At 42.9% G+C, this 288,358-nt stretch overlaps 3 protein-coding genes and 2 pseudogenes across 4 annotated transcripts; 2 read left to right on the top strand and 3 right to left on the bottom strand.

Annotated features, from left to right (window-relative positions):
• Positions 1 to 58,004: 58,004 nt before the first annotated feature.
• On the bottom strand, positions 58,005 to 59,452 carry LOC147433081 (uncharacterized; annotated as a pseudogene).
• A 14,465-nt stretch (positions 59,453 to 73,917) lies between these two features.
• On the bottom strand, positions 73,918 to 75,710 carry LOC147433080 (uncharacterized; annotated as a pseudogene).
• A 1,074-nt stretch (positions 75,711 to 76,784) lies between these two features.
• Positions 76,785 to 77,689, bottom strand: LOC147433079 (uncharacterized). The gene is made up of 3 exons (XM_086491702.1): positions 77,085 to 77,689; positions 76,931 to 76,986; positions 76,785 to 76,816 (listed from the first exon to the last, which is right to left on the bottom strand). The coding sequence occupies exons 1-3, from the start codon at positions 77,687 to 77,689 to the stop codon at positions 76,785 to 76,787; spliced, it is 693 nt and encodes a 230-aa protein (XP_086347828.1).
• Positions 77,690 to 78,274: 585 nt separating this feature from the next.
• On the top strand, positions 78,275 to 112,723 carry LOC147433078 (uncharacterized). 2 transcript variants are annotated; one of them, XM_086492795.1, is made up of 3 exons: positions 78,275 to 78,605; positions 78,709 to 80,042; positions 112,520 to 112,723. In XM_086492795.1, the coding sequence occupies exons 1-3, from the start codon at positions 78,335 to 78,337 to the stop codon at positions 112,568 to 112,570; spliced, it is 1,656 nt and encodes a 551-aa protein (XP_086348921.1). In that variant the 5' UTR covers positions 78,275 to 78,334; the 3' UTR covers positions 112,571 to 112,723. The 2 variants fall into 2 exon arrangements, with proteins under 2 accessions (XP_086348921.1, XP_086348920.1); XM_086492794.1 differs by lacking the exon at positions 112,520 to 112,723 and having other exon boundaries at positions 78,709 to 80,357.
• A 196-nt stretch (positions 112,724 to 112,919) lies between these two features.
• LOC147433077 (Calcineurin-like metallo-phosphoesterase superfamily protein) lies at positions 112,920 to 196,518 on the top strand. The gene is made up of 4 exons (XM_086492793.1): positions 112,920 to 113,356; positions 113,494 to 113,735; positions 194,492 to 195,955; positions 196,037 to 196,518. Exons 1-4 carry the CDS (start codon positions 113,095 to 113,097, stop codon positions 196,190 to 196,192), a joined length of 2,124 nt encoding a protein of 707 aa, XP_086348919.1. The 5' UTR covers positions 112,920 to 113,094; the 3' UTR covers positions 196,193 to 196,518.
• The last annotated feature ends 91,840 nt before the right edge of the window (positions 196,519 to 288,358 follow it).

The raw sequence follows: 288,358 nt of genomic DNA, 5'->3' as shown, positions 1-288,358 counted from the left end.
AACTCATTTCTTCAATGAGGTAATTGAGTATCTGCTTAATGAATTTACGATCATCCATAACAAATCGGCTCCCTATTACCCACAAGCAAATGGACAAGCTGAGCATACGAATAAAATTCTTAGCTCAGTATTGATTAAAGTGGTTAGTTCAGGAAGGACGGACTGGGAAATGAATCTCCATGCAGCTCTATGGGCTTATCGAGTTTCATTCAAAACAGCTTTAAATGCTACAGCCTTTAACCTTGCTTATGGTCTTGATGCCATACTGACAATAGAGTTTCTATTGCCGACACTAAGGGTAGCTAAGGATCTTGAGTGGACTGGACATGAACTGTCAGAGAGACTTGAAGATTTAGAGAAGTTAGATGAGCAAAGGCAACTGTTGTAGCTCACATCTATGCACAAAAGCGAAAACAAAAACAATTTTTTTATTCCCATCTAATTGTAAAAATCTTCAAAAAAGGGGGACTTAGTTTTAGTCTATTCCCTTAAGCAACACATTCCGAAGTTTAAGAAAAAGGGAAACAGACCATTTATCATTGAAGATATATCTCCAAGTGGAGCAGTTAAGTTATCCACCCTAGATGGTGAACCAATGGCTAATTGGATTAGCGGATGTTGATTAAAGAAGTACAATTTTCCACTAACCAATAAATTGCTAGAAAGGATGCATGCAGCTAAGCAAAGGAAGATAAAATGACAATAGGTTATTGATGAAGCCCAAGAAGAATCTCATATTTGAGTACTCAAAAGAAAAGATGCTCTCAAGAATCAACAAATACCTATTCCCATCAACACTCTGGAAATAGATGACCGACAATGAGAATTGCAGAAAGATGGAGTGTCAAAACAGATGATGAATGGTTAGATGGAATGGACCTTCGCATCAAAGTACAACTGAACAATCATAGCACAAGCATTGGTCGACACAGGAGCTTGAATAAATGCAATTAGTTATTCCACGTACAAGAAAGCAACAAGTCAGTCTTTGACAGCAGGAATAGTGACTATCAAAGGACGCAACAAGAACCTAACACCAACATTGAGAGTAGTCAACTTAAATGTAATAGTACATAGATGTTCATGTCCTCATCAGTTTGTATGCTTATCATACGAACACATGAATGAGACAATGATTCTAGGAATCTCATGGATGCGAACGTACAAGGCAGTACGAGATTGGGATACCAATCAGCTCAAGCTATCACCTAAAGGAGGACAACTCACTGCTCAATTACACCAAGCAAGGAGGAGTGGAAAGGGAGTAATCACCAAAGCAAACAAAAAAGCAATCAATCTTCTCAATTCTCTCGACAAGCAAATGCTACAAATATAATGCAAGGAGTCAGGAAAATTTGGGTACCAAAAGCACAGCTTAAGGACAAGCCGATTCAAATCTGGGTGCCCAAAACATCATCTACTGTACCAAAGGTGGTTCCAAGGTTCATAATACAGAGACGAGCATCTCCGAGCAACGAGACTAGCACAAAATGGATTTGGAAGAAAAGGAACACTTATTTCTCTGCAAACCGTAAAACCGATCAAGCAATGGAGAGTTAAGTCTCAGAAGATTCCACCACACCATTCTGCACCAAGCAAACTAAGATATCAATGGCAAGAAAAAGCTCAGCAACAAACATTATTGATACCAACCACTCAAGAAATCAGTGTGCTACAGCATCCGGATGGTACAATCAAGCAAAGAGCACACAAGCTACAAGATTTGCTCTTTGGAAGACAGCATCAGAAAGCCTTGACATCAGAAACCCTTGAATTAATTACTCAAGACCCCAACTCTTGCACATCATAATGGTTTTAATTGCATTGATTTCAAAGCACAGTAGAGCCAACCAAGGCTATGCATAGACACGATTGTTCAACCCATGCACACAGTGGTCCCGGAGTATGCCATCCAGGAGGGTGGAAGGGCACTAAGTAATTAAGGGCAATGTTTGAAGAGAGAGGAAAAAGTATGAATTTTTGTAAAATTACGTAATAATGCCCTTATAAATCATCAGTAAGGGAAATTTAACTAAGAATATCTCCCCGATGAGTGTAAATAATGTAAATACTATCAGAAAATCATCAAACAATTGTCCTTCTTTGTTCTTTTTCATCATTTTTCTTGATATGGGGACTTAAAATTAGAAAAATCCAACAAAAAACAATAAAGCTATGTTTTTCAATGGATTTTCTTAATTATTGAATTTTCACTTTTCTTTTTTAGGGCATTTTGTTATTTTCTTTGATTTTTCCAACAAACAGGTCAAAAACTAATAATAAATAGAAAATGATCTCAGATGGAAAAATTGAAGACACATTGATGGTCAGAAAGACAAGGCGGACAGGTGCAAAAATTTTCAATCTAATCGGCAAATAGAAGCGGAAAGCCTAAATTAGGTGGTTATACCTACTTTTGCAAAATTCTTGCAGAATGAGCTATCGGAATCCGATTGGGGAAATTTTTGAGTCTACCATAGATTTCATGGCTTACTAGGACTAACACAGGAATTTTGGGGCAAAATGGTTCGGAAAGTTTGAGTATAGATACCCAAGGTAAGCTAAAATCACTTCATTTCCACTTGTTGCCTTTGGAGAGAGAGCCTTTCGACCTTCTTCGCACGCATTTTCTGGAGTCCAGAGTCGCCTGTTTACAGCGCCGTCTCATACGAGACATGAGGTGTAAGTTCTACACTTATCAATGATCCATTTTGTATGGCCGATAGCTAGTTTAAACCCCTGGAAAAAACCCTAGAATCTAAGCAGTGCAAGATGACCTACGGCCAAAAATTGACCATAGCGACGTGTCAGCTCAACCAAATCAAATGAGACTTGAATTGTAGCATACCCCAACATAATAGAACACTTCTATATCAACAGTTGACCATTCGGCAAGGGTCGAGGGGGTCGCAAGTAGAAAAGCTAGGTTTTTGGGAAGATGCCAGAACTAGATTCTGACTCCACAGACAGCTTATACACGAGGTCTATACACAATGTATATGATTGGTTTTATAAAATCAATCAAAGCAAGCCCTCAAAAAGCAGAAAACAGCTCGAAGGCTGCAAAATGTCAAATTTGACATACAAAGTCAAACTGACTCCAAATGGGCCAAAATTAGATGAGCTGCTTCAGGACTATGTAGCAGAAGAGTCCATAGCCTCAAAAGTGACTTACCAACTCTATAGGCCATGTAGTCACAAAAATTGGTGATTTCAGAGTTGACAAAGCACGAAGTGATGTCGGAAACACAAAACTTTACCAAATTCAATTTAGGTCTTGTTTTAGGTGTATAGAATATGTTTAGGTCAAAATTTTCAAGTTTTGCAAGAAAAAATTGACTGCTGTAAATAATCATGATTATTTACTTTTGCATTATTTTGGCTTCAAAATGGCATCATCACCTCACCTATCACTTGTACACACCTATTACATGCCACATTTCAAGTTTGAGCCAAAATGATCAATTATAACGTGCAAAATTGCCAAAAAAATGCAAAGAAGTCCTTGCAAACCAATTTCTGAGTTATGAGTCACATTTTTTGATCTAAATCACCTCGTATCACATATACAGGGTCTAAACCATGCCAAGAACAAGTTGCACCAAACAGTGTTTATTTTGATGAAAAAGTTAATAATCGTGATTATTTACTCTTTTGCCAAGATGGGAAAAATTTGCAACTTTGCCATCATGGAACCAAAGTACATGATGTCCTAAGCCCACTAACCAAGTTTGAACAAATTTGGAGTTCAAAATCTGAAAATTCCTTTACATCATCTTTGAGAGACTTAAAGCCTAAATCTGGCACCATTTTCATCCTGTGCACTCAAATGAGCCCACACTTCACTCATAGTATCTATTTGGTATATACTTCAACCCTATAATGTCAAATTTGCAAAAAATTGAAACAATTACTCAGCCATAAATAATCGCGATTATTTACTTTTGTTGCTATTTTTTGTTTAAACTTCAAGAATTTGATCTTTACATATTTTTATGCATCTATGCATGTTCAAAAATTGATTGAAGCAATTGGACTCAATTTGTCAGTAATTCAGACTCGAGAACATTTCAAGGTGGAATCTACCAAATTTTCTAGCTTTGACACTCTATTCACTTAACAGGAGCCATGCAAGCTGCAGAGAAGGCAAAGAAGAGGGTCTCTCCAAAGGAGAAGCTGCAAGAGCTACTACCATACCAACTGGACCCCAATTCCGTAAAGACGAAGCGACCTATCTCTCGAAAGAACAGCTTGAAGAGCATAACACAATGGTTTTCACATGTACCTTCAAAAGTGAAGAGGGACATCAGGTAGAACTACAACTTCTGCCAAAAGAGGTCTATGATGTCGCAGCAAAGACTAAGACAAAAGAAGCTAATAGAAGGCTTGGGCTCAAAGAGTTCTATAACCAAGAGCCATGTGGAGTAGATTTTTAGAAAGCTTATGAGATCCTTTCCACAATCAAGGAAGATGGACCAGTCTAGATCTCTGACCAGCAAGGGAACAAGGTAGAAGTGGTAATTACAAAAGAGATAGTGGCCGAAGCTCTCAAATTGCCGACAAAAGGGATGACCATGAGGGCAAGAGACAGAAAAATAGCAGGTACTCTCACCAAAGAAACCGTTGCTGCAACATTTGCTGATCTCATCCAAAAACAAGTGGAAGAACCTGCAAGATTATATCATCAACACTTCCACTTTCTTGCAAAGATACCACCAAGGTACACAACATCTAATCATGCAGTTGCAGCTACATTTACACAAGTGTTAAAGTCGACAACTAGGAAACCAATCGACCATGCACAATATGTATTATCCACACTAAAGGGAACAAAGAAAGAGGGCAAAATAACATATATGGGAGCACCTGAGGTACTCACAAGAATTACCTACCATGCTATCGGCATGGCAGACAATTTGCCACCTGTCCCAGATCAAGACACATGGATCTTGTCTGCACACCGAGAGCTCTCTAGAAGGGCATAGCAGCGAAGCTCAGATAATGAGGAAAGAAGAGCCCGAATTGCGGAGATGAAAAGAACAACATTGGTTTCACATCAAGAGGATCCTCAACAATAAAAGGCAAGGTTTGAGAGGAGAAGCACTCTTATGAATGAAGCTGTCAAAAGGTCAAGGCAAGGACCCTGCAAAGTGGGTACCCATCGAAGTGAAATGACCAAGAACAAGCACCTTGCTAGGAAAGAGGTTGAAGACCCCACAAGGTTTCTAGAATGCATGTACATTGAAGCAGAAGCTTTGAAGCTAAAAGAATCTCAAGAAGCAGAACGAAAAGCTAAAGATGCGGCAGAGGAACAAGGACAAGCTAAAGCAACACACCAAGGTGAAGCCCAGCACGAAGAAGGTGGGATGTCCCCCAAACCATCCTTGCCATTTCCAGAACAACAAGACCACCCCATCCCAAGCCCACCACCTTCAACAACGGACATACCCACAAAAGGCGAGCCAACCAAAGAAAAAGAGCCTGAACCACAAGAGGCAGCACATTCTGCACAATAGGTAGCAACTAGTTCTGACCAAGTTAAACCAAAAGAACCACAGCCGAAAAGAGCAGCAAGTCCTGCACGAGAGGAGTCAACAAGGTTTGAGAAAACAAAGGAAAAGGAAATAGAGGAAATTTCTTCTACTACCATTGAACAAGAAACGGTTGAGGCATCCACGAAGCCTCAAGCAAACAAAGCAGAGGAGGCCCAAGCACAACCTCAAGGGGAAGAACCAACTTGGCCGCTACCACAAACAGTCGCCACAGCCCCACTAAAGGAATCACAAGGGATTGCTGAAACATCTAGGCAGCTCACAAGAAATGAAGACTGGCAGACCAATGATGAGGTGATTCTGCAAGTTAATGAATATGCAAAGCAAATGCAGGATATGACAAAAAAACTACGAGCAGCACTTAGCCGCAACAATTGATGCTCTCCAAGGAGAGTTAGAGGATAGATTAAATGTCATCATTGATCTGCAAAAACAAGTTCAAGAATTGAAAGCTGAAGTTGAACAACACCAACTAGCAAGAGACAAGCAGCAAAGGGAAATGGAAGAGTTAGGCAAACTTCTCACGAAGCTATCAGCAAACGGCTAAAAAACCAAAGACAAACAACTGACAGAGTTTACAAACAAACTCTTGACTACAACTCTGTCAATTCAAAAGCTCCAGGTGAAGCTAGATGTAGCAAATGCCTCATTGCAATATTCAGAGCAAAGGATCGACGATTAGGCAACCTTTTTGCGTCAGATAAGAGAAAATCACACGGTTGCCTCGATCAAAGGTACAGATGAAGTATACAAAGCACTGGAGAAAAAGAATAAAGATCTCAAGATAGAGCTAAATCTGGAGCAGTCACAACGCAGAGACCTGGCATTAATGCGAGTACAAAGAGAAGAAGATCTGCTCAAGGAAATAGTCGAGCTCAAGAGAGTCGACCAACTATTGCGAGATGGACAACAAGAAATGCACAAAAAATAGGAACGTTAGAGCAGCCACAAATTGATATTCCCTTTAGTCTCTTTTTCTAAGATGGAAACACAGCCATCAAAAGGGCTAGGTGGCAAAGAAGAATTCCAAGTACCATTAACAGAAGAAGATGAAGTGCCAATGGTCCAACTGTCAAAATCTAAGGAATATGCACTTAAAGAAAAGATTACCCAGGAGGCAAATGAGCAGTGGAAAGCAGTGATGGATTGGTGGAGTTGATATTTCTTCACTCTATCAATGTTACTCAACTCACTCCCAATCAAATCAATGCACAATGGCATCAGCAATCACTGCCATACCCCTTGATAAAGGTAGAGCTGATCCAAGTCAAGGAAAGACTTTATAAAGACATGGAAATCAAAGGTGCATATGAAGTCCACCCCAAGTGGAGAAAGAGCTGGCTGAACAAGAATCCTAGATACTTGATTCTGTTTGAAAGAGCACTTGCCGCACTTCGAAAGGATCACTTTTGTTCTTGTACCAAGAGTAAGGACATGGCAATCACATGAGGCAATGACAAAGAAGCGGCCTACATGGCTAAATTATTCAAGATTGCTAGCTCCACAAAAGGGATCACCAACAGAAGAATACATGGTGAAAACCCTAACCGGTGCCATGTCATTCTTCAAAAGTCTTCCTAATCTCTCATGTGCTATGCTTTATAAAATTTTCCGAATGCTGCTCACCTGCATTGAAGTCTTTCATGAGCCAGAGCAAGCAGGAGCCCCGTGGATGTCATTCCTCGAGGGCAATAAGGTTTTATGTTATGATCTCAGCGGCGAACCTTCCGAAGAATTCCTCTATGGCTTCTACGCCCGCTGCATGTTCTTACCTTCTCATAATATGTTGGGGTTTGAGGAAGCGTTCTACACAAGGTTCTTCGCTTGGCGAACGAAGATTTTTGGGTCAGTGATAAGCAACCTAACTTCAAGATTTTTAGGCTACTTCGCAGTCAAGCTTAAAAATAGAGTCACTATGCAATTTTTGCAGGTGCCAGATAAAGAGAGAAAGATCAGATACAAAAAGGCTCTACATGCACTTAAAGACTGCCTCGCCAGCTGACAACCCGAGGATTATTTCAGCCCATAAAGCTACGTCGAGGGATGACACAGGCAAGGAGGGGAGAATGTTAGCCACAAACTAACTTGCACATTATTTTTTGGAGCTCTCATTGTAAAAACACTTATTATTTTGATAAATCGAGAATATTATAACTCCTATTTTTTGGATAAATCTTTGTAATTGATGAGCCGGGGCTACAAGCTTCTAGATTGTATCAACCTGTCTTTACCCATCTTTAGTTCGAGCTCCCAAATTGTTAGTTTTGACCACCAAAAACCTTGGCTAAGGTATGAAAGCCAATTTTTGTAAGTTATTTTCGGATAATGAAATACACAACGTGAGCTAATAGCGCTCACTTCTCTCCTTCTTGCACTTCACTCCCTCCCCGGTTGTCACATTGTAGTCGTGTCTGTTGCCTTGCAACCGTAGGTAAGAGCTCTACGCATTGACGGTATTTTGTAGCTTTTGGCGTCACTGACCCACAGCCTAATTTAATCATAAGTAGGAATTTACACTACAAAATCAAAAACTAAGTATAGGTGGGTTATTGGGGCATCATTGCTAAGCATTTAGATGCATTTTAGGTCAAAAACGACTATGTCAAAAATCCATTGCTGTTAATAATCGGGATTTTTGCACTTGACTTAAAGTGGGATTTGAGACTATAAGCATGTGTACTTAGGTCTTATAAACATGTCCTAGAAGTTTCGTTACGTTGGATGTCATTTGATGTTGTAACGGACGTGATTTTTTTGTCGATGAGCAATAGGCTTTTGGTGATTTCGGTCACTTGAGTGTAGCTTGAGTTTGATGCGGATTGTTTGTTGTTTGCCAAGAGATTGAAAACCTCTTGTAGCCTCTATGCACTAGTTGAGTCAGCTTCGTCCCATGGATTGACAATTTAATCGTGGTTCTCGCTAAATCTGCAATACGATAGGAGTGAGTTTAGACACCCATCCCACAAGTAGATACAAAGAACTTGCGTAGACATGCAACAGCGGATGTGTATGTTTGATGAGGTTTATAGGCCAAAAAGTGCTCCATAGAGGGATAGTTTGGATGGAAGGTGAAGGAGGTTTAAAGTGTGTTTTTTTTGTGTTGGAAATGTAGAGCTTGAAGTGATGAAAGAGCAGGTCCAAACATCTCATCACACAAAGCCACGGTGTGCAGGTTATTAAAGTTTGAAATTCGAGTGCATTGTAGATTCTAGCTAGATAGGACAGTTAAAGTCAGGTAGTCGGAGCCAGTTTGAAGTGACAAATGTGTAGAGCGTGTGATATGGATCATGTTGGTCTTTTTGAATTGACAACAATCAAAATCTTGAATGTCAAGATATTAGTAGGTGAATTTTTGTCGGGGGCCAGTTTTGGGCCACTTTGACAGCTTTGAAGAGTGCACCATCTATTGATTTTTAAAGCTTTATGGGGTTCGAGCCCGGGGGATTCACCATGGAAAACTTACCGCACCACGTAAGTGCAGGGGAGGGGGTTTTTTTATAAGTCACATAAGTGTATAAGTTAGGGGCAGGCCCCCAATAATTTATCTCCCAAGCTTATAAATAAGGGAGAGGGGTATCATATTTGGGGAGAAGGGGGAGTGAGAAAAGGAAAAAAATGAGAGGAAGGATTTGTGTTTCAAAATCTTGTCTTCCCAAAAGAGTCTGCCCTCAAACTTGTGAGTCAATATCTACAAAGATACATGCAATAACTAACACTATTTTGTATCATTGCTTCTTCTTTGATTATAGTTCATTTGTTAAGGGATGAAAACTATAAACAGCTTGTATATATGCAAATTTACATGGAGAACCTAGCACAATGTTATAACCATGTTTTTTGAGTAATTTAGATGGGTCAAAATTGGACAAGTAGCCAAATTGCAGGCTCATCGAGCACATAGTATGAAAGTCAAACTAAGAGACATTGAGGGTACATTTAGTTATCAACAGAAGTGGTTCCTTAGTACATTGCCAAACACTATGCTACACACTCTTTGACTAGTTTTACTTAGTTAGATCATGTGAGACCTACATTTAATATATAAGATAGGGGTATGATAGTTTTCTTCATTGATTGTCGTATAAGCGTAGAAAGGGGGTCATATTCCCTAATTTGAGTCGTATATAGGGTTTTTACCAATGTTGTCCGCTCCTCGTAGGTGGCGTCTCATTTTGTATATAGAGTGAATCCCCCGGGGGTTCTAGGATGTAATATGCAATGTGTGGAGCCAGTAGGAAGTGACTGCTTGTCAATTGGGTGCCCATGAAATGAGATATGGCAATCAAAAGCTCGAAGATCTTGTCGATTCGCAGGTGATCTAATCTTTTTTCCCATTTTAATGCTTGTTGCTCAAGGCCATGCAAAGGTTGGAATGAGGGGAGAATAGGTGAAGCTGAAGCTACCCAAGTTTTCTTTGCACTTGTTGTGTTGTGCTGACGGAGCCAAAGTGTAGCAAGGGTTTATGTAATCATTGTAACATGTATTTTTTGCCATATTTGAAGGAAACCATGTCAGGTTCTAGTGCCGTTTCTCCCCCCTTTCACCCCTGCTTATCTTTGCTTTGTTCCAATCATCTGGTGCTAGTGTTTTTGATGTGCCTGCCTCCCCATACCTCTTTGTGTAAGAGAGAGAAAGAGAGAGAAGTGTGTGCTGTGGAAAGATTGCAAACATGCAAAATTGGTGTGGTGCACTACAAGAGGTTATGTGCTCTTGTGACGCTCTTAGCGACGGAAATACACTGGGTTTTTATAACCCCCGGCGTCGCTAAAAGCGTCGCTAAAAGCGTCGCTACGAGAGCGTCGCTATATGCGTCGCTATAAGCGTCGCTATAGGCGTCGCTATATAGCGACGCTCTCACAGAAGAGTATAGCGACGCATATAGCGACGCTACAGAGCCATAAATAGCGACGCTTATAGCGACGCCTGAGAGAATATTTTTTTGGTGGCAGGGCATTGAATGCCCTGCCACCCATCAACCATATTGTACTTGATTCACTTTTTAAAAAAAGTGCAAAGGTAAATAATAGACCCAAAATAGTCACCCACAAGACGCATTGTTTGCAAAATTGACAATTGTACACATCATAGACAAACTGAATTGATTGGCAAATGTAATAATGACAATTGTACAACATCATAGGCATAAAGAATTGATTGGCAAAAGGAATTGCGGTGACAAATGTAATAATATACATGGTTCAAAAAGACGTATAAAATCCGTCTCATGATACATAAGCTATGAGAAACCCTAAACTAATGCTATCTAGCTACGGCTAAACTGACGTCGTCTAATCAGACGTCTCATCGCGTCCAAGCGGCGTATCTGTCGGATTCTGCAAAAAAAGACAATAAGACAGTTTTCAGTAAGTATAAACATATAACGACATTTATAAAACAATACAAAAAATAAAAAAGAGTAAACCGTAATACTAACCATGCCGCTGCGAGAACTGAGAATGTCCATCAGGGCGTTTAAGCCCTTCCTGCCTGCGTACTCGTGCTCGTACGGTGTGGGATCACGTCCTGTCATCGACCACTGTCAAAACATACAAAGATTTCATTATGTTAGAACTAAAAAACTCATAAACCCTAAACTATCAAACATGCATAAAGAGCAATGTGAAAAGACTTACAAAATCGGCCTCAAATGATGCCCATCCACCGCTCCCCAAGTGGTGCGAGCTCCCTGCCTCTACTCGCGCTCTGGCTGCATCTTTTTGTTGCTTCCACTTGTCGGGATTCTCGCGCGCTGCTTTCTTCGCATTCTTCCAATCTTCTTTGGCCAGCCAATCTGGCCTATTCCACCCATTCTTGATTGCTTTTTGCACTTCGGAACGCTTGTGTTTGCAGTATTCGCGCATTCGAATCTTCATCAGGTCTTCATTGAAGCGCTGATCCCGTGTTGGAACGGGAAACTCATCATGAAGTATGCTGATGACTCTGTTTTTTAAATCACTTGGTACTTCACTCCATTTGTTTAGTATATAGTGTCTAAACAGCTGAGAGCAAAGACCACGCATGCGCGAGATCACCTTCTTGCCGTCATCATCCATGATGATGCCGCCGCTGATGTCGACGGAGTAAGGCAAGCCCTCTGGCCGGTGACGCGTGAACCTGGGTGTCCCGGCAGGGGTCTCTAGCGGCGTGTCGATGGGGGTACGGACGTCAGGTGTCTCCACCGGCGTCTGGGCCCCGAAGCGAGGAGTGTCGAGTGGGGTGGCTCCTGGCGGAGTAGGTAGAGGTGTGTAGCTTCTAGGAACAGTCAGCCGTGCAAAACCTGGCGTAGACGGCGATGCTGTGGCTGGTGTGGGGGCGGGCAAAGAAGGGGAGGGTAAAGAGCCTCGTCGAACACGAGGCGGTGTGGAGGCATCGGTGGCGGAATCCCCACAACAACCGCCACCGCCACCACTAGAGCGCCGGTGTCTAGAAGAGTGTGACGCTCGTCTCATCGACGCCGAAGCTTCGGAGCGCGCCGAATGCTCCGAAAGAGAGGGAGATGCGGATGGTGTAGGAACGCGCGATGATGCGCCAGAGCGATGACGCTCCACGTACCACTGTCTCTGCTGCGGTGACAAAGAAGAAAGAAACTCCTCATCATCCATACCTGCATTAAACACACGAATATTTAAACTTAATATTGAATGAATAGAGTAGACAATGACGCAAATACCATTAAATACAATGACGTAATGACGCATATAAATACAATGACGCAATGAATCGAGTGGTAGAAGAGGCAAGTCGAAAACTCAGAATTTTCAATCAAAAGAGCTAGAGCTTTTACAGCACGGAGCAAAATTGTTCAAATACAATATTTGTGGCTTTAAGAGATCTCTCTCTCATCCTCGCATAACTCAGCATAACTTCCTATATCTATATAGAGCTCTCCGTTTAAACACATATCCTCTGTTTCATTTTGTAGCTCCTCTGCATGCACCCCATATAGAGCAGTAGCATCTTGATGCTCGTCTGGCACCACCGCAGCGGCTTCTGATTGAGCATCTTCTCTGATCTCCTCCATTGATGTCGTTGTGATTGGCACATGGTAGCCTTCATACGTCCTTGCACTACGAGGGGCTACCTCTATGACGTACCACCAGTTTGATGTAGACTTTGTAGGATGAAATACTACCTGCCAGAGCCACATAACTTACATGAGAGCTTTCAAGCACATAACTTGTAAAAGGGGGATGTTAACTATTTATATACTTACTTGTTCACAATGCTCGGGTAGTACGAAAGTGTCTCTTAGGTCAGTCCATTTCTTAGTAGAATCCACCTCAAGAAAACCAGACTCTCCTCTACGCACAGTAGCGTTTCGACCCTCCATGATTATCTTGAACCATTGCACGTCGAACAAGTCGACAAAAAATCCTCTGTAATCGATCCTCAAAATCTCTTGCAGCGTGCCGAAGTAAGTGAGTTCCGCCACCACGGGATCTGCATCAGAGGAACGTCGTCGACTAGACTGTTCAAATTTTGCCATGATTCCACAATCTTGAGTAAAACGCTTTTTGTCGATTCGTTCCACCCTAAAATGTCGACCTTTACACCATGTTGCTGTGTATGACTTATACTACAACGAACAAAGATTATGAGTGGCCGTTCAAACGTTTATAAATAAAGTCACTTGCTAGTCGTACATTGCAAACTTACCTTGGTCGCGCAACCCCGAGAGTACTCCCACTCTTCTTCAGTCACTTCGTCACCGCATTGTTGTGCGCTTTTCAATTGGTTGTGCAACCATCTTAAGCTCATGAAGGTTGGTAGGCTCTCCAGAACCGCTGGATAGTGCATCGGTGGTCGTCTTCCCCGTCTCCACTCGATTCGTGCCCTTTGTCGCTCTTGCTTTGCATCCTCATATTGTGAAATCCACTTTTGCATCACTGGATTGTGAAGCATGCAAAATCGGTTGATTTTAGCCTCTAGATCTTCCGTCATCTTCTTCTCAACACCGAGATTGCACATGACAATCCCAGATATGCGCTCATCATCTATGGTTCGCCATAGCGTATCCCGGGATTTATCAAATCCGTCTAACCACTCTCCAATGTACACTAGGGACTCTGATACCAACCAACCTTCTGCCATGCTACCCTCCGGACGTGCCTTTTGACGCACATATCCCTTAAGCGTTTTCATGAAACGCTCTAAGAAGAACATCCATCTGGAATGAACTGTGCCAGCTATTTCCACCTCATCAACTATGTGAATAAGAAGATGCACCTGAATGGTTAGCATTGTAGTAGGAAAATGTTTCTCAAACATGCACACAAGCTCCGCAGCATTTAGTTTGGCGAATGGTATGGAGTCTACGTTGATCTCCTTTTGTGAGATCCATTGCACCAGCTTTGCAAGTTTGTAGATTGTGTTACGGATGTCGAGAGACAAACATCCCTCAATGGCAACCGGTAAAATAAACTGTAAAGTATGTGCAGCAATGATATTAAAGTCCACATTTTATGCAATGATATTAAAGTCCACTATGAACGTACCTGACACATTTTATGCCAATCGTGTGACTTCAAACCGGTAAGCTTTCCTTCTTTAGTAAAACACGTTCGGAGCGAGTGCATTACGCCAGTGGGGGTCCGCAAAGATCGAATGGCCTCTTTTACTTTGCGTTCTTGGGCTCCTGTGAAAATCCATGGTGCTTTAGGAAGTTTTATCGATCCATCAGACGCTGTTTGCGGCCAATATTGCTCCATACGATCCACATTTCTAAGGTCAACTCTGGCTCCCAAAGTATCTTTCTTGCCGGTCAAATGGTCCCATAGTAGATTACCCACATTCTTGAATATGTGCATTGGATCGAGCAAGTGATTGATCACGAGTCGAGGCCAGTATGGTAACTCGTACCATAGAGATAGTCTCTTCATCCCTGGAGGCAATCCGTCATCGCACATCTCCTTCTGCTCTAACCATGCTTGTGCAGACATCCTTGGTGGCTCTCTTCCCAAAAAGCCGTCGCGTAACACATGATTCTCCGGAAGATACGCTTGATGACCTTCGTAGATTTGCTTCTTCAGTGAGGGTGCCCTACGTGCATTCAGTCTAGGTCCACATGTGACACATGCTCTGTATCCGCTTGTTTGAAGCCCTGCATGTATACACATGATAATAGATCAACTATGGGGAAAAACCAGATTTACAGTGTCTGAGAGAGGAGTGTCAATAGATCACCTGAGCATTCTGTTAGCCCGGGATAGTCATGCATGGTCCACATTAGAATACCTCTGATCAAAGCATTCCGTCGTCCTGTGTGTCGGCTCATATCCACCACCTCTATGCCAATCCACAATTGTTGTAGCTCTTCCAATAGTGGACGAAGATACACATCCATATTCCCCACTTTATATCGCCCTGGCACAATCAAGCTTAGCCATAGGTGCCCCTTCTTCGTAGTCAACCACGGGGGAATGTTGTAGTTGACGATGACAACGGGCCATACACTGTAAGATGTTGATCTTTGACCAAATGGATTTACGCCATCCATAGCCAGGCCTAAGCGCAAATTTCGAGCTTCCCTGGCAAAATCCGACCATGTTCCATCTATATGTTTCCAGGCTGCGCAATCTGCAGGAATTCGTAGCACACCATCCGAAGATTTATTCTCCTCATGCCATGATGCTAGGGCGGCCATGGACTTACATTCGAAGAAATGCTTGATGCGAGGAAGCAAAGGAAAATGTCGCAAAACCTTTTGTGGAATTTTTGTCCCGTGGAGATCTACTCGATATCTTTCGGAATCACATTTCGGACACTTCTCCATGTCTGTGTATTCCCCTCTGAAAAGAATGCAGTCATTAGGACAAGCGTGGATAGAATTGTAATCCATCCCCAAGTTTCGCAAAATCTTTCTTGCTTCATCTCGGGAATCTGGCATCACATTGTCAGCTGGTAGAATGTGCTCTTTCAGCAATCTACACAACATAAAAATATGATACAGTCGTGTAAAAATCTATCAGATCATTATACACCATGAGTTCTATTAAAGTAAACTAATTGTAATAGATCACCTGAAAAGCGCTGTGACGCTAGTGTCACTCCATCCAAACTTTGCCTGCATGTTGAGAAGAACCAGGAGTGCTTTCAATCTAGACATACGTGCTCCATTATACAATGATGTATCGGCTTCACTTTTCATATCATCATAGATAAGCCTTTCTGAATCCATGATCGTCTCGATCATTTCATCAATCTCGGGCTCAAACATTGCCTCGTTGGGAATGTGCTCTGCATGATCATCCCCCGAGCTGTCAGAGGCTACATCTTGTGGCCTCACATATGCTGCTTGACCAAAGCGCCTGCGAATACGTCTATTGGGTTGCAAGATTGCTGCTTGTTGGCCAGCGTCAGAGTCCGACGAGTTATAATTGGCAACAACTCGATCTATAATAGATGGATCGAACTCGCCAAATTCACGAACGTGCTGCAAAGAAACACGTCTTGTCCGTCGCACAGCATGCTTGCATTGATTACAAGGACATAAGACCCTCGTTGAGAGATAGGTGTTTCGGTTGGACGGTCCCACATCCTCGTCGCTACTCATAATGAGGATAAAAAACTTATAACCTAGACAACAAATTTAATATTCTATTGGCATTCTTCGTCTCTCTCTCTCTCTCTCTCTCTCTCTCTCTCTCTCTCTCTCTCTCTCTCTCTCTCTCTCTCTCTCTCTCTCTCTCTCTCTCTCTCTTTACCTCACATTCTCTAGTCATGTCCAATCCCCGCACACCTCGGTCTAGAGGTGCACGGAGATCAGAACCACCGGGTTATAATCTCGTCTTTATTGGTCAATACCTATATTTGTGGGTACAAGAAATCTAGACACCCACGTTTACATGATACTGCATGTAGTGGACAAAATCCCTTTGCCTCTTCTCTAGCTGTAGCACTTCACTTCATCTTAACATCTTTTCACAGTAGATCTTTTCACTGTTCGTCTAACTCTAAACCCTAAACCGTAAGTAATTCTTGCGTGGACTCGATCTAACGTAAATAAGCGTAAATCTAAATAAACGTAAATCTAACTAAAAATAAAGCTAAATCTAATTTAACGTAAGTCTAATGACTAGAGGTTGTCTAGATGGTCATTGTGTCGGGGATGTAGTGACTCTTGCCGCCCTGAAGATCCACCTTCTTCCCTATCTTCTGAAGACATTTCACCAGTACTTTTGGATCGACGGAGCCCACTATGAGTGAAGGCAGCAATACCCTATATTCCATTGAGGGCTTTCTTCACCCGCTTCATGCAGGCATCGCAGTCTATGGAGACCCGCATCTAATCTAATATAACATAAATCTAAATCTAGCTTAAATAAATGTAAATCTAATTAAAAATAAACCTAAATCTAATTTAATGTAAGTCTACATATAACCTAATCTTTAACGTCTTTTAAAATAGTTTCCTACGACGTTATAACTCTCTTCTTCCTGTGTGTGTGCGCGTGTGTGGATGTGTGTGCCAATAAAAAGAGATAAATGGTATAACCTTTCTATCACCCATGCCAAGTATGATAGATTGATTATGCCATTTCTCTCTTGAATAATAGGTCTTCAGTTCAACTCCTCGTCGGCTAGATCTTTAGGTTTTTTAATTTTAATTAGTTTCCTACGACGCTCCCTTAGTTTCTCTTTCTTTTTCTCTCAATGTGTGTGCGTTTTTTTGGATCGTATGCATGTTTTCTTTCTCTTTTCCTCTCTCAATGTGTGCGTTTTTTGTTTATGCATGTTCTCTCTCTCTTTTCCTCTCTCAATGCGTGCGTTTTTTGTTTATGCATGCTCTCTCTCTCTTTTTCTCTCTCAATGTGTGTGTGCATTCTTTGTTTATGTATGTGTGTGCGTTTTTGCACTCTCTCTCTCTCTCTCTCTCTCTCTCTCTCTCTCAAAAACACTATATGTGTGTGTGTATGTGTGTGTGTGTGAGAGAGAGAGCGAGGGAGAGAGAAAGAGAGGAAGGGAACATGAGAATGAGGAGAGGGAAGGAGCATACCTGTCTCTCCTTCCTCTCCTCGTGTGTGTGTGTGTGTGTGTGTGTGTGTGTGTAAAAGAAAAAGAGAGAGAGAGAGAGAGAGAGAGAGAGAGAGAGAGGGAGAGCGTTACCTGCTCTTTGCTTGAGGGCGTCGAAAAACTCAGATCTGAGATCTGAGTTTTTGGGCGCGCTCGGTTATTTTTTTTACCCCAGCTGGCGTCGCTATGAGCGTCGCTATAAGCGTCGCTATGAGCGTCGCAAATTTACAAAGAAATTTGCGACGCTCATAGCGACGCTTATAGCGACGCTCATAGCGACGCCGGGAATTTTTTTTTTTAGCGTCGCTGTGTGAGCGTCGCTAATGTGAAGAGCCTCTTGTAGTGGTGTGATGTCAATTGTGTGAGTTTTGAAGGTGAACTCTAGTGGATTTGGGTGTGGTGATTATCTTAGGCTATAGAGAGCCATACTATTTGGGTTTTGGTTGTGTTCTCTTTTACCCTTATCTATCTTCTAGTTCCCCCACTAAGGAGTTGCCTGATGCTTTGATTTGAAGTTGAAGGTGGTGTTTGGTAGCCGGCAAGCGATTAGCGGATGGTCAAAATATTTGGTGGTTGGATTTGAAGCTAGCAGAGATGATGGAGCCAAGAGCTGGCCCCATATCTATAGGCATTGAAGATCCTGAAGATTAGTTTGCAATTTTCAAGCTATGGATGTTGTTTATGTATATGTTGACACATGCAGAGAAGTTGCAGACATTTCCACTATCGATGCACACACTTGCCAAGATTTGGTATAATGGTTTGAAGAGCAATGATTGGAGTTCATGGCAGGAATTTCAGAGGCAATTTTTGGAGCGGTTTTAACAAGTGATCACTCCAGCAGAGGCTAATGCAAGAGTGAAGGTGGTGCACCATGATGTAAGAAAAGATTTTTCAATTTTCTTTGATCAGTTTGAAGCATGTTGGAGCGATTGGAGATTGTTGCTGGCATTAAAGGAAATCAATACTTGAAGCTATCAAAAATGCTTGAGTGCTTGCATCCAAAGATCAAAGAAAAGGTCAAATACGGTGCGGATACCTATGATGATATGGTCTATTTGGCTAAGGTGAAGAGCAAGAAGGTAAAGCAAAAGCTAGAGTTGGATTGCTAAAGCCTGTGGACTAATTGCAGGTTGCAGCAATAGCGGGCTGCTCTATTCAACCAAAGGCAATGCTAGTTGTTCAAATTAGGTGCAAAACCTATTGAGGTAAGGCCAATAGTCAATTATTCTCCTTGGAGGTTTCCAGTTCACCACCCCTATAGGCTCTAGTTTTGATTTGGTGTGATTTGGATAAGAGGGTTAGTCTTAGTTAAAGCTTTAATCATATGCTCCAAGTGTTTTGCACCATGGTTGATGTAGATATGAGTTTTTTCCATTTTGGCTTCATAGGGATGTTCCATATGCTACCCTAAACCTGTACCTAAGATTAATTCCCTTTTGAGATTTTTGATAACATTCCATTGGAGAAAATTGCAATTTTTTTCACTTTTTTCACACTAAATTCTTGTCAACCACTAGACTGGATAGGTTTCCTTCTTACATTTGCTAGAGATTATTCCTTCAGCTGCATTCTAATTTTGGTTATCTGGGCATGGGTTAGGTTAATTATCACTTTGCTAAGCCTAGAGTTTGCTTAGTGGGATGTTTACTCTTCAATGGGTGTGAGACCTTTGAGATAGGACTTGATTAGCTAGGGTTTTACCTGTAAAACTTCAAATTCCACTATTGATTGCAACTTGACTCTACCAAGGAGAAAATCATGATTTTTCCCCCTCTTCCTCCATTTGACTTATGAACAAGGTGAAACTCATGCAAAACTATATATTGTGTTATATGAGCTAGATGATGACTTTGTATTGTGATTGAAGTCACTTCTACTGGTTTGGACTTAGTGTTAGGGCTTTTGCTTGGGAAATTTGTGTAATGTAGCATCTAGAGACCTGCAAAATATAAGATCTCCCTTATGTGTGGATTTTATCCCTAGTTGGACATGTCGGTCAAGTGTGCAACTCCAAATACCATGTGGTTCTAGGTAGTGAGAAAAAAACCTGAACTTTTTCCTATCTAACACAAATATAAACTTCTTCAACTAAAAAGTTACTCATATACACTTGTACACTCATTTCAAACATTTCATGGTGGCTCATCATTGAGCTCATTGTCAGGTGACCATAGGGCCACCTGAAATTCTCATGGTGGCTCATCATTGAACTCATTGTAAGGTGTTCGGACCATAGGGCCACCATGTCCTCCAAAAATATTCTCTGAATTTGACATTTAATCCCTCGACTTTGTGTAGTGCAATGCACCATTCCCAATTCTTTGTGGATAGTCTATTGAAGCTTATGGAAATTTTTTAGCCCATTTCATCATGCCATTATTTTTTTGCATTGATTTTGGCAATCTCTTGAGTTACAACAGATTTTCCATTGAAAAACCCTAAAAATCACCTCTTCTAAGCAAGTTCCACTACCAAACTTTATCGGCTTGATACCCAAAATCTATTAGTCATTTTTGGGTTCAATATAATAACTTGCAAAAAATGTAGTTTTCTTTTGCAAGGTCTTTCCAGCAAACCGAAACTGACTTTTGAAGCTAGGGATGTGTTAGAGTTAACCCAGAATCGATCACCCCTTTGATTTTTGTGATAATTAGTTGTCTCAACCTTGCCTAGTCATTGTTTTTGGGTTTGGGTCAGCTTAGGTATAAATGCTCTTTTTCCTTGTAAGATTTGACATGCAATGGCATCAAACAATATTGTACTAGGTAGGGAACATACCTCTCATGTTTGGGTTTAAAGCTCAAAGCGTGATGGGCATGGGGATCACAAGGAAAACCGCTCCAAAGTAGCTTTCTCTCTCTTACACGCACAAAGTCACAAACTTACACACACAAAGTCACAAACTGAAAATGAAGAGTTGGGTGTGTCTCAGGATTTTGGATAAGTTTTTTCCCCCACCTCACAGTCCTACCACATTTTTCCAATAAACGTTATGCCAAAAAAATTTGAATTCAGACACAGTATGACCCCAATCTATCCATTTTCTCCGATCAGGCTTTTGCAGCTTAAAAACATTTTCCACAACTTATCTGATTTTGGCCATAAATTGCTTGTTATTGTTCCGAATCAACTTTTGAAAACTCTTATATCATTCTAGAGTCTATGTACTTGTGTATGTTTTTTTGGTAATTTTCTTACCTTTTGTAGCCATTTATTGCTTATAAATTTAAAAAACCACAAAAATTAGTAAAATTGATATAAAAAATCTAAAAAAAATCTAGACCAAAACAGAAATGGAATGTCTTACCACTTTTCTTATGGCAGTGTCTATAACCCGTACAAAATTTTGGCATGACAATAACTAACAGATAAAACTTTTCTCGAATCAAATCTTCTATGTATTTGTAATGGTCAAAAATCCGTCAAAATGTGAAAAGCTTTGGGAGGCTTGTAAACCATATTTGGATCTTCAACTTCAAAGTTTTCATGGAGAAGTGCTTGCATACAAATACTTTGAACATCGTCCAAGATCTTTCACCTTCCACTTGTTGTCTTGGCTGCTTGTTAGCGGCATCACAATGCAAAATACCTCTGTTGATTTTTTGGACCATTGGCTCTACCCATAAATGGAATTTTGAGAGACTACTTCTTGTTCGCCAACCCTTTGTGAACCTAGAGGAAGCGTTTTCAAATGCACCACAATGGCCACCAAAGAATGTCTACTAGCTGCTTGCCGCTTTTCTTATCAACACAAAAAAGAAGGTGGTGCTGGGTGTGAATGAGCTCTTGATTAAATTCAAGGGCTCAAAGTGGACAATTTTAAAATAGTGGGAAAATATGTATTGGAAAAAAACAAACTATATAGGTTTGTAGGTCAGACGAGCAGCACCGATGGTAGAATTTACTCGCAGTGAGTTGTGGAGGGGAATTCAACAGGACACAATACTAATTCAAAAAAAAGTTCTTTGATTTCCAAAATCAAAAGCCTAGAAGACACCAACGTGACAAGAATAAGCACATAAAGTGGGGGGTAAGGAACAACCCAATGCCCCGTATTGATGGGAAACATTTTTACTTGATATTAGTGGGAGCCCTTGATTCCATAAAGGAAAAAGTACCTGAAAAATCCTCAACACCTCCTCAGTCGCATAAATTAAAACCAAAAAGCGACAAATGACAAAACCTCTCAAGGACGCATCTAAGAAGGAGGATGTTGCTAGCGAGCCTCGATGGACAAAGGTTGAACGAAAAAAGACATACAAAGAATTGAAATGGATTTTAAAAGAGGTATGGACAACAAAAATGAACAGTAAAAACAAAATAGGAAAGAGTTAGAAGAGGACAAAATAATTGTACCATCTCATTACAAGAAGTACACAATTTAGGATTGTAAAATCATTATTGAACAATCCATTAGGGAGAAAGTTGAACGAGGAACGTCTTATGGTGTACCTGAGGATGCTAAAAGAATAGATCTAGCAAATTCAAGAGAAGAGCCCAATCTTGCTTATATTGCTACGAATATATCTCTAGATAAAGAGGCGTTACTGATTCGACACTCAAACTATATAAGGATGTGTTTGCCTAGTCTTATAAGGACTTGAAGGGGGTTGATCTTGCCATTTGTTAGCATACAATTTCTTTATAGCCTGACCTTTAGCCAAGCAAATGACACCCTTATACTTACAATGAAACTTTTGCAAAGAAATCAAAGAGGAGATTGATAATATAAAGGAAGCTGAATTCATTCACAAAATTGAACACACAGAGAGTGGGTGTCCCTAATTGCGGTGGTACCTAAGAAAAATGGGAAGTTAGGAATGTGCGTCAATCTCAAAAAAGTAAACACAACTACCATATATGATAATTATCTTACCAAAGGCTCATGGCTCATGCTTTAGAGAATACTTGTGTATATTTTTAGAAATATATATGGATGATCTATGTGTGCACTCAATGTTACTTGAAGACCATATAGAGCATCTAAAAAAATAATTTGGGAAATATCGCGCCTATCAGATTTCTGTTAATCTAGAAAAATGGCAAGGCAAAATCTTGGGACATAGAGTATTTGCTAGTGGAATATCCATAATCAACATAGAGGTAATTTCTTTCATTTCCATTCTGTGCAATCTATTAGGGTCAACATTTGGATTAGTCGAAAGATTCACTTTCAGCAATGCATAGTGTTTCTATTTGGTCCTAAAAGGCTCAACGAAATACTTCTCTCACCAGATCCCATCATACTACCTATTATTGACTATAACTTCTCTTTTGATGTGAGTGTGGTTGTTTTATTATGAATCAAGAGGATTTGTACTCACAACTAATCCCCATCGCTAGACAAAACATATACATTATAGTAAGCACAAAGCTACAGTTCCAAAGAGCAATCCGTAGCTTATTTGGACAACAAAGATTAAATATCATTAACTCATCCATTAACCCTTTTATCCTACCCATGATACGATATGATCGTAATCTCGATGTTTTCATTTTTGTTTTGTTCTGACCATCTTTCATGATTTCTCTCCATCACGTGTGTGTTTGTAAGGAAAGGTGAGCGGCTTCTTTGGCTACATTTCTTCTTTAGCTCTAGAAGCTATGTTATCTACATCTTAGCTCTTTCTCATAACCCTTGAGCTTCCTCACAAACTCTCACAGCAAGAGGCTCGGTGCCTTCCTGGCAAGACCGCCTACTTCTTGACAACGTGTGTCGGGGTGCTACCTAGGGGGAATACCATATGACATCGTGAGTTAATCGAGCCACTTATGTATGATTTATGGTTTGTTTTGAAGAGTTGATTTCAGTGATTAGATGCCCATAAACGTATGTGAGGATATATAGGTAGTCACCTTGACCCGCATAAGAAGATATAATTAAAGTGGCTATCTTTTTGTGTTACCGTTGTCAGGAGTTTTTTTGAGTGCGCATATGTACATATCCATGCATGGTGCATCAAATAAAGAATTGCCCATTTTTCGAAGCCAGGTGGTTACGTGGGGCCCACGTGTGTACAGGTAGGACAGGGTGTACATAGTGCAGCAATTTTCACTATTATCAGTATCAGTGTGTTTTTTCTACAATAAGGAGGAGTTGGTAGCGCGTAAAACTTCTCGAGGAAGCTATCTGCGGGCCGACGACATGAGGTAAGCAGGTGCGTCAGATGGCATCTAGTGGCGTCAGGAGGGCGAACGGGGTCAATACTTGCACGCGGAGAAGTATGTGCACGGCGTGGGTGTTTTCTTGTGATACTTATGCAGAAAGGTCATCATGAGGACCATTTTTTGGGGCCACTTCACGTGGTTGCGGGATGCATTATTGGGAAAAACTGAGTGCCGGGTGTGCAGATGATGCAAAAAGGTGACAACTATGCACTGCGAGGTCAGTTTTTGGCCTGTTCGGGGTCCGTTTGAGGTCGTCTAAAAGTCCACGGGTGCCCAACTAAAAATGCTAAGTGTGGGAACTGAAAAAACAGAGAGAAGACCAGAAAAAACATGGAGAAGAGAGGAGGAACAGCCGCAGGTGTGTTTTTGGGGTTTTTGGAGCCTGTTTTTGGCCGTAAACTGCTCATCCGAGGTCGGATTTGAGCACTTTGACATTGCAGACTGGGGTTTTGGGCGTTCCGGACGCAATGGCGTTGTCCATTTGCCAAATTACTCACAGATTTTTTTGCATTTTTCTGTGTAATCTTCTCCGGTGAGTGAAGCCTTTGCTTAACTTTGTGGTTGTATCTGGTGTATTTCCTCAATATTGTGTAAACTATTTGCCCCATTGGTGTTGGGCTGAGCTTCATTGAGTATAAACAACATCAATTTTCCTCCTTTGAGCTGAATTGAGAGTGTGTGTGTGAGTGTGTATGTGTGAGTGTTGAGTGGGCAAGTAGGAAATCTCTCTCTTCTCACTCCGTCTGTGTGTTTCCTGTCTCGGCCAGGCTGGTTGTGTAAGCCGAGTGGTGCCCCATAATGTGTGTGTGTATCATCCCAAGAGTGTGTGTCGGGTCATTATAGAGGCGTTGTGTGTGTTTCCATCCCGCTCACCATTCTTTTGGTGCCCCCATGGAGGATCTTCTTCGAGTACCTTCTGCTTCGAGCTTCAAGCTTCGAGATTCGGGATTACAGGTTGCAGATTATAGGTTACAGGTTACAGGTTACAGGTTACAGGTTACAGGTTACAGGGACAGGTACAGGTACAGGTGATTCACACAGATACAAGTAGATGGATTAGAGTGATATACTAGCAGTGGTGTCACTTGAAGTTGTTATGGGTATGCATCATTTGGCGCCTGTTTGAGCGCATTGTCTGTTGGATTGTACGTTACTTGTGGAAAAGGCTATTGTATGCATTTGTGGAGCCATACTTGGTTGTATTTGGCAGTCCCAGCCATTTTTGAGACTTGGTCTGGAAGATAGTCATTTTTGAGACTTGACTATACACGATTTGCATTAGCCTTCGTGTGAGGGTCGATAGCGTGAGGTTTTTATTAAGCTGGGGGATTCTCAAATGTGGAGATCCTTTCGGTGATACACGTAGCTGGAGCACCCTTTTCGTGACCTCGCCATAGGCAATGTACTAGTGATTCCTAATTGATGCTCGGGTTCTATTGTTGGCAGTTTATGCATACATAGACAGTCTATATTTTGGGTTCACACTGCTCTACTTCTGGGGAAACTCTGCCAAAATTTTTCCAAGTTATGATGGCTGGTTTTTTGGTATTTTGAGCCAGGTATGCTGTTATGCTACTGAAATTTGGGCAAAAATCAGAGGATAAGTCAGGTGTGCCTTCTTGGGAGCTTCATGGTTGGCTTTAATGGATAATCAAAATGGCCCTCAGTTCCCTCCTTTTCATTTAACTCAAAGAATCCAGATTAATGTTCATGTGTCCAGGAAGATCTTTTTCCAGTAGCGCATAGTCTTTATGTTTGGGCCAAGAAGATTCAGAGAGATCTTGGAATGTCCTTTGCCTGTTTTCATTCCGATAATTAACTATGAAAACTCATTTGATGTGCATGTGTTGTTCCTTATCTAAAGTTGAGCTCCATTGAAGTTTCTGGGGATTGGGAAGTCAAATGTTTTGGGTTCTTGCACGTGTGTTCAAAGGGGTTCTCAAAGCATCGTAACTTGGGTAGACATGGCTTTCTCTTATCCGGAGTTTCATGGAAGAAGTGATGAAGATGTGGAAGATTTTTTGGAAAAGATGGAGGTTGCCTGCATTAGCAACCAAATTCATGACCCTGCGCAGATGTTATGTCTTCTCCGAATTTGTTTGAAGAGTGATGCACGAGTCTGGTCCAAAACATTGGAAGTGGAGTTTGTGAAGATAGAAGATCCTGACAAAGTGTGGCAAGAAGGACAAGGTTTGGTGCAAAAGGAAGGGGAGCCAGTAGATGCGTACATACGTAAGTTCTCATTGGCATGGGAGCGGATGTGCAAGGCCTTAGCACCACAGGTACCCCCGCCTGACATGATGAAGAAGGACAGGTTCTTGGCTGGTCTTTGGGAGAATATACGTTGGAGAGTGGAGCTAAAGAAGCCTAGGACATATGAAGATGCACTAGAGGTAGCAAGGAACAAAGAGTGGGAGTTGAGGAAAATGAGTCAGTTAGGGGTGGAGTCTTTGCCGATGAGGTCTGAATTTCAGCCTATAGAGTCTTTACAAGGTCGCATGTCAGGGGTTCATCATGAACCAGTGGTTCCTGCTACTACTCAGGTTATGCCAGCAGTGGTCACTACATCGGTGCAAGATGATGGGCTAAGGCAAGACATGAGGCAAGTGGTAGATTTGATGAAGAATCTTAGCCTAAACATGCTAGGTCAAGTGGGAAATAATCTAGGTCGAGGGAGGTTTGAAAATCATCCAGGAGGTGAAGAAAGGCCTAGGAATGGTGTTGGACAAAGCAATGGTAGGTTTTGTAGGTAGAGGCCCACATGTTATAATTGTGGAGATAACTAGGTCAAATGATTATGGCATCGAAATTAAGGGAGACGAAGGAACCAGTGGACTGACCCAGGAGGAAAAAGGAAAGGAAAAAGTGCTAAGTGTAGTCACCTTGGAGAAGGAATCAAAGCTAGAGGATACATTAGTGATGCCTATTGGGAAGAGGACCACAGAGGATAAGGAAGGAAGAAGTGCCCCAGGTCCTAGTAAGAAGAAAGGAAAGAGCCATGAAGGCCAGGATGTCAAGGCCAAGAGGAAAAGGAGAGCTCATCGAAAGTTTCATGTTTCAGATTTTCCACTAGGGGATGGGCAATTAAGCTATGACTTGAAGTAGGATCTGGCGAGCAGGAAGGCAGATGTTACTTTTGGGCAGCTTATAGAGATGGTGCCTAAGCTAAAGCGACAGTGGAAGAGGATGGTTAACCCAATGGAGAAAGAGCCAGAGAGAGGTTAAGTAAAGGTGTTGGCAATGGATGAGCTACCAGACATTTGTCCAATAGTAGATGTGTGGCATAAAAGAAAAAATTTGGGACAAGCTTATGTGGATGGCGGAGCCCAAATATGTGTCATAACACACTCATGCGTTGAGAAGATGGGTCTCACAGTGGCTGGGGTGTCAGGTTTTCGGATGAGATTGGAAAACCATCAAAAAGTAAAATGCTTGGGTGTTGTAAAGAGCTTAGAAGTGGAGGCATATGATGCAAAGGCAGTGGTTGATTTTCATGTGATACCAGCAGGGTTGGGAGCATATCCTATTATACTTGGCAGACCATGGTTACGTGCAGTGGGAGATGTTCAAGATTGGCGACATGGTACGATTAGCCTCTATGGAAAGACAGGTACCAAGAAGCTTTATAATATGGACACAAGGAAACGATTATAGGAGCTTTATGAAGATGAGAATGAGTCTAGTGATGAAGACTCTTCCACGGTGACAGATGAGGACAGTGATAGCACTACCAACAGTGATGAGGATGCTGATGTTGCATTTATTTTGATTGACAAAGAAATCCAGGAGTTTGGTTTAGTTGCATTTGCAAATGAGGTTGAAGATGAAAGTGAAGGGCCTTATGAAGTGATTGAAGGGCTGATGCAAACCAAGGTTGAGTTGTCAAAGAAGCAGGAATTGATGACACAAATGATCAGTGGAGACCTCTCAGCTATGGAGAAGGATATATATATTTGCACATGCTGGCTAGTTTTCCTGATTTTTTCATTACTTCATATGAAGAGATCAGAGGGTTCAAGGGTGAAGAGATGCATATAGAGCTGAAAGAAGGTGCTAGGCCAGTGCGGAAAAGGCTAAGAAGGATGGGTCAAGAGCAAATGGAAGCCTTGCGAGAAGAGGTTGACAAGTTGTTGAAGGCAGGGTTCAAAGTCCCTGTGGAGACCACAGAATGGGTGAGTCTAGTTGTAGTCAGTCCAAAGAAGGATGGGAAGTGGAGAATTTGTGTAGATTTTAAACCCTTAAACGCATCCACTAAGAAGAACCCATATCCTCTTCCATTCATCGATCAGATCCTGGATTCAGTGGCAGGTTATGAGAGGTACAATGTGTGTGATAGTTTTTTAGGCTATTTTCAATTGAAGATTGCTCTTAAAGACCGCACAAAGACCACTTTTATTACGCCATGGGGTTGCTATTGCTACACAGTATTGCCATTTGGGTTGTCAAATGGACCTTCCTTCTATAAAGAGAGAGCAAATTGGGTGTTGGAACCATTCATTGGTAGTTGTGTTAAATCTTTTATGGATGACTTCTGTGTTTATAGCAGTAGGGCTGAACACCATGAGAAGCTGCAGATGGTATTGGCTCGATATGATGAATGTGGAGGACAACTAAATCCAAAGAAATGTCATCTAGCACAGCCAAGGGTGAAGTTATTGGGCCACATGGTGTCAGAAAATGGCATTGAGGCTGGTCCAGACAAGGTTAACTCTATTATTCTTCTTCCATCACCTACGAGTACGAAGCAGTTGGCAACCTTTATACACAAAGTGAAGTACATGGCAAGGTTTATTCCATTGTCTTCTCAGATTCTTTATCCATTACAAGAAGTGGCAAAGCATGATCCATTGCAATGGGATGACAAGTGTGAAGAAGTGTTTCAAGAGGTGAAAGAGGTGTTAGGGGGGTTGTCAGCCATGCAGGCTCGTGATTGGAAGAAAGTTTTTTATGTAAATCCCTCAGTAGGGGATGATGCCATTGGAGCCATGCTATTGCAAAAGGGGAAGGGCAGCCATTATATGAGGCTAGTGTATTGTGCAAGCCGAGTGAAGTTGGTAGCGGAGAGAAAGTTCTCGGAAGTAGAGCAAGTGATGGCTAGTGTAATATTTGCTTGTCGACGATTTCGTCATTACTTGCTACCACGACCTTTTGTTTTCTTGACGAGTTATGCCTTTTTGCCACAGTTAATTAATGGAACTAACATGTCAAATGTGGTGAAGAAATGGGTAATTGAGCTGCAAGAGTTTGAGTTCTCTTTTCTAGTGGAAGATAGTACAAGGGCTACCCTAGCTGATTTGTTGACCTACAAGGAGAATCCCCTTATTGTTAAGTAAGAGGTGGTGAGAAAGGTAGTTGAAGAAGTCCCACAGATCAGCAATGCACATGTGTTGTTCTTTGATGGTTCATACAGAAAGAGCAATGATGCAGCTTCAGGGGGTATAGCACTTTATGATCCAGAGGGGAAGCTAGTATGCAAGAGAGGGTTCAAATTGGATGCTCATAGTAACAATGAGGCTGAATATGCTACTCTGGAAGTCGGATTACACATTTGTTTGAAGCATGGGGTTCGAAGGTTGAGCATAAAAGGTGATGCCTTGTTAGTGGTGAAGCAAGTGCTGGGTGTGTGGAAGAGCAAGAACACCTCATTGAAGGAAATGTGCTTCAGAATTAAAGGCCTGTTAAAAAAGTTCAAAGCATGGAGCATCAGACACATTGAACGTGCTCTAAATGGAGAGGCACATGAAGTAGCTCAAGGCATGATTGGGGAGCTATTTGTGTTGAGGACCACTTTACCTCTTTATCATGGCCGGGAAAATTTGGCTCAAGAAGAGGATTTCTTGCTAACAGGAATCATTCCAAAGGAGATTCAGAAGTCTAAGAAGTATGGTTTTGTGCATAGAGCATACAAGTACAAATGAATTGGTGATGTCTTATACATGAAAGGGGCTGATCTCGTGTGGAGACGTGTACCTTGGCAGGAGGAGCTTTATAGAGTGTTGGAAGAGAATCATGAAGGCGCATGTGGTGGCCATTTTGCTCTAAAGATCACCTTGCATAAGATTTTTCAAGAGGGGTATGTATGGCCTAGTTTGCACAAGGATGTTCACCATTGGTGTAGGTCTTGCAATAGGTGTCAAGCATTTGGGAAAGGAGTGTTGAAGCCAGATCTACGAAAAACCATTATGGAGTTTGACGTGTTTGAAAAGTGGGGGATTGATGCAATAGGCCTGTTACCTATCAGAAGCAGGGGCAAAAGCTATATCTTGACCGCAGTGGACTATCTCTCTAAATGGGCATAGGCTATAGCAGTAAAACAGATCACTGCAAAGGATGTGGAAAAATTTGTGTATGATGAAATATGTTGCAAGTTTGGGGTGCCATTAGAGCTATTTTCAGATAAGGGGCCAAGATTTACAGCTAAACTGCTAGACTTCTTACGCACAAAGATGAAGATTAGGCACCAACATACCACTCCTTATTACCCGCAGTGTAATGGCTTAAATGAAAGATTCAATGGTGAGTTGGTACAAATTCTTTCTAAAGTGACAGAGCACCAAGAAAAGAATTGGGATTTGGAATTGCCTAGTGCATTATGGGCTTACCGTACTTCAGTGAAGACAGGTACAAGGTTTACTCCATTTCATTGGTGTATGGAAAGGAAGCACTATTGCCTATGGAGGTAGAGTTGCCTGCGGTCAAGATGTTAGAGAAGTTGCTTGGGCCGCCTAGTGATGCATTCAAAGAGAGGCTCTTGCAGTTACAAGAGGTTCAGCTGGATAGGATGAGTGCATTGGAACATTATGGGCAGATGCAAGATAGGGCTTTGGCAAAGATAAATGAAAAGGTCAAAAGTAAGGGTATCAAGAAGCATGGATTGGTTTTGCGCTACAACAGTAAGCTGGACAACACCTTCCAAAAGAAGTTTCAAATTAAGTGGGAAGGCCCTTTCAAGGTAGTGGAGTGTTTCCCGAATGGTACATATCAGTTGGCTAACCTGGATGGGTTTCTACATAAGTCAAGGGTAAATGGATTGCGTCTTAAATTGTATCATTCTAAGTTGATGATGGTCGAGCAAGATGAGCTGTCTGTGGAGCAAGCAATGTTGGTGAAGGATGAGGAGACCTGTGATGCGGCGAGTCTCATATCTCTCTTTGCTGTTGCTGATCATGAATGATCTAGCAGGCTAAGGGATAGGCAAATTATGTCAGGAGTTTTTTTGAGCAAGGGATTGCGCATATGTACATATCCATGCATGGTGCATCAAATAAAGAATTGCCCATTTTTCAGAGCCAGGTGGTTACGTGGGGCCCACATGTGTACAGGTAGGACAGGGTGTACATAGTGCATCAATTTTCACTATTATCAGTACCAGTGTGTTTTTTCTACAATAAGGAGAAGTTGGTAGCACGTAAAACTTCTCGAGGAAGCTATCTGCAGGCCGACGACATGAGGTAAGCAGGTGCGTCAGATGGCATCTAGTGGCGTCAGGAGGGCGAACGGGGTCAATACTTGCACGCGGAGAAGTATGGACACGACGTGGGTGTTTTCTTGTGATACTTATGCAGAAAGGTCATCATGAGGACCAATGTTTGGGGCCACTTCACGTGGTTGCGGGATGCATTATTGGGAAAAAGTGAGTGCCAGCTGTGCGGATGATGCAAAAAGGTGACAACTATGCACTGTGAGGTCAGTTTTTGGCATGTTCGGGGTCCGTTTGAGGTCGTCTAAAAGGCCACGGGTGCCCAACTAAAAAATCTAAGTGTGGGAACTGAATAAACAGAGAGAAGACCAGAAAAAACGTGGAGAAGAGAGGAGGAACAGCCACAGGTGTGTTTTTGGGGTTTTTGGAGGCTGTTTTGGCCGTAAACTGATCATCCGAGGTCGGATTTGAGCACTTTGACATTATAGACTGGGGTTTTTGGGCGTTCCGGACGCAATGGCGCTGTCCAGTTTGCCAAATTCCTCACATATTTTCTGCTATTTTTCTATGAATCTTCTCCGGTGAGTGAAGCCTTTGCTTAACTTTGTGGTTGTATCTGGTGTATTTCCTCAATACTATGTAAACTATTTTCCCCATTGGTGTTGGGCTGAGCTTCATTGAGTCTAAACAACAACAATTTGCCTCTTTTGAGCTGAATTGAGAGTGTGTGTGTGAGTGTGTATGTGTGAGTGTTGAGTGGGCAAGTGGGAAATCTCTCTCTTCTGACTCCGTCTGTGTGTTTCCTGTCTCGGCCAGGCTGGTTGTGTAAGCCGAGTGGTGACCCATAATGTGTGTGTGTATCATCCCAAGAGTGTGTGTCGGGTCATTATAGAGGCGTTGTGTGTGTTTCCATCCCGCTCACCACCGTTTGTTGTGTGAGTTTCATATGGGCAAAGTGATGTGATGGACTGTTAGTTTATATTATGGAGCTAAGCTTGATGCATTGGTTTGAGGTCAAAGACTTTCATTTACATGTTATGCATGATCCCGAAAATGGAAAAAAGTTGTTTTCGCATATGTGTGAAGTTATGGTTTATGGTTGACCTAAAGGTCGGAGCTATTTTGCAACATGTTTGTGGTGATGGAATGTTATCATAAGATGAATGGAACCTCATGGATTGATGTGGATGCCTCATGTGCATGGGTATTGCTTTTCACCTTTCTAGGTCAAAACTAGCCCTCTGTGCTAGAGAGGTGAAGTGCAGATATGATGCATCAACTTTGCATGGTTGGATGTTTTTAAAACTGGATTTTTGTATCATGTTTAGTTTTTGGTCGGACTTATTTTATGCATGAAAAGCTCACATCTCAAGAGCTATGTGTGTCGATTCCGTTTGACTGTAGTGGTTATGTCAAACTCCAAGTGTGGGAGTTGGTTTGACATGGATAGGATTTTATGGTCAAGGCCTGAGATTACCGCATGGATTATGGTTGTGATTTTATGGTGGAAGCTGGTGTGACTCTTGGGTTTTTTTTCCGGATATGGTTATGTGGCCGAAATACTGTCGAAATTTTTGCAGCCATGTTATGTTCTAAAGTGGTTATGCAGGATTGGTTGTGCCTCACCCGAGTTGGGTGGAGAGCTCACCCATATGATTTGATTGCATTATGGTTTATGTTTTTGGAGCTAAATCATGAAGTGATGTGGTTTAAAGAAGACTTGTAAGGGTAGAGACCTTGTACAATCTAGCTTCTTGGAAAAGATTGTTTGTGCATATGGAAAGTGCTATTGTGATTGGATTAATGTGTTATGTTTCTCATGGAAACATCGCTACAAGACTAGGATCACCTACATTGCTTAGCCTTAGATAAAAGGGTTGTTGACCTGGACTTTGTTGGATCGGGGGTGTTGCGTAGGTCTTTGTCTTTTTGTTAGGATCATCTACACGATTAGTGCATCGGGGGTTCAATGTAAGATCCCCAATTTTTGGGTCTCTTTTAAAAACAAGAAAAATAAATTTCAATATCTATTTCACCTAATTTTTATTTAAGATGGTTGATTGACAGTACAGGAAAGTCATAATTATGTCAGGATATTACGGGGTGACATAGTCTAGCTATGGTTTCCATTAGTTGGCCAGATACTACTTGGATGATCATATGCTGTAAAAATTGAAAGGTAAGTGGGAGAGTTGACCACCAAAAAGAAAAGGCTTGTTTTTAGGAAAGAAAGAATCTTTTTACAAAAGAGAGGAGGAGTTTAGTTTAGAGCTCTTTTCTTGGAAAACAAGCTTCTTCTTAGAGTCTCTAAATCATGCATTGAAATCCATGTCCACAATTTTTTTTTTCTTAAAACTATAAGCGGGGAACGTGAGCGAACTTGTCTCTCCTTGATCACTCTATTCTTAGCTAGTGCTTTTGACCTTGGGAGCCTATATAAAGACCTCTCTTCCTTCACTTGGACAGACAGATACACTCTCAGACGCGGAAGCTCTCTTGCCTTGACATATGAATTACTTATCTATTATACGGAGTGGTGCAAGCCCTTCATCACCATCTCCATAAGATCTTCTCTCTCATGAAGAAGAAGAAGAAGAAGAAGAAGAAGGATACTCTCTCTCTATTTGCTTATTATCTTCTCTCTCTTTTCACGGTGTACGCGCTCTACGGAAGTTTTCGTGGCATATATCTCTATGTAGCTCTCATCACCTTTCTCTTGCCGCAAAGAAAGAAGCTTTTCAAAAACCCCTATTCAATTCTATAGCACGGTGAGAAACCATAAACTCCATAGTCATTATCTCTCTCTCTATATATATATATCTCGTTTTTCTGCGTAGTCACCCTCTCGGTGATTGTTTTTTTTGCATACGAGTGCATGTATGGATTAACCAAGTACATACAAAGTTGCCTCATGATTTTTTCATAATGTTTAACACATTTATTTATGCACATAATGCGTTTATGATCACGCACGTGCATAAAAAGCGTTTTTTGCTTCACATCATAGAGATGGTAGGAACACTGTTTTGGTCATAAATCACAAACCGTTATGAATCCACCCGAACCCTTTATACCAGTGGTAAAATACATCATTTAAAACATTTCTCTTAGGTGTCATGTGAGAAACACGTACGAGCTAAGAGATATGGTCAAAAACAGTTTGCTGCCCACTACACAACCAAATATTTTAACTCCAGGCTCCTTGGAGAACTACTATAAATATTCTCTGCACGGGCACACCCACTTAACCAATTGAAAATATTGATGAAACTTGATGATAAATGAATTTAGGTCTCCATTATCATTTCAAGAATGCGAGTTATTAATCATTGTGTTATCAGTTTTACCTACACGCGTAGGAGTGCTAACAAAGGGGAACACCGTATGACATCGTGAGTTAACCGAGCCGTTTTGATATGCTTTATGATTTGTTTTGGTGAGTTGATTTCAATTATTATATGGCCCTAAACTTACGTGGGAGTATATGCTTAAACATTCCAAACCGCATATGCAGATATGAATAAAGTGACTTTCTTTTTGGGTTATCGTTTGTTGTGTGAGTACCACATGGTCAAAGCGATGTGATGAAGTGACATTATATATTATGGAGATGAACTTGATGCATTTATTTGAGGTCAAACACTTTCATTTTCATGTATTGCATGCTCCCGAAAATGTCAAAAAAGTTCATGTGTGAAGTTATTGTTTATGGTTGACCTAAAGGTCAGAGTTGTTCTGCATCATGTTTATGGTGTTGTAATGTTATCATATGGTGTATGGGAACTCATAATTTTATGTGTATGCATCATATGCATGGTTATGATTGCTTTCCACCTCTCTAGGTCAAAACTAGCTCTATGTGTTAGAGTGGTGAATTGCAGATGTGATGCATCAACTTGCATGGTTGGATGTTGTCAAAATTGGATTTTAATATCATGATTAGTCGTTGGTCAAACTCTTTTTATGCATGAAAGAATCACATCTGACGGGTCACATGTGTGTAAACTCCGATTGATTGCAGGGGATGTGTCAAACTCCAAGTGTGGGACTTAGTTTTGGTGTGATTATGATTTATGGTTAAGGGCTGAGGGAATTGGTTAAGGGATGAGATTCCCTCATGGATTGTGGGTGAAATCTTATGGTGGAAGCCGGTGTGGATTATGGGTGTTTTTATGGATTGGGTTACGCTGTCAAAATGCTACCAAAATTTTTACAGCCATGTTACGTTCTAAAGTGGTTATGCAGTTCCTGTACACACTAGGAAACACAAAGAATACCTCTAGGAGGCACATCAGTGGGAAAAAAGAACTTTGCTAATCATTAAAATCTAAAACAGAAACACTCCTATCGTACTAATTCTACCTACCCTCCATCACTCCTATTGTACTAATTCTACCTATCCTCCATCACTCGAGTGATGAGGATCAAAGGTGTTTGATGACATAGGTTTCTGTTTCAGTGTACCGGATGTGAATGTGTAGATCTGGGTCAATGTTTTGACTTTTATTATGCATAGTCGTTTTGCTAATTGCTCTTGCTCTTTATTATTTTTGTTTTTTGTGAAATAAAGCTTTATATATACATTCCCTAAGATTGGGAGATTGAGAGGTCAGGGAGGAAGGTTGAGAGGGAAGCAAGTGAATGATGGATGTCAGCAAACACTCCCCCTTCCTTGGGTAGATCATACCTTTTGGAAAGATGTCGTCACCTTTTGAACCAATTGTTCCAGTTGGTAATAGGTGAGGATTTTTGCCATTAGTTTTCTATTACCTTAGGTACCTCATCGAGTTGCAAAGGTGGTAAGGTACTCTCCTAGGATCGAACTTGAAGTGGTTCATCAAGTGATTCTTGAATACTGGGAGGTGTGGATTCCTTTGTAGCTTCATGGAGGTCCACTATTGTAGGTGGAGGCTGTGGAGAAGCTTTTACGTCTATGGATGCATTACATGAGGAGCTAGAAGCTTCATGGGATCCCCCTCTTCCTGAGCTAGGTGGAACAAAACATTCTTTCTTCGGTACCCAAACTAGCTCTGGAGCGGGTGTGTAGCATTCAATGATTTTTTTCTTTCCACGATCGTCAATTCATTTTGGAGCTACAGGATTGGGCTCACATGGGTCTAGTGACAAGTAAGAACACAATCTACGTTTTGGCACCCAGATTTGATCATTTCCTTGATAGTAGCCTTGGGCTTCCTTTAGTTGTTTAGGAATCCACCGCAACGTTTCTTTACATTTCTTGGGGCAAATGGGATGTCTCTTACCAGGCTCCTGTCTTTTAGCACTGTCTATGGTCACTAAAAAAGCTTCCGGGACCCACTTGTATGTTTTCTTCGTTATATTAGGATGCGTCTTGTCAGAAGCTCTATGCATTGCTTGTAGCATATTTAAGGATATGGGCATTTCATCCCCCTCAGGTGTTACCCAGGTCATCCCCCTATTTCCCCAAGTGTCTATGGTTGCTGTTACGTGGACCCAATCCACATTGTCCGGCTCAGTCATCGCAGGTAGTACATCCATATAAGGAGAATCTTACCCAAGATCAGTGTCTGCTTTACATGTGTAACAATACTGCAATGGGGCCGAGTGAACTGTGGTGTCAGATCTATGATCAATTATAAACCTGTTTCCTAGGGGATGTGCTTGACCAATTACTAGATCCACTTGAATAACAGAATCTTGGAACTGCAAGTAGACATGGTTTTTAGACCAGTCATGCACCATTTTTGCTTCCCTCATGAAAGGACATCCTAAGATCATCTCTGATGCCATAGTGTGCTTGAAGAAATCCATAACAATGAAGGTAACTCTTATTTTATTTCCAAAGACCTTGATCTTGAGATCTTCTAGCATCCCAATAGGTTTAACAATAGACCCATTGGCCATCTTCACTACTATGGTTGTGGTCGCAAGGTGAGGTTCTCCCATAGTTTCCCATCAATTTTTAGTCACAATGCTAACCCCAGCACCACCATCAAGGATTCCCTTCACAGTTAATTCCTTGGTAGTGATTGGTATGGTCGCATTGGATTCATCACCCTCAAAGTATTGTCCCAACTTATTCACAGGTATTTCTATAACAAGGTTCTCATCTAGGTTGGGTTGTGGATCTAAGTGTTCCTCCTCTATTGGCATCTCCCCAGCTCCATCCATCTGTGCAAATTGTGGTAGCCCAAACTTTAGTTCTCCATTGAGGAAGCCTCGAAGAGCTAAGACTAGCTCGGCGTCTTTATATAGTTTGGACATGATGGTGGTTCTAACTTCTGAAGACATGAAATCCATCAATTTGGCAATGTTTAATGGCACCTTTTGGACTTCAGTCCCTTAACGTGGGAAAGATGGGATCTCCATTTCTTCTATAGGATCAAGTAGTCCCTCTGTAAACATTCTTTCCATCAAGAAGTGAGTACATCCACTTTTCCATGACTTTAAGTCACTTTCTTCTTGGATGACACTAGGTATGGCTAAGGGTCTGTGGACTTGGTGAGGTTGTTGTTGCGTAGGGAACACGGTGTCTGTAATCTGGATCTGCCTAGGTGTTGGTTCTAGATCCCTTTGGGTATCTTCTACCAAACTCCTTAATTGCTTGACTTGCTCAATCTCCTCTATAGGGTTCGGATAAGTTCCTATCTTCTCCTTGGATCCTGGCCATTGTGGCTCATGAAGATCTTCCTTGTTGGTTTATATCTTAGTGGTTGTTTTGGTCTCCATGGTTTCACCTGAATCAGAATCCTCTTCAACGTCGTTCATATATACGAGATCGTCACCAGTCCCTATGTTGTTCTTTGAACTGGGGTCTCACTTCGTTGCTTTTTGCGATCTCTTCCTTCGTCTTTTCTTCTTTTCTGAGATTGGGCAATTGATGCCTTTCCTCAAGAATAAAATTTTGTTTTTGGAGCATCGATGGTGTGAGTATGTTTACTAGTACCACAGGTGTACTTTGTGATGGCGTGATCTTCGGTGCATGATCTATGCCACATCGATTACCCATGAGTATTGGCATTGTAGACGTGCTTGCTTGATTGGTTTGCATTAGTGTTGCGTTATTTTGTAGCCTAATAGGACACTCGGCCACACGATGTGGGTCTCCACACTCATAGCATTGAAGAGGTGGTATCTTAGCAGTGTAATTGATATTTTGGCCTCTTGCAACAAGAGCAGCTACTTGATAGACAGGTTTGACTTGTCCCCAATAGTCCTCCATGTAGTATTGTGGACTTTCTTCAAGCGCATCCATCCCATAGGAAATATTAGGATCTATATCTTCCTCACAACCTTCCAAACAAGCAATAGATAACTCACAACCCACTTGATTCACAGAAGTGATTCTCATATGTGGTGGTTGCGGTCCTAGCACTGGAGTTGGTAAGGGTGCTGTTTGAACAACATTTTGGGCCCTAGGGACCATGTGTTGTGTTGTTTTCTCAAGAGGTGGGGCCGGCATCAATGCAAGCACTCAAGGTGTGTCTGTCCTTACTAAGGTTGGTCTATTGGCCATCGCTTGCTTAAATACTATGCAACCCTTAGCTTGATGACCATACCTCCCATAGGCATCGCAGTTCCCATTGATTTTTTACCGTAAAAGTAGGGCATTCACTGGTACTATGCGGTCCATAGCATATTGAGAACCATTGTTGCTCCCTTCTTGGATACATATGATTGTTTTGCCGAGCACGATTGTCTCTAAGACTGTCTTGAATGGCCTTGGTGAGATCTGCTAAAGTCATCTCAGATATCTTTGGCTCCTTAGCAATAGGCTTTAGGGTCATTGGCTGATGCCCCAATGCTTGCGAGCTAATAGATTTAGGCTCAATAGACACTCTTTCTCCTTGAATCATTAAATTATTCTCCAATTGGATCGCATTGGTGGTGACTGCTTCCCAAGTGGTGATACTTCTAATGACTAGGCCATTGTAGATATCCTCATGTCGTAATCCCCTAATGAATCTATCAAGCAATTGATTATTATTGAAGTGCTCATTTGGATTACAATGAGAATTCAAATGCTTCAAGTGACTAATAAAGTCTCTCACCAATTCTCCTTCCTCTCGTTGGGCTTTCTGGAGCTGAGAGGCTACACCCCAAAGTACTCCCTCTCGTATGTATTCTTTCAAGAACAATCTCCTAATTGGGGTAAATCATTTTTTCTTCCACCCTTAGGGTTCTATACTAAACCCCTGCCTTCCCACTTAAGGTTAGGCTTAAATCATTACTCTTATGTAGGTCATTGTGTTCTCCTAGAGAATCGCATATTCGTTCAAACACTTCGATATGCTTTCTCACATCCCCATCTCCACTAAATTTTTGTGTGAGCTTGGCTATTTGTACTGCCTTACTTCTATGCTCTCTATCAGGCGTGTTACGCATATTCTCAGCAATAGATCGACCGATAGCTTGAGCAAATGTTGCCAAGTGACCTAAGTGAGCAGGAACCGTGGGTGGAGGTGCTCCACAGACTACATGTGGAGTAGGTATTGGCATTGGGCTTGGCGCATAGGAAGCCCTTGGGTTCCCCGTTGGGTACAATGTTGTGCCATGTGGTGGTCCAAAGTTCATATGTGTGGCCCTAGGCATAGTAGACATGCGATGTGACATGCTAATGCTAGCCGGTATGGTCCGATGGAAATAAGAACTTGGGTGTTGTGGTTGTGGAGCGTAGGTTGTTGCAACAATGGGAGGGGTAGGGACTACATGAGTACGAGGACCCATAGGTGAATACGATTGGTACACACTTGTAGGTATTATTGCAGGCATTGAGCTACCATGTAGCGGTGCTTTACTAACAAATGAGGTCCATGGCATGTTTCTTGGCATGCTCATCATTGGGCTAGGCATGGTAGCCGTGGTGTCATCAAGGGAAAGATGAGCTAGACTTGGAAACGTAAAGCTATCACTTGTGGGCTCAGATTGCACTGAGACCCCTGGAAACACAACATATGGGGGATCCATCGGACTTACCGAGTGAGTCTCCATTTGCGATAAAGTCGATTGTTTAGCCTTACATGTATCCAAGAATATCATGAGACCCGTTGAAGGCATGTGGATCCCCTTGTTCTATCTCTCTAACTCAATGACCCTATGGATGACCTCACAAACTCTTTGTTGTTGATCCTCCACACTAGTAGCACCCATTGTGGATTGTAGGACATCTAACCAACCCACGTGATAGGTGTGACCTGTGTATAGGTCGGTTAGAGTTTCCATTTGTAGTTCGTACTCCCAGTTCTCATTTAGGAATGCTCCATCTAAGCTTGAAGTGCTAGGGGTGTCCTTTGAACTAGATGCAATGTTGCTTTCTAGGGGTTGGCCCTTAGCGGTTGCTAAGTCAAGAGCACTCGATTACTCTCTTAGCAAGGATATTCACATAGGGGCTTTCTCTTTTAACTCTCTTCGTTGCTCCGCCTTGCGTAAGCTCTCGTTTTCCTTTTCCCTAGCGGCAAGGATATACTGCTCAACCTCTTGCACTTCGGCAAGGCTTCGACTATCAAGTAATATAACCTCGGAAGAAAATCACTTTGAAGAGTCAGGGGGTGCAGTGAATGAAGTATTCACGTGCACACTCTCTAAGGGGATAGGGTCTACGTTGGTCATGAATGGAGAATTTACTTCCCCGCCCCCTTTATTTACATCATTAACTCCATGTTCGGAGCGAGTGGCTCTACTAAAGGTTTCCTTCAAGCGGCTAAGCACGCTTGGCCCGGACCGTGGGCCCATGGCATGCATGTCTTGGCTTGAGTTATTGGGATTAGGCATTGGGAAACCCTCTATGATGTCATAGTCAGAGGAAGAGTCACTAGCCGCTATGTTTGGGACTTGGTTTGTACTACCTTGGGTCCCAACTGAGGGCCCGGAACCTAAGGTAGGTGGATATTGAAGACTCGCGTAAGTCGAAATTCTCTCCGGTTGTGCCGTCTCTAGCACACGACCAGAGCGCAGATGCATGTGCCTTTGGCACCATACAAGCGTCGGCGAATAACCTCGAAGGTTAACCGCTTACTTTTTTAGGCGTCCATTTTCACTCGTTTTTTTATGTTTTTTAATGATCGGTTTTTTTATTAAAGTGTGTCATAGCTCAAAACGAGCGTATCACTCAGAGGGTTGTGGTGAGCTTTACAGCACAATGTTTGGTCATGTGAAGCTCCGTTGGTCCTCAAAAAAGTCGATTTTTAGCTACGTGTGAGCTAAAATACGTAATTTTGAAGGGCGACCGAAGCCTGAGCCTGAGCGTGAGCTTGAGCTTGGGTCTGGGCTTGGGTCTCAAAGATATTCTCGATCCCGGTCCTACCTTTATTTTTTTATTTTTTTATTTTTTTGGGATAAGGTCGCCGCGACCTGCGCGCGAGCACACACATACTCTACCTATCTACTTACAACTAATACACCTATTGTTACACACTAACACACTTCATTAGCTCTAACAGATCTACTTTCTACTTACTGTACTTTACATTACACAGAACTAACAACCTTAATACTAACATCTTATCACATAGAAAACACAGTACCTTTCAAAACTTCATTAACAAAGAAATACACAGTAGCAAAACAAAATCCTTCTTCTCAACACACACACCTTTCTTCCCTACCTTTTCTACAAATGAAATTGCACCACAAAGACGCACAGAGTGCCACTCAAGCTTAATGTATGGCATTTCCCGGGCAGTGGCGCCAAAAATGTGCGCGTATGTCGCACGTGTCAATGCAAGGAACTTGCCAATACACTATGTGCGAGCCACAGATGGCTTCAAGCACGCAACTAGCCTAAACTAGTAAGCTCAAAGAAGACGATGGTGTGTCACTCACCGCTCTACGCTTGCTGTCGTGGAGGATTCCTCGCCACGAAGAAGAGGGAGACGTCGCTACGCTGCGTTTAACCGCCTCGCCACTGTCGTGCCGCCGCAATGCTCGATCTCTCTCTCTCTCTCTCTCTCTCTCTCTCTCTCTCTCTCTCTCTCTCTCTCTCTCTCTCTCTCTCTCTCTCTCTCTCACACACACACACACACACACACACACACACAAGGAGATGAATAAGAAGAAGATGGAGATGGAGCAAGAGCACTCTTCAATTGAACAAATGAGAGAATGAGTGAATTTTAGGTTTAGTTTACTTTTATATGAGCTCGCCTCATTCACACTTGGGCGCCCATGCTTAGCCAACTAATCCCTTGAATGTTCTAGTTAGAGTGCGCCTCTCATCGGCGATCACTCTTACCCTTTTCCTATTAGACCGACAAGCCCGATATCTGACTCTACCAAATAAATAATACGGTGTCTATCTTAGGTGATAGGAATGTGCGTGAGGGTTAACATATTTATAATATAATTAAGTAATTAGTTTAAGTAATTATAATTTTTTCTAGAGATTAATTAGGATAAATAGAATCTACGATCAAACGTTTCTAGGAAAATTAGAAAGAGTATAAACCATTGATATAAAGCTTAAGAAATTCAATCTTTAAGAGAAAATAAATATAATAAATATTAATCTTAAAATAAGCAAAGTTTAAGCTTAAAATAAGCAATTTTAAGTTAAAAAAGATGGAAAAATTAGGAGAAAGATGTAGAAATTTATAAGAAAATTAAGAGAGCTTAGAAAACATTTAGGGAAGCTATGGAAAGTTATGTTACCTATATAAGAAGATAAGAAATTACTAGGTCGAGAATTTACCATCTAGGACTACAAATTTAAGCTTGATTGGGTTAAGAAGAGGAACTAGATTGAATTCGAAGGTTAAGTCTAGCTTTTGGATGATCTATCTAAAAATTAAACGTCCTTTTTTTTTATAAGGATAAGAGGTCATGGTACCCAAAAGGATCCGAGCCAAAGGACCCGAGCCAAACCTCCATCTGATGATGAGGGTAGTGTTCCTAAAAGAGCTAGAGCATTGCACGACGATGAAGCCAGCCCTAGTCGTAGGCCTACTGATCAGAGCATTCAAGCCCCGACACTCCAACAAGTGCCTGATCATCCCAGGTGGGTCTTCATTATACTTAAGTTTAAATAATTCAAGTTTTTCCTTAAGTATTAACATTGCATACATAAAAGAGAGTGTAAGGAATTAGAAAAAGTGAAACCGGCTAAAAATGGAAGGCATCTTCCAAGAAACTAGCGTGCAAATGTTTGTAAATTAGGAAATAATTGTTTGGGGTAAGTCTGGTTGAATTAGGAAAGATATGATTGATCATCCTTAAGACAGCTTGTCTCAAGACACCTCCGACTCCTTGGTGTAAACTGATGAATAATGATGGCTTTCCAGCCACGGATAAGTCGGTTACCCCCACGAACGATGAGTTTCTACTCCGTGTCATGTTTTGATGTTTCTACAAAATTTAAGATATCGTTTTTATCTTAGGGGAGCCGCCTGGTTGTATGGGCAACTGGTTTGGTGTATGGGCACCCCGAACTTTGGGTGATGGGTTTTCACCCTAAATTATAAATAAGGAATGGGTGCCGTTTTTTCACCCTTTAGGTGGTCCTGAGACAAGAAGAGTACTGATCATGGTTATTATGGACAATGTTTTTGATTGACAACACCCTGTCTTAAGTTTAAAGATGTCTGTTTGCTAAAAGAATGCTTTTCAATGTTGTCTTTAATACTTGATTGAAGGAATCACTGTGACGAAAAGTTAAAAGAGACCCTTATTTTAAGTGTTAAAACAATGTGATAGTAATTAGAAAACAAAAGAATCATGTGTGAGTGCGGGGTGGTAAGTGGGGATTGACTAAGGTTGTCAATCATGGACGGGTGGACCTGATTAATCAGGTAACTATCCATCCCCGCACACTAAAAACGTTTAGGAAACTTCTTCACTTGAAAGAGGAGTCCACCAGTGGTGGCTGTGCCCTCACATCTATTAGGGGGGGAAAGTGTTGGTTGAGGATACCTTAGCCCAGTTTGTAGAAGTTAAAGGGCCGGAAGAGTTTTGGACTTTCAAGATGTTATCCCATTTCTATGGTGAGACAAGACTAGGTCTTCTTCTAGGACTTTAGACCCAAGCCATTGTGAATGGTAAAGGTCTTCTCCCTGGAATTTTCTTGTTTAGAGACTCTGATTTTTATGAGGCCTAGAGACCTGTCAAGGATCCCATCTCGAGTTTGGTGTTGACGGGGTGGGGATCTCACACTACCGCCTACATGCTTTGAAACAAAAGTAGTTTTTATATGCACACGTGACCATAAATACACCATGTGCGCATAAATGAACGTGATAAACATGATGAAGGCAAGCATGGATCATCGTCATACACATCCGACAAGTCCATGCATGCCCTTGTATATGAAAAAAGCGAGAGGGTAGTTATTCAAAAAATGATGTAGAGAGAGAAAGAGATGATGATTATGGAGTTGAGAGCTTTTTACCATGCTTTAGGAGTGATTATCAGTTGTCAAAAGTTTTCTTGCTTTTCCGTAAGAGAGTGGTGATAAGAGCTATGTAGAGGTTTACATCATGAAGTTGTTGGAGAAAGCGCACATTGTGAAAAGAAAAGAAAAGATAGTAAGAAAATAGAGAGAGAGTGTTCTTCTTCTTCTTCTTCTTCTTCTTCTTCTTCTTCTAATGAATAAGAGATAAGATCTTATGAAGATGCTGAGGTAGAGATTGCATCACTCCATATAATACATATGTGTTTTTGTGTGGTAGTAGATGCAACTGTCAACATTGAAAACTAAGCTCTGTAGGCCAATTTATAAATTTTTTTCCAGGCAGGAGTGTGCCCCAAGCTGAGACAAGGCGCCCCCTCTTCTGCTTGGAATAGCTGCAAGTTTTTGGGAAAAGACTCCAATATTTTCTAAAAACATGGCTTTGCTTTTGGTGGTCAACTATCCCCTCTTCCCTTCAATTTTTGCAAAAAAAAAAAGATTAAATGGACGTTCGTGAATAAACTATGTTGCACGTATCTACTTTCCCATAAAAATATCATTTAATCTTGTTTCTTCACCAAATGGTCATTTTTATACTCGACGGTGCCTAAAAATAATATTATTATATACATGTCATCCTATAAAGTCTGTTGCTTTTCAAAAACGCCGAAAAGCACGAAAAGCTAAAAATGACGTAAAAAGAAGATTTTTGTCTTTTAGAATTGAACCACGAGTTCCCCTTGTCCAACGAAACAAGAAAGCGGGCTCGCTTTTCACTAAAAAGTACTAAAAATAATGAAAAGCTAACAATAGTGTGAAAAGGTAAAAATAGTGTAGAATGCATATTTATACAAAATTGAACCATAGCTTTTCCAAAACTCGTAGATTAAAGAACCAGCCCTAATTTTTGCAAAAAAGCATTGAAAAACACAATAAACATAAAAAAGGTTTAAAAAATGAATTTTTTCAAAATTGAACCAAACGTCCACTTGACTATCGAAACATGAAAATGACCTTGCTTTTCACTTTAAGACCTTACAACACTGCCAAACAAACATTCTGGACTAAGATTTCATGAAGCCAATATTGAAATTTATTTTTCTTATTTTTAAAAGAGACCCGAAAGTCGAGGATCTTACATTCTTCCACACTTGAAAAATTTGAGGTGTCCTCGCCTCCACATGAAATCTGGATAATTAAGTTTAAAACTCTCTATAAATATAAGCTAAACTAACTATTACATAAGATATTCAATTATGATCATGTCTTAAAGATATTTTGGTTGTGATGGTATGGAATATTGCTGGAGCATAATTAGCAAGTCCAAAAGGCACTGAAAGTTCTTCATTTTCTCCTTCATCGGTAGTGACTGCATGGACACAAACGTTTGATTTATTTCCTCCACCTCAAGCATTCTGAGTTCTATTGGCTTGGGTTCCTTCTTGAGGTTGTTGATTTCCTCCCGAACGAGGTGGTCAATTGTTATTGGGTTGTCCATTTCTTGTGAAAGATTGGATTTCCAAGTCTAAAATTCCCTTGGTTTTGTGGTGGTGTCTGGTCTTGATACAAGTTCTATTGTGCCATATTAGGTCTAGACCGTAAATTTTTAAGGTTCCTGTTATAGTGTTCGTACTTCCAACATCATTTTTTCTTGCAAGTTCATAAGTGTTTGGATCATTAAACGGACAGTCCCACAAGACACATGGTGAGGCTCTAAACATTTGAAGCAAAGGTGATATCTTATTGTCCTCCTACGTAACATGGCTTCTCGAGTCTGAGAATGTGAAGATCTACACTCATCCTCTGGTTGAGGTCTTTTACTACCATTTGATATTTTGATCTCAATGGGCTTATCCACATCAAGAACATATGCAACATTTAGAAGCACAAGCGTGCTCTGAAGTCTAGTCTTTAGAGGATTGTGTAACCTTGACACAAATCATGCCACTTTGACTTCTTAAGTCATTCCCGTTGGAGCATACTTGAGAGATACTTGACAGGGTCAATAAGTACTAATAATATGACTCTAAATCTCTGGTCCCTTGAGCACAATCAAGACATTCATTCATACGATTCGAATGATATACCTATTTTTTATAGTTCTTCTTTAGCTGGGTCTTTAGATAATCCCAAGTTGCGGCATTAGGGCTGATATTGTTCTCAACACAATGATCTCTCCACCAACACTTGGAGACTGAAAAAGGAGAATCTTTTAATGTCTCATCTAAATGAAACAGTAAACCATGAATTGATGCAATAAAAAAATCTAGGTATACCATAACATCAAAAATATTAAATGACTAGCAAAGCACCAGATCCTGTGTAGGGATCAACTGGTCCATCCATCCACTTTCACTCTACTACGGAGAAAGATAATTTCACTTTGCAGGGAGTGAGCCAGAACACTTAGGTAGGTCAGGTAGGTTGAAGGTGTGTGGCTTCAACCTACCTGAGACACCATATCTAGAAAAGCCTCGAGTAGGGATTTCATATTCACGAAATCACAAGTTTTTTTAGTGATCACACTGTTAATTAATTAAATTCTCAATTTAAAGGTCTTCACATTCACAAAAAATGACATGGTGACTTCAAGGGAACCTAGGGAGTGGATGGTATTTGCCTGCCAGTATAGCACCTTAGCCTGTTGGGTCCTGTCGGGGAACATCCTCATCCCAACAAACTGTGCCCCTCCGATAGGCCCGTTGCATAACCCGGAAGGGCCCTTATGAAACTATAAATAGGGGCCTTCCGGGGGGGGGGCATTTCCCTCACAATTTCCTTGCCCTCTGTTCATAGAACTTCCCAGGTTTTCAAAATCTGCCAAGCCTTCACAAGAAAGACAAAAATTTACGCTATAATCCTTAACCTAATCTCATGAGTCATTTATCTTCTTTGTGATTAATTTGGTATACATTTTTCTTATAGTGTTTTTAAATGTTTTTTCTTAAATTTTAAAGTGTATTGATCTTGCTTTTCATGTTGGCATAGGTCCTATTACTGGATCAAAAGTGTTGTTGTGAAACACTAGACCAACACGCACTATCTTACAACGTTGTCACTATGTTCACTTTGTCATCGCTCGGTTCTATTTCAACGCACTATTTTACATCGTTGTCACTATGTTCACTTTGTCATCCCTTGGTTCTATTTCAAATAAAAAGCATCGTTGTTGAACATGGTTGGTTATGTTCAATTTATGGGTAGTTCTATTAGTCTTGTCATTGGCATCAATTCTACTATTGGAGTGGAAGTGTCATTGTGCAAGATAATAGGATAATTTCTATGTCTTGTGTGTGATATACCTGCTTTTAGGCTTGTTCGGTGTTTCTTTCAACATCATCTCTACTATTGGATTGGAGGTGTCATTACTTCATTGAGCGATGACATGGTTTCTAGTCTTAATTCAGTGTTTCTTTTCGCATCAACTCTACATTGGGTTGAAGGTGTTGTTAATTTCATTGAATGGTTCCCTCTTGGTTTTTGGGCTTATTTTGGTGTTTCTTTTGGCATCATTTATACTATTGAGTTGGAGGTGTTGTTGGTTCATCAAGTGATGCCCTAGCTTTTAGACTTAGTTTGGTGTTGTTTTTGGAATTAGCTCTACTATTGGGTTGGAGATGTTGTTAGTTTCATTGAATTATGCCTAGTTTTTAGGCTTAGTTCAGTGTTTCTTTTGGCATCAACTGGTGTTGTTAGTTTTATCGAATGATGTCCTAGTTTCTAGGCTAGCTTTTGACATTACTAGATCTACTATTGGGCTAGTGTTGTCATTAGTTTCATTAAATGGTGCCCTACAAATGATGCCCTACTTTTTAGGCTTAGTACAATGGTGCTATTGGCATCAACTCTACTACTGGGTTGGAGTTGTTGCTAGTTCCATTGAATGATACCCTGCTTTTTAGGCTAGTTCAGTGGTGCTCTTAGCATGAGCTCTACCCCTGGGCTGGGCTTGCCGTTAGTCCCATTGAGTGATGCCCTACTCTTTAAGCTAGTGTTGTCATTAGTTTCAATGAATGGAGTTCATATTTGCTATGAAATTTCAAGTTATGTTGTCTTAAAAAATCACGCAGTATGTTATCAATGTAGCATATATGGATCCTATGGAAATAAAGGAGTTAAAATCAAATATCAAACTGTCATGGTCACATATATATGTGTGCCCTATCCACAGAGGATATCACCTCTACGTTGGAGAGTGAGACGCACAGGGAGGGTTTCTTTGATGTCATAATTGAAATAGTTTGGACACACTTCTCAGCTTACAGAGCAAAGGCTCTTTGTAGGCTAATGGATAGTCTTCTTGGCAATATGACACATTGATTAAGAGACTTGGGTGTCGATGCACCAACGGATGCGGATCTAGTGAAATATGGATGTGCAAGATGTCCATAGTCATAAATCTAGAACAATATTTTTTTTGTAGCCTCCTCTCAAGATGCAGTAGTGGGAAGGTCTAATATACACGCTGGGGTGGACTGTGAGCATTTACAGCACACTCACTTTATGTCCCAGTGCACCATCAATGTTTACCTCACACCTGAGGCTATCAAGCATAGTAGAAACCTCAGCAAAGTCTGCTACCACGGAGTTGTGTCAGAGTGCACCATCGAAGGAGTCACTTGGTTACCACCCAAAGTGCAATATGTGCCCGGGGGATTCACTCTATATACAAAATGGGACGCCACCTGCGAGCGGAAAACTTTGATAAAACCCCTATATACGACTCATATTAGGGAATATGACCCCCCTTTCCATGCTTATACAAAATTCAATGCAAAAACTATCATACCCCTAACTTACATAAAATTTAGGTCTCACATGATCTAACTGAGTAAAACTAGTCAAAGAGCGTGTAGCATAGTGACTAGCAATGTACTAAGGAACCACTTTTGTTGACTAGATATACCCTCAATGTGTCTTAGTTTGACTTTCAAACTATGTGCCCGTTCAGCCTGCACTCTAGCTACTCCTCCAATTCTGACCCATCTAAACTACTTAGAAAACATGGTTATAAAGTTGTGTTAGGTTCTCCGTGTAAATTTGCATCTATACAGACTCTTTATAGCTTTCATACCCTCATCAAATGAGCTATAATAACAAAACAAGCAATTGATACAAAGCAATGTTGGTTCTTGCATGTATCTTGGTAGCTATTCACTCACAAGTTTGAGGGAAGACTCTTTTGGGATGCCATGATTTTGAAACACAAAAACTTCTTTCCATTTTTTTCTTTTCTCACCCCCCCCCCCTAAATATGATACCCCCTCCTTTATTTTTAGCTTAGGAGATAAATTATTGGGGGCCTACCCCTAACTTATACGATTATGTAACTTGTTAAAAAAAACCCCCTCCCCTGCACTTTCATGGTGCGGTAAGTTTTCCATGGTGAATCCCCCGGGAATATGTGGTGAAGGACTTCAAAGGTGAGAAAGCAGAGAGACGCCAACCTTTCACTATAAAGGGGAATGTGTAGTTTTTCCACAAGGGCATAGTAAGGTGCATAGCACAAACACATGAAGAGCCATGGTCCATCGTCTTTCCTCACTTTAATGGAATGAACCTGGGTGACACTATAAAGTGTGTTCCACCATCTAAAGGTGAATTTTCCAACATATTGGTGGCTGAAAAGGAAGATCCTAGATGCCCTCCCATTGAGAAACAGTTAGAGATGTGCAAGCATATGATTGAATAGGTGCCTTCTTTTATGGATGTGCTAGTAAACACCATGGCACATGCACATAGCAAAGGAATTATACATTGTGTCTTGCACCCATGGCACATCATGACTAATTTTACCAAGGAGGGTGTGCCACATGTGGTTGTCATTGATTGGGCATTAGCACTATGAGTGGGCATTGAGAAGTGACTAACAAACATTGCAGACTCAATGGAGCATTCCCTACATCCATGGAGGGACCCCAATATTTGCAACCCAAAATATGATTGTCCATACTCTAAAGCTATTGACACCTATGCAGTTGATTTCTACATCAAGAAACTATGTGATGATTGTCAATATAGTGTGGAAAACCTATTTAAAGCAACCACCCAAGGAAAGAAAAACTTTTGAAAATATGAGTGAGCATTTGGATATGTTAGAATTCAACTTAGAAGTGTGTTTGCACACGCTTATTGGTGAGATGATGCCAAGATTATAGTTTATTTTGTTCACTTTTGTAGACAGCGATCTTGTTGGATTTGCTCGTGGGAATTTTTTGATTGGACTTGTGAATGGAAATTTTTTTATATTGATGGACCATGGAGTTAAAATGTATCTCTCTCACTTGTACACTATCTCTCATTGCTATGGACCATGGTGCAAAGTGATCCAATACAGTTTGTGGTTTGTTGTGAAAATTTAAATCAATTTGTAGCTTTCAAATTTGCAAATGGTCTTTTAAATGTATAATGATGGACCATGAATGCAAAGTGATTCAATACAGTATGTGGTTTTTTGTGCAAAATTTATGTTGGTTTCTAGCTCAGAGGGTTCATATATGTAGAACCTATAGATCATGTGCATCCCTGGACTATTTATAAAACCCCTTATTTGTAAAAAATTTCACCAATAAAAGGGACCCTTTTTTTATTCAATCTGTTAAAAAAAATTCAAGATCAATTTTTCAACACCCTTTTGTATGTAAAAATGTGAGAAAATATAAATAAAATAATCCCTACTATTGAGCCCACGTGATAGGAATTTTTTTGTTCTAATGACCCCCCCAAGATTTCTAGACACCGGATCAACCAATGCAAAGTGATGCAATGCAAAATGTGGTGTGTTGTGATAAATTGATTTATACCCATGGGATTTGCAAATGCAAAAGTGTTTCTATGGTTGAAAGTTAGTTTTATATCGCTCATTGAAGACATTGTAAATGTGTTTCTACCAAGCATGGATGAACTTGAGAAATCCAAAAAAGCATACGATCGCTTGTGCACACTTGAAGATGCAAATAGCCCAAACAACCAAACTAGAGTTTTCACAAAAACCAATGAGTGGGCACCGGCCAATGGCAAGCAATGGAAAGACAACAAAGATGTCACCATGGATATGGTCAAGGAAGCATGCTAACTGTGTCTGAGTTCTCCATCCGCTCATTCGTAAGGGAGATTGAAGTTGCACAAATGTGCTATACCAAAAATTTGCATACACGCCAAGACCATATACCTTGCATGCATAGGGAGTACACTAAACCACACGGATTGTCCCGTGTGGTCTGAAAGATGCTATACGTGCAATATGTTCAAAATGAGCCAGTGGACTTCAGCAGTAGGGCCCCTAATAAGATCATAGTGGATATCCATAATGAGATAGTGACAATATAATGAGAGGAGCTAAGGTATGCACTGGCCAATGTTGCTATGCAAACACATGATGTTGTGGAGGAATTGCAGACGCAGATTTGTACCTCCACAAAAACGACAAGGGTTGGTGACACAAGTAGCTCCAAGAAGTTATAGAGAGACATCAAGCTCCTTAGGGATGAGCTCTGTGAAATGGAAGAGTAGTGTAAAAACAATCGATCATGACTATAATCCAGCATCCCAACACATTGTAGCCTCCTCCAGCTTACATAGAAGACGTTGTGGGTCCTTGTCTAGTTTGCGAGCACTTTTTCCATAGTTGGACTAGTCACTAGAGAACAACTTGTAGCCATATGTACCATTTTCCATGTCTCATTACAAAATATGGTGAATAAAAAGGAGTGCCATATTTGCAAGGCTCTGATTGAAGAGCTTATATATTTTACGTTCAAAATGGAGAACGATTATCAACGCTTAGTGGTAGCCACTGCAAGAGAGAGAGAGAGAGAGAGAGAGAGAGAGAGAGAGAGATACCCCATTTTGGACAATCTGAAATTACCTTTATAAACATCATAACACTTGCAATGAAAGTTGAAGCCTTGTGAAACTTGCAGTGACTTTTTGAATCATTGTATATGACACCCTTGTAATGAAAGCTAAAGCAATGTAAAACTTGTAGCTACTTTTGAACTCATAATACATGATACTCTGGTTTACAAAACTTTTGGTTCAAAGTAATGTCATTGTATATAATGTGTTTAACTGCATTGTAATGAAACAAGTGGATAAAGAGATATTTGAAATGAAACAAGTGGATAATAGATATTTGAATGTTTTGATAGTCCTACTTGGTGTGTATACATGGTGGTTCTAGTATTAGTATCCTAAATGTACTTAAATCTAGTGGTTGTACACATTAAAGCATCATTTGACAGTGTTGATAGCCAATGGTGGTAAAAATAACTTATCACTTAACCTTATAAATGCAAAGTGTATAAAGGCACCTATTGATTAAATTCATAAACGACAATACTCTGACTCCTATGTTGAAATACAATAAAACTATAGTTGAGGTATTTCCCTTGGTCCACGCACCACAGTTCACAAAAAAAGGTATTACATGGCTTGCCAATTGTTCTACACCCCACAAAATTGTTAACCTACAATGCTATCTATATCTACATCATTGCTCCGCAACACCCTTCTTTGTCGGGTAAGAAGATATTCATCCACCTCAAGGTTCACATCCGATTCAAACAAAGTACATCCACCAAGCTCACAAAATTGTAGTTCTTTGACCGTCACCTCTTCCCTTTGCTCTTGGTCACCATCATTGATATCCACAGTCCACTATGGTTTGTCTTCTTCATACCTTTCTAATTGAATATTGGTGAGGAGCCTATGATTGCAATACAGGTATATCAACTTCTTGGCACAATTGCTTATAAGCCAAATATGAATAGTCGAGTGTACGTAGTTGTAGGTACTCCAATGTCGCTCAGAACTTGAATGCAGCACATTGTGCAATAACCCTAACAACCAATCTGTGTAATGTGGGTGCCAAAGCATAGCTCATGAGCCATCATCTCCAAGTTGATTGTTTTGGTGCAAGGTTCCACGTAAACTCTAAACTAAAAAGGCAATCCTTTAACCTGTACTTTGTAAAATCTGCAATTGCATGAGCTTGATCATCTTGATTGCTGTAGAAATTATTGACTATGTCATAAAAGTCTTTAACGACCTCTTCATCTAAATCATCATAGTCCATGTTCCACTACTCTGGGTCAATCAAAAAAGCAACACTATGCAATGGACTATGCGCACTAACCCATAGAGAATGTACATACCTATGTAAGATATCCCTTCTAGATTTATTGAAGTGCTCTCTCCAAAGGGTTCTCTCCAAGGCTTAATTAAACAATTTGTAGGATTCTCTAAAGGAGAGTTCAAACTCTCCTAAACATTATACCAGCCCATGCACACCTTCCCTATGTTGGGTAACTTAAGATCATATTGTTGCAACGATAGCATCATAGACCTCATCACCAAGTATGTGTCACCAACATCAGGCCAAAAGTGTCTACATTAATAAGAACTTTCAACTGCTCCTTTGTTTTTACTCTTTTTGTTTTTCAGCTTCCCATTCATAGAAACCAACACAAACAAATGTCGCCAAAACAACATTTTTGTTTTGCAACAAACTTTCCATAGTGTAGAAGTTAGTGCAAAATCTTGTTTCATAGGGCAGCTTAAATATTGTGGACATATGTTATCGATACATATCCAACACACATTGTCTCTTCAAAATGAACTTCACCACCAACCTTGATTTATCTATAATTCTTTTGAACCAATCACTATCATCTTTTTTATATCAATCTTGCAAGATAAGATTCAAGCTATGCACATTGCAAATAAAAGTGTGTAGACTAGGAAAGCACTCCTCCAAGAAACGACCAGATGCTCTGCAGTTTTTTGCATTGTCCATGATCACCTGTACTACATTGGGGACATTCATGAATTGTCTCTATTATTATATTAGCTATATAGCTCCTTGACTTAATCTCACTTGAGCTATCCACTGCTTTAATAAATCACTCCCTTTGAGGACTGAACAACATCACATTAATTAGCAGCCTACATTGGACATTTGACCAACCGTCACATTGACTATAGTGCATCTTGTTTGATCAATTGATTTCAAAATCAGTAAAAGCATTTTATCCAAGAACATTGTGCATATTTGATGATATGATGGAGGGGAGAAACCAACACCATACTCATCGATCTTCTTTTATGCATGCTTCCATGGCTTTCTTGTGACCATCATCATATAACCGCTTATAAAATAGATATCATGTGCAAGAGCATATTGTGCCTCTTCAAGAGTAGTTGATCAAAATCTCTACTTGAGACTTACTTGCCTCATTATATTCATTCCAAACTACAACTTGAGCAACCCATCTTGAGTACTAGCTCTTTGTGTGTGTGTAGTGGCCAACATGGCTGCACCACTACATTGTCCGTCTTGTGTTGAGGAAACACTACATTGGTGCTCTCAATCCAACCAGCTTGGAGTCGGTATTGTAGGTCCCTTTGCATTGGCTACACCTTCTAATAACTCTCTCAAGCACTTTGTAGCACTCTCATGACCTATGCCATTACAGCTACCACCATTTACCCAGGGATATATTTTTTGCGAGCTTCGAGTTTTGTGCTTTTGCAATTGGTACTTTTTTTCATTCTTTTGAAATGCAACATGGTCTAAAGATGCTTGTCTAAGACAAAATTTACGCACAGCTATAGGCTAAAAGTAAACAAATATGAATTTAAAACTAAATTTTCAAGTACAAATAACCAAAAAATTTTGCTAGAGTTTCTTTCATTTGAGCTTAGAAATTTTCAAATAGTACCTCTCCACCTTTATCACAAAGGCCTCTGCAAGAGATTAAGGACGTTCTAAAAATGAAAAGACTAACAAAAAACCTTTCAAATAAGTTTGTAATACTTTTTTGTTCTTTTGCAGTGCAACATGGCCTAAATGAGCCTATCAAAGACAAAACTTGCGCACAAACTATAGGCTAAAAGTAAACAATATGAATCCAAAACCAAAATTTCAAGTACAAATTAGCAAAAAAACTTACGAGAGTTTCCTTTATTTTAGTTTTGAAATTCCAAAAAGCACCTCTCCACCTTTATCACAAAGGCCTCTGCAAGAGATTAAAGACGTTCAAAACAATGAACAGACTAACAAAAAACACTTCAAATAAAACTTTTGTTAACTACTACCTAGAAAAAATGTATGCTCTTTAAAAAGGAAATGGAAGTATGACATATAGTTTCACAAGGTGGTCTTAAATCTTTCTCAAACCAAAATAGAGACATGGCAAACATTGTGATATCAATCATATAATCACACATTGTTACCACCTCAAAAAATGTAACAAAGAAGTACATAATCCGTAAATCATAGTACTAACAAAATCAAATGTATGGATCTTTTCACAACAATCTTCTCTCTCTGAGCTTGGCACGGGTCCACACACTATAGGAGAAAGACACTGCTCATAAAGTACATCATCTAACTCTAAACACATGCAATGTCTCAAGTCTTCTACGCTCGCCTTCCCCAAACCACCACACCCTGCAAACACATTCAAGACATAGTCGCAAAACGCTCTGTGAATGTTGCCAACAACCACCTGACCATGTCACAAACATAGAAATAAACACCATTACTTTTGCAAATGGTGGAAACGATGTGCCAAACCTAATTAATACAAGGACCATTCAAATGAACAGCAATATGCTTTGTTTGTCAGCCACCTGAAGGCCTTTTTGTGGGCTTGTATGTGGCCATTAGGTACGGTAGTGGTTGTGTGTTTTCTATGATAAATGGTCACATGAAAGGTATTTTCTTTGTACTGCCTTTATTTGAGTTTCATTATGCGGGATGAATTCAATCGGAGCCAGTCTTAGCCTGGCTTGCTCCGTCATATATGCCTTGCATACTAGTACGGGGTTATTGGGGGCTTTATCTAAGCATGTGGCAAAGAAGTTACTTCTAATATGATCTATTTCTTTTTCTAGGTTTAAGATCTTCTTTGGTCTTGGTAAGTTAATGTGGCAAAAGTCCTAGAAGAGTCTTTTAATGATATCCATAGGGTGATCTATGGTAATCACTTTTAGAGTGAAGAGCAAAGACCATAGTTCTTCTTTTGCTGTGTCAATGCATAAAGGTAGGGTAGGTACATAGTTTAACCCTTGATGCAAGAGTTTAAGGACATAAGGATCCATATCAGGAAGATCAAGGATCTCATTAACTTGATCACAAATACGTCAACATGTTAATAACATTGAGTGATCATATTTCAAAATACATGATCATGTTAAATATTCATGTGACTTTCCCTTAATCTATAGAAATCATCCAATTCGGTAAGCCCGCTCAATTTTTTTATTTTTCTCGAAGGCATGGTCTAGAACTCACATAGCTTTCCAGTAAGCCCGCCAAGAAAAACACATATGCGGGTGGGGTTTTGGTGGGTTGCCACATCACCACTTACCAGCTTTTTTGTAATCACATTAGTTGTGATTATGTGAATGCGATAATAAACATTGTGATCACAAGAAATTTCACATGATCATGTGAGCATTAAATCCATGAGGAAGATCATAAGTTAGTACATGTTTAATTAGTTTATTCCAAAAACCCTTTGTATACTGCTATGCATTGGCATAAGTGTTGTGATTCCAAGCAAAAAAACTGATTTAGCATTACAGACTTTATCCTTGATAGAGTCCATAAAGGACCATCCAAAACAGACTTGGTGCCATTTGCATACATTCCTGGTATTCAATCCATATACAAAAAGGCTAAGGAAGCTTCTTAAAGAGCTTAACCTCTATTATCCTGCCCCAAGGTAGTACTACTTTCTCCAAGAACAACTCTAATTTGTCTCTAGGAGAATTTTGGGGTCGTTGTCGAATCATAGGGAAAGTTTGTTGCAGAAACCCTTGACAAGAAAATCAAAGGGAAGTCTGGCTTCATGGACCGCATGAACGAAGTAGAGGTCCTCTACAAAAGCAAGCAACAGGGAAAGAGACCAAGGATCGAAGAAGAGCCCAAGGATGTACCCGAAGTGCCTGCCACTTCGAAAGTACCAAACTCTAGCAATGATCCGATGCCGCCCAACATGGGAAGTTTAGACCCATGCAACCTCGTCATCATGCGCATGGATTGCATTGAATTTCCACAAATAGCAATCATTGGAGAAGGTAGATACGGCATAGTCACAAAGGTGAAAGTCAATCATAAAACCTTCACATATGAATTTTACATTGGCAAGCTAATCGAGGGTGATGGCCAGAAGAGTGCCAATGGCATAGCGCTGATGCGTAGCCAAGATATCTACTCCCATTTATGGCAAGGAATTTGTTTTGGAGTTGCTAATTGATGACTTTGTTGAGAATTCGGTTTATAGATTTCACTTTGTTCAGGATTTGAGAATGTTTTTTTCTTTGGTTGCCACATCATGTCCTCAATACTTATGTTTATGTGAACTCTCTTCAATACTTAACTTTGTTGCTCCTAAATCAAAAAAGTGAGATATATACCTCAATGGGGAGCTATAATGAGATAGAGTAGATACATTATCATGAAAAGATGTTTACATTTTGCCATCTATCTCACAGGCACCAGGTCATCAACCTCTTCATTGTCTGAACATTCTGTAGCCACTTCCCACTCCATCTCATCATCGCTACATCTCTGTTTCGCCACAATTTCATGTGTTTGAAGCACTCCAGAGTGTACTTGGATCGCACGTGTGGCTATCTTCGTGGGTGCATGAAGGAGATGCATGTTACAAAAGACGTACACAAGGTCTGCGGCACAAGCAAGACTTAAGCGATTTTTGCGCTTTGAGTGCACATAGTCATAAGAAGACCAATTGCGCTCACAGCTACCACTGGATGCCGCGATCGAAAGCACCCTGGTCGCCACGTGTTGTAACTCAACTACGTCTCCTCCATATTCTTTCCACCATACTGGGCCTCAAATATTTTTAACGCTATTAAGAACCCAAGGATCTCCAAAAGTTCCTTCCCTATTGGCATCCACCCTCTGCTGGAATGCATCCATGCCATCGTTGCATGGCAACAACTACGAGCAGAGGTTTCTAAAGTCTCTCATCACCTGTTTGTTGGAGGCTTGTCCGTTCATCTGGAACTTTGGATTCAAGACAAATGCAGCACCATGCAATGGTGTGTGCATTTCAGCCCATCGTTTTTCCACAAGATGCACGATTTGTGATATTTCTCTTGCATTGTAATGGTTGTATTTTTTGGTTTGACGCAATGCCTCAAACATGATCCAATAAACCTTACCAATGACAAACTTATCTGTGTCAACAACCCTTAGTAGTTCCACATAAGGCGTACTAACCCCAACAAGTTTGTCAATGTTCCGGCAAAAGAGAGGAGATTGCACCAAGGACACACATTTTTGAGCTGCTTCGCGATGGCTTGGATACTTGTTGAGCCAAGACTTTCAACAGTGATCTGCAGCAATTTCTGCAAGAGCCGCTCGCACTTCAATGAGATTATTCAAAACATAGTATGATGTAGCAAACCATGTGGCACAAAAAATTTGAAGTGCTTTTTTTGGAGAGCATATGTAAACTGATGTTCCCGTATAAACTTGACTATGTGATTGGCATCAATAAGAACCTATTTTATGAATGATAATTTTCCCATATCCTTTAGGAGTAAATTTAGGGTGTGAGTTGCACATCCAGTCAATGTAATTTTTGAGTACTTTTCCATAATGGCTAAACCCTCTCTTTTGTAGTTGGAAGCATTATCTGTAACAATAGCTGTCACATTCTTCGGTCCACCCAGTCGCTCATATACCTTTGTCAAGTAGAGAGATGTCTTCCCTTTCAATGAGGTATCAATGGCCTCTAAAAACATTGCACCTTTGGGACAAATTACCATGACATGAATCAATGGTTTTTTCTGACAGCTGGTCCATCCGTCGAGGGCTTTGGTACAGCCAAATGCTGGAACAAAGTCAAGCACTGTTCGCTTGAGAATCGTTCTCTTGACTTTGTCCACATATTTTGCTCGCATTTTATTATAATCAAGATAGATGAATCCTTCTTTTGCAGTTGACATTAGAGCATCTTGGAAAATAGGATTTCTTATGACACTAAATGGGATTCCACAATTCACTTTAAATGCAATTCGAGCATGTCATGTTGAGTGAATGCTTCCTGTAGAGTCCTAGGCATACCGGCTCTACTGGATGTCCCGGGACTTGCATCTATCCCTCCCATGGCACCATTTGGAAAAGTGTAAGGACTTTGAGGTGTTTGGGTTGTTCCCATTGAAGGTCCTTGGTTAGCTTGCATGTCCTCTTGATTTACACTCACTTCTTCTATGTTGAAAGATGACACACATGTCATACCCTTCTGTATCTTAGGAAGAAGTCGTGCCTGTTTGCATCTCTTTACATACCCTGCAAAATGGACCCATATGTCATTAGGTGGTGCTCCACATTCTTTCACATTAGGGCTAGTGCCGAATAAATATTCTTTAATGCGAGTTGCGTTGCCGTGCTACTTATGCCCACAATGTTTGCATTCCACAAGCGAAATTGTTTTGCCACTCTCTTTTTCCTCCACATATGACCACTCTTTTCCTTGCACCATGCTTTCTAACTTCAACAAAATATATCCTACAATCAATAGATACACTATGATTATAATTTTTCACCATAATAGCACAATGATGAAGAAAAAGGTTATAGATATGATTTGCTAAATTAAAATGATGAATGAATAGTGTTAAGATAATATTTTAGGGAAGATCACCAATGGAGATATCATTCCTGGCTACTAAGAGGTAAAGAGCGTTTGCTGAAGACAACCTAGATGAGTGATGGAGTCATCTCACATTCCTCTATCTATGTCTCTTGGAGGTAGGAGCTACTGCTCAAACACAACCAATCGACCCTAAAATAACTGAGGTCTCTAATTTCTACATTAACATAGAGGTAAGAGCATGATCTCGATAACATCCATGTGACTCCTAAGTACTATGCATGATCAATATTCACTAGGAGGTAAGAGCTTTCGCTCGATCACAACCTAGTGGATTCTATAGGTAATCCACCGTATTCACTTAGAGGTAAGAGCATAAGCTCGATAACAACCAAGTGAATCCTACTGCATACCTTAAACGTCACTTGGAAGTAAGAGAATCGCCTCATAACAACCAAGAGGCACTAAGTGGACCTATTCTATGCAACCAAGTGAATCCTACTTCATACCTTAAACCTCACTTGGAAGTAAGAGAAACATCTCATAACAACCAAGAGGCACTAAGTGGCCCTATTCTGTGTCTATATAGAGGTAAGAACATTTGTTCATGACAACCAAATGACCCTACATGTATGTGTATATGTTCCAAAATGTATGAATTAACACTATATCTATGCACATATTATAGCTATGATAGATTTTAACCTTCAAATATCACTTTTAGTATCTACTCTAAAACAAATAGAGCTAAGAGTATAGCTTCTAATGTTTAGAATTATACATTCGCACTATAGCTAGAAAAGTAGCCTCTAATACGTAAATTATTTATTTATCTATTCTTAAACAAGTAGAGCTAGAAGTATAGTCTCTACTGCTTAGAGTAATTTATTTAAACTATAGCAATAGAGTTAAAGAATAACTTCTAAGGTGATTCAAATCTATATATTTATTTTATCTTTAATGTATAAACAATAAAAATAATATTTTCTTAAAAAATCAAAGATTTTTTAAGTTGACAACTCAATCTTTCTATGTTGGAGGTAACCTGACACTTTAATGAAGGGAACTGTAGCTAAAACACACAAATTTGGGCTTTATATACTACTACTATATCGATCGAAATCATGTCGATCGATTTATATTATCGATCGAAAGCCTATCGATCGATAGCCTATCGATAGATATGTAAGCAGTAAAACGTTTTTTTGAAAAAAGCAAACATCGCAGCAAATAATATGCACGAATAAATCTATAGAAAGTATTAGTCGACCATTATTCACGAATAAAATGAATGTCGAATAACGAATCATGCAACCCAGGGCTGCATGCTTTATGTAGGCCTTAAGTCTATCCCTGTACATCACATGTATGAGGAGGGATTTGATAGCCTCCTGCACCTTTATAGTGACCCACTTTAGAAACTTTAGAGTTGACTTTTTTAGGGAGTCAGCAAGAAAAAGTCATAAGACATGGTTGAACCATAGGAAATTTCCATCTTTGCAAGATTCCTCCATAAACTCACAACCACATTTGATGAATGGTCTATGTACGTTCCATAGTTGATTAGTGAAGTATTGGTCACGACCAGTGAGTGAGATAACTCCTTTTACTCCAAGTACACAACCCAGATCTTGTGAGCATCTTTGGGTGTGTGTGTGAGTGAGAGAGAGAGAGAGGGAGAGAAGGAGAGAGAGAGATCTCAACTTATGCATGTCATTTTTGTATCATTCCAATTTGACCAAAGGCTTCAAATCTTTGAACTAATTTGGGATTATTTTTATCATGTTCTTTATTGACATTAAATGTTTCCTAAGCTCTTGGTGTGTCCACATGTTTTCCTCCTCTTTTCCCCTCCATAGTGTCAACAAGACAAGATTCTCGTAGGCCAACGTATCAACAAAGAGTCTTGGCCCCATCTCTCTCTCTCTCTCTCTCTCTCTCTCTCTCTCTCTCTCTCTCTCTCTCTCTTCCCCCCCCCCCCCCCCAAATCCCTTGAGACTCCTCTCACACTTGCTCTTTGTAACCAAAATGTCCTTCTCTTTGTTAATATATATGCAATGCGCATTCTCTCCCCATTAAGATGCACACCAAACGTAGTAATAAAATTTATAGTATTACATAATTTTTTGACTATTTTTATCCACTTTTCTTCCTGTTAACCCAATTTAAAACCGGTTAATCTAAACTCTCAAAACCACTAAGCTCTAGCAAGCCTTTTTCTAAACACTGATGGCAAGGAGTCCGTGTTTCATAGCTTAAGAGAGAGAGAGAGAGAGAGAGAGAGAGAGAGAGAGAGAGAGAGAGAGAGGAGGAGGAGGAGGAGAAGAAAAAGAAGAAGAAGAAGTAAATCGACATAAGATTACCCAATTATTAGAAAATTCGATTGCAAGTTAGAGCTACTTGGTTGCTTGAATATACATATACAAAGCTTCCTCTTTGTCCAAAGATAAGCCTCCCTTTCATACTAACATTATTATCTTTTATACCTAGGGATTTCTAAATGGCCAGTGGCCACGCTCACATGTGCCTTCACAAATATCATGAAATAATTACAACTCATAGAGAAGATCTGTCACTCTGGAATCAGGACTTACAGATAGTGTAGCTACACTAGCTCGAAAAAATAATAGAGCATAAATACATTAAAAATGTGGCGTTCGGTTAGGTGGGCGTCTGTATGCTTAATGGCCAACCGACAAGTCGACATCGACCACAAATAACAAAATATTTGAAGATTTGAAGTAGACATTCATCTTTGACTCCCAGACAACATCGGAACCCATTTAAAAGCATCATTTTGACTTTGACCAACCACCTAGTTGACTACTACTCTTTAGGGGAGGTGTTTTTTTTTGTCTACTCTTACTATTAAATTCTCTAGGAGAGACATTTGATTCTACACCCTACTGTTAAATTCTCTTGGGGAGAATACTTTGTACCCTTGGGTGCTAGTTTGACACAGACAGGGAGGGTTGTTGGGGTGTGTGCCACATCTACACCACCAACTAGCAGAAACCCCCTTTACTCTAGAAGCCTACATTTGACATCATCACTTATGTCACTAGATGCTCTCTTTACTCCTATAAAAGAAGCCCCGTTTACACACTTTGTATCTAAGCATTTCCCCATTACTTGAGCCACATTTGTATCCACCATTTGCATTTAGTTGATCAATCTACTTTATGTTTTGCTACTTGTATTAGTGTTAATATTTCTCTCTAACCTCTCTTCTGTAACTAGCATACTAATTACATCATGAACAGCTCACTACCATTTCTGTCATAGCCAATTACCTTTCACAACAAGCAAGCCTAGGAGACCTCTAGATTCTAAATCCTTGTGTAGCTTGTGAACTTGAGAGGAAGGAAGTATCATAGAGGGCTTACCTACTTGAGCTCTCCCTTGTTGTAGTTAAGGAGTTTTCGAGCCTTGGGATTTTACATTCTTCTTAGTAATACCTATGACACTATTTTGTGAAACTCCTCCAATGGAGTCATGTTGAGGTCCAGGTGGGATTTTGATAAGAGAAGGCCGATAATGTTGGCGTTGAAGTTGTTGCTGCAAAAAGTGTTGGCCAGCAACAAGAGCGTTGTGGATAGTATATGCGTGATCCACGGGAGGAACTGAAGAAGAATGGGGTCTATCTCATCGTTACAAGGATAAAAGGACATGACATTAGGAGGAAGTTATAGTGAGGGAGAAAATTTGTGAGATCCCATGCATTATTAGAAGGGGAGGGAAGTGGGTGAAAAGATAGAGGCCGTGGGAAGCCTAGTTAAGCCAACTTGGCCTTGACACAAGGGTAGGGAGGGAGGGACAAAGCTGGGAAACCATGGGCCATAGCTAAACCTTAGGGTTCACCCTCGGAGACTCGGGAAACATTCACACGAAGAGAACACAATGGCTGCATTTACCCTTGCGGAGTTGGGACGTGGTCTCACAGATGCATAGTTATCCCATAGCGATAACTAATACACAACTAGGCCTTTTGTTAATTGTTGCGTGCAAAATAAAAATCATGAGTGGTCACACGAGGTGAAGTTCTGCAAACAGATCAATGCGTGGAGGTGGAGGATGTTCCGAGTAGGGCTTGTTGAGATGGAGTGAGCACGTGCAACTGCTGGTTGCCTACTACTAGCGACTCTGGCCCCAACACCTGCACGACGTAAATCACCACAACCCTCCACGTTGCGGATTGCAAGCATTTAGTGACTGTGAACAACAAGCTCATTAAAAGCATCGGCCGGTTACAAGCGCAACTATGCGGAAATCACCATAGTTGAAAATCCGAGTGCTTAGTACTACTAAGCCTCATAACCTGCATTGCGTGATCGTAAGGCACCGAAAAGTAACTAATAATAACTATGCCTTGCGCGACCATTGCGTTGGATGTGCTTGGACTTGTCAATCCTCCTAGTTGACTGTCCAAATATGCAAAAGTGCCCTCAAGCGGTGGACCCTTTCTATGGTGCCCAGCCATGTGTCCAGCGCTGCGACAGCCTACCAGGCCAACTTCCAAGTTCCCACAAGTGTGACAGGTCCCACTAGTAACTTCACAAAAAAGTCGTTAAGAGTAGCGATGCTAGTATGCTGGCGAGCTAACTAGTCTTGCTTGGTGGGCCTTGCTATATAACATCTATAGAATATAACATGACATATGAAAATTGACATTTAGCAGCTAGCACTGAAGCGAACAAGAGCAAGACTAATGTGGGAAGTGCGGCATTGTGTGAAATGGATATACACTTGAAAAATGTTTTAATGTTTATAGGAGGAGACAAAGTTAAGTGAATCAATTATTAGAAATTATAGCGGTGGTTACATTTGAGATTATATCCAAGCAAGGTTGTCATACTATATCTACAGGTGAATGTTTTTTCTAGTATACATGCTACATGTAAATTCTTGCAAATGGAAAGTATTTCAAAAAATAATAATTCATTGAATGGTTGGTAGCGCTACACGTCAACTCGCATTTGTGAAGGTGGATTTTGAGTTTGTTTTGCCTTTCTTCTTTTATAATTGTTTGTGTTTTTCCTTTCTTCTTTCGTAGTTATTCCCAGTACAATGAATGAGGACAAAATGTTACACGTAACTTCACCTTTTGTGTTTTGTGTCATGGCATCTACAATGCATGTTGCACCGATTGTCAAGTCGATATTTTCAGTGATGATGCAGTGCACGCAAATTGCGATCGAATCTAGCTCATTGAACTTAGGGTCTAGGAGCCACTACTCAAGGGCATTTTAATTATCCGCATTTGTCTTCATTTTAAGTTCTGTAATGTCAGTTTGATTGTACAATTTATTAAATGTAAGGTTGTTATAGTGTTGGATATTCAACATGTGAGTACACATTATCGGAATAGAGTTGTTGATGTAGTCATGCAAATGCGCTTCATCTATAATACATGCACCCAAGTACAATTGATCTCATCTACGTCTAGTTTTCTTTCACACAAAATTGTTGAGGAACTGAAGCAATTCAGGGTTCGTTGCATGTCTTATAGAGCATGAAATCTTGTACAAAGTTGCACATGTAGCCTGTGGACCGAGCTTATGATATAGAATGTGCTACAAATCTCCCGTGCGTGACTACAAACTGGGCTTAGTTGGGCAAGATCACCGAGTAAGAGAACACATTTGTTGTTGAAGGGATCTGCCAATTTATTGCTTGTTACATTGATATTTTGTCTTACGATAAGGCCATGGATAGCTCATCTATAATTATAATATCTTCTTCTTTTATATCCAAATATCGCTCATCAATCTCATGAATAGAAAGAGGATATTGTTGATTCGTGGTTGGTATCTTGAATTGGTAATGGAATACATCAAATACATTTGGCAAGCAACCGTATGCAAAAAGTTACGCGTGTAAATCACGTGCAGATGTTGCTCGACATTGAGTGTCTAGTTTTGAAAATGAGATCCAAATAAACCAAAGCAAAGGAAGTAATGCGGAAAATTCTAAACCAAGGAAGTAAAAAAAGCACGAATGAATTGCAACAATAATTGAGGTGCTTTACCGACCTGCAATGTTGTACTCGTGCTTTTTGATTGTCCAATGTACAGGCCGATATGTGAGTCAAGCTACAAAAAAGCAATGTGAATAGTTAAACATATCGTCTTGCAATGAAACGTCACATTGAAAGTGCACATTATATTGTGCACGTCATACAGAGGTGCCATACAAAAGTATGGTGGAGAGCTGGCACTGTGGTCTCTCCAAAAAATTATAAGAAACGGAAGCCGTGCCCTGCCCCGTAGCGTTTATGTGTTGCGCCAAGCAAACATATGTGCATGGAAAATTGGATGCAGATAATGGACCTTGCAATGTTGTCGAGCTGGAGTCGCGCTTGTACAATTGAAACGTGCAGTGTTGTGAATATATGTCCTCCCTGCCATACACAAAACATGCAGATGTAACTTTATGCTCTATGTCATATGATAAATATTACCTTCTCTCTCTCTCTCTCTCTCTCTCTCTCTCTCTCTCTCTCTCTCTCTCTCTCTCTCTCTCTCTCTCTCTCTCTCTCTCTCTCTCTCTTAAAGTTGCAAGCTGCTTCGGTCAGCAATTATGTCTTCTTGCCTCCTTGCTAACTAACCTGCGTTATGTATCAATACCAATTTGATGTCTACTTTTGCAACCATATGAACTTGATCCGATAGATGCTGCGTACATGGAACTTTGCTCATAGGATCCGCCACCAAATCGTGGTTATTGGCAAGAAGGGAGCTCCTAAGCAATAACTACTATGCGTTCAAATCCACACCATCAGCATTCTCTGCTTCGTATGCATCTGCTGAAGAGCAACACTGTAGTATACTATTGTTGCTAGTCTTAACTGCGACCGCATTGGCTGCCGCTTGCATGCGGTTTAGAAAGAGAATCTCTTTATAGGCCACAATATTGGACATATTGTTTGTAAAATCTTTGCTATCCCACTCAGATGTTGAATGGCCAGCAGTGAACTACTGCTGGAGGCTAATAGGTGCTGACATACTGGTATGCCTGTCTCCAGGAATGGATAGACAACAATTGAGAAACTTAGGTCTACTTGGTCGACGGAGATAAAGATGTTGTCGGCAGCTTCAATGTCTTCGCGGTAGCACAGGCGGGTAGAGATATGCTACTGGCAGCTTCAATGTCGTTGGTCGGTTGGCATGATATTGGAGAGAAACACTAGGGTTACAATCGATTGCATGACAGTCTCATCCCATCGATTGTTTCCTGCCCGTGAAGGATATTGGAAGCAGTGTGTAGGAGTACAACCTTGCGGGCGATTTGCAATTCAAGCTCTTCAAGGAAGGCACAATAGTGCTTCTATATTGATGGGAGTGATCTGAACAGGATCAGTTGCCTCAACCTTTTTTTGCAACACTTGCTCTGAAGGTGGTGGCCATGGCGCTGATGCAATGGATGTAGAACTGCCCTGCGTCGGAGCCCGTGAGCAGCATCGAGATGCAAATGCTGGGGCCACCGAAAGTTGGCTCGGCCTCATGAAGAGCACATAGCTTGCAGGCAAAGAAGGCGGAGGTGTATCAGGAGATGAAGTCCTCCAGCAGCTTTTCACCGCTACAGCAAGAACCTTGAAACAGCAGGCTCTTGACAGTCGATTGAGGTCCAAGCTAATGGCCTAAATCAGGCCAAGCGGCCAATTGTGGGCTGAACTGCCTCATCGTTGTTAGTCCTGAATCACGACTTCAGAATCAGAATCAGCGATGCAGCACAACTAATAATAATAAAACAAGATGAAAAAATGTGATAAAATCACGAGGCCTGCCATAGAAATTTGCCTTGCTAATAGAAAAATGGAAAGCGATAATTAATCTAGAAAGAGAGGCAGGTGGAAATCCATTGAATCTAGCATAGTTGCTTTGGGAGACACACATTTTAGAGATGAGGTAATTGTCGTACACGCATGTTGAGCCTCAAGATCGAGTAGGGGGGAAAACTCTATTGACCAAATGGTTGTAGGTTACAAAATTTATGTTTAATACATATGGTGAGATGGGTTGATATACATCAAAGCAGGTGTTTGGATGGTATGAATGTAGATTCCCTTTGCTTCGACAGTTTGGTGGGTAGGAAGGGTGGGGGAAGTGGGAAGGGAGGGGAGGTCTCCCCTCCAATGATCTTTGGGTTATTTATTTTGGGATCAGCATATATATGATTGAATGATCTGACCAAAAGCAAAATCTTGTGCCACAAATGTAGTGAGGTTGTTGGCTTCTCACCCAAATATGGTCTAGCATTGAATTATAGATGGTTGTTGTATCTTTGATTTGTTGCCGATAGTTCTCTGAATGAAGTAGAGATTCCAACTGTTGGTATTGGGTTTTTGTGGTGCTGATGTCGATGTTGAAGTCCCCTAGTATGATGCTCAGGGTTTTTTTATTGTTTTCTTGTATCAAGTGTTGGAGTTCTAAAAGAAGTGTTTTTATTGGTGTGTTTGGTGATTTGTATACATTCATGACATGGATATGAGTTGTAGTTTGATTTCGAAAGAGAAAGTTGCATCAATTATTTCAAGTCCTACTCTTGAGACAGTTTTTTGACATATGGATTGAATGCTTGGCTGGTGGAATATAGATACACCATAACCATTATAATGTTGAATATGCTCAAAGTTTGGTGTCAGGGGGTTCATACTTTTTTTTTGTTTCGTTTCTTGGAAGCACAAGATACTGGATGACATGAAGTTTGGGTCTCCCTTGATGTGGTCAATGTGTTTGTTGATTGAGACGATGTTTAATGATGCAACAATATGGTGTGTTTGTGCAAGTGCAACTAGGGGCTCGTTCAAGTAGGACCATCTAGCATCTGTTCGGAGACGTTTGATTTCTTTAAGGACTATGGGGTCAGTTTTGATGTGGCTCTTGAGAATGGGACTAAGAATATGTAGATTTGCAGGGTCTTTGATACGTGATAGAGTTGTGTAGACCAAGCCATGGGAATAGGGTCGAATGCGACTGTTGTCATTGTCAAGCCTTGGGATCTATGGATTGTGCGTGCATTCGCTGCTTGTGTTCTTGAGACTAGGTTGAGTGGGTTCTTTCCTACCTGAAAGTCTTTTGTGACTTGAAGTATTGGTGTCCATTGTTTGTTTATGTTTGCATGGTAGAGATGTGCATTTTGGTATCGATGTCTTCTCCCAATTGAGGTATCGAAGAACTCCACCCAAGCTATTAATGATTGTGCTCTGTTGTTTATTGTTTGGAAGATTCTATCTGCACCATTGACCAAACCATCAAGCACATTGATATTGCTAGCACAAAGTTCGACTATCATTCCTAGCTTTAGCTCAAGGACGGAGGATAATCCAGCAGTTACTTGAGGGTTCTTTGGAATGACTAGGTTCTTTGAGCATGTTTTGTGGAATTTGTCATGAGCCTTGATGATGTATGGTGTCTCTTGCAAGTTCTCAAAGACCGTTTGGTTGTGCTTGGACTTTAGTTTATTTGTGAAGAAAAGATGAGGTGTTGTAAAAATGTCGAATTTGTTGTTTGCAAATGTGTCATTGATAAATGCCAAGTCTCTTTGTGTTTGCTCCGCAACACGTATCCTATTTAAGACCTCTATAAACAATTCATTTGATTGACGCATTGGTGTTGTTAGCTCAGCGCATGTGATATGTGTGTTCCAGCTCGATGGTGTGAGGATGTCAAGTGTATTGCTTGTGTCACTGAATATCCAGCGATCACGGACAGGGCTTGCTTGGCAAAGATCGCCACAAAAGATAACGTCTAGGCCACCGAAGGGTTCATTGTGTTTGTGCTTTATAGATCGGAGTCTTGTGTCAATAATACGCAGCAGCCTGTTGCCTATCAAGGAAGCCTCGTCAAAAACAACTAGTTTGAGGTTTGCGTTTGCCTGGGATAGGTCATTGAGGGTGTCGTTGGAAAGAGGGACCATCTCAGTTAGAATCAATGGAAGGCGCAACGTAGAGTGTATTGTTGTGCCACCAAGGTTGAATGCTGCTTTGCCTGTATATGCCATCAACAATGTTGTTGGAAGCTCAATATTTCCTTCTATCGAAGGTGCATAGTGTCGAACCAAGCCTTGGATGATTGCACGCAAAGTAAACGTTTTTCCTGTGCCGGCGCCTCCTGTTAGAAAAAGGTGGATTTTGTCATTTGGGCATACTCTCTTTCGTGTCATAATATCATCGTAAAGATGTCTTTGCTCTATATTCAAACTCATGACAATTGAGTGATATTCTTCATTTGGCATTCCAAGGAATCTGGATGATGTCGGTAGTTGAGTGGTATGATGCCTTGTGGTTGGTAGGTCGAGATCAAGCTCATAAGTGAATTGTTCTTGTTGAGTTTCTTGTGAGGAGATTGAGCAAGATGTTGATGATTCTTGATTGTTGATTTCTAATTTTGTGAAAGGCTCCATGTTTTGTGCAATTATAGCAATATTAGACTCATATCTCTCTCTCCAAGTTGATGTCAAAGCATCGAACGTGGATTCATTGCTTGTGAACGGTAGAAACAACAAACATAGTTGGTGGTAATGTCTCTCGCTGTCGATCTCCTTGTTGAAGCTTGTATATCTGATGATCCGAGGCTTTTTGCACTTGTGGTGTGCCCCTTGTGAGATAGTGTATTTGCTTGCATACTCTGCCAAACAAAGATTTTGTATCCTAGTTGGTCTTTTTGTATACTTTGTTACGAGATCATCAAAGAATATGTCTGTATCATCAGGATGAAGTGCTTGCAAGGAAGTCTTCCTCTTTAACAATAGTGTTCTTTGGGTTTGGTAGTCTGCATTGATGAAGATAAATTGCCTGGTTGTGCTGTGCAATGGAAGAGATAGTGAAATGTATGTTGCTTGTTGAGCTGTGATTTCTTGAGCATTGATCAAGGCACCTCCAATTTTCTTAAGACGCTCCAATGTGAGAAGACTCTCCTTCTTGCATTTCTCAAGGATTTTGTTGATTGCTTTGCTTGTGGTCGATTCTGTTTTTGTCATATATGATGTGCAGTATGCAGCAGCTCCATGAGGATTGAAAATAAACTGAATATCAAGATTGCCATCCCACAATGTGCACATTGTTTTGTTGAAATTGTTTGTGTATATATCTTTTGGTTGTCTTTTGAGCAAAAGTGTTGGTTCTGAGAGCGAAATTGAGAGTGTCTCAAGGTACATGTCTTCATCCATGCTTAAAGAGGATAACCAATCATCAAAACTCATTTCAGGGAAATGTGGCAAAGCTGCAAGTTGACTTTCGAGTTGTGTCTTATTCGCAAGAAGAATGGATTCCCGTTTTTCACTTGGTCGTATTGGACGCAAGATAGTTGTTTGCCGTGCAGGCGGTCTTGGAAATCCAAAATGGCAATGCTTCTTTCTTTTTTTGCAAGTTCTACAATGGGAATGGATTTGTACTTTTTGTAAGTCAACAGGTAATTCATCTTTGTCACTTGAGATGTATTTATCAACAAAAGCAATCACTTCTTTGTCATCAGAAATCCCAAGCTTTGGAGAATTGTCAATCCAAATTAATCCATGATCATGTTGGCTTCCCCTATGCTAAAATTCTGTGACAAAGAAAAAATCCATGATTTGGCCAAGTATTTTTGAATTTCGTTTCAACTCTTTCTTAAGTGCGTTGAATCTATGGACATAGTACCGAGATGTGGTGATAGGATCTGCACGAACCAACGCACGGATATAATGTGCATTGGATTGGAAATTAGATTGATTGATTTGTGGATTAAGCGCAGCAAGACATTCGTGCAATGGCTTCCATCTCTGCTCCGCACATGATAGAGTGACAAAAAAGGTAAGTTGTCCTATTTGTCGAATCATGGCGAAGACATTGCGCTTGAGTTTGGCCTTGTAATCTGATGATGTTCGCAGAGATTCAAAGTCATGATATCCCAGTTGGGATGATAGTATTCGATCAATGTTAGTGTTGTTCTGAACATCTTTTGCACATAGTTGCATGCCTTGCAATTTTCCCTTACGCAGACGTACCCATATAGAACCAAGCACCTTGCCAATGATAATCTTCATCACTTTGAAGAACAAATTTTCAATGTCTAATGCAAAGCGTCTATCCTTGTTTTTGAGCTCCCATTGTGCGATCTTTAAGTAATTTTTTTTCGCAAGGTTTGTATAGGTTCTTCTTTTTCCAAAGAACAAAGCTGGAAATGACAATTCCTCACAATCGGCATCATCAAATAGGCTCAGTGGGGAAAATCCTTCACACGGAGCGACGCTATGGACATGTGCACTATGATCGATGACTTGTTGTGAAGAATAGATACCATGGACAAGGGTGTCGGAATGTTCATTCACTAGCTCATCAACCTCATCTTCTTCATACAACACTACATCTGGACTCATGTGAAAAGTAGAAACCCAAGCTTCATTAATAGAGGCTTTATGATCTATGTATAAAGGGGTGCTAATCAAATCTTTCAGTGCTTGGAGCACATAAAAGGGACGTACACCACCACTAAGGTATGCATGGGCATACTCAAGTTTACGCTTAATCTCCACAAGGATTGTAGCGTGCTCATCACTAAAACGCGGCAAGATTGCTTGAATTCTTGTCAAGTCTGCCATGACATTAACAACACTACCTCGCAGCCTGAACTGACCCTCATAATTGAGCTCTCGTATTTGGGTGAAAGGAATGGGAAGTGATACAAGGCGCTTCTCGATTGCATTTAACAATGCAATGCTTCCAATACTTTCATTGAGGAGAGAATGTGGATGTATGCAAAAGAGTGGCTTCCTTTGAGATTTCAAGCTTTGCTTACAAGAGAAACAAACTCTTTTGTCTAGAGTAGAGTTAAATATTTGCAATCCCATCAAGGTCTGGAGAAAAGATGCTTCAAGCACACTCAAACAATGCAAACTCTTTTTGAACAAAAGACTACCACAACTTAAACATCCATATGCAGGAGTGTCTTCAATTTCCACTAGATATTTTTGTTTCCTAGATCTTTTATTAGACTGAGGCACAACATTGTCTTTATGCAACATTTTCGATATTGAGTCAACTTTCTTTTGAATTTGTTTCAAAGTGTAAGAAGAACAAACTTGTGTTCCAAATCGAGAAGCTATCTGCAGTGATGTCTCATTTGGAAAACTCTTCACAACATCCACCAATCTAGCGGCAAGATCTTTAGGCCAGGAGCAACGCTTACGTTTCTTGGTGGAAGATGATTGTGGAAAAACAAACAATCCATCTTGACAAATAAAGACAAACAAGCCATGAGAAGAGGAAGAAGATGCAACACAAGGATTAGCGTTAAAAGAATGCTGATGAATTTGTTTTTGAAAGACATGAACAACACATTGAAACTCCAACACATGGCAAGCTAGATTGATCAAATTGATTGAAAGCAAAGGAGAATTTTCTCTTGTGCCCATACATTGGCAAACTAGAGATTCAAGAGTTTTGTCATCGACATTACAAGCAACACGCTCATCATTCCACAGTTTCAGCCACACACTTGTGATCTCCAAGTCGTGAGAACGAAATCTTGCAACAATATGCTTGGACAAAATATCCTCTAATGAATTGACAGAGATATCTACCCCACATATAAACAATAATGCCCTCAAAACATCTTGATTACAAGGAGACGATGTCCAAAATGTTGAGTCGATTGAACATTGGAAACCATCTATACAAAAAACAGTTTTATCGTGAAAAGATAATCCCGCCATAATGCCTAGATACAAAAGGATATTCAGCAGAATATAGGCTTACTACACGAGTGCAAGGCACATTAGATAGACAGCATCTCCCTATTCAGACTTAAAGCTTGTTACATACCCATGTGCATCAATTGAGAAATGCCCAGCTCTTTTCATTCCCACCAAGGAAGCTTTCAAACTCACTAGATCAGTTTCATACAAATGCAAAAAAGAAGAGGGTAAGCGAAGGACTTGGTCAACGATCTTTCCGTGCAAGGTGACAGAAATGCCTTTGTCGTCACGAGGAACCAGCTTTGCTTGAAGAGCAGGAACTTTCCATATTTCAACAACTTTGTTGCAAGCAAAACAATGAGGATTAGAGCTTTGGCGGTTGACCTGGGCAGATTTGCAAACTCCACATAAATACTCCAATCCAACGTTGTTGACATAAACAACCTCAAGGGAACAGAACACCTAAAATTAACATAAAGGGATCACACAATGCACAATGAATACAATGAACCTACCAAGCGGAACTCACCGTTTTCCGAATCCCATACTTGCAATCTGCTTATCACGGATATCTTTGAAAACCAACCTCAATTGAGAGGGCAATGGCAGCAAGATAGTGTAGTCCACGACAGACAATGTGTTAGAGAATTGTTTGAAGACATTTATGTTGTGGGCCACACAATCATAAAAGCCATTCTCTTTGACTTCATTGGATATGTTATAAAAATCAGCCTTTTGAGAAGGTACAAACAAAAGCTGCAGTAATAACAAACAATCAAAACACGATCAAGAACACTTAGAGCTGTGTATAGAAGCTTATCGTTGCTCTATCAACATCAGCAAGGCCATCAGCAACAATAAGCCTAGTGCCACTACTCCCAACACTTTTCGCCATGTTCTCCACCTTGATAACAGTAAATGCTACAGTAGGCACACCATCTTCAATTGAGGAAGTCCATGATGAGACAAGATCTTTAATCTTGTGCTCAGGAAAGGGAGTTAGCACAAAGTCGAATGAAGGAGCCTTCACAATAGATGTAGTTGCATCAGCATAGAGAGCAAGTTGGCAAGTGCCTCCATCACTAGGATTCTTTTTCCTCACAACAGGACCCTCAATACGTATAAAATCACCCACCACAAATGAGTTGACAAACTGTTCAATATAATTTTCTGCCACAACAAAAGTGATAGTATGATGTGCAACCTTGGCCACAAGATGCCTTCAAAAATCTGTTGTAGTTTGCTTTTTGGATTTTATATGTGCCATATTTTGCAAGCACCTTGCCAATGAAGACAAAACGGAAGTTAATAGCATCAGCAAGCTCAGAAATAAGAAGCTCGGGCATAAATTGGCTCAATGCCAATTGAGATTCAAAAGAGTCAACAATAGGCTTTGGCTCTTCTTTAATAGATGCTAAGCCCAACGAACGACTCACACCAACAGAGGGAGTGGCAATCCCAGAAATGTTAAGCGATGTTCGCCCTACATCACATGACACACAATACTATTATTATCGATTACACATTGGTAAGCCATAGAAATTTAAACAAAGCTAACCTCTCACAGTGGCCATTCCCCTTGCAATACTAAGGGCTTTTTGAACAGATTTTGGAGATTTCTTTAACTTCGCCTTGGGACTAAGCTTTTTAAATGCTGAGTTTGGAGAACCTATTAAGCTACTTTACGATCCAAGGCCCCCACTTTTAGACACAACTTCATGCAAGTTTTCAATTCTAGGAGATGTGCTCAAAGTCTCAAAGTAATCATTGCTTGAGTTTGTAGTGAAAGCATCTATAATCAAGAGCAAATTCAAGACAGTTTTCAAGATAAGCAAGACAACAAGACTCTTAAGCACCAAAAGAGGAAACAAAATGCATAGATGTATTACCATCCATATTCGAATCCATGGAGCCTTGGTATAGAGAGTGATGCTATGCTTTAATAATAGATGTGGCTATATGGATTAAAAGACTGTACTATAGAGGAGGTTAAACCCTCAACAAGAGCAATCTCACAATAGGAGACTTGTAAAACGTGACAGTTCTTCAAAATACCTTTGGCTTTTATATACTAACAACTCAAAGAGTGAAACGTGATGGATAATCTTGAGTACTTCAAGAAAGATAGCTTAAAAGTTCCACTCAAAGGTTGGCAATAAATGCAGATTTTTACAATTGTTCCATCTATCATTATATTATAGTGGGTCACGACCTAGACACTCCATCGAGAGCGAGAGAGAGAGAGAGAGAGAGAGAGAGAGAGAGAGAGAGAGAGAGAGAGAGAGAGAAGAGTGGGCTCTTTTAATTAACTCTACTTCGATTTTCGCAACAACATTAAAAGCTACAAATAACTCAACTATTACTAGAGAGAAGAGAGAAGGAAAGATAGGTGCATCCTAAATATTAGAGAGAGGAGAGAAGAAAAGTGCAAGGCTGCAAATGAGATGAGAACTACAACTAATTAGATTAAAAAATCTAAAAAATAAAAACAAATATGATCCTAAATCATCACATCAAAACGGATTTATTTTCTCACTTTACAATATTAACAATGAACCTTGAGACAATCATATTTAATAATGAGAGTTAAATCATTTTTTTACATTGAAATAATAACCTCACAACCATAAATTTTCAACGCCAAATCCCAAAACCCTAACCACATACTCAGCTAGTCCAAATAATCCATCAATAGGATTAAATCATGGACCAAAATTGCATCATAGAATGTGGAGCCAATCGTATTTAATTAAAAGCATCTCATCACACCCAAAAAAAAATTATAGCAAAAAAAAACATGGAGTCCATCAACAACAATCGAACAAAGTTCGGGATACAATTAACTTCAAAACATTACACAACATCAAACTTAATTGACACCGAAAAGTTGGCTACTAATATAGTATTCAAGTTATTTAGCCCATAACATAGTGTACTTGACCTCGACATACATTAAGCCACCCAATCTATCCAATCCCGTCAACGATTCCGCACGCCCCTGCAAAAAACAGCAATGTCAAACAACCAATCAACTGGTATAGAGCAAGATCAAACAAAAAAATCTCTTTATAACATACCCAAAATTAACCCAAAAAATCTATTTAAAACATACCCAAAATTAACACAACAGAATGCCCCGATCCACCACAGGCCGACGGAGGAGACGTCCTAACAGAGCAGCAAAACCTCGATGCATAGAGCAGCACGGCACAGTACAGAATGACCCAATCCACCACAGACCGACGAAGAGGACGGCAATGCAGCACGACATAACCGGAAACAGCAGAAGCACCACAGATCGGCATCCAAGATCCGCCATAGATCGGCGAAGGCGACGTCCAAACAGAGCAGCACGACCCGAATCCACAGAGCAGCACGACACCACATGTTCAAGTGCCACTTCAGATCGACGAAGGAGACAAGAAAAAAGAGCAGCACAATCCCGAGACACAGAGCAACACAACACCAAGGCACGACCCCAATCCACCATAAACCAGCGAACCAAGAACACGAGGCACCCACAGAGAAGCACAACAGAGCACAAGCGCGGCCAAAATCCACCATAGATCGGCGAGCAGGACGACAAACCACAGCAACGCATGACTGCGGAGAGGCAAGGCACTGAAACACGCCCAACAACGCCATAGACCAGCGAAAAGAGCCACGCCACACAAGCCAGCATGTTCTCAACAACCCCATGCAAGCAGGGCAGCACTACAGGAACAGAGCAGGACAGCAGAGCAGGAGCGCGGCCCAGAATCGCCACAGGCCGGCGAGCAGGGCGACATGCCCCCATGCTGTCATGCACGAACGACAGCACCACGGGAGCGGAGCAAGACAACAGAGCAGGAGCACGACCCAGAAACGCCATAGGCCGACGAACAGGACAATAGAGAGCACCAAGACAACAAGCAGAGACACCCCATGCGCAACGCAAACCTACGACCAAGAACCGTCATTGACCCACCTTGAGCCATGCCTACCCTACTAAGGGGCTCATGAGCCCTAACCCTAAGGAGACCTCCACGAGGCTCCACTCCAAAAGAGGGAGAAATGATAACCAAGCCACTCATTATAAGGCCCTCCCACCAACCCCACTTTAAGACTGGCAGTTCCAACTTGCACCCAACGTCCACCATTCGGAATCCAATGCACCCATCTTCTCAAGAACCACTCAAAACAACATACTTTAATTTTTATTTTCCACACTTATTTATAAAACCCATCTCATATTTTTCCCTAAGAAAAAATGCAAGCCACCACTATGGCCTTAGCCCTTTGGGCAGGCCAAAAACAGTTCTCTCTTGTTAGGCGCCTGGCCATGCGATTAAAGTTGTGAGCAACGGCTTCGATCATGCCAAGTGGCCACTTGTGGGTCAAAGATCCGGAAAAGGACCTTTGGCTCACCAAGTAACAAGGGTTCCACTTGGCAGTCTGCTAAGAAGGGGGGCGCAGTTTCTCGAAGGGCCCATTGATCTACAGCCTCCGGGGGTGGGGAGAGAGAGAGAGAGAATAGATGGTAGGGTACATGATGAACATGGTAGCACTAGCATATCTAGCCTCTTGCCTCGCAGGCCTGGTGATAGTGGTTCCCCCGGACTCCCTTAATGATGCCCATCACCAGCATCCTGCGCACAGCTATGAAGGCCCCGGCGGCCACCTTCTTCACTCTGCAAAAGAGGCAGCCAAACACGCTGCCCAACATGTTTTATGCGACCAGCCGCCATGCCCGCCCACCACCCTCGACATCCTCAAGGATAGCGTCCACCATGGCTACCAAAAGACAGGTACATTTTCTCAGCTCCTCTTCTTGCCTTCTCTTTTGCCTTTTGCTCCTTGCTAGCACTCTGTATGAAGTTCTTATGGTGACCGCCCCCCTCCTCTCAGCAGAATCCTTGGAGGGCGCGAAGGACTTCGTGAGTGACCCCATTGAAGCTGCCAAAGAGTCCGCCGAAGATGCTTACGACCATGCCAAGGTTAGAGTGCATGACTCCGCTGAGAGAGCTAAGCATGGAATGCATGAGGCTATTGAGAAAGCAAAGTTGGGCATGTATGATGCGGTTGAGACAGCTAAGCACGGTGTGCATGCTACAGCAGACAAGGCTGCGTCTCTCATAAATGGGAAAGATAGAGAGAAAGAGCCTGACCCTGAATCATACATTATGCCTGGCGTGGAAAAAACAATGGAGGCATTGAAGCAGACATTTGAGGAAGGGAGACATGAGATTTTCACACTCATCAAGGACTCATCTGCCATGGATGCTTTGAAGAGAAAAGCAGACCAGGTTTCTGGTTACGTACCGAGTGGCAGGCACGTTGAAGACGGCATCAAGGGTGTGAAGGGGACAATAAGAGGAGTGCAGGATAAGGCGTCTCACTTGCTTGATTGTGCATCTGGCATGGCTCATTGTGCTCGAGATAAAGCTGGCAATTTGATAGGTGAGGTAAAAGAGAAATTCACATTGCATGCACACCCAAAGGAAGACGGTGATGGTTTAGAAATGAAAGTCCACGAGATTTGCAGCATGTATGGAGTTGATCGAGGAAAGCAGGAAGGATGCAGACAACTCGTAGACACGAATGCTGTCCGTGAAAGCTATGGCTATCTCATGGAAAGTGCAATTAGGGCTGTAGATGGTGCTAAGGAAATTTTTGAGAAAGCAATTGCAGGAAAGGGCTCAGAATGGAAGGAGAAATACATGTATTTAGCAGAGTCAGCCAAAGGTGCTCTTGAGGGTGCAAAGGATGTGTTCCAAAGGGTGGTGACAACCATGGAGGATGATATGATGCAGAGGCAAAAGGAAGCTCATGATCATGCAAAAACCAGCCTAAGAGAGGTGCTGACCAAGAAGACGTCTCGACTTAAAGCAGTGGCGGCTCATACAAAACAGCGCCTATCCATGACAATGTCCTCACTTGTGCGCACCTTCTACCTTGCGTCATTTTCTGTCGCATTTGGTGTCAGTCTTTGGACTACATTTGGGGCGGGTTACCTCCTCTCGCGTGCTCTCCCACGCCAACAGTTAGCTCTTGTGCAGAGCAAGCTTTTCCCTGTGTATCTACGTGTGCTCACAGGCTGTTTGCTAGTTTGTGCCGTTTGCCATACAGCGCTTCACCCGTGGCTGTCGGCTAAGTGGTGGGAACACTTGCAGAGTTGGAATTTCTTACTTTCTCTTGTGGTTTCACTTTGCAACATGTTTCTGCTAGAGCCAAAGGTCACAAAGGTACATCGTTTGCAACTTCTCATTTTCGTGCGTGTCGGTGTGCACACACTCTTGAGGCACATAAAGGCATACACTTTCCAATTTAGGTCTATCATGGTTATGATTGCAGCATGGAAATTCAATCAATTTTGCACCAATGTTTCTTTCCATGATTGCTCAGGTTATGTTTGAGAAGCTCAGAATTAAAATACAAAGTTAATGTTTCTTTAGATACACAATAGGAGATTAGGTATGCAAGTTTAACGTCGAAGATGCTGGGTTCAACCCTCACCTTAACCAAACATACTTTTTACATGATCATTCCGCCTCTTTTCTTATTAGGCGTACTGACTTTTCTTTAGTAGGTTTATTGACATGGGTATCACCGATTACCTGTGGTATGTTTTTCACCTTTGCCTTGCCCAACACCCAAAAAAGTGAATTTGGAGAATACTAATCACCCATAATCACTAGATTTCAGATTCATCTCCATAAAATGACTTCAATCGTGCAGAGTATTTTTTGTCTAGTACGGAGTTGTGGGACATTTGAATTGTCCATGTTTTACGGTTGACAACGACTCTATGCAAATGTCATTTTAATACCATCATCGATGCCCTCCATGGCAGGAATCTTGTATGTCTACACAAGGTCCATCACTCATATAAGACTTTCTTTTCTACTTTGACTCCTTGAGTTATAACCCCCTCTCCCCCCTTTGTTGAAGTCGATGATGCAGAAGCGTAGAGAAGTGGGGAGAATGAGAGAGAGAGAGAGAGAGAGAGAGAGAGAGAGAGAGAGAAGAGAGTGTGTGTTGAACCAACCAACCTTGGCAATGAGTTAATGATAATACAATGGGGGCTAGGTCAGCTTATATAGCCACCTCAATAAATTGTCCTACCCAAACTTTGATAAATAAGTGAAATAAATACGTGAAAGTCAAAAAATAATGGGATCACATTGGAGTTCACTTGAGGTGCTAACCCTCTTTATGTAGCTCCTAGTGGACATAAATAGTGAGACCAAGTCAATGAAGAAGCTACCATGGGCACCTCAGTAGTATGTTTACTATCGAATACCTCGGATTTGCTACCCTCGCTTTTTACATTGGAAGAATGCCATCTTGAGCATCGGTTGCCTTGTAAAAAGTGAACCATAGGTCACACTACGCCCAAGAATCCCCATTCATGGACTCTAAACACATTAGGTTAAAAATACTCCCAAGGTAATGAACTTTGAAATTCACATCATGTCCATGATCCGGCCAACAACAATGGATTGGTGCACTCATCCATAGTGTTTTAGATACATGTGATTGGTTGCCTGCCAGATGCATGTGCCTTGAACTTTGACCCACAGGTTCAAACACTGGTAACTTACACCAGGGTCCAAATTATTTATAGGGAGCATTCCCCTCTCTATCTACCACTCACAAGCCTCGCTCTCACTGGAGCTAGTGGCCGACAAGTGCCTCATGACTAGAAATCTGGAATTGTGGCCATTGTGGTCGTCACCACGTGTGCCATGCCAATCTCCTCTGTCAATTCTATATAATTGTTATCTCTATCCAACTCGACTTTGCCTTCATCTTCCTATGAGATCTTGCTTTTGTCTTTGGCTTCAAACTCTTGAGATAAACAAAGCGTTGTGTCACATTTAAAACAATGGTTCTCGGACCTCGTGGGTATCGAGGCAGCTAATTCATTACTAGTTTGGTTGTCCTTGTCAAGCTTGCATTTTGATTTGTCCTCTAGCGAACTCGTGGATTTGCTTTTGGCTTCACATTCTCGAGCCAAACAAAGCAACGGCTTCCTTGAGAGCTTTATACGTGCATAGGCCGCTAACTGGATGGTGGTCAATACACTTCCCATAGCCAAGTCTTGGTATTGGTCATTTGAGGTTGTTGGTTCACCTTCATTGCTGTCGTAGTTGTGGGAGGCCATTGGATGCCCACATGATGCCAATGCGGAAGGTTGGACTAACAATCCCGTCCCCTTTTGTTCGGAAATGAGTAGACTTGCTCCCAGACCGCAATTCAAAACACGGTCCAAGGGAGTCCTTCCAAGGCCGTTGGCATGTCCAAAACAGGGCTGCCTCTCAAAACGCTATGCACTGGACGGCAGGTAAAGGCAGCCATATGCAATAGCGCTTCAAAACGCAGCTTCCCAAGGCCATCAAGATCTGCTGCCTAAGAGCTCACCTTTGAAAACGGTCGCCTTCATTGTCGTCCTTGCAGTCTCCAACTACACAGCAAATTAGCAATGCTCCCGTCTACATTAGCCTTTCAAAACGTTGTAGCGCATGTAGAATTCTCTCTCTGGTAGCTTCTTCAACTTATTCAATAGTCACGAATATTCCATTTCCACACGAAGGTATTTGCCTCTTCATCTCGTCTGCAGTCACTTTGTAAAGGAGTGATTGCAGGGCTCAAAAGCAGGCGTCCAGCAACGACAATTACTGCTCTAAGCCATGCGGGCGAATGGCATGTGTGATACACACTGCGTTGAATATATTTTATAAAAACTCATGAAACGCCCCCGCCCCCCCCCCCCCCCCCCCCCCTTTCTTTTCTTTCCCCCTTGTGGCGTCGCGCAGCTGTGGCGTTGCCTTGCCTCTCCAGAACAGAATTAAGCCAGCGCATCGCCGAGCTCGTTGCCCATTTCTAGGCAGCTACCTTGCCTCTCCAGAACAGGATTTTGAAAGATTCGGGTTATTAAGTCTTTTTCCAAAATGGGTACGACATACTAAACTCCTCTTCACCATTTCCCTTCATTGCGAGCGCTTCTCCTCGGGTCAAAGATCCACAGGGCTCTGATATCATATCAAAGTCGACGATGTAGCGTAGAGCGATGGGGAGAGTGTGTGTGTGTGTGTGTGTGTGTGTGTGTGTGTGTGTGTGTGAGAGAGAGAGAGAGAGAGAGAGACTAAGAAACCAACCAACCTTGGCAAATGAATAAGTCATAATACAATGGGGGCTATGTGCGCTTATATAGCCACCTCAGTAAATTGCCCTACCCATACTTGGACAAATAAGTGAAATAAACACCTAAAAGCCAAAATAAATAATGGGATCACATTGGAAAGTTCACTTGAGATGCTATAAATTTAAACACCCCCCCCCCCCACCCCAAAAAAAACCATCCTCCTCCTCCCCCCCCCATAGCCATGTGTTGGTATTGGTCATTTGAGGTCGTTGGTTCACCTTCATTGCTGGCGTAGTTGTGGGAGTCCACTGGATGCTCACATGATGCCGATGTGGAAGGTTGGACTAACAATCCTGACCCATTTTGTTGGGAAATGAGTAGGCATGCTCCTAGACAACGTTTCAAAATGCATTCCAAGAGAGTCTTTCCAAGACCGTTGGCATGTCCAAAACAGGGCCGCCTCTCAAAACACTATGCACTGGACGAGAAGTAAAGGCAGCCATATGCAATTGCACTTCCAAATGCAGCTTCCCAAGGCCGTCAAGATTTGCTGCCTAAGAGTTCGCCATTGAAAACAGTCACCTTTGTTGTCGTCCCATCTACAACAGTATCTCAACAAGCAGTTGGCTAGCATTTCAAAACGCTGTAGTGCATGTGGGATTCTCTTGCAGTAGCGTTTAAAAATGTTGCAACAAATCCACTACCACAAAAAAATATCGAGGGCATAAAATGCTGCCTTGTGAACGCAGGTTGTCTTGGCTCCACTTCACCATAAAATTTCCCTTCATTGCGAGCGTTTTTCGTGGGATCAAAGATCCACGGGCTCTCATACCATGTCGAAGTCGACGATGCGAAAGCGTAGAGCAATGGGGAGAATATGAATGAGAGAGAGAGAGAGAGAGAGAGAGAGAGAGAGAGAAACCAACCAACCTTGGCAAATGAATAAGTGATAATACAATGGGGCTGAGGTGTGCTGATATAGCCACCTCAGTAAATTGCCCTACCCAGACTTGGACAAGTAAGTGAAATAAATTCCTAAAAGCCAAAATAAATAATTGGATCGCATTGGGAAGTTCACTTGAGATGCCAATAAATTTCTCTCTCTCTCTCTCTCTCTCTCTCTCTCTCTCTCTCTCTCTCTCTCTCTCACACACACACACACACACACACTCACAAAAGAGGGAAAAGAGACCTATCTTAATATGCATCTTATGTATCTCTCTCGCTCCTTTAGCGTTTTGTTGCTCTCAAAAAGACTCTATTCAAAAGCAAAGAGAATAATATTCGTTTTTAATCTCAAGATATAGCATTGAAAATCATCCAATGACTTTCAATGCTATAGCTTATATGATTGGCTTAGTACAACCCTCGCCATCTGGTCATGCCCTACGCAATAGTAAGCTACTAGGTACTTGCAACTAAGCTAGATTGTAACCCTCTATCCCTCAATGATCGGCTTGAGCTTGAGGATGATTTGTATGTCTATTGGTGACTTTGTAATACAATCATGCACAATTGTGAGTTTTTCCAATATATATATATATATATTCATTTAACGGGTGCGTTCTTGCCACCGCTACTTGTCAACAGAGTGATAAAAGGTCTTGAAAATATTATAATGTCGATATGTGAATCTACTTTTGAGTGGAAAGCTTGGAAATGGTCCATGAGTAGCAAGTTCTTTAAACCTCATACCAAGGACATTTACCTAATGTTAATACATGACCTGATTGGTTCGCCCCTTTGAAGAAGCAGTGGAAGAAACAATGGTCGGAAGCTCCATGGGTGGAGGTCACAAAGAACATTTGGAATCCACAGTGGTCTCATTTTATGAAGATATTTTTGTGGAAGGTATTGTGAGGGGGTTTGTCGACAGACGTCAAGATTCAGGCATGTGGTATCGGGTCCGATAGATGTTCACGGTGCATATTGGCTAGGGAACCTCACCCACATTTTCATGGAATGCCCGGCAATTCGAGGCCTATCATGAAGGTGTGCAAATGGATACAAAGAACATGGAAGATAGGGTTCTTCAAGAAGAATCTGTGTAATGAAAATTGATAATTGTTTTTTTGTTGCACCTGATAGGTGGCAAACGCTAAGGCTAGGTGAGGATATCACATTGTGCGTACATTTATTATTCAAGTGCTCATTATGAGCTATGGCCATTTATGCACGTCCAGCCAATGTGTTTATTGTTTTAGCATTGAAGAATCTATAAATATATACGTGCAAGCTTGGAAATGCTCACTCTTGCACGGAGGGAGATTGCACCCAGTGCCTGTGTACTTCTTCTCTCCTCTCCCCTCTTCTCTATTGTCGTGCCGGTGTAGCACTCCACATTAATAGGTGCACCTACACTCTCTCTCTCTCTCTCTCTCTCTCTCTCTCTCTCTCCATCTTGTTGTGTGTCTCTCTCTCTTATCGCGTATAGTGTGGATTATGTGCTCATGTGATACGTCAGGTATGTGAATCTATGGTTTTATGGTTTAGAGCACATTATTTTTGGTATTTTTGTAGGCTCTCCACTCTTCCGTTTGTAGAAGTGGTATCAGCGTTGTGGCTATTCTCTCGCGCTTACAACAATGATGGCTATGGAGATTATTGTAAACAAAGATAAGTCATGCTTACTTGCACTTAATTTTTTCCATTTGAAATTAAATTTTTATTAGTTTCTTTCGAGGTAGTAGAAGAAGAAGAAGAGGAAGTGGAGATTTACATTAAAGGAATAATCTCATGAGACCATGTAGTTGTGAGGAAAGGGAGAAGAAGAGCTACATAGGGAATGAGATTTAAAAATCACAAAATCAATCTCGATAGAAAAGACCTATGGACCGAGGCTTGAGCTATAGGCATATTGCTCGTGTGAAATGAGCGCTAAAGAGGAAGTCATGGGACACATCCCCAACAACGTCGAAAGAAAAGCCACAAAACATTAGAAGCTATGTACAATATGGCAAGGAAGTGCGGGGCAACCAGAGGTCCTGTCTACTTGTTGTGACGATTGGGACACCAACTTTGACCTACGGGTTCAAATTTTCATGCCACCGACAACCCTCATCGTGATTCCAGGTGCAACCCTTGGTGTTCAACGATGGACACACTATAGAGTTGCTTCTGAGCCACTCTGTAGCATGATCTCCAGTCAACGCTCTTGTTGGCTTGCATGCAAAAACTACACATTGCACTAACACCCCTGTCTAAAGCCATCCAACTACTCTCGATGCTACCAGTGAGTCACCTAACACCACGAGTATAATCCCCCAAAAAAAACACCTGCCAACACGGGACAAATTTGCAGTATCCATCTCTCCCTCTCTCTCGATTAGTCACCTAATGCCGCCTACCGCAGCTACAGAATTTAGCAACGATGCAGGGTTGTATGCAAGGGCGTTTTGCATGGCCCTTTTGGGAATCGCAAGCTCCCTCGTTTTTACCCCCACCACCTGCCAACCAACCCTCTCTCTCTCTCTCTCTCTCTCTCTCTCTCTCTCTCTCTCTCTCTCTCTCTCTCTCTCTCTCTGCCGAATAGCGGCGTTAATAACTGCTACAAACGAAAGGCGGAGCCACTTTTGCAAATGGGGATGGAGAAAACACATCTTATACTCGTGTGCACGTCCCTCCAGACCAAGGGTGCCATGCACACACACACACACACACACACACAGAGCATTGGGTACAATCATCCCCCCATTCCTAGAGTGCTAGCATCAGAAGTCTATTGCTGCCTCCATCACCCAGTGCTTTTGTCTTTCTTCTCTTCTCTCCTCTCTTCTCTCTCGCCGTGCCGATGTACCACTCTATTGTAGGAGGTGCATTTGCATGTGCTATCTCTCGTCTCTTGCTCTCTATCTCTCTATGATCGCATGCAGTCTTGATTATGTGCTATGGGATTCACCAAGTATGCAGAATTTTTAGTTTGATGGTTTGTAGCTTCTTATTTTCGTATTTTGCAGGGCCTTCCCCGCCTCCGTTTGTAGCAGTGGTATCAGAGCCTTGAGCCTCGAAAGTCAAGGGAGATGGCATGGAAGCCTACTACTACTGCTAGCCTGACCATCTTATGCCTCCATGAATATCAAATTTTGGGAAACTGCTAAGTAATAGAACCACATGGCTTGATCCGAGCTCTGCAATGTGCATGTCGATGCCAATTGTATGCACCCATTGCTGAAACATTCACATTCATAACAAGCTGATCCTGGCCGTCTTTACCAATCACATCTGGCACTATGATGGCCTTATAATGAGCCTCTGAAAATGGCCAAATTTGTTTGAGAGGGGCTCGAGGGGAAGAGAGGAGGCCCTGTAAGCTTCAACCAAGCGAGATACCTCGCACAAATTGCCCAAAACTACACCATTTTTATTGTTTGATTTCGATCGAGACATGTAGTGAGTGATGTTGGTGTTGTAATTTTGATATTCTTTTTAAGCTTAGTCTTAGCACAGGCTATGGCTAAGACTAGGTAGAATTCTACAATTCCGAGTGAGTACAACTTGTTAATGTGGACCCATCTATGGTGTGCATACATCTAGAAATCTCTACATTGCATCTCAATTCTAATAATCTACTTATCCTACCTCAATTTCACGGATGGGTCATGCTTTCTATCAGTTATCACACGTATGATGGCATTTTATCAAGAATTTTAAGTCACAATTTTGTTAGTCGTTGGAATATATTCATCTAAATGTTGTATTCAATGTTTTGCAAAGATTTGTTGCTGCCAAATATCTAAAATGTTGAATTATTTTTATTAAGTATATAGTACGTTTGATTAATGAAAAAATACTCACACTACAATATTGCAATTTTGTGTGCTTAATGTGTGAAACTTTGAAACTCTTACATGGCACATGAGCTACAAATTCTAACAAGGCATCAAAATTACTTCTCTCTTTAGTTGCCTAGAAAGTTGCAGGGATGATGTCTGTACAGAATCTGTTCATGAGGCAGCACTTTCACTTGTCCATTCATTCTTAATACTTCTGAAGATAAATTGGAATATTGTCGACCTTCTAATTTCAAGTGTGTATTGATAAACAAACGATGCTAGAAAATGGTGTTTGCAAGAACAAAATTTCTAGCAGTATGAGAGATACATTGCTAAATGTATGAGTTTAAGTACTACACGAGCCTCACGGGATGGGCTTTGTTAACTTTTCTTATAAAAAACTTATTTTGTTCCTCATTAAATTTTTCTAATTCTCACTTTTGCTACTAATCGAATACCAATACTCCCTCTTCGTACACTTGAATTATTAGACGGTGCTTACTTTTTTTTTCCCGAAATATTCCTATAGCTCACAAAACTTTCATATGACCTACTTACTTAATCTTCTCTTTCCATTGACCCACCGCTCCAAAACCTTTATATTTCCTAGTTTATTAATCATTCTAAGTATGTATATCTTCCTAATGCATGGGATAATTTGTCACAAGGTTCAATAAATACACCATAAAAACCCTCTCTTTCACAAAGTCACTTATCACATTCAACTGATTCTCCACTAACAATACTATGTAAGATTCTTATATGAAATTAATTGCTATCCAACTTATTCATCTTGGCTAGCTTAAGCTTATCATTTTGATTAATAGCTATTTTAAGTACCAAATTTCGTAGCATAGTCTACACTTAAAGAAAACCTCTGCATTTTCTTTCATGCATATTGGTTCCTATTGCGAGCGTATTTCTTCTTTTACCTTAAGATCTCATCATCAAATATGTTTACCAGTATCTTCAATCCTTTCATTATTCCTTTCTAAAAGAACCATGAGAGAGTAAAATCAGGGAGAAGTTTTGTTTAAATTTATGATAAAACCAACAAGACCTTAGAAAGATCAAACCTCATGAGCATTTTGAGGAGTAGGACCAATCTTTAGACCGTCAACAGAGACTACGTGACCAAGTCTTACGTATTCAATTCCATTTGGAAAAATGAATCATTTTTAATGTTTGTAGACAAATAATTTCACACTATTTGTTATAGAAAAGATGTAGATGATATGTATTACTTTCATGCAATTTATTAAAAACCACAATCTTGCTCCTTGGCAATCACTCTATCTTTGCTCTCCTACGGGAGCACCGCATCAATAGACTAAAACATAGTAAAATAATAATCCAAAGTTTCCACAAATTTGGTGAAAAAAGGTGTTGTGTTTCTTTTGGCATCTTGATCCATTAAAATAAGCACCTTCGAATTCAAATTCTTGCACATTCTTATAATGTGATCCTAGGGTTATCTAGGCAAATGCTTTCATCCGGCATATGATGCAATTGTAGAGAAAAATTTATGGCCAAGGCCTCTCCCATCTTCCTCTCAATCATGGAGGCCTACAACTCTAAGAGCTTTGAATAATTAGTGGTGAACTCAAAATCTCAAGGTTATTCGGAATACTCACCAAACTCATTTTAATAGCCAGCATCCATGCTTCCCAAAGGATGAGAGTGAGTAATACAATCATCAACATTACTAATATGCATACATAGGGGACATCTAGGCATGATCGCCAAATCTTGTATAAGAGAGAACCACTATGTTCCCTTGGGGGGCTCACCTCTTAGACATGTAAGTTACCATGTGAGTTCAAATGAATGGGTTTTTTTAATGCCAAAATGTTAAAATCTTAACAGGATTATATTAACAGAAGGGGGTTTTTAATTGATTTTAGAGAAAAACTCGTAAATTTTTGAAGAAAAAGGGATCATTTTATTACCTTAAGCATGTAAGTAAAGGGTTTTTTTAATACCCTTTGAACACACGTTAGAAGAATAGTTCTCCCTGAGTGTGTTCCTTTTTCAATTTGGAAATCAAGACATGAACCATGGGTTCTTCTCTAATGCTTCAACAATCGCACCATTTTCATCCATTAATGCAACACGGGTGTATGGGCATATTTTATAAAGTTTCTACATAGTTGAAAAAAACTTCAATTGCAAGAAAGAACTTACAATTTAATGCATTGTATATAGTGGACCTACAGGCATGAAGTCTGGCAATGAGCTCTTTAGACATGTGTGCATCAAATCTCCCTAAAGGATCTATAAATACAGGTTTCAATTTCAGAAGTTCTTGCATTGCTAGCTTTGCAACCTCCATCTTTTATTCAAATAACATGATTGTACATATGATAAGAAGATTATTCATAATGATTGCCAAGATGCAATGCTCCTAATGCTTTTTTCCATCTTGGTTTCTTCTAGAGATGTTGAATCATGTAGATAAGGACCTCCTTTTCTATCATGGAGAGAATCATTAAGAAGCCATCCTCAAGACAAGAATTAAGCCTGTTTTATCTTATCATTTGTAATCTCCCTTAGCTCTTCATCATTTGAATCTAGACCCTTCAATGCAGTTTCTAGTGCGTGTAGTTTGTGTGTGCATCATGGATTCATTATTAAAGAGAGCCCTTCTCATTGCCAAAAAAAGAGGCAAAATCTTGTACATTTGAGTAATAACAAGCAAATGCAAGAGTAGACTTGGGATTCTCAACCAATGATATAGCAGATGATGGGGGAAATTGAAGATGGTATCTACTTTTACTAACATTATGAGCACAACTATTGATTTCATTCTTATGAATATCATTATCACATCGAAGGCAGAACCTGAATGCAACAACAAACACACCTAAACTATTATGGGGGAGATATAGAGAAAATGGGTGAATTCTGTTGCAATTAGGGTTGAAGGAAAACACACACAGCTTGGGAAAGACGAAGGAAGCTCAAGGCACAACAGAGAGTGTATCACTTAGTGTGCAATGTAAAGATGGATAGTCCTAGAATGATGGGAGTATATACAATGCATAGGGGGAAAAAACCTCGTAGTGAGGGAAAAAATGCCCTAGCGGTCCTAAGTGTGTTCACACACATCACTACCACATGTATATGGTAACAACCCCCCCCCCCCCCCCCCCTCCGGAGTGATGCGATGAATTAGAGTTGGCACATGAGTAGAGGGAAGCTCCATGCCTTCAGGACATGATCAATCCACAAAGGGGAGTAAGCCCAAAGCTTTACGGAAATATTCAAACTTCTCACAAGAAAATACCTTTGTGAAAACATCTACAAGGTTGTCCTGTGTTAGCACATAAGCCAAGCTGATCTTTCTTGCTGAGAGCCTCTCCCTGACATAGTGGTAATGTACCTCAATGAGAGCATGAAAAATTGGGTTCCTCGCAACTACCAATGCGCTATGACTATCAGTGTAGATAGGGTTGGTAGTTTCCTGTCCAACACCCAAATTAGCCATAAGACGTTTGAGCCATACACACTCAATCGTAGCTGTGAAGACTGCCTTGTACTCAGCCTCACAACTAGAAGTGGCCACAGTAGGTTGCTTCTTGCTCAACCATGATATACATGAACTGCCAAGCATGAAACGAAAACCACTTGTGGACACTCACATGTCAAAACAACCAGCCCAATCTAAATCCAAAAAAGCATGTAAGTCTGGCGGCAATGATCCCCAATAAAGTTCCACTCAAGTAGCGAAAAATCATCTTGACAACTTGCCAATGCTTAGACCTTGGGCTATCCATAAATCTGCTGACCTGTGAGACTGCAAACTGAATATCCGGCCTCATGTTGCATACATAAATGAGGCATCCAACAACAATTTGGTAAAGAGTGTCCAAACCTACATAGCAATGTCTCTATGTAACTTTTCTAACAAAAGGCAATACCACCATCACAATGCTTAAAGTGTATACCCAAGTAATGATGCAATAGCCCCAAATCTTTCATCTTGAAAGTAGCATTCAAATCAGCCTTAAATTCAACAATATGTCTCTCATTTGGTCCAGTGATTAGCAAATCATCCACGTACATAACCACAATGAGAAGTACATCATCCTCACGCTTTACATACAATGTGCTTTCTGTAGGACTATTACAAAATCCATGTTTGACCAAATGAGTGTCAACCTTCTCATAGCAAGCACGACGAGATTGCTTCAACCCATACAAAGCTTTGTTACATTTGCACACATTATCCTCTTGTCATTTCTTGACAAAACCGCGAGGTTGCATTACATAAACTTCCTCAAATATGTCACCATTCAAGAAAGCAGTAATAACAATGTTTGATTGATGTACATCCTAACCAAAATGAGTTGCCAATGCACATAGAAAATGCACAGTAGTCATACGACAAGTGGGAGCAAAAGTCTCTTCATAATTTATGCCTTTTGTCTGTGCATAATTCTTTACAACAAGTCGAGCCTTATAGCGATCAATCTCACCATCCGGCTTGCATTTCAACTTGTAAACCCACTTCATACCAATGGCCTTTTTGCCAAGAGGCAAATCACATAAATTCCTTGTGTCATTTTCTATAAGTGCATCATTTTTTTATTGCATGGCAGCCATCCAATTTTTTGAATTATGTGCTTCATTAAAAGATATAGAGGTTCCTCAACATCATGTAAGCTAGACACAACAAAAGCATAACAATCTGATGCATAAGATGCATGGTGAGAGCCTGAACGAGTGCGACTAGACAAAGGTGCATCCAGTTTATTGTCACACAATGTATGCACCAGCCATTTTGGTATACCTCTAGCCTGCTCATTTTCAGTCCTTTCCTCATCAAGTACATCATGTACATCGGCATCAGTAATAGGCTGATCTCTAACATTTTCATAAACCCCCATAGATTGTACATTTGCCTCATTGGAATTTATATTCAAACTTCCACCACTGAAAAGGGGCAACAAAGTGTTGTCTATGTCCTGTGAGCTTATATTACTGTCTCTAGTACATTATAGCAAGGGTTGAACAAAATCTTCCATAAACACAACATCCCGTGAAACCATAATATGCTTTGTTTGTGGATGATACAACCTATAACCTTTGCTTTCAACACTATAACCAACAAAAATACATTTGACAACCTTATCATTCAATATACTGCGCTGTGTTTGTGGCAGCAAAGCATATGCCAAACAGCCAAAAATACGCATGTGCTCAATAAAAGTCTTTCTATCATGCTACGCTTCATATGGAGTAATAGAATGCAAAACTTTTGTATGACACCTGTTTAGTATATAAGTGGCACACATGATGGCCTCAAGCCAAAACGAATGCAGCAAAGCTTGACTTTTGACCATACATTGTGCCATTTCCTTAAGTGACCTGTTTTTTCTCTCAGGAACACCATTTTTTTGAGGCATATAAGGCACATGGCCTCAAGCCAAAACTAATGCAACAAAGCTTGACTTTTGACCATACATTGTGCCATTTCCTTAAGTGACATGTTTTTTCTCTCAGCAACACCATTTTGTTGAGGCATATAAGGCACTGTACATTGGTGTTTTATCCCACGACTAGCCATAGAAATGCATTAAATTCATGAGAAATATACTCCCCCCCTCTCTCCGGTGGGTCTTCAATAGTTGGTTCTTGAGGTGTCTCTCCTTTGTAAGGCTTTAATAGGCTCACATGCAAAGAATTGTGTATGAGGCAATGGGTGGGCTTCTTGAGTTGATAGGCCATCTCATTGATTGGCCTAAGAATCTGGAAGGGACCATAGTACCTTTTTGCTAACTTAGCATAGTACTTTTGGTGTCCCGTAGGATTATTGCGTGTCGTGTGCCTTAATCGAGCCTTGGGAAATTTTAATAAGACCCAATCATTTTCTTTAAAGGCTTGGGCTCTTCTGTGCTTGTCAGCAACAGCCTTTTGCCTTTGCTGTGACATAGAGATAGCATCCTTAATCTTTTGGAAAGATTCTTGTAGGTCTCGGCTATACTCATCTGCAACGAAGATCTTCCCATGTACCTTAAGTAGCAAGGAACTTTTTGATCTTCCCTCAATTACCTCAAAAGGTGCTTTTCCCGTGGAAGTATGTACAGTGTTATTGTAGGCATACTCCACTAAGGGTAAGCACTTCTCCCATTGGGATCTTTGATCTACTTCCATTACATAGGCTTTACTAGATCGGAGAATTGTTAGGTTAGCTATTTCACTTTGGCCATCCGTTTGTGGGTGATAGGTTGAAGAAAAATTTATCCTTGTTCCTAAATTCTCAAAGAGACCCTTCCAAAAATTCTGGTCATTCTAGGATCTCTATCCGACTCTATGGACATTGGCAAGCCATGGTACTTGAAGATTTGTGAAATGAAGAGGGTTGTCATTTGATGGGCTTTGATAGTCTTTTTGACAGGTATAAAATGAGCTTGTTTACTGAACCTGTCTATTATCGTCCATATTCCCATGGATAAACTTAGGCAATCCAAAGATAAAATCCATGGATATGCTCTCCCATGGTGAATTAGGGATTGGCAAAGGTTGAAGCAATCCAAGTTGCTTCCCTCTATCAAACTTCGTCTTTTGGCATACCACACATTTAGAAACATACTCTTGTATGTTTTCTTTCATGGTAGGCCAATAGAAATATGTTTCAATCCCCTTTAGGGTAGACTGAATCCCTCTATGCCCTGCATAAGGAGGAGCATGAGATTCATACATTACTTTCTCACGTTGTGAGGTAGTAACACATAGTCTATTGCCATAGAGAAGATAACCATCTTGTAAAGTAAATGGTTCCTCTTTCTTCCCTAGTGCAAGGGCTGAAATCACATCTCTAAAATTGGGATCAATAGCATACTCACCTATCATAGAAGATAGATCATTGTGAGTTGCTATGGAAACCGCATTCACTCTCGGCCATCTTGAAAGTGCATCGGCTACTTGATTATGCTTGCCAGCAATGTGAGAAATATGAAAATGAAATTGCGAAAGGAAATTTTCCCACCTCATTTGTTTGTCGGAGAGCTTGGTCTGTGTCATGAAGTACTTAAGACTTTGGTGATCCGTTCGCAGAATGAAAGGAGTCCCCAATAAATAGTGCTTCCATGAGTCTAAGGCATGTAGAACTACAAGGAGTTCCTTTTCATATATGCCTAGAGCTTGCTCAACAGGGTCGAGCCTTCGACTTTCATAGCCTATGGTGTGCCCTTCTTGAAGCAAAACAGCTCCAAGACAATCACCACAAGCATCACATTGGACCTCAAATGGCTTTGAGAGATCCGGTAGTGTAAGCACAGGTTGAGAGATAAGCTTTTCGAAATCATTGTTCTCCTTAGCAGACCATGTGCACCTAATGTTTTTCTTTGTTAGGTCATGTAATGGTCCTGCTATTAGTGAGAACTTTTCTATGAAGCGTCTATAGTATGCGCACATACCTATAAAGCTTCTTAACTCATGAAGATTCCTTGGTCTAGGCCATCCTTTTATTACCTCTAACTTTGATGGATCCATTTGGATGCCATCTTGAGAGATAATGTGACCTAAATACTGAATCTCTTGTAAGAAAAATTCACTTTTCTTTCGATTAACATAAAGTTTATTCTCTCTTAGAACTTGAAATATTACCTGGAGGTGTTACTTGTGTTCGTCTAATGAATTAAAGTAGATAATGATATCATCAAAGAACACTCCATTAAAGGTTCGATGAGGCCTGAATAGCTTCTCCATCAAGCGGTTGAATGTGGTTGGTGCATTGGTCAAGCCAAAAGGCATGACAATGTATTCGTAAAGACCAAACGTAGTGCGAAATGCGGTCTTTACAATGTCTTGATCAACTATCCTTATTTGATGATAGCCACTTTTTAGGTCAATCCTACTGAAGTAGGTGGACCCTTGTAGCTTATCAAATAGGTCTTCTACCCGCGGAACGTGAAACCTGTTTTTGATAGTGATCCTATTTAGTGCTCTATAGTCGACACACATACGATATGTGCCGTCTTTCTTTTGCACTAGTAGCACAGGATAACAAAATGGAGATGAGCTAGGCCTAACCATGCCCTTCTCAACTAACTCATGCACTTGCCGCATAATCTCCTCTTGTTGAGCTTGAGAAACTGTATAAGGAGGTTTGTTAGGCGGTGAACTTCCTGGAAGAAGTTCAATTGCATGGTCATCATTACCTCATTTAGGAGGTAGCTCACAAGGGATGTCGTCAATAAAAAAATCTTGAAACCCCTTGAGAAAATTGGATAACTCTAATTTCTTTTGATTGTGTATATATTCTTTTGCTAAAACATTAGGTTCATTTTGAGAATCTTTAACAAAAATCATGTACACAGAAATAGAGCTCTTTATTGACTTGTTGAAAGCTTGTGTATGTACATGGGTATAGTGTTACCCATTTCCTTAGCATCTATATACATATCTTTTTCCCCGAACTTAAAGGAGATTCTTCTTTCAGGGAATTTAACATTGGCAGCCATGCGATCAAACCATGGTGCCCCTAGGATTACATCCTCATGCTTGAGAGGAGAGATAAAGAAGTCCTCTTTGTCCACATAGCTTTGGACATGGAGCCTCAATTTCCCGATTAAGGGAGTGGCTGAAGCTTCTTGCCCCTTGAAAGCATCATCTGCGGGTAGGACATCTCCCATCTTGTAGGCTTGTATGTCTAGCTTGGTGGCCAACTCTATAGATATAAAATTGTGAGTAGAACCAGGGTCAAAGAGAATAAAAGCATCATGTTCTCTTACCTTTCCCCAAGCATGGCATAGAGAAGATCCTTTGTGGTGAATTTCCTCCTCTTGGATTTCGACCAAGGTAGCTCTAGTAGGTTCATGGCGGGTGTTCTTTTGGGGACAAGCGCGGTACCCATACCCTTGCTCGCCGCACTTGAAACAATGGTTATCCATGTGATAACGCTCAAGCTCTTTAGGAGAGAGTTTGTTTTTGCCTTTATAAACTCCCTTCTCTTTAGCTTTGTTGGAGTTTCCCTTAGGAGACCTTTGGACATTGTCCTTCCCCTTAGGCTCATTGGAACCCTTGTTTTCCGTGGGCTTAGAATTTCTTTTAGCCCCCGTTCAGAAATTGATTCGAGAGGCCACCATAGTATGGTGTATAACTACCGATATGGTGCGTGGCCTTTGGGAGTTAACATACTCCGCCATTTCTTCAGTTAAGCCCGCACAAAACTGTTGCTTTTGCTCTCCAAAAACCAACTTCTTGAAGACAGTGGCTTTGAGTTGTAAATCCCAAAACTTGTCTACGTATTTGTGAATGGATTCGTAGGGAGAGAGCTTCAAGCTTTTCCATTCGGTGAGTACTTTGTCTTTGGCATCGGTGGCCAAAAACTGCTTCATAATGGAAGCTCTTAAAGCTTTCCATGTTCGTGGAGCTTCATTGTTGGCCTGTAGGCTAGACCACCATTGCCTGGAGGACTTTTGAAAGTACATAGCTACATGGCGTAGCTTAGAGGACTCCGTGAAGCCCTCATCTCCAAACGCCACATCGAATTGTTGGATAAAGGCCAAGACTTTGTCCGTAGCACCAAAAGTGCCATCATAGCTAAGGAAAGAGATGCTCTTCCCTCCCTCTTTGAATTTCTTGAGCTTGGAAGACCTCTTCCACGTGGCATAGGATTTCCTACGGCCTCTTCTTTTTGATGGTTCAAAGGTTGCACCATCACTTTCTTCAGAAGATGGAGAAGAGGGTGACCTCTTTCTCGCATTTTTCTTTCCTTGATCTTCTTTGTCTTCACCATCACTTTCATAAGAGGAAGAGGATGAAGAAGATGGAGAAGAGGGTGTCCTCTTTCTTGCCTTTTTCTTCTCTTGCTTTTTGTCATCCCTCTTTGAAGTATGCTGTGGAGAAGTATGGGATGGTCTTCTCCGTTTTGGAGGTGATGGAGAGCGTTTAGCCCGCCATCTTCGTGGAGCCATCTCCATCAAGGTGGCAAGAGACTCGCTTCTTCCTCGTTCCTTCGGTGGAGGCTCTTGAATTCTCCTTTGAGAAGAAAATGCATCATCAAGGAGCAAATTTCTTAGCCCTTCATGTGGATCCTCTTCTTCTTCCCGAATCGGAGAGAGGCCTCTTTTGGAAGTCTTGCAAGGAGGCTTCCTAGGTGCTCTCTTGTCATGGTGGGGAGCTTGGAGAACCCCATGAGCACGAAGCTGCCGTTGCACTTCACTTTGGAGGGATGGATTGCCCATGGCTTGTTGAAGCCTAGAAACAAGATAGTTAACAAGCATTGGGGCATCATTAGTAGCTTGCTCTTTAGCAAAATCAAAGCTATCAACATTAAGTTCACTCTCTTTACTATTGTTAGCCATTCTAACAACTTTTAGGTGTAAAATTTTTAGGTGTACTTTGGCACTTCAAGCCCTAGTTGCTACTCCTCTTTACCCCTTCAGAAAAAGCACTCAAGCTACTGTACCTGTGGCTCAAATACCATTAATTGCAAGGAATAGAAGAGAGGGTCGTTCAACACCAAAACAACAGCGGCTCCTGTCAAGCTTCTAATAGCTCAATAGTGGTTCGTAGGACTCCACTATTAAGACCATAGCTCTCGACGGTGATGCCCCGTTAATTGCACAAAGGCAAGCGCACTTCAAGGCTGAAAAATCCCTATTCTACTTACTCACATGCAATTAATAGTACCAACCATTTATAGCTAGCTTGAGGACATCTCTTCTTGAGCAAGAAAAGAGAAACCTTATGCTCTGATACCAATGTAACATTTAATGGCTTAGTAACTTGTGTGTAGCAGAAAATAGCATGAACATAGTGAGCACTTCTTTAGAATAGATTCCTTGATAATAACAAGAGTGCTTGGGTGGAGAGAGCAACAAAAAGTATAACACCTAGTTAGATAGCATGAACAATACTTCAAAAGAGAGAGAAATTAAGCAATTGAAAACAGTTGAGGACCCGATTTGCATGAAGCAGGTCCCCCCTCCAAAAGGCTTTGTATTATGGTTTCTCCCATCAAGGGAGACATTTTACAATACAATTCTTTGTGTTCCTTCAATACTAGCTAGTGCAATGAAGATGGAAACTTCATGCACTAAGCAAAACACTTATCAAACACAACATCCATTCCCTCACGGTCTCATACCCAAGACCTCACACACCTTCGAAGATGGTGAGAGCTAGTGGGGTATGATAGTAGATTGAGAGGAAGAAGGAGTATTCTTATGAGAAAGATGTACATCTCCTCACATAATCACTCATATCAGCATAGATTAGCTTAGTAATTAGCATGGTAGAGGAGATGAGCATGCATTGAAGCTTGGCTCTAGGTTGGATTTGCATCACAAAGCCAAGAGTTGTTGGTGTAGGCATCCCTTCTCACAAGCTTGGAATAGGTGGTAAGCTTTCCATTAAAGCTTGAGAAGGAGAAGAAGTCTTCTTTGCTTCACACATGAGATTGTGTGAGTGTGTGTGTGTGTGATAATGCCTTGCAAAAATCAGCCCCCTCTCTCTCTTGGTCGACCCCCCTTGCTAAATGCTCATGCTACAGCCCTATTGGACCTCCCTAGGCCTAGCCAATGGAAATTAAGCAGCATAAGTGATAGCCTTCTGACATGTGTCCCCCTTTCCCCTTTTGTGAGAGCTTTAGGTAATTAATGAATGCAACTAAACTCTCATTGGACCCCTTTGCCTCCTGGCCAATAGGAATCAGGCAAGCCATTGGGCTGTTGAATGCTCATTGGTCCCCTTGGGAGACTGTCCAATAGTCTTCTAGAGAGCTTAATTCTTATTGGTTCTTTTATTAAGTGTTTTTAAATTAATTAAACTAGATCTACTCTAGCCTAATTCTTATTGGTCCACCTCCATGGCCATCCAATAGGATTTGAGTACACCTTGTGGGCATCTGGCCTAGGGAGCTGACACGTGTCCCTTTTTCCCCTTGTGTACAAATGAAGTTTGTGAGTGTGTGTGGATGTTTCTCTCTCATCGCCCCCTCCTATGTAGGGCTTGACAAAGACTTTTTGGGACACACTCAAAGCATCCAATTCCCCTAATGCTTGACCTTTAGACACAACCTTTGAATTTTGGAACCTTAGCATTTTGGAAATCTTAATGGGCTGAACCTTAGGTCTTTTAAGCCCATTGTTGCACATAGCTCTTTTGCAGATGCCCCCCCCTTTGGATCCCTATTTTCCCTCCTTTGAATCCCTACTATGGCCAATCTGCTAACTTAACCAATATTCTAGCTTTTTCTCCCCTGACACTTCCCCATATTAAATGATCAGTTTAACATGAGAATCATTTAGGAGAATTAGATACTGATTATTATGACACGACCCCAAATGAGGGCGTTGCTGGAGAGACTATTAGGTGCCTCTGAGCCACTCACTTTGAGTGGCCAACCAAAACTATTTTCACCACCTCTCAATCAGTGCAACTCACATTTAGGGACTGCCTTGTCTTCAAGTTTAAGGTTTGATGCACCCTCCTCCTTGCAATTCATATGCAACCAGTTAATAGTTTGCAATGTTATTTTGGATGAAACTCTTTTGTTATGTTGTATAGATTAGAAAAGGATCTTTGTGCTACAAACGGGAGCATAGTGGCCCTACAAAATAGAGAAAACAACATATTGCAAGCCATAAATCGACAAAACGGTATACCTGGCAACCATCTTTGCACATACTCTGAGCCGTACACAATAAGAGAGAGACAGAGAGTGGGAGAGAGCAAGATAGCACGTGCAGACGCACCTCCTAGAGCGGAGTGCTACGCCTCGCACGGCGAGAGAGCAGAGAGGAGAGGAGAGAAGAATAAGGCAACACTGGGTGCAATCTCCCCCCGTGCAAGAGTGACCATTTCCCTCTTGCAGGTATTTGTTTTATAGATTTCTTAAATGGTCAATTGCGAGTACAAACTGGCCGGCCGGTCATAAATGGCCTAAGCTCATAAAGAGCACTTGAATAATACATGAAATATATTTTTGTATGTAGAGGCCTAGCTCGGTCAAGCCTTTTCCACCTGTCAACTGCAATAAATCATAAAATATCATTTCTATAACATACCTCTCCGTTGGAAAGCAATTGTCCTCAGTTGTGAAGATAAAAATCTGCAAACAATACTTGTCAAAAACAATGATTAGAAATCTGTATCAAATAGTAAAAGAAAAAATCCATAAAATTAAACACATTGGTTATGCATGCCGTCATCCACATACTACCTATTCTAGTGTCCCATACCACTAGAATAAGCAGTATATGTCATACCCTGATGAATCAGGATATCATTGGTCACACTCATCATTGTATAAATCAATTCTCAGTAATCGCAAGTTCACTTTCATAAATACTGTCGCGACAGAAAATCATCATATACCAATTCCAAATCTACAATATAAGTCCAAATCCAAATCACTTTCATTATGTACCCAGGTAACAAAATCATACCAGTTGCAGTGGTGGCCGGCCACTGCAGCATGATTTCGTGATTGGTGTTGCCTAAATCGGCGAATCTACACCAATAAGATGTGCTGCCTAAATCGGTGAATCTGCATTTGGTATAAGTTTAAAAATCATGAATCTGCAATTTATTAATGTGCTGCCTAGATCGACGGATCTGCACCAAGATGAGTATCTACACACTGCCTAAATCGACGAATCTGTGTGTCCGTGACCAATGGACTATGTTGAAGATGATGAAACAGGAAACAGAAGGAAGACAGCAACTCAGAGTAGGAAGAAGATGGAGAAGGAGAAGACACAGAGCTTGTGTACGAGATCTCTGTAGTCTCTCTCTCTCTCTGTATTAGAATAATAATTATGTATACAAACTCAGAGCTACAAAGCTTATATGAAACCCTAAGAGATAAGGTGTCCTTTCACACCAGATGTCCAGGGGGAAAAACCCAGTGGGAGAAAAGTGCCCCTGGTGAAGCGCGTATACACACTAACACTACTACATGTTTACAAATCCCCCCTGTAGTGATAGTGTGAATCCGTACAAGGTAGCAGATCATCATGTGTATGAGAGTAAGCCCAAAGCTTTTCGGAAAGCTTCAAACTTTTCTCGTGATAACGCCTTCGTAAATAGATCTGCAATGTTATCCTGTGTAGGACAGTAAGTTAGTGTGATCTCCCCTGCATGTAGCCTTTCCCTGACATAGTGGTAGTGAACCTCTATGTGCTTTGTTCTTGCATGAAATACTGGATTCCTTGCAACTGCCATAGCACTCTGACTGTCAGTGAAAATGGTAGTGGGTGCCTGTTGACACTCACAAAGATCTGCCAATAACCTGCGTATCCATACACAATCAACTGTTGCCGTGAAAGCTGCCCTGTACTCAGCTTCACAAGTTGATGTAGCCACTGTGGGTTGCTTCTTGCTTAGCCAAGATATACATGCATTTCCCAAGAAAAAACAATTGCCACTTGTGGAATGTCGTGTGTCAAAATCACCAGCCCAATCTGAATCGCTGTAACCAAGAAGCTGCATAGAACTGTGCTTTCCATACATATCCCCCCTTGGAAAGAACATGGCAAGATTAGGGGTACCTGAAAGGTAACGAAGTATGCGCTTCACAGCCTGCCAATGATGCATACCTGGGCTGTGCATAAATCTGCTTGCTTGTGAAACCCCAAATTGAATGTCTGGACGAGTGTTGCCTGCCAAATATATCAAGCAACCAACCGCGGCTGCATAAGTATGTACATCAAAAGTTTCTCCAGCATCATGCATGCTCAACTTTGATCCAGTTTCTACGGGTGTAGAGATTGGCTTACAATTTTGCATACCAAACTTGTCCAAAATTTTATGCAAATATTTTGCCTGCAACATGTATATGCCATCCTCTGATTGCACAAACTGAATACCCAAGTAATAATGTAGCAAACCAAGATCAGACATCTCAAAGGTTTTTCTCAAAGCATCTTTAAACGCTTCAATTTCATCTGCACTATTGCCTGTAAGAAGCATATCATCCACATAAAGTGTTAGCATAATGAGAACTCCATCTCTCTTTTTGACATACAAAGTACTTTCTGTTGGACTATTCTGAAATCCCTGGCCAATCAAATAAGTATGTATCTTCTCATACCATGCTCTTGGAGCCTGTTTGAGACCATACAAAGCTTTACGCAATCTACATACCTTTTGCTCTTGACCTTTTACAACAAAACCACTTGGTTGACTTACATAAACTTCTTCCTGCAAATCACCATTCAAAAAAGCAGTTTTGATATCCAACTGATGCACTTTCCAACCATGATGAGCAGCAATTGCAACTAGTGATCTAATTGTGGACGCACGAGAAGTAGGAGCAAAGGTTTCATCATAATCTATGCCTTTCTGTTGCGCATAGCCTTTTGCCACAAGCCTTGCTTTGTACCTGTCAACAGTACCATCTTGTTTCCTTTTTACCTTAAAAACCCACTTTGTACCAATAGGCTTTTTACCTGTAGGCAAGTCCACTAGATCCCATGTATGATTCTTATGAATAGAATCAATTTCTTGCTGCATAGCATCTTTCCACTGAACACACTCTAAAGCTTGTTCAAATGAATCAGGCTCATCTGCATCACAAAGAGTGCTAAAGCAAGCCAAATCTACTTGCTCTCTGCCAAAAGTAGTACCAGCACGTGTTTTTCGTGGCAACGGTGCATCCAACTTGCTATCCTGCAAAGTTTTCTGAACCCATTTAGGCAAGGTTCTTTCTTCCCTGAGAACTTCTTGCTCTTCACGCACAATTTCCTCTACATCATGAGGTGTCACATGCTGATCAAAAGATTGATCAAGATTATCAACCTGTTGTGATTCTTGATTCTCCACAAAAGAAGGAAGCAAACCTTCAAATACATCATGTGTCTGCATATGAGGTACATCAAAAGCAACCATAGGTTGAGCAGTAGTTTCTGCAAAAATTACATCACGACTTTCAAAAATCTTGTTTGTAGCAGGATTGTAAAGTCTATAACCTTTACTTCCACTACTGTACCCCACAAATATACATTTGATTGCCTTATCATCAAGCTTCCCACGTAACTGCTGAGGGATGTGAGCATAAGCAAGACAACCAAAAACACGAAGATAACTGACTGAAGGTTTTCTATCATACCAAGCTTCATATGCAGTAATGGTCTTCAAGGCACGAGTAGGACACCTGTTCAAAACATGTGCTGCACAAGCAACTGCCTCCATCCATAGCTTATGAGGCAAACTCTTAGCCTTGAGCATACATCTAGCCGTCTCCATTAAAGACCTGTTCTTCCTTTCTGCAACACCATTCTGTTGTGGTGTGTATGGCATAGTGCATTGGTGTTTAATGCCTTTCTTTCCCAAAAAATCCTTAAATGCACCTGACATGTATTCACCTCCTCGATCGGTACGAAGAGTCTGTACTTTGCAACCTGTTTCATTTTCAACCATGGCGACATAATGTTGAAAAACTGCAAACACGTCTGACTTTGCTTTGAGTGGATACACCCAACAAAACCTGGAAAAGTCATCAATGAAGGTCACAAAATAAAGGCTGTTTCCCAAAGATGGCGTCCTCATAGGACCACATACATCACTGTGTACAAGCTGCAACTTTCGTGTCGCTCTAACTGAACCATCCTGCGAAAATGCAAATCTGTGCATCTTTCCAAGAACGCAACCTTCACATACATGTCTTGGTGGCATCTCCAATAAAGACAAATCATGCACCATATTATGACGTTGTAAAGTCATCAAACTGCCATAACCAACATGCCCAAATCTAGCATGCCACAACTCAGCATCCTGCATGGCCTGAGTCTTTGTTTCTGCAATACATACCTGAATTTGCTTTTCATAATGATCTAGCACAAATAGTCCATTGTCCAGCGTACCTGTAGTGATAAGAGAATAACCATTCTCTCGATCTCGTACAACACATCTGTCATCCTCAAAAATGACCCGAAGACCATTTTTTGCAAGAGAGGATACAGACAACAAATTCTTCTTGATCCCTGGAACATATAAGACATCTGGCAAGCATAGATCTGAACCATCTGAAATGGTAATCAAAATCTTACCAACGCCTTTGATTGGATAAGAAGCATTATTTGCACATGTCACCTTCTTTCCTGCTGGAGCTGCATCCAATGAACAAAACAAATCCTTCCTTGAAGTAATATGCCTGGATGCACCACTATCAAAGTACCAAATCATTTGTGTCTTGTCAACACTGTAAGCAGAAAAATTTGAACATACTACAAAAGCATAAGAATCCTGCACAAAGTTTGCAGACTCTTCTTTAGCTGTAGAAGAATCATCAGAAGCTGAAACAACCAAACTTGACTCTTTCTTCTTTTCTTTAGCAATTCGCTTTTTACACTCACTAATGTAGTGACCAGGTTTCTTGCAGTAGTGACATTTACCTTTCTTCTTGGACTTGTCTGAATCACCTTTAGACTTCTCTGAAGATTGTCCTGCACTAGACTTGGAGTGATGAGCACTCTCTTTACCCCTGTTTTTGTTCTGTACAACAAGAGCATGATCCATACCATCCACCTGTAAAGACTTGTTCTTACGTGATTGATCCTCCTGCAATAGCAAAGCCACTAACTCTTCAAAATGAAGAGGGTCGGGATTAGCTCGCAAAGACAGAGTCAAAGAAGTCTGAAAAGTCAAATAAGATGGTGGTAGTGAATTGAGTGTTTTGGAAACCAAGTCCTTCTCTGGAATCACTTCATCAATGCTAAGCAATTGCTCTTTAAGATCCCTGATTTTTGTAAGATGCTCGACAATATCGTCACCTTCGTCCATCTGTATTTTGTCAAGTTGTTTCTTCAAAAACTCTATTCTGGCAGCGTTTCTTCCTCCAAACATAGCTTGCAGAGTGTTCCAAGCATCCTCAGAAGTTCTGCAAGATCTGATATGTGGTGTGATTGTCCTCTTTATGGTTAAGGCAATCACAGCCATAGCCTGTGCATCTTTAGTATCCCATCTCTTTTGCTCTGGAGTGACTTGTGAGGGTCCTGCACCAACAGCTGCACCACGACCAGGCGTGGCAGGTGCAATGCTACCTGGACGAACTTCATCTCCAGATACATAATCCCACAATCCTTTACCAACCAAAACATTTTTGGCCATAAAAGACCAAAGAGAATAGTTGGTACCATCCAATTTGTCTTCGGATGTAAACGCACCAAAAATCTCTTTCTCCGTAGATTGAGCCATACTGTAGATGCACACAAGAGAGCAAAAGAACCTCCGAGAGATTCACAAATCTCCTCTCCAATCCAAGCAAAACTCTACACAAAATCTCAGCACAAAGCTAAGACAAACTGCTTCCCAAAAGAACTGTTTACCTGAAGAAAATCTGTCAAAAAGCACACCCTCTTGATCTAAACGCCTCCGAAAAGTAACTTCTGCTACGCTGCTCAGAACAAAATTCTGAGGGCTCGAACGGCTTCGAAAGGGGGGTAAAACCCCAGGTCGCCTGATCAGAATACTCCCGGAACGTCGAGGATGCTCCCACGAACAAATTTTCCGAAAACTGCCTGAAAACTGCGATTGTGCGCGCGGACGCGAAAACGCAAGTAGAGGCTCTGGAAATCACCTCGCTCTGATACCAATTGTTGAAGATGATGAAACAGGAAACAGAAGGAAGACAGCAACTCAGAGTAGGAAGAAGATGGAGAAGGAGAAGACACAGAGCTTGTGTACGAGATCTCTGTAGTCTCTCTCTCTCTGTATTAGAATAATAATTATGTATACAAACTCAGAGCTACAAAGCTTATATGAAACCCTAAGAGATAAGGTGTCCTTTCACACCAGATGTCCAGGGGGAAAAACCCAGTGGGAGAAAAGTGCCCCTGGTGAAGCGCGTATACACACTAACACTACTACATGTTTACAGACTAGACAAAACATAAAAGGAAAAAGTATTTACTATGTGTGTGACACCATTTTGGAGTATAGCAAGGTACTTACAAATTGTTGGTCACTATCCAGAGCACCTTAGCTCACATGAGTAGCTGCATAGCTTATTGACAAATCATCTCAATAAAATGTTTCTTTCAATACAATCAGACGCCATGACCTTAACAGTGTTTGAATATTCACGTGAGAGCAGAATGCAGAGAAATTAAATATGAAAAGAGGAATGATGTATTTGATGTACATACCAGGAGGGTAGACTGTATTTTAAAATATATATACCATTATGGGCATATAGAGAGGAGTACAAGTGCTGCAACTAGCAAACTTACACCAAAGTGTAGCTAACGGATCCAAAATGTGTTAGTGTGGGATTAATTATTAGTCATGAACTTGCAATGACAACTACAAAAGGGAGTAGTAAACAATTGGGAGAAATGTGAGACAACTAAATGGAAAGATTTTTTTTTTGTTTTTTTTGTTTTTGCAGTTCTAATTAGATAGCATAGATCCACTAGTGCCACTAACCAAAAAAATACAAGAACGAAGTGCAAGTTGTTGCATATGGCCAAAGTAAAAGATATGAGTATGACATGTTCATGACATGAATCGAACAACTCGATAGAAAAAAATAAAATATAAATTATGTTGACTTCTTATGGAGGTTTACCATGATTAGCCTTTGATTGCTGAGATAGTGACGACATTATTCTGCTTAGATTGTGTAAGAAGATGATGTATTGGTTATATATATGTCATGCAATTTGCTATAGCATTCATAGAATTTGTTTTTTTTTTTTAAATTGATTTTTTTGATAAAAAGAAAATCATTGCAAGATAGGACTACATGGATGAGGTTGAGAAAAGCGTCTTTGCTAATCAGCCAAGCTACACGAGTTTCGAAAAAAATAAAAAATTAATATATAGGTGAGCAATGACAAAATGAATGTATAACCATTAGTTTGAGGGAAAAAAAATGTTGATTCCTATTATGGTCATGCAAAAATAGTATGATCTAAAAATGTATACCTAGCTAGTAAGAGAGTAAAAATAAAAAATACGATGCACTTTTATACCAATAATTTTTACTCTGCACCTATAGAAAGATTCCTTGTTAATGTTATTAATGTGTGATATTTATAATTACTTATTGTAGGGCTACATTAACTACGGCAATATTTTCACTAATACTGTGAGTGTTTAAACTAGCTAAACTATAAGAGGTCAAAGCTTAAGGGATCTGCTGACTGTCAGTGTGCTATAACACAATTAATATTGTCATGTGAATAAAACAAAATTGATCACACTGATAGTCCGTGTTGATTATGCTGATAGAGAAACATAAGTGAGTACAAGTTATTATATGAAGTACCTTATGAGAAAAGCTAGTCTTCACACAATGGAGAACACATAGGATAGTATGGTGTGTGACTCAGGGCGCGACCTTTGAGGATGGTAGGTTACATAAGATTTTTCCATTTGCGTCGCTCAGACAAGCTTTGGCAGAGGTGATGTCTGAAACCACAAGGGTGGGAAGGACCCCTAGCATCAGGAACCTTATAGACCCGTACGTCTTGCTAAATTTGGCCATGGTCTTGTGAGCAACTTGATTCGCATTAGCTCACCTCTCCGTATCAGCTACTATGCGAGTGTTTTTGGTGCACGTTGTGAAACCCTAAACCCGTGATCAAAATCCTTGGCACCTTTGTGGGCATCATAAGTAAAGTCCTCAAACTTGCAATTAGTAGCATGGAACGCCTGCTCAAACCTTCTTTGGATATTTTGAGATTCCACACCATTGAAAACCACACCGTTTAAAGCCAAGCAGATTCGATCGAGTGGCCTGTTCTTTGGATGAGAGAACGAGCCGCATCCTCAAGGCGGGCTGCAGATATTAGTGTTGGTGTTGGCACTGAACGACGCGTATACTCGCAAGTATCTGCAACGACGAAGGTGGTTATGGTGGGCTCAGGCCTTAGGAAGAGGCCAAAAAAACATGGCATGACTATGGCAAGGTGGTCTACCCAACTGTTGACGTGCAGATGCAGCGCCACTAAGAGGAGAAGTGGGTTTTCTGGGTGGTGTGAGTTGGTGCAGGTAGTCGAGAGTGTTGTGCTTGACAACGGGTAGCTCTTTTAGGTGAGGAAGTGATTGGTGGGTGTCAAGTGAATGTTCCGCAGTCTACGGGTGAGAGGAAACAAATTTTACGGCTGGGGAATGACGTCAGTTTGGGTTGCTGCATGGCGGCTGGTGTCCTCTGAGGATGAGGATGTCCGAAGTAGAGTCGTCTGGTTACGGTTGGTAGATCTCATGTATTCCAAGTGGTATGGCTACAGTTTGATGAGAGAGGGAGAGAAAAAGAGAGATCGCACAGCTGGAAACTTCAAGAGGGCTGCATGGCGGCTAGAGTGAGTGGAAGGATTACGACAGTAGCCAATGCATGCGTGCATGCTGGGAAAGGGGGTGGGCGAGCAGCCGGAGTGTGAAGCCGATTTTGCGCCAATCCCCGCTCTTCCTTTAAGCGCCCGAGTGGAGGTTCATGTTGTCCCTGCATGCATGGCTTGAGAACGAGGACAGAGAAAGAGGTGAACTGGGAGGAAGAGGGTGGGTTGGTAGATAGGAAGGGAGAGATAGACTATGTATGTGTGTTCGTCATTGAGAGAGAGTTAGAGGACTCATGTCAACTCAGAGAAATATGTGAGAGAGAGTGGTAGTGGGAGTGCAGAGAGACGACAGCTTCTGTGGTTGTGTGGGTTGGCAAACCATAGCAGCTAAAGTCACTTGTTAAGTGAGATCAAAATGGGAGAGTGAGAGGTGCATGTGCAGCCTGTGGTCGTAGGTGACCGAGAGAGAGAGAGAGAGAGAGGGAGAGAGAGAGAGAGGTTGTTGTAGAGGCTTGGACAGTGGTCGGGGAGAGAGAGTGACAGATGAGGGTACATAAGGGTTGGTAGTGTTGCATGTATGAGACAGAGCTGGAGAGTGGGGTAGCGAAGGGTGGGTAGAGTGACGGCTTGTGCGTAGGACTGTGAGGCTAGGAGATAGCTTTTGGTGCCCTTTGCAGTATGGTGGGTTGAACGAGCAGCCATGCACCGCACACTCACTGGAAGCCGTCAAAATTGGTAGATATGCGTGGCTCTATTATTGTTGTGAGACGTAAGTAGAGAAAACAAAGCAGGGGAGGCGAATGGATTGTGCGATAAAAAGAAAGGTGGGCGCTGTCAGTTGCGGAAAAGCATTCGGCTAACGCACCCCTTCACAATTGTTATCGTGTCAGTCGTTAGACATGGTCAAATCACTAGACATGGTCAAGTGGCAAGTGGTGCTGGCTATGCAAGCTCTCATAGCTTTGAAGGTAGAATTGCTAGTGTCGTGTCTCCAATGAATTGACGTCTTTCTTGATCCCTCAAGATGTTGCTGCCTCTTGTACAAGCTAGGCGCTATTGCACAAGCTTCATCAACACTGTTCCCTTTTCTTTCTTCCACTTCACAAAAAAATTTGGCAAGAAAATTGTATATGCCTTCTTCTTCTTCTTTTTGTACGATGGGTTTCTGTGAAGCAAGGTCTGCTTCGATATAATCAATTTCTAGCTACTTCTTATATTATACACACCCTTTGTCATGTTTAATCTCGTGTGCATCATTATCAAGCTATACCAATATTTTACCCAGTGCTAATTGCGTTATTAGCAATATTTAGGCTTTATAAAATATCATGCTTTCTATATCCTATTCAGATCTTTATGCTAATTACAAATTAATGAAGGATTAACTTCAAATATCCAAATATTTGCAAGAAACAATCAATATTAAAGAGGAATAAAACGATAAATTTTGATAAATTCGAAGAAAACAAGAATTATGTAAGAGCACTTACCTTTGGTGCATAGTCATGCATATCCTTGCTCATATGCCAATTGAAGAAAATTTGGATCTCTTTGACTAATTGTTACCAAGAGCGTAGCCTTGCGCTCTGATACCACTGCTACAAACGGGAGCGTAGTGGCCCTACAAAATAGAGAAAACAACATATTGCAAGCCATAAATCAACAAAACGGTATACCTGGCAACCATCTTTGCACATACTCTAAGCCGTACACAATAAGAGAGAGACAGAGAGTGGGAGAGAGCAAGATAGCACGTGTAGACACACCTCCTAGAGCAGAGTGCTACGCCTGGCACGGCGAGAGAGCAAAGAGGAGAGGAGAGAAGAATAAGGCAACACTGGGTGCAATCTCCCCCCGTGCAAGAGTGACCATTTCCCTCTTGGACGTATTTGTTTTATAGATTTCTTAAATGGTCAATTGTGAGTACAAACTGGCCGGCCGGTCATAAATGGCCTAAGCTCATAAAGAGCACTTGAATAATACATGAAATATATTTTCGTATGCAGAGGCCTAGCTCGGTCAAGCCTTTTCCACCTGTCAACTGCAATAAATCATAAAATATCATTTCTATAACACTTTGAGGCCTAATATACGTATAGGTCATTTGTATTACGAAATATTCTATCAATCTGCACGCTGGGTAGGTAATATAAAGTCGAACTTTCTTGACTGTCATGATGACTTATTTATAGGAGTGGAAAGGACTTGTGGGCATTTGATCTCTTCTGAATCAGATCCTCTAAGGGAGTTCGGAATTATGGATGTATTGGTGTGCTCACTGGGGACCAATATTTTTATGCAACATGGGGAGTGGTTTAACTCAATAAGGCGTGATGAGTCTTGGATTGAAGAAATAAAGGGCTCTCAAGAAAGTTAGGGGATTATGTATGCTTGGGGCTCAATAACATTTAGAAAGCCTCTGCTTAGAAGGCCTTCACTATGCTAATAGCCTTGGATCCAACTGTTAACCTCTCTCTGCCTGAGCAGACTGCAATTTTTTAAAATCAGTGGATCACATTTAAACTGGTTGCTCTTTTATTCAAGGGTCTTACTGGTTTTGTGGTTGGAATTGTCACAACCCCCCTACAAGCAACAAAGGAAAAGGTCCTCCTACACCCGCATTGCACCCGAATGTAAGTCAGCGAGTCTTCCTCTATAAGGAGCTGAAGGTTGCTACCAACAATCCTCGACCTGACAACTTGTTGGGAGAAGGAGGCTTTGGGGTGTGTGTTTAAGGGCTCAGTCAACGAGGTTGCACATAATGGCACCATACTTATCACAGTTGTTGTGAAAGTGCTGAATTCAAATGGCCTTCAAGGTTATAAAGAATGCCTTGTATGTTTCTTTTCATACACGCTCATGAGTAGTTTGCCATGATAAGTTTTCTCCATAGTTTGATTTCTTGTGGCTGGCCTTTTGTGTGTAGGCGGAAGTGTTCAAGTCTGATATTGCTATTGCTTTTGCCATGTGTTTTGTACATATGTATTTGCTATTAGCATACACCGGCCTAGGGGACTTGAGTTACATGTGAAAATTTCTTACCATTGGTGCTCTCAAAGAGGAACGGGGTAATTTCATCTGTATAAGCTCTTCAACAATAAGTATCTAAGGTTATATCTTGAGATTTTCTTCGTACACAGATTGGTCCTTTGTTTGAGGGTTTGGATGGAGGGCTTGTGAGAGTCTAATAAATGGAATTTTCTTTCTAATGTCAAAGGTATACTGCAGCTCTACTGGCTCTCCGTTAAAAAAATTCAATAGTTCATAGATTCCTTTCCTCTCCCCTTTCCTGCCTGCCTGCGCGACGCCTCTGCACCTGGCCTGCCTTTGGTGCACTTGCTATATCCTTGTGGAGCCTCGCCTCTGCAGCATCGTTTGGAAGTCGAGCCGCCTATTTCTCTAGATCTTCCTTCGCACCCTCACCTCGCCCTTTTACCTCCATGGCGCGCGCATCTACACACACACACACACACAAAGAGAGAGAGAGAGAGAGAGAGAGAGAGAGAGAGAGAGAGAGAGAGAGAGAGAGAGAGAGAGAACTGATGTTCTGGCGGCCTCGCTTGCAGTTCCCCAGCTTACCCATGCGAACTGATGTTCTGGCGGTGGATTTTACTTAGCAAAGCTGCACAGGACGAGAATCACTCTTGATTCTCCTTTTAATTTCCTTTAAAACAATTGAATCACCTACTTGTCCTTTATTTAAATGTTAATGTGAATTGAATCACCTACTTGTCCTTTATTTAAATGTTAATGTGAACTAAAAAAGTTTTTCGGCCGTCTCATGCTGAGCATGACATTAAAATCTTGGCATGTTTATTTTTTGAAATTTCATGCTGGGAGAATATCCAAAATTTTTGGTTCTCATGAAAGTAGTAGGTTTTTCTTTCTGCTTGTAAAATTCTTCTCTGGGAACACTGCAACTTCAAATTACAAGGGTATTTTGGGAATTTCCACGGTATTTTGGTAATTTTCCCTTAAAAAGAATAATCCTCGACACCCTCCCAGCGCCTGCGTCTGCCGCCTGCTGCTCAGGTTCACGCCGCCACGCCACCGCCTTGCTGCTCAAGTCCCATCGACGGCGACCTCGACTCTTCGTTCGATCTCTGGCGTCGACGCCAGATTCTTTTTTAACTAAATCGTAATGATTCGGCTCCGTCAGGGCGTGTTGGCTCTACTTCTGTGCTGCCTAAGCAGCGAGCTACAGCTGAGCCATGCGCATTCTGAGCATGGGACACAAGTCATTGAAGCTAATAGATCAGAAGGGCCCGTATGGGTGGTTCAACTGTCCGACCTTCATTTCAGCTCGTATCGTCCACAGCGAGCCTTCTCTTTCAGAAAGCTTCTCCCCCCACTTCTTACGCTCATCAACCCTTCTCTCATCCTCATCACGGGTGACCTCACAGGTTCGCTTTCTTTGAAGCCGTGTATGTAAGTGTATGCATGAGGACGTACGTGTCTGTGGGTGCTGTTCGTCTCTTTTGATGTTGGAGTTGCCTTCCAAACGGTTATGGTTTTTGTTACTCCTTTATCGTCTTTGCAGATGGGAAAAGCAAAAATCAGGCAGCCATGCGACAAGATGAATCGGAGTGGACACAGTATAAAGAAGCAGTGGACTGGGTTGTCTCCAAGAGTGGACTGCCAGCACGCATATTTTTTGACTTACGGGGAAACCACGACAAGTTCGGAGTGCCTGAGGTTGGTGGTTCTCTGGATTTCTTCTCAAAGTATAGCATTACTGCTCAGCAAAACCGCTCCAGCTCTGTCCAAAGCATCACTTTGCAGGTGAGACTATTAATGCAAACTTGAGAGTGTTCAATTGTCATAATCTACTTTTGTTGTCTCTCCCATTTGATTAAATCACCTTTCTCAAATTTTTTGTCTTCATTTTCTGTTTCTAATAAGCAGAGAGGCATCACGTGTGGAGAAAAAAATCTATTGCACAGTTTGTAAGGAGGACTGGCATATATTATCACCTCTCCATGGTATAGCGTAATCGGCTTTGTGCATTAAAATTGAAAATCCCAGTTACTGTTGGCTACAGAGGGAATGGCTATTGGTCATGAAACTAGCAGTAGCCAAGCTATGAAATTGAACCTGTTGGCTACAAAGAGAATGGCTATTGGTCATGAAACTAGCAGTAGCCAAGCTATGAAATTGAACCTGTTGGCTACAGAGGGAATGGCTATTGGTCATGAAACTAGCAGTAGCCAAGCTACGAAATTAACCTGTTGGCTACAGAGGGAATGACCATTGGTCATGAAACTAGCAGTAGCCAAGTTATGAAATTGAACCCATTTTCAAGCAAGCAGCATAATTAATGCAGTTGTAAATACCATTGCATGGTGTAATTAATGCGTAGTTGATGAAACTCTTTGTTTTGTTGTTCAATGCGCTGTTCATGGTGTTGATTGATCATGAATATGTATTTTGGAGACTCTCTTGCCCTTATCATGCTTTTGTAGGTGCTTTCTTTGAAATCTTTGTCAAAGTCCAAGACCCTGAAGACATATTCTGGGGATATGATGCTCTTGCATAGTTTGATTGATCCAACTCAGCAATTTTTGAATAATCATTTTTGGAATGCTATGTGATAAATTAAGGTAGAGAGATTTTACTTAAAAAAGGAGTGCCCGTTTTATCATTTTAATGAAAAGTAAACAAAAACCTCTATGGAAGGAATAAGGGAAACAAGGTACAAGATAGTGTTCAAAAGGTTACTACTACTAGCTTATTGCTGCTACATATTGTAATCCATTCACATTATCCATGCCTAATAGTAGGTGTAGGTGTATTAATGCACAAGGGTACCATGTGTGTGTGGGGGGAGCATATACTGATACCGAGGTAGGTGATCTAGTGGTGGACCCAACTTCAGAATTGAGCCCAGCGGTCACAGATTTCAAGCTCCAAGTGGAGGTGCAAGTATTCATGGATCAACTTCTTGGCTTCACCGAAGATCCTCTATATGCCAAACATATATGAAATGGGCCATTGATTGAATTATACAAGAAGTGGTAGAGTGTAGCCAACCCTAAGTTAAAGCACAACCAAAAAGGATGTCTTAAAGTTCAAATTTTCCCGTCACGCCATTGGACATCCAGAGGGAGATAGAGGGCCAAGTGAGTAGACATATGAAGAGCTTGTGGCATTCTTTGACTCGCAAAAATCATAGGTCCAAGCCTTTTCTAGGCTACTTGGGTAGGAAGCCTACTTTGTTCGACCTAGCAGAAAAGGGTTCTAGAGGTCAAAGCACAGCCGAAAAGGATGTCTTAAAGTTCAAATTTTCCCGTCACGCCATTGGACATCCAAAGGGAGATAGAGGGCCAAGTGAGTAGACATATGAAGAGCTTGTGGCATTCTTCGACTCGCAAAAATCATAGGTCCAAGCCTTTTCTAGGCTACTTGGGTAGGAAGCCTACTTTGTTCGACCTAGCAAAAAAGGGTTCTAGAGGTGAAGCATGTGTTCCTAGAAAGAAACTCCGATGATGTGTTGTTCACTTTGAGGATGAGGAAATAGACTTTATGGACGAAGAAGAACATATGCGGTCTTGGGAAAGAAAGCATAGAAGATCTGAGTCCCGCAGGCATAAAAGGCGCTAAGACTATTCAAAAGGGGATGTAGATGAGGGAGAGGAGGAGGACGAAAGACCTCCTAGTTTTGGATGCAAACAAATCCACAAACTTAGGCCGACAATGTATGATGATTTAGAGCCTAGAAAGTCCAAGACATAATTCAAGGATGAAGTTTGATCCTCCCTCCAAGTTTCGAGATATGAGCAAGGCGTTGTCCTTTATCCACTAGTTTGATAGGCAACCGGAAGCAATACAAGATTAAAAAAGGCCTTAATTTTCTTCGATATGGAAAACTTTGTTTCTACAAGAAGGCGGCTCGTTTGGGAGTCACGCCCGAGGACATGGGACTACAAATGGATGTAGTGTCAGTTGCACAATAGCAGGAAATTGCTGTAACGCCTTTTACTGGCAAGCTTCGCTTGCATTGTCATGGTTACATGGGACATGAGGATTTCCAGATGATGCCTCTCGAGGGGTATGATGTGCTTTTGGGGATGCCTTGGCATCACAAGAATGATGTAGTGGTTCAGTCAAGTGCCAACTAAAGACTAGTTCAGGCAAAGATGTGGTCATTGATGTTAAATTGAAGGGCAAGTCCTTCCCTATTGTATCAGCTTCGGCCATTTTCAAATCAATGGAATCAAGTCTTTTTTTTTTCCGAGAAAGAGATCCCTCTATTAGTTAATAAAACTGCCCATAGGGCTACAACCACCTCTTCTAGAGAGGGCTACATCAACAAGGGGAGACTCTCCCAATGAAGAAACATAATTTGTACAATGGGCTAAATCAAGAGATGGGAGGAGGAAAGAGCCACATAGGTGGACGGTAGTGCCATCTGGATGCCCCCCTGGATGATGGTGAAAAAAGGCCTTGGACGCTAGAGTCGTAGGAAAGCCTCTCTGCGCTCCCACATGTGGTTGGAGCTGCCCTGGAGTCTCTCGAATTGGCCCCTGAGAGTGTGAAATAGTCCCAAAGACAATGACATTGAGTCTCCACAGGATGGTCACAAGCTGCACATGCTGCCGAGAGACCACTATGTACAAGCTAGCTCCCCAGTGCTGTAGCTCTATGTGCAACCAGCCACTAGAACAAAGTAACTCGCCGTTGGCTGTCTGGCGTCCCACAACCTCGCCCAAAAAGCTGACAAGAACTCAGCCGTGAGACCCTCCTCCTGCCAATGAGGTGCTGCAGCAAGACGAGCCTCCCTCTGTGCTGCCAGTATGTGACATCCCAGTCGAACAGTGTAACAGTGTACTGAAAGAAAGGGATACTTGGATCTCACTGCACTCGTGCCAATGGACAGCTTTCCCAAGCCCACAGCCTCGAGTGGCCTGTCTTAAGAGCTGTTGGGTCAGGATTCTATGACACAAGTCCTCTCACAGATGCCCACAACTGTGATCCTCTGGAAACAACACTTTGCAACCTGTGGGGCCTCGATTGAGACTCTGTGTAACCAACCCTCACCCTGTAGCTTGAAAAACATGAAGGGTACCGTCTTTGAGCAAGCTCGAACTGCGATGAGGACGTGCAGTTGCGTGAAGGCCCCCATCCATCTGGGCGTTGCTGACTCGAGAGGTGTAAGCCACTCAACAGGTACTACCTCTGTGATGTCCTTGCACATGCTCTGCACCGCTGGATGCTGTGAAGCTCCTTTAACAAACCTAAGAATTGTATCCAGTCACCCAAAGTGCGTGTTGGACCCACTGCCATGGGACCCCAAGAGACATGAGCCTAGGCCTACTACCAACCAAGTGGCCTCTCTGAGTGCTACCATGGGGTTCCAAACAAGGGGCTGTCTCAGGCGCTCCTTCCTGCAAGTAGGTTGGTGCTGCTACAGGCCTCTCCGCAGCTCTCTCAGGAACGAAAAAGGCTCACAACAAAACGATCCTCTAGTCTCCTGCTTAGGCAAACTCTGCGCATCTCTGTGAAAATCCATTTAGTAGGTCTCCAAGGGCCTCCAGCCTAAGGCACTCTAGCTCTAAGCCGCTGAAGCAAAAATTCCTTCTAGGGCTCCTCCCCTGTAAGCAGTCCTCTGACAACAAAATTCCCAAGAAGGGCTCTGCTCTGCTTTGCAAGGTCTATGTAGTATGATCCCCAACCCCCCCTTGAGAACAAGGTAGAGTGATGACTTGCCAAGCCACTTTGGCCCGGGCTTTCTGAGTATCGCGCCCTGACCAAAGGAAATTTCTGATCAGCCTCTCTACCTGGTTGATGAGGGAGCTTGAAAAGATCCAACAAGATGTAATGTACCACATAGGAGCCAACAACACCTGGTTGGCCACTACAAATCTGCTTGCCAAAGAAAGTCCTGCCGAGCTCCAATGTAACAGCTTCCTCCTGATGGACAGGAGGAGGGGAGCAATCTGTTGCTCAGGAGACAAGTCCAAGCCAACCTGACAGCCCAAGTAACGAACAACAGTCCCTAGGGGGGATCCATCTGAAACCCTCACCTGGCATCCAATCAGGCCTCGGAGCATTGCCAACCGAGAAAGCCACTGTCTTCCTCTAGTTGATCAATGCGCCTGATGCCTAGCAAAAGGTCTCAAGAGCCTGCTCACACCTGTGTAGGTTGGCCTACTGGCCCTCCAAGTACAAAGCTGAGTCGTCTGCAAACTCGGCATCCAGTAGCTCGTCGCCTCGAATAGGAAGCGCTAAGCCACGTAAACCAACCTGCTGTGAAACCAAAAATCTGCTCATTGCCTCAGCATAGAATAGAAAGAGGAAGGGGACAAGAGGGCAGCCCTGTCTGACCGAACGTGTGAGCATGAACTGATCTCCTCTACCTCCTGCCAAAAGCACCTGACTGTGTGCACGTCTGTAAAGAGCTGACACACCTCTAATCTAGGCATTTGAGAAGTCCATCCTACGAAGAGTGCCCTCTAAAAAGTCCCAATCAACTCTTATCGTAGGCCTTCTCAAAATCGAGAAGAAGAATCACCAGATCCTCACCATGGAGGTTCGCGAGGGCAGATTTTCTCCAAAACGTAAAGATGTTGTGAAGGATATTGCGCTCCTTGACAAAACCTATCTGAGTCCCATGTATAATGTCACGTGACACATCCAACCCTATGTGTCTGTGGACAAGCTACAGCATGATCAAGGTTCAGTTCAGTCAAGTCAGTCTAGAATAGGAAGTGATATGGCACTTTTGTGAGTGTGTTCGCAGACCGTGCATGTCCAGACACTTAGAGTAGATGCATATCCTCTGGTTGCACACAACATGACCATCAGATTTCCATTAGAACCCATCAAGAGCATTTTTACAATGCATAGACCTATTTTCCCTATTTTTTGACATTTTTCACTTATTATTTTTAAGTGACTTTTGTTGGAAAGTAGGTAGGGCAATTTTGCTAAGTTTGTTTAATTAGAAACCTAGCGCTAGCACTTTCTGGCAGAAGAGGCAGCAGGAGCACCTTGCTCAACAAGCAACTTCTCAGCAAGACCAACCCCCACGACAACTTTGGTGTTTTCTCTCAACAGAAGGCCTAGCGTTTTTGCACTTGCAGATTCCCGACAACAGTAGACAACAGATCAGCCCTAGCGTTAGCAGATTCCCACAGCAACACAGCAGATTCCCCAGCGTTAGAGCAGATTTCCCCACAAGGTCAGTTTTCAGCCCTAGCGTTTTTGGTTTGCAGATCAACCTCAGCGTTTTTGCAGATCATCGCGACAGAATCAGCCATAGGACCAACGTTTTCAGTTTTCAGCCTTTAGCACTCGCAGATCAAGTCTCGAACCTCGCAGATCTTACCCTCCCGCAGCAGATCCTCGCCGCACGGTCGGATCCAGCGAACTTTACAGTTTCAGCCCGGAAAACGCAGATTTCAGCATTTGCGGTTTCAGCGCGTCGGCGTCGCATCGTTGTTATCGACATCGTCACCCACATAGAGTCAGAATTCATCAGATACAAGATTTGCAGATTTCAGCCCTTAGAGTTTCCAGTTTTCAGCCCGTCTCGTCGTTGTCGTCATCGTCGTCGACATCGTCGGCAAGTCCAAGCATTATAGAGATTTGGGCAATCATAAGTAGACCGCTCTCGCCATAGAGAGTGGGGCCTTCGGAGGATGGTTTTACAACGTCTTTGGTGATGTATTCTCTTCTCTATCTCTCAGTCTCATACACCTTCACGCACAGTGTCCATTCACTTTGTGTCACGTGACACATCCAACCCTATGTGTCCGTGGACAAGTTACAGCATGACAAGGGTTCAGTCAGTCCAGTCAGTCTAGATTAGAAGTGATCTAGCACTTCGTAGACCGTGCATGCCCAGTCACTTAGCATAGATGCATATCCTCTGGTTGCACACAGCATGATCATCAGTATTCCCATCAGAGTCCATTAGAATCAGTTAGGGGATTTTTCCAGTGCATTTAGCCTATTTTCCCTATTTTTGACATTTTCCACTTATTAATTTAAGTGACTTCCCAACAAAAGTAGGTAGGGCAATTTTGCTAAGAAAATATATAAGCAAACCAAAGCTAGCATTCTTGGGCAGATGAGCAAGGAGCACAACAGGCCCCCAGGCACCAGGTACTCCCCTCTCTCAGCAAGACCTCTCCAAGCTTCCCTTGGCGAGCCTAGAATCCCCTAAGCCTAGCGTTTTTGGTCATCACCCACACCACCCCCTAGCCCTGGCGTTTTTAGCCCTGCTACCATCGCCAACATTTCCCAGAAGCCTAGCGTTTTTACTAACGCTACCCAAAGCTGCCAGCGTTTCCATTTTCAGCCCTTTTTGCAGCAGATGGTTCAGCGTTTTCAGCATTCAAGACAGCAGCAGATTCAGCCCTAGAGACTTGTAGAAGATCCCCATTTTCAGCCCTCAAAAACGGAGCCAAAACAGAGTTTTCAGCCACCCCAAAACAGTCCCAGATTTTCAGCCATAGCGTTTTTATGGACAGCAGATAGAAGACCGCAGATTTCAGCCCTTAAGTCGTCGTCGCCATCCCCGTCGTCGTCACCGGCATAGTCCCAAGTTGCATCAGTTTCCATGCATCATCATTGTACCACTTTGTGCAATAATAAGTAGACCACTCTCGCCGACGAGAGTGGGGCCTTCGGAGGAGGGTTTTACAACGTCTCTGGTGTCGTATCTCTCTTCTCTCTCTATCTCTCAGTGTCATACACTTGCACGCACAGTGTCCATTCACTTTGTTTGTGATCCTAACATTCTCTCATTAAGAATGGAAGGCTCTCCCTTCCATAAGAACAAAAGGAACCTTGAGCACAGTTCGGAGCACTCATCTTGAGCAAAGTGCAAACAATCATTCCGCTGCACCTAACATTGGTATCAGAGCTTTGGCAATGTTCTATATCACTCAAGGAAAGAGCCACAATAATTTTTTTGCTTGTTGCGGTCGCACGAACCCAAGTTCGCTTGGGCGTGTCGATTCCTAATCGTGTTTTTTGAAGAGTGACAGGAATTCCAAGAAAGAAGGGCTTGTCCAGCCTCCCCTTGTGTCTCTTTTCACTCATTGAGAGCGGACCGTGCACTTAGCGGCCGGCCAATCGACGTGAGGTGGGAAAAAGCAACCTTGGTATGAGCGCAAGGCCGCCAAGAGGTGCGCCTGCGGAAAAGAGTAGAACTCGGGTGAAGAGAAGATCCTTCTCAACGGTTTGCAAGCGAAGAAAACCTCAAGAACCCAAGACCCTCAAGAACCCAAGTTTCTCGTGAACTTAAGAACCAAAGATCATAGTGCATGGTCGTCACCCGAAGCGGAATGGATACTTCGCATACAGGTGATGAGCATGAGAGAGGCGACGAAGGATTCTCCCCCACCAAGAGATTTTTCCAACCCTCCCCCTTCGCCATCTACGCCATGAGTTGGACTCACGTCTATGGAGACCATGGTCAAGTCGATGTTGGACATGATGCGGGCACAACAAGAAGCGACTCCCATTACTTTGGAACGCAATGAAAGAAATGCAATACAAAAACAAGGAGCGAATCGAGTTGCGTTGGCACAACAAGAAACAAATCGCCTTGCTTTCGAACGCGAGCGCGATGAACGAAATGAACGAAAAGCAGAAAGGGAGGTCGAGCGTGAAGCTCAAAGAGAGCTACGCACTCAAGAATTGCTTCGACAAGTGCTAGCCTCGAAGTCCGAACCACCCAAAGATCGTGGGAGTTCATCAAGTGGCGCAAGCCATGATGCAGATTCCAACCATCGAGTCACAGAGAAATTGACTTTCAATAAGTATGATGGTAAGATGGATGTCACGGTTATTCATTTTTGGGGCATCAATTTAATGCTTATTTTGCGACAACTAAGAAGACGGGAAATAGCAAAGTTTTGACGGCAGCTATGTATCTTGCCGGTGATGCCATCAATTGGTACCACGCATGGCAAGAGGCACAGCTAGCCGTGCACCTAGAGGAAGCCGACGAATTTAGGCCCCTTTCCTTCAATTGGGCTGATTTCCAAGACAAGCTCAAGGCGCGGTTTATGCCACCTCAGTACCTCGCATGATTGAAGGATGATTGGCACGCTCTTAAGCAAAATGGTATGCCGGTTGTGTCTTTTTCTAATCGTGTTTTGCAGCTAGGTACCCAATTACGCAACTCGGATGATGAACGCAAAGAGGCATTCCTTTTTGGGTTAGACGACTATATCAAGTTCGATGTAGAAGTCTCCGACTTAATCGATCTCAACAAGGCGGTAGCGATTGCTCTCGCACAGGAGATGAAGCACAATAAGGGAAAGCCTAAGGAGAATAAGACTTCCACAAGTACCTCGCAGACTTCTCAGAACCAGAGTTACCCGGAACGCGGAACGGGAACGGCGACGGGCCTCCTTGCGGAATGGGGGAACGGGAATGGGCCCGGAACGGGAACGGCGCGGAACGGCAGGCTAAAAAAACACCCAAATATTATTTTTTTTAGCGTTATGTGTTTGAATACAAGTAGTATTAGAGTCCTTTGACTCTAATACCCACAAAAAACACGATTCGAAGACCATTTAACCTTATTATGACTTGATTGGGATGTGAGGCGCCCAGAGTACATAGCCAGATGAACAACATAGCCAGATGAACAACAATGAGCAAACACAATGCCCATAGTACATACACAATGCTCTCAAATAATTGCAAGAGTAGTAGTCAGAGATAACACTTTGGAATTAATTATGGCTAACACAGTAACAAGCCTCAAGGGCCGCCAGCGGCCAAGGTGCTACAAAAAAACCAAAGGGGGGCAAAGTTCAAACCAGACTTCAGTGACCACAATACCAAAAGACTGAAGGTGACAAATACCATAAAGATGCTAGTAGCTACAAATGGCAAAGAGGGCAAGGCTCAAGCAGCCATACAAAAAGGTGGATAAATGGCAAAGACTCAAGACTCAAGAGCCACTAGCCTGAGAGGCCTCCCAATCCGTAGTAGCCGGCTGTAAATCATGCACATCCTCCCATTCCTCATCATCGAGGTCTAGGTCCGGCTCGTTCTCAGCCACAGATGAAGTACCTGGTGTTGGTGGATGTGCATCTCCACCTGCCTGAGAAGCCTCTTGCTCCATCTCCCACTGTGTAAAAGGATCTGTTTGTTTGTCTGTACTCTTGCAAAGCATTTTCAAATTTGCGCTGACGAAGACAAGATCATTAGCCTTCTCCACTCCAAGCCGATTCCTCTTCTTGGAAGCAATGTGGCTAAAGGTACTCCACAATTGCTCCAAGCATGAGGTACTAACTGACTGGCTGAGAATACGGATCGCCAATCTCTGAAGCTCAGGGCCATCATAGCCATAGTCCTCCCACCAAAGCACTGAACCTATTTTCCTGCGATCAATTTGAGCATCTGGACTGCCAAATGACCCTCGCATCTCTCTGTACTGTCTCAGCTGATCTCTGACAATGCGTCGCCCATCTCTGTCTAGAACCATCTTGTTTAAGATCTCTGTAAATTGGTTCATGACTTCCCTATCTGTCTCTTGCCCTGCACCTTGGAACTCTGGATCCACCATGTACGCTGCCCCGTGTAAAGGAGAGGCATATGAATTCCACCTCGAGCTGCAAAGCGCATGGATCTCCTCATATCGCTCTGCGTTCGGCTCAAGCTGTGCAAGCTGCTCAATCATGCGGTCCATTGCCTCATAAATCTTGCCAATGCAAGGATCCATGCCATCCAGAACTCGAAGCAAATGAGCCACCGGTTTTACCTGTGCATCTAGACTCTTGAGCTCCTTCCAGAACTCAAGATCCTCTGCCTTATCCTTGCACAAAATCCCTGCAACTGTCTTTGCATAGGGGGAGGTGGTGAACTCATCACTGATGAAGACCTGTCGGACCGCATTTTGACATTCAGACAGCCTGCGTACAAGAAGAAAGTTGAATGCGAAGCGGGTATCTGAATACTTTAGAAGCACTTTGCCGCCCGACCTCTTGAGGTACTCACTCCGAACCAAGTTGTGATTGTTGATGAAAGTAACCATCTTCACTGCATCAGCAATGACTGGAGCAATCCAGTCTAGCTTGCCGATGTCTTTCAGAAGGTTGTTCAAGCAGTGTGCCATGCAAAAGCACACTGTCACATGCGGATAGTGGCCCTCTATGATAGCTGCTGCTGCCCTGTTTGATGCCTCCCCATCTGTGACAAAGGCCACCACGTGTTGCTCACCGATGGTTTCTATGGCCGCTGTCCACTTTGTAGAGAGGACATCGGCGGACTTGCCACTCTCAGTGGCATCATGAGAGTGCACAAAGTACATCTCTCCACTGGAGTATGCGACGAGACCATGGATAGATCTCTTCCTTGTATCGCTCCACCCGTCAGCAATGAGGGAAACGCCATGTTTTGCCCAAAGACGCTGAATGTTGAGGGTTGCTTGCTCCACGATAGCCTTCTCTCGATCGAGCAAGGTGGTTCGGAGAGCCTCTGAAGATGGCGGCACATAGCCGGTGCCATACTCTCCTATCCGTTGCACCATGACTTTCCAATACTCCGACCTATTTCGATCAAACATAGAAGAGGTTAGTATCAAAAAAGTGGAAACGACGATAACGGAAGAAATGAGAGAGAAGATTGATGAATCATAAAACAATGTACATACCTCGCTGCGACAAATGGGATATGGTCGTGATAGAAGAATCGGGCCACGGCCGCATCCACCTCTTCTTTCTTCTTTGGGTCCCAAGAGGTGGTAAGGGTCTTTTGGCGACGAATTGGACCTTTTGAAGATGCACCAACACCTACACCGGGTAGAGAGGAAGAAGGGAAAATGAGGGTCTTTGAATCAATACCTTTGCGTGCCGGCTTGGCTTTATGGTTGAATTGCCGATCCTTTTCCTCGAGCTCCTTCCTCTTCTCGATGGTTACGTTGGCACAAAATTTCACCTCATGTCCCGGCACTCGAAGAAAGTGTGCCCTCACTTTGTCATGCCCCCCTTTCCGCGTGTAAGAGCATAGCTTGCATCCCCATGCACGAGAACCTCCCGCCGCCGACAAGGTGCCCTCCGAGGTCACTTCATCCCACCACGACCATTCCTTCGCCTTTTGAGTGTTGCCCGCATGAACGGAGGGGGTTCAACGAGAAGAAGAGGCCATGGATGATGGATTATCCGTGAAAGAGAGAGCTTGATCTTGAACTTTGAGAGAGAGAGAGAGGGATTGAGAGAGAGAGGCTTGTCGCTTGATTCCGTGAGAGCTTGAGCCTTGAGCTTCGAAAGTTGAGGGTTAGAACTTAGAAGTTAGCCCAAGAGAGAGAGAGGTTGAGAGCTTGAGCCTTGAGGCATGCCGTGGCGCCACACTATGGCTTGAGAGTTGAGAGCAAGCTAGGGAGAATGAGCTTGGCTTGAGAGTTGAGAGCAAGGCTCAAGCAAGGGAGAATGGGCCTTGAGGCTTGATGAGTGTGTGAAGAATGGGGGAGGAGGGGGGCATTATATACTTTTTTGACTGCTGAAAATGGCCGTTGGCTGCCTAACAGTCATTTTTGTCAATTTCAAAAACTGCCGTTTATGGCCGTTGGGGCCGTTCCGGCCGTTCCGGTCCGTTCCGTCCCGTTCCAACCCGTTCCGGTCGTCCCGTTCCGGTGACAGTTTCCAGCCGGAACGCCGTTCCGTTCCGACGCGTTCCAGAAAATCCCAGCCGGCTGGAACGCCGTTCCGGCGTTCCAAGGCCCGAAATGTCCGTTCCTTGGTAACACTGCTCAGAACCCTCAGAACGATAAGAACGGTAAGAATGGTAACTCTTCTAACCAATCTTCCAACAGTCTCTCAGTAAAGAATTCTTCCAATGAATCTAAGGGTAAGGCTAACACCATTGCTAAACCTAAGCTTACTCCAGATGAAAAGGTAGCACAAGGAATTGTAGGAGGATACATCACGTCGGAAGAGCAAGCACTTATTCTAAGGAAGGTCGTTGTTTTCATTGTCACATTAAGGGTCACATAAAAAGAACATGTCCTAAGCTTGAATCGAATGAATCTAAAGAATCCACAGAACCCACTTTCTCTGTCAATGCAATTAATGATAACACGAGTGTGTCCCAAGTCTCTCATGACCCTCCCATTGCTGATTCTCTCATTAAATGTTATGGTCGTACGTCGGGGCAGCATTTTGTCGTATTGTTTGACCCAGGTAGTATGTATGATGTCATTAGTCCCTCTCTTGTTGAGAGAGCCCGCCTCGAAGTAAGTCAGAGATCTCCTATCGAGGTCTCTGGTTTTCTTCCCGGTATGGACGTTCTCATCACGCAGGAGTGCCTTGATGTGTTTGCAATTCAACAAGTTGTCTTCACTAGAAGATTTGTTGTTTCTCCTCTCTTAGGATGTGATATGATTTTGGGCATTCGATGGTTTCGAGATGCTAACCCTCTCATTGATTGGGAGGCTAATACCTTCACTCTCAATGCCAAACGTGATTCTCCCATTGTCATTCATGGAGAGGACATTGTTCATTCTCCATCTCTCATTGCTAATATGCAGGACAAGATTGATCGGATTCATGAGAAGGAGACTCGCTCAGTCTCTTTTTCTCCAAAGCATGACACAGGATTTGCATGATTATGAGAAGCATGATGAGTTGAATGATGATGATATGCATGATGATTTGATTGACAATGATCAGCATGATGATTTGAATGATATAGCTAAGCATGATGATTTGGATGCCAATGACAAGCATGATGATTTGCATGATCAAGATGTGATTTCTCACAAGCATGATGATTTGCATGAAGATGACGTGATTGTTCACAAGGATGATGAGTTAGTTGATGCTTTTTCTAGCTAAGCTAACCTCGTTGTAGATTCGATCAATCACGAAGAACCGATCTTGGCTTTCAAGTAGAGGTCCAAAGAATCCCCACAGGACGATTCGTTCATTCAGCAAGAACCGATCTTGGCTCTTGAGCCTAGGTCCAAAGAACCCTCACAGGAAGTATTATGTGCTCGCATGATTGATACGCACGCATTGTTCGAATGTTTCATTCGTGATCGTTTCCTGTATTTTAGTCAGCATCGTTATGTGATCCCTTTTCCTAGGCATGACATATTGTATGTTGAGCACGTTTCTCTCATGGATGAGCACGAATGTATGCGGATTTTTCATGAAAAGCTGAAAAGTATGTATGTAAGGAAGTCACATTCCATGTCTAGCACATGAAAGTATGAGCACCAAGCATTGGCATTTCCGTTGTGAATTGCCACAGTTGATTGCTCTAGATCAAAAGAGAGAGATTCGATCTCATTGTTTGCAAGTGTGGTGAACGGTTTAGCACTCCGTCTTTTTGTTCATCTACATTGCATGCACAGTCTTTTAGGAAGACAAGATTTTTTCCACTCACTGTACATGGAATGGCTATGTTCATGGTTTTGTGTTGGAAATGGTTTCATGAATTTTCAGCCGTGGAGATTCTTGAAGAAGAAAGAAGCATGACTCTAGACGAAGTTGAAGCATCGAAGGAGCCACAGAAGACTGTCGCTTTCGGCGCGGCCCATAGAAGCAAGCGTTGCAGACCTTTATAAGTTCAAGTACCGCACGACCCACACATCACAGTGGGCCGGCGAAGAGTCCCTTCCAGGATTCCGGATGCTATTGGCGATCTCCCTCGACGCCATACAGTTCGGTACCAGTACCTCACTTTGAAAAGGAGGGAATGTCACGTGACACATCCAACCGTATGTGTCCGTGGACAAGCTACAACATAACAAGGGTTCAGTCAGTCCAGTCAGTCTACATTAGAAGTGATCTGGCACTTTTGTGAGTCTATTCATACCGTGCATGCCCAGTCACTTAGCATAGATGCATATCCTCTGGTTGCACATAGCATGATCATCAATATTCCCATCAGAGTCCATTAGAATCAGTTAGGGGATTTTTCCAGTGCATTTAGCCTATTTTCCCTATTTTTGACATTTTTCACTTATTAATTTAAGTGACTTCCCAACAAAAGTAGGTAGGGCAATTTTGCTAAGAAAATATATAAGCAAACCAAAGCTAGCATTCTTGGGCAGATGAGCAAGGAGCACAACAGGCCCCCAAGCACCAGGTACTCCCCTCTCTCAGCAAGACCTCTCCAAGCTTCCCTTGGCGAGCCCAGAATCCCCTAAGCCTAGCGTTTTTGGTCATCACCCACACCAGCCCCTAGCCCTGGCGTTTTTAGCCCTGCTACCATCGCCAACATTTCCCAGAAGCCTAGCGTTTTTACTAACGCTACCCAAAGCTGCCAGCGTTTCCATTTTCAGCCCTTTTTGCAGCAGATGGTTCAGCGTTTTCAGCATTCAAGACAGCAGCAGATTCAGCCCTAGAGACTTGCAGAAGATCCCCATTTTCAGCCCTCAAAAACGCAGCCAAAACAGAGTTTTCAGCCACCCCAAAACAGTCCCAGATTTTCAGCCATAGCGTTTTTATGGACAGCAGATAGAAGACCGCAGATTTCAGCCCTTAAGTCGTCGTCGCCATCCCCGTCGTCGTCACCGGCATAGTCCTAAGTTGCATCAGTTTCCATGTATCATCATTGTACCACTTTGTGCAATAATAAGTAGACCACTCTCGCCGATGAGAGTGGGGCCTTCGGAGGAGGGTTTTACAACGTCTCTGGTGTCGTATCTCTCTTCTCTCTCTATCTCTCAGTGTCATACACTTGCACGCACAGTGTCCATTCACTTTGTTTGTGATCATAGCATTCTCTCATTAAGAACGGAAGGCTCTCCCTTCCATAAGAACAAAAGGAACCTTGAGCACAGTTCGGAGCACTTATCTTGAGCAAAGCGCAAACAATCATTCCGCTGCACCTAACACTTTGTTTGTGTCCATTGCACTTTCTCATTAAGAACGGAAGGCTCTCCCTTCCATAAGAACAAAAGGAACCTTGAGCACAGTACGGAGCACTCATCTTGAGAAAAGTACAACATTCATTCCGCTGCACCTAACATTGGTATCAGAGCTTTGGAAGTGTTCTATATCACTCAAGGAAACAACCACAAGAATCACAAGATTTTTTTTTGCTTGTTGAGGTCGCACGAACCCAAGTTCGCTTGGGTGTGTCGATTCCTAATCGTGTTTTTGAAGAGTGACAGGAATCCCAAGAAAGAAGGAGAAGAACCTCAAGAACCTCAAGACCTGCAAGAACCTCAAGAACTCAAGAACCCCAAGAACCAAGACCCACAAGAACCCAAGTTCTTCGTGAAATTAAGAACCCAAGACCACAATAACCCACAAGAACCCACGACTTCAGTGGATGGTCATCACTCGAAGCGGCATGGATACTTCGCTTGGAGGTGATGAGCATGAGAGAGGCGAAGAAGAATTTTCCCCACTAGGAGGTTTTTCCGATCCTCCCCATTCCCCATCTACGCGAAGTATTGCACTAACTCCTATGGAGGAGTTGGAGCAATTGTTTATGGAAAGGAAGTTAGAACGGCATGGATACTTCGCTTGGAGGTGATGAGCATGAGAGAGGCGAAGAAGAATTTTCCCCACTAGGAGGTTTTTCCGATCCTCCCCCTTCCCCATCTACGCGAAGGATTGCACTAACTCCTATGGAGGAGTTGGAGCAATTGTTTATGGAAAGGAAGTTAGAACGAGAAGAAAGAATGGCAGCCATAGCACATGAACGCGAAGAAAGAAGGGCAGCCATAGAGCGTGAGCGCGAGCAAACACGCTTGGAGGCCAAAGCAAGAAGAGCCGAAATGGAGCGTGAGCACAACGAAAGGAAAGCCGCATTGGTCCTATTTTTTTCTAATGTGCAGGCGCAACTTAAAGAGATTCAGGAAAAGGAGACTCTCAGTCTCGTCTTCTTTTCCAAAGCATAACACATGGGATTAGCATGATGTTTTGAATAATAATGATACGCATGATGATCTGAATGATAATGATGAGCATGATATTTTGCATGATGATCAAGATGTGATTTCTCACAAGCATGATGAGTTGCATGAAGATGATGTGATTGTTCACAAGGATGATGGTTTAGTTGATGCTTTTTCTAGTGAATCTAACCTCGTTGCAGATTCGATCAGTCACGAAGAATCGATCGTGGCTCTCGAGTCGAGGTCCGCAGAACCCCCACAGGAAGATTCGACTAAACAAGAAGAGCTCTCGAGCCTAGGTCCAAAGAACCCTTACAGAAAGTACTATGTGTTCAAATGATTTGTTAGCATGCATTGATCGAGTGTTTCATTCGTGATCGTCTCCTGTATTTTCGTCGGCGTCTTTATGTGATCCCTTCTCCTAGGCATGACATTGTACGTTGAGCGCGATTCACTTATGAATGAGCACGGATGTATGCGGATTTTTCATGAAAAGCTGAAAAGTATGCATTCAAGGAAGTCACATTCCATGTCTCTTCCTTGGCATGACACAGTCGTAGAGAGAGCACAAGAAGGATTGAGCATCAAGCATCAGCATTTCCATTGTGATTTGCCACAGCTGATCGATTTAGATCAGAAGGTCAAGGTTCGATCTCATTGTTTGCGTGTGTTTGATGAACGGTTTGGCACTCCATCTCTATGTTCATCTTCTACATTGCATGCACAGGCTCTACAGAAGAATCACGTTTTTTCAGTCACTTTACATGGAATGGGTATGTTCATGTTTTTGTGTTGGAAGTGGTTTCAGGAATTTTCATCCTTGGAGATTCTTGAAGAAGGTAGACGCATGACTATAGACGAAGTTGAAGCATCGATGTCACGTGACACATACAACGCTATGTGTCCGTGGATAAGCTACAGCACGACAAGGGTCCAGTCAGTCCAGTCAGTCTAGATTAAGCAAGCGTTCTGGCACTTTTGTGAGTCTGTTCGCAGACCGTGCATGCCCAGGCACTTAGTGTAGATGATATCCTCTGGTTGCACATAGCATGATCATAAGCATTCCCATCAGAATCCATTAGAATCCTTCAAGGGAATTTTCCAATGCATTTAACCTAATTTTCCTATTTTTGACATTTTTCACTTATCATAATTTAAGTGACTTTTGTTGGAAAGTAGGTAGGGCAAATTGAGCAAGTTTGTATATAAGCAAACCTAGGCTAGCACTAATTGGTAGAAGAGGCAGCAGGAGCACCATTGTTCTACCGACAACTTCTCAGCAAGAACCCTTGGTGGCGTTTTCTCCTCCAAGCAAAGACTCCCCTAGCCCTAGCGTTTTTCATCAACATCGCCATAGCCTCTCAAGTATTGGCGTTTTCAACAGGCACCAGCATCGCCAGGATAACCTCAGCCCTAGCGTTTTTCATCATAGCATCATCGCCAAAAGACCACTTCAGCCTGGCGTTTTTCTAGAAGCCCAAATCGCCCTTGCATGGCGTTTTTCAGCAGCAGATAAAGATTTGCAGATTTCAGCCATTAGCGTTTTCAGATTTCAGTCCGTCTCGTCGTCGTCCTCATCGTCGTCGACATCGTCGGCAAGTCCAAGCATTGTAGAGATTTGTGCAATCAATAGTAGACCACTCTCGCCAACGAGAGTGGGGCCTTTGGAGGAGGGTTTTACGTCTCTGGTGTTGTATTCTCTTCTCTCTCTATCTCTCAGTCTCATATACTTTCACGCACAGTGTCCATTCACTTTGTTTGTGTCTATTGCACTCTCTTATTAAGAACGGAAGGCTTTCCCTTCCATAAGAACAAAAGGAACCTTGAGCACAGTTCGGAGCACTCATCTTGAGCAAAGTTCAAACATTCATTCCGCTGCACCTTACATTGGTATCAGAGCTTTGGTAGTGTTATGTATCACTCAAGGAAAGAACCACAATAATTTTTTTGCTTGTTGCGGTCGCACGAACCCAAGTTCGCTTGGGCGTGTCGATTCCTAATCGTGTTTTTGAAGAGTGACAGGAATCCCAGGAAAGAAGGGCTTGTCCAGTCTCCCCTTGTGCCTCTTTTCACTCATTGAGAGCGGATCGTGCACTTAGCGGCCGGCCAATCGATGTGAGGTGGGAAAAAGCAACGTTGGTGTGAGCGCAAGGCCACCAAGGGGTGCGCCCGCGGAAAAGAGAAGAACTCGGGTGAAGAGAAGATCCTTCTCGAACATAGATTGCAAGCGAAAGAAGAACCTCAAGAACCTCAAGACCCCCTAGAACTCTAAGACCCACAAGAACCCAAGTTCCTCGTGAACTTAAGAACACAAGACCATAAGAACCCACAAGAACCCACGACTTCAATGGATGGTCATCACTCGAAGCGGAATGGCTACTTCGCTTGGAAGTGATGAGCATGAGAGAGGCGAAGAAGAATTTTCCCCACCAGGAGGTTTTTCTGACCCTCCCCCTTCCCCATCTATGTCAAGGATTGCACTAACTCCTATGGAGGCTTTCGACAAGATGGTGATGGACATGAAGTTAGAACGCGAAGAAAGAAAAGCAGAAAGAAAGGCCTACGAAGAAAGCATAGCAACCATAGATCGTGACTACGAAGAAAACGTGGCAGCCATAGAGCTTAAGTACGACTTGGAAGCCAAAGAAATTCAAGCCAAATTGGATCGCGAGAACAAAGAAAGAGAAGCAGAATCTGATTGCGAGAACAACGAAAGACAAGCAACATTTGATCGCGAGAACAAAGCAAGACAAGAACATAGCGACCAACACGTGAAAGAGTTCTTGCGACTTTTTTCTCAAGTGCAGGCGCACTTTGCACAAAATCAGGAAAAGGAGACTTTCTCAGTCTCTACTTCTCCTGTATTTTCATCAGCGCCTTTATGTGATCCCTTTTCCTAGGCATGACATATTGTACGTTGAGCATGTTTCAGCACAAATGTATGCGGATTTTTCATGAAAAGCTGAAAAGTATGCATTCAAGGAAGTCACATTTCATGTCCCTTCCTTGGCATGACACATTTGTAGAAAGAGAACATGAAAGTATGAGCACCAAGCATGGGCATTTCCGTTGTGAATTGCCACAGTTGATTGCTTTAGATCATAAGAGAAAGATTCGATCTCATTGTTTGCGTGTGTGGTGAACGGTTTAGCACTCCGTCTCTTTGTTCATCTACATTGCATGCATAGTCTTTTATGAAGACAAGATTTTTTCCACTCACTTTACATGGAATAGGTATGTTCATGGTTTTGTGTTGGAAATGGTTTCAGGAATTTTCAGCCATCGAGATTCTTGAAGAAGAAAGAAGCATGACTCTCGACGAAGTTGAAGCATTGAAGGAGCCTCCGAAGGCTCTGTGTCACGTGACACATCCAACCCTATGTGTCCGTGGACAAGCTACAACACGACAAGGGTTCAGTCAGTCCAGTTAGTCTAGATTTAGAAGCGATCTGGCACTTTTGTGAGTCTGTTCGCAGATCGTGCATTAGAATCAGTTAGGGAAATTTTCCAGTGCATCTAGCCTATTTTACCTATTTTTGACATTTTTCACTTATTATTTTTAAGTGACTTTTGTTGGAAAGTAGGTAGGGCAATTTTGCTAAGTTTGTATATAAGCAAACTAGAGCTAGCACTATTTGGTAGAAGGCAACAGGAGCCAAGCTCAGCAAGCAACTTCTCAGCAAGACCAAGCCTTGGTGGACCTTCCCTCCAAGCAGCAGATCCCCCTTCCACTAGCGTTTTTGGAAAACTGCACAGCGTGGCGTTTTGCATCAACACCATCGCCAGCAAGTCCCATTGCATAGCGTTTTGCATCAGCATCATTGCCAGCAAGTTCCAGACACAGCTAGCGTTTTTGTCATCAGCAGGCCTAGCGTTTTTAGGAACCCATGACTAGCGTTTTCAGCAGATACCACCCACAGCAATGCAGAGATTTGCAGTAGTAGAAGACCATCAGATCCAACCCATAAAGAAGTAGCAGATTCAGCCCGGAAAGACCATCAGTTTTCAGCCTAAAGAAACCTCAGTTTTCAGCCCTAAAGCTGCAGATTGTCAGCGACAAAGACCCACAGAAACAGCCCCCAAAATCAGCATTTTTGGACTTGTAGCAGATTTCGCCCATAGCGTTTTTGGACAGCAGTAGAAAGATTGCAGATTTCAGCCATTAGGTCGACTTCGTCATCCCCGTCGTCATCGTCGACATAGCCTAGACTTGCATCAGTCTCATGCATTCCATTTGTACCAGATTGTGCAATCATAAGTAGACCACTCTCGCCGACGAGAGTGGGGCCTTCAGAGGAGGGTTTTACGTCTCTGGTGTCGTATTCTCTTTTCTCTCTATCTCTCAGTCTCATACACTTGCACTCACAGTGTCCATTCACTTTGTTTGTGATCATAGCACTCTCTCATTAAGAACGGAAGGCTCTACCTTCCATAAGAACAAAAGGAACCTTGAGCACAGTTCGGAGCACTCATCTTGAGCAAAGCGCAAACATTCATTCCGCTGCACCTAACATTGGTATCAAAGCTTTGGCAGTGTTCTGTATCACTTAAGGAAAGAACCACAAGAATCACAAGAAATTTTTTTGCTTGTTGCGATCGCACGAACCCAAGTTCGCTTGGGCGTGTCGATTCCTAATCTTGTTTTTCAAGAGTGACAGGAATCCCAAGAAAGAAGGGCTTGTCCAGCCTCCCCTTGTGTCTCTTTTCACTCATTGAGAGCGGACCGTGCACTTAGCGGCCGGCCAATCGACGTGAGGTGGGAAAAAGCAACCTTGGTGTGAGCGCAAGGCCGCCAAGGGATGCGCCCGCAGAAAGGAGTAGAACTTGGGTGAAGAGAAGATCCTTCTCAAACACAGATTGCAAGCGAAAGAAAACCTCAAGAACCTCAAGACCCTCAAGAGCCCAAGAACCCAAGAACCCAAGACCCTAGTGCATGGACCATCACCCGAAGTGGAATGGATACTTCACATACAGTTGGTGAGCATGTGAGAGGCGACGAAGAGTTCTCCCCACCAAGAGATTTTTCCGACCCTCCTCCTTCGCTATCTACGCCACGAGTTGTATCAACTGCTATGGAGGAGATGGTAAAGTCGATGTTGGACATGATGGCACAACAACAAGAAACGAATCGAGTTGCGTTGGCACAACTAGCAAGAAAAGCAGAACAACAGGAAGCTAAGGACTGCGAGCGCGACGAAAGAAACGAAAGAATTGCCGCACAACAAGAAGCAAATCGCATTAACACGATGGCCAAACAAGAAGAGACTTGCATTGCTTTGGAACGCGAACACGACGAACGAAAAGAAAGAAAAGAACAAAGAAAGGAGGAAGCGGCAACACGAAGCGCAGCCTTGGAGGCCGAGTGTGAAGCTCAAAAGGTGGCCTTGGCGGCTGAGCGTGAAGCTCAAAGAGTGGCCTTGGAGATCGAGCGTGAGGCTCAAAGAGAACTACGCACTCAAGAGTTGATTCGACAAGTACTTGCCTCGAAATTGGAAACCAGCCAAAGATCGTGGGAGTCTTTCAAGTGACGCAAGGCACGATGCGGATTCCAACCATCCAGTCATAGAGAAGTTGACTTTCAGTAAGTATGATGGTAAGATGGATGCTACGGTTATTCATTCTTGGTTCCATCAATTTAATGCTTATTTTGCGACAACTAAGAAGACAGGAAATTGCAAAGTTTTGACGGCAGCTATGTACCTTGCCGGTGATGCCATCAATTGGTACCACGCATGGCAAGAGGCACAGCTAGTCGCGCACCTAGAGGAAGCCGACGAATTCACGCCCCTTTCCTTCAATTGGGCTGATTTCCAAAACAAGCTCAAGACGCGGTTTATGCCACCTCAGTACCTCGCACGATTGAAGGACGATTGGCGCGCTCTTAAGCAAAATGGTATGCCGGTTATGTCTTTTTCTAATCGTGTTTTGCAGCTAGGTACCCAATTATGCAAGTCTGATGATGAACGCAAAGAGGCATTCTTTTTTGGGTTAGACGACTATATCAAGTTCGATGTAGAAGTCTTCGACTTAATCGATCTCAACAAAGTGGTAGCGATTGCTCTCGCACAGGAGATGAAGCACAATAAGGGAAAGCCTAAGGAGAATAACACTTCCACAAGTACCTCGCAGACTTCTCAGAACCCTCAGAACGGTAAGAATGGTAAGAATGGTAACTCTTCTAACCAATCTTCCAACAGTCTCTCAGGAAAGAATTCTTCCAATGAACCTAAGGGTAAGGCTAACACCATTGCTAAACCTAAGCTTACTCCAGATGAAAAGGTAGCACAAGGAATTGTAGGAGGATACATCACGTCGAAAGAGCAAAGCACTTATTCTAAGGAAGGTCGTTGTTTTCATTGTCACATTAAGGGTCACATAAAAAGAACATGTCCTAAGCTTGAATCGAATGAATCTAAAGAATCCACAGAACCCACTTTCTCTGTCAATGCAATTAATGATAACATGAGTGTGTCCCAAGTTTCTCTCGACCCTCCCATTGATGATTCTCTCATTAAATGTTATGGTCAGGTGTCGGGGTAGCGTTCTGTCATATTGTTTGACCCAGGTATTATGCATGATGTGATCAGTCCCTCTCTTGTTGAGAGACCCGCCTAGAAGTTAGTCAGATATCTCCTCTCGAGGTCTCTGGCTTTGTTCCCGGTATGGACGCTCTCATCACGCATGAGTGTCTTGGTGTGTTGTTTGCAATTCAACAAGCTGCCTTCACTAGAAGATTTGTTGTCTCTCCTCTCTCAGGATGTGATATGATTTTGGACATTCGATGGTTTTGTGATGTTAACCCTCTTATTGATTGGGAGGCTAAGACTTTCACTCTCAATGCCAAAAGTGATTCTCCCATTGTCATTCATGGAGAGGACATTGTTCATTCTCCATCTCTCATTGCTAATATGCAGGACAAGATTGAACGGATTCACGAGAAGGAGACTCTCTCAGTCTCTTCTTCTCCCAAGCATGACACACAGGATTTGCATGATTATGAGAAGCATGATGATTTGATTGACAATGATACGCATGATGATTTGGATGATAATGATGAGCATGATGATTTGCATGATCAAGATGTGATTTCTCACAAGCATGATGATTTGCATGATCAAGATGTGATTTCTCACAAGCATGATGAGTTGCATGAAGATGATGTGATTGTTCACAAGGATGATGTGTTAGTTGATGCTTTTTCTAGCGAAGCTAACCTCATTGCAGATTCGATCAATCACGAAGGATCGATCTTGGCTCTCGAGCCTAGGTTCAAAGCCCCCCCCCCCCCCCCGAGGAAGTATTATGTGTTCGCATGATTGATACGCACGCATTGTTCGAGTGTTTTCATTCGTGATCGTTTCCTGTATTTTCGTCAGCGTCTTTATGTGATCCCTTTTCCTATGCATGACATATTGTACGTTGAGCACGTTTCACTCATGAATGAGTATGGATGTATGCGGATTATTTATGACAAGCTGAAAAGTATGCATTCAAGGAAGTCACATTCCATATCTGTTCCTTGGCATGACACAGTTGTAGAAAGAGCACATGAAAGTATGAGCACCAAGCATGGGCATTTCCGTTGTGAATTTCCACAGTTGATTGCTCTAGATCAAAAGAGAAAGATTTGATCTCATTGTTTGCGTGTGTGTGGTGAACGGGTTGGCACTCCGTCTCTTTGTTCATCTACATTGCATGCACAGTCTTTGAGGAAATCAAGATTTTTTTTACATGGAATAGGTATGTTTATGATTTTGTGTTGGAAATGGTTTCAGGAATTTTCAGCCATGGAGATTCTTGAAGAAGAAAGAAGCATGACTAAAGACGAAGTTGAAGCATTGAAGGAGCCACAGAAGAATTTCTGTCGCTTTCGGCGCGGCCCAAAGAAGCAAGCGTTGCAGACCTTTATGAAGTTCAAGTACCGCATGACCCACACATCAGAGTGGGCCGACGAAGAGTCCCTTCCAGGATTTTGGATGCTATTGGCGATCTCCCTTTGATGCCATACAATTCGGTACAAGTACCTCACTTTAAAAAGGAGGGGATGTCACATGACACATCCAACCGTATGTGTTCGTGGACAAGCTACAACACGACAAGGGTTTAGTTAGTCCAGTCAGTGATCTGGCACTTTTGTGAGTCTGTTCGCAGACCGTGCATGACTAGTCACTTAGTGTAGATGCATATCTTCTGGTTGCACACAGCATGATCATAAGCATTCCCATCAGAATCCATTAGAATGAGTTAGGGGAATTTTCTAGTGCATTTAGCCTATTTTACCTATTTTTGACATTTTTCACTTATTATTTTTAAGTGACTTTTGTTGGACAGTAGGTAGGGCAATTTTGCTAAGTTTGTCTATAAGCAAACTAGAGCTAGCACTATTTGACAGAAGAGGTAACAGGAACCAAGTTCAGTAGGCAACTTCTCAGCAGATCAAGCCTTGGTGGACCTTCCCTCCAAGCAACAGATCCCCCTTCGAGTAGCGTTTTTGGAAAACTGCACAGCGTGGCGTTTTGCATCAACACCATCGCTAGCAAGTCCCATTGCATAGCGTTTTGCATCAGCATCATCGCCAGCAAGTTCCAGACACAGCTAGCGTTTTTGTCATCAACATGCCTAGCGTTTTTGGGAACCCATGACTAGCGTTTTCAACAGATACCACCCATATCAATGCAGAGATTTGCAGCAGTAGAAGACCATCAAATTCAGCCCATAAAGAAGTAACAGATTCAGCTTGGGAAGACCATCAGTTTTCAGCCTAAAGAAACCTATGTATTCAGCCCTAAACCTACAGATTTTCAGCGACAGACCCACAGAAACAGCCCCCAAAATCAGCGTTTTTTGGACTTGTAGGAGATTTCAGCCCATAGCGTTTTTGGACAGCAGTAGAAAGATTGCAGATTTCAGCCATTAAGTCGACTTCGTCATCCCGTCGTCATCGTCGACATAGCCTAGACTTGCATCAGTCTCATGCATTCCATATGTACCAGATTGTGCAATCATAAGTAGACCACTCTCGCCGACGAGAGTGGGGCCTTCGGAGGAGGTTTTACAACGTCTCTGGTGTCGTATTCTCTTCTCTCTCTATCTCTCAGTCTCATACACTTGCACGCACAGTGTCCATTCACTTAGTTTGTGAACATAGCACTCTTTTATTAAGAACGGAAGGCTCTACCTTCCATAAGAACAAAAGGAACCTTGAGCACAGTTCGGAGCACTTATCTTGAGCAAAGCGCAAACATTCATTCCACTGCACCTAACACTTTGTCGCTTTCGGCGTGGCCCAATGAAGCAAGCGTTGCAGACTTTTATGAAGTTCAAGTACCGCACGACCCACACATTAGAGTGGGCCGGTGAAGAGTCCCTTCTAGGATTCCGGATGCTATTGGCGATCTCACTCGACTCCATACAGTTCGGTACTAGTACCTCACTTTGAAAAGGAAGGGGTGTCACGTGACACATCCAACCCTATGTGTCTGTGGACAAGCTACAGCACGACAAGGGTTCAGTCAGTCCAGTCAGTTTAGATTAAGCTGAGTTTAGATTAAGCAAGTGTTCTGACACTTTTGTGAGTCTGTTCGCTCGCAGACCCTGCATGCCCAGGCACTTAGTGTAGATGCATATCCTCTGGTTGCACATAGCATGATCATAAGCATTCCCATCAGAATCCATCAAAATCCTTCAGGGGAATTTTCCAGTGCATTTAACCTAATTTTCCTATTTTTGACATTTTTCACTTATTATAATTTAAGTGACTTTTGTTGGAAAGTAGGTAGGGCAAATTGAGCAAGTTTGTATATAAGCAAACCTAGGCTAGCACTAATTGGTAGAAGAGGCAGCAGGAGCACCATTGTTCTATCGACAACTTCTCAGCAAGAACCCTTGGTGGCGTTTTCTCCTCCAAGCAAAGACTCCCCGAGCCCTAGCGTTTTTCATCAACATTGCCATAGCCTCCCAAGCATTGGCGTTTTCAGCAGGCACCAGCATCGCCAGGATACTCTCAGCCCTAGCATTTTTCATCATAGCATCATCGCCAGAAGACCACTTCAGTGTGGCGTTTTTCCAATAGCCCAAATCGCCCTTGCATGGCGTTTTTCAGCAGATAAAGATTTGCAAATTTCAGCCATTAGCGTTTTCAGATTTCAGCCTATCTCGTTGTCGTCCTCATCGTCGTCGACATCGTCGGCAAGTCCAAGCATTGTAGAGATTTGTGCAATCAATAGTAGACCACTCTCGCCAATGAGCGTGGGGCCTTTGGAGGAGGGTTTTACGTCTCTGGTGTTGTATTCTCTTCTCTCTCTATCTCTCAATCTCGTATACTTTGACGCACAGTGTCCATTCACCTTGTTTGTGTCCATTGCACTCTCTCATTAAGAACGGAAGGCTCTCCCTTCCATAAGAACAAAAAGAACCTTGAGCACAGTTCGGAGCACTCATCTTGAGCAAAGTTCAAACATTCATTCCGCTGCACCTTACAATCAAAGGAGCCACATAAGACTTTGTGTCGCTTTCGGCGCGGCCCAAAGAAGCAAGCGTTGCAGACCTTTATGAAGTTCAAGTATCGCACGACCCACACATGAGAGTGGGCCGACGAAGAGTCCTTTCCAGGATTCCGGATGTTATTGGCGATCTCCCTCGACGCCATACAATTCGGTACTAGTACCCCACTTTGAAAAGGAGGGGATGTCACGTGACACATCCAACCCTATGTGTCCGTGGACAAGCTACAGCATGATCAGGGTTCAGTTCAATCAAGTCAGTCTGGAATAAGAAGTGATTTGGCACTTTTGTGAGTCTGTTCGCAGGCCGTGCATGTCCAAACACTTAGAGTAGATGCATATCCTCTGGTTGCGCATAGCATGACCATCAGATTTCCATCAAAACCCATCAAGAGCATTTCTATAGTGCATAGACCTATTTTCCCTATTTTTGACATTTTTCAATGATTATTTTTAATTGACTTTTGTTGGAAAGTAGGTAGGGCAATTTTGCTAAGTTTGTTTAAATAGAAACCTAGCGCTAGCACTTTCTGGCAGAAGAGGCAGCAGGAGCACCTTGCTCAACAGGCAACTTCTCAGCAAGACCAACGCCCGCGACAACTCTGGCATTTTCTCTCAACAAAAGGCCTAGCGTTTTTGCATAAGATCAGCGAGCGTTTTTGCACTTGCAGATTCCCGGCAACAGTAGACAACAGATCAGCCCTAGTGTTTGTAGATTCCCATAGCAACACAGCAGATTCCCGAGCGTTAGCAGATTTCCCCACAAGGCCAGTTTTCAGCCCTAGCGTTTTTGGTTTGCAGATCAACCTCATTGTTTTTGCAGATCATCGCGACAGAATCAGCCATAGGACCAACGTTTTCAGTTTTCAACCTTTAGCACTCGCAGATCAAGTCCTGAACCTCGCAGACCTCCTTAGTCAAGGCATCTGTGCCCCAGACCAGCTCTCTGCATGCATCGTGACGCTCCGACGGAGGCTCTGCTTACAATAGGTCATGGTAAAAGTTAGTAGCAACTGCACACATGTCCTTTAGCTCTGAAGCAACTGACCCATTTGGCCTCCTCAACTGGCTGACGCTAGCGTGCGCATGTCGGGGTCCCACAGTCTCAAAGAACACCCCCGTAACTCTGTCACCCAACCTGGGTCCACTGAGATGCCTGTCAGTGGAAAGAAAACTCATGACGCCTCTCCTCTGTGTTGACAAGCTCTTGGCAAGCGTGCTGCAACTGCTCCTCCAATCAGGGACTGTCTGGGTGCTGCTTCTAAATCCTCTTCAGGGAAGCAACGCCTCGTCGAAGACACTGCTCCTCCTCTCTCGTTGTAGCCACCGGGCCGTAGACTCGTGAAGAAAGAAACGGCTAAGCTGAGCAAGTCCAGAGGCCCCTCTGTCGCAGGAGAGTCTTACGTGTCCAAGCCCTCTGTCCAGAGGGCCACCACTCGCTCTCTGAGCTTAGAGTCCAGCTGTAAGGTGCAGCGGAAGTGAATGTTGGAACTTTGCTCAGAATGAGTGCTCCGAACTGTGCTCAAGGGTTCCTTTTACTTACGGAAGGGAGAGCCTTCCGTTCCTTTAGTGAGAGAGTGCAAATGATCACAAACAAAGTGGGTAAACACTGTGAATGAAGGTGCTGAGACTGAGAGAAAGAGAGAGAAGAATACGACACCAGAATGTTGTCAAACCCTCCTCCAAGGGCTCCACTCTCTATGGCGAGAGAGGTCTATGCTATTGATTGCACAATCCTTGTACAATGGTCTAAATGCAATGGACTTGTTGACGATGTCGACGACGACGAGACGGGCTGAAAATTGAAAACGCTAGGGGCTGAAATCTACTCTTGTATCTGCTGAATTCTGACTCTATGTCGGTGGACGACGGTGTGACGACGATGCGCCTAAAGCGCAGATACTGAAATCTGCGAATAGCGGGCTGAATCTACAAACATTGGCTGATCTGACCATGCGGTGAGGATCTGTTGCGGGAAGGTAAGATCTGCGAGGTTTGGGGGCTGCTGCGCGGAGTTTAACTGCTGAAAACTGAAAAACGCTGATGCTCTATGCTGATCTGTCGCTGGGAATCGCAAAACGCTAGCTTGGGCTGCAATCTGCGAAAACGCTAGGCATGGTCTGTTGTCTGTTGCAAAAATGCTAGGGAATCTACTACAAACTGCTAACGCCAGACTGGCTGATCTGCAATCTGCAAAACGCTGGGCTTCTTGATCTACAATTGCTGAAAATGCTAGGCTTCTTGATGGCTGAAAACGCTAGGGATTCTACCGGTCTTGCTGAGAAGGTGCCTGTGAGTTGGACTCCTGCTGCCTCTTCTGCCAGAAAGTGCTAGCGCTAGTTTTTTTATATATATCCTTAACCAATTTGCCCTACCCGGTTTCCCAACAAAGTCACCTATTAATAATAAGTGAAAAATGGCTAAATTAGGGAAAATGGGTTCTATGCACTGTAAAATGCTCCTAATGGGTACTGACTGTAAATGGATGATCATGCTGTGTGCAGCCAGAGGAAATGCAACTACTTTAAGTGTCTGGACATGCACGGTCTGCGAACAGACTCACAAAGGTACCAGAACACTTCCTAAGCTAAGTAAATCCTTGTCATTAAGTAGCTTGTCCACATGCACATAGGGTTAGATGTGCACATGCCATCCCCTCCTTTTTAAAGTGAGGTACTAGTACCGAATTGTATGGCGTTGAGAGAGATCGCCAACAATGTCTGGAATCCTGGGAAGGACTCTTCGCCGGCCCACTCTAATGCGTGGGTCATGCGATACTTGAACTTCATAAAGGTCTGCAACGCTTGCTTCTTTGGGCCGTGCCGAAAGCGACAGAAAGCCATCTGTGGCTGCGTCTAAGCTCCAACTTCGGCTATAGTCGTGGGTCTACCTTTCAAGAATCTCCAAAGAGGAAAATTCCTGAAACCACTTCCAACACAAAAACATGAACATATTCATTTCATGTAAAGTGATTGGAAAAATTATAGTCTTCTTTAAAGACTGTGCATGCAATGTAAATGAACAAAGAGACGGAGTGCCAAACCGTTCATCAAACACACACAAAAATTGGAATCGAAACTTGTCTTTCTGATCTAAATCTATCAATTGTGGCAAATCATAATGGACATGTCGATGCTTGATTGTCGATCTTTCTTGTGCTCTTTCGGATACTGTGTCATGCCAAGGAAGAAACATGGATTGCAAACATTTCATCTTTTCATGAGTAATCCGCATACATCCGTGCTCATTCATGAGTGAATCGTGTTTATCGTACAATATGGCATGCTTATGAAAAGGGATCACATAAAGACGTTGACTAAAATACAGGAAACCGTCATGAATGAAACACTAGAACAATGCGCACTGACTAATCATGCACATACACAATACTTCCTTTGGGGGTTCCTGAGATCTTGACTCGAGAGCCAAGATCGGTTCTTCGTGATTGATCGAATCTGCAATGAGGTTAGCTTCACTAGAACAAGCATCAACTAAACCATCATCCTTGTGAACAATCACATCATTATCCTTCAAATCATCATCCTTCTGAATAAACACATTTGTATCATGCAAATCATGTGTGTCGTGCTTTGAAGAAGACAAGACTGAGGGAGTCTCCTTCTCCTGATTCTTTTCAAGCTTCGCCTGCACATTAGAAATGAGAGATAAAGAATGAACAACCTCTTCCCCACGAATGACAATGGGAGATTCACTTTTGGCATTGAAAGTGAAAGTATTTTCCGCCCAATCTATGAGAGGGTTATGCTTACGAAAACATCGAATGCCTAAAAGCATATCACATCCTGAAAGAGGAGAGACTACAAATTTTCTGCGGAAGGACACTTGTTGAACAGTGAACAACACATCAAGGCACTCTTGCGTGATGAGAGAGTTTATACCGGGAGCGAAGCCCGACACCTCGAAAGGAGATGTATTGCTAACCTCCAAGCGGGCTCTTTCGACAAGAGAGTCACTTATCACATCATGCATACTGTGGATCAAACAAAATGACAAAACGTTGACCCTTCACATGACCATAACACTTGATGAGAGACTCATCAATGGGAGGATCATGAGAAACTTGGGTCACACTCATGTTCTCATTTATGACATTAACAGAGGATGTGGGTTTTGTGCGTTCTTTAGATTCAATCTTAGGACATGTTTTCTTTATATGACCCTTGATGTGACAATGATAACATCGACCTTCCTTATAATAAATGCCTTTTTTTTCTGACGTGATATATCATCCTAAAATTCCTTGTGTTGCTTTTTCACATGGAGTGAGCTTAGGTTTAGCAATTGTGTTAGCTTTACCCTTAGATTCATTGTGTGAGTTCTTGTCTGAGAAACTAGAGGAAGATTGGTTAGAAGAGTTACCATTCTTACCGTTCTTACCGTTCTTATCATTCTGAGGGTTGTGAGAAGTCTCAGTGGTACTTTGAGAAGTCTTGTTTTCCTTAGGTTTTCCTTTATTGTGCTTCATCTCCTGTGCGAGAGCAATCGCTATCGCCTTGATCGAAGACTTCCACATCAAACCTGATATGGTCGTCCAACCCGAAAATAAAAGCCTCCTTGTGCTTCGCATCCGATTTGTGTAATTGGGTGCAAAGCTGCAAAACACGGTTAGAAAAAGACATGACTGGAGTACCATTTTGCTTAAGATTGCGCCAATCTTCCTTCAACCACGCTAGGTACTGAGGTGGCAAGAACCGCGCCTTGAGCTTGTCTTGAAAGTCGGCCCAATTGAAAGAAAGGGGCACGCCGTCCGCGGCTTCCTCTAGGTGCGCGGCCAATTGCTCCTCTTCCACACTTGACATCAAATAATGGCATCATCGGCAAGATACATGGCTGCCGTCAAAACTTTGCTATTCCCTGTCTTCTTAGTTGTCGCAAAATAAGCATTAAATTGATGCAACCAAGAATGAATAACATTAGCATCCATCTTACCGTCATACTTACTGAACGTGATCTTCTCTGTGACGGGGTTGTTGGAGTTCGAGTCTTTGCTACTTGATAAATTACCAACATCTTTGATTGACTCGGGTTTCGAGGTAAGTACGTGTAGGACCAACTCTTGCATGCGTTGGTCTCTCTGTGCCTCACACTCCAACTCCAAGGCTGCTCGTCCTTCTTTGGCCGCCAAGCGCACTTTCTCACCTCACGCTCCAAGGCTACCCTTCTAACTTCGGCCGCCAAGCGTGCTTGCTTGCGCTCACGCTCCAAGTCGGCCTTTCTTTCTTTGCGCTTGCGATCCTAGGCAACACGTTGCGCTTCTTGGTGTAACATCATGTCCATCATCGTCTTGACCAAAGCCTCCATAGGATTTGGTGCAATCCTTGGCATAGATGGGGAAGGGGAGATTCGGAAAAACCTCTTGGTGGGGAAAATTTTTCTTCGCCACTTCCATGCTCATCACCTCCATGCAAAGTATCCATTCCACTTCGGGTGATGACCATACACTGAAGTCTTGGGTTCTTAAGTTCATGACGAACTTGGGTTCTTGTGGGTCTTGAGTTCTTGTGGGTCTTGAGTTCTTGAGGTTCTTCTTTAGCTTGCAATTTGTGTTAGAGAAGGATCTTCTCTTACCCGAGCTCTACTCTTTCTTGCGGGCGCACCCCCTGGCGGCCTTGCGCTCACACCAAGGTTGCTTTTTCCCACCTCACGTCGATTGGCCGGCCGCTAAGTGCACGGTCCGCTCTCAATAAGTGAAAAGAGGCACAAGGGAAGGCTGGACAAACCCTTCTTTCTTGGGTTTCCTGTCACTCTTTCAAAAACACGATTAGGAATCGACACACCCAAGTGGACTTGGGTTATGTGCGACCGCAACAAGCAAAAAAAATTCTTGTGGTTCTTTCCTTGAGTGATACAAAACACTGCCAAAGCTCTGATACCAATGTAAGGTGCAACGGAAGTGAATGTTGAACTTTGCTCAGAATGAGTGCTCTGAACTGTGCTCAAGGGTTCCTTTTACTTACGGAAGGGAGAGCCTTCCGTTGCTTTAGTGAGAGAGTGCAAATGATCACAAACAAAGTGGGTAAACACTGTGAATGAAGGTGCTGAGACTGAGAGAAAGAGAGAGAAGAATACGACACCATAATGTTGTCAAACCCTCCTCCAAGGGCCCTACTCTCTATGGCGAGAGAGGTCTATGCTATTGATTGCACAATCCTTGTACAATGGTCTAAACGCAATGGACTTGCCGACGATTTCGACGACGATGATGACGATGACGAGATGGGCTGAAAACTGAAAACGTTGGGGGTTGAAATCTGCAAATATTGTATCTGCTGAATTGTGACTCTATGTCGGTGACGACGATGCGCTGAAAATGCAGATGCTGAAATCTGCGAATAGCGGGCTGAATTTGCAAACGCTGGCTGATTTGACCGTGCGGCGAGGACAACCAAGGTGATTTTGATGAGCCTGTTCGGCATCCGAGCAGCTCGAGCCTACTTCAAACAATGGCATCATGGTTTTGATTCTTCTACAGATGTACTTGAGGAGGAGGCAGACTTGCCGATCTCGGTTTGTTTCCCAAGGCTGAGGCGAGAGTACCTCCCTCTTCTCCCCGGGATTGGTTCCATGTTCGGGACAGTTATGGAGTCTCCGTGCACTGCAGCTTCAGTTGTGGCCAAGGCCGCAGGTTTACCTATTGTGCGGGTTCTTGTTTGAGACACGCACTCCCTCCCCAAGGTGGTACTGCTACCTCGGGTGAGTGGGGGATGGATCACATAGAGTGTGGAGTATTCGGGTCTCCCGAATCAATGTTTCATTTGCAAATAGATGGGCCATTGGGCAAAGGCCTGTCCTCGTAGGAGACCTCGACCCACAATGCTAGTGCAGCCTCCCAAGGCTGAGCATGCCTAGCAGCTGGATACACAGGACGCACAGGCTGTTACCACGACTGAGACCAACGATCAGACAACTGATGGTTTGCAGCAGGTGCCTGGCCGCCGTCGACAAGGGCGGGCTCGCCCCACTGCTCCCCCTGGTGGCCGACCTTTTGCAGCTCAGCAGCACTGTTCCGACTGGGGAACGTTTTGACCCCCTTCAGCAAGACCCACTTGAGAAGGCCCTGTCCACTTCAGTTCCTCCACCTCCACCTTTACCTCCTCCTCCCTTAGACGTTGCCGCTCCGCCTCCCCCGCCTCCGCCCCCTTCCCCATCTCCACCCCCGCCTCCCGTCCCTCCTCTCTCCCCGGTGGGGCCCACAGCCTCATCTCCCGACCCCTCCTCCACTCCTCCTCGGACGCAGGGGACTGGACACGCGTTTGCCGCAAGCAATCTCTTGGTAGTGCTTTCGTTACGAACCGTGTGGCTCGAGAGGGACAACCCCATCTGAGGCCGCCTTTTTTGGTGCGGACTTCTCCTATTGCGACAATCCCTAGAGGTTTGACTAGCTTTGACATTTGCAGATGCTGGGACTTCTTTGACTACAGCTTCACATGGTTCCTGGGTGACTCTTCTCCTGACATGGAAGAGGCTTGCTTTCGAGTCCACGTCCTCTTTCTTGTAGCTAGAGGCATTGAGGCTTTGGACACAGTGGTGGGTTTCTCCTTCCCGTTGTGTGGTAGGGATCCCACAGAGTGGACCCTGCACACAGTTCTTGACTGCCTCCAAGTTTGGACACAGTTCTTGGTTTTGGACACAGTGGTGGGTTTCTCCTTCCCGCTGTGTGGTAGGGATCCCACAGAGTGGACCCTGCACACAGTTGTTGACTGCCTCCAAATTCGGGCTACTGAGTTCTCACACCACATAGGGGACTTAGGGTGACAGATTTGGTACGGACACTTTGGCCTCTTGCCAAGTTCAACGTGACGCCTCCGGATACAGTGGGTTGTAGACACATTGTGGTGCATTTGGTTGTTGACACTCAGAGCCCTCCTTGTTATGTATTTGTATATGAGGATTCTTGGATAGAGGATGTAGCCCTTCGGGCTGCACGCTCGGCGGGACAGTCACTCCTTTTGCGCTTGTCTAGAGGTCGTTCGGATGCGGATTATTCCCCATCCAAACCGGCCTCAAAGATAGCGAGGTTGGCTGTTGTTGCAGCATCTGTTTTCTCTCACCGACTCCATGAGGATCATCTCATGGAATGTGCAGGGATTAGGAGGGCCCCAGTTTCAGTGTCAGAGGGGTCGGCTGCGTTAGGAGCTTCAAAGATGCCTTGTGGGTGGTGAGATTGACTTTCTTATGCTGCAGGAGCATCATCTTTGTGAGAGCTGCATTCGACGTTGTGGTCAGATTTTGCGTGGTCGCTGTGAGACGTTTTGGTCAACTGCATTTGGACCTGGAGGCATCCAGGGAGGGGTGTGTATGACTATTGCCGATTCTTTGCAATAGGCCATTGTGGGTAGAGGTATTATTGTACCAGGCAATTGCTAACCTTAGTTGTTGGTTTCTTTCCAATGATTTTTGTATTATTTTTGAGACCCTCTTTTTGAAGTTGCAAATGGTCGGACATTGTGTGGCCAATGTGAATGGTAGTTTCACCCGCAGACGGGAAGTTGGTCGGCACTGGAATTCGTATAGTAAGAGGATGTTTAGGCTCAGTTCAAGATCATGTAGGTCCCCCCGTCGCACTTAGCAAGTTGGTGGATACTAGGAAGTGAACTCAATAAAGGCACAAAGCCAAGGTGGGGTCACCAAAGAAAAGTACCTGACAGTTGGGCCACATTGCATTTTGGGATGAGGTCCCAATGGGGATAGATGGTCAGAAGACCAATGGGAGCCCGCAGAAGCATCTCCTAAAAATTAGGAAACTGCTATTTTAGGCCATGAAATCTGTTCGCGTCATTACCTCCGGAATGACAAGGGGAACATTTTAGAACTCTGCCGCAAAGTCAATTGGGCAACTAATCGGGAGATTTTTAGGCGGCAACCGCGAAACGGGAAGTAACCAAACGCGCCCAAGTGGCACATTTCTGTGCACTTTCCTCATGCAAGAAAAAGTGGCGCTGAATTTATAGCTGGGAGGGTCATTTTCAACCTTTGTGTCACAAGTTTTTTTTTTCCGAGAAAAAGATCCTTCTATTAGTTAATGAAAACTGCCCATAGGGCTACATCCACCTCTGCAAGAGAGGGCTACAACAAGCATGATGGGGAGACTCTCCCAATGAAAAAATAGCATATATACAATGAGGCTAAATCAAGAGATGGGAGGAGGGAAGAGCCACACAGGTGGACAGTAGTGCCATCTGAGCACCCCCTGGACTATGGTGTAGAAAGGCCCAAGGCGCCAGAGTCGAAGGAAAGCCTCGCGGCGCTCCCGCATGCGGTCGGAGCTACCGTGTAGTCCCTCAAGCTGTCCTCTGAGAGTATGGATCAACTCTAGCCAAAAGTCACGAACAGTCTCTGCTGGTGGCACAGGGCGAGCCTCAAAGATGCGGAAACAACGGGCCCGCCAGATGAACCAAAGTGTCAGGCCACTGATGAGCTCCCAACACTCCTCTCTCTCAGTGCACCACTCTTGTGGAGTAAGCTCTGTAGCAGGCTGGAGTGTAGGTCGCCCCCCCCTGCATCACTATCATCCTGCTGCTCAAACTGAAGCGCCGGGCCCGTGAGGGTGGACCAAGCCGCTGCCCCCCAAGTGTACTGTCGAGCTGTGGAGAGAGCAGGCATCAGCCGAAGAACTCGTAGCCACACCTGCTGGGCCGAGGGACAGTCCCAAAGACAATCACACTGAACAAAAATGGTCAGCCGTGGGCTCGAAAGACAATGTATTTCCAACTTGCTATCCTGCTGATGTCCGCTCCACCAACTGGTCATAGGCTGCACATGCGGCCGAGAGACCACTATGCACAAGCCAGCTCCCTACTGCTGTGGCTTTGTGTGCAACCAGCCACTGAAACAAAGTGACGCGCCTCGGCTGTCTGGAGTCCCACAGCCTCTGCCAAAAGGCTGCCAAGAACTCGACTGTGAGGCCCTCCTCCTGCCAATGACGTGCTGCAGCGGGGCGGGCCTCTCTCTGTGCTGCAAGTATACGACGTGCAAGCCGAACAGTGTACTGAAAGAAGGGGACTCCTGGGCGGTCTGCAGAAGAGAAGGGGTCCCTCCATAGCCACTCACCAGGATCCCACTGTACTCGTGCCAGTGGACAACACTCCCAAGCCCATAGCCTCCAGTGTCCAGTCTCAAAAGCTGCTGGGTCAGGGTCTATGACGCAAGTCCTCCCACAGATGCCCACACTTGGATCCTCTGGAAACAACACTCTCCTACGTGCTGGGCCTCTACTGCAACTCGCTGTAATCGTCCCCCACCCTGAAGCTTGAAGAACAGGGCTGGGACAGTCTCTGAGCAGGCCCTGACTGAAATGAGAACCTCCAGTCGTGTGAAGGCTCCCATCCACCGGGGTGCTACTGGCTCGAGAGGCTTAAGCCACTCAGCTGGAATTGACTCTGAGATGTCCTGACACATGCTCTGCACCCCTCTCATGCCCTGTAGCTGGAAACCCTACACCTCCTCTGACAAACCTGTGAACTCTAGCCAGTCACCTACAGAGCGCGCTGGACCTGTTGCCATGGGACCCCAAGAAACATTAGGCCGACACCCAACCAAGTGGCCTCTCTGAGTGCTAACCATGGGGTTCCAGACGAGGGGTTGTCGTACGCGCTCCTCCGTGCACGTCGGCTGTCTCTGCTCTAGGCCACGCCGTAAGAGCTCCCAGGATCGAAGCAAACTCATAGCGAAGTGGTCCTCCAGTCTCCTGCTCAAACCACCTCGACGCAACTCTGTAAAGATCCATCTGGTTGAAGGTTGCCAAGGGCCTCCTGATTGTGGCACCCTGGCACAAAGCCTCTGCAGCAAGAACTCCTTCCAGGGCTCCTCGCTTGGAAGAAGTCCTCTGACGACGAACTTCCCAAGAAGGGCTCTGCTTTGCTGTGCTGGATCAATGATCCCAAGCCCCCCCTGAGAACAAGGGAGTGTGATGACCGACCAAGCCACCTTGGCTCGGGCAATCTGAGTGTCACGACCTGACCAAAGGAAGTTTCTGATCAGCCTCTCTACTTGGCTGATACAAGAACTCGAGAAGATCCAGCAAGAAGTGATGTACCACATAGTCGCCAACAACACCTGGTTGGCAACTACTACTATACCAGCCAGCGAAAGTCGTGCTGAGCTCCAATGTAACAGCTTTCTCCTGATGGACAGGAGAAGAGGAGCAATCTGTTGCTCGAGGGACAAGTCCAAATCAACCTGACAACCCAAGTACCGAACTGTAGTCCCTGGGGGAATCCACCTGAAACCCTCTCCTGGCATCCAATCTGGCACAAGAGCACTACCAACCGAGAAAGCCACTGTCTTTCTCCAATTGATCAGTGCGCTCGATGCACTCCAAAGCCTGCTCACATCTGTGTAGATTGGCCTCCTGGCCCTCTAAGTACAAGGCTGAGTCGTCGGCAAACTCAACGTCCAGAAGCTCATCTCCCCGTATAGGGAGTGCTAAGCCCCTCAGACCAACCTGCTGTGACACCAAAAATCTGCTCATCGCCTCCGCATAGAACAGAAAGAGAAAGGGGGCAATAGGACAACCCTGTCTGACCGATTGTGTGAGCATGAAGCGCTCACCTCTACCTCCTGCCAAAAGCACCTGACTGTGAGCCTGTCTGTACAAAGCTGACACCCCTCTGATCCAAGCATCTGAGAAGCCCATCCTGCGTAGAGTGCCCTCTAGAAAGTCCCAGTCAACTCTGTCGTATGCCTTCTCAAAATCGAGAAGAAGAATCACAAGGTCCTCCCCACGGAGCCGTGCTAGGGCAGAAGCCTCCCAGAAAGTGAAGATGTTGTCAAGGATACTGCGTTCCTTGACAAAACCTGTATGAGTCCCATGTATAACGCTCTTCAAAAGTGGTTGAATCCTCAAACTCAGAGCCTTGGCAAGAATTTTGTAGGCTGAGTTGAGGATGGTGATGGGGCGCCACTGTTGAATCTCATCCAAGGAGCCACCCTCCTTTGGAATGAGGTAAATCAGGCCCTCACTCATGCTATCCGGTATCACTCCTGTGTGCAGAATGTACTGAAAGGCACTACAAAGATCTGGGCCAAGCAGGTCCCAGTACTCCAAGAAGCAGCTGGGAGTCCGCCCATCCTCACCTGGACAGCTACCACCAGGGAGGGCCCTAAGAGCTGTGTGCAGCTCCTCAAGCTGAAGAGGCATCTCAAGCCTCTGGCGCATCTCCTCAGTCACAAGACAAGGCATCTGTGCCCAAACCTGCTCCCTGCATGCATCTTGCCGCTCTGACTGGGGCTCAGCCGACAGTAACTCATGGTAAAAGTCAGTAGCAACTGCACACATATCCTCGAGCTCACAAACAACTGACCCATCGGGTCTCCTCAACTGATTGACCTTGGCATGCGAGTGCCGAGGTCCCACTGTCTCAAAAAAAGCACCAATCACTCTGTCACCCACCTGAGTCCACTGAGATGCCTGTCGGTGAAAGGCAAACTCACGACGCCTCTCCTCTGTGCAAGCAAGCTCCTGTCGAGCTTGCTGTAACTGCTCCTCCAACCATGGACTGTTTGAATGCTGCTCCTGCATCCTCTATAGTGAAGCAATGCCTCGTCTGAGACGCTGCTCCTCCTCTCTCGCTGCAGTCGGTAGAGCCAGAGACTCCTGGAGAAAAAAGTGGCTAAGCTGAGCTAGGCCTAAGGCCACTCTGTCTGCAGGTAGAGCCTGGCTGTCCATGCCCTCTGTCCAGAGAGCCTCTACCCTCTCTCTAAGTGCTGAGTCCAACAAGACCCGCTCTGGGATGCGAAGCATCATGCTCCCACTCCTCTGCCTGTCTGCCACTGTGAGGATCACTGGTGCATGGTCCGAGAAGGATGTCCCTGCCAGGATGCCCACTGATCCCCCCAAGTCACTGAAGTGGTCACTAGTGTAGAAGCGATCTATCCGCGATAGATTCACTCCTCCCACTCTGCGGTCTGATCTAGAGAAGGCAAGACTCTCTAGAGGCCTCACAAAGCCAGAGTGCTGCCATGTATCCGAGACCCTCAAAGTCATACACAACCTCTCCCAAGCTGCTAACTCGACTCCATGCACAGTAGCATGGCTGCCTCCAATCCTGTCAGAAGGGTCCTCCAACATGTTGAAGTCCCTTCCTACACACCAATGGTCAGCCTGTGGCAAAGACTCAGCAATCTGTGACCAAAACTCTGCACGAGCACTCGCCACATTGGGCGCATAGATGTTCAGGAAGCCCACAAGGCCACCTTGAACGTGCATAGTAATCCACTGAGCCCTGCCTGGCACAATAGTCCCTCTGCCCTCAATGGCCTGCTGCAATGAGTCCGCAATAGTCATACATACCCCACCCTGGATGCCTCCATGTCCAAAAGCAGCTGACCAAAAGGTATCATAACGTCCACGCAAAATCTGACCACATCGCCGAATGCGGCTCTTTGACAGATGGTGCTCCTGAAGCATAAGGAGATCAATCTCTCCTGTCACAAGGCAACGCTGAAGCTCCTGACGCAATCGGCCCCACTGTCTCTAAAACTGGGGCCCACCTAGTCGCTGCACGTTCCACGAGGCGATCCTCATGGGGAGTGAGAGAGAACAGATGCTGCGGCAGCAGCAAGACAGGCTATCTTCGAGGCTGGCTTGGATGGGGAGTAATCCGCTTCCGAGCGTCCTCTAGATAGGCGAGATTGCAGTGAGTGCCTAGCCCAAGCCCAAGCAGAGCGAGCTGTGCGTAAAGCAACCTCCTCTGTCCAGGAGTCCTCATGAATGTATACATAGCAAGGCAAACACTGCATATCAGCAAAAAAGTACACCACAATGTGCCTACATCTTGCTGAGTCTGGGGGTGTCACCGCAAACTTGGCCAATGGCCACAAAGTCTGCAGCAAATCTGTAACTCCAAGTTCTCCCATGTGGTGATAGAACTCGAGAACCTATGTATGCAACCATCGCACCACTGAGTCGAGGGACCACTCTGTCTCGGTCCTACCACAGAGGGGGAAGGAGAAACCAACTGTTGAGTCCAAGGCCTCTGTCCCCCTAGCGGCGAGGAACAAAACATGGACCCTGAAGCAGGCTGCCTCGTGGTCTGCTGCGGAATTGCCGAGAAAGCGAGTGAACCCGTAGTCGAAGAAATCCTAGCGGTGTCGGAGGTCAATGCTCGTCAGACCACGAGGAATAGCTTCAAGGGAAGATGTCTGAATCTGCAGAGGGGGCCGCAAGAAGGGCTGACCCTCTCTCGCTAGGCGACTCGTGGCAAAGGCGCTGCTAAGAGATCTCCTAGCCGTCGGCGAGGGACCAGTGTCTTGAGTCCACTGTGGAACTGGAGGAGGAGGGGGGGGAGAAGGAGCTGGGGGGGGGCGCGGAGGGGAGGAAAAGCGGGGTGGGGCGACAGAGGTAGAGGGGCGAGGTTGGGAGTGGACGGGAGCAGAGGGCGGGGGGGGAGGATGAGGAGGAGGAGGGGAACTCTGAAGGGGGGGTGGCTGGCAAGGGTGAAGCGGAGGTGGAGGCTGGCGTAGGGGGCTCCTCGTGTTCAAGACGACCAAAGCGGTTCCCCGTGGTTGGGAACCCACTGCTGCTGAGTAGGCACCTGAGGGTCACTCTGAGTGCCAGGCTGTCGCTGTGGCCCCTGGCGTCGACGGCCACGGGCCTGCTGCCACCCCTCCTTCGCTGGAGCGCCAAGCTCGGAGGGTGGCTCTGAATCTGTGCGTTGTGCCGCTAGCTATGGTTGCGGCCTAGCCTTGGCAGGCTGGGGCTGGGGCTGAGGCTGAGGCTGAGGTGCAGGTCGTGGCCTCCTCCGTGGACATGCCTTCGCTAGGTGGCCCATCTGTCTGCAAATGAAGCACTGGTTCGGGAGACCCGAGTACTCCACACTCTGTCTAAACAACCCCCACTCACCTGAGGCAGAAGGATGACCTTCGGGAGCGTGTGGGTATCTCTGACCAAAACTCGAACTGAGGGGATGCCAACCGCCTTGGTAGCTACTGATGCTGCCGTACGAGGTGACTCCAGGACAGTCCCGATGGTGGAGCCAATCTTGGAGAGAAGTGGTAGGTACTCCCTCCGTAAACCCGGAAAGCAGACTGAGATGGGGATGTCTACCTCCTCTACTAGCACATCCGAAGTCGGGTCAAAACCATGTCGCCACTGTCGAAAGTGGGCGCGTGATGCTCGGATGGCCAGTGGACTCATAGCTATGACCTTGGAAGCCATCTCGGAGGTCTCGAACTCGAGCTGGTAGTACCCTCGTCCGAGAATCTGGACATCCAAGATCTTGCCCATCTCTGCGAGAAGGCGGGCCTGGAGAAGGTCTCGCAGCTCTCCTCTGCTAGGACGGGTGCCGAGAATTTTGCAGATGACCGAAGTCGCCTGCAAACGCTCAACCTCAGCGGCTAGGCTCGCTTGCTCTGTCGTCGGCGATAGAGCAAGTCGAATGGTGGGCTCAACGGGGTCGGGCGAGGGGGCTTCGGATGAGTCCCTTTGTGGCAGAGCTGGAGCCTCCATCTGTGTCTACTGCTGTGGCGAAGAAGCGGACGGTGAAGAGACTCTGCAACCGAGCACGCCGAGCACTGTCCGAAGAAACAGTGTTGCAGAGCCAAGTGCAGGAACCTTCGGGAATGACGAAGACGGGGGGGGGGGGGGGGGGAAGGATAAGGCAGTGACCGAAAATTCAAGGGGCAGCGGGGGGGGGGGGGGGGGGGGGGGGGGGGGGGGGGGGATGGGGGCAGCGGACGGGCTGGGGGGCAGCGCAAGGTGAGGGCAGGCGGGGCGGGCTGGGCTGATGCACGCGGGCGGGCGGGCTGGGCTGGGCTGGGCAGATGCGCGCAAGGGCAGGCGGGGGACGGGAGGCAGCAAGGGGGGGGGGGGGGGGGGGGGGGGCGAGCAGCAGTAGCGAAAGGATACCAATGTTGAGTCTATTGCAAGCAACATATAATCGCAAAGCCTCTTCCTGTTATAAGTTAAGAGCTATGGAGTGCATGCTTTCCACTCTATGTACATTGTGGTGCTAGGAGTGATGACCTGCACACTACACACTGCTCTCTCCCCCCTACGTGTAGTTATGTGATGCCCCACAAGAGGGCTCTTCATTTGACTGATGTACAGTTGTGTGGCTTCATGCTTTTGTGACGAGGCAAGAGCCTCTTTGAGCAGGAACAGGAGTAGCTAACTGCTACTCCAAAAGCAGGCACCGGTGAGGGTGATAACCTCACCGTACAGGTGCGATTTCAGCGCTGATTATGCGCTGTATTTTGACTGTTTTTCAGCCATAGACGCCAGAACCCTTGGGAATAGTGCCCCACTGCTAGAGGGCACTTTGGGGACTGTTCAGGGCTGAAAACAGGGCAAAAACCAGCGAATACAGTGAGCTGAATTTACTGTTTTGGGCAGAAATCAGAGGGCTTATGCCAGTGGAAGTCAGTTCCCGCAGGGGAATTGGTTTCGGGCAAGTTTTGGGGTTGTTATGTTGCTGAAATTTTGCCGAAACAGGTGGTATCTAGCTGGATACAGTTCAAGGATTCCCAAGACCCTACTTTGTAATTCACCCCCTTATCTTAAATTATAAAGGGGCGCCAATTTTGGGGCCTACAGGTTGTCGGCGTCTGCTCGGAGCATTCTAGCTTTCGAGCCGTGTGTGCGCTTAAGTGTTAAATCCCGTCGCAGGTTCCCTTTGCAAAGTCCTCTCTCTCTGTGTCTCTAAAGCAAAGCAAAGAATTTCGGGTGAAAGCCAAAGCCTACTGCCCCTCGGGTCGGTTTCAGGAGTCCAACTCTCGGGCACCTTCTCAGCAAGACCGGCAGAATCCCTAGCGTTTTCAACCATCAAGAAGCCTAGCGTTTACAGCAATTGCAGATAAAGAAGCCCAGCGTTTTGCTGATATGCAAGCGTTTTGCAGATTGCATATCAGCCTGGCGTTAGCAGTTTGTAGCAGATTCCCTAGCGTTTTTGCAGCAGACAACAGACCATGTCTAGCGTTTTGCAGATTCTCGGCGGACAGATCAACATAGAGCATCAGCGTTTTTCAGTTTTCAGCAGTCAGATTCCACACAGTAGCCCCCAAACCTCGCAGATCTCACCTTCCCGCAGCAGATCCTCTCTGGAGACTCGAACTCTATCTGGTAATACCCTCTCCCGAGGAATTGGACATCGGTGATCCTGCCCACATCGGCGGAGAGAAGGCTTAAAGTAGATCTCGAACCTTGCCCCGACTGGGCCGAGTGCCTATGATCTTGCAGATAACCGAAGTGGCTTGCAAATGTTCCACTTCGGCCATTAGGCTCGCTTGCTCTTCTGGCGAGAGAGCAAGTTGAAGGGTCGGCTCCGCAGTGTCGGGTGAGGGGACTTCTGTAGAGTCCCTCTGAGGTGGAGCAGAAGTCTATGTCTGCTGCTAAATCGAGAAGGGCGAAGGTGACGCGAAACCCCCAGAAGGCTGAGAAAACAACTTCCTGCCAGGTGAGAAGTGGGATTTGGGGGGGGGGGGGGGGGGGGGGGAATGTAAGTGGGAGCGCGAGGCTGGGGCGGGCGGGTGGGCTATGCGCAGCGGGCTGGGCTGGGCAATGCGAGGGAGGATGGGGGGGAGAGAGCGATGGCTAGAGGGGGGGGGGGTACAGGTGCGTGCGTAGGGGAGGGGGCGAGGGTAGCAACGAGCCGTATCCTTAAGAGATTTAGAAATTACCAATCCCAATTAAATGATTTTGGATTGGTTGCAATCTTATATTTCGGATCAGAAAACTTAATGGGAAAAGTATTTGCCTGTGGTGGAGTTTGCCTACAACAACACACGCGGAAGGCGCCATTTAAAGTATTTGAAGGTGATAAGAAGGTTTATAAATTTATAAGCACCAAAGACAAGATTTGTTTGAAGCAGTTTTTTTTTTGAAAAATCTAGAAGGCATGGAAGGCCATCTAGCAGTTCAGAGGAGGAGACCTTGTCCTCTTTTGACAATGACCAGATCAACAAGAAAACTAAGGAGTTCAAGGAAGGGAGTTAGGCCGTCAGGTTTCAGACGTTATCAGGCTATCAAGACACCCATCGAGCCCTTGAGTAAGACACCCATCGAGCCCTTGAGTTTGTACAACAGTTTGACGTCGGTTTTCACAACTTTCCAGGAAGCGAACGACGACATCTTAATTGAAAGGAATTGTGCAGGCATGGTGATCTACTCTGTTGTTACGCAGAGAGAGGCCCATGCGATGTGGTTAAAATTTTTGATATTAGATGAATATGCGAGAGATGTCATCACGACTTGGCATCACTTGGAAGTGACTGAGAAAGATACATTGGATGACTACTGCCAGAGGTTTTGGGATACTTGTTGGCCAGTGTCTTCGCTTTGGAAGATTATTTTGAAAGACCAGATCGAGTGGTTTTGCTGTAATTTGCTAAAGAGATTCAAGACTATGCTTTAAACCAGAAGTTTGACTCCATTCAGAGACTTCTGGGACATGACTAAGCAACGATTTGGAATGCATGCCGGGTCATTGACTTATGTGACGGGTAGGATAGTATCCACCTCAAAAAGGCAAGAGTCTGCCAGTGAAGAGAATGAATCAAGGGAACCAGATTACAGCTCATCACCGGATTTTGGAGAATCATAGGGTTTCGACGAACTAAGGGAACCAGATGCAAGTTCATTTGAAGGATTCCAAAGAAAGAGGAATCAGAGGATAGTGCGTCTTAGGGTTCCGATGATTGATTCTGACGTGCCAATGGACTGGGGAAGTGAAAGACGCTACTTGCAAGTCCCATTGCACAAGGAAAGAAAGGAAGAAGGCAATTAGCTGGTAGATTAGAACATTCCGCAGACCCATGATAAGATTTTTGAAGCCGACGAGTACACGAGGGACTTGGACAGCGCTTTTGCCAAGGTTCGTGAAGCTTTAGAGAAATCTCAAGAACGACATAAGAAGGCAGTAGATCGACATCGACGAGATTTGAAATTAAAGGAAGACGATTGGGTGCTCTTACATTTTGAGGCATGCTTAAGGAAATGAAAGGGAAAGGAGCGTCTTTTTCCAAAGCTTAGCATGAGGTATTATGGCCTTCCCAGATTAAAGGAAAGATAAATGATGTCTCCTTTCGACTCAAGCTGCAGCCTGCCTGATACTTTGGAAGATTCACAATGCATTCCATGTGAGTCTCTTGAAACCTTTTAAAGGTGAGGTGCCAGTTGATGGGGAGCCTAATGAGCAACCCGAAGTGGAAGAGAGCGAGGAGATTCTCGTTCTTGAACACATTTTGGCACACAAGGAAAGAAAGATGAAAGGTAAAGTGATTCGGCGGTTCTTGGTTAAATTCAAGAACTATCCGGCATTAGATGCGAAGTGGATGGAGGAGGACCTAGCAGCATAGTTACCCGGAACGGGAAATCGGAAAGGGGAATGGCAACATGCATGTAATGCCATTCCTTGTTTCGGATACTCGCGTTTGAAACACGGAACGGGGATCCGGAACATGAAATTGGGATGGGAACGAGGAATGGGGACTTGAAAATATCTATCGTCTACTCCGATAGATCGCAGATATCAGCAAGGTTGAATCTGGTGCAGAGGGATTGCACAAGAGGGGAGTCACTCCGCTCCTTTGTCAACAGATTGCCTCGATTAAATAAGGTCAGTGATGTTCCCATTGGGTTTCAGGGATACTGTTGGGCTGACAGATTCTACTAAATGACGTTATGAAACGGAATTCCCGAAATTGAGCATGAATGATTTGTACTCTCTTATCTGACTTGTTTGAGTGCAGAAACTGAAAGACGAAATGACTGCAGCATTTCGGTCTCATAAATCTCTATAGACATGATTGCTTTAAGGATTAGTTAATCCGGCATCACTAGATCCAGTATGGATCTACATGCGGTTACTAAATACGTTGCTGACAATCATGGTCTGAGATTTGGAATGAATTTTTCTGTGATTGATTTATGTGTCACAAATTACTGATGTGTCAAGCCCCATTGAAGAACGGAGTTGACTTGCTGATCCCAGCCAAGGGGCCTAAACCCTAAGCGAGGAAGCAGAAGTAGTAGATTTCCGCAATTCACTCTAGCTTGTTGACGTGGCAGATTGTACGGATTTCCCGCTGGCATGCAGACGTGGCAGCTTGTATGGATTTCCGCGATTTGCGCCGTTGACGTGGCAGTTGTACGGATTTCCATAAATCACGTTGACAACTTTTGGGCATCTGCTTTTGGACCAGATGCTTTTGCGTTTGAAGCATAGTTACCGGGGAACGCCCCTTAGTCCCCGTTCCGGCGTTCCAGGGGGCAGTTCCCTTCCCGAACGTTACGGAACGTCCCGGAATGTTTGACGTTTCGGGTGGCCAATGCAAACCGGAACGGCCATTCTGGAACGTTTCGAAACGCCCCCGGACCGTTCCGGAATGCCCCTGGAACGGCCAACGGCTACAAACAAATTTGGCAAAAATTGAAAAAATTGAAGTAAATGTTTGGGCTTCTTTTGAAAGTGTGCAAGGCCTCAAGGACTCATAAAATGCACCCCCCTCCCCCTTTCTCTTCACAAGCTAATCCTCAAGGCTCAAGCTCTCTCCTTCTCACTCTCAAGATCTCTCCCTCTCAAGACTCACTCTCTCAAGGCTCAAGGTTTCAAGCCTTCAAGCTCTCTTCCTCTCCCTCCCACTCTCTCAAATCTCTCCCTCTCCATCTCACTCTCTCTCTCTCTCTCTCATCATCTAGTCATAGCAAGGTTGAATGGTCTTCAAAACGAGTTTTTTGTGAGTATTAGAGTCAAAGCACTCTAATACTCCTTGTATTTAAACACAAGGAGCTAAAAATTGCACTATTTGGGTGTTTTTTATACCTCCCGTTCCGCGACGTTCCCGTTCCGGACCCCTAGCCGTTCCCCCGTTCCGCGGGGATCCCTTTGCCGTTCCCGTTCCGCGTTCCGGGTAACTATGGTTTGAAGGCTTTTCATGTAAACTGCTTAATGGCCAAGGGCCTTTAAATATGAGGCTAGGGCTCATTCTCTGGCACGCTTGAGTGAGAAGGTGTAGAGCGTGGAGTACTGGCTTGTACTGTGTTGATGCAATAATAAATATAAAGAATTACCGAAAGGGGCGCCAAGGTTTGGGGCCAATACTCTCTGGAGTGGAATTCCGCCACTCAGTGTTGCGTGTGCTCTCTCTCTTTCAGTTCAGTTGTTATTGAAGTGCTAAAAGTCTATTCAGTCTGTTCTTTTCTATTGGCACGTGGTGCCCGTCTTGTGACAGTGGTATCAACGCTCCCCAGACCGCAGTCTGCGTCGCTTGGAGGTTCAAGCATATAAGCAAACGCTCCCCAGACATTGGTCTGCGTCGTTCAAAGGTTTTCTAGCATACTTTGGAACGCTCCCCAGACATCGGCCTGCATCGTTCCGAGGTTTTAAACATACAACGAAACGCTCCCCAGACATCAGCGTACGTCATTCCGAGGTTCAAACAATACCAAAATAGTATTTCTCACTTCTCCACCCATCACCAATCAATGAAACCATAGTCAAACAGTTCAAATTGGCACCAAGACAGGTTTAAAACAAATAGCATCATTTCAAACAATACTTTCTCAAACAATGTTCAAAAGTATCTAACTATAAAACAACTAGAGAGTTCATTCAGGGTTTTGTTCGAACAACCGAACTTTGAGGATGACTGGCTTACCCTTCTGTATCACGGTGATGGTTCGGTTCCGAACGTAAAGAGTCTCATCATTCTTGTCGTGCCAAGGCATGCCCAAGAGAACGTCGCAGTTGCCCAACTTCATAATGTGGAAATCGGCTTTTCCATGATAATCTTGGATAGTCACTGGAAGAGCACCAATGAGCGGTACCACTTTCTGAGTTTTCCCCGTGGCTAGCTCAGCTTCAATTTCTCCACCCTCTCCATCAAGACAGCAGTGGAAGATCATTGCGGTCTGGGTGTGATGGCTAATTTTACTATGCTGGAATATCAAGAGTTTCGATTCGGACGAAAGGAGAAGCCAACTCCTTGATCAAAAGATTCGAAAGGAGAAGCCAACTCCTTAACAAAAAGAGCAAATTGATTGTCCCTCGGAACGACCCTCGGAAATTTTCAAGCTAACTCGAGTTGTTTTGCAGATATGCTGTAATCGCGGATGATTACGTTCTTTCAAGAAGGGGGGATGTCACAAATTCCTAACGTGTCAGATCACTGAAGAACGAAGCCGACTCGCAGATCCCGGTTGAGGGGCCTAAACCCTAAGTGAAGAAGCAGAAGCAGCAAATTTCCGCAATTCACATTGGCCTGCTGACGTGGCAGATTGTACGGATTTTGCACTTGCATGCTGACGTGGCAGCCTGTACGGATTTCCGCGATTTGCGCTGCTGACGTGGGAGTTGTACGGATTTTCGTAAATCACGCTGGCAGCTTTTGGGCATCTGCTTTTGAACCAGATGCTTTTGAGTTTGAAGGCTTTTCATATAAACTGCTTTTAATGGCTGGTTTCCCCTTTCCCCTCTGTGGTAGGACCGAGACAGAGTGGTCCCTCGACTCAGTGGTGGGATGGTTGCATACATAGGTTCTCGAGTTCTATCACCACATGGGAGAACTTGGAGTTACAGATTTGCTGCAGACTTTGTGGCCATTGGCCAAGTTTGCGGTGACACCCCCAGACTCAGCAAGATGTAGGCACATTGTGGTGTACTTTTTTGCTGATATGCAGTGTTTGCCTTGCTATGTATACATTCATGAGGACTCCTGGACAGAGGAGGTTGCTTTACGCACGGCTCGCTCTGCTTGGGCTTGGGCCAGGCACTCACTACAGGCTCGCCTATCTAGAGGACGCTCGGATGCGGATTATTCCCCATCCAAGCCTGCCTCGAAGATAGCCCGTCTTGCTGCTGCGGGAGCATCTGTTCTCTCTCGCTCCCCATGAGGATCGTCTCGTGGAACGTGCAGGGATTAGGTGGGCCCCAGTTTCAGCGACAGCGGGACCGATTGCGTCAGGAGCTTCAGCGTTGCCTTGTGGGAGGAGAGATTGATCTCCTTATGCTTCAGGAGCACCACTTGTCTGAGAGCCGCATTCGGCGATGTGGCCAGATTTTGCGTGGACATTATGATACCTTTTGGTCAGCTGCTTTTGGACCTGGAGGCATCCAGGGTGGGGTATGTATGACTATTGCGGACTCATTGCAGCAGGCCATTGTGGGCAGAGGGATTATTGTGCCAGGCAGAGCTCAGTGGATTATTGTGCAGGTTCAGGGTGGCCTTGTGGGCTTCCTGAACACCTATGCGCCCAATGTGGCGAGTACTCATGCAGAGTTTTGGTCACAGATTGTTGAGTCTTTGCCACAGGTTGACCATTGGTGTGAAGGAGGGGACTTCAACATGTTGGAGGACCCCTCTGACAGGATCGGAGGCAGCCATGCTATTGTGCATGGAGTCGAGTTAGCAGCTTGGGAGAGGTTGTGTATGACTTTGAGGGTCTCGGATACATGGCAACATTCTGGCTTTGTGAGGCCTCCAGAGAGTCTTGCCTTCTCTAGATCAGACCGCAGAGTGGGAGGAGTGAATCTATCGCGGATAGATCGCTTCTACACTAGTGACCACTTCAGTGACTTGGGGGGATCAGTGGGCATCCTTGCAGGGACATCCTTCTCGGACCATGCACCAGTGATCCTCACAGTGGCAGACAGGCAGAGGAGTGGGAGCACGATGCTTCGCATCCGAGAGCGGGTCTTGTTGGACACAACACTTAGAGAGAGGGTAGAGGCTCTTTGGACAGAGGGCATGGACAGCCAGGCTCTACCGGCAAACAGAGTGGCCTTAGGCCTAGCTCAGCTTAGTCACTTTTTTCTCCAGGAGTCTTTGGCTCGACGGGCTGCAGCGAGAGAGGTGGAGCAGCGTCTCAGACGAGGCATTGCTTCACTACAGAGGATGCAAGAGCAGCATCCAGACAGTCCATGGTTGGAGGAGCAGTTACAGCAGGCTCGACAGGAGCTTGCTTGCACAGAGGAGAGGCGCCATGAGTTTGCCTTTCACCGACAGGCATCTCAGTGGACTCTGGTAGGTGACAGAGTGACAGGTGCTTTTTTTGAGACAGTAGGACCTCGGCACTCGCATGCCAAGGTCAATCAGCTAAGGAGACCCGATGGGTCAGTTGCTTGTGAGCCTGAGGATATGCGTTTAGTTGCTACTGACATTTACCATGAGTTACTGTCGGCTGAGCCCCAGTCAGAGAGACAGGATGCATGCAGGGAGCAGGTTTGGTAGCAGATGCCTTGTCTTGTGACTGAGGAGATGCGCCAGAGGCTGGAGATACCTCTTAAGCTTGAGGAGCTGCACATGGCTCTTAGGGCCCTTCCTCGTGGTAGCTGTCCAGGTGAGGATGGGCTGACTCCCAGCGTCTTCTTGGAGTACTTGGACTTACTTGGCCCAGATCTTTGTAGTGCCTTTCAGTACATTCTGCACACAGGAGTGATGCCGGATAGCATGAGTGAGGGCTTGATTTACCTCATTCCAAAGGAGGGTGGCTCCTTGGATTAGATTCGATAGTGGCGCCCCATCACCATCCTCAAGTCAGCCTACAAAATTCTTGCCAAGGCTCTGAGTTTGAGGATTCAACCACTTTTGGAGAGCCTTATACATGGGACTCAGACAGGTTTTGTCAAGGAACGCAGTATCCTTGACAACATCTTCACTTTCTGGGAGGCTTCTGCCCTGGCACGTCTCCGTGGGGAGGACCTTGTGATTCTTCTTCTCGATTTTGAGAAGGCATACGACAGAGTTGACTGGGACTTTCTAGAGGGCACGCTTCGCAGGATGGGCTTTTCAGATGCTTGGATCAGAGGGGTGTCAGCTTTGTACATATAGGCTCACAGTCAGGTGCTTTTGGCAAGAGGTAGAGGTGAGCGCTTCATGCTCACACGATCGGTCAGACAGGGTTGTCCTCTTGCCCCCTTTCTCTTTCTGTTCTATGCGGAGGCGATGAGCAAATTTTTGGTGTCACAGCAGGTTGGTTTGAGGGGCTTAGCACTCCCTATACGGGGAGATGAACTTCTGGACGCTGAGTTTGCCGACGACTCAGCCTTGTACTTAGAGGGCCAGGAGGCCAATTTACACAGGTGTGGGCAGGCTCTAGAGACCTTCTGCTGTGCATCGGGCGCACTGATCAATTGGAGAAAGACAGTGGCTTTCTCGATTGGCAGTGCTCCTGTGCCAGAGTGGATGCCAGGAGAGGGTTTCAGGTGGATCCTCCAGGGACTGCAGTTCGATACTTGGGTTGTCGGGTTGGTTTTGATTTGTCCCCCGAGCAGCAGATTGCTCCTCTTCTCCTGTCCATCAAGAGAAAGCTGTTACACTAGAGCTCAACACGACTTTCGCTGGCTGGTAGAGTAGTAGTTGCCAACTAGGTGTTGTTGGCAACTATGTGGTACATCACTTCTTGCTGGATCTTCTCGAGTTCTTGTATGAGCCAGGTAGAGAGGCTGATCAGGAACTTCCTTTGGTCAGGTCGCGACACTCAGGTTGCCCGAGCCAAGGTGGCTTGGTCGGTCATCACACTCCCTTGTTATAAGGGAGGGCTTGGGATCATTGGTCCAGCACAGCAGAGCAGAGCCCTTCTTGGGAAGTTCGTCGTCAGAGGACTTCTTCCAGGCGAGGAGCCCTGGAAAGAGTTCTTGCTGCAGAGGCTTCGTGCCAGGGTGCCTCAGTCAGGAGGCCCTAGGCAACCTTCGACCAGATGGATCTTTACAGAGTTGCGACGAGTTGGTTTGAGCAGGAGACTGGAGGACCTATTCGCTATGAGTTTGCTTCGCTCTTGGGAGCTCTTACGGCGTGGCCTAGAGCAGAGACAGCCGACATGCACGGAGGAGCGCCTACGACAGCCCCTCGTCTGGAACCCCATGGTTAGCACTCAGAGAGGCCACTTGGTTGGGAGTAGGCCTCATGTTTCTTGGGGTCCCATGGCAGCAGGTCCAGCGCGCTCTCTAGGTGATTGGCTAGAGTTCATAGGTTTGTCAGAGGAGGTGCAGGGTGTCCAGCTACAGGGCATGAGAGGGGTTCAGAGCATGTGCCAGGACATCTCTGAGTCAGTTCCAGCTGAGTGGCTCACGCCTCTCGAGCCAGTAGCACCCCGATGGATGGGAGCCTTCACACGACTGGAGGTTCTCATCTCAGTCAAGGCTTGTTCAGAGACTGTCCCAGCCCTGTTCTTTGAGCTTCAGGGTGGGGGACGATTACAGTGAGTTACAGTAGAGGCCCCGCAGGTAGGAGAGTGCTGTTTCCAGAGGATCCGAGTTGTGGGCATCTGTGGGAGGACTTGCGTCATAGACCCTGACCCAGCAGCTCTCGAGACAGGACACTGGAGGCTATGGGCTTGGGAGTGCTGTCCACTGGCACGAGTACAGTGGGATCCTTGTGAGTGGCTATGGAGGGACCCCTTCTCTTCTGCAGACCGCCGAGGAGTCCCTTTCTTTCAGTACACTGTTCGGCTTGGACGTCATATACTTGCAGCGCAGAGAGAGGCGCGCCCCGCTGCAGCACGGCATTGGCAGGAGGAGGGTCTCACAGTTGAGTTTTTGGCAGCTTTTTGGCAAAGGCTGTGGGACTCCAGACAGCCGAGACGCGTCACTTTGTTCCAGTGGTTGGTTGCACACAGAGCCACAGTAGTAGGGAGCTGGCTTGTGCATAGTGGTCTCTCGGTCGCATGTACAGCCTGTGACGAGCTGGTGGAGAGTCAGCGACACTGTCTTTGGGACTGTCCCTCGGCCCAGCAGGTGTGGCTACGAGTTCTTCGGTTGATGCCTGCCCTCTCCACGGCTCGACAGTACACTTGGGGGGCAGCGGCTTGGTCCACCCTCACGGGCCCGGCACTACTGTTTGAGCTATCTTCCACCAGCAGGATGTTAGTGATACAGGGGGGGCGACCTACACTCCAGCCTGCTCCAGACCTTACTCCATAGGAGTGGTGCAGTGAGAGAGAGGAGTGCTGGGAGCTCATCAGCGGCCTAGCTCTCTGGTTCATCTGGCGGGCCCGTTGTTTCCGCATCTCTGAGGCTCGCCCTGTGCCACCAGTAGAGAGTGTTCGTGACTTTTGGCTAGAGCTGATCCATACTCTCAGAGGACAGCTTGAGGGACTACAGGGCAGCTCCGATCGCATGCGGGAGCGCCGCGAGGCTTTCCTTCGACTCTGGCGCCCTGGGCCTTTCTACACCATGGTCCAGGGGGTGCTCAGATGGCACTACTGTCCACCTGTGTGGCTCTTCCCTCCTCCCATCTCTTGATTTAGCCCCATTGTATATATGCTGTTTTTTCATTGGGAGAGTCTCCCCATCATGCTTGTTGTAGCCCTTTCTTGCAGAGGTGGATGTAGCCCTATGGGCAGTTTTCATTAACTAATAGAAGGATCTTTTTCTCGGGGAAAAAAAAAAAAAAACTGCTTTTAATGGCCAAGGGCCTCTAAATATGAGGCTAGGGCTCATTCTCTAGCAGGCTTGAGTGAGAAGGTGCAGAGCGTGGAGTACCGGCTTGTACTGTGTTGATGCACTATAAAGAAATACCGAAAGGGGCGCCAAGGTTTGGGGCTAATACTCTTTGGGGTGGAATTCCGCCACTCCGTGTTGCTTGTTCTTTTCTATTGGCAGGTGGTGCCCGTCTTGTGACACATGTGATGTCCTGTGATGTCATGTGCAGTGTTGTGCATTGTGACTGTCGTCTTTGTACAAGTGCTGGATGTGTCGCGTCTAGTGCGTCGATACTTAGAGTCGGTGTCTGCTGAAATGGTTTATGGCCTCTGTTTGTTTTGCAGGCGTAATCGAGGGCAATTACAATTCTTTCAAGAGGGGGGTATTTCACAAACTGATGACGTGGCAGTGCCACCCGGACACACATATACGAATACCTGACGTGGCAAAAACTGTATGGATAGTGCTAACGTGGCAGCAATATGGACATCCGCCTTTTGCGATGACAGTGCTGACATGGCAGCCTGTACGGAATTCTGCTTTTTGCGCCGACTGATTTTACTGGCAGATTTTGAGCCAGTTGCTTTTGAGGATTATTGCTTTTTAGTTTGAAGCTTTTGGGTCTCTGCTTTTGGCATCCCTTGTAATGTTGTAAGGAGCCCTTGGGGCCTCACTCTGCAGAGCATTCAGACGCAGAGTCTGAGAGCAGAGGTCCCTCGGGAGTTGTACTTAGCAATTATTAATGAGAAAGAAATACCAAGAGGGGTGCCAGACTTTGGGGCCAATACCTCTCGTCGGGCCGTGTCGACTCTCTCTCTCTCTCTCTCTCTCTCTCTCTCTCTATTGAAGTTCAATGATTATAAAGTTTCTGCTCGTGGTTGCTATTGATTTCTCGCTTGGAGTGTCCAAGCCAGTAACATTTGTTTTGTGGGTGTGTGTCTGTGTGTCCCTCTGTTGGTTGGGGGGAGGTGCGTGCGGGGGTGTGTGTGTAAGCTTGCCTTTCGAGTTTGTGTGTATGTGCTCTTTTGTTGCCCTCTGAGGGCTTGCATTCGGGGGTGTGTGCGTGGAAGCTTGTCCTTGGAGTTTGTTTTGTCTATTTTTTCGTTTCTGTTGCTTTTGTTTGTTTTGATTTCTTTCTTCTTTTTCTGATGGACTTGGGTTTTTTGTTTGGGGTTTTGTTATTGTTGTTGCTTGTTAGTGTTTGGTTTGTTCGGGGTTGGCTAGCTACTCTCATCTCTGCTCTTTCTACCAAGCTTCTTCAGCCGGTTTTCATTTGGTTGCTGTGTCAAAGCCTCCTACACTCTCTCCCAGAAATTCCCTCTCTGGCTATGGTCTTCAAGAGCCACCTTCAGCAAGCCGATTGGTCACCCCTTTGGGTGAAAGCTCCTTGTTAGCTCCAGTGCAGCACTTTGTTACCCACCTTGCGCCATCCTTCTGAAGTACCTTGGTGATGTCAGTTGCCTGGTCACCCTCATCTTCGTCATCGACTGCTCTCTCCCTTCTATTCCTCCAATACCTCTTGCTGTCAGATTTTACCAGTTGGCGGGCATTTGGCCGACACGGAGCTTCTAGTAGCCGCTCACTATCATCTTCACTGCTGGTGGCTTCTGGTGGCTCCGGTTCTTGATTTAGAATTGCTGACTGGGCTTTTGGTCGAAGTGCCCGTCTTTCAGCGGCTCTTGAGATCTTCTCTCCACTTAGCTTGCCAGGGCACGTTTTACTCTATTTCGGAGAGTTTTTTTACCCTGTCCGTCTGTTTCCTCCGTTTGGCCATATGCCTAGTTGTATCTAGTTTTACAGTTTCAGATTGAAGCCTGCTATGTAAACAGCGATGTACTTGCTCTCAGATTAGGCACCACTATTTTGGAGAGTTTTTTTACCTTGGCCGTCCGTTTTCTCCGTTTGGCCATATGCCTAGTTGTATCTAGTTTACAGTTTCAGATTGAAACCTGCTATGTAAACAGCGATGTACTTGCTCTCAGAATAGGCACAATTTGGGCTTTTTCGGAGATTTTCAAGTAATAGAATCAGCCTCTTTCCTTGCACGAGAGAAGAAGAAGAAGAAAAAGAAAATTTTTGACGTTGTGGGAAACTATCCCAAGAGACCTCAAACATCTATCCGATGAGAGTTGAACTCAAGACTTGTTATTTAAGAGGGAAATGGTATAATTAATCTACCACAGAGAGAGAGAGAGAGAGAGAGAGAGAGAGAGAGAGAGAGAGAGAGAGAGAGAGAGAGGAGAGAGAGAGAGAGAGAGAGAGAGAGAGAGAGAGAGAGAGTGAGAGAGAGAGAGAGAGAGAGAGAGAAATGAAATGTTATATTAACGTCTTCAAAAGGCCATAATGACCTATGAGACCCGAAAGTTACAAAGTGGTGGATAGATAGATAGATAGATAGATAGATAGATAGAGAGAGAGAGAGAGAGAGAGAGAGAGAGAGAGAGAGAGAGAGAGAGAGAGAGAGAGAGTGAGAGAGAGAGAGAGAGAGAGAGAGAGAGAGAGAGAGAGAGAGAGAAATGAAATGAAATGAAATGTTATATTAACGTCTTCAAAAGGCCAAAATGACCTATGAGACCAAACTGATACAAAGTGGTGAATCTGTTACAATGTCTGGGTACCTTAGCACTAAAGTACTAGGTGTGAAAAGTGTGAAAGTGAAAGTGAAAAACTAAATACAAAGTATTAAATAAACTTCTTAGGAGCATTCTGGGTGTGTGGATAGAATGCTTCTAATCCTTTGTTGTAGTCTCCTCCGGTGAAGTGTGCTTCTGCCTCTTGGTCGTGGTCGTCTCGATTTCCTAAGCTCAATCGCTCTGTCAATTAGGGTGCCTTTGGTATGAATGTGGGTACTCCTTTGTGCTGGCTGTTGGCCTCTTGCTTCCCAGTCCACTCCTGCTTCTCTCGATCCGAAGAAATCTGTGATATTCCTCTGAGGTTGTAGTGCTCTTTGTCTTCTCATTAGATTATCCCTGTGCCGATGTAGTTCCAGTAGGTACAAGCCTAAGCATCTTTGATCTTGGTATTGCATGATTCTATCTAGAGGTCCAAAGCCTTCTTTAAAGAGGCAGTGAAAACGCCCACGTATCTCGTAGTATATTGTGCAGTGGCATATGCAGTGTAATTTTGTCTCCGGCTCCATTCTGCATAACTTGCATATTCTGCTTTCAGGTGGGATTCCCCTAAATCTGCCAAATTCAATTTCCAACTGGGGAAGTCTACGCTGACCAATAGCACATCTCAAACCATGAGACAGGTGGGTATCCATGGTAACTCGGGCGAATCACAAATCCATCTTTAGATAGTTGTAGGAAGTTTTCTTTGTATTCGGCCATCTTCGCCCAATTCTTGTGTAGGGTCTACCCATGTCCTCTTAGTATCCAACTGTATAAGATCCTGTCGGATGATCTTATTCATCTCCGTTCGTGTAATTGCCAGTGATGGAGCCTCAAGCGAGTATTGGAAGGGGGGTAATCTTTTCATATTGAACCCGTGTCTCTGAAACCACGAGGACAGTTGCGCATACCAGCATGATGTATCCCCTTTCATTGCCAATTGTCGAGAGGATTCGAGGGCCACTCTAGTATATCGGCACTTATTTGTATCCCACAAACCATGCACAAGGACACTGATCTGGTAAGAGCTTCAATTTCTAACGGAGATTGATAAGGTCAAGAGAGCATGATCCACTGCAATTCCAACCGGTTTGGGTCCCACCTTAAAGTCCTTGATACTAGAAATAAAGCTTGGTGAAGTCATGACATAGTCCACTGTACTGGCCCCATGCCTGTGCGGGAAGCATGTGAATCCCCCCGATAACGGGAAATTCTCTAGACCATTAAGTATGGCCAAACCATGTATAGTTGCCATCTCCATGAGATGTCTCCCATATTCAGTGTGTTCTTTATCCTGTGAGTTTCTAGTAAGCCCTCTCTGTGATAAATCCACTTCTCTGAGCATTTCCTCAGAAGTATCATAGAATACTGCTTGAGAGTTGGGCGTTCTGGCATTAAAGTCTCCTAAGAGAACGATGTCTCCATCTCTAGAGAACTCCCATATGTCATTATTCAATATGGAGAAAGGGTCCTTTAGGTGAGGAGTAGACTGAGGTACTTGGAGGGAAGTAGCATATAGCGATATATAGAAATCTACCTGTCTCGGCTCTCATTCTCACCCACATATACCTTGCTTGCTCATCTTTCCTGATAATCTGTAGTAGTGGTTTCAACTCCTCTTTAAATAAGACTACTACTCCTCTTGAACCCCGGCTACCTTGTAGAGATCTCTTGTCTGGTCGACCAGCTGTTTCCCATAAATAACCCTTCACATGTGGCATACGCTGTCCCGATATCTGGTGTGTCTCTGAGTATAAAACTATGTCTCTGTCCCTAAAGCTGTCTTGAAAGGCACCTACATCTAGCCTATATGATCCATTACAATTCCACGCCGCTATCCGGAGCGTCGCCCCATACATCTCGCACCGTCATGATGAGCGCTTTTCCAGAACCACTACTTTCCCTCCTCTATAAAAGGTGATTTTCCCTTTTTCTCTTGCTGCCCTGATCTCTGACATCAACTCTTGCATGTGTGCCACTTGTGCCAATGTAAGGTCATCTCCCAGGAAAATACCGGTTTTCTTAAGAGTTGGTCTCTTCTTTAGAAATTCTTTCCTTATTTCTATATTCGGGAAGCGGAGAATAAGTGCCCTATCCTTTACGTTTCCCTTCTCATCGGTTCCTTTGTTGCCCACTCTCCATGCACTTGTGTAAGTGGGTTCTGTGATGCCCATGCGTTGTAGTAGTTCCTTCACTTCTTCATCTACATTCTCTTTGTCTTTCACTCCTGTGACCCGCACATGCAGAGCCCGATTCTTCCTTTTCTGCTCTTCCTCAATGGTCATATTAATGATGGTGGAGGTAGGTGTGGTCTCGGGCATCTGGGCCTTTCCTTTCTTCGCGTCCTCAATCCATTTCTCTGCTTAATCAACCTTTTCTTGTGTCTTAAAAAGACGTTCCGCCCATGAAGATGCCGTTTTCGATTTCTGTTCATCTCCTTCCCGTAGAGCTTTCATCTGATCCTTCATGTCCTCGAGCTCCTTCAGCACCGAAGGTTGGTCGTCTCCCTTCTCCTTAGTTGCAGATTTGCAAGCCGCAAGTTCTCCTTTTAGCTCGTCTATTATTGCATCTTTTTCCCCCATTTGCTTTTCCATATTTGTTCTCCATGCTTCAAAACTTGCTGATGTCTCATCGAGTTTCATTTGCATAAAGCATTTTGTTACATTTACTTCGGCCTTGATTAGGTTTTGTAATTCCGTTTTCAAGATTTGAATCTCCTCATTCTGTATCCCCCAGCAGTTTCTGCGCGCGCCTTGCTGTCTGCAACCCCTCGCCTATTGGCCTCTGAGTCCCCCTGAAACCCCAATCTCTGCAAACCCTAATTTCCTGAAACCCTAATTCCCCGAAAACCCTAATTCTCTGAAACCCTGACAGTCTGTCAACCCCACCTGTTTCAACCCTTCCCGTGTGCATCGTTCTAAACCTTGCAAGGGAAGGAGAGAACGAGAGTGAGAGTGAAAGAGTTCAAGCTTCGCTTTGGGTCTTGCTTTTCCCGTTTGCCAGTCTAGCCCATTCTTCATGGCGGCTTTGCCGGTCTTGAGTGCCACACATGTAAGGTTTCCAGTTTCTGAAACCTTAAAGATTGTATAAAGCTTAATCAAACTAATATGATTATTGAAAAAGCAATGTAGAATTGTCCGACCATGGCAAATATTGGTATTTTTGGAATCTTAAGCACAACAAACCCCGGGCTAGAAATTTTCAGAATTGAATTCCGATAAAAACTGGCATAGTTATGACCCCTGGAAGTTTACACTGTGAATTGAATAAAATAGGTAAAATTTGAAGGGTTGCAGTAATCATTTAAGCATAGACTTTATTAAAGGCCTCCTAGATATTTACCAATTAAGTAAAAATAGGTCAAAATATAGCATAATTGATGTTTTAAAAGCTGGCAGGTAATGGGAGGGTCATCACTGACCTGCCAGGGACTCATTTAGCAACAGGGGTCGTTTTTTGACTTGCTGGCCTTTTTCAGTCGGTGAGAGCTTATGAGTGCCAGAAAACTATAAATAGGACCCCTAGCTTTACATTTTACACAGACTCGGAGCCTTGCTACTCTCTCTCTCATCTAGAGAGAACACTACGCAGAAATCATTAGAGTTTAATCTCTAATTGATTAACCCTAACGGTAATTAACCTAATCCTTCTTAATTAGCAAGGTTAGATTAAGATAAATTGTTAATAAATCAAAGATTAGACCTATGCATGCTCCTTAAACCTCTCTAAATTAATTAATCTCTGCTGATTATTGTAATTAAGCTTAGTAATATTAAGCTAATTAATTATCCTATCATATTATGGCTGAAATTAGCCAAATTAACCATGAATTAATGATAAATATATTAATTAAGCTTAGATTAAGATGAGGTAATTATCAGAGTTGTATTAGACAGTCATTAAGCTAGGAAAATTATCTTATAATTTTTTGAGTAATTTTCTTAATTAATTATGCAGAATTACTCTGTTTTTTGAGCTATTTAAATAGGGGAAATTAGTAAATTGATTTCAATAATCTAGCTAAGTAATTAGGTAGAATTACTCTGTTTTTTGAACAATTTAAATAGGGAAAATTAGTAAATTGATTTCAATTGTTGAGATACATTTATCAGTGGTTAATTAGGTGTTAAAGAACCTGTGATAATTAGGAGAAGCTCAGATAATTAATCTAGCTAATTAATTAGGCATAATTACTGTGTTTTTTGAGCAATTTTAATAGGGGAAATTAGTAAATGGAATTCAAATGCTTTCATATAATTATGAGTGGTTAATTAGGTGTTCAATAATCCGTGATAATTAGGAGAAGTTCAGAAAGTTAATTTAGCTAATTATTTTAGCTAAAATATCCTATTTTTCGAGTAATTTAAATAGGAGAAATTAGTAAATGGAATTCAAATGCTTTCATATAATTATCAGTGGTTAATTAAGTGTTCAATAACCCGTGATAATTAGGAGAAGTTCAGAAAGTTAATTTAACTAATTATTTTAGCTAAAATACCTTATTTTTTGAGTAATTTAAATAGGAAAAATTAATAAATGGAATTCAAATGTTGTCATATAATTATCAGTGGTTAATTAGGTGTTCAAAAAGCTGTGATAATTAGGAGAAGTTCAGAAAATTAGTTTAACTAATTATCTTAGTGGAATTACGCTATTTTTAGGGATAAATTAAAGGGGGAAATTAGTAAATCATGTGATATAATTACATTCTATTTATCAGAGCTGTATTATAGGGTTAAGAGGCCGTGATAATTATGATAAGGTTAGAAAAGTAGTATAGATATTTATTTAAGTCAAATTATACTATTTCTAGCTAAAAAGTAAAGGGGGAAATTAGTAAATCATGTGCTATAATTACATGCTATTTATCAGAGGTGTATTATAGGGTCAAGAGGCCGTGATAATTATGCCAAAGTTAGAAAAGTAGTATAGATATTTATTTAAGTCAAATTATACTGTTTCTAGCTAAAAAGTAAAGGGGGAAATTAGTAAATCATGTGCTATAATTACATGCTATTTTTTAGAGCTGTATTATAGGGTCAAAAGGTCGTGATAAATATGCCAAGGTTAGAAAAGTAGTATAGATATTTATCCAAGCCAAATTATACTGTTTTTAACTAAAAAGTAAAGGGGAAAATTAGTAAATCATGTGCTGTAATTACATGCTATTTATCAGAGCTGTATTGTAGGGTCAAGAGGCCGTGATAATTATGCCAAGGTTAGGAAAGTAGTATAGATATTTATTTACGTCAAATTATACTGTTTCTTGCTAAAAAATAAAGGGGGAAATTAGTAAATCATGTGCTATAATTACATGCTATTTTTTAGAGATGTATTATAGGGTCAAGAGGCCGTGATAATTATGCCAAGGTTAGAAAAGTAGTATAGGTATTTATCTAACTCAAATTACACTATTTTTAGGTAAAAAAATAAAGAGGGAAATTAGTAAATCATGCTATATGATTACATGCTATTTATCAGAGCTATATTATAGGGTAAAGAGGCCGTGATAATTATTTCAAGGTTAGAAAAGTGGTATAGATATTTATTTAAGTCAAATTACACTATCTTTAGCTGAAAATTGAAGATGGAAATTATGTAATTAAGTTAGAAAATAATAATATAATTACCAGAGGTCAAAAATATCCTTATCTACTTGTGGTAATTATACCATAGTTAATTGATGAGATTAGAAATTATAATTGACCAAAAGTCTTATTTTTAGCGAATGATTAATTAAAATAAATAGACCTTGTGGTCAAAAGTTTTTAGGAAAATTATAGTAAGTGTAAACCTATGATATCAAGTTGAGGAAATGAAATCTTTAAGAGAAATCAAATACAATAAATATTAAGCCCAAATAAAGTAGATTATTAGCTTAAAAGTTGATTGGAAAATTAGGAAAAAGATATAGAAAATTATAAGAAAGTTAGGAGAGCTTAGAAAACCCTTAGGGAAGCGGTGGAAAAAGTTATCATGCCTATAAGAAATTACTAGGTCAAGAATTTATCAATTAAGACTATAAATTTAACCTTGGATGGGTTACGCTGGAATACAAAGGTTAAGTGTATATTTTGAATTATTTACCTAATGATTAGACGTCCTTTTTATAAGGATAAGAAGTTATGGCACCAAAAAGAACCCGAGCAAATCCTACATCCGATGATGAGGATGTAGCTCCAAAACAAACTAGAGCATCGCACGACGACGAAGCCGGGTCTAGTAGTAGACCTACGGAGAAGAGTTTTCAGACGACAGTGCAGCAGCAGATGGCCAATCAATCCCAGGTGGGTGTCCCATTATTCAATTAAGTCTTTAATTAGTTTAAGTTCTTTTATAAGTTAGCATTGCATACGTAAGAAGGATAAACTGGTTGAAATTGGAAGGTAACTCCCAATATGCATTTGTTTATAATGTAGGAAAAAATTGTTTGGGTTAAAACTGGTTGAATTAGGAAAGATATGTTTGATCATCCTTAAGACAGCTTGTCTCAAGACACCTCCGACTCCTTGATATAAATTGATGATAATGATTGGCTTTCTAGCCACGGTTAAGTCGGTTACCCCCATGAACGATGAGTTTCTACTCCGTGTCATGTCTTGATGTTTCTACATAAGTTAGGATACCGTTTTTTATCCTAGGAGAGCCGCCCGGTTGTATGGGCAACTGGTTTGGTGTATGGGCACCCGGAACCTTGGGTGGGGGTTTATCCACTCCGGATTTGAATAAGGAATGGGTGCCGTTTTTCACCCTTAGGTGGTCTTGAGACAAAGCGAGTACTGGTCATGGTTATTATGGATAATGTTTTGATTGACAGTACCCTGTTTTAAGTTTAAAGATGTCTGTTTGCTAAAAGAATGCTTTCAATGCTGTTTTCAAGGAATTACCGTGATGGAACGTTAAAAGAAACCATTATTTTAAATGCTAAAACAATGTGATAATAAGATAAACGAATTTTGTGTGAGTGCGGGGTGGTAAGTGGGGATTGACTAAGGTTGTCAATCATGGACGGGTGGACCTGATTAGTCAGGTAACTATCCATTCCCGTGCAATAAAACGTTTTAGAAACTTCTCACTTAGAGAGGAATCCACTAACGGCTGTGCCCTCACATATGTTAGGGGGAAAAAAGCGTTGGCTAAGGAAACCATAATCTGAATGATGAAGTTATAGGGCCTCAATAAGAAATTTTTTTGTAGGTTGTTTGAATACATTGTCCCGTTTCCGCTGCGAGACAGGACTAGGTCTTCTTTTAGGGCTATAGATCCAAGCCATTGTCAATGGAAAAGGTTTATTCCTTGGATTTTTCTTGTTTAGAGACTCCGATTTTTATAAGGCCTAGAGACCTGTCTAGGATCCCATCCCGATCACGGTATAGGCGGGTTGGGGACCTTACAACACATGGCGCTCCATCACCAATTGCCTGTCGCGTGGATTGTACTGGTGACTTGTTGACACGCATTGACTCCAAAATTCAACACTTGGCATAGCATGCCTTGGTTGGCCGGATGATTGGACAGTCTCCACCTCGCTCTTCTATACGTGATTGGTGTCAGATTGCACTGGGCACTACTCAGGGACGTGTCTCGGAACTTACATTACTTGGCAGAGGCATATTCATGGTACGTCTTTCAGATCCCGCCACTGCCTCAGCTCTCCTGGCTCGCTCCCCGATACTCTCTGATCGCAGAATGATATACTTGACAAGGTGGTATCCAGAGTTCACTATTGAGGAGTTTGACAGTCGACATCTTATCCCCCGATTCCCTCTGACGCTTTCCTTCCCGGATATGCCTCTCCATTTTATTGATGAGCATCTCCTTCAGATGATTGCTGCTCATTTTGGCACAGTAGTCCCAGGATCCTGCATCTTCTCATCTGGTCCACCTCGCATTCAGGTCTTGGTGTTTGGGGATACTACATTGCCAGATAAAGTTACAGTGGCGGTGCGTGATCGAGACTACTCTTGCCGAATGGTAGTCACTGGACGCTCAGGACAATGTTTGACAGTAGGTCGTAACCATTCCTTCTGTCCTCGTGAGCAACCCACCCCGCAAGCAACCCCCAGTGTTAACTCTCCCGCTCCCTCTCAAGTTTCTGCCACTCCCTTATCCCCAGCTTCTCCTCACCATTCTTCTTCCTCAGCCCAGGATCACTTACCTCTGCTACCAGCTCCTCCTTCACTTGTCGTAGTTCCCTTGCCTGCTCCTTCCCCTATTCCCGAGGTTCCTATTCCCATGCAGATGGATCCTTCACCATTGCTCCCTCTTTCTTTTCCTCCTCTCCCTCTCGCCCTTACTCCCCTCCCTCCACCTTCTGGTCCACCCCCTCCCTCAGCCGCCCATACTTATGTCCCTCGCAGTTTTCTAAGTTCTTGCCCTCTTTCGTGGGGCACTCCTCGAGCTGAAATGTGCGGTGACTCAGAAGGACCATTGCGGGTGCAGCTCTACCTAATGCATCACAAGTCAGGTTGTGTTCCCTCTTTAATAGGCAGTCGCTCTCAGCCTACCCATTCCTTTTTCCTTCCATTCCATGCCGCTCAGGAATGGAACGAGGATCAGGTTCTGCATTTTGTGCATGCACAAACTATGGCTCAGCTTAATTTATGGTTGACTACTTCCGCTCCAGATGTATTGTCTCCACACTTCCCTTCCTGTATTGGTGCAATGGAATGGAGTGATGTTTATGCTTGCTATTCATTGCCTATGATCATTCATGTATCCTCAGATGTGGTGCTTCCTATGTCTATGCGCATTTGGGGTGTTAAAGCTGCAGCATCGGTCATGCAATGTAAACAAGCTGAGGTCCGCAGTTGGTGCAATGAGACGCCATATTTTAGAGAGGGCTTACGTGTTGCTTTCCTCCCGCCAGAAGCTCATCCCTTGGATGGCCCAGCTGCCTCCAAGAAGATGCACAGTTAGTCAGATGCTTTATCAATTCTTCCATGCAGACTATGGATTTACATGTAGTTTCTTGGAATACTAATGGTTTATAGACTTCTCGGGTAAGAGGTTCACGCAAGCTTTTACTTCGCAGAGATTTACATGCTCATGTAGTAGGCACTGTGGATGTATTACTAGTACAGGAGCATAAGATTGCCAGTCCCTTTGGTAATCTCATGCCCTCGGGCGCTCACACTTTTTGGGAGCCTGCTCTAGGCATTCATGGACAGAGTTGCGGTGTATGTATCTCAGTGGGGTCACGATACTTGGCATCAGTTCAGCAGCATGGCACCCTTGTTGCTGGCAGAGCAGTCTATGTTTCTATTCGGATTCGGGACTCTACCATTGGCTTTATGTCAGTATATGCACCCACTACTCCTCGGGAGAGAGCTACTTTTTGGTCGTCCTTGGTTGCTGCTCTACCTGCTGTGGACTCTTGGGTTGTTGGAGGCGATTTCAACAACGTCGAGAGCGACTCTGATTGGCGATCGCTCACTCCCCCAGTTCTATCATCCATTTCTCCAGATGAGCAGCCGGCTTGGGATCGATTTCTTCTAGCTATTCAAGGTGTTGATGCCTGGCACATACCCTCTTTCGGTCATCACCCCGCTACACTTCATTACTCGTGGGGGTTTCAGAGACAACAGGGAAGACTATTAGAGCGCCTTGATCGTTTTCACATTGGCCCTTGGGCAGCAGCTCTAGGTGGATTTACTACTATTTGGCGAGGGACCAGCCTCTCAGATCATTTTCCCAGCTCATTGTTTATCTCTTTCACTAGATCCACTGCACAGAGACGAGGCTGCCGCATCCCTGACAGTGTTCTCACCACTGAAGTTTTGCAGCAGCAGATTCGCGACTTGTGGTCCACGGGAGCTTCTTATTGTGGTTCCCCTGGAGAATTCCTTGCCCATTGCATTACTCAGTCTAGTATTTACTGCCGTGCTCAAACTGCTAGTATTCATCGTCAGTTGAGAGTACGTGAGTCTGACCTCCACATTCCTCTTGGTTCCACACAGCGCTTGCTTGAAGAGTGGCCTCAGGATGCTTATCTCGCTGCTAGACAGACAGAACTCATACAGGAAATTCGTAGCATACAGGAGGCTAGGTCTGAGTTCACTCATCATGCTTCAGTATCTCATTGGATAGCTAAAGCTGACCGAATGAATAAGGACTTCTTCACTGCGCATAAAGAGCGCCCTCCTGGCACCACCCTCAGGACTTTGTGCGATGCTCAAGGAACACTTCATATGCATCCTGATGTTATTCTTGATATGTCTGCAGATTATTTTGAGGCATTGTTCACTGCTGATGTATGCACTACTGAGGTTTTACTTGCCCGTGAGCAGATTTGGCAGCACACTCGCTATCGTTGTACAGACACTATGGCAGAGATCTTGTTAGCCCCATTCACACTTGCAGAGCTTCATGATGCTATCGAGAGTCTAGATCCATCTTCCTGTCCAGGAGAGGACGGCCTCAATAGAGCTTTCTTTTTAACCTATTGGGATGTATTGCATATACCACTGCTTCGTGGTTGTCAAGATACTTTTCATCAGGCTATATGCATCCAGATCTTTGTTCAGGACTCATATCTCTTATTCCGAAAGGGGGTGACACCACTCAGCTTCGCCAGTGGAGACCTATTACTCTCCTCCCTTCGGTCTATAAAATATTAGCGTTACTGATCAGCCATCGCTTGCGACCGTTCTTACCAGATATTATTCACACTACTCAGACAGGCTTTGTTATGGATCGATGCATACTGGACAATATCTTCACCTTTTATGAGGCAGTAGAGTGGGCCAGATCATCTTCGGAACCTCTCGCTTTTTTCATCCTTGACTTCGAGAAAGCATACGATCGTGTTGAGTGGGAGTTTCTCGAAGGATCATTGGCTAGGATGGGTTTCCCTTCAAGATGGATCTTAGGCATTTCCTCTCTCTTCAGAACTGCCAGCAGTGCTATTACTATTGGTGGTCGTGTCAGTCGCAGTTTTGAGCTCTCTTGGTTTGTCCGTTAGGGATGCCCTTTAGCAGCATATCTGTATCTGTTTGTGGGCGAGACTATGTCAGACTTTCTTCGTGCTCAGAGTCATGCATTTCGTGGCTTGACCATGCCAGCACCTTCAGCTCCGGACCTTATCGATCAGGAGTTTGCTGATGACACTATGCTGATGTTGCGCTATGAGTTAGCAGCTCTTGATGCCATGCGGGGAGCCCTGGAGGTTTTTTGCATTGCCAGTGGTGCACGCATTAATTGGCATAAATCCTATGGGTTATTGGTTGGCAGTAATGACATACCTACTTGGGGGGTAACTGATGGTTTCACATGGCTACAGCCAGGTCAGACATGCAGATATCTGGGCTTCCAGGTTGGATTTGACATTTCCTCACAGCAGCAGTTTGCACCTGTGCTACAGTCTATTCGCAGGAAGCTTTGTCATTGGTCTTCACGTCATCTGTCATTGGCTGGCCGCGCATTGGTCGCCAACCAGGTCATTCTGGCTACAGTATGGTATACGGCCTCCTGTTGGATGCTACATTCTGGTGTGATAGCTCAGCTACGCAGACTCGTGCGGAACTTTTTATGGAGTGGCACAGATGGGACTACTGATACTCGTGCTCGAGTTCACTGGTCCACGATTATTCGTCCTAGATCAGAGGGGGGCCTTGGCATTATTGATCCAGAATTACAGAGTCGCGCCCTTCTTACCAAGCTTATTGTTCGGGGTCTTTTTCCCGGCCAAGAACCTTGGAAGATGCTTCTTCAGGCCGCTCTTTCCACAGCGACTCCGCGCCTCGGAACTAGAGATGGCCATACTTGGCAAACAGGGTATCGTTTTCTCTTCACGGATGCCCCCTTGTGCACCAGCACTCTCTCACCCTTCATTCGTTCGCTCCTCCAGATTTGGGTATCCATGCGACGCGCTATCAAACGATCACCTCCCTCATGCTGTGAGGAGATTGAGCGCCAGCCTCTCATTTGGAATGATGCAGTTCTTGATTCTTCGGTTAATCCACCTCGTCAGCTTGGAGAGAGGACTCACATTGACTGGGTTGCTTGGGACACTGGACCTGCTGCCTCTATGCGGTTGTTTCATGAGACGCGTATGCTGGATGCAGATTTTGTGGCAGAACATTATGACATTGGTCGCGGGGTAACAGACAGACTGCTTGAGATTGGCTCCGCCATTCCTTCACACTGGGACGCAGTCATGCGCGGTACAGTTCAGATCCTCCACATTGTGGCTGGGAAGGCCTCTTCTATCTGAGCACTCTCTTACTAGTTCGTTTCGACACTATGCTGTTCACAGTTGATACTAACTACTCTTCGGGGATGCATGCTAGACTAACTTATGCTACTACCTCTCCGCACCTTGTCTACCCCGATGCTCGCTGGGAGGCCATACGAGTAGTTGGCTCCCGCGGGAAGCGTCGTTGTGTTGACCCCCGTTTCGCTTCCGTTGATGCTGCACTTTGGAGGCTTTGGGTGTGGGAGGGTCGTGCCCTATCTCAGCTTTATTGGGACCCAAGAGAGTGGCATTGGCCTCACTCTAACCGTACCGGCGCACATGTATCATTCTTTGAGTATACAGTCAGAATTGGAAGATTCGCATTGATGAGACAGCACCCAGAGCAGCCCACTCGTATGCGTTTCTGGTTACATTCAGGTCTCTCACACGCCTATCTACGGCAATTTTGGTCAGCCATCTGGGATTTACATGTGGCTCGTCGTATTTCCTTTTTCCTTTCGATGATTGCACATGCAGGACTTCCAGTTGGGACTTGGTTAGCTTCTATGGGTCACGATCCGTTATGTACTCGATGTTCTTTGCGCCTACCTGAGTCACCTGCGCATTGCCTTTGGTCATGCTCGTCTTCTCATGCAGTTTGGCTAGCAGTTGGTTTTTTACTTAGCAGAGCTGGAGTTGAGCATGGATTTCTCACTTGGGGATCTGTTTCCTGGTTGATGCCGATGCCCGGACCGCATCTTTTCTACGAGGGCTCAGACACAGATCCAGCTCTTATGCTTACCGCGACTGGTTACAGACGAGGGACTTTGGCTATGTTACCACAGATTGCTTGGCAAGGAGATCCTCAAACACGTGATGAAATCTTCTCAGTAATCACCAGCATTGCACTCTGGAATGTTTGGAGAGCTCGTTGTCTTCATATTCTCAGTGCGGCACCGCAGCTCCTTCAGGATACCCTCACTATCATTTGGCTTGACATCATTCACACCCTCATCTGGCAGTGGGATTCTTCCTCAGGCACATCTAGAGCAGCCGAGGCTCGTCGATTTGATTTCCTTCGGCGTTGGGCAAGATCTCCACTCTTCTTCACACTTACAGGTGGACAGATTACATGGCATTATGCGCCTCCTCAGTGGTTTCTCCTCCACTCATCACACAGACCACCATGAGATTGTACTAGTCGAGTTGTCACTATAGTGGCTCTCATCCTTACATTCAGCTTGTACACCCCACGTGACAAGCTATTTTGGCATCCGTTGGGGATTCTATTGTACTCAGTAATATACAGCCCTGATTTTTTCAAAAAAAAAAAAAGAGAGAGAGAGAGAGAGAGAAATGAAATGAAATGAAATGTTATATTAAACGTCTTCAAAAGGCCAGAATGACCTCTGAGACCAAACTGATACAAAAGTGGTGAATCTGTTACAATGTCTGGGTACCTTAGTACTAAAGTACTAAGTATTAAAAAACGTGAAAGAGTGCAAATAAATGTGAAAAACTAAATACAAAGTAGTAAATAGACTTCTTAGGAGCATTCTAGGTGTCTGGCTACAATGCTTCTAATCCTTTGTTGTAGTCTCCTCCGATGGAGTGTGCTTCTGCATCTTGGTTGTGGTTGTCTCGATTTCCTAAGCTCAGTCGCTTTGTCAATTAGGGTACCTTTGGTATGAATATTGGTACTCCTTTGTGCTGGCTGTTGGCCTCTTGTTTCTCCGTCCACTCCTGCTTCTCTCGATCCGAAGAAATCTGTGATCTGCCTCTGAGGCTGTAGTGCTCTTTGTCTTCTCATTAGATTATCCCTGTGCCGATGTAGTTCCAGTAGGTACAAGCCTAAGCATCTTTGATCTTGGTATTGCATGATTCTATCTAGAGGTCCAAAGCCTTCTATAAAGAGGCAATGAAAACGCCCCCGTATCTCATAGTATACTGTGCAATGGCATATATAGTGTATTCTGTCTTCGGCTCCATCCCGCACAACTTGCAAATTCTGCTCTCAGGTGGGATTCCCCTAAATCTGCCAAATTCAATTTCCAACTGGTGTGAGGATGTGCGAATCTGACCAATAGCACATCTCAAACCATGAGACAGGTGGGTATCCATGTAACTCGGGCGAATCACAAATCCATCTTCAGATAGTTGTAGGAAGTTTTCTTTGTATTCGGCCATCTTCGTGCCTAGTTCTTGTGTAGGGTCTACCCATGTCCTCTTAGTATCCAACTGTATAAGATCTTGTCGGATGATTTTATTAATCTCTGTTCGTGTAATTGCCAGTGATGGAGCCTCAAGAGAGTATTGGAAGGGGGGTAATCTTTCCATACTGAACCCATGTCTCTGAAACCACGAGGACAGTTGTGCATACCAGCATGATGTATCCCCTTTCATTGCTAATTGTCGAGAGGATTCGAGGGCCAGTTTAGTATATCGGCAATTATTTGTATCCCACAAACCATGTATAAAGGACACTGATTTGGTAAGAGCTTCGATTTCTAACGGAGGGGCCGCTAGTTCCGCTCGGGTAATCGCGTGTGGTACGGAAGCCTTGGCTCTAATCATTCGGGAAATCATAGATACCAGAGGTCTCTCCATTGACTTCCAATTATCTTGATCCATAGATGGTCCCCAAATCTGGACCCCGTAAAGCATAGCCGAAGCCACCACAGTATCAAAAAGCCAAAGTTTTGTTCGTGGTTCTTGAAACTGCACTTGTGAACACATCCTCTCCAACCCTCCCAAGGTCGTAGAGGCTCTGGATAATCTAGCATCCGCTGCTTCTTAAGAGTAAACTTCGGTCCTGCAAATACCACCCCAAGGTATGTGTATGCATCTGTGTACTCTACTGTATCCTGGCCATATGTAAATGTAGGTGCCGATCTCCTAACCCACTGCGGTGTGGTGTTAAACACCATAACTTTGGTTTTACCCAAGTTTACCGACAGTCCACTGTCCTCCGCGAATTTATGTAATGCATTTACTTGCCTCTGCATTCCATCTGGTGATTCTGCTAGCAGTACAATATCATCTGCATACAACAACAAAGGGATCCATGACCCTGCAAGTTGAGCCCCTCTGTCACCCTCTCTATCAATGTAATCTGATACCTCATCTATGTACATACCAAATAATGTAGGGGACAGTGGGCATCCCTGCTTTACTCCAACGGTGGAATGAACAATGTCGGAATCCCCTTCTGGAGTACGTACATACCCCATTACTGACCCGTATGAAGCCATGATCCCCCATATAATCTCTTTGGGGACTCCTAACTCTTGCATCCTGCGCATCAATCTGGCCCTTGGTACTGTATCAAAAGCTTTCCGAAAATCCACAAAGCAACAATACATCCTTCTCCCGTTTGCTCTTCCTTCCTCAATAATGGCTCTGAGCGTAAGAATATGATCTAAAGTGGAATAACCCCTTCTGAATCCAGCTTGTCCTGTTGCTCTTATGCCCTCATTCTCCGCCCATCTACTCAATTTTTGTTCAAGAATGGATGCATACAATCGGGTCAAAGTGTGACCTACCAGAATGGTACGGTAGTTCCCGGGTATCATAGGATCCCCTGACTTGAAAATAGGAACGATAGTAGATAATTTCCAAGATTCAGGTAATCCTTCACACATGACCCGATTAAACAGACGAGCAAGGACTTTTGAAAGTAGATCACTGGCATGGATCAGATGTTCTCCTACTAAACCATCATGATCATATACTCTTCTTGTCTTCATCTTATCAATGGCTTTTTCCACCATTTCCGTAGTAAAGAAAGTACTAGTAGTAGGGCATGGCTCTAGCGGATCTGGTAATGCAGGCTGTTCAGATACCATATATAATGATGTTACATATTGATCCCAGATCTTAGGAGAAGTAATTGTCGGAGGCGGTGAGTGCTCTCGAAATAAGCGCGACGCTTCATGTGAGTCTTGACTCAAGAAGAGCTGATATAAATCCTTCTCCAGTTTGGCTAAAAATGCCCTTTTCTTGCGACGTACTATACGCCGAAGAGCAATCCGAGACTGCTTATATGTGATGATCCCAAGTGTAAGCTCTTTCTGGACCTGGGTTCTCGTCTCTCTGCATTCCTCGTCATACCAGCTGTTTTGAGGCATGTTCCCAGCTCCTCTCTTCTGAGCAGGTTGAGTATGTGGGTATGCCTCTTGTGCTGCTCCATGTAGTATCTCTGTTAACTGAGAAGTAATCTCCTCTACAATATATACTGGCTCGGCTGCCCACATCCTATTATACATCTTTTCCACATAGACTGAGTCAGTTTCTGGCGTGAAAGTTTATCTTGTGTGTGTCTTCTTCCTTTGTACTTGAGAGGCATTGTATTGGAAGGAGATTGATAAGGTCAAGAGAGCATGATCCACTGCAATTCCAACCGGTTTGGGTCCCACCTTAAAGTCCTTGATACTAGAAATAAAGCTTGGTGAAGTCATGACATAGTCCACTGTACTGGCCCCATGCCTGTGCGGGAAGCATGTGAATCCCCCCGATAACGGGAAATTCTCTAGACCATTAAGTATGGCCAAACCATGTATAGTTGCCATCTCCATGAGATGTCTCCCACATTCAGTGTGTTCTTTATCCTGTGAGTTTCTAGTAAGCCCTCTCTGTGATAAATCCACTTCTCTGAGCATTTCCTCAGAAGTATCATAGAATACTGCTTGAGAGTTGGGCGTTCTGGCATTAAAGTCTCCTAAGAGAACGATGTCTCCATCTCTAGAGAACTCCCATGTGTCATTATTCAATATGGAGAAAGGGTCCTTTAGGTGAGGAGTAGACTGAGGTACTTGGAGGGAAGTAGCATATAGCGATATATAGAAATCTACCTGTCTCGGCTCTCATTCTCACCCACATATACCTTGCTTGCTCATCTTTCCTGATAATCTGTAGTAGTGGCTTCAGCTCCTCTTTAAATAAGATTGCTACTCCTCCTGAACCCCGGCTACCCTGTAGAGATCTCTTGTCTGGTCGACTAGCTGTTTCCCATAAATAACCCTTCACATGTGGCATACGCTGTCCCGGTATCTGGTGTGTCTCTAAGTAGAAAACTATGTCTCTGTCCCTAACGCTGTCTTCAAAGGCACCTACAAAGGCACCTACATCTAGCCTATATGATCCATTAGAATTCCACGTCGCTATCTGTAGCGTCGCCCCATAGGTCTCGCACCGTCATGCTGAGCGCTTTTCCAGAACCACTACTTTCCCTCTTCTATAAAAGGCGACTTTTCCCTTTTCTCTTGCTGCCCTGATCTCTGGCATCAACTCTTGCATGTGTGCCACTTGTGCCAATGTAAGATCATCTCCCAGGAACATACCGGTTTTCTTAAGAGTTGGCCTCTTCTTTAGGAATTCTTTCGTTATTTCTATATTCGGGAAGCGGAGAATAAGTGCCCTATCCTTTACGTTTCCCTTCTCATCTATTCCTTTCTTGCCCACTCTCCATGCACTTGTGTGAGTAGGCTCTGTGATGCCCATGCGTTGTAGTAGTTCCTTCACTTCTTCATCTACATTCTCTTTGTCTTTGAGTCCTGTTACCCGCACATGTAGAGCCCGATTCTTCCTTTTCTGCTCTTCCTCAATTGTCATATTAATAATGGTAGAAGTAGGTGTGGTCTCGAGCATCTGGGCCTTCCCTTTCTTCGCATCCTCAATCCATTTCTCTGCATCATCAACCTTTTCTTGTGTCTTAAAAAGACGTTCCGCCCATGAGGATGCCGTTTTCGATTTCTGTTCATCTTCTTCCCGTAGAGCTTTCATTTGATCCTTCATGTCCTCAAGCTCCTTGAGCACCGAAGGTTGGTCGTCTCCCTTCTCCTTAGTTGCAGATTTGTAGGCCGCAAGTTCTCCTTTTAGCTCCTCGATTATTGCATCTTTTTCCCTCATGTGCTTTTCCATATTTGTTCTCCATGCGTCGAAACTTGCTACTGCCTCATCGAGTTTCTTTTGCATAATGCATTCTGTTACATTTACTTCGGCCTTCATTAGGTTTCGTAGTTCTGTTTTCAAGATCTGAATCTCCTCATTTTGTATCCCCCGGGTCTCTCCCCTTAGTTCTCTCATCATGTCTTCATACATGGAGTTCCTGTAGCTCTCTGCGCTCGCGTGCATTTCCTTCCTGATGTCATCTCTCATGTAGTTTAGCTCTGATTTGAGCATCATCTAGACCTTCTCTATCATTAGTTCATCATGTACCTTAGACGTTTTGCCCACTCGTAATGATCCTGGTGATAGTACAGTATCTCTGTTTCTCCGCTTAAATGTGGCTGTTGTTTTTTTTGGGGTGGTGTAGCTATCTACACCCAGCCCTTCCCCTTCGGTAAGCGGATCCATCGAACCCGCCCCGCAAATGTGGGGTAGGGTACTAAGGTAAGGGACTGAGAATAGGCAAACTTTAAAAGTTTATTTTAAAGCTTAAAAGCCTTTAAACTTTAGAAGTTTATTTCAAGGCTTAGAAAAACCTTTCAACTTTAACGTAGAAAATGGAAGACCTTCTACGCGTAGGTAAAGGAGGGGTCCCGAGGACCTTCTACGTGTAGGGAGTCACGGATTGCACGCGCCCAGTGTCTGCGAGTACCGCGTCTCCTGCGTGAGCCCGCTGCCTCACTGCCTCACTGAGAGAGAGAGAGAGAGAGAGAGAGAGAGAGAGAGAGAGAGAGAGAGAGAGAGAGAGAGAGAGAGAGAGAGAGAGAGAGAGAGAGAAATGAAATGAAATGATATATTAACGTCTACAAAAGGCCAAAATGACCTATGAGGCCAAATGAGTCTAGTACCAAGTCTGGGTACAAACAAAGAAAACTACAAACAAAGAACTGATAGGAGTGCTACCGACTCCTATGGGTGGCTGGTAGGCTGAGCAATGGTATCATGCCATAAAGGTACAAAGTGGGGATAAATTGTCACCATGATACAATATAGTAGTAGCATGAAGCCTATCCTGATCGACACTCTGGGTGTCGTGCTAGAATCATGTGGATCCTTTGCCGCAATCTCCGACGGTGCTGCGTGGCTCCCCTCCTCAGTCGCGGTCGTCTCGATCTCCCTAACTCTATAGCTCGATCAATGAGAGTACCGCTGGTGTGTGTATGGGTGGGAACCGAGCTCTGTGGTGGTGGTGTCCCTCTCCCTCTGTGGTACTCAGAAATCTGAGATGCGTCTCTGGGACAGTCTCTGTCTTTGCCCATTCAATAGAGCGTCTCTATGTCTCTGAATCTCAAGTAGGAATAATCCGAGACATCTTTGATCCTGATATCTCATGACTCTATCTAACGAGTCAAAACCATCTCTGAATAGACAATGAAAGCGTCCCCGTATCTCATAGTATACTGTGCAGCGACATATGTAGTGAAACTCTGTCTCTGGCTCTGCATGGCATAACTGACATATCCTACTGTCTGTTGGTATGCCTTTGAATCTACCTGTCTCAATCCCAAGCTGGTGTGAAGATGTGCGAATCTGGCCTATAGCACATCGTAACCCATGAGCCGTGTGACAAATCCGTCTGTCGTGAGTTGAAGAAGATGCTCTCTATAGAAAACCCTCTTCGTACCCAACTCCCGTGATGGCTCTATCCATGTCCTCTTGCTATCAAGCTAGATAAGATCCTGTTGAATGAGTCTAGTAGTCTCCATCCGTGTAAGAGCCAAGGATGGTGCATCAAGAGAATACTGGAAAGGGGGCAGCCTGTCCATGTTGAAACCATGCCTCTGAAACCATGAGCTCATCTGTGCATACCAACATGATGTATCTGGTGAGTGCCTCAACCTCCATAGGTGGGGCAGCCAGCTCCGCTCGTATGATGTCATGTGGGACTGAGGCCTTGGCTCTAATCAGCCTAGAAATCATAGATATCAGGGGTCTCTCCATATTACTCCATCCAGCACTGTCAATAGACGGTCCCCAAACCTGAACCCCGTAGTGCATAACTGAAGCGACCAAAGTATCGAAAAGCCAGAGCTTTGTTCGAGGTTCCTGGAACTGAACCTGTGAACAAATCCTCTCTAAACCACCTAGGGCTGCATAGGCACGAGTCAATCTAGTGTCTGCTGCCACTTTCAGTGTGAACCTCGGTCCACTAAAGACCACCCCAAGATATGTGTATGCATCAGTGTACTCCATACTTTCCTGCCCATATGTGAAAGTAGGTGCTGATCTCCTAACCCACTGTGGCGTGGTATTAAATACCATGACCTTGGTTTTACCAAGGTTGACAAACAATCCACTATCCTCTGCAAAACTATGCAATGCGTCCAAATGTCTCTGCATACCCTCTGGTGAGTTTGATATCAACACGATATCGTCAGCATACAATAGAAGAGGGATCCATGTCCCTGCAAGCTGAGCACCTCTATCTCCTCCTCTGTCAATATAATCAGAGACCCCATCAACATACATACCAAATAAAGTAGAGGACAGTGGGCATCCCTGTTTCACTCCAATAGTGGAGTGAACTATGTCAGATATCCCCTCTGATGTGCGTACATGACCCATCACTGAACTGTACAATGCCATAATCCCCCACATCAGCTCTGTGGGTACCCCCAATTCCATAAGTCGGCGCATCAATCTGGCCCTCGGTAATGTGTCAAAAGCTTTGCGGAAATCCACAAAGCTGTAGTATATCCATCTACCATGTGCTCGACCCTCCTCAATGATAGCTCTGAGTGTAAAGACATGATCTAGTGTGGAGAAACCCCTTCTGAAACCAGCTTGCCCAGGTGCCCGTACGCCCATAATCTCTGCCCAACTGCTCAGCCTATGCTCGAGGATGGATGCATATAACCGTGCCAATGTGTGTCCTACCATGATAGTACGGTAATTCCCCGGCACTGTGGGGTCTCCTGTCTTGAAGATAGGTACAATAGTAGATAATCTCCAAGACTCAGGGAAGCCCTCACACATGACACGGTTGAATAACCGTGCAAGCATCTCTGCCAACAAATCCCCAGCATGTATAATGTGCTCTGCTACCAAACCCTCATGATCCTGTGCCCGTCTGGTCTTCATCCTGTCAATGGCCTCCTTTACCATCTCAGTGGTAAGGAAGGTGCTCGTAGCCGGACATGGCTGTGGTGGGTCTGGTAGTGGTGGTTGTCCAGGTACAGTGTATAAAGATGTTGCATACTGCCCCCATATCTCTGTAGAAGTAATCACTGGTGGGGGAGACTTCTCATGGAATAGACGCCAAGCCTCTCCTGAATCTCTACTAAGGAAGAGTTGATATAAATCTTGCTCCATCTGGACCAAGAAAGCTCGCTTCTTCCGTCGCACTAGTCGTCGTGTAGTAATGCGAGACTGTCTATAGGTGATCACTCCCAATGTAAGCTCCCGCTGTATGTGAGCTCTCCTCTGTCGACACTCCTCATCATACCAGCTGTTCTGAGGCATGTGCCCAGAACGACGTCTCTGCCCAGGCTGAGTGTGTGGGTATGCCTCTGTCGCTGCCCTATGTAATGTCACTGTCAGCATAGATGTGATCTCCTCCACTGTGTATACTGGCTCTGATGTGCATAAAAGCCTACGTATCTCCTCTGCATAGACTGGGTCAGTCTCTGGTGTAAAAGTATAGCGTGGATGTCTACCACCCCGTGAGGCCTGAGATGTATTGTACTCAAAGGAGACTGATAATGTCAAAAGTGCATGATCTACTGCTATCCCAACAAGCTTGGGCCCCACTGTGAAATCCTGAATGTGAGAGATAAAGCTCGGATGTGGCAGAACATAGTCTACAGTGCTGGACCCATGTCTGTGTGGAAAACAAGTAAAACCTGTAGACAATGGGAAAGTCGTTAAGCCATTCAGTATGGCTAAATTGTGAGTAGTCGTCATCTCTCTCAGGTATCTCCCATACTTTGTATGCTCTCTGTCGTGTGAGCATCTCTCAAGTCCCATCTCCTCTGGCTCTAGCTCTCTAAGCATCTCCTCTGATGTGTCATAGAAGACTGTCTGTGAGCTGCCTGTACGGGCATTGAAATCCCCCAGGAGTATGATGTCTCCATCTCTGGAGAACTCCCAGATATCATCATCAAGTACAGAGTAAGGAGACTGTCCTCTGGGTGAAGCATATACTGAAGTGCTAGGAGGAAAATAGCATATGGCAATGTACAAGAAACGTCCAGTCTCTGCCCTCAGCCTCACCCACAAGTATTTGGCCTGAGCATCTCTCCGAACTATGTGCAGTAGTGGTTGGAGCTCCTCTCTGAAAAGAACTGCTACACCTCCTGATCCTCTAGTCCCATGCGTAGTTCTGGTGCATGTCTTGCAAGCTGTCTCCCATCTGTATCCTGATATATGCGGCATCAACTGTCCTGGAGCCTGATGAGTCTCTAAGTAGAAAACAATGTCTCTGTCTCTGAAGCTGTCCTCAAAGGCCCCCACATCAAGTCTATACGAACCATTACAGTTCCAAACCGCCATCCTGAGAGTGGTCCCATAGGTCTCGCACCGTCATGTAGAGCAGTGCTCTGTAATCACTACTCGTCCATTTTTGTAGAAAGCTAACTTTCCCTTCTCCCTTGCTGCTATAATCTTTGGCATGACCTCTCTCATATGTGCAAGCTGTGAGAGCGTAAGGTCATCTCCTAAAAAGATACCTGTTTTCTGGAGGGTTGGCCTCTTCTTTAAAAAGTCTTTCTTTTCTTCCATGGAGGGAAAGCACAAAATGAGAGCCCGTTCTTTTGAACCCTTCCCATTACCTTCACTCTTCTTGCCCACTCTCCAAGCTTGTGTGTGCGAGGGCTTCTCCACCCCCATCATGGACATGAGGCTCTTCACCTCTTGGTCCACCTTATCTGAATCTTTTAGGCCGGTCACTCTCACGTGTAGAGCGCGTACCCTTCTTCGTTGTTCCTGATGATGTCGGGTGTAGTCGGAATTTCCTTGCCCTTTCCCTTCTTGACAACTTCAATCCATTTTTCAGCCTCATCCATTTTCTTTTGCGTTTTGGAGAGAACCTCCACCCATGAGGTCTTCTTTTCTCCTTCCTCCTTTATTTCTTTGACTTGTGCTCGTATACTATTGAGCTCGTCGATCATTGATGGCTGAATTTCTCCATCTTCAAGGCGTCTTCCCTCTTTGGTTTCGTCGAGTTCCTTCCGAAGGGCTGAGATGCTACTTTTTAAAGCTTGAATTTCATCCCGGAACTCCTTGCGTTCTAGTTCCCTCGCCTGTTCCTCCCTCTTTTTCCATTCAAGAATTAAATTCTTCTCTTTCTTCCACTCATCCATGTGGGCTTTGCATTCTTTCAACTCCTTTTCAATGGCGGTCATCCTCTTGCTTGTGACCATGTAGTGCGCCGCCATCCCTCTTGCCTTATTTGTTTCACTTCCTAAGAGAGAGGAAAGAGCAACCTATACGCACCGCATTATGCATACATGTGTTTCCACATTCAGCCTACATGGCATATATTTGCTTTTTGTACCTGTCAATTTGCAATTTGCAATTTCTGTGAGTTCTGCAGTTTCCAAATTCCTTGCAAAAAAAATCCCTGCAGGTCTGAAAAATACAGAATTTTGAAAATGGGAAAATCCGGAAAAGCTGAGACTGAAAATTCCTGTGGGAATTCCTCCTGGATTTTTGAATTTTTACGGGTGTATGTACCTGCGGGCTGGAAAAAGGGGGGGGGGGGGAATGTATGTATCTGCGGGTGCGCTGTCACAGCAGCAGGCGGAAAGGGAGGATGCGCAGCGTGAGGGGTTTGTGTGCGTGAATCACAGCAGCAGGTGGGGGGGAGTGGATGCGCAGCGTGAGGGGGTTGCAGGCTACGCGAGGGGGTGCAGCAGGCTACGCGCGAGAGAGGGTGCAGGCTACGAGAGAGAGAGAGAGAGAGAGAGAGAGAGAGAGAGAGAGAGAGAGAGAGAGAGAGAGAGAGAGAGAGAGAGAGAGAGAGAGAGAGAGAGAGAGAGAGAGAGAGATTAGGGTTAGCCTGCTTTTTAATGGAATTTCCATTGGGTCTGTGTACTGTTTTCTGGTATTGTGGATCATTTTGCACAGAGATTACAACTAAAGGAGTTATTTATTTCTAAGGTTTTGTAGAATGGTGATTGGAAGCATTTATTTGTTGGTATAGATCTTACCATGGATGTTGGGCTTCGTGGACCTTGCAACCTTTTTGGACAGGCAAGCAATCAGCGACTCGATTTATTGGACAGACAGCTCAGTCAGTGGGACAGTAATTACCAAGGAAAGGTCACAAAGATAGTGTTTGGTCATTTTCCTACCTCATTTATTGCTGGCACAAAAGATGGCAAGAGGCCAGAAGAGATCTTTGTGAAGCACAAAATACTGGCTTACATATGTGGGCATTTGCACTACCAGTTTGGAAAGAACTTGCTCAAGCATCATGTGTCACAGAGCATGGAGGAATTTTGGGAGTGGGAATTGGGTGACTGGAAAGAAAACAGGGTAATTAGAATCATGGCAGTTGATCATGGACTTGCATCATTTCTGGATCTCAGTTTATCTGATCTGGAGAATTTGTCCGATGATGAGCTGTGGGCATCCAAAGCTTTTATTCTGATAACTCACCCACCCGACGCTCGAACAATGCAGAGACATGGTATCGATTTAAGTGCCGGAAATTCAGTGAGAGCCCTTATATTTTCTCGGGAGGTGGTAGTCTCTGCCAAAGCATTTATATATGATACTTATCTTGGTTTACAAACTCCTATAGAGGAGCTTACCTTAGAGCAGTTGTCTATAGATGCTAATAATGTACGTTACTATGCTGCATCTATGAACTTTAGCAACTATTTTGATGCTTCTTCGACACGATTTTCTTTGAGGGTCATAGCTTTTGATGCTTCAGGAAAGCAACTAGCGAGTGACTTGCGGCCATTTTCCGCTGATAGCCAATTTGGAAAGGTGCGATGGTCTTGGATGGAATTCTTTGTTATGGGCATTGTTTGGGATGCACTTTACCAACCGTTGCTTTGGGCAAATTTTGGCATCCTTCTAATGATTCTTTTTGTACCAAAATTGTACTATCATTTGGTGTTGGAGAGGGGTCTCTTTTCTGGATTTATGCAGAACAAAACAGGATCTCGTACTCGCAATTTTCTGGATGAGATACTGGTTCGAGTTCACAACACCACCACCCCTATGTGGTGGATGCAGCTCCTCCTAGTAGGATATCTCATGTGTATGCCATGGTTTTGGGGAGACGTCTTGGGAGAGGGCTATCCATTTGGGAGCATGTCTGTTAGTGGTTGGTCAGTCCGTATTACGACTTCCGGAGTGCAAAAGTGTGGTCTCGGGGTTCCTGACATCATTGTTATTGTGCTTCCTTTCCTCTTCCATATATTACTCCCATTGTTTGTCCTTGTGTTTGCTTTATATGCTGAACAGGCCCTTGTTTGCGAACATGTGTGGCAAGACTCACAGAGATCCATGGGGCCGAATAAACAAACAACGCCTACTTCTTCTTGCAGAGTTTGTGGAAGGTGGTTGAGAAAGGCTTTGCTTGTTGCATGCCTGGGAGTCGCCTACCTTCATGCGCAGGTTAGCTTCTGGGTTTTTCTTTTTCACTTGAAGCTGGGTTGTGTCAAGATTTTTGCACTCAACCGTCATGGCTTTGTGCAGCGTATTCGGGCTATTGTTGGTGCATATGGCATAATGGCTATGTTGATTTCTCCTGGTTATGCGTGGCCTGTGCCATTCCTCCTTGTAGCTGCTCTTCTACATACTGCAAGAGTGGATAGCTTCTGCTCCAAGCAGAAGATATGCAAAAAGAGGTGATGCAGAAATCAAGACTGAAGCATTGGACAAGAGGCAGGTTTATGGTCTATATCTGTAGAGGGAGGAAAGTGAGCATCGCTCTAGAGACAACACTGCAAACTTTCTTTCTTTAACTTGTCGACCTTGCTAGCACAGATCGACGCAGGTTTCTCAGTTTTTACAGGGAGATTTGCAAGGAGAGAGAGAGAGAGAGAAGAAGTTTTAAGGGTTGATATGTCTTGCTAAATTTTTTTGTCTCTGTTGGCAGTCTGTTTGTTTCGAGATGTTATTTGCTGGGAGTTTAGAGGGACGGCTTGTTTTCAATATATGAAATTGCATTATAATCAGCTCTCTTCTTTGCATTGTGCTGGTTTTGAGTCTCTACAATGATTGGTGGAATGTAAGAAGTTGGTGAAGGTCGTATATATTGCCGCACCCTACGTCTAGCCCTAATCTTTGTGTCCTTTTGGCTACTAAGGCTTCTCTATCTTTCAATTTCTGGCAGGCATGCCACCAGCACATGAACATATTAATGTCTGTTGGACCATATGGAAGCAAACAGTCTGTGAGCGTCACAAACTATATGTAGCTTCATGTGTGTATGGTCTTACCTCCACCTTTGGCCCTCGTATATGTGGGGCATGACTGAGGTTAGGATTGTGTATTCGTCAAGGGTATATTGCCTATTGTAGGTCTATAGTTCATGGTGGTTATAGGGGACTGATCAGTCCCCTCTCGCATCTCTCTAGCGTTTTGTCAGTCTCTAGAGGCACGTAGACAAAAAAGGGTATACATTCCTATAGTAGTCCTCGTGTTATCAATGCATTGTTTTGAACAAAGCTCTCTTGGCCACATGTATTAGTGTCAAAAGTACTCGTGCCAGAGGGATTGGCTTAGATAGATGTTTAGGCTGCAAAAAGGCTTGTGAGGACCTCTCGCACCTATTTACAGCCTAGCAAAGAAAATGTGCAAGTGGGCTTAAAAGACCTGAAGAATATCTTCTTTAAGAACCACTTGTTCCTTGGAGGGATGGCAATGAAAAGTGAAGTTTTTCTAGTATGTACTCAAATTGTTAGATTCTACTTTTTTAAGAAAATCTGGAAGTCCAGAACTATCGGGTGTTTGAGAATGTACTTTCTTCATAGATATCGTACAAGAAAGCAAGGAATCAATTGTCTCCATTGGTAAAAGGAAGGATTTGGATGAGTGGTATAGAGCCATCAACCTTGTTATTACACGCTACAGTTGATCGGAAGATGGGTTGTTGGTTACCTCTTGGTGAGGCCTCGTAGCGTAGTGTTGTAATTTGGTATCTCACAAGGACGAGCACGAGCTTGAGGTTTCTTTGTACATTCTTTCTGGTGAATACAAATCATCCACTCACTATTGTGAGTTTGGGGGGAAAAAAAGCTTCAATGTGCATATTTCCTTTTGAAAAGAGAAATCTTGTATACAACTTTTTTGCATCAGTTTGTATGTTAGGTCAATATGAACATGTGGTGGAAGTGCCTATTCTTTGTGAGACTATTTTTGAGATGTTTTTGTGAAAAAATTGAGATTATAGAGCCTTAAATACTCTGTGGGGATTGTATCGACTACGTAGCACATCTTTTTGGATCACAAATGAAATTTGACGACATACATAGGAACTATTTCAATTTTTTCTAAACGACGGTTATATCAATGTTAAAAAATCTTGCATAATGAGCATGTATTGTAGGGGGGTCATTTTAACACTATGAAGTCTGTATGATGGAGGCTATGTTAATGCTTCAATGCCAATTGATAAGGGGTTAGGTTAGTACTATAGGGTCCATATGTATATAGGTGACCTAACCCCATGACCATTAATCACTATGTTGGCGATGACATTTTTGTTGATCACATTGATTTTCCTTGGGATGGTTTTGTGAACATATGGATACCACTATTCATTATTGCTTTCTCTTTGCTAATGTCAAAAATAAAACATGATTACCTCTTCTTTTATTGGAGCTGAGTATTGGGCTTATCTGAACTATCATTAGAGCTTTATGGCTTCAAGAGATGTTGGATCATCTTCCAACTCTCTAGGTCACCTTATCATTATAAAGGTGACCCTTGTCCTCTCATTCTTATTATCTAGTCATGAGCATTCTCGAGAGTTATTTATTGCTCTTGGGTCATCCTGTGTGTGTGTGTGTGTGTGTGTGTGTGTGTGTGGGGGGGGGGGGGGGGGGGGTTAGTATTTGCCGCCTGTATGCACTCTCCTCTCTTCATTCCTTTAGCCTATAGAAAGGGAAGATCCATGGAATGATTGATTGCAACATCCATGGAAGACTCAAGAGAGGTGGATGATAGCTTAGAGAGACATGGAATAAGAAAGTGGTTATTTTAGAAAAAAGTTTTAAGGGAGAAAAGGTTTCAAGTGAGTTTTGAGATATTTTGGAATTTTTAGGGTACCCATAATCAAGAATGATATCTGGGTCCACATGATTGTGAAAAGAGATGCTAGATAATGCTTCTTAATTTTTATCCACCTTGATTATTTTGTGGGCAAGAAATATGATCTAATGTGTGATTGCCATGTATCAATTGGTAGATGGGTAGATGAGGATTACAAGGACTTATTCACTTTGGGTAGCCTCTACTTTTGCAATAAAGAACAAAGTCTCTGGCTATTAATTCAAAGGAAATGCCTTTGAAGTGAGACAGTAGAAGAAGGCACAATCTAAAGGTGGAAGAAGATCACCTAACGTGGAAAACAAGAGAGCCTACATTTTCAATGTGCACGACTGAGGATGAGGTTTTTGGAAGGAAAGAATGGGCATACGATAAATATGGAGTTTAAAAAATAGGGGATGAAAACAATATCTAAGCCTAAAGAGGGAAAATAGAAGTAGGGAGAAATGAAATAGACCAACAAATCACATGAAGCCAAAGAGGGTAAAACAAAGAAAAACTAGGTGATCATGTCGGTAAGATTGAGCATCTTGACATAAAGGTGAAGAGGTATGGGACAAAACTAGGTAAAGCAATGGAAAAGCAGCCTAAGATGTCTAATGTTGAGACCAAAGAGTATTAAAACAAACATAAAGAAATGATGGGATGAGCTTGGATAGATTTCAAAAGCTCAAGTGGAAAGGTTGGTCAAATAAATGAGGTGCCCCAACCAATACAAAATCTTCACCCTTAAAGATAGGAGGATAGTGCTAGAAAAGCCAAAATTAACACCCCTTAAGAAACAAAGTGAACCTTATGATGGCTTACAGATGTCAAAACAGATAGACCTAGCTAATACTAGAGAAGAACAATGAAAGTGTGATAGCAATTAGAGTAATAGAGGAATAACAGTCTCTTCTAATCAAAACCCTAAAATTTAAATGTTCATACACGGACTTGAAAGAAGTAGATTATGAAATTTTTCGACACAAATTTCCTCTGAAGAAAGATGCAAGGCACAGGAAGATAAGGCCATACATGTGAGGTTTGCTTGGAAGGTCAAAGAAGGCATTGTTAAGCTCTTGGACATGGAGTTTATGTATGAGATAGAGCATACATAGTGGGTTTCTCCTATAGTGGTAGTCCCAAAAAAGTAATGGAAATCTATAAAATCAAAGGAAGTCAATGGTACCACAGAAAATGTCTCTCTGAAAGATATGCTTGCCATAGATACCAAGAAAGATAAGTCTTCATATGCAAAACAAGGCAAAGCCAAGGTAGAGGTGAGAGAAGCAAAAGGTTCCTAATCCTAGAAAAATAACCCACTTTTCTACTAGAACTCCATCCACAAAAGCATTAGAAGAAGCCATCATCCGCCATAAAAAACAAGAACTTGGAATTTACAAGTTAAACTAGATATGCTCAAAAGCAATTTCCGCTCATGAAAATGGATTGCATAAAAGCCAAATTAGATGGTAATTAACTAGAATGTGTTAATCTTGTGAATCCTTGCTTTATGCCTATATTAGTACTCTGTGGAGGTATGCGTATTACCTTATTATTGGATTGTCAGCTTTTTGGGTGTATAAGCCTAAGCTAGTTGAGTCCGGCCTACTTATTTAGCTTATGTCATATTGCTAAGCATAAGAGTCAAAAGAAGTGATTCTAGGATAGAAACTTCACCATTGGATGCCATTCTTATACAACACCAGTAGGACAACATTTTGCAAGTCTTGTCACATTCAGGACTTGCATTTCGCACCATTGTGGTTCTTTTCCACGCATTGCATAAAGATGTCAAAGACTACATCCAAACTCTAGGTACTCAAGTTTAGTCAAGATGAAAATCCAAACTTAGGAAGAAGGAAAAAAATTTAAGTGTTAAAAAGAAAAAATTCCCTTTTAAAAGTCTTTTTTTTTCTTAATTCGATGTTTTTTACCTCTAGATTGTTTTTGAGAAGTGATCTATAAGATAAAATCCTCAAAGTCCATCAAGGTCAGGGGGTAGGCCTTCTAGGCTATCCATCCGGCCGTCATTATTGGACAATTCATCACCCTGTCACTAGTGGCTCGCTTGCATTATGGGAAAGTACACCACATGTCCTTTCTCTTCACCATAACTTTTGAGGAGTCTTTATTTTTCTCAAATCCCACATATAATATTTTTTTGGAAATGATCACACACTACGAGCTAAATCATATTAAACAAAAAACTTTACAGTCAATCATGACCAGAGTTAGTAGTGGAAATAGGCTTGTACAAGGAGCCTTAACCTTACAAAGCTTACAAACATATCATAAAAGCTAAAGACCAACACAAGCTTGCCAAGGCTCCCACCACCCATAGAGACTTGTCAATGTAATGGAAATGGCCTATTAACTTCAAGAGTAGTTGAATTAGGAAAATTAGAGAAAGCATTTTTGTGAGATTACTTTGTGAGCATAGAGGGTGAACTTAATTGATGGTAGCAACATAAACACAATACTTAGTTAACTTGGCATGAACAATACTTTTGCAAGAGAGAGAGTTTAGAGAACATGACTAACAATTGAGGATCGGATTTATGTGGAGCCGGTCCCCCCTCCAATAGGCATTTGTACAATAGATTCTCCCATCAAGAGAGACTTGGTACAAATACAATCTTTGTGTTCCTTGTGACCTAGGTGATGCAATGAAGATGGAAAGCTTCATGCATCACGAGCATAATATAAACTTTGCAAAAAGCATTAACTATCCCAAGCCTTAGTCTCAAGGCCTCAAACACCTTTGAAGGTGGAGAGAGCTAGCGGGAAATAAGGGTAGGGAAGAGGAAGAAGAAACATTCCATAGGAGAAAGAAATAGTTCCTCACTTATCATCACTCTTCTTGCTAGCATATGTAATAGAATAGTAATGAAGATGGAGAAGATGGCAAGCATAAGCATTGAAGCATGGCTCTTGGTTGGATTTGCATTCCATAGCCAAGAGTTTTGGTGTAGGCTCTCAACTTCTCTACTAGCTTGGAGAAGGAGCTGGAGCTCTTGCACCTTGCACTTCACACAATAAAGAGGTGTGTGTGTGTGTGTGTGTGTGTGTGTGTGTGTGTGTGTGTGTGGGAGAGTATACCCCCTAAGCTAGCCCCCTTCTTGCTTTGGTTGACCCCCCCTTGTAGCTCATGCTTGAAGCTTATTGGACCCCTGCAAGCCTGGCCAATCACATGCAATAAGCATAACAAGCAACAAGGGTAGCCTTGGGACAAGTGTCCCCCTTTTCCCTTTGAGAGAGAGGACTTGATAAATTATCATTGGACCCTTGGGAGGCAACCAATAGGCTTTAGGGCACACCATGAGGGCAACATGAGGAGGAGCTTGACAAGTGTCCTATTTTCTTTCTTTGTACCAAGATTGCCTTGGGTGAGGGTGTGTGTGTTCTCTCTCTAGCCCCTTCTTGTAGGGCTCCCCCCCTCCTTGTAGGGATCTTTTTGACTTTGTGGAACACCTTTAGTTAGCAAGCATGACAAAGCACCTCAATCTTGGGTAGTGTTCCCACAAGCACCTCAAGCTCCCTAGTTGGCAAGCACGACAAGCACCTCAAGCATCTTAGTCAGCAAGCACCACAAGCACCTTAGTCATCAAGCACGATAAGCACCTCAAGATTGGGCCGGGTTTCCACCTCAAGCTCAACCCTAGCTTACCTAAGGTCAAAGGAATTGTAACACTTACCTTTAGAGGTCTTTAATGAAGCTAACCCTAAGGTCTTCTAAGCTCCATTGGCTAGCTTTTCTCTTTGATAGACCATTCCTCATGTGGACCCCTTTACTATTCACCCCGTCTTGAGATAGATCTGTAAGCACATGCCTATATTCTAACCCTCATTCCCGTTTATTCTCCCACATTAAATGATCAGTTTAATATGAGAAAATCATTTGGGTTGGTTAGATATTAGATTTTATGACATGTCCCATCTCCAAGAGTGTCCTTAGAGGGCAGCCACATAGGACCTTTAAAGTATAGGCCATCATCATGCTCGTATAAGTAGAAGTGAGGGTAGAGATGTATTGGGCAGTCACATAGCACATGTTGCAGCTAGTCAACCAGTGTCGACACAATGTGTGTTGAGGCAATGGCTTCCATGAGGGCCCACATTGAGCTTCCACATCAAGAATGGGAGAATTAGATACTGGATCGTGCCAGTCTGGAAGGAGCATCCTAAGTCTAGAGGGTGGTTTGACCACCCTCTAACGAAGAGGTGCAATGAAGATGCACCAACTTTCCAACTCAGCGTTCTTAGGTGTATGAGAATCGGATTGTACACAGAAAGCACCTCCAAGGGTGCTATTATTAGGCCTATGTGAAGGACGTCTTAACAAACTAAGAGAGCAGTTGGGATGGAAAACAACACCTTATGCATAGCCAATATGAGAAGATCTCTGTCTCAATAGACACCACGCATGCAGTAACCATCGAACCCAAACCGTGCCAACAAAAAATCACAACTGCCACATGTGGGCCCTCCTACCCTACAGATGGGCCCATAATAAGAATCTACCTTTGCTTGGTGGGCGTTTCTCTTTGTCGTACATGTTTTAATAGATTTTGGAGCGCAGTTGATTACTTTGTTAGTTGGAACAATTGGAGGGAGCAAGGAGTCTTGGATGTCGATCACATAACCTAGTGCAAAACATATATGAGGAGGAGCTAGGATAAAGGGTTGTCCTCGTGCTATAGAATGGTTATGTAGAGGAGAATGTTGGGCTATAATATATGAGATGCATTTCCAAATAACAACATACGTAGAATGACATCAACCACCTAGGAATAAAGTAAATGTGTGCATAGTACATTGAGTACTGTAATACATAAGTTAAATTGCTCAACTGTGAGAAAAGAAGTGCGTGTCTATTTGATAATATATATGGTGCCGAGAGTGAGCATGTACCAGTGAGAAAAAATGGAGCTAAATTAAACTTAAGAAAGCATTGACAAACTCAAAAAATACAAAAAGCATCAATAGGCTATAAAAATTAAACTGCACTATCGACCTAATAATCGTGTATGGGTGTCGTTCAATTGTGCAAGCTGGAGGAGAATTTGTGAATAGTAAAACATTTTGTCTTGAGGTGAAGCGTCACATAGTGAAAATGGTAAAAATATGGTGCACGTCATGCAAAAGTGCCACATAAACTTATGGCGGACAATTGGCTGTTAAGTATGTGTTGACCGCTGGGTCAACAACACAACATAACTCAAGTTTCGTACCAAAGTCTTATTTTTTGCGAGTTATGAAATGCTGCGGATTATGGCTATAAACGTCATTTGTAATGAGTAGTTATTCTAGTTTCAGAAGCCGGGGTGCAATGGCACTTCCAGATTGTAAATACAAAGCCATTTGACCCTTTCAACCCCATTTTTGGTTAAACCTAAGGTAGCCTTAGTATATAAGGTACCTAGGTCATTTTGTAAAAAAAGAATTTAATCATAATCAAAACTTAGCGCTGCCGTCTACTGTGTGTGAGAGAGAAAGAGAGTGAGCGTGAGCTTTATCCTCTCGCTACGCCCGGCTCACTCAACACATTGGAGATCCGACTGCACAATTGCTGTAGGCTCGAGGAGAGCTACGCGACAACGCCAAGCATTCCACGCGAGATGAAGCGCACACATCGACGCATCTACGAGATATTTGTGGCCGTAAGTGTATCAAACGATGCCTGTTTTCTGCGTGCTAGTAGTCTATAGAATTGTGGCGACATAAGCTACGCATAGGTACTCATAAATTTCAATTTCGGACACTTTCAAAATTTTGCTCTGTCATCCTACGCGTTTTCTGCAGATGGGTTTAGAGTGAGGGTCGATAGTGTAAAAGCTTAGGGACAGGTGTATCCTAGTGAGGGGATGGTGTTCCTTAAGTTTCATACGAATTTGACATGATTAGGTGAGTTACCTTCTGTATGTGTGTAGGTGGCTAGGTGGTGTAGTTGAGGGCAGTGAGGTTCTTGATTGTGGTATAGTTGGCCTTCTAGAGTGTTGTATGTGTAGGATGGTCTCATCTTGATAAGCTAAAGATCTTTCCTCCGTGTGCCTATCGTGTCATCTGTGTCCTCGATTGACATTATGTTGATCTAGGTAGTGTTTGCATGCACTTCATGGGTGTGTGAGTCGCTCCTCCAACATTGGCGCCACTGCCAGGGACACAAGGACCTAAGTAGGTTTCCTACTAACACTCGTGTGATGGTTGCTTGATTTAGTTTCGGCTAAAGAAAGCGTTTTTCTCAAGTGGATCTGGAAGAGGATATTCCGCGATCAAGTGGATAGCCAGGAAGCATGTGTCTTGCCGAGGGTCTGCGACTAGATAGGTTTAGTTAGGATCTGTGGATTAGAGTAGTTGTTGGCAGTCGAGTGATTTGTGAGGTGATAAAAGCGTTTACTAGTCAGTGTGTGGCAGTGAAGCGTTTTTCTACTCACAGATGCAAAACCCCATATGATTTGTAGGAGTAGCTTTAGGTAAGTGATCCGATTCTGATCTAGAGCTATTCAACATTGAATTATTTGCTAAAGTGCTTGATTGCATTTGAAATCACGAAAAAGTGTGCTTTTGAGGGTAAAAATGCATTAAACAAGCTTTTGTGGATATTTTTGTATGACTGACTGATGCTGTGCATATAAAGAGCATTTGCAAGGGTTCTGTGAAGAAAACTTGCAATTCTGTAAACATAGACATCCTACGCGTAGGATGTCTCAAGGGGGTTCTGGAGACCAAATTTGAAAATTCTGACTGCACCAGTGGGTTCAGAGGGTAGGTTTTACCCTAGTAACATATTGACTTGGGTGTTTTTCCCTATTTTTGTTGATCAAAAGCCAAAAGGCGGAGTCAGAAAACGTAAAATTTCAGAAAAGGCTTAAATTGAGTGATTTTTGCATGTTTTTGCAATTGTGAAGCATACTTGCACTTGCTGAGAGCATAAGGAAGCATCAGGGACACTTCAGTCTGAAAAAATCAGCAGTAGACATCCTACGCGTAGGATGCCTACAGGGTGATCTGGTGGAAATTTTGAAAATCTGAGGTTACTAGTGTGTTCAGAAGGTAGGTTTTACCCTATTTTCACCTGGAAAGTGGAAATTTGACCAAATTTTGACAGATCAAAGCCAAAAGACGAGAATTGCCAGACATCCTACCCAAATTGTGTCCAAGGCCTATTTTGAGACCAAACCATAGGATGACTCCAAAGGCATGTTCTAAATGTTGTATTGAGTGCATGTGATAAATTTCATCTCATTTGGGTCGGTAAGATTGAACAGACTTTAGCATTTTTGACTGAAAAAGGCAAGGATAGCTAGTTTTGGGGTCTTTTGACATCCAAATTAAAATCTAAGCATAGCATTGGGTTGCTGACATCAAGGGGAAGCTGTGGCTCAAGTTTGGGGTAAATCTGAGCAGTTAGACATCCTACGCGTAGGATGTCTTCACCATGATTTAGCACTCCAAATCAACCTCTGAGCATACCATAGTGATCAACACCTTAAGGAGAGTCTGTGGCTCAAATTTGGGGCAATTCTGAGCAGTTAGACATCCTACGCGTAGGATGCCTAAGGTGTGATTTAGAGGCCAAATTCAGACTGTGGACATAGCAGGGTGTTGTATAGCCTTAGGCAAGCCTCCTAGTCAATTTTGGTCCAATTTGGAGTTGATTTGACTTAGGAATTCATCAGAACAGACATCGGGCTTTTGGAACAGATTCTTGATCATTTGACCAACCTATAGGTGCCAGAATCAAAAAGTAAAAATAGCTGTGAGTTTAGCACAACAAGGGGAAGCTACAATGCAAGTTTGAGTTGAAACAGAGCAAAAAGACATCCTACGCGTAGGATGTCTCTAGGGTCATAAAGTTATCAAAATTCTACTTTGGCCATACAGGGAGGTTCTAAGTGTCTCTAGGATTCCATAACTTTTTTCAAAAGTGAATTTGGACCTTGTTGGCCTATTTACCAAGCAAAGACAAGAATTGTCAGACATCCTACTCTTGGAGTGCACTAGAAGCTTATGCAACCCAAATCTTGACCTATTGGCATCCAAATTCAATTTTGAGCATACCATTGGGTTGCTGAGCACTAGAAGAATCTTGGGATCAAGTTTGGACAAAATCTGAGCAGTTACACATCCTACGCGTAGGATGTCTCTAGCTTGATTTAGGACTCCAAAACAACTTATGAGCACACCACTGTGATCAACACATCAAGGAGAAGCTGGGGTGAAAATTTCAAGTCATTCTGAGCAAAAAGACATCCTACGCGTAGGATGTCTCTAGGCCATTTTTAGGTCCAAATAAAATTCTGAGCATACCATTGTGTTGTTAGACTTAAGGGGAGTCTCTGGACCAAATTTTGTTAAATTCTGAGCATATAGACATCCTACGCGTAGGATGTCTCTAGGCCAGTTTTAGGGTCCAACTGTACTTTTGACCATACAGAAGTGTTCACAGTGTCACAGAGATCCCAAATCTTCTTTTAAAATTGAATTTGGACTCATTTTGACCAGTCTAAATTGCATTTCGCTGTTTTGGCCATAACTTTCACAAACTGTATCGGATCGGAAAAGTTTTTAGATGAAAACGTAGCCTGAGAGCGACTCTACAGATCTTAGAGCAAAACTTGAACTAAATGTATGCATGTATGCCTACAGCAATCATTTAGTTCAACTTTGAAAAAACAATCGTTTAAGGCTTCAAAATACATCTGGAAGTCAGGGGTGTCTAAAAGCGACAATTTGCGAGAATTGTGAGAAAACGGTTGCGGTTTTGGACATAGTTTCGACTTTTCCCTAACCAAAGCACTTGAACATAGTGGACTAAGTTTACTTGAACCAAGAAAAAGCTCTTAAGCCCAAAAATCATGTCTACCCTAGATTCAAACGCAGCTTACACAAGCTTGGAGATCCCGACGATAGAGGAATATCCTCCCACAATGGATCTTCCAAACTTGGAATTGATAAAGATCCATCTTGTTGAGAGAGTTTGGATGATTGGTCATGAGAGTGAAGGACTATATAGATACATTGACGACAATGAGGTCAATCTTTATAGGTGCTCAGATCCATACCTAGAAGAGATAACGGATTACAAGCTCTTATATGTCTACACATACGGAGTCGACTGTCAATGGAGATCTATAGTTGTCGACAAGTATGGACGAGAATATAGAGTTGTAGAAAGCACAAATCCACAGACAGTACTAGAAAGAGGTGGATATTTGGTCAATGAAGGACCACAAATGCCTCCAGAAAACACGGGAATTCCTATAGGAATTCCAAGAAGAGAGCCACCAGGATTCCCTTCAAGAGCGATAACGAGAGAAGGATTGGGAGAGTCTCTGGTTAGACTTGTAGACAATCGACGAGTTAGACCATCCCAAGTCCAGAAATGGGTAAACAGAAAATACTCCGGAGATAAAGATCCGAGAGATCACGTAACGGCTTTTAGAAGAGTGATTAGAGCAGAGGAAGTTTCAGATTTTGCGACACAGTTTGCGGGATTTGGATTGACTCTAGAAGATGATGCAGCTACATGGTTCGACTCGGTGGAAAAATGGGATTTTGAGACCCTAGACGAGCTGTTTGAGGAGTTTATTGAAGAATTCTCGCCAAAAGGCATTGCTCACAACACGGTCTCGCAAATCCATAGATTCAAACAGAAAGAGAATGAATCAGTACGCAAAGCATCATTACGGCTCAAGAGATATGTTAAGCTCTGTCCGAGAGCGGAATTACCTACGCAAGCACGACTGATGCTGATCTTTATCCAGGGAATGAGACATGCGGGCCTTCAGAAGGATCTGCATATGATAAGGAGGATGACGCTAAACGAGTTGATCAAAGAAGCTCTTTATCTAGTGGATAACTATGAGGCATAAAGTACTTGTTACTTCTTGTGGCATTGAATATGAACACACTTTTGTTGTTGTTGACTTTGGCAAGAAGAACAACTATGACATCATTCTGGGAAGACCGTTCATGCGACAATTGAAAATGGTCCAAGATTGGGGTTATGACCATATATACCTAAGACATATGGAAACCATAACAAAGATAAACTTGAGGGACCATAGCTATAGGGATGTGACGAGAACACCGGTTGAGGAGTTTGATTCCGCCACAGTAGCCGGATCAGAACTTCCAGCTTGGTTAGGTAAGCCTAAAGAACTGTGGATTTGTGGAGCTTCACAATGTGGTAGCTTGAAACGTGAGGAATGTATCCTACAACGGGTTATAGAGGATATGGACTATATCCCAGAACCATTTCCTGAAGAAGAGTTAGAGCCTTTTGGATGGGAACACATCTTGGCTACTCTGGACGTGTGCGCCGTGGAGGATGCTCCCACAACAAAGTTTTGTGATGAAAATGGCTATGATGTCGTTCCTTATTTTGCAGTGAGTGTAATCCAGGAAAACGAAGAGATCCAGACATCAACAAGCTCTCGAAATAAGGAGCAAACAAAGAAATGTGGAGAATCAAAAGATGAAGAAGACGACGAGTTCTATGACTCTGTAGAACACTTCGAGCTTCAAGAAGATCAATGACCCGGGAATCAATGTCATCGCTACACGAATAAAGTGCATCAAAAGTGGATTCCAAAGTCCTCCGTGAAGACAGAGCCACCACAAGCATCCTCATACATGGCTCCTAATAAGGATGCAAAGACTCAGCTAGGAGGAATACGACCAGAGCAATGAGCTAACAATGCTCTAATCAATGTGCTAGAAAAGTCCTCCAAGAAACTACCACCCACGAGCAAACAGACAGTAACTTTCCACTACCAGCCAAAAAATCAAGGGAAAGTACAAGAAGTCAACCTTGCTAAGGATAGTAGCGATAGTGATGAATCTCACGACATCCCCTATCATCAACTCAGGCCATCACTATCACCAACCCCTTCAACAACAACCATGACATGTCAAAAGAACAGGACAACAAGTCAAAGCCAAAAATCTCGACAAATCTGGATACCAAAAAGCCAGATCGGCAAAAAACAGATATGGATCATGAAGACAAAGATCTCTAATGAAAAATCACAAGATCCAACACCAAAACAAAAACAAGGAAAGCGTGCACGAGTGGGTAAGAATATCACAAAGTCGCAAGCTTTCACAACTCAGGTTTGGGCTCCAAAGAAGTTGATTCAAGCACAAAAAAGTCAGGAATTCATTTGGATTCCAAAACAACCACAGTATCAACTTTCAAAGCCTGAATCCCGTCCCCAACCAAGCGTACAAGGGCTGAAGCAAAGACCACTGTCGACTCACACAACAAAAAGGTGGATCCCAAAGAAGTCTCTTCAAACACAAACGAAGCACGGGCAAGTATGGGTTCCCAAACGAGCGTCAGCAACAAAACAGCCAATAATCGCAAAGAAATGGGTCCCAAAGAAGAACAACAAAACTCCTGTCAGTGCATCGCCGCTTGAATTCTTACAATTCTTCCTACGATTACAGTACAGTTAGAAGAGAGAAAGTCGCTTCAATCAAGCAACGATACATGAGCTTCAAAGACCATTACATTGCTTAGAATAGGAAGCCTCACCAACAAATGCCAATAAGCAAATTGCTTATACCCACATCTTGCACAACATAAATCTTTTCTATGCATTGACTGTGTATGCATAATAGGGCTGCATTACAACGCCTGCATAGGCACAACTTTTAATTGCCCAAGCACAACACATACCCTTTGCGATACCCTGTCGTAAAGGATGACTCCAAATAGGAAGGGGGGAGGCATTCTAAATGCAGACCTAACATTATGACTATTAGAGGGCAATGTTTTGTGAGAGGCATTGAATTTTTGCGTTTTATTGTGATAATTTTTTGACGAAATTTAAAGTATATGCCCTCATAGTAGTGTTACAGAGGAGTATGGGGACAAAATCCATATATGAGCCCCTAGGGACATGTGTATAGTGTACATAGCATTTAGATTTCTATTTGAATGATTTTTCTTTTGAGTTGTTTTAAGATTTTCTTTGTTTATTATTAAGAAAAAAATTAAAAAATCCATAATCCACATGAAGAAAAGACTAACGAGAGGCCTGAGCACTACAAACAGAAGAAGGTACAGGAAAATGATGAAACTTCACGAAGTATGTCTTAGCAGCCACTACAACAGCCGAAGAACTTGTCACAAAGCAGTGTCAACAGGCAATTGACAAGTTATAAAAGTCAGAGTCGAGTAGCTAAGCCACAAAATGAGTGAGGTGTTAGTCCCAAAGCTTCAAGTAATATTCTCTGTGGTCTAACCATCTTAGCTATTCTAGGTACTGCTCAAGCTGGAAGAGTTGAGCAGATTTACGTTGTGTCGCTCATACTGGTATAGGTGAGCAAAAGAGTCGAAGTCTAAGTACTTAAATCTGGTGAAGTGAAGGAGAAGGTCCAAAAGACACTCACGTACTGAGCACAATGAGATACGAGTGGAGAAACTTCTACATCGATAACCCTTCTTGGAAAGATGGAAGCTATTGAGACATCTTTTGATGTCACATGTGCTACATTTATTCCTCGAAACACCCATCATCTCCTTCTTTCACATTGCATGCTTTTGTTGACAAATTTCTCATATGCGTATAGAGTGTCCCATGATTGGCACTTACATCAGGCACTCTTTCCGTGTTTCACCCAACCACTCACCTTTCATGAACATGTACTTCACGTTCAATTGCTCAATTCCAATATGAGCGTATACCAAAGGCATTTTTTCCCACCGGGTTTTTTCCCTTTGGTCATCCAGGTTTTAGACCCTAATCTAAAGACACCTATCACCATCCTCTTGTACATATTCCTTCTACATCAATAATAAGGAAATGCTACTCAAATCAATTGACAAATGAATTGGAGCACCAATTTCAGATCATAGCATACTTCTCCTCAATGGCGAGACGAAGAATGGCCTACAATGACAAAGCTGCAGACAACACTAACAACATGATTGCATAGGAACAAAGAAGTCCCCAATGAAGAAGAGCAGACATAAAAGTAATCAGAGGATATCAAAAGATGAATGGTTATGATGATAGATGTCCGCTCTAATGGATCATAGTTCTTGTTATGGTTCGACAAAGTTACAAGCAGTGCAACAGATGAAGCCAAAACGACAGCAAAGACCACATCGCCATCGACAATCAGGTCATGTCGGGGACGACATGAACGTGGAAGAGGGGAGTTTTGACCGCTGGGTCAACAACACAACATAACTCAAGCTTCGTACCAAAGTCTTATCTTTTGCGAGTTATGAAATGCTACGGATTATGGCTATAAACGTCATTTGTAATGAGTAGTTATTCTAGTTTCAGAAGCCGGGGTGCAATGGAACTTCTAGATTGTAAATACAAAGCCATTTGACCCTTTCAACCCCATTTTTGGTTAAACCTAAGGTAGCCTTAGTATATAAGGTACCTAGGTCATTTTGTAAAAAAAGACTTTAATCATAATCAAAACCTAGCGCTGTCGTCTACTGTGTGTGAGAAAGTGCCCGAAACTAAAATTTATGAGTACCTATGCGTTTTCTGCAGATGGGTTTAGAGTGTAGAAGCTTAGGGACAGGTGTATCCTAGTGAGGGGATGGTGTTCCTTAAGTTTCATACAAATCTGGCATGATTAGGTGAGTTACCTTTCGTATGTGTGTATGTGGCTAGGTGGTGTAGTTGAGGGTAGTGAGGTTCTTGATTGTGGTATAGTTGGCCTTCAAGAGTGTTGTATGTGTAGGATGGTCTCATCCTGACAAGCTAAAGAGATTTCCTCCGTGTGCCTATCGTGTCATCTGTGTCCTCGATTGAAATTATGTTGATCTAGGTAGTGTTTGCATGTACTTCATGGGTGTGTGAGTCGCTCCTCCAGCAGTATGGAGCTTGATTAACCCCTCGTAATTATTATTCTTGTCTCAAAAATGTAGATTTGTAAGGTCCCTGTTATGAGGAGAAGCCATCATGTGTGAGAAAAATCACTCGTCGAAAAACCGTAAATTCATGCCTGGTGGAGATGGACTCATTGCATTGCAACCAAACATGGGAGCTGGTTGATCTACCTAAAGGTAAGCGGGCATGGAAAAAAAATGGGTGTACAAGCTAAAGGAAGAAGGCGAGAACAAGAGGTGCAAATCTAGGCTTGTGATAAAGAGGTTTTCTCAAATGAAAGGTATTGACTTCAATGAAATATTTTCTCCTGTTGTAAAAATGAATTCCATTAGGCTTGTCTTAAGCCTTGTGGATGCTCATGAGTTTGAATCTTGAGCAAATGGATGTAAACACGGCGTTTTCTCATGGCGACTTGGAGGAGGGCATAATGCCAAAGCTCTATGACATTTCCTTCTCTTCCCACCTACCAACTCTCCAAGCAGTCCATGACAACACCATCAAAACTCGGAAGCCCTCAAATTTTCATTAGGACTTACAAACCCTCATAACCCTCAATAAAAAACTACTATTTGAGTTTTAACTCTTTCATAGACTTGCGTCATATTGAAATGAATGTTTTTGCTAAGCATCTCGATTGCTCCTTAAGTATAAATATCATTAAATATAAATTTTCACAAACCAAGAATTATTTTTTGGCTTTCCACACTCATCGTGAGGCCTTTGCCTATAAACTAGAGTAGGGAAATTGGGTTAATAGCACAGTTATCAGATAAGTCTTTGAAGTTTTTTTTTCTCTTTGAGAGAGAGATCCATCTATGCCTCAAATTGGAGCTTTCTCATAATCAAGTTTCTTGTCATAATCTCTTATGAAGTGAGGAGATGTTAATAGGTCTTCTAGTCCCTCTTTTGAGAGCTTTATGACAAGACCTATCTTTATAGTCATGGTGTAGCTTTTTTTTTCAACCAAAGGGGTATGAAGAAAAGGGTAAGGAAAAAATGGTATGTAGGTTAAAGAAAAGCTTGTATGGTCTAAAGCAAGCATCAACATAGTGGTACCTAAAGTTTGACCAATGGATGTTGGATCATGGATTCAAAAAATGCAACTCAGAAGATTACAGTGTGTACACAAAAGATTCTAGAGAGGGGAAGTTCATCATCCTAATGTTGTATGTTGATTACATAATGATTTCAAGTGCTAACATGGAGGATATCAAATACCTAAAAGAGGATTTGTCTAAATAATTTTCAATGAATATTTAAGTGCTATAAAGCGGATACTTGGCATGAAGATATCAAGGGACACGATGAAGAAGACACTAAAGCTATCTCAAGAGGATTACCTCAAGAAGGTACTGGAAAGGTTTGCAATGCAAAATGCAAAATCATTTCTACACCTTTGTCTAGTCACTTTAAAATAACCAAGTATGTGTGTCCACCAAAGACACAATAGGAGATAGCCTATATGTTTAAATTTCCTTACACTGCAGTAATAAGTTCTCTTATGTATTCTATGGTCTAAACAAGGACAAATATTGCACATGCAGTGGGAGTTGTGAGTAGATTCATGTGGATAATCCAGGTTGTCAGGACATCGGCAAGGCCGGACTAGACAAGGGCAGGGCCGGGCTAGGCGGTGTGGAACGGGGAGTCCAACTAGGGCAAAGGGCTAGGGGCTTGCCTATATAATGGGTGGTTGGGTGGTGGACTCTTAGGCTCTAGCTTCCCCTGTCTTACATTGGTATCAGAGCATGGTCTATTTTGGGCAAGAGGAAGTGGAGCCACTGGGGGATTGCATGTTCATGCAAGGGAGGGCGTGAAAAGCCGCCTGCTAAGCGAGGAAGCCAAAAACCCACAGCACGTGCAGAGGCGCTTGTTCCGAGGAGGGAGAAACCCTCGACCTCTGCCATATCATGTGTGGCCCGACTTGGCAGATTCGCGCGCGCTGCGACAAGGAGCAACTCCCGTCACTGTAGCGACGCCCGGGAAGCATCGCATAAACCTCTCTCTCTCTTTCTCTCTCTCTCTCTCTCTCTCTCTCTCTCTCTCTCTCTCTCTCTCTCTCTCTCTCTCTCTCTCTCTCTCTCTCTCTCCCTTGCTCTCGCGGCGCTGTTGGTCGCCATAGTCGACTGTGCAGACTTTTTTTCACACTACAAATGTTGGGGTATAAAGCCCAATGTGGTCGCCCAGGTAAGTGGGCGGGCCGCCAGGTATGTACACATATTCTTTTGTAAAAACCTAATAAGAACTCACTATGCTCTACACATTACAGTAGAGCGAGTTCACCATATCGTCGTGCTCTTCTTCTCGCACTCTCTCTCGCGTCGCACTTCCGCTCGTACTCCTTCAACTGGTATCAGAGCTCAGATCGAGGCTCGGGGCAGCACTGCAGGAGGCTAGAGTCACCAGCTCAGATTGGAGTGAAATTCGACAGGCAAAGACACGGCCCCAAATCTTGTGGGAGATCCCTTAGGGCTTGGTGTGCTCAGAATTTCATTCTAAGGTCATCTCGGTCACCGTTCGGCTTCGACAAAGTTCTGCGCAGGCCATTTTCGACTACGTGGTCTCAGCGGGTGCAGATCCGACTCTGCAAATTTGGGGTTTTCGGCCTACGACTACAGGTGATGAGGATATCAACACTCCCAGAGTGTTGATTTGTGGCTGTCTACATATCGAAGGATGGCTCACAGTTCTTGGAGGCGTGTCACATACGACACGGGCGCATCTACACACAGACTGTAGGCGACATCCACTAGTTCATCAGGTAGCTTGTGTTTGCTGCTTGATATTCCATATTTCATCCTGACATTGCAGGTACTTCCACATGGGATGTATTGTCAGAGATGATGTATGTCTGTTGAGGGTTTGCTGGCTGTGAGTCACGCAGCAAACAACAGCCGCAGCGGTTACAACATACAGTGGGTAATTTGTGGATGTATGACTTTGTGGGAAGTCTATGTACTGTCAGATTTACTGCAGACTTTGTTGAGGGTCGAGTGATGTTTTATTGAGCTGGGGGATTCTCGAATGTTGAGATCCTTTCGGTGATACAGGTCTTGGAGCGATCCCTCGAGCACCCTTAGATAGGCAGCTAGGATGTATTGATTGTGAGTTAGAGAGTTGGGATTGCATCTTTGCTTTACTGCCGTTGAGGCATTGTCACAGTCTATGCTTACAGGACAGTGACAGGACAGTGAGAGACAGTACAGGTGTAGGACAGGTTCACCCGCAGCTTACAGTGTTAGAGAGACAGTGTTTTTTTGAGCTGTTTTTGGTCTGTTTTTTGAGTACACTAGAGCCATTTTACAAAGAAGACTCTGTCGAAATTTATGCAGAATCTGAAGTTTTCTTGGTTCATTTGACAGGTTGATATTGGTTCAGAGGTCAGTTTACAGGGGAAACTCTGCCGAATTTTTCCCAGGAAAGTAAACTACTGTGAAGCGTAGCTATGGCTGGATCACAGGACACTGCTCTTTACAATATCAAGAAGCTGGATGGAACCAATTTCCCATTGTGGAAGAAGCAGATTTGGCACGTGTTGGTACAAAAGAAGCAGATAAAACCTATAAAGCTCAAGGGGATAAAACCAGAAGATATGGACGAAGATGAATAGAGCGAAATGGATGAATTGGCACTTTCTACCATTATGCTGACTTTGGCAGAAAGCGTTTACTTCAATGTAGCAGACGAGATGTTGGCTTATCAAGCATGGTTAAAGCTGAGTGATCTTTATGAGAAACAGAGTGCAGCTTCACAGGTATACTGGCTTAAGAATCTTGTTGACTTGAAGATGAAAGAAGGGACACCTATGTCCAATCATCTGAATGAATTCAACACAATCTATAGTCAATTGTCAGCTCAAGGTGTCAAGTTTGATGAACCTGTTAGAGCTATGTTCCTGTTGATCACATTGCCGGAAAGTTGGGACACTTTTCGCACAGCTTTGAGTAATTCTGTACCTCCAGATGGTTTGAACATAGCAGGTGTAGAAGGAAGTCTGCTTACTGAAGAAACCAATAGAAAGACAATGGACAAAGGCAAAGGAACAGCCTTAGTTGTCAGGGGAAGGACCAAAGAAAAGTACAAAGGTGGAAAGAGGAATCAGTCTCGTAGCAAGTCCCGCAGTGCTAAAGGCAAGAGTGACATAGAATGCTACCATTGTGGCAAGAAGGGTCACATGAAAAGAGACTACAGAGAATGGAAAGCAGAAAAAGGCAAAGAGAAAGCTGAAGACCATGGTGAGAAGAACAAGTCCTCAGTGAAGATTCAAGAAATAAATGTGACAAACACTGTTGCAGAGGATGACAGTCTAGTGTCAGGAGACATCTACTTCTTGAAGAATACAATGGACTCAGCTCTTCTTACAACATCTGATGGAAATGCAATGAGTGACTGGATTATAGACTCAGGGGCATCACTTCATGTGTCTCCAAACAAGGAGTGGTTTACTTCTTATGTGACCACTAAAGATCATGTTCGGCTAGGAAATGGGCAGACATGTGAGATCTTAGGTGTTGGAGATGTTCAATTGAAGTTTCAGAATGGCTCTTCTTTCACGCTGAAGAATGTGAGACATGTTCCCGCAATTACAAAGAGATTGATCAGCACAGGTTTACTTGATGATGCTGGCTACGTCACCACTTTTGGACAGAACATGTGGAAGATATCCAAGGGTTCTATGATAGTAGCACATGGAGTAAAGTCTGGAGGAGTTTACATGATTTATTCATCAAATGTCTCTAAAAATGTAATCAATGTAACCGAGCAGCCGAACGTTTCTTTGTGGCATAGCCGGTTAGGACATATGTCCAAGAAGGGAATGGAAATCTTGTCTCGTTCTGGTTATTTGGCTGGCTTTTCATTTAATGATTTTGAATTCTGTGAACATTGTCTGTATGGTAAGCAAACACAGCAGCCACATAAGCATAGAAGCAGTAGAAGAGATACACAATTGGCACTTGTTCATAGTGATTTGTGTGGACCTATGCCTAACCTATCTCTAGGGGGAGCTTCTTACTTTATGACATTTATAGATGATTACTCGAGGAAAGTATGGGTTTACTTTCTCAAGCACAAGGATGAAGCGTTTAGTGTTTTCAAAACGTTTGTAACACTTGTGGAGAATCAGAGTGGCAAGAAGCTTAAATGCTTATGCACTGACAATGGTGGAGAGCATATTTCAAAGGCCTTTCAGGACTTTTGTGAGTCAAAAGGTATAAAACGTGAACTTACTGCTCCTTACAATCCTCCTCAAAATGGTGTTGCTGAGAGGATGAATAGGACCATACAAGAGAAGGTCAGAAGTATGTTGTCTAATGCACAACTGCCAAATGGGTTTTGGGTTGAAGCTGTATCAACAGCTGTTCATCTTGTAAATAGATCTTCTAGCAAGTTTTTGCAGAAGGATTCAGTGCCAGAGATGGTATGGTCAAGCAAAATGCCCTCATACAAGCATCTCAGAGTCTTTGGCTGTGAGGCATATACTCACGTTCCAAAGGAATTTAGGAACAAACTTGAGCGAAAGAGTAGAAAGTGCATCTTTCTAGGCTATGGTAATTCTGGTGAGATGGGGTACAGACTTTGGGATCCCGAATCCAGAAAGGTTGTCCGCAGCAATGATGTTCACTTTAATGAATCCAAATATCATTCTAAACCAGAGAGGGTTGAGGAGATTAGAAGAGTTTTCTTCCAAGAAGATGGACCTGCACGTGCAAGACAAAATGTCAGGGCTCAAGAGGAGCAAGGACAGGATAGAGTGGAACCACAGGTTGTGGCTGAGCCTGAGCCACCTATTGTGCGTAGATCTGGACGTGTCACGCGACCTCCTGATAGGTTTGTTCCATCTATGAACTATGTCATGTTGACTGATTGCAATGAGCCTTCATGTTACAAGGAAGCAGTGCAAATGAAGGACTCCGGGAATTGGCAATTGGCCATGCAGTCAGAGATGACAGCTCTGCAAAAACACAAGACATGGAAGCTAGTTAAATTACCACAGGGCAAAAAGGCTCTACCTTGTAAATGGGTTTACAGGTATAAGATCACCGGTCATGATAGTCAGCCAAAGTACAAAGCAAGGCTTGTTGCCAAGGGCTTTAAGCAAGAACAAGGCATTGACTTTGATGAAGTCTTCTCTTCGGTGGTCAAGATGACTACATTGAGATGCTTTCTTGCATTGGTTGCCATATTAGATTTGGTGTTGCACCAAATGGATGTCAAGACAGCGTTCTTGCATGGTGATTTAGATGTGGAAATTTACATGCAGCAGCCAGAAGGGTTTGTTGAGAAAGGCAAGGAAGATTGGGTATGCCAGTTGTTAAAGAGTCTTTATGGCTTAAAACAATCACCGAGGGCATGGTACCATAAATTCCACAAGTTTATGCTTTCTCAAGGCTACAAACGTAGTGAGTTTGATCACTGTCTATATACAAAGAAGGCTAAGGATGGTAGTTGGCCGATCCTTATTTTGTATGTGGATGACATGTTGATTGCTGGCAAGCACTTGGAAGAAATTTCAGCTTTGAAGTCAAATATGCCAAAATCGTTTGACATGAAAGACATGGGTGAGGCAAGTCATATCCTTGGTATGCGCATTGAGAGAGATAGATCAAAGAAGTTGATTTGGTTATCTCAAAGAGAGTATATTGACAAGGTTTTGCAACGTTTCAATATGGAGAAGGGAAAGGCACTGAGTGTTCCATTGCCACCATATGTGAAACTTAGCAAACAAGATTGTCCCGTGTCTGAGGAAGAACAGGATGAAATGGATAAGATTCCATATGCGTCTGCAATGGGTAGTTTGATGTATGCAATAATTGCTACTCGCCCAGACATTGCATTTGCAGTGGGAGTAGTAAGTCGATACATGTCAAACCAAGGCAAGAAACATTGGGAGGCAGTGAAAGGAATATTGAGATACCTGAAAGCTACAAAGAGTATGCGTATATGCTATGGGAGTCAGGAGCTAAGTGTAAAGGGTTTTGCAGACTTAGATTATGCAGGTGACTTAGACAACCGAAGGTCTACGTCAGGGTATGTCTTTACATTGGCTGGTGGAGCAGTATCATGGCGTTCTAGATTACAAGATTGTGTTACTCAGTCTACTACAGAGGCTGAATATGTTGTAGCATCAGAGGCATGCAAAGAATCAATTTGGCTTAATCGACTAGTAACAGATTTGGGAATCAAAGAAGAGATGCCTGTGTTATATTGTGATAGTCAAAGTGCTATACAATTGGCTCGCAATCCAGTTTATCACTCAAAGACAAAGCATGTGGATGTGAAGTATCATTTCATCAGGGAAATGCTCGAGGATAAGCAACTTCAGCTTGTCAAAGTTCACACCACAGAAAATCCTGCTGATCTACTTACAAAAGGACTTCCCTCAGAGAGCTTTGCACATTTTCACAAGCAGTTAGGTGTAGGGTAGTACATCACTTCTCTACATCTCTTGTATATTAGCTTGTATAGTAGCTTCTCTCACACTTAAAGTACCACATTGGACTTTAAGTGGGAGGTTGTTGGGGTATAAAGCCCAATGTGGTCGCCCAGGTAAGTAGGCGGGCCACCAAGTATGTACACATATTCTTTTGTAAAAACCTAATAAGAACTCACTATGCTCTACACATTACAGTAGAGCGAGTTCACCATATCGTCGTTCTCTTCTTCTCGCACTCTCTCTCGCGTCGCACTTCCGCTCGTACTCCTTCAACAAACACCCTAAGGCCTTTGGCCTTGGGCAATTTACTCAATTAACTCAAGCAAGCGTACATGCCCACCCTGGCACACACCCCGTACACAGGATTTTTGCCGGTTGTCGGCCAAGATTTGACATAAGCTCATCGGCAAGGGGCCACGAAGTTCTTCGGTAAGCCGTCACTTCTTGGCAAACTGTCAAAATTTCAGAAATTGCAGAAGTTGGTAGCGGTTAAATTTCGACGGATTTGAGATTTTCAAACAAGTATCTATTACAACTTCTTCCTTTGGGAAGATTAAGTCATCTACGACGTTTCAAAGCGGTCAAATACGTCTCAAGCAGTACAAGTTTTTGTCGGCATCTTCTAGCCTAATTGATTCAACTATCAAGAGCTCGTGGAATTCCATATACGGCGGACAATTCAAAGCCTTTTCCACCGGACTACTCTTGATTTTGACGGAGTTAGCAAGGCTACTATATTTTGCGAGTGCTCTCAATATCATGTATTTTTTCTGAGTACTTCGTTCACCGCACTGTGTAGCCATGGAATCGTATATCAATATGACGTTTGATTTTGAGCAAAGTACTCCTGATCCTACCAATGAGTCCCGCAGCCGGCGGATCCTCTCAAGGAGAGTACCCGCGATGCTACGGCAGGAGAAGATACTTACGAAATGCTCGATATTCAAGAATTCCGTGCACTTCAAACACGCATGACAGTCATGGATGAAAATTTCAAAGCTTTAAATGAAAATGTTACTAAACTATCCACATTAGTAACTCAATTAATGCATTAGCAGTCTAAGAGTCCTGCTGACACCCACATGCATGAGCACGTTGCCACACAAGGGCAGGGCATTCTTAATCTAGGGCAAGGCCCAAATGCTGATACGTTGCATACTTTCACTGCCAAAGAGATGGATGAATTGTTAAAGAACACTAAACCACCAATTTTTAAGGGAGAAGACCGAGACCGCAATAAGGATGCAGTGAATATCTTTCTCAGCAAGTGGGATGGAATCACACTTCATGGCGTACTCCGAATGCAGTCAGAGCTCTGCAGACAAGCTTAACTCTGGAAGGCAAGGCCTACAAATGGTGGATATCTCTCAAGGAGAAGAACATCATACCACAGAGTTGGACAGCTTTTGAAGCAATGTTTAGCAAGGAATTTTTGCCTACAAACGAGGGCGATCGGAATTGGACGGCTTGGGACACATGTTTCATGCGCCAATACCCATCACTCCTTGAATATATCTCTCACTATCGGGACGTTATCCTCAAGTTGGAAGGCTTGGATACCTTTCAACAAGTACGAGGGTTCATACGAGGTCTGACACGTGAGCTCTGTCAAGACCCAAGACCCTAAAACACTTGAGGAAGCCATAGTGAAAGTACATATTCATGATGATCCTGATGAGAAGAAAACACATAATAGTCACGTGCCTGCTAGTATACATGGTGATACACGCACTCAATATGGGCACAATAAAAGAAAATTTCTAGTTGCTAATTCAGATGCATCTAAAAAACCCAAGGGGTCCAAGAGTCCTCTCTCTCCTGAGGATTTTGATAAAGCCAAGAAAGAAAAGTTATGTTTTCAATGTTTAGGAAGAGTTCATGGCAAAAAGGATTGTCCGAAGGGGAAATCTGCTGCTTAGGGAAAGGAGAAAGCAGTGCACACAGTGCAACTGCTGCCTCTTGAGTCTTCCTCAAGATTCTCTACAGTGGAAGTAACACACGCTGAGGTGGTGCATGAATGCTGTCTCACAACTTCCATGTGGCAACCAACCTTTGGACCACATGAGTTAGTACGTATGCACGGATATCTTCAAGGGCACAAGGTGCGCATCTTGGTGGATGACAGTGCTACTCACAATTTCATCAATTACGGATTGGTGAAAAAGCTCAAACTGCCTCAAACTCCGAGTACCCACCACCGCTACAAGGTAGCAATGATGAATGGACATGATACTGAAATATGGGATACTCAATGCCGAGCTGTTCCATTGGAAGTACAAGGGTACTCTACTTGTTTGGATTTTCACGTTATGAACATGGAAAGGGCTGATGTGGTTCTTGGTAGGGAGTGGTTTCATAGCCTAGGACCATCACTGAAGCATAGCTATGAGCACAATAGCTTGATGTTTGAATCCCATGGCGCACATGTGTTGTTGTTAGGAGAAAAAGATATACCTTCATCACCACTAATTTGTACCACTGAGCTTATGCAACTCGTTTCTGATAATGAAATAGATCAGGTTTTCTTGTGTTACTCACTATCTCATTTTCTTTCTAACATTGAGTCTGTTGAACATTCCTCAATGCCGCATGCTTCTCTTTCCTCTATTCCACCAATTGCTAATTCTAAACAAGCAAACGTTGCTAGTCAATTACTGATATTATTAAAGAAATTTCAAGATGTATTTCCTAATGATTTGCCATTAGGATTACCGCCAACACGATCAGTACAACATAGCATTGATGTGGCTGCAGGCTGTAAACCTGTTGGTAAACAACCTTACCATATGAGTTATTCAGAGGCTGTTGAGGTGGAACGTCAGCTTACTGACTACTTTAGCAGAGGGTTTATAAAACCCAGTTCTTCACCATGGGCTTCGCCTATCCTTTTAGTGAAGAAAAAGGACGGCAGTATGCACATGTGCGTAGACTACAGGGGCTTAAATGCGGTTACATTTAAGAACAAATACCCATTGCCAAGAGTAGACGACTTGTTTGATAAGCTCACTTGTGCTCACATTTTTACGAAAATCGACTTGCGGTCAGGATATCACCAAGTCCGTATTCGGGTTGCCGATATACCTAAAACTGCATTCTGAACACGGTTTGGACACTACGAGTTTTTGGTAATGCCTTTTGGGTTAACCAATGCGCCCGCAACCTTCATGACACTTATGGATAGTGTCTTGAATCCATATTTGGGAAAAAATTTCATTGTTTTCCTCGATGACATCATAGTCTATAGTGCTTCTGAAGAAGAACACTTACAACATCTCAGGCAGGTATTTGAGTTGTTATGCACAAACAAGTTATATGCCAAGGAATCAGAATGTGATTTTCTCAAAGATGAAATCCATTAGTTAGGGCATGTTATTTCAGCTAACGGCCTATACATGGATCAATCCAAAGTGGATACCATCAGGAAATGGCCTCCTCCTAAAAATCTGGAAGAATTACATATATTTTTAGGATTTGCAGGTTTTTACCGAAGGTTCGTTAAAAACTATGCTCAAATTGTTGTTCCTATGACGAATCAACTAAAAGGAAAAGGTAAAGCTTTTCAGTGGGGATCCGCTCAACATCACAGTTTCGATACGCTCAAGGATGCATTAGCTGCAGCTCCTATACTGGCTATTGTAGATCCTTTAAAACCATTCCTTTTGGAAATGAATGCTAGTAATCATGCTATTGGAGCAGTCCTGTTATAAGACGGACGGTCGATTGCATTTGAAAGTAAGAAGCTTGATGCATCTCAGCAGAACTATTCTGCTTACGAACGCAAACTCTATGCAATAGTGTCTGCCTTAAAAACATGGCGGCATTATTTGTATGGTGCTCAGCTCGAGATTGTGTTTGACCATGAAAGCATCAAATGGTTTACACAACAAACAGATTTAAAGGGTCGAAAAGCGAGGTGGATCAAGATCCTTCAGGAATATGACGCCAAGCTAAGGTATCGCAAAGGCCGATAGAATGTAGTGGCAGACGCTCTAAGTCGAATGCCAAAGATCAATTCTCTCTTGTTCATGGAACTTCGTAGTGAATTTTTAGATTCTCTCAAGGAAAAATATGAGCATGATGAATCATATTCCAAAGTGTGGAGCCATGTTCAAAAGAGGGATCCTTCTCACTCCAATGACGGTAGTGTACAATTAACCTCCACACCTAGTTCTCCTTTATCAAGTGATGAACTACAGCGATGGAAGCATTTTACCATCGACAATGGGTACCTACTCCACAAAGGGAGAGTTTGTGTACCGACGGACACAGACATTCAGCGCCAAATTCTTTATAAATGTCATGATAGTCCAAGTGCAGGGCACCCGGGGAATAGAAAAACTTATGCTCTCGTACGACGATAGTTTTACTCGCCAGATCTACATGGCTTTGTTCAAGCTTATGTCTTGCACTGCCAAAAATGTCAAGTTAACAAGGCAGAGCGCCCGAAAGCAGGAGGACTCTTACATCCTTTGGAGATTCCCAATGGAAAATGGGAAAGTATCTCTATGGATTTTATTGTAGGTTTACCAACCACTATACGAGGTGACTCAGTATGGGTGGTCGTAGACAGGTTGACTAAACTATGTAAGTTTATTCCGACCAAATCAACGATTAAGACACCAGAACTAGCCAAGTTATTTGTGGACAATCTATACAAATTGTATGGATTGCCAAGTAACATTGTTAGTGACCCTGATCCCAAGTTTAGTAGCCACTTTTGGAGAGCTGTATTTAAACAGAACTAGACACCAGAACTAGCCAAGTTATTAGTGGACAATCTATACAAATTGTATGGTTTGCCAAGTAACATTGTTAGCGACCGTGATCCCAAGTTCAGCAGCCACTTTTGGAGAGCTGTATTTAAATGATTGGGTACACAAATAAACCTCAGTACAGCTAATCATCCAAAAACAGATGGTCAAACGAAACGGGTTAACCAGGTGCTAGAGGATATGCTAAGAGCATACGTAAGCAAAAAAATAGTCAGACTGGAAATAATACTTACCTATTCTCGAGTTTGAATTCAACAGTGCGAAGCATGTCACAACAGGTTTTAGTCCTTTCATGCTCATGTACGGGTTTCAACCTAGGTCACCAGTTACGGTGGGATTGGCAACCGAAAAAATCCAACAGGTTAAGGATTTTCTCCAAGACCACATGGATATGCTGAAACTTGCTCGTCAGAATGTCTGACAAGCACAAGATTGGTATAAGAAGTATGCTGATGAGAATCGTCGGCAAGTTACCTTCGAAGAAGGGGAGGAAGTATTTTTACGTGTGCCAGAACATTCAGAAAGTCTAAAAACTGGGCCGACGCCTAAATTATCTCCTTGATATTGTGGGCCTTTCAAAATACTCAAGCGAGTAGGTGATCGTGCCTACAAACTATTACTACCTTCACATTCTTGCATTCATCCGGTGTTTCATGTAAGCCGTCTACGTAAGCGGTTACATGGGGATGACAATGTCATTGACCAACAGGTTTTGGTTGATTTCATTGAACCTCCTACCTTACCACATGAACCTGAACGTGTTCTTGATTATCATGAGTTGCGTACTCATCATCACGTACGTCAGCAAGCCTTAATCAAGTGGAAAGATCGACCTGAAGAAGGTGCCACTTGGGAAAACACTAGTGTTCTTAAGAAGAAGTTTCCCACTTTTGTTTTCAAGGACGAAAACTCCTCTTAAGGGGGGAGTAATGTCAGGACACTGGCAAGGCCGGACTAGACAAGGGCAGGGTTGTGCTAGGTGGTGTGGAACGGGGAGTCCAACTAGGGCAAAGGGCCAGGGGATTGCCTATATAATGGGTGGCTGGGTGGTGGACTCTCAGGCTCTAGCTTCCCCTATCTTACACAGATAAAGAGCATTGGCAAGCTGTGAAGTGGCTGGATGCTTAGGTAACTAAAGGGGATAACCATGAATCTTTGTGTTTTGGAGCCACTAACATTTTTTTGCAAGAGTATGTTGATGCAGATATGGCATGTGACAAAGATACTCAAAGAGCACTATATACCATGTCTTCACGGTTGGAGGAACAACAATAAGGTGGGCTTCAAAGCTGCAGAAAGTGGTCTCACTTTCTACCCCACGGAAGATGAATATATAGCTCTTATAAAAGCCAACAAAAAGATTCTGTGGCTTCATAGATTCTTGGAGAAGCTTGGATATAAGCAAGATAATTGTGTCTTGTACAATGAAACTCAGTACCATCAATCTTGCAAAGAATTTAGCCCTTCACCCAAGGATCAAGCATATAGAGGTGACATACCACTTCATATGTACTCTTTTGAAAGAGAGATAGCTAAAGCTTGGAAATGTGCAAATATTAGGAAAATTTTGAACTCATTTTTGGGCCTTTTAAGAGTGCCACATCATAAAGTTGTACAAAAGAAAGCAACCCGGTAGACCCCTCTAAATATTGCTTAGAACCCCATGATATGACCTATCATTGGAAAGTTCTTGCAAAATGGATTCTAAAGAGCCAAGGTCCGAAAAGTTTGGATGACTTCTATGAAATTTATGCCATTTTTTTTCAATCAGCCAGGTTTTGTTACCGTTACGGTAATCTAAAATCACCTTTTTCTAGATCTACATGAAGGCAATGTCCGATACATGCATGCTATATATCAATAGATAGCATTTGAAGAGTAGATTCTAAATATCCAACCTCCAACAAGTTTGGATCTTATTTGCAAAAAATTTACCGATCCCCACTTTTTGAAAGATATGCCACATCAACAATTCTTACAAGGCCCATTTTTTAGTCCAAACTTTTCCTAATGCAAGAAAGTATCATGCAGGCATGTTAACAAGAAGAAATTGAGATTTTTCTCATCTTCAATCGGCATTCAAGGATAAGAAGCTAGCATGGAAAGCTGTCACAGGTTTGGTGTGGAGATCAGTCTCCAAGTTGGAGATTGTTAAGTATGGAGCCCGATTCAACCCCCCCCCCCCCCCTCCTTTTTTTTTTTGGTTTCAAAAACACATATTTATAAGCTCTACTTTATAAGAAAAATCCATTGTGCGTGAGAAAAACCACTCAACGGAAAAAAAATCTTGAAACATTCCTTTTTGTCGGAATATTATGGCCGGACGATAGTCGGAAAGTGATAAAAGAGCGGCGTGTCGGTTGGTCAATGGTCAAAAGTCTATGTCCGGTGGCCCATGTTCAATGGCCGATGGCCGATTTCTAGGCGGCCCCCGGTCTACCCAAGGGTGGCTACATATGGGCGCATGGGAGAGTTCAACTTGGACTTGTCTACACAAGGGCGGCTACACACGGTTGTCTCTCATGAGAAAGAGCAACCCATTTTGGTAGGCCTCTTATACACATAGAAAACACATTGTGAAGGTGTGAGGTGAAATGTGTGTGAGGTGGTGAAAGAGAGTGAAGCAAGGCAAGAGTTCCATTAAGGGTTTAATCCCTTTGTAGCCTACTTCAAGATTGAAGTGCAAAGCCAGTAAGTCCTGCTTTTCCATGGAACCGAGGAAACCCAATGTCTAAGCAAGTGTATCCGAGCAACCAAAAAAGGAAGCATGTTATATTAAATTTACCTAGGATATCCAAGAAACATGCAAGAAAGCTACATAGTGTTCTCCTGTCAAAAGCAATTTAAAATTGGAACTTCTCAATAAAAAAGTATTACCTAATGTAATACATATGCTTGCGCGAAACATAGGTGATTATTTTTTAATCACTATATAAAAGTACTCAATGTATGTGCAACACAAATTATCAGATTATAGGACAAAGTACGCCACACTCTTATGAAGGGACTCCTCTATAGCTCTGTCAAAAATATGCATTTTATTACACACCATAATGATTTCTTTCACCAATTGTGCTACCAGGTTTCTACAAATTAAGGTTAATTTTCTTTTGAACTTGTTTGCTGTTGAGTTTTCCACCCCATAGCTCCCCATCCATGATTTTAGGTAGAAATGAACTTGGAAATCGACCTCCACCTTGAGACTTATTGCTTATATGTGCAATAGCCATTTGTTTCTAGAAAACAAGGCCATTGTCATGTAGCCTTGATTGGATCACTTCGATTGGTTTTTCTCACCACAAATAATTATTCAATGTTATGTTTGAAGGACTCAAATGGCTAAGAACTTGTAGGCATTGCCTCCTTTGCAAGGAGTGGTAAAGGCAAGCTTTGACTTGAACCTTGGAGCACATTTGGTTTTTCTTTTTAGTTATGAGAATTAGACAAGGTAGCTACTTTAGATCTTCGTATGGCCTTAGTGAAATCTTTTTAACAAAGATGAGAGAAATTCTTCACACTTATATATATTGACAAAATCAACATATGCAACCTTGCAAGTGAAAAGTTGAAAGAGAATCTCTCTCTCTCTCTCTCTCTCTCTCTCTCTCTCTCTCTTTGTGTGTCTCTGACTCTGTGCCCATTTTGTATTTCAACCATGTTTAGGAGTGTGTCTATCTATATATTTTCTAGGATTTTGTACTTTGCCAAAATAGAGAATTGATTACTATGCTTAGCTCTCTCTCTCTCTCTCTCTCTCTCTCTCTCTCTCTCTCTCTCTCACATGCGCGCGCGTCAAACATGGTTGTGGCTAATGTTTAATAGCCAAGAGAAGAGAGGGAAACAAATAGCTAGAAGCATTTGGAGACACCTTAATTTAAGATTGAGGCATACCAAGGAAAGCCAAAATTCAAAATTGTATGCATTTTTTGCCTAAGAAACATGAAAGTTTAAAATGAACGCAAACACTTTTGGTAGAAAACAAGGAAAAAACATCTCAAACAATACTCTTGCAAGCTAATAATATGTTAGCCAAAGTTTCTATAGAAGTACCCCCCAATAGTCATTGACTAGAAACCTCATCAGCATGAATACTCTCACCCATGGCAACATCTTCCACAATGCCACAAGCATTCAAGGTGCATATCATAGAGGTGATTCCATCTAGCGAGGGGCCCTTTTGCTTTGCATCTTGTAAAAATAGTCTAGAGCTTCAATCCAATCCAAGAGACCACATTCCATGCATGGAGCTCATCTAGAACTTTTCTAGCTTTGGTAGGGATGCCACGTTTGGTAATACATATTGCCCATGATAACGCCTTTCACAATGTGAGAGGTCTTCAAGGTGCATCATAGGTGATTGCATCTAGATAGAGAGGCCCTTTTTGCTTCGCTTCTAATGAAAAAAGTGCAAAATATTAAAGGCCTACAAGGTGCATTCATATGTGTATGCATCTAGAGAGGGGCTCTTTTTGCTTTACATCTAGTGACAATGGTCCACATCTTTCTGCCACAGCCATATTGAGCATATCCCACGATCAACCGACTTGAAGAGATGTTATCTTGGGCAAGGATAAAAGCCGATCTAGAACTATTCAAACTTTTGCAAGGGCACCATATTTAGTATACATATCGACCAAAGCATGTAAAATCATGGCATGTTTCTACAATAGCCGCTTATAGGCAGCCTCACTGTCAATTCTCTTTCCCAAGGGAACGTTTGTCAAACTTCAACAAGCCTGGAAGGTGTATGCATAGGTGATTGTATATGGAAAGGGGCTCCTTTTTCTTGGCATGTGGAGAAAATACTCTAGAGGTTCCTCACAGCCATATTGGTGGGCATATCCTACTCCAAGAGACCACATCTTCGCTCTAAACTTTATAGCTTTTGTGAGGGTGCCACAATTGACATACATCTTGAACAAAGCAAGACATGTTTCTCTAATAGTCTCTGATTAGCAACTTCATCATCAACTTTCTTGCCCAAGGTAATGCCATAGCTTTAATTGATTTCTTGTCTTTACAAGTCCCTGTCGGTGCATAAGGGTGCAACTGCTATAGCTTCAACCAGTTTCTTGCAGGTGCATCTTAAGCTTGCTTCTTCCCTTTATGGCTCCTTGACATCGAGGCGAGGTTGTGTCTATATTGGGATTTTTAGTTTCTTTATAGACCCAGTCTCACTAGCGTGCATGTGCTACTCTGGGTGACATAAAGATGAGTGATTAGGTCAATGGATAGCAACTCATTTGGCATCCTATCATTCTTAGAAAGAGTCAAACAACAACAGCTGGTTTTAAGGCACTGAGAAATGGTCACTTGTCGACGAGCAGGTGTAACAGGGTGTTACTACAATGTGGTTGCCAATTATCTTCAACATTGAATGATGATGAGAAATAGAAGTTGTTTAATGAATAATTCTTCTTCTTGAGGTTTCAAAACTGCTGCTCACTGGCGAGGGGGTGTAAGGAGGTATTAGTAAAGGGTTGGTTCAAAAGCTTCGGAATGCTCTCTACATGGATCATGAGGAATGCATAGCATGCTTGCAAAGCAACATTAGCCTGAAGCCCGCCATCACCAGCTTCAGTCGGTTTCTCTCTCTCTCTCTCTCTCTCTCTCTCTCTCTCTCTCTCTCTCTCTCTCTCTCTCTCTCTCTCTCTCTCTCTCTCTCGCTTACGACTGGCTTCAACACTAGTGAATGCTAATGAGAAACACAAGTTTCCTAACACATGATTATTCTTGTTAAAGTGTTGAATCTACTGCTCATCGGCTAGGGGGTGTAATAGTGTATCAGTACATGGTTGGTTCAATAGCTTTTGAATTCTCTCTACATGGATCACAAGAAATGCATAGCATGCTTGCAAAGAAATGCTAGCCTGAAGCCCGCCATCACCAAGTTCACACTCTCTCTCTCTATCTCTCTCTCTCATGATTGTCTTCAACACTAATGAATGCTGATGACAAACACAAGTTGTCTAACACACGATTCTTCTTCTTAAGGTTTTGAAACTGCTGTTCATTGGCGAGGGGGTGTAAGGGGGTATTAGTACATGGTTGGTACTTTGAATGCTCTCTACATGGATTATTAGAAGTGCATAGCTTGCTTGATAAGCAACATCGGCCTAAAGACTGCCATCACCAGGTTTGTTTGGTCTCTCTCTCTCTCTCTCTCTCTCTCTCTCTCTATATATATATATATATATATATATATATATATATATATATATATATATATAGCCCAAAGCATGCCATCACCAAAATCAGTGGCTCTCTCTCTCTCTCATGTAAATTACGCTAGGCATTTTTGCATTATATTTTCAAGTGTGTATATTAGTGTGCTATAGTGTGGGATATTGAGCTAGAGATGGAGCTTTTTTGTAGGCCACACTTCATAAACTCAGGAGCATGAGAGGAGTAGAAATTTCAGAGAGATGGGCATGGCAAGTGTTTCTACCATTTTTGACCTACATGATTGGGTTCAAATATAGTGTGAGGTCCCCTCCTTGTTACCATATCCATTTGGCAATAGGGGGGTACCTGACAAGTTGATAGGCCCTAATCGATTGAGAAAAACATAGTCAAGATATACAAGATTTCTAATAGACATGCTCTCATCACCAACTAGCTTGATTTCGAGCCATTAAAAAGGTTTCCTAGCCTTGTCTCACAGCGAAAGCATGAACTTACACAATAATCTAATGTTCCTAATTCTCACCTTTCAAAAGAGAGAAACCCCAAATGCCTTTTTCCCCATAACTTTCAGAGGCACATACAATTGGGACTTCTCGACTCTTGGCACAATGAGCCTCTAGTTTCACTTCTTCTATAAAAAAAAAAGGGTGAAGAGTTTCTCGACTAATTGAGACCACTCATCCTTGACTTGCAACCTGAGCCAGTCCCCACTTTCCACCCCACACTCACACCTTTTGCTTGTTTTCTAATTTCTACCATGTGATTGTTCATACACAAAAAATCCTTTTTAAGGTTCCCATCACAAGTTTGTTAAAACAACCCTTCAAACATGATCAAAGTGGCACCAAAAAAAAATTTCCTAGAAGAAAAACAACATACGACTCTTCTTCAATAAAATATCCAAACCCCAAGAGTCCACTCCTCTTGGGGAGAGTTTATTGCTCCCGGTGTCTTTAGTTTCCCATACAACTAAATTGTCATGCAACATGGGTACAAAACCGCAATAACTAACTTGCAACCTGGGCACCAATCCGCAAGTACTATCTTGCATTCTGGGCACCAACCCGCAAGATGTGTGCACTCATATGCACTGCACTGCTTTAGCATTCACTCCGCTAAGCTCTCCTCCCTAGATATCAAAGGGAGTTTTCACTGTATCAGTATATAATTTTTGAATGAAGAAGGTTTGAGAGTTTTTCTACTAGGCAAACAATTCTTTCCTACGAGCAAACAAACTACTTTCCAAACAATCTTTCACTACAAAGAAAATTATATAAAACATATTCCATAATTTGTGCTGGTTTTAAGATCCATAGAAATTGTTTTTCCTTTTCGTACTCTATCGTCTATGCAATGAATGCAAATACTTAACAAAATTAATTCCAACCTTGTCTAATGTAGGACCATTGCCGGCGAGCTTGGTGGCACGTCCTCCAAGGAAATTATTTTTCCCTTATCAGCTTCTCGGCTATGCAAGTCTCATCATTGTGAATCTCACTAACACGGGTCCTTTTTGGGACCATCTTGTCTCTAATAGATAACTTGAAAGTGTGTAAGAACTAATTGTGTAGAAACCAATTTGATAATAAGGTTGATGGTATGTTAATTACATCATTCTTACACTTATATTCTAATGATTTATGCTTATGGTAGGCAACATTTATGTAAGGTCTAGGAGACATACACATTCGCACCATCATTTATGCAATAATCACATGATTAATCACTCATATTTTCTTTCCAAAACAATCCATCATTTTAGTGGACAAAATTCTTGAATACTATTAGCTAATTCATGCAAGCACTTAGGTTACATTGATGAAGAATTGCGCATGTAGTCAACACAAATGATTACATAATCGAGCATGAGACCTTCATTACTTTATAATATAGAGATTTTACCATAAAATAGATATAACGATTGTTGATTCCCAATTGAGGATAGGTAAATAAGAGTATAGCATTTGATAGTAGGGTGGAAATTGGAAAGGATTCCAATTGAATGATAATATGATAGCAATTGGAAAGGATTTCAATTGAATAATAATATGGCAACAATTTGAGAGAAGAGATCGATAGTAACTTAATTATACAATAGACATTACCCAAATGTGATTTGGAAGTTATTGCTCTCTCAAAGCTTTGATGTGGTAGTCACCAAGTTGTTTGCCATAGCAGCAGAGCTTCCTTCCTCCAAGTGTGTGTAAAAATTATTGGGAATGCCCTTTATATAGAGATTTGGAGGTGCCTTGTTGCCCAAATCAGCAACTCCCTTGCTCGCCTCCTCTTGCTAAATGAGTGTGTGGAAGTGTCACAAGCTCCCACTTAGCCATTAGAGGTGTCCCTCTTTACCCTTTTGGGTGATACACCTCATGTACTTCCCCATGCTTATAGTCAACCATACCATAAGAGATGGGTCCATGGCTATGGGTCATCCATGGACATACATACATATGCACATACATGCCCATGCACATGCATACCTTAGGATTATAAATTAATTCCAGTAACATTAGGATAAGAATTTAATTGTGCTAGGTGAGCATAGGTTATCAGAATTGAATTCTGAAAGTTGCTATAGAAAGACGAGCTTGAGGATGACGACTTAAGGTGTCAGATGCACACTGCTATATTTAGCAATGTTCAAAGCAGACAATTATTTTTATGGAAATTCAAGATGGGGTAGATTTAGTCAAGACGGTTGCGTCTAGGTGGGTGTAAGCACCTCAAAACTTACTATATTTGGATAAAAGTGATAAAAAAGTAAAATTTTTATTTTTGAAAAGCTTACATCAATATATACAAAACTGTCAAAATTAGAAACTTTCTATTTATGACCAAAATGACTTGATATTAATCCTGTACATGGGAATCCCCTCTTCAAGGGTGGCAAAGACCCTACGTATAGGAATTTACACACAATTCTCCCTTTTTAGTGAATTCTTTAAAAGCAGAGACATGTACCTGATCGAGCAATAAAAGTATTGATGTCATAAATCATGGATTGCCTTGTTAGCATATGCTTGGTGCATGAAGTGTTGCTATGCTTCGCTCACAACCAATCATCGGTAGTTGGTCAATCGAAAAGATTTTTTAATATAGATTCCTACGTTTGTCGAGGCTTGTTGATCTTTGTTGAAGGAAGGTCATGTGAAATAAATAAATGCGTATAATTTAAGATTTAGTCAAGGTTGATCAACTGTATCAAACCCACAAGAAATGCATGCATGTATTATTTATGTCCCTAATTATATAAATTTCTCCTTTGTCAAGAATTTTATAGCTAAAAAAGACATATAGCTAAGAGTAGCTAGATGCGAAAGAACCTTGCCATCAAATGCATTTTCAATGGCCAACATGGAATCCTTGCCTTGCATCTCAAGCATTGTTTCCTCATCACATACACTATCATAAGTGTGAACCTATTTTTTAGGTTAAACTTTGCTGCCTTGCTTATCCCATTAACAATCAAGTAACAATCTTAATTATAAACTACTACTTATCAGGGCTTTGCAATTAAGCGATGAAAATGCTCATGCATTTAAATGATGAAAATATTGTAGATAAGGACCATATAAACACTAGTAGATAAATGAAGTCCAATGGTAATTTAAAGTCATTCCCAAACACCTATTTTGTGCAACACGCTATTGTATGAGAATACAGTGCTCATGTACTATGCTTAATAGCTTGTAGGAAATGACCATTGTCATAATCTTGTTTTTTTGGGCAAAACTCACATCATGTGAGTTAGTTTCTACTATAAAAGCCAAAAAAATTGACCACATATAGACCAGGCATTGAGCAACCATTCATCTCCAACTTCTTAGCCATCCCCCAACCACTCATCTCCCATTGGTGCAACTACTCTTGTGGAGTCGAAGAGCCACTATCTTTTTCAGCCGAACAAAGTCGCATGTGTGTCCGAATAACTCTCTCCCAATTTCTCTCTCTTCCAAATTCTAAGTTCCCACTTCTCGATTCCTACAAGAATGTATATATTAATTAATGCAGCTCTCCAAATAAGAATACTATACGTAGATGAGCTTTGTATTATGACTCAACTGAGATTTCTTTTCAAATAAGTCAGTAACACAATGATGGAGGAGGTGGGATTACCAAACCATTTTTTTGGGCCATGCTCTTTCATACTCTATTGTCCACCAGCTGCAAGCAATGGAAGTATCTCATTACAAGCAATAGGAAACCTCATTGATGCATCAGAGCTCACATATGCCATGCATAGTGAGAGATGCCCGTGACGCTCAAAGATACTCTCTCTCTCTCTCTCTCTCTCTCTCTCTCTCTCTCTCTCTCTCTTTCTACACACACACACACACACACACACACACACACACACACACAAGCGTGCATGCATACCAAGATAGTGACAACTTACATGATCGACTAGGATTGAAGCGAGATGCAATGACTAGGTTCGAGGTGTGTTAAAATGCATGCAAAGTGGTGTATCTCGCAATGAAATCATGACTACACTTCGCAATGAGGTAAGCCAAGTATTTTTATATGACTGTAAAATTTGTTATGATTTATGCTGCAATTATTTTGGTTTTACGTTGTAATTGTTTCTTCAAATGCCTTTCAACTGTTGCTTAAACTCTTGTTTAGCTGCCAAGCTATAATGCTCAACTTCACAATGATACCCATAGATCAAACACGCATGAAAGAACATGCATTGATGGAGTTCTTTACTATCGCCCTTTCACCCCTCCATGCGACTTTGATTAGTTCAACAATGCTCTCTCCCTCTCTCACCATTCATGCATCTCTCTCTCTCTCTCTCTCTCTCTCTCTCTCTCTCTCTCTCTCTCTCTCTCTCTCTGTGTGTGTGTGTGTGTGTGTGTGTGTGTGCAGCGTTTCTGTCCTAGCCTCGATAGCATTTCTGGCCTAGCCTTAGCTTCATTTTTGCGTGTCCCCCCTGGTGAGGGTGGCCCTGTGAGGGGCATTAACACACAAGACATGCCCCCTTGCCCAACCTGACTCTGTTGCACTTCTACTCCGACTCTGTTGCGCTTCTACTACGAGTCTACTGCATTTCTGGCTGTGGTTCTGCTGTGACCTCTTGCTGTCTGCTCGTCCAACACACCAAGGGCTCTAGTTCAATAGACTCTCTCTCTCTCTCTCTCTCTCTCTCTCTCTCTCTCTCTCTCTCTCTCTCTCTCTCTCTCTCTCTCTCTCTCTCTCTCTCTCTCAACTCGTCGAATCCCGCCTACACAAAGCTTGGATTATGGCTCCTATTTCAAAAGTTAAACCCAAGTAAGCCCTCGATCTTACACAATTTCAACAAACATCCTTTTTAGCCCAATGTCGTCTTTTGGTACCCCCACTATGCGCAAGAGCTTTCTTGCGATGGCAGCGGCACCAAGGAAGGATCCCGTAGCTCGCTAGGAAGCACAAATCACAGCCCTTGAGGCTCATATTCAAAACCTCGTCAAGGAGAATGAGAGGCTCAAAGAACGTCTACGGAAACTTGAAGATGCGAAGGAAGTAGAGAGCCAAGATCTTCTTGAAAAAACACATGCAGTTGAAGCCTCACTCACCGAAACTGTCATGGCAACGTAGAAAGAGTCACATGAAGCAACACATAAGAAGATTGACGCCAAGATACCGGTGGCCCTACAAGAATGCCGGCTACAAGAATCTCTTGGCCTCAAGGTAAGGATTGGGGGGCTACACTCACCGTGGTGTACGATGGAGGACACCCTTGAGGAAGCAATCGCCAAGCTCAACGACATTATTCAACCTGTCTACATCAAGCACGAAACTGTTTCTTGGATCAATGATACACATAGACATGTGCCATCCGAGCATTGCATACTCACTTTCAAGGACAAAGATGAGAGTATGAAGCTGCTATGTCAATCTCGACTTCTCAAGGGAAAAAAGCTTTGGATTGTTGAAGAATTGACCATGAATCAACTCAAGTGTAAAGCGAGCGAGCTCAAGGAGATGCATGAAGCACGTAAGCAAGGCAAATGGGCAGTCTACCGAGGTGGCAAAGCGATCATCCAGGAGTTTCAAAATCCCAAACCGGCTCTCCCTTCAGCCGACCCCTCTTAGGTTTTTGTTCCCCCTGTTTTTTCCCTACTCTACCCTCTTGATGGACCCTCACTCCCTAACTGATATGTATCATCCCGACTGAGAAGGAATTGTTGTAATGTTGTGCTTTTTGGTCCCATGGGTCATATATGACCTCCATGGATGATAATTCAATCTATCTATCTTTGCTCATCACCTCCAACTAAAACAAACTATTCCAACAGCTATGACCTTGATATTTTCACGCATTATAATTAAAAATTCAATTTTTTTTCTTTTTTGATGTCCCCTATTGACAAAGAGTTGCATAAATATTACTCATTAGCACATAGCTACATAAAAGTGTTGCTCATTAGTGCATAGATTCCAACATTACATTTATCTAATTCTATTGCATCTAAAAGGTAGACCAAACTCAAGGATAAATTAGATGATTGGATCAACTAAGTCCCTCTCATAGCATGGTCAAGATACCATGTTCATGGTAGGAATGCAAGATATGTGCAACAATAATTTGGGAGACATGATAGCATAGCTCATGTGGCAGTCACCATGATAGCAGTAATCACACAAGAGATGATGACTAAGGTTTTCATAATCATGATTGACATGAGACAAGGTATGACAGAAAGGGATACCATGACAATGACTTTATCAAATTGTGATGTTTTGCTTTGTAGGGCTACAATAATTTAATCTATATCCTCTTGGGAATGGCATAGCACTTAGGGAATTGTGGTAGCAAGACGTATTCGGTAAGACACCCACCTTTTTCCAATGGTCAAAGCCATCTATATAATAGCACAAACCAAGTAATATCACTTACAAGATAAAATATTTCCTACCTAAAACAACCCATGATAACCAAGCTTCAGTTGAAGCTTCTTGCTTGTCGAATAAAACCCTCTCCCTACTATGTATGATGATTGCTATCTTGGTTCTTGGAATGCAGATATAGCTATACAAGCAGTGATCACTTCTTTCCCTAACCTTTTCCACAATCCATTGGCCCAATTACGTACAATTATATCTACTAATCAAGATCTCTACTTTAGCATATTCAAATAGTTATTCATTAATCATCATATGTTTGTATACGTATTTCCTAAGCTTGGTTAGGAAATAGCCTTTGTATATTAGCTTTTGATTATCAATATTACGAACCGTTACCAAGTATAAGATCATGTAGCTGTAGGTCATATTTAGCAATATATTTTTTAATAGTTTTCTAAATCAAGCACCATAATTAATTTTTTATTTTAAATTTGAGTTATTGTTTGAGATTACTATCACTTTGATACAAGCTCAATGTCTGCTATTTTCCCAATTTTGCAAACCATTTTTGAAATTTATGTAGCTTTTCCATTGGCATAGAACACCTCTACTTAAAGATCATCAAACTTCTCATCGGTTTTGTAGTGTTAATATATTTAGTGTATAGTTGAATTTTTGGGTAAACCTAACAAGAAATCACTTTTAAAACTTCATTTTTGAGACACACTTTTGCAAATAAAGCTAAGTACAATGCTGTCATATCAACAAACCTTCAAGTATGAAATTTCTAGTGCATTACATATAGCAAGATCATTTGACTCATCTCTAATGAGTCAACTCTCTTTATGTATCTATAGGCCTAGATGCCATCTATATTGTACATCCTAGTTCTTATTCTACTTCTTTCTTTATCTTACGATCTCTAAATTTTTCACCACCTATTACAACATTCTTATACGACAATCCCTCAGTTTAATATCCCCTTTGATAAATGTTCATTTTATTTAATTTCCCTTAAGTAACTTTATTTGTTGCATATATACCTAACATAATATTCAAGTAATTTTGCAATAACATAAAATATCGTCGGACAAGACATGGCTCTTTTACTTATTTGCATTATTATTATGAAATTAGTCAATTCTAAAGTCATGGATTGTACTTACACTGAATGAAATATCTACTGAGAATCTTTTTCATTAAGCTATGCAGCCACTCACATGAGCTCAAGTGATTTGGATGATCGTCAACATTTTTACATACTTCAATACTCCAACCTACTCCAACTGGGTAACAAGCAGTATATTTTTTTCTTTTATGCCTTGTCTAGTCCATTGGTCACATGTACACAAATTTGCCAATTTAGGTAGTGTGTAATTGCTCATTTTGGTGTAAATTTACCCATTTAGACAACACACAAACAAACCACAGATTCACTATTTTAAACAATATTAAGTGCAGATTCGTCAGATTAGGTAGCAAAAGTGCAGATTTGCAGATTTAGGAAGTATGTTGATTTGGGAGTTTAGGCAACACCAATCACAAAATCATGTCACAGAGGATGGCCACTGTCCTTAGTATGATTTTGTTACCCAAGTATTCATGGAACATATTTGGATTTGGAATTGGATTTAGATTTGGACTTGATTTTTAATGAATTCCTATTGCAAAAGTGTTTATGTAATTGGACTAAAAGTTTTATGAGAATTATTTATTGAACAATGAGTCTGAACAATGATATCCTGATCCATTAGCATATGACATATATTGTTATTCTAGTGGTATGTGACACTACAATATATAGTATGTGAGGATGACAATAGGCATAAGAAAACTCACTTGTTTAAGCTCATGAATTTTTATTTTTATACATGATATTTCTAACACATACTGCTAACCATAGTTGTTGACAAGTATAGCTTGTAGATTCTTAACGTAGAAATTGAGGACCAGTGCTTTCTAACAAAGAGGTACGTAATGGAAATGGATATATATATATATATATATATATATATATATATATATATATATATATATATATATATATATATATATTGCAGTTGATAGGTGGCAAAATCATAAGTGGTCAATGGACTATGTGAAAGGATAGCACATTTATGAATATTTTATTATTAAAATGCTCTTTATGAACTATGTTCACTGTACGTCTGGGCGGATAGCATGTAATAGTTTTGAGCACTCAAGGAATCTATAAATAAATACGTGCAAGAGGAAAATGCTAACTCTTGCACGGGAGGAGATTGCACCCAATGTCTATGTTTTTCTTCTCCTCTCTCACCTCTCCTCTCTCGCCATGAATGTGTAGCACTTTGCTCTAAGAGGTGCACTTGCACATGATCTCCTTTGCCCACTCTTTCTTACTCTATCTCACTTAGTTTGTGCATTGTTCTTGATTATGTGTATGCGCGGTTCATCAAGGATGTAGATCTCCTTTCTGCACTCTTTCTTCCTCTATCTTGCTTAGTTTGTGCACTGTTTTTTATTATGTGTATGTGTGGCTCATCAAGGACGTAGATCTATTGTTTTGTCTTTTGTAGTATGGTATTGTTATGTATTTTGCAGCATGCTGCATGAAAAACTAGATGCAATGCAAGTTCATGGAGTTGCAAATTTCTTTTCCTTTTCCTCATAGTTCATGATGGAGTGGTTTTATCACTTGGAGACTCTCCAAGGACACTGTATGTCTCCTTGCATGTTCAAGATGATATCATCTCCATAAATTAAAATTTGGGCATACATTGCAATGTATTGTTCCATGGGTGCAACAATTTAATCTTTGAAGTACAAGAAATATAGTGAGAGATCCGAAGAGGTTTGGGAAAAATTTAGCTTCTTTGTTTTAAAGCCTTTGAAGATTCGATAGAAGTGAAGCTCGAGGAAGATTTTTGTGAATCTCTTGAAGCGTTTGATTGATTGAAGCTTCAAAAAGGATTCCTTTGAATGCTTGTAGAAGCTCTTGGGAGGCAACTTTTTTTATCCTTGGAGCTTTAAAAATTCTTTAAAAATGCTTGTTGAAGCTCTTGGGAGGCAATAATTTTTATCCTTGGAGCTTTAAATATGCATTGAATATGTTAGTGTTTCGGTTTTACTATGGGTAAGAATGTATGTGGGCTATGGCAAGAATGCCCCCCTTTTTTTTTGGGGGGGGGGGGGGGATATCGGCCAAAGGTGGTGGCCGCAGGACACCTTCCTTTGCAAAAGGGCAAAGGTTGGGGAGCTTGAGGGAACTGAGTCTGGCCATGATACAAATTGTTTACGAAGCCAATGGGGGAATAAAACCTATTTGATGAAGCTTTGGCGTCTGAGTGCGGGCAAAGAGAGCACACTCACCTGCGTGAAAATAGGCGCCTGCGAACCTGACAGGTTCAAGAAGGTGGACCGTTTTGACCCACAACCTCAAGGAGGCCAAATTTAGAAAAGCCAATTTGGGCTAACCAACAAGGCCCAAGCCTTTGGATGTCAAAACTTCTGACAATGGAGATTATATTACGTGGCTTAGTAAGGGTGCACACACACACACACACATACACACATACACACATACACCCATACACACCTAAATCTAGCATACAAATTGGGAATGAAGATGAGGGGGCTCTCGAGCTTAAAATGTAGAGGGTGAGGACTCATTGGAAAGAGTTCAAGTAGTATTATCTTCACACACCACCAATGCAATGATTTGATGCTTTGAATAAGACTAATTGAAGTCGCAAAATATGCCCAAAAATTTCAAATTAGACAAAAGTTAAATGCGAGTGCACTAAGTGCTACTAGTGACCTCTTGGGTCTACTAAGGATGTGTCCACACATAGATAGGTTAGAGCTCAATCCTTGAGATGTACAATTAAGAGAGATTGATAAGAGAATTCTAGTCCTACCTTAAGCTCTAGTACCAATTTTGGGTTAATGTGGATCAACAAGACTAGCATTTAAGATTTTAGCATTGATAATTACACTAGTAGAGAGAGAGAGAGAGAGAGAGAGAGAGAGTAGACTCAAAATGTAACTTTATTATGCTAAACTGACAAAAAGGGAATATAATGAGCCAAAATTTTGGCCTTTGATCATGACCAAGTTACCTTTTTTATCATTCAGGGATCATTGTCAAACGTTATAGTGTATCCAAGATCAACAAATCAAGTTGTCATACTAAAACGGAAGTTAGCTTTGGCACATGTCTAACACCTCACAGAATAAACTTAGTACCATTGTGCATACACAATTTCACACCTCCAATGCCGCATATCTCAAGCTGTTAAGAATCACCCAGCTTATTTGAACCATGTGTAGAAGCGCATCTCAAGAACCACTCCTTGTGAGGAGTAACATGAAGATTGGCACATGAGTCAATAATCCAATTCTGTGCATAGCACTCGTCAAAAGCTAACAACTCCTCTGTACTCAAATCAAAAGAGAATACTAGTACACCTGGAGATTGTGGAACATCAAGAACAAGAGCAACATGTGGAGACCCAACGACATTAAGCTCCTATGTCTTTACACTGATGAGGAGGTATGAATTTTATGAAAATGGCCTTACCCTTCTCTCTTTACAACAAACGGCAATATTTCTTCATGTTTCCTTTTTTGTGACAATAGAAGCATTCAATGTTCCACGTGTCACATCCACTGTTCTTGCTATGTGCATTCTTGCGATCTTTAAAACGATCGCAACTATGACTATTACCTCTCTATCTTTGATTGTTCATCTGCCTAATTCCACTTGCTAGATATTCCGAGAAAGAAGATTACTGCATTAAGAAGTTTTGATTGCACAAATTTCACTATATGGAAGCATAGAATGCTTGATTTTCTAATGAACAAAAGACTTGCAATGCAATTGAAAGAGATCAAAGAGGGTTTATACACTAATGATCATTGGTAGGAGCTTCATGCTCATGCCACGTCAACTACTAGGTTGCAAAAAGAACAATGACCCTCACAAAAGGCTATGTAGACATGATTAGACACGGTCTCAAAAAGAACTCTTCTGCACCGTTTGAAACATGGCTCGGTCTACCAAAAGAACAAGCCAAAATTGTCATACTAATCAATATCTAATTCTCATAAATTATTTTTTCATGTTAAACTGATCATTTGATATGGGGAAGTGCCAGGGGAGAAAAAGCTAGAATATTGGTTAAGCTGGCAGACCGACCACAATAGGGATCCCAAGGGGGGGCCATCTGCAAAAGAGCACAAGAACAATAATGGGCTTAAAAGACCTTAAGGTTCAGCCCATTAAGACTTCCAAAATGCTAAGGTTCCAAAATTCAAAGGTTGTGTCCAAAGGTCAACTTGAGGGAAAATTGGATGCTTTGTGTGTGTCCCAAAAGTCTTTGTCAAGCCCTACATAGGAGGGAGCGAGCCCAAGAAGTAAGGGATGAGAGAGAAACTCACACACACACACACACACACACACACACACACACACACACACACACACACACACACACACACACACACATACAAGCTCCCTTTGTACACAAGGGGAAAGAGGGACACATGTCAGCTCCTATTGGATGGCCTTGGAGGTGGACCAATGAGAATTAGGCTAGAGTAAATCTAGTTTAATTTATTTAAAAACACTTAATAAAAGAACCAATAAGAATTAAGCTCTCTAGAAGACTATTGGACACTCTCCCAAGGGGACCAATGAGCATTCAGCAACCCAATGAATTGCCTGATTCCTATTGGCCAGGAGGCAAAGGGGTCCAATGAGAGTTTAGTTGAATTATTAAATTACCTAAATCTCTCACAAAAGGGGAAAGGGGACACATGTCAGAAGTCTATCACTTATGCTGCTTAATTGTCATTGGCTAAGCCTGGGGAGGTCCAATAGGATGCTAGCATGAGTAATTAGCAAGGGGGGTCGACCAAGAGAGAGAGGGGGCTGATTTTTCCAAGGCATTATTGAGACACACACTCACACAATCAATGTGTGAAGTAAAGATGTCATAATAATCAATATCTAATTCTCCTAAATGATTTTCTCATGTTAAACTGATCATTTAATATGGGAAAGTGCCAGGGGAGAAAAAGCTAGAATATTGGTTAAGCTAGCAGACCGGCCACAGTAGCGATCCAAAGGAGGGAAAATAGGGATCCAAAGGGGGGGCCATCTACAAAAGAGCCATGTGCAACAATGGGCTAAAAAGACCCTAAGGTTCAGCCCATTAAGACTTCCCAAATGCGAAGGTTCCAAAATTCAAAGGTTGTGTCCAAAGGTCAACTAGGGGGGGAATTGAATGCTTTGTGTGTGTCCCAAAAGTCTTTACAAATCCCTACATAGGAGGGAGCGAGCCTTGCTTGTAGGGGATGAGAGAGAAATTCACACACACACACACACACACACACACACACACACACACACACACACACACAAGCTCCCTTTACACAAAGGGAATGAGGGACACATGTCAGCTCTCTCGCCCAAATGCCCACAAGGTGTACCCAATTCGTATTGGATGGCCTAGGAGGTGGACCAATGAGAATTAGGATAGAGTAAATCTAGTTTGATTAATTTAAAAACACTCAATAAAAGAACCAATGAGAATTAAGCTCTCTAGAAGAATATTGGACAGTCTCTCAAGGGGTCCAATGAGCATTCAGCAGCCCAATGGCTTGCCTGATTCCTATTGGCCAGGAGGCAAAGGGGTTCAATGAGAGTTTAGTTGCATTTATTAATTGCATAAAGCTCTCACAAAAGGGGAAAGGGGGACACATGTCAGAAGGCTATCACTTATATTGCTTACGTATCATTGGCTAGCCCTAGGGAGGTCCAGTGAGAGTGGAGCATGAGCAAATAGCAAGAGGGGTCGACCAAGAGAGAGAGAGGGGGCTGATTTTTGCAAGGCATTATCACACACACACTCACACAATCTCCTATGTGAAGTAAATAAGACTCTCTCTCCTTCTCAAGATTTAATGGAAAGCTTACCACCAACTCCAAGCTTGTGAGAAGGGAGGCCTACACCAACAACTCTTGGCTTTGTGATGCAAATCCAACCAAGAGCCAAGTTTCAATGCATGCTCATCTCCTCTACCATGCTAATTACTAAGCTAAGCTATGCTAATATGAGTGATTATGTGAGGAGATGTACATCTTTCTCGTAAGAATACTCCTTCTTCCTCTCAATCTACTCTCATACCCCACTAGCTCTTACCATCTTTGAAGGTGTGTGAGGTCTTGGGTCTGAGACCGGAGATAATTGATGTTGTGTTTGATAAGTGTTTTGCTTAGTGCATGAAGCTTTCATCTTCATTGCACTAGCTAGTCTTGAAGGAACACAAAGAATTGTATTGTACAATGTCTCTCTTGATTGGAGAAACCATAATACAAAGCCTTTTGGAGGGGGGACAGGCTCCATGAAAATCCGGTCCTCAACTGTTGTCAATAACCTAATTTCTTTCTCTTTTGAAAGTGTTGTTCATGCTATCTAACTAGGTGTTATTCTTTTTGTTGCTCTCTCCACCCAAGCACTCTTGTAATTCTCATTAGGAATCTATTCTAATGAAATGCCCACTATGTTCATGCTAATTTCCGCTACACACAAGTTTTTAGGCCATTAAATGTTACATTGGTATCATAGCACAAGGTTTCTCTTTTCTTGCTCAAGAAGGGAGGTCCTCAAGCTAGCTATAAATGGTTGGTATTATTAATTGCCTGTGAGTAAGTAGAATAGGGATTTTTCAGCCTTGCAGTGCGCTTGCCTTCATGCAGTTAACAGGGCATCACCGTCGAGAGCTATGGTCTTAATAACGGAGTCCTATTGAGCTATTAGAAGCTTGACAGGAGCCAGTGCTGTTTTGGTATCATAGCACAAGGTTTCTCTTTTCTTGCTCAAGAAGGGAGGTCCTCAAGCTAGCTATAAATGGTTGGTATTATTAATTGCCTGTGAGTAAGTAGAATAGGGATTTTTCAGCCTTGCAGTGCGCTTGCCTTCATGCAGTTAACAGGGCATCACCGTCGAGAGCTATGGTCTTAATAACGGAGTCCTATTGAGCTATTAGAAGCTTGACAGGAGCCAGTGCTGTTTTGGTGTTGAACGACCCTCTTTTCTATTCCTTGCAATCAATGGTATTCGAGCCACGGGTATAGTAGCTTGAGTGCTTTTTTCTAAAGGGGTACAGAGGAGTAGCAACTAGGGCTTGAAGTGCCAAAGTACACCTAAAAAGTTTACACCTAAAAGTTGTTAGAATGGCTGACAATAGTAAAGAGAGTGAAATTAATGTTGATAAATTTGATTCTGCTAATGAGCAAGCTACCAATAATGCCCCGATGCTTGTTAACTATCTTGTTTCTAGGCTTCAACAAGCCATGGGCAATCCATCTCTCCAAAGTGAAGTGCAATGGTAGCTCCGTGCTCATGGGATTCTCCAAGCTCACCACCATGATGAGAGAGCACCTAGGAAGCCTCCTTGTGAGACTTCCAAAAGAGGACTCTCTCCGATTCGGGAAGGAGAAGAGAATCCATACGAAGGGCTCAAGAATTTACTTCTTGATGATGCATCTCCTTCTCAAAGGAGAACTCAAGAGCCTCCACCGAAGGGACGAGAAAGAAGTGAGTCTCCCGCCACCTCGGCGGAGATGGCTCCACAAAGATGGTGGGCTAAACGCTCTCCATCACCTCCAAAACAGATAAGACCATCGCACCCTTCTCCACACCATAATTCAAAGAGGGATGACAAAAAGCAAGAGAAGAAAAAGGCGAGAAATAAGACAACCTCTTCTCCATCTTCTTCATCCTCTTCCTCTTATGAAAGTGATGGTGAAGACGACGAAGATCAAGACAAGGAAAAGGCAAGAAAGAGGTCACCCTCTTCCCCACCTTCCTCAAATTCTTCCAAGGGGTCCAATGAGCAGTCAACAGCCCAATGGCTTGCCTGATTCCTATTGGCCAGGAGGCAAAGGGGTTCAATGAGAGTTTAGTTGCATTTATTAATTGCATAAAGCTCTCACAAAAGGGGGAAGGGGGACACATGTCAGAAGGCTATCACTTATACTGCTTAATTATCATTGGCTAGCCCTAGGGAGGTCCAATGAGAGTGGAGCATGAGCAAATAGAAAGAGGGGTCGACCAAGAGAGAGAGGGGGCTGATTTTTGCAAGGAATTGTCACACACACACAATCTCATGTGTGAAGTAAAGAAGACTCTCTCTCCTTCTCAAGATTTAATGGAAATCTTACCACCTACTCCAAGCTTGTGAGAAGGGAGGCCTACACCAACAACTCTTGGCTTTGTGATGGAAATCCAACCAAGAGCCAAGCTTCAATGCATGCTCATCTCCTCAAACATGCTAATTACTAAGCTAAGCTATGCTAATATGAGTGATTATGTGAGGAGATGTACATCTTTCTCGTAAGAATATTCCTTCTTCCTCTCAATCTACTCTCATACCCCACTAGCTCTTACCTGTTAAGTATGGAGCCTGATTTACCCTTGTAATTTTCTGTGGTAAAAGCGCACATTTGTAAGGCCCCCATTATGAGGAGAAGCCATCGTGCGTGAAGGAAAATCACTCACCGGAAACCAAAATTTTCACGGACAAGAGTCAGGGGCAGCTTTAAAGGCCTCGAGTGATTTTTTTGCAAAATTACCTAATAATACCATGAAATTTAATGATAATATATCCCCGATGAGTGTAAATAGTGTACATACTATTTGAAAATCATCAAAAAATAGTTCTTTTTGGTTATTTTTAAATCAATTTTCTTGATTTTTGAGACTTCAAAATGGAGAAATCCAACAAAAAACAATATCAATGGATTTTCTTAATTATTGAATTTTCACTTTACTTTTTTAGCGCATTTTGTTATTTTCTTTGATTTTTTGAATAAACATGTCAAAAATTAATAATAAATAGCAAGGGAGCTCAAATGAAAAAACTGAAGATAGGTTGATGATCAAAAGACAAGGCGGATAGGCACAAATTTTTTTAATAAAATCGGGAGACGAAAGCGAAAAGCCTAAATTAGGCGGCCAGACCTACCTTTGCAGAATTCTTGCAGAATGAGCTACAGGAATCCGATTGGGAAACTTTTTGAGTCTAAAATAGATTTCACAGCCTAGTAGGACTAACAATGCTACAAAAACTACGAACTGCTTACGTCATGTTAAGTATGGATCCTGATTTACCCTTGTAATTTTCTGTGGTAAAAGCGCACATTTGTAAGGCCCCCATTATGAGGAGAAGCCATCGTGCGTGAAGGAAAATCACTCACCGGAAACCAAAATTTTCACGGACAAGAATCAGGGGCAACTTTAAAGGCCTCGGGGGCGGAGGCCCCCGAGACTTTCTTTTTTGCCGGAATATTATGGCCGGTCGGCAGCCGAAAAGTGGTCGGAAAACAACCGGTCAGTTGGCCGGTGGCCGGTAGTCAATGGCCGGTGGTCGGAAGTCAATGGCCGGTGGCCAGTGGCCGAATTCAATGGCCGGTGGCCGAATTCAAAAGCGGACTTGTCTTCTCAAGGGCGACCACACATGGGCGGATTGGAGGGTCCGATTTGGACTTATTAGCACAAGGGCAGCTACACATGGCTGTCTCTCATAAGAGAGGGCAGCCTTTTTGGCCTATAAAAGGAGGCCATTTCTACACACATTTCATAGTGTGAAGTTGATGCAACAAGGTGAGTGTGAGGTGGTGAGAGTGAAGCAAGGCGGGAGCTCCATTAAGGGTATAATCCCTTTGTAAACTACTTCTTGTTTTGAAGTACTAAAGCCATTGAGTGGCTGCTTTCCCGTGGACGTAGCCCACATTGGGTGAACCACGTATATCGTGCGTACTCTCTCTCTCTCTCTCTCTACTCTATAATCTCGTGTATGTAAATCTGTCTCTCTCCATTAAGTAATCTACTCAATTATCTATTTAGCTACGTCTTATTTCCTAACAACTGGTATCAGAGCAAGGTTTTCTTGTAGCTAAATTATCTCAAGGAAAGATTTCCTTGAATTGAGTGGGAGTTATCGCGGAGGAAGGGAAGCTCAAGATTGAGAAGTTCAACGGCAAAACAGCAAAAACTACCAACATTGGAAGATGCAGATTGAAGACTATCTCTACCAGAAGGACCTCTATTTGCCACTAGACGGTCTTGCGAAGAAGCCCGCAACAATGGCAGATGAAGCATGGATTGTCCTTGATCGAAAGGCACTGGGAACAATCCGGTTAAGCTTGGCGTCAACGGTGGCCTTCAATGTTTCGGAGATGAAGACCACGGAGGACTTGATGAAGTCACTTGACGACTTCTACGAGAAACCATCGGCATCCAATAAGGTATTTCTTATGAAGCGCTTGTTCAATCTAAAGATGGCAGAGAATGGTTCAGTTGCAGAACACCTAAATGACTTTAACACAAACATAAGTCAACTTCGATCAGTGAAAATCAATTTCGATGACGAAGTGCGAGCTCTCCTGATGCTATCATCTCTACCGGATAGTTGGGATAGCCTTAAGATGGCTGTAAGTAATTCTATCTCTGGCACAAATACTCTTAAGTTTGATGATGTTGTGGGTGTTCTCCTAAGCGAGGAAATGCGAAGGAGAAGCACAGGAGAATCATCAAGTGCTGCACTATCAGTGGAAACAAGAGGAAGGCTTAAGGAGAGGTTCAAAAACCAAAAGGGTCGTGATCGCTCAAGGCGGAGCAAGTCACGCACAAAGTCAGTTCTTGAATGTTGGAACTGCGGCAAGAAGGGCCACGTCAAGAAGGATTGCTGGTCCAAGAAGAAGAAGGAGACAGAGTCTCAAGACAACAAGCCAACATCGGAGGCCAATGTGGCAGGTAAAGTAGAGCAAGATGCTCTAATTCTCTCATTAGACAATGTGTCTAATTCCTGGATAGTAGATTCCGGGGCTTCATTCCATGCGACACCACACAAGCAACATTTCCAAGACTACACCAAAGGTAATTTTGGGTATGTATACTTGGGAGATGATGAAGCTTGTGAGATTGTCAGCAAAGGTACAGTTTCTGTCAAAACTGCTAACAGAAATGAATGGAAGCTTAAAGATGTTAGGCATGTTCCTTCTCTTCGCAAAAATTTGATCTCTACAGGACAATTGGACGATGAAGGTCACAACATTGGATTCGGAAACAAACGGTGGAAGATCTCAAAGGGATCTTTGGTGGTTGCCAAGGGTGAAAAAGTCGGTACACGTTACTTGTGTACTGTTAGCACGCAACCTTCAGCTTGTGCAGCAACTACAGAAGTTGACAGTGCGGTGTGGCACTACCGACTTGGGCATATGAGTGCCAAAGGAATGCAAATCCTTCAAACAAAGAAGCTTCTACCAGGTTTGAAAGAAGTGGACTTAGAGTTCTTTGAAGATTGTGTTTATGGTAAACAAAAGAGGGTAAAATTTCAAAAATTAGGAAATGAAAGAAAAAATTAAAAACTTGAGTTTGTTCATTCTGATGTTGGGGTCCTGCAAGTACACCATCACTTGGTGGCTCATTGTACTATGTAACATTCATAGACGATGCAACTAGAAAAACATGGGTTTATGTCATGAAGAATAAACCAAAGTATTTTCCATATTTCAAAGGTGGAAAGCCCTTGTGGAGAATGAAACAGGTACCAAGGTTAAATGCCTCATATCTGACAATGGAGGCGAATATTGCAGCCAAGCTTTTGAAAGCTTTTGTGCTAGCAATGGCATTCGGAGGCAAAGGACAACCCCAAGGACACCTCAACAAAATGGGATTTAGGAAAGGATGAACGGGACAATCATGGAACGAGCACGACTACATGCAGGCCTACTGATTGAGCTTTGGGCGGAACCTGTAAGTACGTCTGTGTACTTAATCAATCGGTCACCCTCAATGGCATTGGATGGGGGAGTTCCAGAAGAGGCATGGATAGGTAAACCGGTGTATTATGCATTTCTCAAAGTGTTTGGGTGTGAGGCTTTCATGCACATAGATAGAAGCCTAATATCAAAGTTAGATGCAAAGTCCAAAAAGTGTTTCTTCATTGGCTATGGAGAAGGAGACTTTGGGTATCGCCTATGGAATCCTAAAGATGGTAAAATCTTAAGGAGTAGGGATGTAATTTTTAACGAACAAAATATGTACAAAGATTACTTGGAAAGAAAACAAACAAAAGAAACATGTGATGAGTACATGGAGCTTGAGGACGGTGAAGACTCAAGGACTGCAAACGGTGACAATGTGCAACAACGTCAACCAAATGAGGAGCCTCAACCTATTCCCTGAAGATCTACAAGAGCAAGTAGACCTCCAGAAAGGTTTGTTCCTTCCTTCAACCATCTCTTGATCTCAGATTCTGGAGAGCCGGAATCATATGAGGAAGCTATGCAACATGAATCCAAAGAAGAATGGCCGAAGAGCATGCAAGTGGAGATGGACTCACTACATCGTAACCAAACATGGGAGTTGGTTGAGTTGCCTAAAGATAAGCGGGCACTTCAAAACAAATGGGTGTACAAGCTAAAGGAAGAAGAAGGTGGGAAGAAAAGGTACAAGTCTAGGCTTGTGGTAAAAGGTTTTTCTCAAAAGTAAGGTATTGACTTCAATGAAATATTTTCTCCTGTTGTAAAAATGAAATCAATTAGGCTTGTCTTAAGCCTTGTGGCTGCTCATGATCTAAATCTCGAGCAAATGGATGTAAATACGGCATTCCTTCACGGTGACTTAGAGGAGGAAATCTACATGCTTCAACCAAAGGGGTATGAAGTAAAAGGTAAGGAGAAAATGGTTTGCAGATTAAAGAAGAGCTTGTATGGTTTAAAGCAAGCATCAAGACAATGGTACTTGAAGTTTGATCGATGGATGTTGGATCATGGATTCACAAGATGCAACTTGGATCACTGCGTCTACACGGAGAATTTGGGAGATGGGAAATTCATCATCCTAATGTTGTATGTTGATGACATGTTGATTGCAAGTGCTAACATGCAGGACATCAAAGACCTAAAAGAGGAGCTGTCCAAATCTTTTTCAATGAAAGATTTAGGTGTTGCAAAGAGGATACTTGGTATGAAAATATCAAGGGACAGGACGAAGAAGAAAATAAAGCTATCTCAAGAAGGTACTAGAAAGGTTTGCAATACAAAATGCAAAACCAGTTTCTACACCTTTGGCTGGTCATTTTAAACTAACGAAGGATATGTGTCCAAAGACACAAGAGGAGATAGCCTATATGTCTAAAGTTCCATATGCTGCAGCGGTAGGTTCTCTAATGTATGCTATGGTCTGGACAAGGCCAGACATTGCACATGCAGTGGGAGTTGTGAGTAGGTTCATGTACAACCCAGGTAAAGAGCATTGGCAAGCTGTGAAGTGGATACTTAGGTATCTAAAAGGGACAACAACAAATGCTTTGTATTTTGGAGGAAGTGATATTTTTCTAGAAGGGTACGTTGATGCAGATATGGCAGGTGACAAAGATACTCGAAGGAGCACTACTGGCTATGTGTTCACGGTTGGAGGCACAGCAGTAAGCTGGGCTTCAAAGCTGCAGAAAGTGGTTTCACTTTCTACCACGGAAGCAGAGTATGTAGCAATGACGGAGGCAAGCAAAGAAACTATGTGGCTTCACAGATTCTTAGAAGAGCTTGGATTCAAACAAGACAATTGTGTCTTGTACAGTGATAGCCAAAGCGCTATCCATCTTGCGAAGAACTCAGCCTTTCATTCAAGGACAAAGCACATTGAGGTGAGATATCACTTCATACGCACTCGTTTGGAAGAGGGACAACTAAAGCTAGGAAAGGTGCATACAAGTGAAAATCCTGCAGACATGTTTACAAAGGTGGTCAACAAGGAGAAGTTGAGATTTTACTCATCTTCAATCGGCATTCAAGGATAAGAAGCCAGAATGGAAAGCAGTCACAGGTTTGGTTTGGAGATCAGTCTTCAAGTGGGAGATTGTTAAGTATGGAGCCTGATTTACCCTTGTAATTTTCTGTGGTAAAAGCGCACATTTGTAAGGCCCCCATTATGAGGAGAAGCCATCGTGTGTGAAGGAAAATCACTCACTGGAAACCAAAATTTTCACGGACAAGAATCAGGGGCAACTTTAAAGGCCTTGGGGGCGGAGGCCCCCGAGAATTTTTTTCGCCGGAATATTATGGCCGGACGGCGGCCGGAAAAGTGGTCGGAAAACAACCGGTCGGTTGGCCGGTGGCCGGTGGTCGGAAGTCAATGGCCGGTGGCCGGTGGCCGAATTCAAAAGTGGACTTGTCTTCTCAAGGGCGGCCACACATGGACAAATTGGAGGGTCCGATTTGGACTTATTCGCACAAGGGCGGCTACGCATGGCTCTCTCTCATAAGAGAGGGCAGCCTTTTTGGCCTATAAAAGGAGGCCATTTCTACACACATTTCATAGTGTGAAGTTGATGCAACAAGGTGAGTGTGAGGTGGTGAGAGTGAAGCAAGGCAGGAGCTCCATTAAGGGTATAATCCCTTTGTAAACTACTTCTTGTTTTGAAGTACTAAAGCCATTGAGTGGCTGCTTTCCCGTGGACGTAGCCCACATTGGGTGAACCTCGTATATCGTGTGTACTCTCTCTCTCTCTCTCTACTATATAATCTCGTGTATGTAAATCTGTCTCTCTCCATTATGTAATCTACTCAATTATCTATTTAGCTACGTCTTATTTTCTAACAAGTCAATGCGTAGAGCTCTTACCTGGGTTGCAACGCAACAGGCGACTACAATGTGAGAACCGAGGAGGGAGTAGGAAGCGCGAGAAGGAGAGAAGTGAGCGCCGTTAGCTCACGCTATGTATTTCATTATCCCAAACTTAAAATTAACTTACAAAAATTGGCTTTTATACCTTAGCCAAGGTTTTTGGTCGTCAAAACTAATAATCCGGGAGCTCTAATTAAAGATGGGTAATGACAGGTTGATACAATCTGGAAGCTTGTAGCCCCGGCTCATCAATTACAAGGATTTATCCGGAAAATGGGAGTTACATTATTCTCGATTTATCAAAATAATAAGTGTGTTTACAATGAGAGCTCCAAAAGATGATATCCAGGTTAGCTTGCTGCTATCACCCCGTGTTTGTCCCCAACAAGAGGGGTCTAGGAAAATCCTCTAATTGGGTGTGCATAGGGTGGAATATATCTAAGACACCACCAAAGAGCATGGTGATCAATGTGGAACTTGGGCTAGTTACCATTCAGCTCAATTTCAGAACGTACTTTGGAGATTGCTTTGAGTGTAACAAATTTGGGCACTTTGCAAAGGACTGTCCCATGAAGGTAAAAATAACTGCCGATCCCATAGTACAGGACTCCAGTGTAGGAGGCGGCATTCAGAACACTACCAAGGGAACAATTGGGTTGGGGAGTGAGGAACAATTAAAGAGTAGCGGAGGGACAAGAGTAGGGGAGGAAAAAGAGGCTATGGTTTGCGACAAGGAGCAAACCACCAAACTCCACTCTGTTGGACTCTTTGGAGTAGCGCCAACCCTAATGGCACCGATACAGGGTCACATAGTCTTGCAGAAAGCCGCACCTTCTTCCCTCAATTCCTCACACACACACATCCATGGAAACCTTAGAAATTCCATATACTCTCCCAAGTGCAAAATTGAAGAGAGAAAGCTCTCATTCACTCCTCCACACACTCGGAAACAAAACGCGAACGCGACGGGACTACACTAGACCACCTATAGGAACCTTGCTTCCTCCCACACATAGAGGGGTGAAAGTGCCAAAACTTGGCTTCAAAAATTCTCCCTCAGCCTCAACACTCATGGCACCATGAGTGATGTGTCAATTTGAAGCCTTCTCACACTAGCTTTTACCATTTTTTGACCCTTTTTGGCCCAGTTTTGGCCAATTTTGACCCTCGACGGGCATTTTTTGTGGGAAAAACCACAAACAGACTCCAAAATTCACTAAATTTTGTAGGCTTGGCACTTGATACAAAAATCTCATTTCCACATCTCCACATTCCATTTTTGACCACTTCTAGGGGGGTGCATGCATCACTGCAGATCAGGCACTATAAATAGACAATTACTGCATGTCCCAAACTTCTCGGGCGGGTCAAGGGTGTCCATACCTCCCATTTGCATTATTTACATTCTAGAAAGCTCAAAAACATTCCCTAGAACCAAAAGAGACCACTTAGAACCATATCCAAGGCTTTGATACCCTATCCAGGAACGTACGTGTATCTGACTGCCGGCACACAAGAACGACTATTTACAATGTGCGCATGCTGCATCATTTTTAAAACTTCAAACCACTTTTCAAAGCTTCCAAATGCATGTATTTATATCCTTTTGTACATATAACCATGCATATACGCACTACTTTGTACAAACCAAAAGTGGCTTATCATCATTGCCCAACCCCTAGTTGAGCATTTATGCTCAACACTCGCATCAAACTGTGACAAAAACGTATAGAAGTGACTGCAAACTTCCTCCAAGATCATAGGGAAACTTATTCATCTGCATAGATCCAACTACATGCTCAATAAATTCACCCCCATCAAAGAGAAAAGCATCTTTTTTTTTGGCCAAAATGCCACCACCCACGTGGATCCCAACCACGATATGAATATTCTCCAAGGTTCGCACATGCCATGTTATACCATACTTTGTTCCAACCAGCTGAACCCACCAATACCTCAAAATTCATATCATAACTAGAGCCCATCCGATTGACAACCATAAATCCCATATTATCTTCTTGATGCATTGGCTGTTCTTCATTCCTCACGCACAAGAGATCATCACTCCAAGCATTAACAACTCCACTCCAAAATTGAAAATGCTCTTGAAAAACACTATCACGAGCATCCTCTTCTTCCACAAAGGAATCTTCCACTTGAAAAGATGGAAAAATGCATACAAAGACACATAGAACATTATAACCAATTCTTCATCGTGCCACCCGCACCAAGGCTCACTATATGCCGATCAGGATCTTTGTAGATAAAAGGATATGGCCCATCCATACATCGAAGCATGTGAAATGCATCCACCATATCATCATGCAAGCAAGAGATCACTTTAATCTCTTTGTCTACCGCATCCTCAAGATGCTTATACTGAGCAACCATAGGGCATGTATCATTACAAAAATCCCTTGGATATGGCACTAGCATCAAACCTTTGCATACATAGAACTCATCCCTAACACCTTCATGACCCAATACCTTTGCGTCACAACCACTAGAGGGTTGCCCAACCCCCAGCTCTTGTAAAGCACATGGACCCAAGGTCACATCAACTATCATAGCATCATCCTCTCCTGCATCATCTTCATTTGGCATGGAAACTCCATGACCGTAGCCTATCATTTCATCTTCATTACAAGCATCCATGTCTTGTTGCTACAAAGCTCCTTCCCAAAATATACATTGCTCTTTGTGCAAGGCTACCATATGCTTCAATGGATCTAGTGACTCTATGTCATCATCACACACATCATCGCACCAACTCTCACAAGCATCAGATGTGCCACCATCATAGGCTACCTCATCCTTGTCAATTTCACTCTCATCATCTTCACTTTCCCAACTAGTGCTCAAACTTTTGCATTCATCTACTATGTCCTTGCCATTTTTCATTATAGGCATGTGTATGGTATCCAAAGTTTCTTCACATACTTTATTTGCATCATCGACTTTGCGCATATGGGCATCCACACCTGTATCCGAGCTATTATCCTTGCTAGCATGAGCACTTGCAACTATGACTTTATGCACATAAAAGTCATCCACACTATCAATGCCGGGTATAGACAAAGGACACTTAATGCTTGAAACAACACACAACTTTCTCTCCTTTATTAGCGCTAAATTCAATGCTTCACGCATGGAATTGGGCTCGTTCTCTTGCATTTTCATCTTAAGGACCGGCTGCAACAGACTTGTGAATACCTGTATCCTTTGGCTATTGGTAAAAGCGGAATAAAATTCCTCTTCAGACATGACTTCCACATGCAATAGAGCATCTTTCCACGCTCTCCAAGCATCATCAAATCTTGACCAAAAATTTGCAACCGACTCGTGCTCTTGCATAAACAAACTAGTGACTTGCTTCCATGCATCTTGGTGAGGAATCACCTTCTTGAACCACTTCGAAAATCATCTCTTAAGCATGTCCCAATTTCCCTTCTCATCTTGTGACAATTCCTCGTACCAATCTCTTGCATTACCTTTGACCACCAGTCTGATACCTGCAAGATTTTGTGCCTCACTTGGAACTGCAGGATATAAACATGTCAAGTCGAACTCATATGATGCAAGCCAATCGTCTACATTCTCAGAACCTATGAACATTGATGGTTGGAATGACACCACCATCATGAAAATCCCTTCAACATCCAAAATGTGCATAGATCACTGCTCAAAATCCAATTCTAGGTGCACAACCGGCAATTTTCACTCCGTAGTAGCAAGGATCGCCAAAGGATGATGGAGCAAAAGACGCTGTGCGCACACTCATACACCCAGACAACTCAACACCACACAAGGAATTTACTTAAATTCCAACCCACACACACCACCACTCAAGAGATCAATAATAATACTACCCACAAGCTCGATTCAAACTCCAAACACCTCGACCTACAAGCCTTGCCTGCCCGTAGACACTACAAGGTGAGTCGAGTTGCTCAACACTTGAAATCACACTCGATGGTGAACAAAATATACAAGAAAAACCTTCAAAAAATCAAAAACTCTAGCCACAAAAGGCCTCTCTCAAACCATTGCAAAGCCTTCACCAAACTCCACTCTGCTGGACTCTTTGGAGTAGCGCCAACCCTAATGGCACTGATACAGGGTCACATAGTCTTGCAGAAAGCCCCACCTTCTTCCCTCAATTCCTTGCACACACACATCCATCAAAACCTTATAACTTCAATAGACTCTTCCAAGTGAAAAATTGAAGAGATAAATCTCTCATTCACTCCTCCACACACTTGAAAACAGGACGCGAACGCAACGGGACTGCACTAGACCACTTGTAGGAACCGTGCTTCCTCCCACACACAGAGGGGTGAAAGTGCCAAAAATTGACTTCAAAAATTCTCCCTCAGCCTCCACACTCACGGAACCGTGAGTGATGTGTCAATTTGAAGCCTTTTCACACCATTTTGACCATTTTTTTCCCTTTTTGGCCCAGTTTTAGCCAATTTTGACCCCCGACGGGCATTTTTCATAGAAAAAACCCCAAATGGACTCCAAAATTTACCAAATTTTGTAGGCTTGGAACTTGATACCAAAATCTCATTTCCACATCCCCACATTCCATTTTTGACCACTTGTAGGGTGGTGCACGCATCACCGCAGATCACGCACTGTAAATAGACAATTACTGCATGTCCCAAACTTCTCGGGCGGTCAAGGGTGTCCATACCTCCCATTTGCATTACTTACAATCTAGAAAGCTCAAAACCATTATCTAGAACCAAAAGAGGTCACTTGGAACCATATCCAAGGCTTTGATACCCTATCCAGGCACGTACGTGTATTTGACTGGACGGCACACACGCACGACTATTTACAATGTGCACACGTTGCATCATTTTTAAAACTTTAAACCACTTTTCAAAGATCCCAAATGCATGTATTTATATCGTTTTGTACATATGAACATGCATACACACACTATTTTGTATAGACCGAAAGTGGCTTATCAATGGATAGGCTAGGTGATGCCAAGTAGCCCGAGCCAGTTTGTGGATATGGGTGTGTAGTGCTTGATTTATGGAACCTATTGGTATTTTCAGATTGGCAATCATGATCAAAATGAGAGAATTATTGCCAAGTGAAGTTCTTAGGGGGGCCGGTTCTCGGCCACTTGGATTGCATTGGAGAATGTGCAATATGGTGTTTTTTTGAAGCTTGACAGGGTTCTAGGATGTGGTGTGCACTGTGTGAAGTCAGCAGGAAGTGATTGTTTATCAATAGGATGCCTGGATGATGAGGTATGCCCAATTGAGTTTGACGACCGCGGCAACCGCAACGATCTGATATTTTTTCCCATTTTGATGCTCTTCGTTTGAGGCCATGCGAGGGTCCAAATGTGGGAACGACAAGTGAAATTAAGGTTGGATATGCCAGGTTTGAAGTGGCCTTGGCGTCTTGATGATGGGAGTTGAAATCAGGGAGTGACCGTTGTCAGAATTTGGGGAAAAAATGGGGATTTTGGTGAGATTTTGTGGGGAGTTTTTGGAGCATGAAGGGTGGCCATCCCATGGGCTTGCCACGTGGTGCCGCCTTGGTCCCACATAAAAAGTGTAACATTTAATGGCCTAGTAACTTGTGTGTAGTGGAAAATAGCATAGAAATAGTGAGCATTTCATTAGGATAGATTCCTAATGAGCATAGGAAGAGTGCTTGGATGGAGAGAGCAACAAAAAGCATAACACCTAGTTAGATAGGCATGGACAATACTTCAAAATAGAAATTAAGCTATTGACAAAAATTGAGGACCGGATTTATATGGAGCCACTCCCCCCTCCAAAAGGCTTTGTATTATAGGTTTCCCCCATCAAGGAGACATTTTACAATACAATTCTTTGTGTTCCTTCAATAACTAGCTAGTGCATTGCAGATGGAAGCTTCAAGCACAAGCAAACACTATCAAACACAATATTAATTCCCTCACGAACTCAGACCCAAGACCTCACACACCTTCAAAGATGGTGAGAGCTAGCGGGGTATGAGAGTAGAGAGGAAGAAGGAGTAATCTTACGAGAAAGATGTACATCTCCTCACATAATCACTCAGATTAGCATAGAATAGCTTAGTAATTAGCATGGTAGAGGAGATGAGCATGCATTGAAGCTTGGCTCTTGGTTGGATTTGCATCACAAGGGCAAGAGTTGTTGGTGTAGGCCTCCCTTCTCACAAGCTTGGAGTAGGAGAGAAGCTTTCCATTAAAGCTTGAGAAGGAGAGAGAGAGTCTTCTTGCTCCACACATGAGCTAGTGTGTGTGTGTATGTGTGTGTGTGTGTGTGTGTGTGTGTGTGTGTGTGTGTGATAATTGACTTGACAAATTCAGCCCCCTCCCTCTCTTGGTTGACCCCTCTTCCATTTTACTCTTGCAGGCACCCCATTGGCCCATGCCAGGCTTAGCCAATGAAATTTAAGCAGCATAAGTGATAGCCTTCTGACATGTGTCCCTGTCCCCCTTTGCCCTTTTATGAGAGCTTTAGGTAATTAATTAATGCAATTAAACTCTCATTAGACCCTTGTGTCTCTTGGCCAATATGAATCAGTCAAGCCATTGGGCTGCTGAATGCTCAATGGACCCCTTGGGAGATTGTCCAATAGTCTTCTATAGAGCTTAATTCTTATGGGTTCTTTTATTAAGTGTTTTCAAATTAATTAAACTAGATTTACTCTAGCCTAATTCTTATTGGTCCACCTCCATGGCCATCCAATAGGATTTAAGTACACCTTGTGGGCATCTGGGCTAGGGATCTTGGTACACACACTAAGCATCCAATTTAACTAAGCTTTGACCATTGGACATAACCTTTGAATTTTGGAACCTCATGATTTTGGAAGTCTTAATGGGCTAGACCTTAGGGTCTTTAAAGCCCATTGTTGCACATTGTTCTTTTGCACATGCCCCCCTCTTTGGATCCCTATTTTCCCTCCTTTGGATCCCTACTGAGCCGGGCGGTCTGCCAGCTTAAACAATATTCTAGCTTTTTCTCCCCTGGCACTTCCCCATATTAAATGATTAGTTTAACATGAGAAAATCATTTAGAAGAATTAGATATTAGTTATTATGACATTACCTCTCTCTTAAAATCATAGTCGTCCTCGACTATGGGGTAGAGAAGATAAAGCCTATTCATTAGTCCTTTTTCTAGCGGGTAGAGGATCCCTATGTTACCCTATGACATCATTCCAGAATGGATGACTAATCCATTTGGCGCTGGAGAGACTAAGCTGCCGCAAGCATGTCTGCACATTAGTCCTATCAACCTTCCATAGTAGAGTGACAAGCTCTACTTGGTGTTTGGGAGACGTCGTCTCCACAAACTTGATCCAAGCATGCATACTACTTCATTTTTGTGCACAATAAAGAAAAAGAGAGTCTTATAAGACAAAAAATTTTTTCATTTTAAACATTTGTACATTTTTTTACTCTAGGGAAGCATTGTAAGCATTGACAAGGTTTAGGTTATCCTTTAATTGTACGCCTTGTATCCATCTAGCATCTTCAAAACGATAATTCTTAAACTTAATAAGATATCGTCGGATAGTCTTACCGCCTCTTAGTACCTTGTCTTCATGTCGGAGAATGGACTCGGGCTACAACACCTCTTCTTGGTCCTTGATCTCCGGTGGGTCTTCAATAGTTGGTTGTTGAGATGGCTCTCCTTTGTAAGGCTTTAGTAGGCTCACATGGAAAGCATTGTGTATGAGCCAATGGCTGGGCAACTTGAGTTGACAGGCCATCTCATTGATTGGCCTAAGAATCTAGAAGGGACCATAGTACCTTTTTGCTAAATTAGCATAGTACTTTTGGTGTCCCGTAGGATTCTTGCCCGTCGTGTGCCTTAATCGAGCCTTGGGAAATTTTAGTAACACCCAATCATTTTCTTTAAAGGCTTGGGCTCTTCTGTGCTTATCAGTAACACCAACCTTTTGCCTTTGCTGTGAATTAGAGATAGCATCCTTAATCTTTTGAAAATATTCTTGAAGGTCTCAGTTATACTCATCTGCAGCGAAGATCTTCCCGTGTACCTTAAGTAGCAGGGGACTTTTTGATCTTCCCTCAATTACCTCAAAAGGTGCTTTTCCCGTGGAAGTATGTACAATGTTATTGTAGGCATACTCCAATAAGGGTAAGTAATTCTCCCATTGGGACCTTCGATCTACTTCCATTACATAGGCTTTTAGTAGATCTAGAATTGTTAGGTTAGCTATTTCACTTTGTCCATCCGTTTGCCGGTGATAGGCTGAAGAGCTATTTAGCCTTGTCCCTAAATTCTCAAAGAGAGCCTTCCAAAAATTACTGGTCATTCTAGGATCTCTGTCCGACACTATGGACATTGGCAAGCCATGGTACTTGAAGATTTGTGATATGAAGAGGGTTGCCATTTGATGGGCTTTAATAGTCTTTTTGATAGGTATAAAATGAGCTTGTTTGCTCAACCTGTCTACTATCATCCATATTCCCGTATTCCAATGGATAGACTTAGGCAATCCAAAGATAAAATCCATGGATATACTCTCCCATGGTGAATTAGGGATTGGCAAAGGTTGAAGCAATCCAGGTTGCTTCCCTCTATCAAACTTCGTCTTTTGCATACCATACATTTAGAAACATACTCTTGTATGTTTGCTTTCATGGTAGGCCAATAGCAATATATTTCAATCCCTTTTAGGGTAGACTGAATCCCTCTATGCCCCGCATAAGGAGGAGCACGAGATTCATACATTACTTTCTCACGTAGTGAGTTAGTAACGCGTAGTCTATTGCCATAGAGAAGATAACCATCTTGTAAAGTAAATGGTTCCCCTTTCTTCCCTAGTGCAAGGGCTGAAATTACATCTCTAAAATCGAGATCAATAGCATAATCATCTATCATAGAAGATAGATCATTGTGAGTTGATATGGTAACCGCATTCATTCTTGAGAGTGCCTCGGCTACTTGATTATGCTTGCCATCAATGTGAGCAATATGAAAATGAAATTGCAAAAGGAAATTTTCCTACCTCATTTGTTTGTCGGAGAGCTTGGTTTGTGTCATGAAGTCCTTAAGGCTTTGGTGATCCGCCCGCCGCAGAATGAAAGGAGTCCCCAATAAATAGTGATTTCATAAGTGTAAGGCATGTAGAACTCTGAGGAGTTCCTTTTCATATATGCCTATAGTTTGCTCAATAGGGTTGAGCCTTCGACTTTCATAGGCTATGACGTGCTCTTCTTGGAGCAAAACAGCTCCAAGACAGTCACCACGAGCGTCACATTGGACCTCAAATGGCATTGAGAGATTCAGCAATGTAAGCACAGGTTGAGAGACAAGCTTTTTGAAAGCATTTTTCTCTTTGGTAGACCATGTATACCTAACATTTTTATATGTTAGGTCATGTAATGGTCCCGTAATTTGTGAGAAATTTTCTATGAAGCGTCTATAGTATGTACACATACCTATAAAGCTTCATAGTTCATGTAGATTCCTTGGTTTAGACCATCCTTTTATTACCTTTAGTTTTGATGGATCCATTTGGATGCCATCTTGAGAGATAATGTGACCTAGATACTGAATCTCTTGTAAGAAAAACTCACTTTTCTTTCGATTAACATAAAGTTTATTCTCTCTTAGAACTTGAAATATTACTTGGAGGTGTCGCTTGTGTTCGTCTGATGAATTAGAGTAGATGATGATATCATCAAATAACACTCCATTAAAGGTTCGGTGAGGCCTGAATGGCTTCTCCATCAAGCGGTTGAATGTGGCTGGTGCATTGTTCAAGCCAAAAGGCATGACAATGTATTTCTAAAGACCAAACGTACTGCAAAATGCGGTCTTTACAATGTCTTGATCAACTATCCTTATTTGATGATAGCCACTTTTTAGGTCAATCCTACTGAAGTAGGTGGACCCTTGTAGCTTAACAAATAGGTCTTCTACCTGTGGAATGGGAAACCTATTTTTTATAGTGATCCTATTTAGTGCTCTATAGTTGACACACATACGATATGTGCCGTCTTTTTTTTGCACTAATAACACAGGTGAGCAAAATGGAGATGAGATAAGCCTTACCATGCCCTTCTCAACTAACTCATGCACTTGCCGCATAATCTCCTCTTGTTGAGCTTGAGAAACTCTATAAGGAGGTTTATTAGGCGGTGAACTTCCTAGAAGAAGTTCAATTGCATGGTCATCATTGCCTCATTTAGGAGGTAGTTCACAAGGGATGTCGTCAATAAAACATCTTGAAACCCCTTGAGAAGATTGAATAACTCTAATTCCTTGTGATTGTTTATATTTTCTTTTGCTAAAGCATTAGGTTCATTTTGAGAATCTTTAACAAATATCATGTACACGGAAATAGAGCTCTTTATTGACTTAGCTTGCCTATGTACAATGGGTATAGTGTTACCCAACTCCTTAGCATCTATGTACATATCGTTTTCCCTGAACCTAAAGTAGATTCTCCTTTCAGGGAATTTAACATTGGCAGCCATGCGATCAAACCATGGTGCCTCTAGGATTCCATCATCGTGCTTGAGAGGAGAGATAAAGAAGTCCTCTTTGTCCACATAGCTTTGGACATGGAGCCTCAATTTCTTGATTAAAGGAGCGATTGAAGCTTCTTGCCCCTTAAAAGCATCATCTGCGGGTAGGACATGTCCTATCTCGTAAGCTTGTATGCCTAGCTTGGTGAGTAGAATCAGGGTCAAAGAGAATAAAAGCATCATGTTCTCTTACCTTCCCCAAGCATGGCATAGAGGAGATCCTTTGTGGTGAGCTTCCTCTTCTTGGATTTTGACCAAGGTATCTCTAGGAGGCTCATGGCGGGTATTCTTTTGGGGACAAGCACGGTACGCTTGCCCTTGCTCGTCGCACTTGAAATAACGGTTATCCTTGAGATAATGCTCAAGCTCTTCAGGAGAGAGTTTGTTTTTGCCTTTGTAAACTCCCTTCTCCTTAGCTTTGTGGTTATTGGAATTGCCCTTAGGAGACTTTTGGACATTGTCCTTCCACTTAGGCTCATTGGAACCCTTGTTTTTCGTGGGCTTAGGATTTCTCTTAGCCCCTGTTTGGAAATAGATTCAAGAAGCCACCATAGTATGGTGTATAACCGCAGATATAGTGAGTGGCCTTTGGGAGTTGACATACTCCACCATTTTTTCAGTTAAGCTCGCACAAAATTGTTGTTTTTTCTCTCCAAAATCCATCTTTTTGAAGACACTGTCTTTGAGATGTAAGTCCCAAAACTTGTCTACATATTTGTGAATGGATTCGTAGGGAGAGAGCTTCAAGATTCACCATTCGGTGAGTACTTTGTCTTTGGCATCGGTGGCCAAAAAGTGCTTCATAATGGAAGCTCTTAAAGCTTTCCATGTTCGTGGAGCTTCACCGTTCGCCCGTAGGCTAGACCACCATTGCCTGGCGGACTTTTGAAAGTGCATACCTACATGGCGTAGCTTAGAGGACTCCGTGAAGCCCTCATCTCCAAATGCCACATCAAATTGTTGGATGAAAGCCAATACTTTGTCCTTAGCACCAAAGGTGCCATCGTAGGTAAGGAAAGAGATGCTCTTTGCTGCCTCTTTAAACTTCTTGACCTTGGACAAACTCTTCCATGCGGCATAGGATTTCCTATGGCCTCTTCTTTTTGATGGTTCAAAAGTTGCACCATCGCTTCCTTCAGAAGATGAAGAATTTCAGGAAGATGGAGAAGAGGGTGATCTCTTTCTTGCCTTTTTATTGCCTTGGTTCTCTTTGTCCGCACCATCACTTTCTTCATAAGAGGAAGAGGATGAAGAAGATGGAGAAGAGGGTAACCTCTTTCTCACCTTTTTCTTCTCTTGCTTTTTGTCATCCCTCTTTGAATTATGGTGTGGAGAAGTGTGTAATGGTCTTATTCATTTAGGAGGTGATGAAGAGCGTTTAGCCCGCCATCTTTGTGGAACCATCTCCGTGGAGGTGGCAGGAGACTCACTTCTTTGTCGTTCATTTGGTGGGGGCTCTTGAGTTCTCCTTTGGGAAGGAGATGCGCCATCAAGAAGAAAATTTTTGAGCCCTTCGTATGGATCCCCTTCTTCTTCCCAAATTGGACAGAGGCCTCTTTTGGGAGTCTCACAAGGAGGCTCCCTAGGTACTCCTTGTCAAGGTGGGGAGCTTGGAGAATCCCATGAGTACGGAGCTGTCGTTGCACTTTACTTTGGAGGGATGGATTGCCCATGGCTTGTTGAAGCCTAGAAACAAGGTAGTTAACAAGCATAGGGAAATCATTAGTAGCCTGCTCACTAGCAAAATCAAAGTTATCAACATTAATTTCATTCTCTTTACTATTGTCAACCATTCTAACAATTTTTTAGGTGGAATATTTTTAGGTGTACTTTGGCACTTCAAGCCCTAGTTACTGCTCCTCTTTACCCCTTTAGAGAAAGCACTCAAGCTACTGTACCCGTGGCTCGAATACCATTAATTGCAAGGAATAGAAGAGAGGGTTCTTCAACACCAAAACATCACTGGCTCCTATCAAGCTTCTAATGGCTCAATAGTGGTTAGGCAAGCCCCATATGACTCCACTATTAAGACCATAGCTCTTGACGGTGACGCCTCGTTATCTGCACGAAGGCAATCTGCACGAAGGCAAGTGCACTACAAGGCTGAAAAATCCCTATTCTACTTACTCATTTGAAATTAATAATAACAACCATTTATAGCTAGCTTGAGGACCTTCCTTCTTGAGCAAGAAAAGAGAAACCTTGTGCTCTGATAAAATGTAACATTTAATGGCCTAGTAACTTGTGGGTAGCGGAAAATAACATAGACATAGTGAGCATTCCATTAGAATAGATTCCTAATAAGCATAGCAAGAGTGCCTGGATGGAGAGAGCAATATAAAGCATAACACCTAGTTAGATAGGCATGAACAATACTTCAAAAGAGAGAGAAATTAAGCTATTGACAACAATTGAGGAACAGATTTATATGGAGCTACTCCCCCCTCCAAAAGGCTTTGTATTATAGGTTTCCCCCATCAAGGGAGACATTTTACAATACAATTCTTTGTGTTCCTTCAATAACTAGCTAGTGCACTGAAGATGGAAGCTCCAAGCACTAGCAAACACTTTCAAACACAACATGAATTCCCTCACGGTCTGAGACCCAAGACCTCACACACCTTCGAAGATGGTGAGAGCTAGCGGGGTATGAGAGTAGATTGAGAGGAAGAAGGAGTAGTCTTACGAGAAATATGTACATCTCCTCACATAATAACTCATTTTAGCATAACATAGCTTAGTAATTAGCATGATAGAGGAGATGAGCATGCATTGAAGCTTGGCTCCTGGTTGGATTTGCATCACAAGGCCAAGAGTTGTTGGTGTAGGCCTCCCTTCTCACAAGCTTGGAGTAGGAGATAAGCTTTCTATTAAAGCTTCAGAAGGAGAGAGAGAGAGAGAGTCTTCTTGCTCCACACACGAGCTAGTGTGTGAGTGTGTGTGATAATAGACTTGACAAATTCAAACCCCCCCCCCCCTCTCTCTCTCTTGGTCGACTCCTCTTCCATTTTACTCTTGCAGGTACCCCATTGGCCCATTCCAGGATTAGCTAATGAAATTTAAGCATGATAAGTGATAGCCTTCTGACATGTGTCCCCCTTTCCCCTTTTGTGAGAGCTTTAAGTAATTATTTAATGCAACTAAATTCTCATTGGACCCCTTTGTCTCCTGGCCAATAGGAATCAGGCAAGCCATTGGGCTGCTGAATGCTCATTGGACCCCTTGGGAGATTGTCCAATAGTCTTCTAGAGAGCTTAATTCTTATGGGTTCTTTTATTACGTGTTTTCAAATTAATTAAAGTAGATTTACTCTAGCCTAATTCTTATTGGTCCACCTCCATGGACATCCAATAGGATTTGAGTACACCTTGTGGGCATCTGGGCTTGGGAGTTGACATGTGTCCCTCTTTCCCTTTGTGTAAAGGAAGCTTGTGAGTGTGCGTGCGTGTTTCTCTCTTATCCCCTACTTGCAAGGCTTGCCCCCTCGTTTGTAGGAGTTGTGAAGACTTTTTTGGTACACACACTAAGCATCCAATTTAACTAAGCTTTGACCATTGGACACAACCTTTGAATTTTGAAACCTTAACATTTTGGAAGTCTTAATGGGCTGAACCTTAGGGTCTTTAAAGCCCATTATTGCACATGCTCTTTTGCAGATGGCCCCCCTTTGGATCCCTATTTTCCCTCCTTTGGATCCCTACTGTGGCTGGTATGTCAGCTTAACCAATATTGTAGCTTTTTCTCCCCTGGCACTTCCCCATATTAAATGATCAGTTTAACATGAGAAAAGCATTTAGGAGAATTAGATATTAGTTATAATGACACAAAGTGCAGGGTGTGGGAGTTGGAGTATTTGACTAGGGGCGTGAGCCCTCATATGGACACAAGGAGAGAGAGAGGGAGCTCTCGCATGCACTGGCTATGGAGGTTGGGACTGATGGCACTGTGTTGGCATATCGATGGTGCGACTGGCACCCGTAGGTGGCGCCGTTCACGCAAGACAGTGATGATGTGGTGGTGCAATAAGAGGTGGTGCCAGCACGTGCCAAAAAGCCGCCAACTATTTTAGTAAAGGGGGGTTGTCCATAGTCATGACACCATCAGTGTGAGGGTTGAGGCCATAAGCAAGGGATGCCGCATATGCATGGCGTGGGGCTCAAGACAAACTTAGTTGGCAGGGTTGGTTCATGCAAAGAGGTAGTTCAAAAGTAGAGGGAGGTGAACTCCAGAGAAAGGAGCAGCTACACACGCCCAAGGGGCACCCATTCTTTTTTAAAAAAAGAGGAGGATCTTGTTTTGGAAGGGAGAGAGAGCTCTGAGGGGGTGTTCTCTAGCTGCAAAGGAGAGGAAGGAGTTCTTTTTTTGGAGCCAAAGGAGGAAAAGACAGAGCTCAAGGCGGAGCTCCTGGTGGTGGAGAAGGAGAGGAGCTTGCAGAGAGTTTTTTGGAGCCAACAAAGGCGAGATCAAGGGTTTTTGCTTGCCGCTCTTAGCGAGGAGAGCCACATAAATGGTGAAGCCAAAATTGCCAGATTTGCGTTGCTCAAGGTTGCCATGCCGAGCCAAATGTCATCGAGGTTTCATGGATGTTTTTAACAGGTTTTTGGGTCGCAATTGAAGCAAAGCATTTCAGTTTCTTGTGCCATTTCTTCCCCTTCCCCCCCTTCTTCTCTTTGCTATATTCCAATTGTATGGCACCGGTGTTCAAGATGCGTGTGCCTCCCCAAGCCCCTGTGTGTGTGAGAGAGAAAGAGAGAGCGGTGTGTGCTACGGAACGATCATAAACGAGCAAGATTGGTGAGGTCTGCTATCAATTGTGTGAGTTTTGAACGTGAACTCTAGTGGTTGGGGTGCAATGATTATCATGGGCTATAGAGAGGCGTGTTGTTTGTGTGCCGGGTGTGTTCCCCTTCCCCCTATCCAACATGCTTCAAGTAACAAAATCCTCTAGGCGAGACGATCCTCCGGTTTTCTTGTAGTCAGGGACGAGGAGACTGGGCAAGAATTGGCAAGGTTGAGAAATTTGTCCCACTCTCCCAATGATAAAAGTGCTAACTATCCAATCATGGAACGTGAAAGGATTGAAGACCCGAAAGAAGCATGCCCTCTTCTAGGAGGAAGTGAGAAAGGATAAGGAAGTTAATTGTTGGGCCATCCAAGAACATCATTTGGATGCTCACAGCAGCAAAAGAAAATAGGCATTGGGAAAGAATTTGGTGTACTATGGAGAGGGAGTGGATGGGTTCAATGGTGTTATCTCTATGTGGGACAAGGACATGGAGCCCCAAAGTGGTCATTAATCACCCCTTGGGAGATTCCTAGGAGTGAGAGTCATGTGGGAAGATCACCTAACACCATAGTAAACATATATGGACCTACAATGAAAGGATGAGCCAAAATGTGGTTGCACCTTGGGATTCCCCTATAGAAGGAGCGGGTACTGATAGATGATTTAATATGGTGGAGAAGAGCAAGGACAAAACTGATAAAACAATCTATTGCCAACTTCAGGAAAAACTAAATGGCTGGGTCTCTACGAGAAATGGGCTATGATGGACCTGTGGGAGGTGGGCATGTGGAACAACATAATGGGAATCACATACACAAGCCTTTAGTATGCCCGCACCGCTTCCCGGCTTGATAGGTGCTACTGCTCTCACCAAGCTTACTAGATCTCACCACTACTTAAGATGAAGGTGCTGACAATGAAGAGCTTGTCGGACCATCTTCCCTTGCACATGAAACTCAAGAAAGATAAAGGGGAGGGGCAGGCCCCTAGAGGGAGTAAGAAGCTGCTTGTGGTTGCCAAGGGTGAAAAAGTCGATACACTTTACTTGTGTACTGTTAGCACGCAACCTTCAGCTTGTGCAGCAACTACAGAAGTTGACAGTGCGGTGTGGCACTACCGACTTGGGCATATGAGTGCCAAAGGAATGCAAATCCTTCAAACAAAGAAGCTTCTACCAGGTTTGAAAGAAGTGGACTTAGAGTTCTGTGAAGATTGTGTTTATGGTAAACAAAAGAGGGTAAAATTTCAAAAATCAGGAAATGAAAGAAAAAATAAAAAACTTGAGTTGGTTCATTCTGATGTTTGGGGTCCTGCAAGTACACCATCACTTGGTGGCTCATTGTACTATGTAACATTCATAGACGATGCGACTAGAAAAACATGGGTTTATGTCATGAAGAATAAATCCGATGTATTTTCCATATTTCAAAGGTGGAAAGCCTTTGTGGAGAATGAAACAGGTACCAAGGTTAAATGCCTCAGATCCGACAATGGAGGCGAATATTGCAGCCAAGCTCTTGAAAGATTTTGTGCTAGCAATGGCATTCAGAGGCAAAGGACAACCCCAAGGACAACTCAACAAAATGGGATTTCAGAAAGGATGAACAGGACAATCATGGAACGAGTACGAAGCATGCGGCTACATGCAGGCCTACCGCTTGAGCTTTGGTCGGAAGCTGTAAGTACGTCTGTGTACTTAATCAATCGGTCACCCTCAACGGCATTGGATGGGGGAGTTCTAGAAGAGGCATGGACAGGTAAACCGGTGAATTATGCATTTCTCAAAGTGTTTGGGTGTAAGGATTTCATGCACATAGATAGAAGCCTAAGATCAAAGTTAGATGCAAAGTCCAGAGTAGGGATGTAATTTTTAACGAACAAAATATGTACAAAGATTACTTGGAAAGAAAACAAACAAAAGAAACAGGTGATGAGTACATGGAGCTTGAGGACGGTGAAGACTCAAGGACTGCAGACGATGACAATGTGCAACAACGTCAACCAAATGAGGAGCCTCAACCTATTCCCCGAAGATCTACAAGAGCAAGTAGACCTCCAGAAAGGTTTGTTCCTTCCTTCAACCATCTCTTGATCTCAGATTCTGGAGAGCCGGAATCATATGAAGAAGCTATGCAACATGAATCCAAAGAAGAATGGACGAAGAGCATGCAAGTGGAGATGGACTCACTACATCGCAACCAAACATGGGAGTTGGTTGAGTTGCCTAAAGGTAAACGGGCACATCAAAACAAATGGGTGTACAAGCTAAAGGAAGAAGAAGGTGGGAAGAAAAGGTACAAGTCTAGGCTTGTGGTAAAAGGTTTTTCTCAAAAGTAAGGTATTGACTTCAATGAAATATTTTCTCATGTTGTAAAAATGAACTCAATTAGGCTTGTCTTAAGCCTTGTAGCTGCTCATGATCTAAATCTCGAGCAAATGGATGTAAATACGGCATTCCCTCACGGTGACTTAGAGGAGGAAATCTACATGCTTCAACCAAAGGGGTATGAAGTAAAAGGTAAGGAGAAAATGGTTTGCAGATTAAAGAAGAGCTTGTATGGTTTAAAGCAAGCATCAAGACAATGGTACTTGAAGTTTGATCGATGGATGTTGGATCATGGATTCACAAGATGCAACTCGGATCACTGCGTCTACACGGAGAATTTGGGAGATGGGAAATTCATCATCCTAATGTTGTATGTTGATGACATGTTGATTGCAAGTGCTAACATGCAGGACATCAAAGACCTAAAAGAGGAGCTGTCCAAATCTTTTTCAATGAAAGATTTAGGTGCTCCAAAGAGGATACTTGGTATGAAAATATCAAGGGACAGGACGAAGAAGACAATAAATCTATCTCAAGAAGATTACATCAAGAAGGTACCAGAAAGGTTTGCAATGCAAAATGCAAAACCAGTTTCTACACCTTTGGCTGGTCATTTTAAACTAACGAAGGATATGTGTCCAAAGAAACAAGAGGAGATAGCCTATATGTCTAAAGTTCCATATGCTGCAGCGGTAGGTTCTCTAATGTATGATATGGTCTGGACAAGGCCAGACATTGCACATGCAGTGGGAGTTGTGAGTAGTTTCATGGACAACCCAGGTAAAGAGCATTGGCAAGCTATGAAGTGGATACTTAGGTATCTAAAAGGGACAACAACAAATGCTTTGTATTTTGGAGGAACTAATATTTTTCTAGAAGGGTATGCTGATGCAGATATGGCAGGTGACAAAGATACTCGAAGGAGCACTACTGGCTATGTGTTCACGGTTGGAGGCACAGCAGTAAGCTGGGCTTCAAAGCTGCAGAAAGTGGTTTCACTTTCTACCACGGAAGAAGAGTATGTAGCAATGACGGAGGCAAGCAAAGAAATTCTGTGGCTTCACAGATTCTTAGAAGAGCTTGGATTCAAACAAGACAATTGTGTCTTGTACAGTGATAGCCAAAGCGCTATCCATCTTGCGAAGAACTCAGCCTTTCATTCAAGGACAAAGCACATTGAGGTGAGATATCACTTCATACGCACTCTTTTGGAAGAGGGACAACTAAAGCTAGGAAAGGTGCATACAAGTGAAAATCCTGCAGACATGTTTACAAAGGTGGTCAACAAGGAGAAGTTGAGCTTTTGCTCATCTTCAATCGGCATTCAAGTATAAGAAGCCAGAATGGAAAGCAGTCACAGGTTTGGTTTGGAGATCAGTCTCCAAGTGGGAGATTGTTAAGTATGGAGCCTGATTTACCCTTGTAATTTTCTGTGGTAAAAGCGCACATTTGTAAGGCCCCCATTATGAGGAGAAGCCATCGTGCGTGAAGGAAAATCACTCATGGGAAACCAAAATTTTCACGGACAAGAATCAGGGGCAACTTTAAAGGCCTTGGGGGCGGAGGCCCCCGAGACTTGTTTTCGCCGGAATATTATGGCCGGACGGCAGCCGGAAAGTGGTCGGAAAACAACCGGTCGGTTGGCCGGTGGCCGGTAGTCAATGGCCGATGGCTGGTGGTCGGAAGTCAATGGCCGGTGGTCGGAAGTCAATGGCCGGTGGCCGAATTCAAAAGCGGACTTGTCTTCTCAAGGGCGGCCACACATGGGCGGATTGGAGGGTCCGATTTGGACTTATTCGCACAAGGGCGGCTACACATGGCTGTCTCTCATAAGAGAGGGCAGCCCTTTTGGCCTATAAAAGGAGGCCATTTCTACACACATTTCATAGTGTGAAGTTGATGCAACAAGGTGAGTGTGAGGTGGTGAGAGTGAAGCAAGGCGGGAGCTCCATTAAGGGTATAATCCCTTTGTAAACTACTTCTTGTTTTGAAGTACTAAAGCCATTGAGTGGCTGCTTTCCCGTGGACGTAGCCCACATTGGGTGAACCACGTATATCGTGTGTACTCTCTCTCTCTCTCTCTACTCTATAATCCCGTGTATATAAATCTGTCTCTCTCCATTAAGTAATCTACTCAATTATCTATTTAGCTACGTCTTATTTCCTAACATTACCATCTTTGAAGGTGTGTGAGGTCTTGGGTCTGAGATCGGAGATAATTGATGTTGTGTTTGATAAGTGTTTTGCTTAGTGAATGAAGCTTTCATCTTCATTGTGCTAGCTAGTCTTGAAGGAACACAAGAAATTTTATTGTACAATGTCTCTCTTGATGGGAGAAACCATAATACAAAACCTTTTGGAGGGGGGACCGGCTCCATGAAAATTCGGTCCTCAACTGTTGTCAATAGCCTAATTTCTCTCTGTTTTGAAAGTATTGTTCATGCTATCTAACTAGGTGTTATGCTTTTTTTTGCTCTCTCCACCCAAGCACTCTTGTAATTCTCATTAGGAATCTATTCTAATGAAATGCCCACTATGTTCATGCTAATTTCCGCTACACACAAGTTTTTAGGCCATTAAATGTTACAAAAGAAGACTCTCTCTCCTTCTCAAACTTTAATGGAAAGCTTATCACCTACTCCAAGCTTGTGAGAAGGAAGGCCTACACCAACAAATCTTGGCTTTGTGATTCAAATCCAACCAAGAGCCAAGCTTCAATGCATGCTCATCTCCTCTACCATGCTAATTACTAAGCTAAGCTATGCTAATATGAGTGATTATGTGAGGAGATGTACATTTTTCTCATAAGAATACTCCTTCCTCTCAATCTACTCTCATACCCCGCTAGCTCTCACCATCTTCGAAGGTGTGTGAGGTCTTGGGTCTAAGACCGTGAGGGAATTGATGTTGTGTTTGATAAGTGTTTTTCTTAGTGCATGAAGTTTCCATCTTCATTGCACTAGCTAGTATTGAAGGAACACAAAGAATTGTATTGTAAAATGTCTCTCTTGATGGGAGAAACCATAATACAAAGCCTTTTGGAGGGGGGACCGGCTCCATGCAAATCCGGTCCTCAACTGTTGTCAATTGCTTAATTTCTCTCTCTTTTGAAGTATTGTTCGTGATATCTAACTAGGTGTTATGCTTTTTCTTGCTCTCTCCACCCAAGCACTCTTGTTAATCTCATTAGGAATCTATTCTAATGAAATGCTCACTATGTTCATGCTATTTTCAGCTACACACAAGTTACTAGGCCATTAAATGTTACATTGGTATCAAAGAACAAGGTTTCTCTTTTCTTGCTCAAGAAGGGAGATCCTCAAGCTAGCTATAGATGGTTGGTACTATTAATTGCATGTGAGTAAGTAGAATAGGATTTTTTCAGCCTTGCAGTGCGCCTGCCTTTGTGCAGTTAACGGGCCATCATCGTTGAGAGCTATGGTCTTAATAGTGGAGTCCTATGGCTTAACCACTATTGAAATATTAGAAGCTTGACAGGAGCTGGTGCTATTTTGGTGTTGAACAACCCTCTCTTCTATTCCTTGCAATTAATGGTTGTTACCATATACAGGTGGTAGTGATGTGTGTGAACACACTAGGACCGCCTGGGCATTTTTTCCCTCTTAGGAGGTTTTTCCCCCCGTGCATTGTATATACGCCCATCACTCTAGGGCTATCTATCTTTTCCATTGCACACTAAGTAACACACTCTCTATTGTGTGCCTTGAGCTTCCTTCGTCTTCTCCAAGCTGTGTGCGTTTCTCTGCAACCCTAATTCCAACAATTGGTATCAGAGCAAGTTGCGTCCTCTCGGGCTTAGTCGCCAGCTGCTCCAGCACACGCCTGCTCACTTTCTCCAATTTCAGTGAGCTTTGGCAAGCATTCACAGGCTGACAAATACTTTGGGAGAGCTCGTGGAGCTTGGTTTGCTCAGATTTTTGATTTGGGCTCATTTCGGCCTCCGTTTACACTACAGACAGTACTGCACAGGCTATTTCGTCATTTTGTGCAAAATTTCTGTCAGTGTCATTTTCTGCATAACAGGTGCCTTATAGTCTTCTATGGTTTGTGCTATATAGCACGTGTTGTTCCCTCTCCATTTCTCCTATTTTCGGGAAGTTTTCACATCAGGTGCAGCATTTACCATGGCTGACAACAACAACACAGATGTGTTCAAGATGTTTGTTGTTGAGGACAGGTTGGATGGGGACAACTACCCTATGTGGGCTTATATGATGCAGCATGTTCTTGTGTCAAAGGGCGTCTGGAACATTGTGCAAGGCATTGATGTACGTCCTGGTTCCGAAGATGTAGGCGATGTTGAGGATGTTGCATGTCTTGCTGCAAGGATTGCTGCTGTTAGAGTTGTTTTGCCTACGGCAGAACAACCTCGTTGGGATGTTAAGGATGCGCACGCTCATGCATTAATTGTGTTGTCTGTGAAGTGCACCATTGTTCCTCACATCCGTTCTGCAAAATCTGCAAAACAGGCTTGGGATATTTTGGCTGGTCTTTATGCAAGTCGCAAGGAGGCTAAAACTGCTTTGCTGCATAAAGAGTTGGAGTCGAAGATTATGCATGAGGAAGATGATATGGACACTTTCCTTGCTAGTGTCAAGGATATCAATGAGCAACTTATTTCTACAGAAGAAGTCATTTCAGACAGTTCCCTTGTGCAGACTGTTCTTGATGCCTTACCAGATTCTTACCAAACTTTTGCTAGTTTTTGGAGACTTATGACCCAAGGAAATCCAGAATTTGTCAAGTTTGATGCATTATGCACATTGCTATTGAACATGCTTTTATTGCTTCTCAAAGAAAGGGTGGTAATAGTAATGCAGCCACTTCTTATGGTTATGCTGCGAGTGGCAAAAATTATGTTCCTAATGCTTCTACTGGCAGCAATTCATCTGGAAATTCTGGTGACAAGGGCAAAAAGAAGATGCATTGCCATTATTGTAAAGCTAATGATCACTTGATCAAGTCGTGTCCTAAGTTGAAGGCCAAAGAGGCTAAGAAGAAAGAGGGTGGTTCCACTGCAAATGTTGGTTCCACTACAAATGCAGCCATTGTTGAGTCTTCTGTGAAAGGAGACTGTAATGCTGATGTTGATGCAGAATGGGCTTTTAGCGTAGAGTGCACTTACAATCCTACGGTCCATGATGCATGCTTGTCAGTTGCTGCAGATTCACACGTGTGGTATTTCGACAGTGGTGCTACAAAGCACATTACCTCACATCGTGAATTTTTTTACCTCTCTCAAGTCTGTCCCTCATGGGAATTCAGTCACTTGTGCCAACAATGCCTCTTATCCAGTTCAGGGAGTTGGAAATATTGTGCTCACTGCTGCTAATGGTAGCTCCTTCACACTTGTTGATGCACTTTATGTACCTGGGATCAAGAAGAATCTCTTGTCTGTATGTGCAAAACAGAGACAAAATTTACAGTTCATGATCTCAATTTTGTGGATGACAGATGTAAAGTTCATGATCTCAGTTTGGTGATGAAATTGTTGCATCTGGGCTTTTGTGCCGTGGGCTATATAAGCTCACTTTGTATGACAAGTGTGGACAAATTTTGCAAATGCTGTTGCAGATTCACGGGCTATTTCAGATGCAAAACTTCGGCATGCATGTTTTGGTCATCTGAATTTTGCCAGTTTGCTGCGTTTGCAGAAATCTGATATGATTGCTTCTTTGGCGCCTCTTGAAGCACCTGTCAAACATGTTTGTGAAGGCTGTATTTTGGGTAAAATGCAGCGTTCTAAGTTTCCAAAGGATGGTTCAGTTAGGGCCACATGCAGGTTGCAGCTTGTGCATAGTGATGTTTGTGGGCCCAGTCAAACTCCGTCCTTGGGCAATTACCTGTACTTTGTGACTTTCATTGATGATTACTCCAGGCATGCATGGGTATTTCAGCTTAAAGCAAAGTCCGAAGTTTTTATGTGCTTCAAACAATTTCTGGCTATGGCTGAAATGTCTCGAAATGTATTATGGGCACCCTCCGTTTCGATCGAGGGGGGGAGTATATGTCTCATGAATTTGATGCATTTCTGGCTAGTCGTGGGATAAAACACCAATGTAAAATGCCTTATACACCTCAGCAAAATGGTGTTGCTAAGAGGAAAAACAGGTCACTGACGGAAATGGCACGATGTATGGTCAAAAGTCAAGCTCTGCCGCATTCTTTTTGTCTTGAGGCCATCATGTGTGCCACTTATGTACTTAACAGGTGTCCTACGAAAGCTTTGCAGTCTATTACTCCGTATGAAGCATGGCATGATAGAAAGCCTTCTATTGAGCACATGCGTGTTTTTGGCTGTTTGGCATATATTTTGGTGCCACAAGTGTAGCACAAAAAATTGGATGATAAGGCTGTCAAATGTATTTTTGTTGGTTATAGTGTTGAAAGCAAAGGTTACAAGTTGTATCATCTGCAAACAAAATGTATTCTGGTTTCACGGGATGTAGTGTTTGTGGAAGATTCTGTTCAGCCATTGATGTCATGTACTAAAGACAGTAATGTAAGCTCACATGACATTTATGACACTTTGTTGCCTCTTATCAGTGTGGTGGAAATACGAATGTAAGTTCCAATGAGGCAAATGTACAGCCTATGGGGGTTTTTGAAAATGTTTTAGATCAGCCTATTACTGATGCAGATGTACATGACGTACTTGATGAGGAAAGGGTTGAAAATGAACACGCTAGAGGTATGCCAAAATGGCTGGTGCACACTTTGCGTGACAGTAAATTGGATGCACCTTTGTCTAGTCGTACTCATTCAGGCTCTTGCCATGCATCTTAAGCATGAGATTGTTATGCTTTGGCTATGTCTAGCTTACATGATGTTGAGGAGCCTCTCTTTTTTGATGAAGCACAGAATTCAGAAAATTGGATGGCTACCATGCAATCAGAATATGATGCACTCATAGAAAATGACACATGGACTTTATGTGATTTGCCTCCTGGTAAAAAGGCCATTGGTACGAAGTGGGTTTACAAGTTGAAACACAAGCCGGATGGTGAGATTGATCGTCATAAGGCTCGACTTGTTGCAAAGGGTTATGCACAGCAAAAAGGCATAGATTATGAAGAGACTTTTGCTCCCACTTGTCGTATGACTAGTGTGTGTTTTCTATGTGCATTGGCAGCTCATTTTGGTTGGGATTTACATCAATCAGACATTGTTACTGCTTTCTTGAATGGTGACATATTTGAGGAAGTTTATGTAACGCAGCCTCGCGGTTTTGTCATAAAAGGACAAGAGGACAAAGTGTGCAAATGTAACAAGGCTTTGTATGGGTTGAAGCAATCTCCTCATGCTTGGTGTGAGAAAGCTGACACTCATTTGGTCAAACAAGGCTTTCGTAATAGTCCAACAGAAAGCACATTGTATGTAAAGCGTGAGGGTGATGTACTTCTCATTGTGGTTCTTTATGTTGATGATTTGCTGATCACTGGACCAAATGAGAGACATATTGCTGAATTTAAGGCTGATTTGAATGCTACTTTCAAGATGGAAGATTTGGGGCTGTTGCATCATTACTTGGGTATACAGTTTAAGCAGTGTAATTGTGGTATTGCCTTGTGTCAGAAAAGTTACATAGAGACATTGCTATGTAAGTTTGGACTTGAGGATTGAAAACCTATTGCCACTCTCATGGAAACAGGTTTGAAGTTGAGTCTACATGATGCTGGCGATCCTGCTGATGTACCTCTCTATCAAACTGTTGTTGGCTGCCTCATTTATGCAACACGAGGCCGGATATTCAGTTTGCAGTCTCACAAGTCAGCAGATTTATGCATATCCCAGGGTCTAAGCATTGGCAGGCTGTCAAGAGGATTTTCCGCTACCTTAGTGGCACTTTACATCTTGGCTTGTTTTATCCCAAGGGGGGATCATTGCTGCCAGACTTACATGCTTTTTTGGACTCAGATTGGGCTGGTTGTTTGACACGAGAGTGTCCACAAGTGGTTTTTATTTCATGCTTGGCAGTTCATGTATATCATGTTTGAGCAAGAAGCAATCTACTTGTTGGGATTAAAGCCCAAGTGGCCTCTTATACGGATATGGCCGCCCGCCCGCCTAACTCACTTATCACTAACTCTTTGTATATACTCACATATACAAACGACCCTTCAAACGACTTCTTTGCGTACTGTGTAAGCTCTCTGTGTATCTGTGTGTGTGTGTGTGAGAGTCGATCCACACTCCGATCCGCGACTTCAATTGGTATCAGAGCTTGGTTCATTGTAGTTTTGCGTAATCGCACGCGTGCACACTTTTCAGGCAGATTCTGGATCCGGAGCTTGGGAAATTCACACTCGACGTTCCAAGAGTATTTCCAACAAGTGACGACCTACAGTTTTACCCCCCTTTTGAAGCCCGTTATGCCCTCTGAATTTCATTCTGAGTACTACATGAAAAGATAGGTTTCAGCCCCGCAAAGAAACCCGTCTTGTGTAGATTGGCAAGCAGTAGGTGGTCGTCATCAATATCGGCATCAACATAGATCACTCATTTGTCTTCAAAGCATCATCTATAGACCAGGTACACATATATATCATCATATATATATATATATTGTAGTCTACATTGCTACTTCTTGTGCTTGCCAGGTTCCAAGGGAGACTCTGTCAAAAATTTTCAAACTACTGACAGTTCTTGAGGAGAGGTGTTTAGCTTGTTGTTTACAGCTTGTTTACTGTGTACAGAGGCCAGTTTACAGGGGAAACTCTGTCGGATTTTTCCCAGAAGTAAACAGTTTGGTAGATATGGAATCTTCTCAGAGTGAGACTCTTCACAACATAAAGAAGCTGGATGGCACAAACTTTCCATTCTGGAAGAAGTAGATTTGGCAGGTTTTGGTGCAGAAAAAACAAGTGAAGCCACTGAAGCTCAAAGGGGAGAGACCAGAAGGTATGGCTAAAGATGAGTGGGAAGAGCTTGACGAGTTAGCTTGTTCCACAATCATGCTGACACTGGCAGAAAATGTTTACTTCAACGTAGTAGAAGAGACTACAGCGTATGGCGTATGGGAACAAAGTGCTGCTTCTCAGATTTACTAGCTCAAGAAATTGGTGGATTTGAAGATGAAGGAAGGGACAGCCATGTCAAATCATCTCAAGGCACAGGAGATAGTCTTTCTAGATTCGGTGAAGGCTATGTTTCTCTTAATCACTTTGCTAGACCGTTGGGATACTTTTCATACATCGTTAAGTAATTCTATCGCGCTAGAAGGTCTTACAAGTGCCAATGTAGAAGGCAGCTTGCTCACAGAGTAAGTGAACACGAAGAAAATTGACAAAGGTAAAGGCAATAGTGCTTTCGTCGTTTGAGGGAGACAACAGTCTAAAGAGAAGAAGGGTAAGAAGGCACAAAACCGAAGTAAGTCTCGTGACTCGAAGTCAAAGGATGACATAGAATGCTACCATTGTGGCAAGAAGGGTCACATGAAGCGAGACTGTACGAAGTGGAAACAAGAAAAAGGCAAAATAAGAGTTTTGAGCAAGATGAAAAGAAGAGTTCAATGAAGATTGAAGAGGTGAATGTCACAGGATCTGGTTCAGACAGTGATTCTGGTATAGCAGCTGGTGACATCTTCCTCACAAGAAATCTTGATTCTATTTTCTTGACTGCAGAGGATGGACATGCTATGAGTGATTGGATTATCGACTCAGGGGCATCTTTACATGTTTCTTCGCACAAAGAGTGGTTTACATCATATGTGGCTACTAAAGATTATGTCAGACTTGGCAATGAGCAGGTTTGTGACATACTTGGAGTGGGAGATTTGCAGTTGAAGTTTTAGAATGGCTCTTCTTTATGGCTTAAGAATGTCAGACATGTTCCAACAATTCGAAAGAGCTTGATCAGTACAGGAAAGTTGCATGATGCGGGTTATGTGACAGTTTTTGGGAACATCGCTTGGAAGATCTCCAAAGGTTCGATGACTGTAGCACATGGTAGCAAGTGAGGAACTCTGTACACTTTACATGTTTCAGAGGTTAAAAACCATGTAATTAATGTGATTGAGCAGCCAAGTGTGTCACTGTGGCATCGTAGGCTGGGACATATGTCAAAAACAAGAATGGAAATACTTTCTCATTATGGTTATTTTCCTGGCTTTTCATTTCAAGATTTCGAGTTTTGTGAGTATTGTCTTTATGGTAAGCAAACATAGGAACCGCACAGATCAAAGAGGAATCGTAGGGACGAACGGTTAGCTCTTGTGCACAGTGATCTATGCGGACCAATGCCTAGTTTGTCACTAGGGGGAGCAACGTACTTTTGTACATTCATAGATGACTATTCTCGCAAAGTATGGGTTTAATTCTTGAAGCACAAGGATGAGGTGCTCAAGGTCTTTAAGACATTCTTGCAGCTTGTGGAGAATCAAAGTGGTCAGAAGCTGAAGTGCTTGAAAACTGACAATGGTGGAGAGTACGTTTCCAAAGCTTTTCAAGACTTTTGTGAAGCAAAAGGGATTAAGCGGGAACTTACTGCACCATACAATCCTTCACAAAATGGAGTTGCAGAACGTATGAATAGGAACATACAAGAGAAGGTCAGAAGCATGTTGTCAAATGCTGAATTGCCTGATGGATTTTGGGCGGAAGCTGTGGCTACAGCAGTCCATTTGATCAACAGGTCTCCTAGTAGGGTTCTAGATAAGAGTGAAGTGGCCGAAATGCTATGGACAAGCAAGGAACCTTCGTATAAGCATCTCAGAGTCTTTGGTTGTGAAGCTTATAGCCATATTCCTAAGGAGTTCATGAAGAAGTTAGAACCAAAGACCAAGAAGTGTATATTTCTTGGCTACGGAGAATCGGGCAAGATGGGTTACCAGCTTTGGGATCTTGGTTCTGGAAAACTTATTCGTAGCAATGATGTGCATTTCAATGAAGCCAAGTTTCACGCTAAGCCAGAGAAGACAGAGGAGATCAGAAGAGTTGTCTTCAGGGAAGATGGACCTAGTGCTAGCACATCAAGACAACAGGGTCAAACTCAGGAACAACCTATAGTGGCTAGAGAGGCAGAATTAGTTGTGGTGAGACGTTCTGAGCGTGTATCCAAACCACCTGATCATTATGTGCCATCTCTAAATTATGTCATGCTCACGGATTGCGAAGAACCATCTTGTTACAAGGAAGCATTACAAGTGGTTGACTCAAAAAAATGGCAGTTGGCCATGCAATTAGAGATGATAGCTCTACATAAAAACCAGACATGGAAGCTAGTTAAATTACCACACGGCAAAAAAGCTCTACCTTGTAAATGGGTTTACAGGTATAAGATCATCGTTGATGATAGTCAGCCAAAGTACAAAGCAAGGCTTGTTGCCAAGTGCTTTAAGCAAGAACAAGGCATTGACTTTGATGAAGTCTTCTCTCCAGTGTTAAGATGACTACATGGAGATGCTTTCTTGCATTGGTTGCTATATTGGATTTGGTGTTGCACCAAATGGATGTCAACACAGCGTTCTTGCATGGTGATTTAGATGTGGAAATTTACATGCAGCAGCCAGAAGGGTTTGTTGAGAAAGGCAAGGAAGATTTGGTATGCCAGTTGTTAAAGAGTCTTTATGGCTTAAAACAATCACCGAGGGCATGGTACCATAAGCTCCACAAGTTTATGCTTTCTCAAGGCTACAAACGTAGTGAGTTCGATCACTGTCTATATACAAAGAAGGCTAAGGATGGCAGTTGGCTGATCCTTATTTTGTATGTGGATGACATGTTGATTGCTGGCAAACATGTTGATTTTGTCTTCACGGCTACGGTTGAGTGTGTATGGTTCAGACGCCTTATGGCTTATTTGGGTGTTAGACAGGACACTACCAACACTATCTACGCTGACAGTCAGAGCTCATTGGCAGTTGCGAGAAACCCAGTTTTTCATGCTCGCACAAAGCACATTGAGGTGCATTACCACTATGTCCGGGAGAGGCTCTCAGTAGGATAGATCAGCTTGGCTTATGTGCCAACACAGGAAAACCTTGGATATCTTTTCACAAAAGCATTGTCTCGTGAGAAGCTTGAAGCTTTGGGCTTACTCCCCTTTGTGGACCGATCATGTCCTTAGGGCATGGAACTTCCCTTTACTCATGTGCCAGCTCTTGTTCACCGCATCACTCCAGGGGGGATTTTTTACCATATACATGTGGTAGTGATGTGTGTGAACACACTAGGACCGCTGGGGCATTTTTTCCCTCTTTAGGAGGTTTTTCCCCCCGTGCATTGTATATACGCCCATCACTCTAGGGCTATCTATCTTTTCCATTGTACACTAAGTAACACACTCTCTATTGTGTGCCTTCAGCTTCCTTTGTCTTCTCCAAGCTATGTGCGTTTCTCTGCAACCCTAATTCCAACAATGGTATTCGAGCCACGGGTACAATAGCTTGAGTGATTTTTCTAAAGGGGTAAAGAGAAGTAGCAACTAGGGCTTCAAGTGCCAAAGTACACCTAAACATTTTACACCTAAAAGTTGTTAGAATGGCTGCCAATAGTAAAGAGAGTGAAATTAATGTTGATAACTTTGATTTTGCTAAAGAGAAAGCTACTAATGATGTCCCGATGCTTGTTAACTATCTTGTTTCTAGGCTTCAACAAGCCATGGGCAATCCATCCCTCCAAAGTGAAGTGCAACGGTAGCTTCGTGCTCATGGGATTCTCCAAGCTCCCCACCATGACGAGAGAACACCTAGGAAGCCTCCTAGTGAGACTTCTAAAAGAGGTCTCTCTCCGATTCGAGAAGAAGAAGAGGATCCCTATGAAGGGCTCAGAAATTTTCTCCTTGATGAAGCATCTCCTTCTCAAAGGAGAATTCAAGAGCCTGCACCAAAGGAACGAGAAAGAAGTGTGTCTCCTCCCACCTCGGCGGAGATGGCTCCACGAAGACGGCGGGCTAAATGCTTTCCATCACCTCCAAAACGGAGAAGACCATCACACCCTTCTCCACACCATACTTCAAAGAGGGATGACAAAAAGCAAGAGAAGAAAAAGGCGAGAAAGAGAACAACCTCTTCTCCATCTTCTTCATCCTCTTCCTCTTATGAAAGTGATGGTCAAGACAACGAAGATCAAGGGAAGAAAAAGGCGAGAAAGAGGTCACCCTCTTCTCCATTTTCCTCAAATTCTTCATCTTCTGAAGAAAGTTATGGTGCAATTTTTGAACTATCAAAAAGAAGAGGCCATAGGAAATCCTATGCCGCATGGAAGAGGTCATCCAAGCTCAAGAATTTCAAAGAGGGAAGGAAGAGCATCTCTTTCCTTACCTATGATGGCACTTTTGGTGCTACGGACAAAGACTTGGCCTTTATCAAACAATTTGATGCGTTGTTCAGAGATGAGGGCTTCACGGAGTCCTCTAAGCTACACCATGTAGCTATGCACTTCAAAAGTCCACCAGACAATGGTGGTCTAGCCTACGGGCCAACGGTGAATATCCATGAACATGGAAAGCTTTAAGAGCTTCCATTATGAAGCAGGTTTCGGCCATCGATGCCAAAGACAAAGTACTCACCGAATGGCGAAGCTTAAAGCTCTCTCTCTATGAGTCTATCCACAAATATGTAGACAAGTTTTGGGACCTACAACTCAAAGCCACTGTCTTCAAAAAGTTGGACTTTGGAGAGCAAAAGCAACAATTTTGTGCAGGCTTAACCGAAGAAATGGCAAAGTATGTCAACTCCCAAAGGCCACGCACCATATCGCTGGTAATACATCATACTACGGTGCCCTCTTGAATCAATTTTCAAACAGGGGCTAAGAGGAATTCTAAGCCCCCTGAAAACAAGGGCTCCAATGAGCCTAAGGGGAAGGACAATGTCCAAAAGTCTCCTAAGGGCAATTCCAACAAAGCTAAGGAGAAGGGAGTTTACAAAGGTAAAAATAAACTCTCTCCCAAAGAGCTTGAGCGTTTTCGTAAGGATAACCAGTGTTTCAAGTGTGGCAAACAAGGGCATGCGTATTGCGCTTGTCCCCAAAAGAACAACCGCCATGATCCTCCTAGAGCTACCTTGGTCGAAATCCAAGAGGAGGAAACTCACCACAAAGGATCTCCTCTATGCCATGCTTGGGGAAAGGTAAGAGAACATGATGCTTTTATTCTCTTTGACCCCGGTTCTACTCATAATTTTATATCTATAGACTTGGCCACCAAGCTAGGCATACAAACCTACGAGATGGGAGATGTCCTACCCCCACAGATGGTGCTTTCAAGCGGCAAGAAGCTTCAGTCTCTCCCTTAATCGGGAAATTGAGGCTCCATGTCCAAAGCTATGTGGACAAAGAGGACTTCTTTATCTCTCCTCTCAAGCATGAGGATGTAATCCTAGGGGCACCATGGTTTGATCGCATGGCTGCAAATGTTAAATTCCCTGAAAGGAGAATCTCCTTTAAGTTCAGGGAAAAAGATATGTATATAGATACTAAGGAAATGGGTAACACTATACCCATTGTACATACACAATCTTTCAACAAGTCAATAAAGAGCTCTATTTCCGTGTACATGATTTTTGTTAAAGATTCTCAAAATGAACCCAATGCTTTAGCAAAAGAAAAGAAAAGCAACCAAAAGGAATTAGAGTTATCCAATTTTCTCAAGGGGTTTCAAGATGTCTTTATTGACCACATCCCTAGTGAGCTACCTCCTAAACGAGGTAATGATGACCATGCAATTGAACTTCTTATAGAGTTTCTCAAGCTCAACAAGAGGAGATTATGCGGCAAGTGCATGAGTTAGTTGAGAAGGGCATGGTTAGGCCTAGCTCATCTCCATTTTGTTCTCCTGTGTTACTAGTGCAAAAGAAAGATGGCACATATCGTATGTGTGTCGACTATAGAGAACTAAATAGGATCACTATCAAAAATAGGTTTCCCATTCCACGGGTAGAAGACCTATTTGATAAGCTACAAGGGTCCACCTACTTCAGTAGGATTGACCTAAAAAGTGGCTATCATCAAATAAGGATAGTTGATTAAGACATTGTAAAGACCGCATTTCACACTATGTTTAGGCATTATTCACACACACACACACACACACAATCAATGTGTGAAGTAAAGAAGACTCTCTCTCCTTCTCAAGCTTTAATGTAAAGCTTATCACCTACTCCAAGCTTGTGAGAAGGAAGGCCTACACCAACAACTCTTGGCTTTGTGATGCAAATCCAACCAAGAGCCAAGCTTCAATGCATGCTCATCTCCTCTACCATGCTAATTACTAAGCTAAGCTATGCTAATATGAGTGATTATGTGAGGAGATGTACATCTTTCTTGTAAGAATACTCCTTCTTCCTCTCAATCTACTCTCATACCCTGCTAGCTCTCACCATCTTTGAAGGTGTGTGAGGTCTTGAGTCTGAGACCGTGAGGGAATTGATGTTGTGTTTGATAAGTGTTTTGCTTAGTGCATGAATTTTCCATCTTCATTTCACTAGCTGTTATTGAAGGAACACAAAGAATTGTATTGTAAAATGTCTCTCTTGATGGGAGAAACCATAATACAAAGCCTTTTGGAGGGGGGACCGGCTCCATGCAAATCCGGTTCCAACTATTGTCAATTGCTTAATTTCTCTCTCTTTTGAAGTATTGTTCATGCTATCTAACTAGGTGTTATGATTTTTGTTGCTCTCTCCACCCAAGCACTTCTGTTAATCTCATTAGGAATCTATTCTAATAAAATGCTCACTATGTTCGTGCTATTTTCTGCTACACACAAGTTACTAGGCCATTAAATGTTACAAAACTTGGCTCCACAAGGTTGTAAAAGGAAATATCCACAGCACAACCTACATAATCCATAAAACTATAAGTGCAAGATAGCAGTATACGTGCTCAAATAGACACCATTGAGATGCAAGAAAAGTCTACATTAAAGTGAGCTCCCCATAGGAGTAAACATTTCTCTCCATAGAGCACAAGCATATACAAGGTACTAATCACGTGTATCCATATGCATAAAACTCCCAAAGAGAACTAGTCATTGTTAAGAAATCTTTCACTAAACCTGGGATCTATCACTGACAAAACCTATCTATTAGAGCCAACTAGTTTAGGAAAATCAAACCATAGATGACATGCATGTAGTAACTAGCACATGTCAAGTGTAAGAATAACAAATCCATAGTGGAAAGCTTGCCAAAAAACTTGTCAACCTATAGCTATGTAGACTTGTGAGTCCAACAAACTAATAAAGTTGGTAACCTATGAGGCATTGTGAGCGGGATGGAAACACAGAAAATGCCTCTATAATCACCCGACACACACTCTTGGGATAATACACACACACACTACGGGGCACCATTCGGCTTACACAATCCACCTGGCCGAGACAGGGAACACACCGATAGAGTGAGAGGAGAGACTATCCATTTTCCCACTCAAAACACACACACACACATACACACACACAAATCATCTCAAAGAAGGAAGATTTCTAATGCTTAGATACAATTGAGCTTGGGCCAACACCAATGGGGCAAATAGCTCACACCATATGGATGAAATATGCTAGATACAATCACAAATTTGAGCAAAGGATTCAGTCACACAGGAGAAACTTACAGAGCCAAAAGTAAGAAAATAGTGAGGAATTTTTAAAAATAGACAACACCATCACGTCCGAAACGGCCAAAAACCCCAGTCTACAATATCAAAGTGCTCAAATCCGAGCTCGGATGAGCAGTTTATGGCCAAAACAGGCTCCAAAAATAGCAAAAATTGAGTTGCGGTTGTTCCTCCTCTTCTCTCCATGTTTTTTTTTGTTTTTTCTTAGGTTTTCCAGTGTCCACACTTCACTTTATAACTTGGACACCTTTGGCCTTTTGATTGACTTTCAAACGGACCCCGAACATGCCAAAAAATGGCCGTGCATAGTGTGTTTCTGTTACCCTTCTACATCCATCTATACACCTGGCACTCAACTTTTCTCAATAATGCATCCAAAAATCACGTGAAGTGGCCCCTAGATATAGTTCTCATGATGGTCTTTTTGCATAATTCATCACAAGAAAACACTCCCGTTGTGTCCTCACTCATCCACGTGCAAGTCTTGATCCCATTCGACCTCCTAACGCCACTGGATGTCATTTGGCGCACCTGCTTATCTCAGGGCATGCGCCCGCTGATAGCTTTCTTGAAAGGTTTTACACTCTACCAACTCCTCATTATTATAGAAAAACACATTGATACTGGTGACAATGAAAATCGATGTACTATGTACACATTGTCCTACCTGTACACATGTGGGCCCCACGTAAACACCTGGCTCTGGAAAATGGGCAATCCTTTATTTGATGCATCATGCATGTGTATGTACAT

The sequence above is a fragment of the Adiantum capillus-veneris genome, chromosome 20, assembly GCF_014529385.1.
Source record: "Adiantum capillus-veneris isolate H3 chromosome 20, ASM1452938v2, whole genome shotgun sequence".
Taxonomy (NCBI): domain Eukaryota; kingdom Viridiplantae; phylum Streptophyta; class Polypodiopsida; order Polypodiales; family Pteridaceae; genus Adiantum; species Adiantum capillus-veneris.
This window is presented reverse-complemented; position numbering and strand designations above follow the sequence as displayed.

Coding starts and splice junctions, on each gene's coding strand:
- LOC147433079 (XM_086491702.1), bottom strand. CDS start 77,689: ATGGCGTTTCTGGGTCGTGCTCCTGCTCTGTTGTCTTGCTCCGCTCCC. Junction 76,987..77,084: donor CTGCTGTTTCCGGTTATGTC/GTGCTGCATTGC, acceptor CTGCTCTGTTAG/GACGTCTCCTCCGTCGGCCT. Junction 76,817..76,930: donor TTCTGTTGTGTTAATTTTGG/GTATGTTTTAAA, acceptor TGTTTTTTGCAG/GGGCGTGCGGAATCGTTGAC.
- LOC147433078 (XM_086492794.1), top strand. CDS start 78,335: ATGGTAGGGTACATGATGAACATGGTAGCACTAGCATATCTAGCCTCT. Junction 78,606..78,708: donor CCATGGCTACCAAAAGACAG/GTACATTTTCTC, acceptor TCCTCTCAGCAG/AATCCTTGGAGGGCGCGAAG.
- LOC147433077 (XM_086492793.1), top strand. CDS start 113,095: ATGATTCGGCTCCGTCAGGGCGTGTTGGCTCTACTTCTGTGCTGCCTA. Junction 113,736..194,491: donor TCCAAAGCATCACTTTGCAG/GTGAGACTATTA, acceptor AAGGTTTTGTAG/AATGGTGATTGGAAGCATTT. Junction 195,956..196,036: donor TCGCCTACCTTCATGCGCAG/GTTAGCTTCTGG, acceptor GGCTTTGTGCAG/CGTATTCGGGCTATTGTTGG.